The sequence below is a fragment of the Bos mutus genome, chromosome 18 (genome assembly GCF_027580195.1).
Source record: "Bos mutus isolate GX-2022 chromosome 18, NWIPB_WYAK_1.1, whole genome shotgun sequence".
Lineage (NCBI taxonomy): Eukaryota > Metazoa > Chordata > Mammalia > Artiodactyla > Bovidae > Bos > Bos mutus.
In genome coordinates this window covers 48,129,856-48,347,908 of record NC_091634.1, presented here as the reverse complement: position 1 = coordinate 48,347,908, position 218,053 = coordinate 48,129,856, and the positions used below count along the sequence as shown (strand labels likewise).

Genomic DNA, 218,053 nt, shown 5'->3' with positions numbered 1-218,053 from the left:
CAGGCACATCCACAACTGAGCGTTTTTCCACTTTGACCCAGATGCTTCATTCCTTCTCAACTCTTAATAATTACTCTCCGCTCTTCCGCAGTAGCATATTGGACACCTTCCGACCTGGGAGGGCTCATCTTCCCACGTCATATCTTTTTGCTTTTTCATACTGTTCATGGGGTTCTTGAGGAAAGAATGCTGACGTGGTTTGCCCTTCCCTCCTCCAGTGGACCACATTTTGTCAGAACTCTCCACCATGACCCGTCCGTCTTGGGTGGCCTTGCACAGCATGGCTCATACATTCATTGAGTTACGCAAGACTGTGATCCATTTGATCATTTTGGTTAGCTTTCCGTGATTGTGGTTTTTGTTCTGGAGGTTGTGAGATTATAATTCTTACTTTTTCTTTCTGCCATCTGATGGATGAGGAAGGCTTGTGCAGGCTTCCTGATGGGAGGGACTGACCATGGGAAAAACTGGGTCTTGCTGTGGTGGGCAAGGCGGTGCTCAGTAAATCTTTAATCCAATTGTCTGCTGATGGGTGGGGCTACGCTACCTCCCTGTTAGTTGTTTGGCCTGAATGGCAACCCACTCCAGTATTCTTGTCTGGAGAATCCCATGGAAAAGGAGCCTCTTGGGCTATGGTCCTTAAGATTATAGAATCAGGCACAACTGAAGTGACTTAGCACGACCCAGGCCTGGAATCTACAGGCTCTATGGTAGGGCTATGGTAGGGCTACTGAAGACCTCCAAGAGGACTTATGCCAATATGCCATGACTCCCTAGGACTGCTGAAGTCAGCACCCCTGTCCCTGCAGCAGGACCCTTCCAACCCACGCCTCCACAGGAGACCCTCAGTCACAAGCAGGTCTAGCTCAGTCTTGTAGGATCAGTGTTCCTTTCCCCTGGGTCCGAGTGTGCATAAGATTTTGTTTGTGCTCTCCAAGAATCTGTTTCCCCCAGACCTGCGAGAGTTCTGTAGTCAAATCCCGCTGTCCTTCAAAGTCAGGTTCCCTGGGGCTTCCAGTCCCTTTGCCAGATCCCCAGTTTGGGAAGTCTGATATGGGGCCTAGAACCTTTGCAATAGTATGAGAATTTATTTGGTATTATTGTTCTCCAGTTTGTGGATTGCCCACCTGGAGGGTGTGGGATTTGATTTTATTGTGATTGAGCCCCTCCTCCCATCCTGTTGCAGCTTCTCCTTTGTCCTTTGCTGTGGGGTATCTTTCTTGGTGGTTCCAACTTCCTCCTCTCAGTGGTTGTTCAACAGCTAGTTGCAGTTTTGGTATTCTTGCAGGAGAATTTGAGCACACCTCCTTTTACTCTGACATCTTGATAACAGCTATTGACTTCTCAAATACTTAGAGATTTTGAAAGAATCTTTCTGTTACTGGTTTCTCATGTCCATTACAAGTGAGAACATACAGTTGACCCTTGAACAACATGGATCTGAACTGTGCAGGTTCACTGCTATGCAAGATTTTTAATAGGAGATCCTATGGAACTACACAATCCACAGTTGGTTGGACTCATGCGTGTGGAGCTGCACATAGAGAGGAGCCTGATACAGGGGTGGGCTGTAAGTCACATGTGGACTTACTAAGGCTGGTATGTCAGCATCCTTCACTCCTGTGTTGTTCAGGGTCAGCTGTCTTTTGTATGACTTGCATCCTTTCTATTTTTTGATACTTGTTTTGTGATCAGAGTAGAGTATACCTTTGATGAATGCCCATTGTAATTGAGAATTATGTGTATTCTGCTTTTGTTGTGTAGTGTTCTGTAAATGTTAATGCAATGCAATATAAAAATGTAAATGTTAATGGTTTTGTTCAAATTTACTGTGTCCTTCTGGTTTTCTCCCTAGTTACTCTGTTATTGAGAGAGGTATTCAAATCTTTGACTAAAATTATGGATTTGTTTATTTCTCCTTGCAGGTTAATCAGTCTTTGCTAAATGTATTTTAAAAATTGCCATTAGGTATGTAGACACCAACAACTGTTTTGTTCTCTGTGAACTGACTGCTTTATTATTATGAAGCGATCTGTCTTATTCCTACTAATAATCTTTCCTGAAATCTACCTTGTCTCATAGGAGAATAGCCTAGATTCTAACTTGCTTCCCTTTTTTGTAAATAAACTGTATTTCATGATTTGCACAGGTAAGAAATGTGGTATTATGTTTGTGTAAAAGTAATTGTGGTTTTGGACCGTGAATTGTAAATCATTATTACTAGGCTCAAACACATCTTTACTATAATCAAAATAGGAACTATTACAGTCAACACACTTTTGTCAACAAAAAATGTTTGCTTATTCCTGTAGCATAAAAATCCAAGTTGCGGGATTTGACGAACTCTTAGAAAGCATTTTCTGTATCCTGCTGGTTGTGGAAGCGTTTCCCCAGCAAACAGTTGTCGAGATGCTTGAAAAAGTGGTTGTCAGATGAATATGGCAGAGGAGGCAAAGCTTTGTAGCCCAATTTGTTCAATTTTTGAAGTGTTGTTTGTGCAACATTATGGTCGGGCGTTGTCGTGGAGAATAACTGGGCCCTTTCTGTCGACCAGTGCCGGCTGCAGGTCGTGCAGTTTTCAGTGCGTCTCATCGATTTGCTGAGCATACTTCTCAGCTGTAATGGTTTCACTGGGATTCAGAAAGCTGTAGTGAATTAGATGGACAGACAGCAGACTACCGAACTGTGACCATGACCCTTTTTTTGGTGCTAGTTTGGCTTTGGGAAGTGCTTTGGAGCTGATTCTTGGTCCAGCCACTGAGCTAGTTGTTGCCAGTTTTTGTATAAAATCCACTTTTCATCTCTTGTCACAATCCAATTGAGAATGGTTCATTGTTATGTAGAATAAGAGAAGGCAACACTTCAAAATGAGAATTTTTTTTTTTATTTGAAGTCAGCTCATGAGGCACCCACTTATCGAGCTTTTTCACCTTTCCAGTTTGCTTCAAATGTCAAACGACTAGAACGGTTGGCGTTGAGCTCTTCGGCAACTTCTCACGCAGTTGTAAGAGGATCAGCCTCGATGATTGCTCTCAGTTGGTCGTTGTCAGCTGCTGATGACCGGCCACTACTCTCCTTATCTAAAGGCTCTCGTCTCCTTTGCAAAACTTCTTGAACCACCACTGCACTGTACGTTCATTAGCAGTTCCTGGGCCAGAGGTGATGTTGATGTTGTGAGTTGTCTCCCCTGTTAACTATCCATCTTGAACTTGAATAAGAAAATCACTCAAATTTGTTTTTTGTCTTACATCATTTCCATAGTCTAAAATAAATATAAACAGCAAATATTATCACATAAAATGAGAAATGTGCAATAAAATGATGTATAACATAACCACATTTATTAAGAATGATTCCAGTATCAAATGGCAAATTTCAACAGTGTGAAAACTGCAAAAATGTTTGCACCAACCTAATACAATTTGGGTTCCTAAAAAGAAAATTTGAATTTTTAAACTTTATTCTTTTGACATTGAAAACTAGATCTGTTAGCTCCATACCACAGTCTCTAGCTTTGTAAATGTGAATATGGTACAGTTCTCAAATCTCTCCACTTTTGACCTGTTGATGTTGTTATATTTAAAGTTTATTTCTTGTTGTTGTTGTCATTGTTTAGTCACTAGGTCATGTTCGACTCTTTGTGACCTCATGGACTGTAGCCCTCCGGGCTCCTCTGTCCATGGGATTTTCCAGACAAGAATACTAGAGTGGGTTGCCATTTTCTTCCTCCAAGGGATCTTCCCAACCCAGGGATTGAACCCATGTCTCCTGCATTGGCAGGTGGATTCTTTACCACTGAGCCCCCAGGAAGCCCATGTGTTTCTTATAGGCAGCATATAGTTGGGCCTCTGCCTGTAGAATGTTCAGGACACTGACACATTCACACTTGGTATGACCATCGCCCTGCTCTTTGTTTTCTACTGGTCCCATCTCTTCTTTATTCTTTTATTTCTGCTTTTGAATTTTTTTAGTGATTTAATGATTTCATTTTATTTCTATTGCTTTATTAGTTGTAACTTTTTGTTTTGTTATTCTGTTCTTTGTGTTAGGGTTTTTAATATATATGTAACTTAACAATCTGTCTTCAGGTGATGGGGTGCCTTTTGTGCCCTGGAAGACCATGGTTCTTGGCCCTCCCCAAGCAGTTGATCAGAGGCCAGATGAGAAATGAAGAGAAGGCTCTAGTGGGGCCCCTACTGCAGCAGGAGGAGTGAGCGCAAGGAGCAGGCCCCCTTGCTCACTCCCCAGGAAGGGGCGAGCTGGTTTCTTCTGTGGGGGGCTCGGGCCACAGGATGGCTGGGCTGGTTTGCCCACCCCTTCGGTGGGGCTGCCACACAGGGGCACGCTCAGTACCCTGCTCTGGCAGCTCTTCAGAAACGGCAGTTGGGTTTTCTGGTCTCTTTGTATCTTTTGTCCATAATTTGCCACACTGCACCTGCAGGCAGCTATTATTAGTCCCTTATAGTTTCTTTGTATTTGTTGATCGAGGAGACATCTGTCCAGGTGCAAGCACTGCAGCACTTCCGCGAAGGGGCTCAAGTCCCAGGCTGCCCGGCTCCCCGGAGAGGGGCTCTACACCCTTTGGGGCTCAAGTCCCAGGCTGCCCGGCTCCCCGGAGAGGCTCTACACCCTTATTCCTAAGGGGGTGTGGCCCAAGGTCTCTTCTCCTAGACTTCCCCCTGCTTGACAGGGGCCACAGACCCCAGCCTGCCCTGGGGGTGTGGAGCTCCTCACTGAGTGTTCCAGGAACCGGGGGGACCCGTGCCGCTCTCCCCCGAATGGGCTGGATTTCTTGTGTCATCATGAGCCTCACTTCAAACTGTTGGAGCCTAAAAGACACAAACTTAACCAGAAGCTTAAACAAACAAGGCCAGAAAAGGGAGAAAACAACAACATCCATTAAAGGGCCTAGAAAGAGGAAGAACCAGGGTAACTGTGAAAGGGCCTCCTTAAACTGTTGACCAGACAGGGCAGGCGGTACTGTCCTTGCTTGGCTGTATATTTTTGTTAACCTCAGGGTTAAAGTTTAACATGTCTATTTTTAGAGTGAAAGATCTGGACCTCTTGGTCACAGGTCTCCTTGTTGGACCAAAAAGTCTTAGTCACAGAGTCACAATAGTAGGGAAGGCAACAAAACACTGTAAACGAGATGCAGCATAAGTCACGGCTGAAAAGAGGGCTATGAGAAAATGAAAACCTGCCAGAAAGTTTTTTTTCTAATTTATTTATTTTTGATTGCTTTACAATATTGATTTAATTCCTGCCATATATCAACATGAATTAGCCATAGATGTACATATGTCTCCTCTTTTTTGAATCTCCCTCCCACCTCCCACCCTTTCCTGCCCTGTAGGTTGTTACAGAGCCCCAGTTTGAGTTTCCTGAGTCATAGAGTAAATTTCCATTGGCTATCTACTTACATATGGCAGAAAGTTTTTTATACCTTCTGGGATCCACAAGAATAAACTAGGGAACCAGTTTTCAGTGTCCTCGCCCATATTGAATAGCAAGGATTGTCAGCTAATTGTGTTTGTGTTGGTTTTGTTTTTAAAATTTTTATTGGAGTATAGTTGATTAAAGTGTTGTGATTTAAAAAAAAATTTATTGGACTATTGTGTTTGGTTTTGAACCACTTCTGCAGATGTAAAATTCTCGGCCCCATATTTTACATGGGAATTTTTTGCATTTAAGAGTCCTCTTTTCTTACCATATAGCTGCATGGGCGTATAAGACAAGGAAGACTTATTTTGATTCTGTGTATAATTTTTCCTTCCCCTCAGGTTAAGGCTCAAGTCAGGGCTATTAGCTCAGCCCTCTGGGCTCAAGTGTTGGATGCAGAGGTTTTGCTTCCGTAGCACTGTGGGTGCTGCCCAGAGCATGCCGTGCCCTCTTGACTCCATCTGTAAGGAAGCTGTGGCCACGTCAGTAAGCCAGGCTCCTCGATCTTCTGTGGCCTCCTCTGTAGGATCAGGCCTGCAGGCATAGACCTGGCCAAGGTTCCAGAGCAGCAGTGTGTTACATCTCGGCTTGCCGTGGCATTCGGATAGCCGAGTCAGGGTGTGGCAGGTTAGAGGATTAGCTCTGGGCAGTCAAGGAGCAAAGCTTGGTCCTTAGTAAAGTGGCCTCCGTTAGTGAGGGGTGGCCTTTAATCTCTAGGAGCCTCTGTACTGATGATGGGTCTGGACCTCCAGAGACTGTGCAAAGGTAAGCTTGTTAGCTTCTTCCACCAGTAAAGTAGGGGAGCTGCCACCTGGCGGCATCCAGGCCAACCTTGGGGCATAGACTCTAGTTGTTTGGAAGAAAAAACAGCCTGGAGGCAGAGGAACTTCTCTTAGCTTTTGTATAGGAACTCCCAGAATGTCCCCTGTGTTCAGCTATGTATGGATAAATTTTTTTTTAATTGGGGAGATGCAGAGCAGGGGCTTGTGTGGTATTATTAAAAGCTTTTCTGTGTTCCCCAGTCCAAAGTAACGGTTCTGTATCTGCAGTGGCTTCATCCGTAGGGACTTAGCCCTTAGGCCAAATCCTGGAAATCAGATTCTACAAAATCCTGCCCTGCCTAAAAAAGCACAAAGATGTTTCTTTGTCTTTGGAGCACTTAGGCCTAACAGCTTGTTTTCTCTATCGAGATAGCTGTCTACCTCCAGGGCTTATAATATATCCCAGATATTTAACTTGATTGTACTTTTTCTCTGAGATAGCCTATAGCCCTAGGCTCCCAGGAAATGAAGGATTTCAGTGGGTTCTGATCTGAGGGCTCCATGATGGGACAACTTGTTAGTATGTCATCTGCATACTGCTGAATAACTCCTCCATGGTGGGCCTGCGTGTTAGTGTGTTATCTACATACCGTAGAATAACTCCTTCATGGTCAGTATACTAACAGTATACTACTGTAGCTGCGTTTCCCTTAGTTCTTTACCTAGGCTCTGGGTGAACATATGTGGGCTGTCCCGAAACCTTTGAGGCAGTACTGTCCAGGTATATTGTTGCATTTGGCCCAGGTGGAGGTTAGGCCACTCGAAGGCAAACAGATACTGAGATGAGGCATGAACTGGGATGCCAAAGAAGGCATCCTTGAGGTCAAGCACAGAGAACCGTTTGGCATGTCCAGGATTCTAGACTGATATATAACAAGGATTGGCCACAGAGGGGTGTGTAGGGACCCCTGCCTCATTTCCTGCCCCTAGATCTTGTGCCATCCTGTATTCCCCATTTGACTTAACAACTGGCAGAATAGGGGTTTGACAGGGAGACTGATGGAGCACCAAGAGGCCGTGTTTTAAGGACTTATCTACAAGGGATTCCAAACCTTTTCTGCTTTCAACTTTAGGAGGTCTTGTTTCTAGTTAGGATAAGTGGATTCTGGTTTAAGGCTAACTTTTACAGGTTGGGCATTTATAGCCCTCCCAGGGATCCCTTTGTTCCAAACTGTCTGGTTTTGTTGTTATATTTTCGCTCAGTTGTGTCTGACTTTTTTTGACCCCATGGACTGCAGCACACCAGGCTTCCCTGTCCTTCACCATCTCCCGGAGCTTGCTCAAACTCATGTCCATTGAGTCAGTGATGCCATCCAACCATCTCGTCCTCTGTCATCCCCTTCTCCTGCCTTCAGTCTTTCCCAGCATCAGTGTTTTTTCTAATGAGTCGATTTTTCACATCAGGTGGCCAAATTATTGGAACTTCAGCTTCAGCATCAGTCTTTCCAATGAATATTCAGGATTGATTTCCTTTAGAATTGACTAGTTTGATCTCCTTGCAGTTCAAGGGACTCTGAATAATCTTCTCCAACACCACAGTTCAAAAGCATCAATTCTTCAGCACTCAGCTTTCTTGATAGTCCAACTCTCATGTCCATACGTGACTACTGGAAAAACCATAGCTTTGACTAGACAGACCTTTGTCTGCAAAATAATGTCTCTGCTTTTTAATACGCCATCTAGATTTGTCATAGCTATTCTTCCAAGTTCAGCTCAGTCGTGTCCGACTCTTTGCAACCCCATGATTTCTTCCAAGGAGCAGTTAAGTGTCTTTTCATGTCATGGTTGCAGTCACTATCTGCAGTGATTTTGGAGCCCAAGAAAATAAAGTTTGTCACTGTTTCCATTGTTTCCCCATATATTTGCCATGAAACGATGGGACCAGGTGTGGTGCCATGATCTTCGTTTTTTTGAATATTGAGTTTTAAGCCAGCTTTTTCACTCTGCTCTTTCACCATCATCAAGATGCTCTTTAGTTCCTCTTTGCTTTCTGCCATAAGGTTGGTATCATCTGCATATCTGAGGTTATTGATACTTCTCCGGGCAATCTTGATTCCAGGTTGTGCTTCATCCAGCATGGCATTCCTCATGATGTAGTCTACATGTAAATTAAATAAGCAGAGTGACAAAATGCAGCCTTGACGTACTCCTTTCCCAGTTTGGAACCAGTCCGTTGTTCCATGTCTGATTCTAACCACTTCTTGACCTGCATACAGGTTTCTCAGAAGGAAGTGTTTATTGCGTGTAGAATACGGCTGGGAACAGGCTGTTGCTCTTTCAGTTGGTCTAGAGTCAAGAAAAGGGGTGCTCAGGGTCTCCTAACGATGTGACCCTGAGGGAGCCCAGAGTGGGGGGGGACCTGCAGGCACACCTGAAAAGGCGCGTGAGGTCAGGTGCTGCTCAGATTGGCCCGTTAGAGGCCCCGCAGAGAAACAGGTGTGAGGTTTTCTGTCCACGCGGGTCCCAGTACAGCTTTTGGAGGCCCAGAATGAGAGGTCAAGACAGAGTGGTAAATGGCTCCCATGTCAGTTAAAAAACTGGCTGTCTTACGAGCCGCGTCAAGGACACCCGGCGCTTCCGATGGAGACTTACATCTCGTTGCAGGGAGCTGCCAAATCCCTGGGCCGCCTCAGTTGTCCAGCATGGCTGTCAGCGGGAGCCCCCTTTCCCCTTCCCTTTCAGGACCGGGGTAGTCCCATTTCCAGTCACCTGTTCGTTTGCAGGCTGGGCATGGTCCACGGGTGGTTTTTGGCACTTTGGGGCCCAGTGGCCGTCAGACTTGAAGCATTCCCCTTCTGGTTTATCTCCAGGTGGATGGTTAAACTTCCTTGATCCTTGGTTGTCCTGAAGTCGAAAGATGTGGCTGAAAGCTCAGTTTAGCTTGAAGCCTGGCCTTCCTGTTTTCACATTGGGTTCTCTCTTCCTCCTCAGCTTGATCTGGGTTATTAAATAGCCCAAAGATCATCTCTAGAAGTTGGGGCATCAGAGTTTGTGGGCCTAATTGTAACTTTTGGAGTTTCTGCCTAATATGAGGGGGATACTGGCTGAGAAAATGTTGTACCAGCAGGATTAACCCTCGGGGAGATGGATCAACGTTAGTCAGTTTTCTGAAAGCCTCCACAAGCTGTGCCTGAAAGAGGGCTGGGTTTTCTTTTCCTTCTTGGTCACTCCTTTAGCCCTTTCATAGTTAACCAGCTTTTTGATACACTTTCTCGTCCCTTCTAACGCACAGTAGATTGTGTGCTTCCTGGCTTCTGTTCCCTCCTGGGAATTATAATTCCCTTTTGGGACCACACCCATAGCAAAATGTGTGGACTGGTCCCTGGGAAGCTGGTCAGCCTGCCCCTGGGCTGCTGCCCAAAGTCTCTGTGTGTCCTCACAGGCACAGCAAGTAGGCAGGACCATTTGGACACCCTTCCAAATCAAAGGCCAGAGTTAAGGCTGAAACCCTTCCGCAAACTCACCAGCGTCTTTAGAAACCCTCCCAGGCTCTGTCTGCATTGGGCTGAGTGGGTTAGGGAAGGGCATGTACTCTGCTTGTCCCTTCGCCGTTTGCCACTTCCTGAGAGGGTACACTTTTCCCCATCCTGGGTTACCCCGGAGGCTCTGGTCTCTTTCCTGAAGTAATGGAGAGTGTGAGGGACACAGGGAGGCGGAGTGTGGGATGGTCAGAGGAGTCTGAAGAGGTGGGTGGGGCTCAGGTCCCCCTGAGAGTTGGGGAGGCTTAGAAGAGATTGTCTAGAATGTCGGGAGTACTGTGTGGCTCCCCAAGCACAGGAGCTGCACAGAGCAGCGTTTGGTAAAGTGCCAGGAAGGCTTGGGCACAGGGAACCTCAGTCCATTTTCCCATCTTGTGACAGTAAAGAGCCAGCTTCAAGATGGTGTTGTAATTTAGAACCCACTTTCAGGCCATTTTTCTCCACCCACCCCTCCCCAACTCATATAAAGGTCAGGCAGTGTTACAGTACAGGTTAAGTTTTTCCCTTTTCAACCCGTCTTTTTTTTAAAAATATTTATTTGGCCACTCGAGGTCTTAGTTTCAGGATGTGGGATCTAGTTTCCCAACCGGTGATTGAACCTTGGCCTCCTGCATCGGGAGCACTGAGTCTTAGCCATGGGACCATCAGCAAAGTCCCGACCCATCTCTTTTTAAATACATTAATTCTTAAAAATGCATTTGGCCGTGCCGGGTCTTAGTCACGGCACGCAGGTTCTTTAGTTGCACCGTGCACTCTTCGTTTCAGCGTGTGGGATCTACTTCCCTAACCAGGGATGGAACTTGGGCCCCCTGCAGGAGGAGTGCGAAGTCTAGCCACCGGACCACCAGGTAAGTTCTAGGATTTTTCATTTCCAAGGATGTACTCCAGAGGTGTCCCTTCTGGCTTAGCAGAGGATCCTGCCGTGTGGAGTGGCCTGCACCTGAGAAAGAGCTCCAAGAAAGGAAGTCCTGCGTCTGGAGGCGTCGTACTAGGAGGCTGTGTGGAGAGACGGTCAGACATCCTCCAGGTTCCCTTCCTACCTAATGGGGTTTGGAGCACCCTCTCCTCTCCCGGCACCTGACCAGACGTCTCTGGTTGACCTAGGCCCCCCATGAGAGTAGTCCCTGAGAGGGGGGCGTTTGAACCAGCCCCAGTGCACTCCCAGGGCTCCCCAAGGGGGTCTGTTGTCTATAAAGCTCATGTCTGGGACTTCCCTGGTGGTCCAGTGGTTAAGACTCCACACTTCCAGGGCCGAGATTCGATTCCTGGTTGGGAAGCTAGATCCCACACGCTGAGTGGCACGGCCAACAGAGCACGCTCGTGTCCTGAAGTAAGCGTCCCTGTGTTGGGGTGTGTTCCTTGAGACTGAGCACCTGTAGAGGTTCCAGTGCAGGCTTCCGGGCAGCCCCCAGCCCAGTGGGTTGTCTGTAGCCTTGGATGTGCTGCCACCACCTGTAGTGAAGCGGCCCTGCAGGTGCAGAAAGGACCTCCTGGAGGAACTGGAGCTGGGCACAGTGGAAAATGCCACGAGGTCAGGACCTGACGGCCTGGAGGTGGGAGTATTCACACAGGGGATTTGGGACATAAAGTGAAAAGACTAGATAGAAGAAGAAGCTCAAACCCTTTTCCCTGTTTGGTGGCTGTGATCAAACTGGGGAGAGGCTGATGATTCCATCTGACACAAGCAGCAGCATATCAGAGGAGCCCAGTAGTTGGGTCTCTCTGGGATGCTCCAGGGGCCCTTTGAAGTGGTCCAGAGTTAGCTAGAGATCAAAAGCACTTTAGTTAGAATTTGATGTTTGGAAAGTCTGTCAAAAGCTTTAAAATACCTGTTCAGATAGAATGATAGGTTGCTGTGAAACAGTTGTTCTAATGTGAAAAAAAAAGATTTCAAAGTAAATACAGATCACTTAAAGACACAGAAACTCACACAATTTGATATCAAGAGCAGCATTCCAAGAAAGCTTTGTTTTCTTGTGAGAGAGAAAAACCAAATCCAGTCTTGCGTAGCCTACTCTTAATAGAATCCATTTACCTAATTAAATTTAATCCAGCCTTAGAATTCCTGACCACATACAAAAATATATTCTCAGTGTTCCTTTTCTGCAGACGTTCTGTAACTTTCTGTAAGCATATTTTCTCCCATTCAGAAACAGCCAGCTTTATTTTAAAAATCCTCTTTTTTCCTATCAATTAAATGTTTCCATTTCTCATACCTTCCCTTCTGATAGCACACATCCTACTTTCCATAAGCAGCCAGGAACTGTCTTTTACATTATATCCTATAGATTGATAGAGAACATTTCAGGTGGCACCAGACAGCTTTAGTTTCTCCCTCATAAGAAGACAGATGTAGGTAAATCTAGACCTACTTAGCAGTGAACTTTCCAATAGTTCATCTTATTTGAAGTGGCCTAGATATTCAATGAACTCCTGTTTTTTAATTTAGTTTCAAGTTTCCAACATTTGGTGATGGACATTTCTGCAACATAGTCATTCCCATAGAATTGACCAAAAAGCTCTTATCTCAGTTACATTTATTTAAAAATTTAATCATATCAGGTTATTCTCCTTGATGACAGACTTTATGACAGAAACAATATGCACGTACTGACTTTCAGTGACCCTCGGTACAATAGAAGGCAGGAATACTGGAGTGGGTTGCCATTTCCTACTCCAGGGCATCTTCTGGACCCGGGGATTGAACCCGTATCTCTTGCTCCTCCTGCATTGCAGGCGGATTCCTTACCATTGCGCCACCTGGGAAACCCGACAATAAAAGTATTATGCTCAGCTCTGTGGACTGTATAGTCCATGGGGTCGCAAAGAGTCAGATGCAGCTGAGCGACTTGCACTTTAATGTCGATGACTCTAAAGACAGGTCTGTGTTAATTAAATCCACAGGCTTCAGCTAGCTCTAGTACCAGGTTTAATTCAATATTGAATATTTCCCAAATCACAGGAACCTGAAATGTATTCTGGTGAGTTTTCTTTCACGTTTATGATAATGTATATATGCACGCACTTTCCTTTAAGCCAGTTAAATACAGCTCGCTTGCAAGTTAGTTGTTACATCAAGACAGAACCAGAGACCTTATAGTTTTGTTGTTTGAATTTTGAAAGGCCTCTTTCCCACCTTCTCTGGGGACTACAGATGGATCAGGAGGTTCCTGAGAGCCCAGGCGGAAAAGTTACATGTGAAAACAGGAGAGATGGCACTCCTGCTCCTGGAAGTGACCCGAGGCTGGAGCCTCAGGCCATGTGGGGCCCGCTTGTATTTCAAGATTTAAATGCTCCCTCGTGCCTGCAGTGTTGACAGACAAAACGGCATAAAACCAAGATACCAATGATGAAAACCTAAAGACAGAATCAAGATATTTGGGGATAAAGGGTATGGAAGTGTAGGTGTAAGGATCAAGAGGGAGGGACAGAAGAAGCTGAAAAAGAGAACAAGACAGCAGGGAAATAAAGGCGAGAACACTGGGACGATAGGTATTCCAGCCACTACATGACTAGGGTCTGAACCGCTGTCACTCTCCTCTCTGGTCAGGGGGATGCTGCTGGACCAGGGTCTGCACGGGGCGAGGCCAGCCTGTCACCCGTCAGAGGGAGCAGGTTCACAGGCCGAGAGGAGTGAGACTGTAGCTGCCCGACATCCACTCTCAGTGAGAGGAGAGAGACATGGACAGATTTCAGGGAGGGAAAGCACTGCCCGAATGAGGGTCTGAGGTCCCAGGGGCCAGGAAGGCAGACTTACAAACACGGTGACGCTGAAGTAAGAAATTCAGGCGGCCGCTTGTCACCCATGGGGAAGCTCTGTTCAGTGGGCCCAGAGGTGCCCAGACCCTCTCTTTGGAAGGGGACAGCTGCCCCAAGTTGGGTGCCACTAAGTCTGATACAGACCAGGGTTCCTAGCCTCCTCCTCATCAAGAGAAATTGACTAGAGGTCACACGTGAAGTTCAGGCAAGGCTTTATTGGGGCCCCTGCTTGCTTGCTCCCTGGGGGTGGGGGAGCTGGTTCCTTCTGGGAGGGGAGGGGAGAGGTGTGTCCAGGACTCAGGCCACGGCAGGGCCTGGGTGGTCTGCCCAGCCCTTAGCTGGTGGTGTGTGTGCAGCACCAAGCCCTTCAGAAGTGGCAGTTGGGACTTGTTGGGTCTTGGTGTATCTCTCTGTCCATCATTTGCCCCAGCTGCTTGAGAAGAGGTCCGTCAGGTGCCAGCACTGCAGCCAGGGGTCCCAGGGCCCACCCAGCCTGTCTCAGTTTCACATTCCCATCTCTTCCGTACTTTTCTTGAGCTGTTGTTGTTAACATTTATTTTCATGTTTATTCCATAAATGCACTGTTATTTCTTAAACAGGCAATTATGTTTTGAAGAAATACGTACGATATCCCTTATCAGTTTAGCCGTGTAATTGACAGTTCTAAAGATCTCTGTGTCCTTAGGTAGATGCAGATTCTCCGATGTTACTTTACTTTTGTCTGGACATCTTTTAACACTTCTTGCAGGATGGGTCTATTTGAGATGCATTATTTTTACTTTGTATTACATTGTAGATATCTTTATCTCACTCAAGGTTTTCTTTTTATTGTGTTAAAATACGCATAACACAAATTTACCATTTAACCACTATTTAGGGTGCAGTTCAGTTAAATACTTTCACATTATGTGTAGCCCTCGGTACCCTCCATCCACATAACTCTCTTCATCTTGTAAAACTGAAACTCTGCACCTATTAAATGACTCCTGGTTCTCCCCTCCCCTGGTGACCACCACTGTATATTGTGTCTCTCTGATTTTGACTAATTACAGTATTAATCTCATATAAGTGGAATCATCCAGTATTTGTCTTATTTCTTTTAGCATAATGCCCTCGAGGTTCCTCCATGCTGTAAGCATCTATCAGCACTGCATCTCTTGTAAATGCTGAAAAATGCCAGTGTCTGTGTACACCACCTCTTCCTTATCTGCTCACCGTCAATGGATAGTGGCTTTGCTCCACGTTTTAGCTGTTGTGCGAATAGTGCTGCCAAGAACATGGGCGTACACGTGTGTCTTTGAGACCTTGGTTTCAGTTCGCTTGGGGTATGTACCCAGAAGTCGGATCACGTGGTAATTATATTTCTAACCCTTTGAAGAACCTCCACAGTGTTTTCCCCGTGGCTGCATGGTTTTACATTCCGACCAGTAGTGCACAAACATTCTAAATTCTCCACATCCTCACCAGGGCCTGCTGTTTTCCGTTTTGTTGTTGTGTGGTTAGCAGCCATCCTGATGGGTATGAGGGGGTCTCTCATTGTGGTTCTCATTTGCTTTTCTGCAATGATTAGTCACGTTGAGCATTTGTTCATGTGTTTATTGACCATTTGTTCATCTTCTTTGGAAAAAGGACTGTTCAGGTCTTTTGCCCATTTTTGAAAAGTTTGGTTTTTTGTGTGGTTGAGTTTTATGGGTTCTCTACATATCCTGGATATTAATCCCTTATCAGATAGATGATTTTAAAATGCTCTGTCTAATCTCACGGGTTGTCTTCTTGCTCTGTCGATGGTGTCTTTTGATGCATTTCTGATGCATCATGAAGTCCAGTTTGTCTGTTTTTGTTGCTGTTGCCTGGGCCTTTATTGTCATAAACAAGAAGTCATCACAAATCCAGCGTTGTAAAGCTTTTGCCCTGTGTTTTCTTCTAGGAGTTTTATAGTCTTGGGTTGTACATTTAGACTTGATCCACTTTGAGTTGTTTTTTGTATGCGGTGTTAAGTAATTCCAGGTCCAGCTCCATCCTTCTGCAGGGGATGTTCAGCTTTCACAGCACCGTTTGCTGGGAGACGGCCTGCTCCCTGTTGAACGGTCCTGGCGTCCTGTGTAGACTCACCTGCCCGGGGGGTGAGACTTATTCTTGGGGTCTCAGTTCCACTGGTCTGTGTGTCTGTCTTGAGGGCAGATGCGCTTGGATTACTGTACCTGTGGAGAAAGCTCTGAAGTCAGGAAATCTATTCTCTAGCTTTGTTCGTTTTCAAAATCATTTTGGCTGTTCAGGGTCCCTTGAGACTGGATAGGAATTTTAGAATGATTTTTTTAATGTGAAGAAAATATCCTTGGGATTTTGAGAGGACTTGTGTTGAATCTGTAGGTCACTCTGGGTGGTACTGACATCTTGGCAATGTGAAATCTTCCAATCCATGATCATGGGCTGTGTGTCCATTTATTTGTCCATTTATTTATGTTTTCTTTTAAGTTCTTTTATAGTTTTCACTGTGTAATTCTTTCACTCCCTTCATTAAGTTAACTCCTAAAAATTTTGTTTTTTAATGAAGTTTTTGTAAAAGAAATTTTCTCAGTCATTTCCTTTTCAGATTGTTCATTTCTTTCTCTTCGGCTTTCCTTATGTTTGGTTATGATTTACTTAGGCGTGGCTTCCTTTGGGCTTACCTTCTTTAGGGTTTTCTTAGCTTTTTGAATCTTTGGTGTATATCTTTTGCCCAGCTGGAACGTGTTTTTTTAGTTTTTTATTTCCTCAACCTTTTCAGCACCGTCTTTCTTCTCTCCTTCTGTGGCTTCTGTGAATGTTAGACCTACTGTTTACATCCCCCGAGGTACCTATGGATCTGTTCATTTCTTAAACATGTTTTTTCACTTTATAATTAAAAGTGAACAATTTCTGTTGATTTCTCTTCAAGTTCACTGACTCCTTCCATTCTGCTATTAAGTGCATATAATGAGTTTATTGTGCTTACTTTATTTTTCAGTTTTAAAATTTCAGCTTGGGTTTTCTTTATATCTTTTATGAGATGTTCTATTTTGTAACATTTGTTTGAAGAATGTTAGTGATTGCAGTTTGTGTATTTGCATAGTCAGTACTTTATCATATTTGTGAGAGAATTCCCACATCCTTGCCATTTTTGCACTGGTATCTGTTGATTGTCTCCCTGTGTGAATTGAAATTCTTCTGGTTTTCATATGCTGAAGAGTCTTTTAAATTGTATCCCTTCCCTGACTGTGGGATGCTGGATCTTGTTTAAAAATCATGAAGATAGGTATATTAGTTTTATTGGGCAGCCCACCTGGATAGAGTCAAGCCGTAAGTTCCAGCCTCTGTCTGTGGGCTCCAGCTCAGAGCCTTCCTGGCTTCTCGTCGGTCCCAGATGTGTATCACACAAGGCAGTCTGCGGTCTGGGTGTGCATGGTCCCTGCTCCAGAGTTTGTCCTGTGCTGATTAGAGACAGACCCACGTATGTATGGGTGGGCTGAGCCCTGGAGTGAAAAGATCACCTGGGGACTCGACGTTTCCGATCTCCTCTCTACCCACAGTCTCCTGGTGCTCTCTTCACCCCTTTGATCCTCAGGCAGATACTTGGGTGTCTAGTTAGTTACCCAGCTCTGCTGTGAACTTGGGTTTGGGTCCATATCCAGGGCCACCTACTGGGAGAATTGTTGTTTAGTCGCTAAGTCGTGTCTGACTCTTTAGTGACCCTGTAGACAGTAGCCTGCCAAGCTTCTCTGGCTGTGGGATTTCCGAGGCAAGAATACTGGAGCAGGTTACTATTTCCTTCTCCAGGGGATCTTCCCAACCCAGGGATCAAACCCCGCATCTCCTGCATTGCGGGTGGATTCTTCCTTACCACTGAGCCACCAGGGAAGCCTAGTGGGAGGAGAGAGAGAGGAAAAAGCCATGGGAGTTGGCCCCCCTCTTGGTCTCAGAGCTGCTCTCAGCAGAAAAAAATTTCCATTCCTCAGTATTGGCCCTCCTGGGCCCCACCTCACCACCCAGCTCCTTTACCAGCTACTGCCAGTCCCACCACAGAATTGCCTGGACTGGGACATTAGAAGTTGGAGGAGAAGGAACAGGGGATTACCATGCTCAGTTTGAGCATTAGGAATCCCCACTTTCCCTCCTCCAGCCCGAAGTGTTTTGTCCTGGATCTCAGATCGTGTTAAATTCAAGCTGGGTGACCCTGCAAGAAAAGACAGTTGTAGACATAGGGTTGGGTCGGCAGTACCTGAGGTCCGTGCTCCCAGCTCTGTCCACTAGCTGTGCTCCTTTCTGCTCAAGTTCAGCGCTGTATCGGCAGAGGAGGAGGGTGGAGTGTGTTGGCTCCGTCTCACCTGGGGGTCATGACTCTTACCCTCTGGTCGTGGTGCTGGCCTCAGGGATGTCCTCGGGCATCCCTGCTCTGGTGCCTCAGCGCAGGGGCTCAGTGGGCACCCTTCCCACATGCTTCTGTTGCTAATTCTGTGGTGCATTAGCTCCATTTTTTTCTATTAAGTTCCTCAGAGTATGTTCTGATTTTTCTTGTAACCTCTTCTGTGACTATTTATGAGTGTGATGTCTAATTTCCACATAATTTTTGTATTTTCCAAATTCTCACCTGTTACTGATTTCTGATTTTATTCCATTGTGGTTGGAATGGAATAAAACGGAATGGTATACTTTATCTCAGTACTGAACCTGGATTTATGGCCTAACCGATGGTCTTTTTTGGAAAATATTCCTTGTGCACTTGAGCAGAATGAGTGTTTAGAAGTCTCGTTGGTTTATGGTGTTGGTATTGTTTCCTCATTGATGTTCTGCCTACCTACTCCATCCATACGAAAAATGAGAGTGCCATCTCCAGCTGTGATTGTTGTCTGTCTAGGTCTCCTTTCTGGAGTGCCAGTTTTTGCTGAGTCTCTTGTACACATGCATGCATGTACGTGTGTGTGTGTGTGTGTGTGTGCGCGTGCACATGTGCACATGTGCACATGCTCAGTCCCTCTCTCGTGTCTGACTGCAACTTTGTGGACTATAGCCCGCTAGGCTCCTCTGTCCATGGTGTTTTCCAGGCAAGAATACTGGAGTGGGTTGCTATTTCCTTCTCCAGAGGAACTTCCTCTGGAGACATCAAACTCCAGGGGATAACAAATAGTTGAGTCATAATCTTTTTAAAATTAATTCTGCCAGTCTCTACCTTTTAATTGGAGAATTTTAACTCATGTACATTTAAAGTAATTACTAATAAGGCTTCTGACATTTTGCTGTTTTTATGTGTTGTTAACTCTGTTTTCTTTGTCAGTTCCTCTGTCACTGCCTTCTTTTGTTTGATATTTTCTAGTATTCCTTGTAAATTCCTATTTCTTTTACTGTATATTAAAAAAAATTGGTGTGGGGCTTACAATCAACATGGTAAGGGATTTCCATAGTATCCAAAAGCTTTGCTCCAGCATAGCTGTCTCCTTCCTGCCTTTGTGCTGCAAATTACACACAAATCACATCTTTATACATTGTAAATGCATGAACAGTTTTATAATTACTGCTTTGTGTAGCTGTCTTCTAAATAAAGCAGAAGTTTAAAATAGAAGTGCATCCACACTGTCTTATGTTTGTCCATAGAGTTGCTTTAGCAGTGTCTTTTATTTATTCCTGTAAGTTCAAGTTACTTTTGTTTTTCATTTGAGCCAGAGGGGCTCTTTTTTTGTATCACTTGAAGGGCAGATATGCTAGCAATGAGCTCTCTGCTTTTGTCTATCTGGAAGTGGCCTACTGTCGCCTTCGTTTTTTGGATAGTTCCACCAGGTACAGAAGTCTTGGTTGGCAGCCTTTTAGTGCCTTGAACATGTCATCCCACTGCCTTCTGGCCTCCGTGGTTTCTGATAAGAAATCAGCTGTAAATACTACTGGAGGTCTATCCTGAGGGCTAAAATGACTTCTCATGCTACTTTCAAGATTCTTTGTTTTTTTAGCTTTTGACAATAACATCTGGATGCATCCAGGTATGGATCTCTTATCCTCCCTGTAGTTCATTGAACTTCTTGAAGATAGTTTTTTCCAGTAAATTTGGGTAAGTTTTGGCCATTATTTCTTCACATATTTTCTGCCCTGTTGTCTCTGTCTAGGATTCCCGCTGTGAATAAGTTGCTACACTTGATAACAACCACTGGTCTCAGGCTCTTTTTATTCAATCTTTTTCTTTCTTTTCCTCAAACAGACCATCTTCATTGACTTAACTCCAAATTTTCTGACTCTTCTACCAATTCAAATTCAGCTTTTGAACTTTGCAATTACAGAATTTCCCCTTGGGTCTTTTTTTAAAAGTATTTATTTATGCGGCAGTGTTGGGTCTTGGTTGCAGTACGCAGGATCTTTGATGTGGCATGTGAGATCTTCTAATTGTGGCATGTGGAATATTTAATTGCAGCATGTGGGATCTAGTTCCCTGACCAGGGATTGAACCCAGCCCCACTGTGTTGGAAATAGCAGTCTTAGCCACTGGACCACCAGGTAAGTCCCTCCCCTTGGGTCTTTAAACATTTTGATTCTCTCTCTCTATTGGTATCCTCTATTTGTTAAGATAGCAATTCTCTTAACTGTCACATTAATTATTTAGGCATGATTTCCTTTAGCATTTGTATAAAACTTATAAAAGCTGGTTCTTTACTTTGATGTATTAGGGTTCTCCAAGGAAACAGAATCATTAGAAGATATTATGTATAGATGGGTAGATAGGTAGGTTTTAGGATTTGGTTTCTATGATTGTGGAGGCTGGCAGGCCAAAGACCCAGGGATGAGTGGATGCTGCATTTGAGTTTTAAAGAAGTCTGGGGCTGGTTCCCCTCCTCTCTATGGGATTCAGTCATTTTCTGTTAAGGCCTTGAAGTGACTGGGTGGCAACTTGCTGTGAGCCCCATAATATATACTTTACTCAGCCTCTAGTGATTTACAGTAGATATTAACCTCCTCTAAAATATCCTCGCAGAAGCATCTAGAGGGATATTTGGCTGAATTTCTGGGTACTGTGGCCTAGCCACAGACATAAAATTAACCATCTTCCCCTTTGTCTCTTTCTTTCTGGCCCTACCTTTCAGCATTGATACCCTTGGTGACATCCTGAGGGTCTCTGGAACTGCTCATTTTCCTTCTTTTTTCTGGTCCTCACATTATGATAATCTCAGTTGACGTGTCTTCAGGTTTGCTGGTTCTTCTCCTCACTCAAGGGCTTCCCCTGTGGCTCAGCTGGTAAAGAAATATGCCTGCTGTGCAGGAGACCTGGGTTCAGTCCCTGGGTTAGGAAGATCCCCTGGAGGAGGGAAAGGCTACCCACTCCAGTATTTCAACCTGGAGAATTCCATGGACTGTATAGTCCACGGGGTCGCAAAAAGTCAGACACAACTGAGCAACTTTTACTTTCTTTCTGCCCACTCAAATTCTGTTAATGTATTTCCAACTGCAGAATTTGTTTTCTTTTTAAAACAAATTTTCTCTTTACTAGTATTCTCTTGGTGAGAACCATTCTGTCGTATTAATTCCTTAGACATAGTTTCATTTAGTTCTTTGAACCTGATTTTTGAAAGCTGACTTTGTCTTATCTAGTATGTTTAACATTTGAGCATACTCAGAGATAGTATCTATTAGTTTCTTTTTGAAAACTTTCCTAGTTTATGGGCCATACTTTGTTCCTTTGTATAACTAAGTTTCTGTTCAAAAGTATTCATTTTAAATAACATCAGTATAATGTGGTGACTCAAGAAATCAGTTTCCTGCTCCCCAGACTTTCTGTCTCCCTTCTGTGTTTAGTGACTTTCCTGAAAGGATTCTGTAAAGTCTGAGACCCTGCTGCATGTGGGTCAGGAGGTCTCTGTACTCTTAGCTTGTTGCTCAGCTGATGACTAGACAGAGATGTCTGTGATCTAGTAAGTCATCTCCCATTTACCCAAAGGCTCTTAAATTCCCTCAGGTTACAGCTCTGCCTTGGCCTTCACTTCCTGCCTCATGAGATCTCAGGCTTCTGTTATTTCCTACATGTGCACACAGACCTGCACATGTGCATGGCCTTCTGTGTTCCCAGGGGTGTGTCAGAGCATTGAAGAGTACTCGGGGCATTTTATTCCCCAGGTCTTCCTCCCCCCTCAAATTGATATGTGTGTGTGTACATGTGTATATATACATGTATGTGTACATGTGTGTACATATATGTATGTGTGCATATTATGTGTGTGTACGTGTATATATGTGTGAATGTGTATGCAGTTATGTTGTGTGTACACGTGTGTACTGGGTGTATGTTATATATGTCTGCATGTGCCTGTGTATACGTGTGTGTGTGAATTGTGTGTACACGTGTGTTACATGTGTTCATATACACGTGTGTGTTGTGTGTGCGCATGTGTGCACATGTATGTGTGTTGTGTGTAGATGCATGCATGCGTGTGTGCGTATGTATGTGCGCACACATGTGTGTGTGTCTGTATGTGTCTGTATCTGTGTTTTTCTTGAAGTATAGTTGACTTACAATGTTGTATTAGTAACTGCTGTCAGCAAAATGTTTCAGTCATATACAGAGAGATGTGCATTCTTTTATTGTATTCTTTTCCATTATGGTTTATCATAGGACACTGAATATAGTTCTCTGTGCTGTACAGTGGGACCTTATTTATCCATTCCATATACAATAGTTTGCATCTGCTAACTCCAGCCTCCTGCTCCATCCCTCCTCCAGCCCCCATCCCCTTGGCAAACACCAGTGTGTGCTCTGTGTCTGTGATTCTGGTTGTTTCACAGACAGCTTCGTGTTGGCATATTTTAGATGACACACATTAAGTGATATCATATGGTATTTGGCTTTTTGTTACTTCACTTATGATGATAATCTCTAGTTGCATCAGTGTTGTCATTATTCATTCTTTTTTATGCCTGAGTAGTATTTCATTGCATATACTAAATACATGTATATATCTCACATGTTCTTTATCCATTCATCTGCTGATGGACATTGAGGTTTCTTCCATGTCTTGGCTACTGTGAATAGGCTTCTATGAACATAGTGGCTGATGTATCTTAATTCTTTGAATTACAGTTTTGTTTGGATATATACCCAGGGGCAGGATTGCTGGATGATGAAAAACCTCTGTACTGTTTTCCACAGTGGCTGCAGCAGCTCACATTCCCACGAACAGTGCAGGAGGGTCCCCTTTTCCCCTCCCCCTCTCCAGCATTTGTTTTTAACTTGGCTGTACTGGGTCTTCGCTGCAGTATGTGGGATACTTGTTGTGTCATGTGGGATCTTTCACGCAGCGTGCCAACTCTGTCTGTGGTGTGTGGGCTCAGGAGCTGCGGCACACGGGCATCAGAGCCAGCATTTGTTTTGTGCTTTTTTACTGATGGCCATCCTGACCAGTGTGAGGTGGTGCCTCACTGTAGTTTCGATTTGCACTTCTCTGATCACTAGTGATGTTGAGCATGTTTTCATGTCCCTATTGGCCATATGTATCTCTTCTCTGGAGAGATGTCTATGTGGGTCTAATGTCCTCTTTTCAATTGGGTGGTTTTTTGTTGTTGAGTTGTATGAGCTGTTTGTATCTTTTGGAAATTAAATCCTTGTTGGTCGCATCATTTGCAAATATTTTTTCCTATTCTGTAGATTGTCTTTTTGTTTTATGGTTTCCTTTGCTGTACAAAACTTTGATTGGGTCTCATTTGTTTATTTTTCTTTTCTATTTCCTTAGGAGACTGACGTTAAGAAAACTTTAGTAAGATTTATGTCAGAGAACGTTTTGCCTGTACTCTATTCTAGGAGTTTTATGGTATCTTATATTTAAGTCTTTAAGCCATTTTTTAATTTTTGTGAACGGTAGGAGAGTGTGTTCTCAGTAACTTCATTGATCTACATGTAGCTGTCCAGCTTTTTTAACACTTGTTGCAGACACTTTTTCCCACTTCCCATATTCGCGCCTCCTTTGTCCCAGCTTGATTTGGTGGGCTCCGTTCTGGGCTCTGGGCTCCGGGCTCCGGGCTCCGGGCTCTGCCCCATCGAGTCTTACGTCTTGTTTTTGCCGGTGCCACACCAGTTTTATTACTGCAGCTTTGTGGTGTTGTCCGAAGTCTGCAAGGGTATGCCTCTTGTTTTGTTCTTTTTCCTCAGGTTTGCTGTGGTGATTCTGGGTCTTTTATGGTTCCATATGAATTTCAGGATTACTTTGTTCTAGTTCTGTGAAAAGTGTCATGGGTAATTTGATAGAAATCACATTAAATCTGTAGATTGCTCCAAGTAATATGACCATTTTAACAATATTCTTCCAATCGAAGAGCATGGGATATCTATTTCTTTGAATCATCTTTGATTCCCTTTATCAGTGTTACAGGTCTCAGTGTATAAGTCTTTCACCTCCTTGGTCAGGTTTATTCCCAAACACTTTATTGTGGGGAGTGCAGCTTTAAAAGATATTTCGGGACTTCCCTGGCAGTTCAGTGGTTAAGACTCTGCACTCCCACGACAAGGTGCATGGGTCTGATCCCTGGTCAGGGGACTAAGGTGCTTGCATGCTGCGTGGCATGGCAAAAGAAATGAGCAGTTACTGTTTAAATACCCTTTCTGCTATTTCATTGTTGATGTGAAGAATGCAACCCATTTCTGTATGTTAATCTTGTATCCCGCCTATCTTGCTGAATTTGTTCATCAGTTCTAGTAGTTTTTGCGTGAAGTCTAGGGTTTTCAGTATACAGTAGCATATTATGTGCATATAGTGAATTTTACCTCTTCCCTTCCAGTTTGGGTACCTTTCCTTTTTCTTTTATTATTGCTGTAGTTAGGGTGTCCAGTCTTCTGTGTTGAATAGAAGAGGTGACAGTGGGCATCCTTATTTTGTTCCAGATTTCAGTGGGAACCCTTTCAGCTTTTCACCATTATTATTATGTTGGCTGTGGGTCTGTCATCAGTTCAGTTCAGTCTCAGTCGTGTCCGACTCTTTGTGACCCCATGAACTGCAGCACGCCAGACCTCCCTGTCCATCACCAACTCCCAGAGTCCACCCAGACCCACGTCCATTGAGTCGGTGATGCCATCCAGCCATCTCATCCTCTGTCGTCCCCTTCTCCTCCTGCCCTCAATCATTCCCAGCACCAGGGTCTTTTCAAATGAGTCAGCTTTTTGCATCAGGTGACCAAAGTATTGGTGTTTCAGCTTCAGCATCAGTCCTTCCAATGAATATTCAAGACTGATTTCCTTTAGGACGGACTGGATTCATCTCCTTGCAGTCCAAGGGACTTGCAAGAGTCTTCTCCAACACCACAGTTCAAAAGCATCAATTCTTCGGCGCTCAGCTTTCTTCACAGTCCAACTCTCACATCCATACATGACCACTGGAAAAACCATAGGCTTGACTAGACGGACCTTTATTGACAAAGTGATGTGTCTGGTTTTTAATATGCTATCTAGGTTTGTCATAAGTTTCCTTCCAAGGAGTAAGCGTCTTTTAATTTCATGGCTGCAGTCACCATCTGCAGTGATTTTGGAGCCCAGAAAAATAAAGTCAGCCACTGTTTCCATTGTTTCCCCATCTATTTCCCATGAAGTGATGGGACCGGATGCCATGATCTTAGTTTTCTGAATGTTGAGCTTAAAGCCAACTTTTTGACTCTCCTCTTTCACTTTCATCAAGAGGCTCTTTAGTTCCTCTTCACTTTCTGCCATAAGGGTGGTATCATCTGCATATCTGAGGTTATTGATATTTCTCCTGGCAAGCTTGATTCCAGCTTGTGCTTCTTCCAGCCCAGCGTTTCTCATGATGTACTCTGCATATAAGTTAAATAAGCAGGGTGACAATATACAGCCTTGACGTACTCCTTTTCCTATTTGGAACCAGTCTGTTGTTCCATGTCCAGTTCTAACTGTTGCTTCCTGACCTGCATACAGGTTTCTCAAGAGGCAGGTCAGGTGGTCTCGTAGTCCCATCGCTTTCAGAATTTTCCACAGTTTATTGTCATAAATAGCTTTAAAAAATACATATATATATATATATATATACTTTGTTGTTGTTACGCTGGGTCCTTGTGGCTGTGCACTGGCTTCGCACTGTGACGCTTCCTGTTGCGGAGCAGGGGCTTTAGCTGTGCAGGCTCCAGTGGTTGTGACAAACGGGCTGAGTTACCCTGAGGCATGTGCACGTGGAGTCTTCCTGGACCAGGGGTCAAACCAGTGTCCCCTTCATTGCAAAGTGGATTCTTAACCACTGGACCATCAAGGAAGCCTCATAAATAGCGTTTATTATATTGAGGTATGTTCCCCCCATACTCACTTTGCTAAGAGTTTTGTCATGAATCGATGTTGAATTGTGTCACGTGCCTTTCTGCATCCGTTGAGATGACTGTTTTTGTCTTTTATGTGGTGTATCACATTGACTGATTTACCTATATTGAACCATCCTTAAGAACCTGCGCTGAATCTCACTTGGTTTTGGTTTGTTCTTTTTATGTGTTGTTTGATTTGGTTTGCTCATTTTGTTAAGGATTTGTCCATCTTTGTTCATCAAAGACATTGGCCTGTAATTGTGTTTGTCTGGTTTTGGTATCAGGGTAATGGTGGCTTCATAGCATGTCTTTGAGAGTGTTCCCTCCTCTTCTTTTTTTGGGGGAAAGAGTTTGAGTAAGTTCTCTATATGTTTGGTAGAATTCACCTCTGGAGCCATCTGGTTCTGGACTCACATTTGTAGGTTTTTTTTTTTTTTTGGCAGTGCTGGGTCTTTGTTGCTGCATAGAGCAGGGGCTACTCTCTAATTGTGGTACTTGGGCTTCTCACTACGGCACATGGGCTAAATAGTTGTGGCTCCTGGCCTCTGGAGCACAGGCTCAGTAGCTGTGGCTTAATTGCTCCACGGCATGTGCGATATTTCCGAATCAGGGGTCAAACCCATGTCTCCTGCATTGGCAGGTGGCTTATTTGTTACTGAGCCACCAGGGAAGCCTGGGAGTTGTTTTTTTTTTTTAATTACAGACTCTTTTTCACTTCAAATGATTAGTCTCTTCAAATTATGTTTCTTCTTCAGTTTTGGTGGACTGTGTATTTCTAGAAACTTGTCCATTTCTCTTAGGTTGTCAAATTTGTTAGCATATAACTGCACATAGTATCTCCTTGCGGTTTTTCTCTGTTTCTGTGGTAGGAGCTGTTATGCTTCTGTTTTTGTTCATTTGGGTCCTCTCTTTTCTTGGTGTGCCTGGTCAGAGCTGTCAGTCTTGTTTATCCTTAAAGAGAAACAACTCTTGTTCTATTGATTTTTTTTCTGTTTTTTTAAATACCTACTTCCTCTCTGATGTTTATTTTCTTCCTTGTGCTGACTTTAGTTTTTGTTTGTTCTTCTAATTCTTTTAAGTGGTAGGTTAAGATTGTTTAAGATCTTTCTTGTTTTGGGAGGAAGGCCAATATCACTATGAACTTCCTTCTAAGAACTTCTTTTACTACATTCTGTAGCTTTTGTATGGTTGTAGTTTCATTTTTCTCAAGGTATTTTTAAATTTCCTCTGATTTCATCATTGACCTATGTTTTTTTTAACAGGTTATCTGTCTGTGGCTGTGCGGGGTCTTTTTAACAGATTACCTATCTGTGGCTGTGCGGGGTCTGTGCTGTGTGGGCTTCTCTAGTTGCCGTGAGTGAGACCTGCACAGTTGTGGTGTGCCGGCTTCTCACGCAGTGGCCGCCCCTCTGTGGAGCGCAGGCGCCAGGCACTGGGCTCAGTAGTTGCCGTGTGTAGGCTCCGTGTTTGTGGTTCACGGGCTTAGCTGCTCCACAGCATGTGGGATCTTCTTGGACCAGGGATCAAACCTGAGTGCCCTGCGTTGGCCGACGGAGTCTTAACCACTCCAAGTCCTGACCCATTGGTTTTCCAGCAGCATGATGTTTAGCCTCCATGTGATTTTTCTCCCCTCCTTTCTTTTATTCCTGATGTCTGAGCTTATTTATTTGTTACTCTTAGAATATCTCATTTTTGACTGGGCTCAGGTAGACACTATCAGAGAGGACAGCCTCCTCCTCTTGGCAGTCTACTCCTGCCATTTTTCTTTGGCCTCCTTCATCCTCTTGGCCAAGAACTTAGCATATTCTGCAGCCTCTTCCTTATTTTCCAATACGCTGATTTGCTGCAGAATGGAGTGGAGTAGAAAGACACTGAACCTCGGGTGCGTTGATGGTTTCTTACCTTCTCTGTTTAGGAGCTTTCTCACAGTGTCCTGGGGGACATCACGTTACTTAGAGATTGAAAAATCTGTAGATTGTGCAGGTTTGGGGGGCCCAGGCAGTGAGGTACAGTAGTGTCAGGGAGTCCAGGAATATTTCTCTACCCCTCCTTTTTTTTAACAATGACCAAATTGAGAGCACTCAGGTTGGCATCCAGAATGGTACAGACTGGGACAGGAACGCCCCTCACTCAGTGGCAGGCAGACTCAGAAGCCTCGTTTGTCATCCCCACCACTGACTCAGACCTCATGACCTTCCTGTGTTCTTCACCCAGAGGGTCAGCAGCAACTTCTTTGGCCACACGCTTTTCATAAAAGGTGCAAAGTGTTATTCATCATCCACCAGGAAAGAGATGTTCAGCTTCGTCCTGAAATGGTGAAATGCCTCCAAAGTGCCACAGAAAAGAGTAGTCATTTATTTTTCTGTGGTCAATTCGAGTTTCATGCCATTGTGGTCAGAAAAGATGCTTGGGGGTAATTTCTGTCCTCTTAAATGTGTTGAGGCTTGTTTTATGCCCTGGTATGTGGTCCTAGCAGCTTCCCAGGTGGGGCTAGTGGTAAAGAGTCTGTCTGCCAATGCAGGAGGTGCAAGAGACATGGGTTTGCTCCCTGAGTCAGGAAGATCCTCTGGAGAAGGGCAAGGCAATCCTCTCCAGTATTCTTGTTGGGGAAATCCTATGGACAGAGGAACCTGACGGGCAACAGTCCATAGGGTTGCAAAGAGTTGGACACGACTGCAGTGACTCAGCACAGCATGGCACATGCAGTACTACAGACTGTTCCGTGTGTGCACTCGAATGTGTATTCAGGGTTTGGGGATATAATGTCCTGAAAAGATCAACCAAAGTCTGTTTTCTTGTGTCATTTGGGATCTCTACTGCTTCACTGATTCTCTGTTGAGGATCTATCCATTGGTGTAGATGGGGGTGTTAAAGTTTCCTACTATAACTGTATTCCTCTCAGTTTCTCCCTTTACGTGTTAGTACCATTGTTGTTCAGTCACTAAGTTGTGCCTGACTCTTTGCAACCCCATGAACTGCAACAGGCCAGGCTTCCCTGTCCTTCACTATCTCCCGGAGTTTGCTCAAACTCATGTCCATTGAGTTGGTGATAGCATTCAACCATCTTGTCCTCTGCCGTCCCCTTCTCCTCCCGCCTTCAGTCATTCCCAGCATCAGGGCCTTTTCCAATGAGTCAGCTCTTTGCACCAGGTGGCCAAAGTATTGGAGCCTGAGCTTCAGCATTGGTGTTCCAACAAATATTCAGGGTTGATTTCCTTTAAAAGGATTGACTGGTTTGATCTCCTTGCAGTCCAAGGGACTCTCCAACACCACAGTTCAAAAGCATCAATTCTTTGGTGCTCAGATTTCTTTATGATCCAACTCTCACATCCACACATGACTACAAACCATAGCCTTGACTAGATGGAACTTTGTTGGCAAAGTAATGTCTCTGCTTTTTAATATGCCACCTAGGTTTGTCATAACTTTCCTTCCAAGAAGCAAGCAACTTTCAATTTCATGACTGCAGTCACCACTCGCAGTGATTTTGGAGCCCAGGAAAATAAAGTGTGTCATATTTTGTCTGATTTTGAGTACTCAGAAGTATGTCATATAAGTGACATTGTCCAGTATTTGTCTTATTTAGTATAATGTCCTTAAGGTTCATCCATCGTACCTCACTCTTTTCTTTTTAAAGGCTGAAAAACTACTCCACCTTTTCCTTATCCACTCGTCTGTCAATGGATAGTTCAGGTTGACCCTATGTTTTAGCTGTTTTGAACAGTGCTGTAGTCAACACTGGGATGTAGACGTGTCTTTGAAACCTTGCTTTCAGTTCCCGCAGCGTATGTTCCTAGAAGTTGGATCCCTGGACCACGTTACATTTCTTGAAGAACCTCCAGTGTTCTCCATCACGGCTGCATGATTTTTCATTCCCACCAGCAGTGGAGGAGGGTCCCACTTTCTGCACATCCTCACCAGCACCTGCACAGCCATCCTGATGGGTGTAAGGGGGTATCTCATCGTGGTTCTCATTTGCTTTTCCCCAGGGATTAGTCATCTTGAGCATTTGTTCATGTGTTTATTGGCCATTTGTTCATCTTCTTTGGAGACAGGATTGTTCAAGTCTTTTGCCCATTTTTTAATAGAATTTTTTTGTTTTTTTTTTTTAATGGTTGAGTGTTATAGCTTCTCTACATATCCTGAAATTTAATTCCTTTTTGTTCTCTGGGTCCCACCTGTGCACAGGCATGCAGATGACAGCATCTGTGACGTTTGTCTTTTATGGCCGGGAGTCACATCATTGTGGTTCAGACATGCCAGAACACGGTGGGGTGCACTTCTGCACAGGCTCGTTGGTGCAGAACCAGCACCTGCAGCAGGTGGGACCCATACCAGGTGTGGGCTCCGCCAGGTGCAGGATCTCCATGGGGGTGGCCTGAAGGTGCTGAGGCCAGGATGGGCCAGGTGAACAGGTGTGGCCTAATTCCTGATGTTGAGAAAGGTGCTGGGCGATGAGGAGGAACACAAAGTTGGGGGGCTGGTGAGAGCTTAGGCCAGGGAGCCCACAAAGAGGAAAATGAATGGGGTCGTGTCTGCAGCTCCCACCCCTACCAGGTATAGAAAAGCACGGGAGTGGGGGTCAAGGTGCCCAAGGATATGCCCAAAGGCCAGGCTGACCCCAGCTTGGCCCTGCTGCCTACACCTGTTGCCTTCCACCTTGGGCCAGCCATTGGACAGGGCATTGTGAACTGAGTGGACAGGGCACCTCTGCTCAGAAGACACCCCTGGCCTGAGAGGAGCACAGACCCCAAGATGTAATGAGCTCAGATCTCTGACTCATAGAGATCAGAGTATGTGATTTCAGGCGAGACCCATGTCCTAGGTGGGCACCCTGCGTGGTGGGGTCCCATGGGGAGCTGGGAGACCAGGGATCCATGTTTGCACCTCCCAGGGCACCAGCTATCCCATGGCTCACGCCTCGCCTGTCTCCTCCCGCTCTGATGGGCCCTGGGGACACAGCCTCTGGGTGACCCCCACCCTCAAAGCCACCTGGTTGTGAGCAGAGGACAGCCCCTCGGGGCCCAGTAAGGGCAGAGAAGGAGGAGCAAGTATAATTTGCTTCAAAAGGAAAAAGGTTGAAGGCATTCGGATTTCCAGGGAGGGACCCCTCCCCACAGCCACATCTGCCCTCCTGAGAGGGGTTGTGTACAAAGAGCATGTAATTAATTTATTTATTTCTTTACACATAACTGAAGTGATGTTACAGTACATAAGTTATTTACAACTGTGCAGTAATGTGTTGCAAAATAAATTATCTAGAAGGCAGCAAAAGTACATTGTGAACGTGTATAAAACTGTACAGCGTTTACGGGTACACTTTTTATATGATTATTGGCTCTGTAGTGTTTCAAGTTATGTTCTCAGAAAGAGAAACAAAATGCCCAAGATTAAAGGAAAAAATATACAAACCACGTGGATTTGACTCCATTAAAAACACAACTGAGTGTCCTGCCTCCGTGTCCCTGTGAGGCAGGTGGGCGGGCGGCGCAGCCAGGCCCTCGCCCGGCCCAGCGTCCTGGCCCCGGTCCGAGGCCCGAGCCATCGGCAGCTTCGTGGTGACAGGACGGCAGCCGGCCCAGTGCTCTCCCCGCCCTCTGACCAGAGACCGCTGTTGCTGAGGGGTAGACGCCTTAGTTTTATTCTCTTGAGTCGATCAAAAGTGGAACCAGGAATTTAAAGACTGCTCTCCATCCTACAGCTCCTGAGATGCCTGCGTAGCCGCTGGAGAAGAGCCCGAGGCCACCGCGCCCACGCCTGTGCCCCCGGCTCCGCGTCCTCCCGCGGGGGCCGGTGGGAAGGAGGCGCACCAGGGACCCAGCGCGGTTTCTCCCTAGGCGTCCCCACTGGGGACATGGTCTCCTCCCGCCACCTGGACTCGGCAGCAGACGTCAGGGGGCTCGCCTGTGTCCTGTGCAGCTGTCCCTGCACATCAGGCCGGCAGGAGCACAAAGTCGTCGTTGACGTCGACCATGGGCACGTAGAAGGACGGCACCTCGTTCACGCACAGGGACTTGTGCCCGGCGGGGTCCAGCTCCTGGACCTTCAGCTGCCACTCCATCCTCTGCACAGCGTTGAGAGCCGCTGCCTCATGCTGCTGCCGCATCAGGAGACACGTCTGCACGGGAAACGCGGCAGGTGAGAGGGAGCAGAGACCCTGCCGCCCACTCCCCCTGCCGCGGCACTTATGCGAGGTCGGGGCGGGGGACCCTTTTAAGCTCTGGCCTTGGGACGGCCTCTCGCATCTGGGTCTCTTCCTGCCCAGTGAGTGGCCTTGCTGAGCACACAGGCATCTGTCCATCCCTGCTTCATGCCCCTGCGCCTGGTGGTTTCGCCTCTAGTCAGAACTTGTAGCAGTTTTGCTTTTCTGTTTTCATTTTACAATTACTTTATTTATGGCTGGTGAGATTGGCTTAACATTTGCATTCTCAGTATTAGAAATAGGTACCAAGGCAAACAGACTAATACAAAACCTGTGCTGTGTATTTCACGTTAAGAATGCAGAACGTTGGAATGAGGACGGTACCTGGGTTTCCCAGATGGGTCACAACCCGAGGTAGCACGTGTGGACTGGGGGGAGGTGTGAGGGAGGGGGGGCGGGGCATGTTGTGGGAACACATGAGAGATAGAAGCATGGCGGGTGGGAGCACAGACTCGGGTTAACAGACTTAACGATGTCACAATGATCGTGCAGGAAGCTCATCTTATTTTCTTAGGTGAGCACACAAGCATTTTGGGCAGGATATCACAGTCTCTAAATTGCTTTAAAATAATTCAGTTTAAAAAACTATTTCAGAACTAAGCCCTGTGTGCACCAGCAGGCCAGGCGTCCTCGGCACGCAGTCACTCATGACCCTCAGAGTCGCGCTGCTCTTACTTAATTTAAGGTACTACGTAGTGTCTCCATCTCTGGGTGCTCCCGAGCCTGAGCTACTCCTGGGCTTCTGAACTGCTGTACAGTCCGAGTTTTCATTGACTGAAATGAAACTGTTAGGCTGAAACCCCGTGACACCCCACAGGCATGCCTGTTTACCCAGAAAACTGCCCTGAAGATGCGGGACCTGAGGAGGGTGGCCTGTCTCCTAGTGGGACCTTGTCCACCCTGTGGTCCCAAACGAGCAGCCATGCACAAGGAGCCCGTTCCACGGGGGTGTGGCCATTTCATGCCCCTGCACTCTCTATACCTCACCAGTTTCTTTTTCTGTCCATTACTTTTTAAGTTCTTGGCACATTAAGGAAATTTAGACTCACGTGGTCTTTTTAATGTACCAAGTCTCGTTTTACTTTGGTCAAAAAGTATCTCCCTATAGCAAAGCTTTCCAGGCAGCTCCCTTCAGGCAGGCTGGTGGTGGGAGGACTGACCATGTGACCTCCACGCCTCGGAGCTCGTCAGAAACGTGGCCTCAGCCAAGCCTGAACGCCCTGTAAGCTGTTGCCTCTCTGCTCTGGGCCCCTGGCCACCCCCTTGGGTATGGTGCTGGGGGCAGGGGTCACCAAGGTAAGGTTGGGGTGAGGCCGGCAGCCCAGCGTGGAACCTGGGTCTTGCCTCCATCAACTCCACACTCAGCAGGCCCTGCCTCATGGGCGCTACTCTGTAGCAGGCGCGTCACTGCCGGTGTGTGTTCACGCGCCTACAGAGGAGGACGTGCTTCTTACTTGCTAAGCTCTCTATCTCCCCCCTGTCCTCTGCCTGCTGCACTGGTCAGCACATCCAGGGCAGGGCTGCTGGTGGATGCTGTGACCTTTGAGGAGGGTCAAGGTGGGGTCCCACAGAGGTCTGACCGCCAGCTGGTGACAGGAGCTGCTCCCCGCACACCTGGACAGGAGGGAAGACACTCTAAGAGGCAACATGGGGGCGGGGAGGCCTCGCTCGCTTGCTGCCAGCTGGGCTCAGAGCCAGTGTGAAGCTGCCTCCTCCACACGCAGCTCCACAGCAGCCGCCCCCACCCGGAGAGCCCAGCCCGCCACTGCCGCTCAGGGAGGGGGGCTCACCTTCATGCGGTCGTACTTGTCGTCCACGTCCTGCAGCCAGGATATGAACTGGCGGGCATTGAACCTGTCCCGCACTGACTTGTTCTCATCACCCTGCAGGGAGAACCAAGTGCACATGAGCGTCTGGGAGGGGCAGCTTCCTGGCGGTCAAGATCCGCCCCCCTCCTTGGGGTGCAGGTGCTGGAACCCCCCCAGTGTCCCCACATCAAGGGCCAACCAGCAGGACACACCCCCACCCTCTTTATGGGCCCAGGCAGCCGCCCCCCAACACTGTCCAGGGTGGAGCCGCCCTGCAGGTGACTCTGGACCCCCTCAGGGTGGGCCCACGCTGGCATCTGTCCAGTTTCTTCTTTGTGAAAACTGCAAGTGGTTTTTTTCTTTGAAAAGGACATTTGGGAGGCCTGAGGCGGCTGAGGGCCCCTGCGGTGGACAGTGGTTTAGGAGTGGACCAGGTGTCCCCACCAGCTCCTGGCGGCTGGGTGGGCGGGGCCTCTCCCCAGAGCCGCAGGCAGCCACCTGCCTGAGGGGCCCCAGCCCAAGACCTCCCGTCTCTGGACCTTCAAAAGGAAGCCCAACAACGCCCTTTCAAGGTCAGGAGATCCTTTTTCCTTTTAGATGCAAAAAGCAAAACTTCTATCTAACCAATTAATGCTTTTTTAAGAAAAACGTGTCACTGCTAGCACATTTTGAAGTTTTGTATCCTTAAAGATAACCACTGTTACGTCACATGTGGCCAGCCTCCATGTGTGCCAGTGGTTGGGGGATGGGAGCCTGTTAGGGAACTTGGTGCCGAGGCCCGAACAGGGACAGAGGCAGAAGGCAGGCCCGGAAGGACACACTCTGGGCTGTTTTCAGAGTTGCAGCGGCTGATGAGAGTAGGTCAGGGTGCACACAAGTCAGCTTGCTTTTTGCACATTAGATCTCTGACATGTCCATGCATAGGGTGGGGGCCCTGAGGGGCACAGGCTCCACCTACTGGGACAGAGCGGGCTGGACCCTCGGAGTGGACACACGGGGCCACTCTAGAGGACCGACGAGGCAGATCGTGTGTTCTGACCGGTGGCACCCTGGGCCCTGCCCCAGACCGGTGAGTCACTGGTAATGGCCCCTGGGCCTGCCTTCTGTCAGTGGCAGCACCGCGTCCCCAGGGCGACAGTCTCTCTGGGTCCTCTGCTCAGGAGCTCAGGAAGCCCCAGGGCAGCAGCTCTGGCTGCTCGTGTCCGAAATTCATGTGAGCTTCAGAGGAAATGGTCAGCAGATGCCCAGCCCACGCCCCACCTGGCTCTCCAGCGGCATGTTGTACACCTCTGAGTCCAGCAGCATGGTGCAAGCGCTGAACGGCACCGCCTGGTTCGCGATGGTCCTCGCCGCCCGGCAGTGGACCCGCAGGATCTCCTGTTCGCAGGAGACGATCAGCTTTTCCTGAAGAAGAGGGGCCGGTGAGCTGAGAGGGTGGGAGCTGGGTGCCCCGGGCCCACAGCTGTACACTCACCCGCTCGATGCTGTGCTGCAGGCGAAGCTTCCCCCGGACGGCCTCCTGCTGCTTGAACAGCTCCTTCAGGGGCTCCGCCAGTGAGGGTGGGGGCGCAATCTGTGGTCACAGGAGAGATGGGCTCACCAGGGGCCAGGAGCTGCCCCAGCTCCACTCACCACGGCCCCATGATACCAAGCCAGGAGCCCACAGCATCTGGATGCTTGTCCCCGAGAGCAGGTGAGTGAGCCCCCCTGCCCCAAGGGAGCTGCAGGCACCTGTGAAGAGGGCGGGGGAGGAGGAGGCAAAGGAAGCCAAGAACTGGGGGTCTCTACTGCTACCTTGGTACGGTCAGGGGACAGAGGACCAGCAGGGTCCTCTGTTTACCACAGGCTTCACGCACCCTGAGTAATGTGAGGCGTACTGGAACGCAGCTGCCCAGAGGCAACACAAACAGAAGAGTGGGCCTGCCCGTCTCCCCAGGGTGTAGGGCTTGCCTGGCCACTTTTGAAGAGACACCGCCAGGCCAGAGAAGCCCATGGATGCCGGCAGCCACCCCCCAGGGAGAAGCCAGTGCTTCTGAGTCACCCAGGAAACGTGCAGCCATGACCATGGGCTGGAGGGGGCAGGAGGGAGGAACAGCCCCCAGCTGCAGACAGACCGTCTAAAGGGCTGCACTTGAGGCCAACACTAGAGGTATTTGCTGTCTTCCAATCTTTTGAACTTGAACTTGAAAAGGGAAACCCCAGCTGGGTCTCTTCAGCTGCCGGCCTGCCCCCTCAGGGCCCAGGGCACCTGGCAGATGTCTCCGTCAGGGTCTCGGCCCTGAGATCCCCTCCTCCTGCTCCTGAGGGTGGAAGCCCAGGCCCACCTGCGGGGCGGCCTGCTGTGACCCCGAGCCTTGCACCCCAGATAGGGTTGAGCCTGGCACACACGCAGGCTGCTGTGGGTGAACTTGAGTGGCAGGGGCACAGCACCCTTGGCTGTTGCCTGGTTTCTAGTTCCAAGTGTTCTACAGACAATGAGCAGAAAGTCCCTCTCCCTGAACAGAGATCCCAGGACAGGTTCCTGAACCTAGTGCCTCAGGCCCTGTCTGGGGACAGGCCGCACATATGGGACACAGCCTGCCCTGAGCCTGATGGACAGAACAAGAGGAAAGCTGGGTTTTCCGCACAGAAGGGGATGGTGTTGAAAAGCGAGGCGAGGTAGTGCACACCTGTGAACAGGTGGCGCCTGGGGAGCATCACGAAGCTCAAGCGGCCAGGTTCTGGCTACAGGTGGAGAGAGCTGGCCCAGGTGGGCTCTCCTGGCCGTGAACCCTGTGCCTGCTCCCAGGTGGGGGGGTGGGGGCCAGCCAAACGTGGAGGACACGCTTCCCCAGAGATCCATGTGGCAGGACCTGCCCATGGCCCAAATGCGAGTATGGGGATGGGATAAGGGGTATGCATGATGGGGCTTGGATGGTCACAGCTGCGCAAATGCAGGGTGAACCACGGTGCAGGAGGGCGGGGTGGGGGCCTGTGTCTGGCAGGCCTGCTGGGTGGGGACCTGCTTCAAGGAGGCAGGAGCAGCGCCCTCCGGCCCCTGGGGAAGAGGGGTCTAGGGCCAGGTTCTGTAGAGGCCTCGTGCTGTGTGAAGGGGAGCAGAGGAGGCTGGGCATGCCTGAGGTGGGTGGGCTGGGGTCCAAGCGCAAGGTGACCCGGTGGCTGAGGGGTGGGAGGCGACACTGGGCAGTGTCATGGGCAGATGGCGAGTGGCAGAGGCCAGCACGGAGGGGGCTGCTCCCCACCTCCGGGGCGGGCACTCACCACGGGGATGTGCAGCTTGCTGAGTGGCTTGCCGTCCAGGAGGTAGGAGCCGGTGTAGGTGACGTACTCGGCATAGCACTGCGGCGCCTGCGGGCTGATGTAGCACAGGATTTTGCGCTTCTCCTCAATCTTCTTCCGGATCTGCAGGTACTCGAAGTATGGGTTCGACCTGTCGCTGTGGTAAGGCTCGATGGCGTCCAGCTTGATGGCGTCCACGATGGCGGCCAGCGTCTGCTGGATCACCTCACGTGTCTGCCGCGTGGACGTGTGCATCTGCTGGGCCAGCTGCTGGCTGGAGCGCTGGAAGCGGCGTTTGCGTGGGTGCTGGGCCTGGGGGTCGTCATCCTCAGAGCCGCGACCCTTGGCCCTGGGGGTGGGCGTGGGCATGGGCTCCTTTTCGGTGGGCGGTGAGCTCTGCTTGTGCTGGTTGGCCAGCATCTGGGCACGGGTCCTGGTCATGCGCTGAGGGATCTCCTCCACTTTGGGTGCCTTCGGGGCCTCAGCCGTCACTTTAGGTTCTGGTTCGGTGGATTCAGGCTGGACGCTGTCCAGGGGCCCCTCGAGCCCGGCACTGTCCTGAGGGCCGGCCCCATCTGCCACATGGGTCTGAGCTGAGCCATCCACGGGGGCATCAGGGGTGCTGTGGGGCGAGGCCGAGGGGTCTTGACCCTCAGCCTCCTCATCCCCACTCCCTGGTGGACGCTGCTCCGAGAGGGCTGGTGTGAGCCCTGAGCCAGGGTGGGAGTCCTCAGGGGCTCTCCCGTCTGGCCCGGACCCCGTCTCTGCCGTGGACTCAGGCAGCGCTGCTGGCTTTGGCTCCTCTGGGGGCTCTGGTGCAGCTTCGGTGGGGAGCCGGGCGGCCGCCTGGTCAGGAGGCGACACCAGCTGTTGGTCAGCAGCTGTCCCAGCAGCCTCCCCACCGCCCGGGAGCACAGGGGCCCCCAAGGGTGTGTTCTCTGGAGGAACAAGAGGACTCTCTTCCACAGGCTCTGCTTCCACCTCAGGAACATCCTTGGTCTGGAGAGGGAGCTCTGGCAGTGAGAAAGGCCCCAGGTCGAGGTCGTCCTCGGCAGCGGGGAAGGCACCGGGCCAGGGCACCGGCTCCACCTGGCCGAGCGCCGACAGGTTGTGACCACCTTCCAGGAAATTATTCTCCAGGGGCCCCAGTGCCTCCACCTGAGCCACGGCCGTCACACACGCAGGCTCTGGGGGTGCGTCAGGGGGCGCGTCCGGAAGGGACTTGCAGTTACTGAAGAAGGACTCCAGCCGGGAGGGAGGGGCGAACGGGGCTGACTCCTCGGAAGCAGAGACTGCGGCTGGGACTGCTCCCTCGGCCTTGTCCTTAGCTTCCAGTCCCGGCTCGGGGACTGGCAGAGGGTATGAGACTGGGGACCCTGGGTAAGGGGGCTCAGGATGGAGCGACTCGGCCGGGCAGAAATGTTTCGGGGACTCTGGGAACCTCTGTGGGGACTTCAGTAGGAGGTCCGACCCCACAGGCCAACCGGCCGTGTCACCGGGAGCACCCCCAATAAGGCCAGGGGGCAGGCCCTGCTCTGCAGCAGCAGGATGCACCCATTCGACCGGCTCCTCTGTGATGACCGTGCTGAAGGGCCCCTCATCCAGGGGCTCCAGGAAGCTGGGCTCTGGGGGGATGATGGCTGCAGTGGCCTGCTGGTCCTCCGTGGCATCCAGGGGAATACCAAGGTCGGGGGGGAGGGCCCCCTCCATGGACGGGGCCAAAAGCTCATCTCTGTGTGAAGGGGGGGACTTGGCTTGTAAACCAGCGAAGGCGCCCTCTGGGGAGGGGGTGAGGTTGACTGTGGCCGCAGGCGGGCAGTGCAAGGCGTCGACTTTGGGGGAGGGCATGCCATAGTCCGGGGAGTAATACCCTGGAGACAGGCAGGTGAACTTCTCCGCGGGTGCTGGAGGGCCAGGGGCCTTGTCCTCGGGGTGCTGCCCTGGTGAGCCGTAGCTGGGTGCAGCAGGGACGCTCTGCTGTCTGAACAGCTTGTCCCCGAGGCCAAACTCCTCCTCGGGGGTCCTCCTGACGTCCACAGAGACCGAGCGGTAAAGGTTCGTGCACAGTGGCCTCGTTGGTGTCTGGCCTGGGGTCTCTGAAGTCCCACTTGTGGCCACGGAGAACCTGTCAAAGAAAGAGGGTGAGCAGGCGCTGGCAGAGGTGCTGGACATTGGCTGGGGGTCCGTGCAGTCAAACATGAGGTCGGGGTAGTCGTCGGCGCTGCAGGACGGGGTCCGGGGCGTGTGCATGGCCTCCTCGTAGCTGGGGCAGGACACCACCGAGGCGGGGGTGGGGACCCCAGTGGGCCGGCCATGGTCAGGCCTGGGGGATGCAGGCAAGACCTCTTTCATGTGGGGTCCTGCCAGCCAGTCCCGGGGGTCCACTGCTAGTCCCGGGTGGGGCTTGTTCTCAGTGGCGGGGGCAGGAGGAGCGGACTCCTTAGGTTTTCTGTCCTTTGGGGTGAGGTCGGGCCCAGGCGGCTTCTTGGGCGGGCCGTCCAGACTCTTCTTGCGTGCGTCCTCTGCGGGCCGCGCCTTCTCCTTGAGCTTGGGGTCCCCAGAGCGGTGCCGCAGCTTCTCCATCTGCCTCATCCTCTCCTTGTGCCGCTTGTGCCGCTCCTCGATCTCCAGGTCCTTCTGGGACAGCATCCGCTCGAAGCTGGTCATCATCAGGTCCCCGTCGCCCAGAAGCTTCTCCCGAGGCCGCACGTCTTTCTTGCCCGGGTCTCTGGTCGGGAGCAGCTTGTCATTTCCGTTGCTGAGCTTCGTGGGGTCACCCTTCTCCTTCTCGGGATTCTCCTTGATCTTCTCCTTCAGCCTGGCCTCGCCGAGCTTCCCGCCCTCGTCCTTGGCCTTGTCTCGGAAGGCGCCGGGGGCGGTGTCCCTGGCCGGGGGCTTGGGCTCCTCGCGATGGTGCCGGTGCCGCTCCTTGTCCTCCCGCCACCGCTCGCGGTGCTTCTCCCGCCGCCGCTTCTCCTTCAGGAGGCTGAGGGCGCTGGAGCCATAAGGCCGCAGCTCCTTCTCCACCTTCTTGGGGGGCTCTCGTTCGGGATCATTTTTCTCCTTCTTTTCGGTAGAAAACAACTCGAGAGCTTTATCCAGCTCATCCTCTGCGTCAGCCTTGGAGCCATAGGAGGCGCCATAAGCATCGCTGTCCAGGAGCTCCTTCTCATACTGGCTGGCGTCCTTCCGGCTGCCTGCGTCCTTGTAGTCGTCGCTCTTGTCCTTCTTCTCGAGCTTGTCCTTCTTGCCCCGCTCTCGATCGTGGCTCTTCTTGGAGGAGGACGAGGCGTGCCGGTGCCGCTCCCTCTCCCGCACCCGCTCCTCTGGGGGCTCCGGGAAGGACACGTCCAGGAGGGCGCTGAGGCTGGGGTCCTGGCCGCGGTCGGGGAAGCCGTCAGAGGATGCCTCACTGGCCTTGTCGTTGGAGTCCTCGCGGAAGTCCTGCAGGGCCTCCTCCTCCAGCCGTTCCAGCAGGCTCTTCTCCACCTCGGCGCCCTTGCTGGCCTTCCTCTCGCGGCCCTGCTCGCGGTCCGGCCTCTCCCGGTGCCTGGTCTTGGCCTTGTCCTCCGCAGGGGGCCTTTTCTCCCCCTTCTCAGGTGGCTTCTGCTTGCTCCTCTTGTCCTGCACAGAGTCCACAGATGTGCGGTCCTTCCTGTCCTTCTTCTCCTTGTGCTTCTCGAAGGTCTTCTCCCTCCTGTCCTTCCCCCCGTCCGCGGCCCCCTTCTCCTTCTTCTTCTCCCTCATCTCTTTGTCCTTCTGCTTCTCAGCATGGGCTTGCCTGTCGGCTGAGTGTTTCCGGTGCCGGTCAGGGGGGTGCAGCTCCCGCCCGTCCTCTCTCTCGGGGGGGCCGTCCCCCCGCCCCTCACTCGCCTCCCCGATTTTGAATCCGCTTGCTGTGTAGTCGTCTTTTTCATCTTCACTTTCATCTGTGAAGATATCTGCAATATACCAGCTTTTCTCTTTGCCCTTTTTCTCGTCTTTTTTTTCGGAGAAGTCCTCGGAGAGGACTCCAGGGAAGGCCTTCTCCCGTTTGTCTCTGCCTTGATCAAGGGACGCCTTCCTCTCCTTGTCTTTGCTGTGCACGTCTTTATGCTTTTCCTTGGCATCCTTTTTCTCTTTAAAACACTTATCAAACTCTCTGTCCCTCTGACATTTCTCAAGGATGAGTTTTTCGCTTTTGTCCTTGTCGCTAGACTTCTCCTTGTGCTTCTCCAGCTTCAGCTTCTCCTTCTTCTCCTTCTCCCTCCCTGGGTGGTGCCTCTCCCAGGGCTCCAGGCTCTTCCCAAAGTCACAGCCGTACTCCTTCAGGTCCTCCCTGTGCGCCTCCTCGGGCTTCACGCGCCCATCTCTCCGCTCCTTAGCAGCCTCGGGGGGCTCCTTCCGGTCCCGGCTGCCCTCTGTGGACTCACGCCGCCGTTTGTCCTTCTCACAGAGAAAGCTGGGGACAACCCTGTGCCTGTCGGCCACGTGCTCTCGCCGCCGCTCCAGGCTGTCCCTGTCCTTCTTCCGAGAGAAGATGTCCCTGTCACCGCGCTTCTCCCGGGCCTTGCTCTCCCGCCTTTTCTCCTTGCTGTCCTCCTTCACCGTCTCCAGGATCAGCCTGGCCACAGAGTCGCTCTTCATGTCCCTGTAGTCTGTCACTGGGGAGTCCCAGCTGTCTTCCCCTTTGAAATCGAAGGAGGAATCTGACAGGTCTGAGAACCAGCGATCCTGCTGGTCGTCAGAGAGACTGAACTTGGTGTCTTCGTTCTCCAGAAACTGACTTTTGTTACAGTACTCATCAAAAGCAGAGTCCTCCCGATACCCTTTTTCTTTTCTGAGTTTTTCTTTATCCTCCTTGAAGATCTTCTCCTTCTCTTTGGGAATTTTTTCCTCCTTAAAGTCGTTCTTTTTCTCTAACTTTGAGGGCCTGTCTTTGGACTTCTTCTTTCTTTCCTCTTTGTAGAGCCGCAGCTTCTCCTCTTTAGGAGACTTTTCTTTCAGCAGCCTCTCCTTCTCCGCCTTGTTTGAACGGTCCTTCTCCTCCCGGAAGGCCCTGCCCCCGTCCTTGTTCAGGTCCCTGATTCTCTTCAGCGACTTCTCCTCTCTGGAAACCTTGATCATCTCGTCCTTAAAGAGCCAGTCTTTCTCTTCCGACTTCATCTTGCTGAGCTTCTCCTCCTTCTTGCAGTGGTCTCGCTCATGCTTCAGGCCCTTCAGCTTGTTCTCAGCGGGCACGTCGTCCAGGAGGATGGCCTTGTCTGCCCTCTGCTTTGAGTCCTCATACTCGTAGGTAAAGCTCTTCAGCTTCAGTTCCTGGCTGACAGAGCACAACCCCTTCTCCTTGCTTTTGTGTTTATGTTTAGTCTTGTGTTTCTTGACGACTTTGCCCTCCTTGTCCAGCTTGGGGATGGCACCGTCCCCGCTCGGGTGAAAGGAGTTCTTCCTGTCGGGTAGCGTGCCCTGCAGGCTGGCCCTCTTTTTGTGCTCCTGTCTCTTCCTGACTGGCTTCAGTGACTCCACGCTGGAGCCTTCGGAGGAGCCATCAGACTCACTGCTCAGTCTTGTCCTGGTGGAGTCTGATAAGGAGCTGACCTCAGACCAGGCGGGAGAGGAAATGGTTTTCCAATTGTCTGTCCGCCAGTGCTTGGCGTGTGGGTCCGCGTGGGCGGTATTATGCTTCTGGGCAGTGGAGCTGCCGTGGGATGAGGTGGAGGAGGCGGACAGGGAGCTGAACAGGGCGGGGTCCTTCAGCACCAGCGGGGACTCCTTGAGGCAGCCCGGGCTGCCTGCTGAGTCCCCGCCATCCTCGCCACTCTCTGAGGACTCGCTCTCAGACTCGGACGAGCAGAACGTGTCGCCCCTCTTCCCAAACCGCACTTCTTTGCCCTTTATTTCTTTCTTTCGCTTCTTTTTCACTTTATTTCTTTCCTTCTGCTGCTTGCAGTTCGAAGGCTCCCGGGTCTTGTTGCCGGGCAGCATGTTGTGGGCTGAGAGTCTCAGCTTCTCCCCCGCCCCCACAGCGACACCGACGTCCTCCTCGTCGGACGTGTCCGACAGGATGCGATGAGACGCCTTCTTTGGTGCAATCGTGCTGTTTTTAGTGTAGCTTTTCACTTCCATTTTGGGTATAGAAATAAAACTATTTGACTTGGCTTCTCTTCTGTAGTCCTTTTTCAGTAAGTGTTTGTCGTCCACTGGGGGGGTTCTGTCCTGCTCGTCATCTTCGTCAAACTCATACTCGTCCTTGACCGGGGTCACGGTTTTCTGTGGCTCTGGATTCTTGGCCTTGTGCTTCAGGCCCTTCTCAAACTCAGAGTCTGTGTTATTGCCATCGACTGAGCTGGAAGGTGCGAACGACGGGGCGTCCTCCTCCTCCTCCTCGGAGCTCTCTGCAGGAACAGGGAGAAAGGAGTCAGGAGCTGTTCAGGCAGGGGCAGTGGCAGACAAGCCCAGAACTTGAATAACTTGACTGAGGCTGGCCCTGGGCCGAGTAGCCAGATAGGGGTCTGCACAGACATGGGGCTGGAGGCCTTGCACCAGAGCCCCACCCAGGGTGGGGTGCCCTCACAGTCTGGAAGCTCTCACCAGGCATCCAAGCAGGCTGCCTGCAGTGAGACCACCTGTCCTGCCCCCTGCCTGCCCCGCTCCCCACCCCAGCACTGACCAGCTGAGCTCTCCTCGCTAGACGTGTAGGTGCCCTTGCCCAGAAGCAGGTTCACCATGGTCGGGGAGCTGGCCACCTTCAGCGGTGTCTCGCCCTTCCTGTTGCTCTGCTGAGGGTTCCCTCCGTACCGGAGCAGCAGCTTCACCACCTGTGTAGCAGTGAGAGGCACGTCAGGGACGTGAGGAACGTGGAGCAGCCACTGCACCAGCGCCTGCTCATAGGGTCTGAGCATGCTGCCCACCAGGCCTCTCCCCACCACAGACCCATCACACAGGTTCCTGGTATTTGGTCCAAAGTTTTGTACTGGGTAAGGGTGGGGGTGGGAGGGCTGTTTCAGACTAGGGAAAACAAAGACCAAGCTTCCACAAGCAGGTGTATTTCATGTTTTTTATTTTGAAAGTAAGATTGCCTGCTTCTAGTTTGTGCCCAGGACAGCTGAACCCAAGGACAGGCGGACCTGACGTGTCACACTTTATAGAGACGAAGGTCTGTGAGGACCCTGTACCCAGCACGTCCATTGGCACCATTTCCCTGAGGCATTTGCTTCCTTGGTGTCTCTGTTACATTTTTAGTAATAATGTATTTTTATCCCTTCTTTCAGGCCCTGCCATGCCTCATTTGGGATCTTAGTTCCCTGACTCAGGGTGGAACTTGTGCCTCCTGCCGAGTAAGCATGGAGTCCTAAGCACTTGACGTCCAGTTAAGTGGGGTGTAGTTAATGTTTTACACTCTTTTTTGATGTGGTCCATTTTTAAAATCTTCATTGAATTCGTTAAGATTTGCTTCTGTTTCTGTTTTTCTAGGCTGTGAGGCATGTGGAATCTTCACTCCCTGACCAGGGGCTGAAGTGGCGTCCCCTACATTGGAAAGCGAAGTCTTGACCACAGGCAAGTCCCCTAGTTGATGTGTCTGTCTTGACGAACAAGTGCAGGCTGTTCACAGACACTACTACCGCACACCCGACAGCGACCGTCCAGTGCAGACAGTGTTCAGGTGCGTCAGGAAACCACCGCTCCGTTGCCATCCTTGTTTCAGTCCGGTGGCCTCCCCGCCCCTCCGGCGGCTGGCAGACTGGACAGGGGAGAGCAGTAACTGCCTCTCCACTGCGGAAGCTCCCCTGCCCTCAATCACCACCATGGACAACCCTGGGGCCAGAGGCTGGGCTCCAGGGCCATGTCCTTGCTGTCTGTCAGCTGAGGGCCAGCCACCCCAGCTGCTGAAGGCCACCATGTTCCCAGCGCTATGGGCCCTCCCTCTAGGACTAGAGCAATGCAGGCCAGTCCCCTTCACATGGAGAAAGGGTCTCTGCTGTACACACCCTTGTCCACCTGTACAGTCCAGGGTCACTTCCCATCTCCTGGTCTTCCAGCTCCCCTCTGCAGAGGCCCCCCGTCCTAAGGCCCCATGTCCACAGGCCTCTGACTGCTCTCTAACAACAAGTTTAAAGATGAGCTTACAAACGCAGGCCTCATTTCATGTATACCTGCCCACTGACCTGGGGAAATTTTTAGCAAATCCTGGATATTTCATGAATTTTTCAGCCTATTTCTCTAAAAGGGCTCTTAAGAAAGAAAAACAAAACCCCTCTCATCTTCCCTACAAGTTGCCTAATTCCTGACATCAGCACTCTGTCTGATGTCAGGTGTCTGCAGGAGCTTTGGCATCTCGAGCCCTTCCCAACCTCTCCCGGCACCCATGTGTCATTGTCCTATTGTGCCCATCCCCCCGGCCGAGCTGCTGGTTCCCTGGCACCTGCCAGCAGTGACCAGCAGGGCCACCACCAAAGACCAGATGTCACACATCATCACGCTTGCCTCCCGTCTCTAGACAGGGGCCTTTCAGGACACTGCGCTGTGGAAGTGGCCAGACACCCCTGCACGTGTGTCTCCAGTGCTGGGCTGGCACCCAGGCTCACAGCTCTGGGGCTGGTCACACGGTCACCCCGTGTGGCTGCACCCGCCCAAGGTGCCTGGTCTGACAGCACAGGGATGCGGACAGACAGAGCTCCCATTCTGGGGCTGGCCACGCCACCTTCTATCAACCAGCCATACCTGTGTGGCCAGAGCAGGACCCTGACACACAAGCCATGGCAGGTATGCAGAAAGCTGGGCTGAGCTGGGGTGGGGGGTGGTCAAAGACTCATTTCCTGGTCGCCCTGCCACCAGGAAGGAGAGAGACTAGGAAGCTGCAGCAGGCCCACCCGGGGGTCTGTGGGGAGGCACCCACCTTGTAGTGCCCGTTGTTGGCGGCATCGTGCAAGGGTGTGTCGTCATCCAGGCCCTTGGTGTTCACCTCCGCGCCTGCAGCCAGCAGCTGCTTCGCAACATCATAGTAGCCTCGGTTACAGGCCTCATGCAATGCCGTCCAGCCTGGAAACAGATACTCAGCACGTATGTGACTTAACCCTCAAGGCCACTTCCACCTCGGGCGGCACAGGAAACTCTAAGGACGGGCGCCCAGCCTGGGTGTTCTTTCCTGGGGCACCTCTGGGTTGCCCATGACCGCTAGCGGTTAACCCTACAGGCTAGGAAGCTGTGAAGGGTCCAGACAGGTGAGCAGCCATCATTACACAGGAAAGCAGAGCAGGCCGTGGGTTTGGATAGGCCTCTGTGCAGCAAGCGCCGAGGCCTCCCAGGGAGTGACCACCCCATGGATTTGGAAAAATTCAAGGTAGCACCTCTTAAAATATCAGTATTCCTAAGTTAGGTTTGGATCAAACATATGGGGATCGTGCTCAGCAGGTGTTCTGGGGTCCCAGGCCTCCTGAAGAGGCAGCTCTAGGCACACAGGCAAGAGAAGAGGGTGCTGTGTCAGAGAGTCTGCCCTGGTCCTACCCTCCGAGCACTCACCCGCAAAGTCCTTGACGTTGACGTCCGCCCCCTCGCTGATAAGCTCCTTGATGCGCCGGGCGTCCCCCCGGATGGCCGCCCGGTGCAGGCGGGTCTCCCCACGCTCGTTCCTCTTGTTCACTTTATCTTTGGTTTTTGAGGCAGAGTTGGGCGTCCCCTTCTGACACACTGTCGACTGGGAGGGGTGCTTTGGTGTCATGTCCACTGCAGGCCAAGGAGAGGACGGCAGAGGTTAGCAGGGGGGATCCACCACCGTCCAAGGGAGGGCCGCCCCCAGCCCTGGACCTCCTGGGCTCACCTGGGCTGTTGGCGGATTCCTCGGCCGTCATCTGCATGAGCAGAGCCACCTGCTGGCGCTCAGAGAGAGGGTAGCCAGCGCGGATCCCAGACAGCCCCATGCCGAAGAGCAGCCCGGCCTTGCGAGTGACGGGCTCCTTCCTGATCCGCTTCCGCTCAGGACCCTGCTTCTCTGTGAGGCGTGGGGGAGAGAGGGGACACTTCATGCCACGGAGCCCTCAACCCTGGAGCCTCACCTGGCCGCGCGGGAAGGGAAGGGACAGCTGGCGGCACGCAGGCCACCCGGCATCACCTCTTCTGGCAGTAACCGTGCTGGGGACACGATTCCAACACCTCGTCACCAGCCACTGAAGCCAAGCCTGGCCCCCACCGACCATCCACTGCTCCAGGTGCCTCCCCAGACCATTCCCTGCACGCCAGGCGGCGGGACGGCCGACCCGAGTCCCCGCTCACAGAGGACGGGCCTCGGTCTAGCAACTGCTTGTGCCTGTGGTCCAGGGCCTCCGCCCCACCCGCCTCCAAGACAGTTCAGATGTAAAATGCAAACACAGTTTAGAGACCCATGGAGAGGTCAAGGCTGACTGGGCGGTACTGTACCTTTCTTCTTGCTTCTAGGAGCCTCCATCTCATGCCATGGCGCTTCGAGGAGCGAACCAGCCTTGCAGTACCACGGCGTGGACTGAGCTGGAGGCATCTAAAGGCATCAACACAGAGCACTAACAAGATACGGGGCCAGCCCGGCACCCCTCAGCCTCCTCACAACAGGCACGCTGCGCTCCTCGGGCCCCTCACACACACCCTGTTGGCCGCAGACAGCCACAGTGCCCGTGTCTTTCACGGGGCAGGGGTGATGGAGAGAAAAGCACTCCAACTCCTGGGATCAGGAGCCCAAAAAAAAGCTCATGGGAACCGGGGATCCACCAAGTCTCAGATCCCTCCCCTGCGTCCCTGTGCGTTTTGGGGGAGCCCCTGTATGGGGTGTCCTAGGCCATGGGGTGCAGACCACAGGGTCGCCACGGGGGGCCACGCTTGAGAGGTTCTCCCTACACCCCTGGGCTGTGTCAGACCCCAGAGAGAGGCAACGTCGCCACTCCCAGAACCACACACCTTTACCGCTCACCACCTCAGGCCCTTCAAGTATATCACTTTGCATTTTCTTTTAAGAGTTTTCACTGCCACTTCCTTAAACTGCTTGTTTATAAAAACTACAGCTGTGACTTGCTGACAGTGCTCATCTGTGTCGTACGTGATCACCGCCCAGGCCACCCCACCAACTACTGATTTTTAACCAACCCACAAGGCAGAAGCCTGAGAAAGGAAATTCAGAAAAGATGCTCCTTATCATTGACCAAGAGCCCTGCTCCCCCACAAGCTGTGAAGGCAGTGAGGAGGGGGTGGCGCAGGGGCCCCGGCCTTGCACCAGACATGGCTGGCAGAGCAGGGACCTGGTGGCTCCAAGGAGTCCTGAAAAATGAAGCCATGGTGGATGGCAGTCAAGCTGCAGGGCCTGGCCCAGAAGCTACACCACAGCTAAGTGGTCACCCGGATCTGTCTGGGCACAGTTTCACACAGTGGAAGGGTGGCCGTGGGTGTCAGAACCCCTGTGCCCCGCCCCCTGGGAAGGGCCTCAGACAATCGGGGGGGTGTGGCCTCCCAAGGGCTGCTGCTGAGGGACAATGCAGACATGAATTCCCCAGAGACAAGGACAGAAGCAAAGCCTCCCACCAGGCTGCCCTGCCAAGTCCACGAGGTCGCCCTGGAAGCTAACAAACCAGCGCCACTCCTCTTGGGTTACATAGAGGCCTTCAGGACAGACGCCATGCCCATGATTGTACGACTCCAGAGGAACCTGGCAGAAAGGCCACAGCCGACTCTGTCTTCAAGTGGCTGTGCAGGCAGTGACACCCAGGGCCAGGGGTGCGCCTCAAGGGCTCCACCTGCACAGCTGTTAGTGGCAGCTGAGAAGCACCTGCTGCCCAGACACTGACCCCAGCTGCAAGGCAGGGCCCTGGGGACCCAGGCCTGCAGTCTCAGGAAGAACGAAGGCCACCCACAGGTACACCGAGCACATGGCAGGCAGGCCCCCCACCCTCGGGGATGGGAGAGCTGGAGGGCTGAGGCACCCCCAGCAGGAGTCCTCACGTGCCCCGTGTGAGGAGGTCTCACCCCACAGGTGGAGGTTTCCCGAGGCTTCACACAAAGGAAGCCCTAACTGTAATCCTATCTCCTGAGATGCCGGCTTCTCCAGACTGAAGTGCGGTTTTTTTCTACAGGCGCAGCGGGTGCCAGTATCTAGAGGAGCCCATGTCTGGCTGGGCTGCGAGTCCCGGATGGAGTGGGCGCCCCCGGAAGCTTGGCCACAGAGGAGTGGAGGCTGGGGTGCTGGCGCTGTAGGAGGGCCCGCCTGCCTGACCGCCGTGTCCTGTCAGCACGCACCCACCCCAGAAAGACTTGCAGAGCCTCCTTCCTGCCCTGTGTGACGACCCCAAGGACACGGCAGAGGAAGTGTCCCAGGCAGTGGGCCACTCCCCTTGGTGTTCTGCTAAGGTTTTGTTTCTTACATCCACTCAGAAGCAAAACAGAACCTACAGAAGCCCAGACGGCAGGTGCCAAGTTAAGAGACATGGATACTGACAGGTGCGTGTAAGCAGCAAGGGCAGGCCAGGGGGTGATGTGCAGGGGCTGGAGGCGCCGTGCCCCCCTTCTCTGGAGACATGCCCCTTCCCAGGCTGATGAGGGAGTGGTCTCGTGAGCTGAACGTCCCCTCACCACTAGGAAAGCGCGACTATGTGACTTGGCACCCTGATTCTCAAGCTTGGTCATCTTGCTGGTCCTCTGTGAAGTCAGTGCAGATTTATCATCTCTTCCTGGGACGTGGTCACCCAGCCGTAGCTGCAAGGATTCCAGCAGCCCTCAGGCCTTCGCTGGTGTCCCCCCAAGAGGCCTCTGGAAGATGGCTCTGCTCCCCCAACAACTGCCCAGCTGGGGCTGTGACGAGAGCAGCCCCAAGCACCTCTGTTTCAGAACCTAGCATGCAGAGTTGTGCCCCCTGACCCCAGCAGAACTGACAGCATCCAGCAGAGAAGAACCCCTGAGTCAGTGGATCGTGGCAGCAAAGATGCAGAGTAAGTTTCGGGGAGAAGACCTCCTTATGAAACCAGGGCCACCTCTGGCTTTCGGGCGAGCTCTGCAGATGCCTCCCCCTCCACATCCCCTGGTTCTACCTGCCTTCCACTCTGAGTGGGGCCCACTCTCACACCTGCACAGCCACTGGGCGACCGTGTGCTCTTTCCAGAGCCAGGCTGGGCGCCCCAGCTCCTTTCTGCACCTCAGCGAGGGTGCCAGCACCGTGAGGGTTCACACCTTGCTGCCTGTGCTGCTTCCCAGTGCGGGAGCTCCGTCCTCTTGGGGACGCCGTCTGATCTCCTTGAGCCGGCTTCCCCGTGCAGCCCCTCCCACTGCTGCCACCTGGGGGTCTGTCCTCGCTTCCACCTCTCCAGACAGAGCGGACAACAGCTGTTTCCAGCAGAGGCCATCCCTCAGGGGCAGGATGGCATGAGCCTGGGAGACCTCGTGGCCCCTGAGCGAAGGACAGCATCCTCTGGCCCAAGGTATCATACGGTCGGCAGGCTGTCCTCGGCCTGTCGCTGCCACCAGAAGCCTGTGTCTGGGGCACAGGGTGAGTACCCATCATCACACAGTCCTAGGCTTCCCGGCAGAGCGGTCTCTCTGGAGACTGGTTTGGCACAACAGTGCCAAAAACAGTGGGGAATCGATGACCCCCTCAGATGTCACCACTGCCTACACTCACTCCACCCTGAAGGCTGGGTGGGCATCCACAGTCTAGGGCTCGGTCACAGCAGGCAGGAGGTGGGGTCAGTGCCAGGCCCTGCCATCCTGACAGTGTCCTATCTCTTGGTCTCAGGAGCACACGGTCCACCACGCAGGACAGAGTCACAGCCAGGCTTCTGACCTAGAAGCCCGCCCGGGCACCGTCCACACGTGGCGCCACCCCCCCCCACCCCCCCGGCCCGTTACGCTCCGGCCTCAGGCCTGTCACCCGGCTGCAGCGAGGACCTGCTTCCGTCCGGTTTCCTGCTGCCTCCTTCTCTGTTTAAAGCAAATGACCATCACTGACCAGCGAGAGAGATCTGTGTGGCCTTCAGCAAGTCCCTGACCCGAGGCGGGGCGTGGAAGGCAGTCTTTCTCCTCCCCATTCCCGACTAAGGCTTTAGCGCCTGGCGAGGGCAACAGAATGTATTACACAGTACCAGATGGGAGGCCAGAATCTATGAGGTAAGGTCAGCATGAAGGGACCGAACAACAGGGCTTCCCAACCACTGACCCCAGCTTTCACTTCAGCAACCCCTGCAAACTGAAGCCAGGATTCCAGCAGCACACGGACGGGTCGTCCACTCCGCTGGTCCAGCCCATCTGGAGGCCTCCAGGCACCCCTCAGGCCCCATCCCCAAACCCTGGCGACCAGTAGACAGAGCAGCCACCTGACCCAGACCAAGTGGGCCCAGCCACACCCTCCAGACTCAGCCCGAGATGGAGCTGGCCAGCACCCCACACCAGTCCTGCTCTCACTGGGGTCCTGAGGACTCCAGGGTCATGGCATGGGTGGCTCACAGAGTGTTACTCTGCTTTGGTCCATGCCCAGCAGGTGGCCAAGCGCCTGTGTGGTCACACAACTGGCCTCCAGCACTCAGTAGGGCATGTTCTCAAAACTCCAGAGCCCAGCACATCCCCCCAGAACAGGCCCTGCCCCTCAGGGAAGCCACGTGCAGCCATCTCTGTCCCCAGGTGGAGGCAGTGAGACTGTCGTGAGACTAAGCAGGAAGCCTGGTGTGTGGTGGTCAGGTAGGTGTGTGTAGAGCTAAGCTCTGGGGGGGGAAAAAAGGCAGAATAACCTGAAGCAGGTCCCAGTCCCACCAAGACTGGCACTGGGCAACAGCAGCAGGCAGGAGGATGCCCCTTCTGGACTGTCCTGGGTGCATGTTCTCAGCAGGCTGGCCCCCAGGGCAGGGGTGGGGGTCTGGGACACAGCTGAGGAGACGCCACTGGTGGCTCAGAACCAGGCTGCATCTCCCAGCAGGGGGCGCCGGAGGGACGCGGGCATTCGCCAGGGAGCCCCGACTGCAGTCGGGGAGGGATGGGGATGACTGCAGCCCCTGGCCTCTTGGGGAGGACTTCATCCCGCCCAGATGGCTGGTCACCAGGAAGGGCAGACGGGTCAGTGACCAGGGCTGCAGGCGAGGTGCCCAGTACTGACCCAAAGGACATGACGCTCCCCGTTACTGGAGTCTGGTTTGCCCCATGAACAAACCAAAGAGGTAAGAGCTGCGCAGTGGGCCCCTGGGGGTCACAGTCACCCCCTGCTCCAGCAGGCAACTCATACCCTGCTGTTGAAGGGTCACTGGTCCAGTAGGACCTGTCCCCAAAGGGGCGATGATGACCAGGAGGAGGGTGAGTGCTCCGTGTTGGGCCTCTGCATACAGTCACCCCACAGGCCTTGTGCTGAGGTGCTCCCAGCCCCCGGCCGCCCCCTCCTGGCGCAGCAGTCTTCCTGTGAGTGACAGGAAGGCCTTGCAGGAGGACACTGACCTGCAGATACCCAACAGCAGCACTGCCCTGCACAAACCAGGACTGGCCGAGGTGCTCAAGCCTGAGCACGTGTCTGGGCCGGCTATGTCCTCTGCACCAGACCTGACCCAGAGGGTCCCTGGGAGGATGCCCACGACTCTCCTTGTGAAGGACCCCATGGAGGCTGGACCATGGGAGCTGGACCACGACTTCCCAGTAAAAAGTCGTACCCCAGCTGGCACTACCACCCCCACCACCTGCAGCACCTGCCTGCAGCACACGAGCCCATGTGCTGACTCAGGACTGGGGGCCCAGGGGCCACACGCCGGGGGCGCCTGTGCAGGAGCTTGAGGAGGAATAGACTCCTTCCAGGCTTCTCCCTCTGCCACTTCTCCCAACTTTCTCACGTCTATCTCATTTCTGTGCCTGTACTTGTCCTGTGACCTGACACAAATTCTCACACAGCAGGGCCTGCATCCCACTTCATCCTGGCAGGACCTCCGCTCCTTCCCCCGTGGCTGCATCCTGGGGGAAGCAGGACCCCCTCGCAGCGCCATGGATTCGCCCATGCTTGCCCCTGGCTCAGACGATCGGCAGGCTGGGAAGTCTCCAGCCCCAGGGCCAAGAGGAGGGGAGTGAGCTGGCCAGCAGGGGGGCCAGGTTCTTGCCCGGACCCAGCTCGTCCCTGTGAGCAGCTCAAGACGGAACAGCCCTGGGAGCACGGGCACCCGCAGCGGTCTCCGGTCCTCCTGCACGCACTCCACCACACGTGAGGGAAGACGGCACTCGCTTCTGCCCGTTTCACAGTACCCTTTGGCTTTTACTTCAAACAACTGGGTTAATTTATGTGCGTCGCCAGCCCTGAGGGGAACCCGTTTATCCTCCCATATAAAGCTCTCCGGAGGCTGAACAGAGTGCGGGTGCCTGGGAGCTCAGAGGAAGAGGAGCTGGTGGTCACACACACGGTGGACAACACGGGAGGCCCCTGGGCCGGGGCGATTCTCTGCAGGAAACCTTCCCTGTCGGCTCCCAGTCACCCCGCCATCAGTAAAGAGCCTCGCCCAGCACCCCTCCCAGGCCTTCAAGAAGGACCCCCCGGAGTCAGCGCAGAGCCCAGGCTGCGAGGGTGGGCAAGAATGGTACCTGTGTCCGAGTCCTTCTGTTCTCCATTGGCCCCCACGGTGAAGGGCAGCTTCCTCTTGGGCGCGCGCTCTCTCACCTCCTTCCCACCATCACTGCGGTCCAGCTTTGGGGTCTTGGTTAGAGAAACTTTATCTTTGTCCTGGAAAAAAAGAAAGTTAACACCTTCAGACACCATCCCCAAATTAAAGTTTCAATGTCCTCACATCTACAAGGACTTCACTTCCTGTGTCAGGAGAACACACTTCATACTTGGTAATGGAGCCTTCTACCCGCCAGCCATGGCACTGCTCCTGGGACGGACTTGGAGGTGAGCAAACACACCTTCAGAGAGGCTTGACCAATGGTGCCCACTGTGCACTGTAAAGCCTCCCACTGGACAGGAGCATGTCTACCCAAGACAATGGGCTCCCCTTTCTGTGAAGCCTGGTCTCCCCACCTTCCCATGGGCAGCCCCCTGCCTGTTCCATGCTCCAGTCATCTCTGCCCTCGCTGCAGGCCTGTGACCCTGCAGGCGGCCCCAGGGTGGGCGGCCCACCCCAGCACAGGAGCTGGCCTGGACGGTGGTGGGGTGTGGCCATCACTCCCAGCCCTGCTGGCCTCTCAGCAGGTTAAGGACCCAGAAGCCCGCATTCCAGCCCCATCCAGGGAAGTCCAGTCACGCATCTGCCTTGGTGTCACTGTCTGCAGAACCGGAGGTGATGCCTGCCTCGCGGGAGGGGTGGAGGGCTGAGACTCCACAAGGCCCCACCCAGAAAGAGCAGCACGCAGAGCCCTGTGAGTGGGGTGGGACGGGGCGCACTCCAACTACGCAGTGCCCGGCTCATGGGCCCACAGGGCGCCACACAGGCCGTTGGGCTCGCGCTGACACGGAAGACAGCACTGCTACCACCATGCGGCTCCCTTCCCCAGCAGCAAGCTTTCTTTCTGGAATCCTGCCCACACACACCACCCTTACAACACCGAGGCCCTCAGGTGATCCTGGGAGGGGACACTGAGGCCTGGACGCCACACAGCCCTGTCTCCTGGGGCCCCAACAGCCCTCTGGTCTTGGAAGGTAACAAGACACCCTGGGTGACCAGGGGTCCCACCAAAGCACACCACAAGCTGCAGGGGCATCTGGAGTGCACAGAAGGGCCAGCTAGGCGAGGCCTGACACAGGCCCACCTGTCCCCACCTGCACCCCACCCCTGCCAGAGAACAGACCCACCAGCTAAGCCCAAGGAGCCTCATCACCTTCTCACCAAGAAAACTCCTGGCCCAGCCGATGACTCTGATCTTTAGACATAAAAAAGATAATCTAAATCACAATGTCAGAAATGCAAAACATTTGAAAAATCAATGTAATGCACATTAAGAAAATAAAGTACAGAAACCATGACCCTCTCAACTGCAGAAATGGCCTGAGTCGTCCTGACACCACCCCCCAGGACACTGAGAGAAGGGTGTCCCCACTTGACACAGGCTCCGCTGCAAAAGACGGGGTTCAAGGTGAGAATACCTATAATTACAACTACTGAAAAACAAAACCACTTTTTAATGAGCAAAAAAATACGAGCGTGCACTTAAGAAAGTGCCTCCACTCCAGCACAGCCATGGGTGGGGGCGCCCACCCAGACAACAGCCTTAGGGGGTGGCTCCTCCAGTCAGAGCAGGCCCCCCCGCAAACCCTGATCTTCCTGAGGGATGGCAGGATTGGACACCTCGAAGAATAATGAGGAATATACAGTCCAACTCTTCAGACTGGTGAGTGGGTGAGGGAGGCTGCTGGACAGAAAGTGGGCGGTTCCTACACGCTACAGACAGCTAGGAAGTCACACTGAAGCATGCTGTGTTAATATCGAGAGACATCACACACAGGAATAAACCTAACAAAAGATGCTCAAGGCCTCTATGCAGCCGACAAATATCCCTGAGAACAGAAACAGGACTGATAAAACGGAGGCCACCTGTGTTCATCACTGTTAACCCAGCAAATCTCCCAAACACATCTTTGCATTCAGAGCAGTCAAAGCCCAGCAGATCCACCTTTTCCAAAATGTACATGGAAACCAAAGGGGCAAGAATAACAAGCACAATTCTGGAGAACAATGAAAGCAGACAACACAACAGGTGGACCTAAGCTAAAGGCCAAAGGGCCAGAGCAAAGAGCAGAAGTGAGCCCCACATGACCGCCACAACCCAGGAGGAACGGACAGCCTTCCAGTGACAGTGACCAGGTGGACATCCGTGGGAAGAAAATAAACACTGACCTTCCTTCGCAGCTCAAAACAAAACTGAGTCCAGACAGATCACAGAGAGCCTGTAGACAACAGGAAAACACGTGTCTGTCTATAGACGTCACTGAGTGTCAGCATGGATCGCGTCCACCTCGACCAGGTTCTGGGGTGCAGAACTGTGCAGTCACTTTGCAAAGTGAAAGTGAAGTCGCTCAGTCATATCCAATTCTGCGACCCCATGGACTGTAGCCTACCAGGCTCCTCCATCCATGGGCTTCTCCAGGTAAGAGTACTGGAGTGGGTTGCCATTTCCTTCTCCAGGAGATCTTCCCAACCCAGAGATTGAACCCGGGTCTCCCGCATCGCAGGCAGACACTTTACCATCTGAGCCCCCGGAGGAGCAGTCATTTTGACCAACTAGTAAACCCTATCTGTCACCTCTGCAGAAAACCCCCCAATGTACGTGTGCTCACATCCCAGACCTGCATCCGCACAACGGAGGTAGAGCTGAACATCCACACAGCGGACACCATGCAGCCCCAGAGGGAGAACCTTCTTCTTGACAGCAAGAGCCTATCCACGGGAAAGCAGCAAAAATCCCTGCCGTGGGTCCACATGCCCTGTGGCCGGGGAGGCATGGTTAGCGCAGAGGTTTGAGGGGGGCGGGATGGCCCCCAAGGACACTGGCGGTGCTGTGAAACCTGGTCTCGATCATGATGCTCCCAGGTTCTAGAAATGAAAGGTGCATTTCTACTTCAATAAAACTTGAGTACCTAGCAGCTGGCTAACAGTGTGCAGAAACACACTGTGCACACTGCTTTGGGCTGTGGGCTTGCCTCCTCACGCCCACTGCCCACAGCTTCCTGAAAACCCCTGGGCGCTCCTCCGCAGACACCCCCCCACCCCAAGTCTGGGTGCTCATCATCACTCTCAAGGTCGGACCCATCCCTTCCCTCATGGAGTCCGCTGTGGGCACACGTGGCTGTCACACAGCTGTGCCCGGTGAGCACAGGGAGCTACAGCCCAGGTCCTGCAGAGCGGGGCATGGTGAGGGCTGGACTGGGAGCAGAAGGGGCTCACACTCGGCACAGTTTGTTCCTTGAGGCTTTTTCTCTATTCCTTCTGTGCCCTCACAGTCAAGCAGCAGTCCCCAGGTGACACCTGCCTCGCAGGTCACGGGGACCACCGGAGTCCATCCAGGATGGCAAAAGCCTGTCCCTTCGCTGCCACCAGAAAGCCTGTCTGGGGACCTCCCTGGTGGTCCAGAGGTTAAATTAACACTCTGCGCTTCCAGTGGAGGGGGCTCAGGCTCAACCGCTGGACGGGGAACTAAGATCTGGCAGACCCCTGCCCCTGCCGCCCTTCCTGGGCTTCAGCATCTGCACGTGGATCCTGAGAACCAGCGCTCCTACAGTTTCCCAGCATTCAGAGGAGCAGGGAGTCTGAGGCCTCGTCCAAGACCTGCTCGAAAACCACACGACGAAGCAGCACCAAGCCACACCCAGCTTCCACATGAGGTCATTTGTGTACCACCCCCTCCTCCTGGACAGGAGCCAGGGCATGGGCCACAGACCGCCTTTGCAGGTGGCCCTCCCTCGGGAAGGCTGCGAGTCTGGGATTCTGCAGACCAGCCTGGAGGGGACACTGGGGTCACGGTGCGTGGAGCACACGGCACACACACTGCACAGCCCCGAGCCCAGGGCACCAGCACGCTAACAGGACACAAGGGTGCAGGTCGACATCCCATTTCCTGTTCATACTGGGTCAAGCAAAACTGGGAGTCCAGTTGCCCAACAGTGTCTCGGTTAGGACTGCCCACACGGCCACTGTCACATCTGGCCTGCTCACAGCTGAGGTCAGAACCCGGGGTCCTGGGGTCTCTCAGACAGGCACCAGCTTCTGTCCATGGACCTAGTGCTGAAAGCACTCTGCTGCCAAACGACAAACACATCCTTCAGAGGAAGCTGGTGCTGTCGTCCACAGCCACCCCAGACCACGGCAGCTCCTCCCACACTGGCCCCAGAGGGGGCCCGACTCCAGCGCCCTGCGCTGGGGACAAGCAGAGCAGCCCAGGCAGGCAGGCGGGCGACACCCGGGTCTGACCCTGTGCGGATGCGGGAGCTCACCTTTTTTCCGGGCTGCTTCTCCACCATGTCGCTGCTCAGGGAACGCTCTTCCTGCTGTGGGGTTCTAGAACACCCACCCTTGGGCATCGTTTCTCCTCACTGGGCCTTCATTCACGCCGCCATCGCTTCATCATCAACCGTCTGCTTCAAAACAGAGGCATGGGATTAAGGTTCGGTGACCCCACAGGAAACCCAAGCACCTCCAGTCAGCGTTGCACGATGCATGGGTGCAGTGGCTCTTCTGAAGGGGTCCCCTCCCCCGTCAGGGTCCAGAACAGGGCTTCTCCTGACGCACCACCCAGTGGCCAGCCCAGCAGGGCACTGTCTACACCCCACGACAGAGAACACGGTGGGGCCTTGGGGTTCACGTGGGAGTCCAGCTACCAGGCAACTAGAGACCCCACTGCATCCCACGGAGTCGGTCAGTCCCACCCACCACCCTCCCCGCAGAAACCCAGCAGAGGCTCTGCCCGGCTTGATGTCTCACTACCGCGTGCCGCTCCCTGGCCGCCCGGCACGTGCCAGCCTCTTTCTGCACCTGTTCACGAGTCTCTTCCGCCTGCGGCCGCACTGACCCAACCCAAGCTGAGCCTGCCCAGCGTGGACAGTGCCGCACATCCCGTCCATCACGCCCAGGCTGTTCACTGTGTTTGGCAGAAGGAACAGGGAAAAGAAGCACTGCTCTGTCTTCCTGGCAGTGCCCTCCTCAGCCCTCATCCTCACAGTCAGAGAAAGCGTGTCACACCAACCAGATCACACCCCCGGGGCCTGCCGTGCTGGACGAGGGTCTCACACAGCTCACCAGAATTAGAATCAGAATCAGCCTCTGCTCTGAACGGCTTTTCAAACATACTGTTCAGAAGCATCTGGAGTGGAAGCTCCAACCTGCCCTTCACCAGCCTCCCAAGAACCTGTCTTCTGTCTACACGTCAACTGGTAAGAGTTCACAAAGGACCCCCAGCTTGTAACGGGCTGACACAATCTGGTGGCACAGCACCACACGAGGGCCCAGGTTCACCTCCGCACATCCCAGGGCTGAGGCCGGAAATGGCATTTTCTGTCTACAATTGAAACTGGGAATTCCCAGCTTTCTTCTACTTTCCTACTACAAAACTGGACCATCTCAGAACCTGACTCAGGACAGTGGCTGAAGCTCCATACTACCTGGGAACTCATCAGTAATGTTTCCATAACAACTTAAAAGATGAAGATAAATTTTTTTAAAAACTGACTGCCTAGTCTCAAGATGAGAAAAATTGAGCCAAGGAGCCCTGGGACACTCGCCCCTCTTGCTCCAAGACATGGGTACCTCTGAGCGTGTGTGGCCACCTCACAGATCCATGAGTCCTGGACCCTGATCTCGAGGTGTCCAGACCAGGAGGGCATGCAGAGGCCAGTCCACACTTTTAAAACTTGTCTTAGTACACGCCCTGTGGATCTGAGTTGCACAAAGCCAGGCCACTCTTCACTAACCTTGTTTCCTTTTGTAAAATAGTTACTTTTCAGTAAAGGTCTGCTGTGGCAAACCCTCGGGCATGTGAGGATTCAGGCCCAGCCACTGAGCACCTGTGTGGTGACCCCGGGCACAGGGAGGAGCGGGGAGGACTTGCTGTCGGGAGCACGGTCAGGAAACCACACAGTGATCCCTGTGCAGAAGCCCATGTCGGCAGGAATAAAGTAGGAGGAAATCTTGTAGAAAGAAAGAAAGAACCCTGCTAATAAACCTAACAAGGAAAGCAGAGAACCTCAAGTTCCATAAATAAACATTAATTTAAAAAATTAATGTCACAGTTTTTAAAAAACTGCCTGACGCTGACACGGACCCCCACAGGCCCAGCCCAGGGCAGGTGAGCTGCACTCCCACTGAGGACTCTGCTGCCGGCAAAGTCCACGTGCAGAAATGGCAGTGGTTCCCCCCATTCCAGCCCCGCCACAGAACCCACAGACCGGCAAGAACATGCACTGGACGGCAGAGAACGTCTCCGCAGCCTCAAGGTAAAGACGACGCCTGCAGAGCCAGAACACTGACCACAGTGGCCAAGTCTGCAAATTCTGACACCTGGAGAACAGCACGTTTTGTTCATTAAAGGTCGCCATCCCACAGGAGAAGAGGGCGCTTCCTACACACGCACCTGCCAGCAAGCCCTTAGGCAGCCTCTGCAGAGAGCACCCACAAACCGGCAAGCCAGAGAGTGGACGTCCACTGCAGACATGGACGCAAGACTTAAATAGGCCCTTCACAAGAGAGGAAATCCAGGTGAGAAATGCAAACAAAAACCAAAACAAGATACAGAACATCAGCAAGGACACAGAGCAGAACTGACATCCTGACAGGAGCACGGACACAGCCACGCACACAGCCCCACCACACAGGCACCAGCGGCCCCAGGGGCAACTGAGTCACACAGGCCCAACCATCTCACAAGTCACGGGGGGAAAGGGCATACTGTCTGTCTGCCTAACTGAGGCGACAGGACGACTAAGACATCGAGTGGTGATCGCTGTACAAATGTGGAGGGGAGTCACGCCCGGGAGTGTGACAGGAGTTTTCTACACAAAGGCCACACCCATGTGCACTTTGTGAGAATGAGATTCTACATTTTTATCAATATTTTGCAGATTTTTAGATTTTATGTTACATTTCACAGTAATAAAGTTTAAAATGCTGGTTACGGACAGACTGCACCCTAGGAGGTGATCAGAAAGTGGGGGGCTGGTTGCCAGGCTCTGTCCCAGGACCAACTCCCTTCTGGGGGCCCCATGCCTCGTACAGAAGGGCAGGTCACTGGACACAGGGCACAGCAGCTCAGGGCTCCCAGGCTGCAGGGAGACCCTCCCCTTGCACAGAGCACATGACAAGCCACTGTAACTGCGGCCAGAATGGAAACGAAAACCTGATCAATTAAAGGTGAACACACAGCTCTGAAGATGGGGGTGAAGGGGCTGCAAACGCAGGAGGAAAAACAGCCATCTTACACAGAAGGACCAAGATGCACAGGAAATGCAGGAGAAGACAGGGACAGGCTGGCACCCGCCTGAGAACTCAGGTGACCAAGAGCACAGGGGGCAAGTCCACACACCTCCACGGCTGATCCACAGAGAAAGAAAGTGACAGAGATGACCAAGAGACAAAAGCACAAGCCAGAGGAAGACCAGACTGAAGGCCCAGAGGAGGACAGCTCTGGGGAGAGACAGGACAGGGAAAGTGGCCCTGGGTGACCCTGCAGCACTGCTAAAAGCCAGGGACACAAAGCCCACCCACTAGGCGGCTGCAGGACAAATGGAGAGAAGAGCCAGCACCAGGTCCAGAGTAACCCCCGCAGGGTCACCACGTGGAGAAGGTGACCAGAGAGGTTGGACAGCGACGCTGGTGTTAGAAACCTGCAAACCTGGTTCAGTGCTCAAACACTAATCAACATAACCCACCACATCAACAGGTCAGAGAAGAAGAATCACCCAATCCTAACAACTGATGCAGAAAATGTGTCTGGCATTCAAAGCCTAAGACTTTGAGGCCCAAGCCCTCGGCACCACAGGGTCCAGGAACCGCTCAGAGAGAGGAGGGGCGTGGACAGCACCTCAGCCAGCATCGCCCTGACAGTGAGACACGGGACACGCCTCCCTCCCACTCCCGCTTCTGGACATCGTCCTTGAAGCACCAGTCAGAGGATGAGGAAGAAAAGGGGGAAAAGACACAAACTAATTGGGACGGAAAATAAAACATTCTACTTGATAACGACATGACTGTCTATCTGAAAAACTGCAAGGAATCAACCAAAAACTCCACGATACAGTGAGCTCAAAGAGGCTGCAAAATAGCAGATCAACACACAAAAATCCACCCTATGTCTACTAACTAGCAAGAACATGTAAAAACAACAAAAACACAGTATCATTAACAAGTGCTCCAAATAATAATGGGAATTCAGGTATACATCTCAAAAAAAACTATAAAAACCTGTACAAATTTTAGGAACCGTAGAAGAAATCTTTGAGATCTTAGATAGGCAGCGTTCTTAGACACGACACCAGCAGAGCCATTCATTCAAAAAGGGAAACACCGGTCCTCTGCATCTCAACCAAACTGAAAGCCGCCCAGTGAAGACCGGATTTACAGGATGAAGAGACAAACTGCCCACCACAAGTCAGACGAATGACCAACATCCAAACAGAAAATGGACAAAAGACACAAGCGACACAAGCAGACTCTTCACCAAAGGAGAACATGAGCATGAGAGGGAGTCTGGGGGCGTGCCCGGAGATGCAGCTCACGTCCTGCGTGCTTCCTGACCATACTCGGCCCCCCATTGCTGCAGCATGTTCAGCAACCATGTTTTAGGAAGTGGAGTAACACACAGCACAGAGCGCCAGGAGGCACCACACTCACAGCTCATGAAGTCACTGTGAGCGTGTTCCCAGGGTGTGCCAAGGGCAAAGACAGAAACAGACGGTTTTCCTCACAACAAGAGCTGTCAGGACATTTCACAAACACTGGCCTAAGTGGGTAAGGACAGAAATCTGTTGCTTTTCTTATACACTAATAATGAACTGTCAGAAAGAAAAAAATCCCATTTTGAATGGCATGAAAGAATACCTAGGAATAAAACTTATCTACAGAGATGAAAGATCTATACTGTAAAAACTATAAAACACTGGTGAAGGAAATTGAAGGTGATATAAAAAAATGGAAAGATATCTTATGCTCTTGAGTTGGGACAAATTAATACTGTTAAGATGGCCAGATGACCCAAAGCAATCTACTGGTTTAACGCAATCTCTATCATAATATCTATGACATTTCCCACAGAACTAAAACAAATAACCCCAAAATTTACCCAGAAGCACAATTTTTGCCAAATTGCCAAAGCAGTCTTTTTTTTTTTTTTAAGGCTGCTTTGTATGGCCTGCAGGAGCGTGGTTCTCCAACCAGGGATCACACCTGTGCCCCTCATCCAGGGAGCACAGAATCTTAACCACTGGATGGTGAGGGAGTTACTGCCAAACCAGCCCTAAGGCGAAGGGACAAAGCTGGAGGAATCATGCTCCCTGACTTGAGACTAGATTCTAGAGCTCCAAAAGTCAGAACAGTATGGCACTGACAGAGACAGACATTTAGATCACAGATCAATGTCACAGGACAGAGACCCAAAAACCTATGGCAATCAAGCTATGACGAAGAATACACATGGAGAAAAGACAGTCTCTTCAATAAGTGGTCCTGGGAAAAAAGGACAGCTATATGTAAAAGATTACAGATTAGAACATTTCCCTACACCATATACAAAAATAAATTAAAATGGACCTAAATGTAAGACCGCAAACCATACAACTCCTAGAAGAAAACATAGGCAGAGCTTTCTTTGACATAAGTCACAGAAATGTTTTTTTGGATCCATCTCTAAAGGCAAAAGAAATGAAAGCAAAGATAAACAAAGGGTATCTAAGTAAATTTTAAACTTTTGTACAACAAAAGAAATCATAAAAAGGACAACTTACTGAGTGGAAGAAAACACCTGCAGATGATATAACCAAAAGGGGTTAATATCCAAATGATAGAAACATCAATCTCCTGGCAGTCCAGGGGTTAGGACTCCACACTTTCACTGCTAAGGACACAGGTTCAGTCCCTGGTCGAGGAATTAAGATCCCACAAGCCTCATACTATGGCCCTATGTGTGTGTATATATACAGATATATATGTATATTACATGTAAATATGTATACAACATATAAAGAATTTAGACACTGAAAACACTAAAAAAAAAATTCAGAAAACGGGCAAGAGACCTGAATAGACATTTTCCCAAAGAAGAGACACATATGACCAACAGGCACATGAGAAGATGCTTCACGCGGCTAATGATGAGAGAATGTAAGTGAGAACCACAGTGCGGCGCCACCACACACTGTTCAGAATGGCCGTCATTAAAGCGTACAGATACCGAACGCTGGGGAGGATGTGGAGAAGAGAGCCCTCACGCACTGCTGGTGGGAATGCGGACTGGTGCGGCCACTGTGGAGAACAGTGTGAGGTTCCTTAAAAAACTAAAGACAGAACTATCATATGACCCAGCAACTCCACTCTGGAATATGTCTGGAAAAAACAAAAATACTAATTCACGATGATACACGCACCCCAGTGTGCACAGCAGCACTTGTCAGAATAGCCAAGACTCAGAGACAGCCTAAACGGCCATCTGCAGATGACTGGATAAAGATGTGATGCACATGCACGCATACACACACACACACAGACACGATGGACTAATAATCAGCCATAAAAAATGAAATTTTGCAGCAACACAGATGGATTTGGAGAGCATTACACAGAGCCAAGTAGGTCAGACAGGAAAGACACACCGCATGACACCACTTCTGCAGAATCTAAAACACACAACAGACTGGTGACTAGACTCACAGATGTCGAGGACAAACCAGCGGCCACCAGCAAGCAGATGTAAGGCAGAGGGGCAGGAGAGAGGTATGGACCTAACAGAATCGAACTCCTGCATGTAACAGAAATGAGCTGCAAGGCTGCACTGCACAGCACGGGAATTACAGACGGCACCTTACAGTAGCCGTATTGGAGTCTGATCTATAGAAACACCGAATCACTGCCTTGTGGACCTGAAACATACATAACATGGCAGATCAAGTATGCTTCAGTGAAGGAAAACAAAGCAGCGTGGTTCTGTGACTGCGCAGGAGGGTCTGTGCTGCAGACCCTGGGACCCAGCGACCTCACGGCGGCTCACCCAGGCCCCCAGCCGCCCCAGGTTGCCACATGCAGACTGTGGGCAGCAAGACCCAAGTCAGCAGGCGGCTGGACGCTGCCTCTGCTGTGATCACTTTATCACAACATGGACATGCCCCGCTGCCCCCGATGACACCCTTGGGTAGACCTTTCATCAGTTTCTAAATTAAGACGTGACGGGAGCTTCACAGGAAACTCAACACTCTTCCAGCCAGTTGGTTCGAAAAAGCCTTAATTGTGACTTTGACGATGGGCTACCAGCCACGTGACCAGGCAGCCAAGCAGCTTGAGGACTCAGCACCGCCATCCTCAGGCGTAGGCAAGGCCCAGGGTCGAGATGAGGACACTGCCTCCACCAGCCTGGAGCAGCCTGCCTGAACACAAACACACACGAGCACACAACACACAACCTTACAGTCTGGGCCACCAGCCCCGTGTGAAAGTGCTAACACCTCCCCTGTCCTGGCACTTTCCCACAAGGCTCGGATAACAGCCATCACCACCGTGGGAACCAAGCCCCCAGGAGCCCCGAGGCACCGGGCCTACAAAAGGTGCCTTCTGAGGAAGAGGAGGGGCCTCCTGCCCAGAGCTGGGGCCTCCGGGGGCCCTCCCACTCTGCCCGGCCCTCAACACCTCCCTGTGCCCCCAGGCTGGCCTATGCTGCTGGACAAACCGAAGGACGGCTGACAGAAGAATTCTGTACAAGCCTAACATTTTGGACATAAAAGGACATCTCCCAGTCAGGAAACTAGGCAGAGGGATGGACACGGAGCAGAGTGCCAGGGCGGGAGGCGCTGCCCAGCCTCGCGTGGCTGGCACGTGGTGATCACAGGCCTCCCAGGACAGAGCAGGGTGCCGTCTGGGCGAGCCCAGGAGGAGGACCCACTGTGTGCCCCCTCCTCCTCCAGGGGGCCCGGCGCCCATGCACAGGTGACCGAGCAGGGGTCTCTCCGGGGGTCTGGTCCTACAGCCCACGCGCCCCACGGTGCATTCCTGCAGCGTGTCCTCACTGAGGACATGTGTCGCCCAGTCCCCCACTCTTCTAGAAGTGCTTTTTAAAAAGGCCGTTCACGTCAGCCTGCTGGGCCATGTGCTCTGACAGCGCGCTCACCCCTAGTGGCCGGCGGCACTTCAGCTGGTTGTCTGCTAGGCCTGTGTGGACTTGAAAAATTTTAGGGAGAAGACTGCAGGTTGGCCTCTGAGCAGGCCTGGGAGGGTGCCTTGCTTTTTGGTAGCCTCTTTCTACAAAACACTTTCTGTTTTAGGAAGCAGAGTGTACGTGGACACAGTGTTTCCAGCACAGGTAGGTCCAGGCTGCTGTGAGTCTTGGCAGCAGCGTCCCCTCTGACAGATGGCTGGGCCAGGGTGGCCTTGGCCCCGGGAAAACCTCAGCAGCACGTGACAGGGGCAGCAGCCTCGGCAGTGCCCGGCTTGGACAGGTGGACATGCAGGGCTGCAGGCGTGTCATTGTGGGGCCCAGCGGAGGACGCATCTGGGGAGTGCTCACGCCTGTCCTGTGACACCGTGAGAAATGGTGATGCTGCTGCACCAGGAGGCACTCACAGCTGCATTTCGTGTGTCTCACGGCAGAGGAGCCTTGGAGACGGGTTCACTAGGTCTGGGCTCCCACCGCAGGCTGAGAACAAAGGCAGGAGGAGGAAGCTTCTTGGCAGGTTTTTCCATGTCACTGGACAGATGTGAGCACCACCTTGCGTTGGACGGTGCCCCCAGACGCGTCCTTCGCTGGGCCCCATGATGACACCCCTGTGCCCTGAACGTCCACTTGTCCAAGCCGGGAAAGGCTGCTGCCCCCGTCACGTGCTGCTGAGGTTTTCCTGGGACCAAGGCCACCCTGGCCCAGCCATCTGTCAAAGGGGACACTACTGCCAGACTCATTGCAGCCTAGAAGGGGCCTGTCTGTGGTGGAAACACTGTCCACATACGCTCTGCTCCTAAAACAGAAAGCTTTTTGTAGAAATAGAAAAAGGCTACCAAGAAAACAATCATCTCTACTTTCCTTACATTTAAGTAAACGGCTGGTTATTTCCCTCTTTTAATAGCAAGGTTTGCCAGGGGGATGCATGGAACAAAACAAGCCTAATGAGTTAACAAATAAGTCATCCAGAAATAAACCCATAATGAAGCCACCTCTTTTGCCCCAAAAGTCACCATCAGCCAGCCTTGGGGATGAGGGACCAGGGAGGGATGCAGAGTCCTCAGCTCCCGACGTGTCACTGTGGAACTTGAGCAAGGAGACACTGGCTGACCTCTCAGAGCAACTGCACTGGCCGAGACCTTCTAAACACAGGTCTAGCACCACAGACAGGAGCTGTAAGCGCACACCCCAGCCTCAAGCCCTGCTCGTAGTGACCCTGTGCCTTTGTGACACTGGCGGTGTGGCCTCTGCCTCCCCTGAGGGCCCTTCCTGGGCACTGGCACCGCTCACTCGGAGCAGGACACGTGTTGACCGTGGCAGACGCTCGCCCAGACTCACCTCCTCCCTGGAGAGCTGGCTTTGGCAAAACCCAAGAGAAAGCCAGTCCTGGGTGGGGCAGCGGAGCTCACAGAGAAACAGTGATTGTTCCTTAGTGAGAAGGCACTGAGAATACAGGGGAAACGCATCAGCCCAAACACCCCACTTCCTGTGGGAGGGGTCCTCGTGCATGACAGCTGGAAACTGCAAACAAAGCGTGTCCACGACTCAGTGAGCAGCTGGGAGCACCCGGCACATGGAGCACCCACAGTGGTCCCTGCAGGTCACGAAGAGCTCCTCGATGGGCTGAGTCCCAGGTGAGCACACTGACACCGCACACCTAAAACCTGTGTGTTTACAAGAGAAAAACTCCACGTTCCCCTCTGGGAGACACTGCAAGGGGCTGAATGGCAGACCCCAAAGGTCCCTCCACGCGGCACTTGTGAGCACGACCTGACCAGGCAAGAGGGAACCAAGTGAGGGTCTCGAGGTGCTCTGAGCAGACCCTTGCCCCAGCGCAGGCATCCTGGTGAGAGAAAGGGGATGGCGCCGTGGCCACAAGCCCAGGAAACCGGGGGTGGCGGGGGCCTCTGCCAGGCCTGGCGAGGGGCGTCCCATCAGCACCCCCACTCCCGAGTCTGGCCTTCAGAACTGAGGACGCACTTGTGCCGTGCCTGCTGCCGTTACCATGCCTAGGGACAAACACAACATCTATGCAACAGCAACTGGCCGCTCGCTCCCCAAGCTTCTCCCCCTGTCCTGTGCACCATGGCCCCTCAGACCCCTGGCTTCAGGGTCACCTCCACCTGAGGAAGGCCCCAGGCCTGGCTCTCTGGCTGCTCCCCTTGCCTGGGGAAAGGGACTCTGAGCGTGGCTAGTCCGAGCCAGGGAGTGGTTATCACAGAACCTGGGGTTTGTTTACAGCAGATTAACAACATTCTCAGTTTAGCCCAAAGCAAGTGGCTGGTCATTTGAAAAGACCCTGATGCCGGTAAAGATTGAAGGTAGGAAGAGAAGGGGACGACAGAGGATGAGATGATTGGATGGCATCACCGATACAATGGACGAGTTTGAGTAAACTCGGGGAGCTGGTGATGGACAGGGAAGCCTGGCGTGCTGCAGTCCACGGGGTCGCAAAGAGTCGGACACAACTAAGCAACTGAATTGAACTGAAGAGGCTGGTGGGCACATACTGCTCCCTCCCTGGAGAAAAGGGACAGCTGGAAGGGGACCCAGCAAGGACTTCTGACAGCCCTCCCATTGCCAGGGCAGGCTTTCCTCCCCGCCAGACCCTCCTTGGAGTCACCAGCATGTCAATACCTGCAAATAGTGGTCCTAGTACCTCTTAGGTGGCAAAAGCCTGAGGTATTTCCCCTGGCCCTATAAGAAAAAGAGGGCCAATCCTGTGCCAGCTCTGACAGACACGCTGAAGGGCAGGTTGCAGCTGCTCTGAGGTCTGAGACGGAAAGGCAGAGGCCGCTGGGTGAGAAAGCAGCAGTTATAAGACAGTAGGATCTCGTTTTTGCTAAAATGCAACAGGTAATAATAGTAGGATCTCGTTTTTGCTAAAATGCAACAGGTAATAATAAAATATAATTAATCCACAAAGCAAGAATCCAGAAAAGCGAGTAACACTGGGATCCCAGCGGGAATGTGTTTCTGGTCTTATTTGTATTTTATAATCCCCCACTATGCACATACAGTGCCTCTGTCATCCAGTTGACAAAATCAAGCTGATGGAACTGCAAAGTGCCTCCACAAACCTCATGTAAGATTCTGTGTTTCACTAATCATTTTACCTACATAATATGGAGAAACTCTACAAGTCTGGCCCTAGGACAGTTATTTCACAGGCACTGTGGGAATGAGTGTCCCAAGTGAGCAAGTGAGAAGCTCTGGGAGTCCAGAGTAGAACCATGTCCCACCCAGAAACCCCTCCAGGCGAGGAAGCTGGAGGCTTCCAGGGGACTCTGCCTGTCACAGGTCCCATTCAGGTAGGACAGGGACACGAGGTGAGGTCTAGGCACTGCACTAAGAGCTGGAGCTGGGTCATGAGGGGACCTGGGGGCTCCCCTGGACACAAGCCAAGGTGTGCCGACTGGCCGGCTTGGTTCAAACCGCACCACCTGCCAGTTAAAAACAAAACAGAGGTACCTCCCTGGTGGTCCGCACCTCCGCGCTCCCTACGCAGGAGGCTGGGGTTCAGTCCCCAGTCAGGGAACCGGATCCTGCATGCTGCAACCAAGACTTCCCTCAAGGTGCAACTAAGACCTGGTGCAACCAAAAGGAAGGAATAAATAAATACTAAAAAAACACAAGAACAATCACAAAAAAACTAAGAAACTTTAATTAAAAAAATTACAGGCTGGGCGAGCCCATCAACAGCAGCAACTGAGGTCAATTCTGCATCCTCAAAGCCCACAGCACCACTGTCTGACGCACATGTTCAGTGTTGAGGTTTAGTTCTTTCCCAAACCATTCCAGGAATCTGGAGGGCCGTGAACGTGCTTAAATCGGGTTGGTTCCTTTCGTGATCTCCTCACAGGAAGGATTTTCTATCCTTGTCATCTTACAACAAAGTAACAACGCAGAAGCAAACAGAAAAGCATGAGGCGCGATTAAAGGAGCGCTGACGTGTCCATCTCTGTTCATTTTGCCATATTTGGTCTGGAATGTATTATATAAAATAATACATGCGTAGCTGCAGCCCCGATGAATCCTGCTGTCTCCTCCTCTCTTCTCTGAAGATTTTGGATTCTGAGGCTAATCCTCACCATGCATGTCTTCACACTCGTGTTAATGCTGCACTGTCAGCCTCTACACATGACATGGTATTCTTACAGGAAACATGTTGCGCAGATCCTCATACACCTTTGCCCTCCAGAATGCTTTAGGGATTCATCGAGGCTTCTGTTAAATGTAGTTCTACTTTATTATGACTGCAGTGTGGTGTTTACTTTCTCTTGTTGACTGGCATTTGTGTTGTTCCAACTCTGGCAATACAAACAGTGCTACAGTGAGCACCCGTCTACACTTCTGTATGCGTATACCTAAAAGTTTAAGGCTTATCACTAGAAATCAAAGTACAAGAAACTAAATCCTGGTAAAAACCTGATGCAGGACTTACCTGGTGGCTCAGTGGTAAAGAATTTGCCTGCCAATGCAGGAGACACAGGTTCGATCCCTGATCCAGGAAGACCCCACATGGTGCCTGGTAGTTACCAAACTAAGCCCGTATGCCACAACCACTGAGCCTGTGCTCTAGAGCCCGGGAGCAGCAACTGCTGAAGCCCGCATGCCCCAGAGCCTGTGCTCCACAACGTAAGAAGTCACTGCCAAGAGCGGCCTGAGCACTGCAACTTCCCCCCGCTCATCACAACTAAAGAAAAGCCTGTGCAGCAACCAAGACCCAGCACAGTTAATAAATAGTTTTTAAAAACCTGATGCAGCTTCACACTGGCACAGTCATTCACACCACTCTCTGTCACTTCTGGTGGTGGCATATGTCTTCAGTTGTAAAACTATTAAGAGAGCTTGACTGAGAAAGGGGAAAAGGAATTCTGCGTGTAAGAGAGTCTTCTGTGGAGTAAGACCAGGTTCTACCCAAAGGCACTAATCAGGAACTTTCATCTAAACAGAGACTGAATTCGAAGCTCTGAGACCAAGTTCAGGGGCAGCAGAGGTGATAGCACAAGGGTCAGGGGAGCCCTGAGGCCCCAGAAACTCTGAAGTGTGAGAGGATCCATTCACAGCTTTGCCCCAATCCTCAGAGGGTTCAGGACCCAAACACGGTTGATGTTTCCTGTTCCTGAAAGTGCAGTGGCAGGTGAACAGAAGGCCCCGAATGACACACAAGTAATACTTGACTGTGCAAACAGCCTTCAGAGAGGCGGACTGGAGGAGCAGCACTGAAATATACACGACTTCAAACTCCTTTAACCCAGGGAAAAACCTGTAAATCATAACCCAGGTCATGACTAAAGTTGCTTATATGCAATATTTTTAAATGTTTAAATGGATATTTCCACTGACAAACACATGAAGCCCAAGTCACTTGTGTGTTTCTAACGAAGTCGGCTGAAAACCACCACAGAGGCAACATGGGTCCCCTTCGCTCCATGGGAAACGCATCACAGGATTTTTTTTTAAGTTACCAGGGAAAGCAGTCGAGCCATCAAGCTACAAGGGGGCAGCCTGTAGACCTCTTAGTGAACAGACCCCACCAGGCAGCCCCTCCCAGCAGGACTGTGTGGGCGGTGAGAGGAGGCTCATCACCTTGGCAACAGCTCTGAACATATGTGCGGTGACACCAGATGATTCCTGAAAGCTGTAAATAGAGGGTAATGTCACAAAAATTCCAGATTAAAGGAATTCCAGATTAAAGGAGCACCCATCCCCTCTCCTTATTACCCTGCCCACTGCTTAAATCCCACTGGTACCAGTGAAAGCAATTCCATGTATGCAAACGTGCTTCCAGTCCCCAAACACTGCAAAATTATATACCTGCAGAAGCAAAATAAAGCCCCTGGATGAACCATCTTTGTGCAAACTCGTGTATGGACATGAAGGGGCCATGAGACGGCAGCCTTGTGGCACAGGGCATTGAGCCACCTCAGAGGCGTCCAGTCCTCCTTCCCACACATCATCACCTGAGCCTCCCCAGGCCCATGGGTCCAAGGTTCCGAGGACTGGCTCCGCACCGGGCTTCACAGGCAACTGGGAAGTCCCAGAAGAGGGGGGGGCGGGGGGGCAGCCGCAACCTGAGGAAGGGCCCAGGCCAGACCATCTAAGTTTCGAGCCTCAGAACCCAGTTCCAACTTTGTTTGGAAAACAGAGGCCATTTCATCTTTGGAGAGTTTGAGACCTTGGAGCCAAACCATTCAGTCCAGGATAAACCAGTGGTATAAACAGGGGAGCTCCTGACAGGCTTGCAGAGAGATGCCCAACATGAACCAAACAGCACAGAAGGGAAGCAGGCGTGCCTGGCGTAACTCCAGCACCGTCTCCTTGGATCGGAAGCGTCTGCCCTGTCCCCTTTGGTCTTCCAGTCTGCGATGTGGTGAAGAGAAACACACTTTTCTCCTATCTTCTTCCTACCATATTTTTAAGCCACTGTACAGAAAACAAGGCAAATAAACCCCTGGATCATGAGCTCACATTATTAAGAGGAAAAAACAAACTTGATACTTCATGTTGCAAAAATCTATTTATGGGCCCTACAGATACACTTCTCAGTATAGTCATCATTAGAATCAAATACTAAATATTCCAAGAAAGAAAAAATTGTATGGTAAAATGGAGTTGCTAAAAATGTTCTGAGAAATTGTTTTTATAGAATAACCAAACTTTCATTTCTTCAGTGTCTTCTTCAGTAATTCCTCCACATGGCAAAGGGGTGGAAGACAGAGAAGAGGTGCGGACAGGGGCCTGGGCAGGTCCTGGACTCAGGAGGACCTCTAGTCACGACCACTCACAAACCTAACTTCCTGAACAGACATACAAATCAACAGCTAAAAACTCCAGGGCTTTGTTTTAAAGATTCAGCTATTTAAACTGCATCTGTGGCAAATTCTTTCAAAGTGTGTATCTCTGAATACACGTGTGTGATCTTCTGTGTAAGTCACAGCACACAGGTGTTCCCACGCACGAGGCTGGCGCGGGGCTGGGGGTGCGGTGCAGCAGGCAAGCCCCATGTCTCCTGTCAGCAGCTGCTCCAGAGAGAGGACCTGGTCCCGAGTCCACTCCAGGGAGGAAACACACGTGCTCGAGGCTGCGTCCAGCACCAGGTTCACTGCCAGCAGTCACTGCTCCTGCTTCCTGGTGTTCACACGAGTGCCTTGGGCCCTGAGAGAGAATCCCAGGACCATGGAAGGCTCCCTCCCCTGTTCTGGCTCCAAACCGGATGGAGTAGAGGGAGTGAAGGCCTGCATGACAGGCTGCTTCAGGCCAGGGCTTCAGGAAGTCGGGCCCCTCACCGCCTGCGGGGTGGCTGTGGCCATGGCACACACTTGATGCTCACGGGCTGAAGTCATGAGCAAGCCATTCAACCCGCCACTCCGTCTCCCTGTCTATAAATGAGGACAAGCATCACTGCCCTGTGGGGCCACACGGACCCAGGCAAGTGCCCGGTACCCAAAGCGACTATCAACGACAACAACAATAGCGCCCACTCCTCAGGGAGTGTGTGGGGCTTGACGATCCATTTCAATTGCATTTGCACGGAGCTGTACTCGCAAGTGTTATTTTATTTACAGCCCCTGACAAGTCTCAACTGAACAGATGGTACTGTCTGGGCTCAGGTAATCACAGGGGTACTGACCAGGCCTCTGTGCAGGGAGGGCATCCAAGGACCAGTTCTAAGGACCACGGCCACTGGGTCAGCAGCTCCAAGTGAACCAACCAACACAGACTTGAGAGGATAAAATAATTCCATCTTCCAAAATTATGCTGAATCAAGGAATCTTGGGGACAAATGCAGGCGCTCCTCTGCAGCCTGGAGAAGGCATCTGGGAGTAGGAGAACCAGGGGCGAGAGCAAGGTTCGCATCGCAGGCAGGCAGAAGCCCGGCTGAGGCCTGCACAGGTCAGGGCGGGCTCTCCCCTGTCTTTACCTTCAGGAAACACTGCAGTGCACTTCTCTGGTTTCATTATGAAGCTTCAGTAAAGATCATTCGGAAGAAGTGAAAGTTGCAGGTGAAAATATATAAACACACACACAGGACAGGAAACGAGGAGATGAGAACTGTGAGGAAAGGCGAGAGGGTCAAAGAGTCAGGGGGTCGTTTCCCTACATCTCACACTGAACTTCTTCAAAGCCATACAAGTTTCAAAATCTTCAAAAGCCGTGCAGCCACCAGGAAACCAAGAGAAAGGCTGGTTTGTCACACATCACTGACTTCCAAGGTGACCACGAAAATGTATAATTCCCAAACTTGTAGAGAAAAAAACTAAAAAGGCAAAATAGGAAAGAAAAAAGAAACAGAAGTCAAGTGTGACAGTGTGACAGAACTAAACATTTATTAAGTACCAAAGTGAGAGGACTAGGAAACACAGCTGAAGACGAAGTACGTCAGACTAGAACGGAAAATGTATCTGCCCAGCTCAGGATAAGCAAGGGACGGCGAGAACGTAACAACCCAGAAAGACTGAGAGGACAGGAAAGACACCCGGGTTAAACAGCAAGCAGAGAGCCCTGGACACAACCAGGGGGGAAGCAGCCACCCCTGCAGAGCAGAGGCTCCCTTCAGGAGACGGGAGGACGCCCTGGAGTCAAAAGCAAACCCTGATACAACGACAGAACAGATGCTCCAGCACCCTGCAAGGGCTGACGGGCCATGGACATTAGCCCAGCAAACATCAGAACACAGGAGACTAGAACACAGTAGCCAGTCTGACCCAGTGAGCACACACGACACCCCAGCCAGTCATCACACCAACGCCCTTGCTCTTCAAGGACATGGGACAAGCAGTCACACAGACTGTCCACACGAGGCCCACAGAGCAAGTCTAACAAACCTGAAAGCACCGACCTCTTAACACCGGAGTGCAGTGCGGTGGGGGAGACCACAGGCACCTTAAGTCTGAGAACCAAGAACAAGGGTCAGAGAGATAGGAAACTACACTGGGAATTAAGTGTTTAAAACCGGGGATGACAAAATGCTACACAGTTAACTGGGAGACACCGGTAACAGTGATTCTTAGAGGAAAAAGTGTTTACTTCCAAAAAATATCTCAATAAAGAGGCGTTTCAAATCAGAATATATCTAACAGCTTAGAAGAAACGTGATGAAGTTAGTAACACAAAACCAATAAAAAGCAGACATGTAACAGAGCCTAAACAGTCAAAAGTGGACTTTCATTTTAATGACCCATAAAACAGGCAAGCTGAAAGGCACAGCCAAGGCACTAGTGCAGACGGGCAGAGGCAGAGGAGGGCTTGGTGGGCAGGGCGGGAACTGCGTCAGGGAAAGGCCGGGGGCGAGGCCTTGCACCCCGGAGGCCTCTCCACGGCCCTGCAGTAGGCCAGACAAAGCTCGCCGACACACACCAACAGTCACCGACTGTAAAACAGGACTGTAAAATTAATAAATACGTATCACATACTCGTCAGCCAGGGTTCCATCAGAAACACAGATATGCATATTAAGAGGTTTATTGCAAGGAATCAGCTCCCAGGGCGTGAGTGCAGCCCTGAGTAGGAGCCTTCCCCCAGATGCAATCAGGCCACTCCTTCACCCCAGCCGCTGACCACTGACCACAGAGCTGTCCACACAGCTGCCAACATTCCAGAGCAGTACCGGGACCAGTGCAGGAACACCTGGGCCCTGCAGCCTCACACACACAATACATGCATTGTTGTTGTTTGCTGTTGTTCAGTCGCTCAGTTGTGTTCAACTCTTTGCGACCCCATGGACTGCAGCACACCAGGCTTCCCCGTCCTTCACCATCTCCCAGAGTTTTGTTCAAACTCATGTCCATTGAATCACTGATGCCATTCAACCATCTCATCCTCTGTCATCCCCTTCTTCTCCTGCCTTCAATCTTTCCCAGCATCAGGGTCTTTTCTGATGAGTCAGCTCTTTGCATCAGGTGGCCCAAGTATTGGAGCTTACTGGTTTGATCTCCTTGCAGTCCAAGGGACTCTCAAGAGTTTTCTACAGCACCACAGTTCAAAAGCATCAATTCCTCAGCACTCAGCCTTCTTTATAGTCCAACTCTCACATCCATACATGACCACTGGAAAAACCATAGCTTTGACTAGACAGACCTTGGTCAGCAAAGTGATATCTCTGCTTTTTAATATGCTGTCTAGGTTTCTCATAGCTTTTCTTTCAAGGAGCAAGCGTTTTTTAATTTCATGGCTGCAGTCACCATCTGCAGTGATTTTGGAGCCCAAGAAAATAAAGTCTGTCACTGTTTCCATTGTTTCCCCATCTATTTGCCATGAAGTGATGGGACCGGATGCCATGATCTTCGTTTTTTGAATGTTGAGTTTTAAGCCAGCTTTTTCACTCTCCTCTTTCACCTTCATCAAGAGGTTCTTTAGTTCCTCTTAGTTTTTTGCCATAAGGGTGGTGTCATCTGCATTATCTGAGGTTATTGATATTTCTCCCAGCAATCTTGATTCCAGCTTGTGCTTCATCCAGCCTGGCATTTCTCATGATATACTATGCATATGCTAAATAAGCAGGATGACAATATACAGCCTTGATGTACTCCTTTCCCAATTTTGAACCAGTCTATTGCTCCATGTCCAGTATTAACTGTTACTTCTTGACCTGCATACAGGTTTCACGCAGGAAGCAGATAAGATGGTCTGGTCTTCCCATCTCTGTAGGAGTTTTCCACAGATTGTTGGGAACCACATAGTCAAAGGCTTTAGTGTAGTCAATGAAGCAAAAGTAGATGTTTTTCTGGAATTCTGTTGCTTTTTCTATGATCCAACGGATGTTGGCAATTTGATCTCTGGTTCCTCTGCCTTTTCTAAATCCAGCTTGAACATCTCAAAGTTCTCAGTTCATGTACTGTTGAAGCCTAGCTTGAAGAATTTTGAGCATTACTTTGCTAGCATGTGAGATGAGTGCAATTGTGGGGTAGCTGGAACATTCTTTGGCATTGCCTTTCTTTGGGACTGGAATGAAAACTGACCTTTTCCAGTCCTGTGGCCACTGCTGAGTTTTCCAAATTTGCTGGCATATTGTGTGCAGCCCTTTTACAGCATCATCTTTTCAGATTTGAAACAGCTCAGCTGGATTTCCAGCACCTCCACTAGCTTTGTTTATAGTGATGCTTCCTAAGGCCCACTTGACTGTGCACTCCAAGAGGTCTGTCTCTAGGTGAGTGATCACACCATCACTAATTTAAGATCTTTTTTGTACAGTTCTTCTGTGTATTCTTGCCACCTCTTCTTAATCTCTTCTACTTCTATTAGGTCCACACCTTTTCTGTCCTTTATTGTGCCCATCTCTGCATGTATGCACACGTGTAAACACACACACGCATGCACACACACACAAGATCTCTTCTCCATATGATGAATATATGGTATTTTATGCAAAAAAGTTCCTTATTACTATTTCCTAATTTTCCGCAATGCAGAGTATTGCTTCAGCAATAAGGTTATTTTTATTTTTAAGAAGAGAACAAAAGAGGTGCCCCCAGCAGCCCACTTTCACCTGGTGTCAGGGGAGGCTCAGCCAAGCTACTCACAGGTAAGCACGAAGAGCCACGGCAGGGCCCCAGCTGCTCAGCAGACGAAGGCGGCCTTTTGAACTTGGCATGAAGAGGTACGGGGTTTTGTCACTTTCTTTTCTTTGCATCTTTCGAGATGATCTCCCAGTTTTTCTTTTTTAGGTGTCAGTTTGGCATGTTACAGTGATTGACTTTTGAATGTTAAATCCAGTACGAGCTGCTGAGATAAATCCTGCCTGCATCACTATCCTTTTAAATCGCTAATCTACTTTGCTTCAAAGTCAGGGTCTTCACAGCCACATTCATGTGGGAACTGGCTTGTGGCTTTTCAGCATGACCTTCTCTGATTACAGAACCCACGTAACCCTGCCTCAAGGACAGAGGGGAAGCCTGTGTATGACGGATGCTCCCCACTCTTTAAGGGATGGTAGAAATCACCAGTGAGGACACCAGGGACTGAAGGCTTCTTTGTGTCAAGATTTTAATTAAAAATTCAATTTCTTTAATAGACACAGGGTTACTCAGGCGATCCATTTCTTCTTCAGTGAGCTTAGGTAATTTGTGTCTTTTAAGGAATTTGTCCATCTTATCTAAGATGCCAAATTTATTGGCATAAAGGTGTTCACATGCCAGTTGAACTGTTGTTTCCAGAACAACACTGCAGATTGAAGTGTCAGTTCTGTGAAAAAGGTACAGTGTAATTTTGGGGATTCCCCCCAAAGGACATGGTGGTGCAGTAGTTAAGACTCCGCACTCCCGACACAGGGCCCAGGCCCCACCCCTGGTCAGGACACTAGATCCCACATGCTGCAAATGAAGATCCTGTACGCCACAACCAAGACCCAGTACAGCCAAATAATTTTTTTTTTTTTTTAAAAAGGACATCACACATCATAGATGTCAACAGAAGCCAGGCTGTTGCCTGCAAGGGCTGATCCCAGGCCCTTCAGCCATCCAAGGCCCAGGACCAGCTATTGGCAGGGGTGGCTCCTGAACCCATGGTGCGCTGTGGGGAGAATGTAAGACGCCACAGCCACTGGGAGGGTCCACAAAAAGCCCAGCTCCTAATTACCACGCGACCCCGCAAGTCCACTCCTGAGCACATACCCTCCCCGCAAATGAGAGCAGGGTTCCAGAGAGTTATTTGCTCTTTCACATTCACAGGAGCGCTACTCATAAGAGTCAAAACATGGACACAACCCAAGTGTCCATCAACAAATGAATGGATGACAAAATGTGGTTTATCTATACAATAGAATATTCATCATTCAGCTTTAAAAAGGAAGGAAATCCTGCAATATGCTACCACACGGGATTTTGAGGAACAGAGAACATTGAGGACATTATGCTCAGTGAGGCAGCCAGTCACAGAAAGACAACTACTGTAAGATTCCACGGATATGAGGTCCTTGGAAGAGTCAAAGCCACAGAGAGACACAGTAGATGAAATGACAAAGGGCCGTTTTTAACTCTGGCATCATAGTCCCTCCCAGCCTGCCTCCTTCCCCGGCAGGATGGCCCTTCTCCCTGGACAAGGAGGAGCACAAACAGGTCCTCCCCAAGGCCACCCCTGCAAGGGAGCTGGGAAGGGGCTGCCCCCGGCTGCTCCTTCTGTGCTGGGACTGGGGTGGGGGCAGCGGGGGCGACAGAGCCAGGAGCAAGCTGGGTGCTCTGGGTGAGGGAAGGACCTTGGGGAGGGGCCGACGACACCCTGCCCTCCCCCAGCGCACCTCCTCTGCTCCATTCCTTTTGTGAAGAACACTGCGCTGAGAGCAGTGAGAAGCAGCAAGCCCTTTACAACGCGAGGCAGGCGTTAACTACTATGCTGACTGCTGACATCTGGTCCTTTTCCTTCTGTGAGGCCACACCCACTTCTTAAACCACAGCCCCCAGGCTCCTCCGGGGGTTCGCAGTCCTCACACGCCACCAGCACCAAGCACATCCACAACCTTGGGTCCCAAAGACCCCTCCATACCCCCCCACACAGGAACACTCCCCACACATACCCTCACACCCCACATACTCCACACACACCCACCCCCTCACATAAACACAACACACACATCTTCACATAAACACAACACACACACACATCCACACACCCCCTCCACACTCACACACCCTCACATAAACACACTCCACCCACATACCGCTGCTGGGTTTAATGAAGGAGAGACTGTGGGTCTCGCTGCAACTTCCAGCCCCACGTCACAGATCCCTGTGAACAGTGGGGCTGCAGCCTCTGGGCTCTTGTCCATGTCACAGGGGCTTCACACCCACATCCACTCCCACTCCCCATGTCTACACCTGTGCAGATCTGTGACAACACAGGCAGCAGTGTACATGTGCCTTGGTCTTGGGACCAGCTTTCCAGGCCAGGCTGGCACTGGGCCCCTGGGAGCACCCTGGGTGAGACCTTTCCCTCATGGCCCTCCCCATGGGCCTCACACAGAGGCTCTGCTTCAACCAAGCGGGTGTTCTGTTCAGAAAGGTCAGCAGCAGCTGGAGGTTCAGCTCTGCTGTGTGACCAGTGGGGGCCTGTGTGGACATTCTCTGAACTTCGTCTCTTAAAGCCAAGGGCAGCCAGGCCCAGAGGCTTCTGTGCTGGGGATAGGCCCCACACCCACTCACTCCACTCAGGTCTCAGAAGGTGATGCTCTGAAAGCCCAAAAGGTGAAGAAGAAAGAATGCCTTGAACACAGAGAACCAGACCACCCAACACCTAGGCATCTTCTTGACGAATCACCACCATAACTACTGTGACACAGGGCACCGCCTGCAGCCAACTTAACAACCATCAAAAGTTCTAGACTTTCCATGTGTGTGCTGAGGGGCCAAGCAGAACAGAGAAGAATTAATTCACCAAGAGCTCTAGGTGGAGTGAAACACTTCAGGATAATTACTTTAAAAAAAAATCAAATGTCAACGAGCAGCAAACGGGGATCTTGGTCTGCCCTGGAAACTGAACATGGGGTTAGGAAGCCGCTGGGCTGGAGCAACGTGGCCTGGACGCGGGCGGGCAGAGACCAGCCGTGCCCAATGCCCAGCCTCAGCGGCTGCTGCGCAGTGCTGACCTAGGTCCCAGGGATGTGCGGTGCGCACCCTTGCACTTACAGAAGTGGGAACGGAGGCAGAGGGCAAACGAGGCATCAGCTCCATTCACGTCATTGTTTTCATCGAAGATTCTTGTAAATAGAAAAACAAAAAATTTAGAAGGAAATGACCTGCTACAGACACTTGCCATTTCAGTTTCCTTATCGCGCAAAAATAAACACTTTCACCTTTATTTAACACTCCATTTTCTGCATCTCCAAACTACTCAATCCAGGTCCAAAGATAAACGGGTATATAAAAGCACCTCCTTTCTACTAAGCAATTCATTGTGAAGAGATGATTATTTCTGGCCACCAAGTACAGAACACCAATACGATTTTAACTCCTTTGCTCCCAGGTTGGCTAAGCCACAGGCTCCGCTAGGGCCCCTGGTGGCCACACCTGCGTTCTCAGGGGCCCCAGAGGGAGGTGCTCTGGCTGGTGGACAAAGCAACAACCCAGAGCACGCAGGCTCAAGGGCCAAGAGAAGACACACAGGCACCGCCAAGTGCACTTGCCAGTCTCCACGCGAATGACCCACACGAGGCCTGGTGTCTAAAGGAGGGGAGAGGCTGAGTGGGTCTTGCCTGAAATGTAGCCCTGATAACAAATGTCATGCCAGGCATGGCCTCAACAGGTCCCAGGGCCCAACCCTGAGAGGAGAGCAAGTTACTGACCCACACAGCCACACAGGCCTGGGTGACCGAGGGAGCGCTGCAGAAAGAAACCACAACACCCCTGGGCGGCCAGTCCGAACGGGCAGTGGCTCTCCTGTGGCCTGCCCCTCAATCGTACACCATCAACAAAGAGCCACACGGGACAAGCATTCCGTCCAAAAACCAGGTGCGGCAACCCCATGGGACAGCCCACTCTCAGCTCTCACAAGCAGGTGGACCTGCTTCTGCACAGAGGACCACGGGGCAGTCACACGGGGGCGTCAGTGCACAGCCCCGCCCGCCGCCCCTTCACCGCAAACAAGTGCCAGTCGCAGTCGCCTCATCTCCTGGGTCTGCATTGGCAGCTGATTCCATGTGAAGCCGCCTCGGGACGCGTCCAGAAGCAGCCTTTTGTGCAAAGGGGAAGCCACACCTGAATCAGAACTACGGAGCTGGACTGTCAAGCGCCCAACAGGGACGCCCTGCAGCACTGCCAGCAGGACCCGAGTGTGGCCCCAGTTCCAGAGCAGGGGCCCAGGGCCCGCCCTATAGCCCAGGCCCCTGTCCTGGCCAGACAGAACCCTGTCCACAGGCTCATCAGGACACGTGAGCCACAGAACCAAACCTTCAGAATTCTCTTCGCAAGAAAGCAATGTCCCGTGACTACTCAGATCCTGCCTGGAGAGTATCTGTTGGTGGACATGTTTGTGTACACACACACAGACACACACCCTGAAGTTACTCACTTCACCATCCAGTGTCGGTGGACATCTTCAGCCCCAGGAATGGATGTCAAGCAGGGGGAAGATGGCTGGGCCTGGCTCATCCACTGGGTGACACAGTGCAGGCAGGCCAGCTCTCTGGGCCGTGGCCTCCCAGCACTCACTGTTCAGACCATGTCTGCTCTCCCCCTTAGACCACTGGGGACCCTTCAAGTCCAGGTGCCGTGTGGCCATACTGTGGAGGCCGGGAAGGCAGCAGGGGGCAGAGACCCCTGCTCAGACCCACATCCTCCTTCCCCGGAGCCCAGAAAGCCAAGGTAGACGTGTCAGACCGTGCCCAGTGCACGGGCCAAGGCAGAGCTGAAAGCAGTCATTACTGCAGCCTCCACTGCACCCGGCTCTCCAGAACTAGAGATCAACAGTTTGTCCCGGCCTTATAGCCTAACCCAAAAATACAAGTGCAGTCTTTAAAACACAAGGCCATTTATTTATTCAACTATGCTCTGTCAAATAACTTTTTTGTCTGGATTTTCAATTTTCATACCACTGTCAAAGATAACAATTATCTTATTGTTGTTCAGTTGCTAAGTCATGTCCAACCTTTTGCAACCCCACAGACTGCAGCACACCAGGTTTCCCTGTCCTTCACCATCTCCCAGAGCTTACTCAAACTCATGTCCACTGAGTCAGTGATGCCATCCAACCATCTCGTTCTCTGTCGTCCCCTTCTCTTCTCACCTTCAATCTTCCCAGCAATCTTTTCCAGGGAGTCGGCTCTTTGCATCAGGTGGCCAAAGTAGTGGAGTTCAGCATCAGTCCTTCCAGTGAATATTCAGGGTTGATTTCCTTTAGGATTGACTGGTTTGATCTTCTGGCTGCCCAAGGGACTCTCAACAGTCTTATCCAGCACCAGTTCAAAAGCATCAATTCTTCGGTGCTCAGTCCAACTCTCACAACCATACACAACTATTGGAAAAACCACAGCTTTGACTAGATGGAGTTTTATCAGCAAAGTAATGTCTCTGCTTTTTAATACGCTGTCTAGGTTTGTCATAGTTTTTCTTCCAAGGACTCAGGCCCCCAACCCCTCACGACACAGTCCAGTTGCTGGGTTCAGGGCTTAAGACAATAAGAGAGGTGAGGAAGGGTCTGTCTTCATTGTAAAAAATTTGGATAATATTGATACACTACAAGAAAACTAAAGACAAATCCCCCACCTTCAAGTCTCCAGCGAAACAATGAATCAATATTTCCCCCTCTCCACTTAAGATTACAAGTGTTACTCACAAGCAACCTCCCCTAAAGTAACACAGAAACACACCCTAAAGTGACACAGAAACACACGATTGAGTCCCCAGATCTGCAGGGCTCCACACAAACCTGTACAACTGCCAGGACTGGTCATCAGGCCCTGTCTCCCCCACTGCTCTGTGCAAGAACAGAACAGTGGGGAGCAACGCGTGCGTCCCAGGCTGTGGGGCGCACTCTCTTCACCCGGAGTACAACCTCAGGAAACAGTCCCTCTCAAGCCCTGTCCGCCTCCTCGGACCACCACTGCCTGGTTCTCCAGGAGCCTCCTGCCACTTGGAAATGCCCACCTGTGACCTAAGGCAGAAGAAGATGCTCAGTGCTGACTAAGGCCCAGACAGGTGTGAGGACCAAGGTCACCTGGGGTAGGAGTGGGAGGAGCCACAGAGGAGAGGGTGAGCCTGTGGACGAAAGTTCCAACAGGACAGAAACCTGCCAGGAGGCAGCCCTGAGGGAGCATGGACATCCCACCTCTGCTGGAACAGCGGGGACAGGCCCTTCCTGAGGCTGCTTTCTGTCTGACTTCAAGCCTCCCCGTCCCGCTATGTGGACACCTGCCATTTAACCTGTGTCTGCAGTGACAGAGCTGTACCAGAAGCAGCGGGGGCGCAGTGCTCCACACAGTGCAGATACAGTGGGTGGAAAGCCCACGGAAGAGAGTCAAGAAGCAGACACCAAGTGCACCAGTGCAGGCCCCACTGACCCTGGAGAGAAGCCTCCCCCCACCCGCCCTCCCACCTCCCCCACAGCACGCCCACAAGGGGAGGTGACGGTGGTCACACTCACCAGAGCTCTGTTCCCACAAACAGAGGCGCTCTAAGAGCCACAGGTGAGATAAAGAACCTAAAACACCTACCTGTCCTGAGTCCTGAAATCCCCCCAGAAGGAGAACATTCCCTAAGCTGAAGCCTGTCCCAGACTCCACCCTCAGACCCTGGGACGGGCACGCCAAAGGGACTGGCCAGCTGTTTGACACGCCTGCAAGTCTAGCCCTGAGCCAAACCCAGAGCCTGCCTGGGGAGTCAGGGAGTCACTGGCCACAGCCTGCTCGCCTGCACAGGTCAAGCACATCTCAGGAAGCAGGTGAGACCCGTCTGCAACCTCCCCCCGTCGTGCGCAGGAGCCACCTGCCCTGAAGTTGTTCTGAGACAAAGGCGTGTGCCTCAGCTTCATACGGACACTGATGCAGAACACAACAGCGATCGACACACACACAGAGCTGAGAGGGAGCCCACGAGAGGCAGCTGGCACAGAGAGTCAGGTGTGGTGGAGGAGGGAGATGGCAGAGAGGGCAGAGCGGTCTTACAAGTTCTTATCACAAGAAACAACATTTACCGCTGTGTGAGGTGACAGAAGATGACTAGATCCATGGGGTCATTTCACTGCATACCTGAAACTTACACAAGGTGAAATGTCAATTGTGTCTCAGTAACACTGGGGGGGGGGTGCGGAATAAAACATAAAAAAATTTTAAACTTAGGGACGGAATGATCTTTTCCTTCCATTTGCCTCAAACATGTCCTTTGGTCTGACAACATTTTACAGCAGCCCACATTTAGTATATGCAGAATCCAATCCTAACGACAGCCCCATTGGTGTCTGCATCACGGAAGGTCCGTGAGGAGTTTGCTTGTGTGTGTGCACATGCATGAGCACAGACATAAGCACGCACCAAGAAGCCACTTTCCACAGCAGAGTTGGTTAGAGAGGCAAGAGCTTCCAAGCCATAAAAAGGAAACGAGATCTATCCTCCAGCACAGGGCAGCGTGTGGCACAGAGCACCCCACACAGAGAGAACCCCTCCCAGGAAGCCTGGCTGGATTCCAGCCAGAGATGAGCCACAAAGGGAAGGCACCCAGCAGCATCCAAGCTGCCGCCAGCTCTGCGGCAGAAACGCAGCTAAACCCCACATCCCGAACGACCGACAGATGTTGTATGCCACCTGTAACCTCTACCCTCTTCATGACTTTCTAGTTGGACAACTAAATGCTTTCTAGGCAGCCCCGAAGCCAACACCTAACGAACAAATCCTACTGCTCCTCTACTCTAGCTTTTCTGAACACAGGCTCAGAGAGAAGGTTCAAAGAAACGCCAATTCTCCATGGCCGGGACCCAGAACATCTGAGTAAATGCCCTCCCCAGACAGCTACAGCGCCCGTGGTGCTCGCATCTTGAGACCTCAGCCCAGGAGCCTCCCTGCCTGCCCCCTCCCTGCTGGAGATGGAGACACTCCGGTCCACAGCAGGGAGGCTCGGACGGGCTCCCATGTCCTAGGCTGGCCAAGGGCTGCCCTCTATGGCAAGAAAGAGGGCGAAGAAACTGGTCCCGACAAGAAAACAGAACCAAAGGACTACGCCTTCACTTCTCAGAAATTATATTCACTGGGGCTTCCCTGGTGACTCAGTGGCAAAGAATCCGCCGGCCAATGCAGGAGACACGGGTTTGCTAGCCCTGGTCTGGGAAGACACCACATGCAGTAGAGCAACTAAGCCTGTGTGCCCCAACTACTAGGCCAGGGCGCCCTGGAGGCCGTGTTCCCACCAAGAGAAGCCACTGCAATGAGCAGCCCACGCACCGCAACTAGAGAGCAGCCCCCGCTCGCTGCCACGGGCAAAAGCCCACGTTGGGCTGGATGAGTCACAAGCTGGAATCAAGACTGCTGGGAGAAATACCAGCAACCTCAAATATGCAGATGATATCACTCTCATAATAGAAAATAAAGAGGAACTAAAGAGCCTGTTGATGAAAGTGAAAGAAGAGAGTGAAAAAGCTGGCTTAAAACTCAACTTTCAAAAAAACTTAAGAACATGACATCCAGTCCCACACTTCACAGAATACAGAAGGGGAAAAAGTGGAAACAGTAACAGACTTTACTTTCTTGGGCTCCAAAATCACTGCAGACAGTGACTGCAGCCATGAAATTAAAAGATGTTTGCTCCTTCGTTGTAAGGACTATTGCTGAAGCTCCAGTACTTTGGCCACCTGATGCGAAGAACCACCTCATCAGAAAAGACCCTGATGCTGGGCAAGATTGAAGGCAAAAAGGAGAAGGGGGCGGCAGAGGATGAGATGGTTAGTCAGCATCACTGACTCAAAGGACATGAATTTGAGCAAACTCCAGGAGATAATGAAGGACAGGGAAGCCAGGCGTTCTGCAGTCCATGAGGTCACAAACAGACACAACCTAACAACTGAACAACATCACACAGAACTCCAAGCCAGCAACTGTGTACCAATATGTTCTGAGTCATCACAATCCAGATCATCTTAAAAGATCTGCAAAATCTGGAAAAACAAAGACAAATTTTTAGATCAAGTGACGAGGCTGAACCACAAAAGACAAAACTTCAGTCAGCCAAGTGTGAGCTACATGGTTCACGACCAAGAGAATCGGTGTGTAAAGCTGTGAGGCACACAGCCAGTCTGGAGACAGCTTCTGCACAGGTAGAACTATGCAAGGAAACCGGCTGAGGCCCAGGCAGGGGCGGCGCTGCTAGAGGAGGCGGGACGGCACCCAGCAACCTGTCCCGGGAGCAGCCACCCAGGAGCAGAGGCACGCAGGGTGCGTGGCCTTCGGCCTTCTGCTGCCTTTCTGCTGCCAGTCTGCAGAGAAAGGGGAGGCCAGAGGAAGGGAAAGCAGCTGAGGGGACTGATCCACAGCTGAGAATGTGAGCTCGCCAAAAGACCAAGCCGGGAGACACACACAGACACCTGCTCTAAAGGGGGCCTATGTTCATGTCCCCTTGACAACTACAGGAGGGGACTTACCACCAAGGCTCTACCGGATCAGGAGCCTTCTGAAAATGCACACAGACTCAAGCACTGACGCACTGGGGAGAAGTAATGCACACTCTGGCGGTTTCCTGAGGCTGTCACATTCTGAGTGACCAACAAGCATGCAGGCTGACTTGATTTGTTAAACTACGATTTCTCATACAGGCTGAAGAGCTCAGTATAGCTGTTTATAAAATGTGGTCCAAGGACCCGAAGGAATTTTGGCAACCCACTTTGGAAACTTTTTTCATAGCAACACTGCCTCTTTGGCTGGGGTGGTATTTGCACTCATGATGCAAAGGTGATGGTCCAATTGCTTAAGAACCTCCATGATGAAGTAGTAATTGTTAATTTCATTAAACACCAGGCCTTTCCATACTTGTCTTTTTCATATTCTATGTGACAAAATATGAAATGCACATGAAACATTTATCCCGTGTACCAATAATAGTTGCCTCCAGTAAAAGCATTTTTTCAGGGAACACCATTTTTATATGCAAGAATGACTGACAGGCAGGCTCTAGAGACACAGGAATTTGGCAGACTGCTTCTAGAAAATGAACAAAGTTAGACTGCCACTTCCAGGAAAACACCTGAACTTTGGCTTTAATTCTACTTTTTATTTTTGGCCGCACAGCTTGAGAGATCTTATTTCCCCACACCGGGATTGAACCCAGGCCCCCAGTATCAGAAGCTCAGGATCCTAACCACTGGGAATTTGCCAATGCTAAAATTCAAGTATTTGATCAAATACCAGAATTTTGGAAAACTCTATGAACAGACAGCTTCTGGTGGCTTAAAGGCTCCTCTGATGAGAGAGATAACAAGAAAAACAAAAGCAGCAAAATAAAATATGTTAGCATCTGAAAGATGGAAAGAATTGAGTACACCACAGCTGACCAACTGCCCGTGGGCACTGCTGCAGAACTCAAAACAGGTACAAGGTCTGGTTACAGTACAAAAAAGACCAAGGGTCAAACACGGCTGAGAAGAACTAACTGGGACCCAGAGCAGGACCCCGCGCTTCCTCTGACCTTCACCACATGGCCATTCGTTCGGTTTCAGTATCGTATCAAACACCACCTCCAGAACTGTACCAGAAAGCTATTAAAGGGAATTCCCTGGTGATCCAGTGGTTAGAACTTGGTGCTTTCACTGCCATGGCCTGGGTTCAATCCCTGGTCAGGGAACAAAGACTCTGCAAGCTACAGGGTGTGGCCCCCAAAAAAAGCTATTCAAATATTCTTCCCTATTCCAGCTACATTTTTCTGGTATACTTTAACCAAAGGAACATATGACAGTTTTTCATTTTGGAAAATACAGTGGTTTTTGAGTAAAGCTGTGCTATTTAGAGTAATGTACAATGGGTTTATTACTCCTATTTTTTAAACGAAATGAGTAAATGAGAGTTTTAATTGATAGATGTCCCGGACAGGGACACGGACAGGACTCATTTGGGCCCCTCGGTGCTCCCAATATGAAGAGTTTCCAAAACGACAGGGTCCAGGAACACGGGCGGGCAGGAAAGATGCCTACTCCAGGCCCCATTCCGTCACAGACCCTCCCAAGACCGCACCTACAACGTGACCCTTTAATACATGTGTGTGAGAAGAAGTAAAAGATGAACATACAAAAATCTGAGCACATCTCTCCAGGAAGCGCCGGCTTTCTGTCTCCCAGGGCCGTGTGGACGGAGGAGACTGAAGCAGGGAAGCGGGCCTGTCTGTTGGTTCTCCTCCCCCTGACACGCGGGAGGGCCCTGTGCCCCGGGCAGGCAGGACTGGGCCTGCGTGCTTCCTGCTCAGCAGACTGAACAGCAAGCACCCCTGTGTAGACCCAGCACTCAGTACTCTGAGGGTCAGGATTCAAGGGTCCAGAATCGCCGTCATTTACAGATGGGGATGAAGGCCTTGCAGTGAAGCTGCAGAACAGGGGTGGATGGACGGTCCCTGAGCTGGCTACCTGAACCACCCGGCAGACCTGCTACAGAACAGGGCTCAGGCCCCGAGCATCAACCCCACTGCTGAGTCTGGGAGCAGAGCCCATTCTCAAAAACGCAGTGTGTGGGTTGAGTCTGGAGACTGGCAGCACACAAATGGCTACAGACCTCATGACTCTACATGTTTAAGCCCAGGCTAAATACTGCTGGTCTAGTCTCTGAAAGGAAAGTTAAGTGGTGTGGCCCAAAGCACAGTGACTGGACAGGCACACAGGCTCCCTTGGGCCCAGTGAGGGCCCTGCACCACCTCTGGACTGGGGTGTGCGCCCTCAGACCCCTGGAGACCAGGGCCTGAGGCCATCCTTCTCCCTGTTGCCCATCACTGGCTTTGCACTGTTGAGATGGCTTCTCCGAGAGGCATCTCAGGCTGCAGTGTTCTGGAGCAACATCCCGCACAGTCCAGGGCTCTCGGAAATGGAGGACAGCATAGGACAAGTGTCCAGAGGGCAACGCCCCCTTTTCCAAGCAGTTCACAGAGAGGTCAGAACTGAGTTCAGAGGTCAGCAGCGGGCTTTGTTTACTGTCTATTTCCCATCCGAAAAGACCAGAGAGACAATAAAGTGATCCAAGATGCCTTTCAGTAGGTGAATGGATAAATAAACTGTGGAACATCTAGACAATGGGCTATTATTATTATTCAGCACTAAAAAAGAAAAAGAAAAATGAGCTATCAAGCCTTGAAAGGACACGGAAGCCCCTTAAATGCACGTTACTAAGTGGTAGGAGCCAACCTGAGAAGGCAGTATGAGCCTGACCACCGGATGCTCTGGAGAAGGCAAGAGTGCAGACAGGGGAGGTGGAGGGAGACACTGCAGCACACACAGAGCCGCCAGCACCCAGAGGGAGGCCGGATGCAGCCTGCGGACCCTGGGGACGCCCAGTCTGTGCAGCATCATATCAACTGCAGGCGCCTGGGGGCACAGAGGATAGGAATCCGCCTGCCAATGCAAGGGGCATGGCCAGGAAGATACCACACACCACAGGGCAGCTTAGCCCGTGCCCCACAGCAACTGAGCCTGCAGTGCAGAGGCTGCAGTCACCACACCGCAGCTAGAGAGGACTCACCTCCCGCTGCAACCAGAGAAAGCCCGAACAGCAGCGAACAGTGCAGCCAAAAATAAATAAACTTTTAATAAATAAATACACAGATCAATCGCTCCTCTGGGGTGAGTGAGTGGGCGCTGAGTGTGTATGGGAAATCTCTACACCTTGCTGTTTGATTCTGTTGTGAGCCTGAAAAAGAGGAACAGAGCGCCTGGCTTCTGTAAGAGAGGTAGCCCGAAAGGCTGGTCCGGGCCCTCCGCCACCAGCCCGGCCTCCCGTCTCACCTGCTCCCCACCCAGTGCCCAGGCTCTGCCCTCCTCAGGCTCAAGGGGCCCCTCTGCTGTGGGAGGGCAGAAAGGGTATACGACTCCATCTCTGGCCAAGGTGACAAATGATCAGGTCAAGAACGAGGACGCCGGCAGCAGTGTGGGATCAGCCACCCCAGCAGGGCCCCGGGCGCTGCCCCATTCCACACAGGCAGCCACGCACCCCCAGGGGCCGACAGCTGGGCGGTCTCCACCTGCCACCCTCTCAGGGGGCTGCAGATGCCGCTGACTCCTTTGAGGCCACTGTCCTGGGGACATGAACCAAGGTTCACTTAAGCCTCAGGACAAAGAGCAAAAGGCTCAGAGTGAACAGGACAGCAGCTTCTTCCCTGGACAAGAAACGGACCACGACGGCAGGCACTGGGCCTCTAGAACAGAGCTCTGCCGTCAGCCTAGTACGCAGGCTTGGTCCTGCCTGCCCTGCGCCCAGGCCTCACCCTGCACTGCGCACATCCAGGCACGTGACCCCTGTGCCAGCGCTGAGCACTGCGTGACGGCCCAAGACACCACACACACACACACACACAGCATCCCCCACGCCACAAACCCACACACACACACACACACACACAAGCACCCCCCACGCCACAAACCCACACATACACACACACACACACACACAATCCCCCCACCACAGACACCCCCACACACACCAGAAACCCACACATACACAACACCCCCCCACCAGAGACACCCACACACACACCACAAAACCCACACATACACAACACCCCACCACCACAGACACCCCTACACACACCACAAACCCACACATACACAACACTCCCCCACCAGACACCCACACCCACACCACAAACCCACACACACACAACACCCCACTACCATAGACACCCCCACACACACAACACCCCCCACCACAGACACCCACACCCACACCACAAACCCACACACACACAACACCCCACTACCATAGACACCCCACACACACAACACCCCCACCACAGACACCCACACACACACCAGAAACCCACACATACATACACACAACACCCCACCACCACAGACACCTGTAACACACACACACCACCCACCACCACAGACACCTGTAACACACACCACACACATACACACACACACACACCACCCCACCACCACAGACACCTGTAACACACACCACAAACCCACACATACACACAGCACCCCACCACCAGACACCCCACACATACACACAAACACCCCACCACCACAGATACCCCCCACACACACACACAAACCCAAACATACATACACACACAGCACCCCACCACATATCCCCCACCACGGATATGCCACACACCCACACACTGCACCCCACCACTATACCCCACACCAGATAAGCCACACAGCCACTACAAACACACACACATACACAGCACCCCACTACCACGTATCCCCCACCACAGATACACCACACAGCCACCACAAACCCACATACACAGCACTGCACATTTCCCCCACCAGATACACATTATACACATCACAAGCCCAAACCCACATACATACACACACGCAGCACCCATCACACAGCCACCACAAACCCACACACACAGCACCCCACCACCACGTATCCCCCACCACAGATACACCACACAGCCACCACAAACCCACACTCACCCCCACCACACACACTGCAGCACAACCATGGCACAAGTGTAAAGAGGGGCCCCTGCATTCGCTCCCTGCCCCCCCTCAAGGCAGACGCCTGCATGGTGACCTCTCTCCTCAGTGTAACCAGGACTCCAGGATGCACTCAGTCTGCGGCTGATAGTTATGGAACCTTGAAAACGCTACTATTCAGCATCTTTGAGGCCTACAGCCTTATGATAAAAACGTGGGGAATGGGGAAGAAATACAAAAGTGAAGGTGTCTGGACCGTTGGTGCCGCTCACAGCCCTTTGGGGTTCCTGGAAGAGTAGAACCCCTCCCACATTAGCCTTGGGAGATGGAGACCCCACCCAGAGACCTGAAGAACAGCTGTCACCAGATGGAGGATGCCAGGGAGATGTTCTGTGCAGACTCAAGCACAAAGAAAAGGGATATTTTTTCTTCTAAAAAAAAAAAGTGAAGTATTAGCTAAAGGAGATTAGAGGAGCTTACACATCTGATCATAGCTTTTCCCATAAAAATGCCCACAACAGGGTTTCTCCAGCTGTGCCCTGCCTCCCAGGCAAGGCTGAAAACCTGTTCGTCCCCTGACCCATTCATGCCATGGGCCTCAAGCCAAGACAGCATCCAACATGCTAGCTGTAAGGCTGGGCTACAGCAGCGCTGACTCCACAGGCTCCAGCACCCAACTCACACAGACTCTAGAGACCCCCCCACACACACACACAAAACACAGGGCAGGAACCCACTGTCCTGCTTCTGCAGCCCAGGCTTCCTGCGGCTCCTCCCTACGTCCGCCGCTCTGCCCGGGGCCAAGACGAAAACACGCAGGGATGCCAGGCGCAGGGGAGGTGAGCTAGACAGTAAACTTTTCAAAAGAACAGAAGAATTAAAAAAGTAAAAAATCCTTGCCCAAAAAATTAACAAGAACAAATTTTAAACCCAGGCTGACCCTAACTAGGAGATGGAGAAAATGGACAAGGAGGAGGTTCCTGGAGGAGGCTGAAGTGGACAGTCGGCTGGGAACCAGATGCAGATGCACGGCCCATGAGACCCCACCCACACAGACAGCCAGGACCCTCCAAGGTGCTCAAGGGCCCTGGGTTTACTTGTGATAAACCACCCATTCACAAAAGGTCCACAGAGTCCAAGGCCTAAGTGCCACGTGACTTCCCAAGAGCTGATTCCTACCCCCTCCTTCCTCCCAGCACTCTGGCCTTGCCCCAGGGCCTCTGCCTGCACAGAAGCAGGGAGCAGGCAGGCGCTGAGACAGCGAGCACACGAGCACTGCCTGCCCCGCCTTCCTGATGGCAACCCGGGGGCCCACGCTACCCTCGGCCACGGCCCTGCACTGCTGTTGGCTCTGCTCTGCTTCCCTTCCTCGCCTTCTGGTCAGCCCTCAGTCCACCTGCAGCACCCCCAGCAGATAACTCTGCGGATCAAACACGGCATCCTCACCCTCAGAACACAGCACACCGAGAACCTCACCACCATCCCTTTTCTTGACACTAAGAATACCCAAATCCCTATTCCCCAAGGGCAACACAAATGTCTGGCTTCCCTGGTGGCTCAGTGGTAAAGAATTCTCCGCCAATGCAGGAGACACGGATTCGATCCCTGGGTCAGGAAGATCCCCTGGAGAAGGGAATGGCAACCCACTCCAGTATTCTTGCCTGGAGAATCCCATAGACAGAGGAGCCTGGTGGGCTACAGTCCAAAGGGTCACAAAGAGATACAACTGAGCGACTGAACAACAACACAAGTGACGATCAAGGTACCAATTCCATGACAGATAAGCACTACTATGTATAGAACTGATAACTCTAGGGAACCCTATCAACACTCTGTAATGACCTATATGGAAATAAAATCTAAAGAAGAGTGGAAACATGTATAACTGAGCCACTTTGCTGTACGGCAGAAACTAACACAACATTATACATCAACTAGACACCAACAAAAATTAGTTTTTAAAAAAGGCATCTATTCTAGAGTAAACACCATCCAGCCACAAAGGCGCCTCCCCACCTCCGCCCACACCCTCCTCCCCACCTCCATCTGGTCAGCCCCCAGACAATCCACCAGCGCACAGCACCTCCACCACCTTACCCAACCTCCTCCTCCCGTTGAGGTCCAAGCGGACTCAGGAATGGCCTCAAACACCGGCCTGCAGAAACCTCGAAAGCCTCACAGAGCCCGGTCCTGAAGGGCGGCAGGAAGGAGGAGGGACTCCATGCTGGCCCCACAGGCCAGTTCAGCTCGGGTTTCACAGAAGCTGTGCAGTTCTGCTCTGAAGCAGATGCAGGCCATCTCTTCACCCTCCAACATAACACTTGGAGGAAATCCCTTTAGCCAGCTTTTAAAATCTGATGGCTCAAAAAATAAAATAGGGAGTTCCCTGGTGGTCCCTGGTGGTCAGGACTCCACACTTTCACTGCCGAAGCCCGGGTTCAAGCCCTGGTCGGGGAACTCAGATTCCACAAGCGACACAGTAGAGTCAAACAGATATAAATAAATATGAAGAACGCTGGTTCCGTGAGAATCCCTGTTGCTAACAACGGAAGGAAAATGACTGCAATATTATAAGCAACAGATGAGCTGCTACTAACAGCCCACAAGCCCTTCCAGCTCCTTCCTGCCCAGCACAACTGTGTGGAACCAGAGCCCTGAGGCTGCTGCAGCCAGAAACACCCGGACGAACTAGGGTGCAAGCTGGGCCCAGACGCCCTGTTTCTCTCACCTGCCTGCTTCCCAAACCCTCTCCTTGGCCACACGAGTTTTCCCAGCACCTCAAATGTCTTGGCGTAAGAGAACCAGTGTTTACTGACCACCAAGACCTGTGGCGGGCAAGAGTGAGGACTTTTCTGGGAAAGCGTGTAAACACAGTGGCCAATGTCTATAGGAACAAAAGCGAGCATTTAATGAAGCCTAATTTAAACGGCGTCTAATATTCAGTACTCTGTATGTATTTTAAGAGAGCCTAGAGCAGCCAGAACTCTAAAATTATAATAAAAAGTTATTATACTCAAAAATCTAGAATACATAAGTTTTACTTGTATAATTAGCTATGCATATTTCTTTGAAAAAGAAGCAAAAAGTGTGCTTTGTTATCTATTTTTAAATCCTGACAAATATCTGTTAAACAGGCAAATGTATTATTAGCACACTATGATCTATGAGCTTCTCACCAACTGCAAATCCACCCGCCACCGCCCTGCAGCCAAGGCACACCGCGTGTGCTGTGATGTGAAGGGCCACAGCCACCAGTGGCCGGATGCTGCTCAGGTGGCGGCAGGGTCACTAACTGTAACACAGTATGACCTTCAAACCGTGTGATCCAAAAAAAAAAAAAAAAATGCAAATCCAATCAGCCCGCCCCGTCATGGACCCCGGAGCCACAGTCACTACAGACCAGCCCAGAGTCTATCCAAACTGGGCCCTAAAGGATGCCGGGGAGGGACACGCGCACAGATGGAAACACGTAGCCACCTCTGTTGGAAACGGTGACCTCAGATGGGACCTCAGTGGTTCACATTCCACCTTATGTGGTCAGAATGAAAATTAAGAACAATGGATGATATGAATAACAATGAAAAAGCATTACAAAGCCTGCAAAATTAGTGTTTTTAAACTTGTGCCTTCAGATGCTAGGAAAGGTCACGGAATGTAGACCCTTCCACCAGTGTTCACACCCGCAGTCACACCCTTATCTCTATCACATCCAAACAGTGGATTTCTGAAGACAATTATAATCAGTGTAATCAGTATTGACTGAATATTTATGGTTCACAAAAGTGATCAACAGCATTAGATACCCTGGATTACCTGTGTGATGTACTGTCAAAATGACAACCCTTCCATCTCAGACAGCATTCCAAACAGGAACACGCCCACTGCTCGAAATCCACTAGAGCCATCAGGCCAGCCCCGGAACCTGTCAGCAGCCTGGCTGGTAAATTGTTTTCTTTTCATCAAGAATCACCAAATGCTTACTAATTACCTCATTTAGGCAGCATCTTGTTTTTTCTTGTCATAAATTAAGGCCAGCCTTCCAATCTCCAAACAAAGGCCAGGCTCAAGCCTGCAGGTGTGGGTGGGCCTGGCTCCCCTCTGCCTCCTGCCCCAGGGCAGAGGCTCTCAGTGGCTGCCCTGGAATGCGTGGGTTCATCCTGGAAGACCGCCCTGGGGGCCTCCCGGGGGCAACAGAGCCCACCACACACCGACCCCACACCACCCACCAGTGGCCGGGCCGGCTGCTCTCCCACTCCAGACCACCCTGCAAACTCAGAGTTCTCCATCGCACTCAACTCCATTTCCAAGGAAACACTTCCATCATCAGAGAGGCCGGCCAGGTGCATCTCAAAGTGGCCGCACAGAGGACAGTTGAGGCAGGGTTGAGTCTGTGGGGTTGAGCAGCAGGAAAGGCTTCTTCCCTGTCTGCTGGAAACAGCACAAAACACACAGAATACACTTTGGGGCTGTTGGCTTTAAAACCTTAATACCAGATCAAGGTATGAAACACTGAAAGGAGCCAAGTTTTCTTTCCAACTGTTATCAATCCACAGATCAGAAGACACGAGGAACTGCCCCTGGGACGTGTCCCCTAAGGGAGGAGGACTCTATCCTAGAGCTGAGTGTCCAGCCAGGCTGAGGCTGCACCAGGACTCCCAGGAGAAGGCAAGCTCAAGGCAACCCGGCCAAGAGCCCACCCCACACCCACCAACCACACACGCGGGCCTCAAACCTCAGGAAATTCACGTGTGCCTACTGCCGGCCCGCACACAGAGCAGCATGGGCCACCCCGCTTCCCCGGCGGAGGGATGACAACGCTCAGGTGGTGCGAGCGCCACAGGCCCAGAGCACCAGACAGGGAGCAAGCGGGGCCGCGGGCCCAGGTCACCTGGGGAGAGAGCCACTAAGACAGAACGTTGGTAAGAAGTCAACTTTCGGCACAGACCAGGCTGCCCAGCGTCTTCATGTGTCCACAGGCGCCTCTCCCTGGGACACCAGGGAAGCTACCTACTGACCCACAGGGCTCACCACCACCCTGCAGCCCCTTGTTTCCCTGAAATCCAAGACAAAACCCAGATACTGAGACAAAACTCTATCAAGCCCAAGAAAACCAGCAAGGAGAGGTAAGAATGACTTTAATACTTCTTTTTACAAACCAATGAAAACAATACAAACTGTTGAGAGAGAGCAGGTGCAATAAAATTCTTACCGAGTCCATCGCTGAAAGCCGTGGCTGATGACTGTAAATTAAATCCAACAGAGGCGTGTCCCAGAGCAGCGGTGAGGAGATTCTGAAACAAGAGGATCCAGTGAGCGCCTATAAATACTAATTTCCCCTCAGTTCTTTTCGTAATGTCGCCTTTCTCTGTGTGGACTACACCATGGCCCTTCCTTCACTTTGGGTCACTCCAACAACCCCGAGGTTTTAGGGTGTCTGGCTGTACAGGAGAGGCGCTCACACCCGGGACTCAGGGAGGGCACCCTAAGCAGACACCTCTGTCTGGACTCCGCTCCTGGACAGCACTGCTCAGAAAGGCCAGTTAAGGAGAGAACACCGGAACGGGCCAGTCATTCTCCCCAGAGCAGGCGCCTGAGGCCTGGGGCCCTGGAAGGGCCATCTGCAGACGTTCTCCTTTCAGGAGTTTGACAGTAAGCCTCTGCCAGAGTTACGGATTTTGTAGCTTCTACAGACTCACTGTCACACTCAAGAGTAAAATTGGAACTCACCCCGCACGCCAGCCACGCCTGCCCCTCAGACAGGCCAGTCCCACGACACTGTCCCCTCCCCACTTCCTCCCTTCACCTACCCAGGGACCTGCCCGCAAAGGCAAAGGACAATGATTCAGACCAAATGAGCTCCCAGGATCCAAGGTCAGAGACATGCCTCTAGGTCCAGCTCAGGAGAAGCCAGAGGGCCTGGGCGACCCCACAAGGACCAGCACGTGTCATCAATGTCACTAAGAAATATCACACAGAGGGGCCTCGTGGGCAGGCCAGCCACAGGCAAACAGCCCCCTTACTCACAAGTAAGCTGCAGCTACACATCAGAAGCAAATCTCAAAAATCTTATCAATGAATGAAAAAATGTCTTGGAGGGATATACTGAATGTATCTGGGTCTTTCAAAAACGCATGAAACTTGAGACTTCCCGGCAGTTCAATGGCTATCTACCTGCCAATGCAAAGTGCACGGGTTTGAGCCCTGGTCTCAGATGATTTCACATGCTGCGGGACAAGCAAGCCCATGTGCCCCCACTGCTGAAGCCTGCCCACTCGAGGACAGGTGCTCCGCGATGAGAAGCCACCGAAACGAGAAGCCTGTGTGCTGCAACAAAGAGCAGCCCCTCCCCACCACAACCAGAGGAAGCCCCCACATTGCAACAAAGACCCAGCAAAGCCAAAAATAAAATAATAATAAAAAATTTAGGTACATGAAATAATACATTTGATTTATAATGTATTCATTCAAAACTAGGAGTTTAAAGGTACACAGACAACTAAAAACATCTTTTCATTCATCAAATATTTTTACATCAAAACCAGCAACTTCAACTATTTGAAAGTCAAAATCTAGTATCAAAAGAAGAGCGAATGGTACCATATATGATCCTCCAAAATCACTATTAAAAAAAAAACAAAACAGATTTTATTGAGAAGCCTCTCCAAAGACCTATGCCAGAAATCAAATCAGTGGACACTGTGGCCTGGCCGTATGAACAAGCGACACTGCCAGCGGGAAGAGGAGGTGACACTGCAGGGTCACAGCAACACTGCCCTTCCGAGAGAGCTGTGCAGTCTCAGGAGCATACAAACCCGGTTTCCACAATCCCATCAAGAACCCTCCCATCTCCACACACACCAGTGGTGCCATGTCAGGATGGGACGCGCAGACAGGAACCGGGCACGGCTGGCGGGACAAGCGCTCGTGGACAGTGGACTCCCAGGGTCTGCACATGAGCTACACGTGTGTGTACACAGCTGGGTCAGGACTTTTTTGTCCTGTTGCTGGCACAGGATTTCTGAAGCTGACGTTAAGCACAAGGACTAGAAAAGCAGCTTCCAACCACACCTTGGTTTTCTTGAAAAGCACAAGCTGCTCCCTAAGTGTCTTGATTTTCCTATTAAGACAGTAACAGGATAACACAGTGTTTATGATGAAGTCGACACCTAGAATACAGCAAATAACAACTACTGCTCAGTCTCTGAAACCAGCACGCTGTCACTTGGGACACACCACCCTCCACCACCCTGGGCACTTCCTGGGCCTCGGGTGCTAAGCGCCCACACCCCTTCCACACAACAAGCCACACAGAACACGGTCACTCAGACATCACAGACACACTGGAGACCCTGACCACCAAGACAGGAGACAGCTTTCCTGGGGGTCTAAGTCAGGAAACAGACTACCAGTGTTTAGCTCCCAGCAAACTCAGAATTCCTAGTCAGCACCCCACTCTCCACAGAGAGGACACTGTCCCCTGCCGTGGCCGGGGGCACTGGCGCCTGGCCCTACAGACACCCCGTCTCAGAAGCCAGGGCTGCGGCCGTGACACTTGTGTCCAGAATCACAGCCCGCAGCAGCCTCTCTGCTGTCAGCGCTCCTGCTCCTGTGGGCCCACCAGGGGCAATCAGAGCAGCCCTCTGTTGGACCCCATTCCCGATCTCCAGCTCAGAGCTCCTCACTGAACTCACAAAGCTCACCACACCAGAGACACGCCACATCACACACGCACACAGACGAGCCCCAAGGTAATTACGACTGTATTTCCTGCCCTGGTTCAGGGCACTCCTGTCTAGAAGATCCTCCAAGTCCAAACCTGCTGTGCCCAGCTCATGACCAAACCCTAGACAGAAGCCTGGAGTCATCCAGCTCCAAACCTCTGCTGTCTCAGCCCCCACCAGCCGGCCAGACTCCTGACTCAGCAGCCCCAGTGCTTCCCCACTCGTGTCATCACAACCCCCACCACGCTGCTGGGAAGGGAACGCGCCGTGTCTCGTTTACCCCTACATACCCCACTCTGCCCACAGGAGTCACTGGGCTCACGAGGGGTGGATTCGAGTCCAAACTTGAGACGCCACCCTGATGACGCACATGCGTATGTGCACACACGTACACGCACACACACACACACAGAGCAAAGGAGCTCCCACTTTCCTGCTGGGAGGGCGGGTTCCCACTGCAGGCACCCCACTAAAGGTGTGCGCCCCGGGGACACAGGCACCCCAGCAACTCCAGACTGCTTCCATTTCTGGAAGACACCCCATTTCCCTCACAGGAGATGCCTCCCCTCCGCTCCCGTGTCCAGGGGCTGTTCTCCAGGCCCACTCTCTGGTTCTCCGTCAGGTGGCCATTATGCTGGAAGACAACGGTTGTGCTCAACTCCGGGGCTGCACACCGCGCCCTGGGCACTAGCAGGCACAGCATGAGGCCCAGCGTTGGCCTCGGAGCAAGAGCACACAACTGATCCCTGGGAGAGCGGGTGCGGAGAGGAGGCCACTTCCCAGATCACAGTCAAGTGCCCGGCTCCAGACCTCCGAGCATCCGTGCCCTTACAATCCACCCAGCTCCCAATCACCCTTTGACCCAAGTAAAAATTCACCCCAAATACATGCGATTAGTGGGCAAAATTAACCAGAGGTAAAAACACAGTAAGTAAGATGCCCTCCCCGGCCACTGCGTCCCTCTAGCCCAGCCAAGCGATGGTGCCCAGTGGGCTCCTGACAGCTCTCAAGGTCACAGGCCCAGCATGCCGTCTCCCAGAGCGCCGGGGGCTGCCTTACCTCCAAGTCAGTGCATGTCCAGAAACGAAGTATCCACGGTCTCCTTTCTGGACTCACCAGTTCCAAGAGCTGCGACAGCCCTCGCCGCACCCACCTGCACACTGTGCTCCTCCTCCACCTCGCTCCCACCACGGAGCTTCCAAGCCAGAGTATCGAATGCAAAACAAGGTGTGTTCACCAGCCCCATTCAAGCCAGCTTAAGTGCTCAGACTGGAAGCACTCCCTCAGCCTGCAGAGACTGGGTGAGGAAAGCTGCGTGACATACACACGTGCTCTTCTTTAACCACAGAAACCGGGCCAACGACGCAGACACTGGCCTCCGAGTCTCCAGCTCCCACCAGGAATTTCAGACTCCACCGCCACCCAGGACTTTCCACGCTCCAGGTGGAAACAAGTGGCTCAGAAGAAACAACAGGTTGCTCAGAAGACATGCCTTTGTATTTCAAAGACTTCAATCTTGAGTGATCTGTTCCCGGAACATTCCCACCCCGGAAGATGCTTCAGATTGTGTGTGTCTCGGGGTGAGTATTGCAAAACTGTTTTAATATTTTCCAAGCAAATCTAATACATAATCACTGCTCTAGTCCCATTTGCCTACCCAAACCCCTAAACACAAAACCTTGAGAATCCTTACCACCCTCACCCTCTAAATACATTGGAGAGGGTTGGTTTGAGATGGAAGACCACAGAAATGAGAGGGTTCCACGGAAGTCACCGGAGCAGGACTAGCTTCACGCTCAGAGGGGACCCGAAGTCCATCTGTCAACACAAGGACATAAGGACGCCAGCTACCGGTCCACTGACCGTGCTCCAGCCCAGCTGCCTGGCCACCAAATGAAAGCCTACCCAACAGCCTGACACAATACCTGCCAAGACACACGCCTCCTGGGTCCAAAATCTGCTCCGAGGGGCAGGCCCCAAGCCTTCCTAATAAAGCAAAGAGTGTGGACCAGCTAGGCCGTGCCACTCATAGGAAGTCAGGGCTCAGGTCAAGATCGTCTTTGGGCTACCAGTGATCTAATGTGTCGTGAGTGATCTGTGCTGTGATCCTGGGCGTGAGAGGGGTCCCCACCCTGAAGACTACACAAACACACAATCACAGCAACAGCACCCTGAAACGCCTTGTGCAAAGGGCTACAGGGTGGGGTGCGGCCCAACCGGCAGGTGTGCGCAAAAGTGTGGTGACCGGCCTGCTGGGAGCCCGACGCCCACCCACCAGCCCTCGGTCGCAGTCGCCCTGCCTGCACAAACGTGCTTTCAACTTGTCAAGTCAAGGAAGGAGAGATCTTCCTCTTTTAAATGTCTGTGTTTAACCTAATGTGCTGGTGCTGCACTTCATTTCTAAACCACCTCAAATTTCCAGAAGACACTCTTGCAATGACAGTGCTAGACTGTTAGAGTGACAAGCACGTCAGCCGACAGGCTCTACCGCCAAGCAAGGAGACGCCCACCGGTCTACCTGCGTCCCCTCCGCCCAGTCTTCCAGGAGACCCCTCAAGCAAAGAATCTCCATTCCGAAAAGTGAGTAAATTCTTCTATTAAAACATTAATATCCAAATTTCTTTCCTGGCAGATGACCCTCAGGAGGAAGAGAAACTCCAGTAGAAAAGACACATTGTTTCCTTACAGCAAGTATTACTAGGAAATCTCAAACCCTGGGTGTGAGAAGAGAACAAAGCAGAATGATCATTCCCCGAGAATATCGCAACTCAGACCAAAACGCATGAGAGCATCAGGGCAGCCCTTGCCTCCTGGAGCCACTGTCTACTTCCTTCAGACTTAAATACATCAACAGCACACTGTAGGACACGTGCAAACAAAACATCCTGACTGTAGACTTTTCTGTTTTTTATTTTTTAAATAATTTTATGTATTTGTTTCTGGCTATGCTGAGTCTTCGCGGCTTTCTCTAGTCTCAGTGAGCGCAGGCTCCTCATGCGGTTGGGGCTCCACTCACCATGGCGCACAGCTCCTCGGGCACACAGGCTCAGTAGCTGCGGCTCCCAGGCTCTGGAGCACAGCTCACTCGTTGTGGCACTGTGGGCGCAGTTGCTCCGCAGCATGTGGAATCTTCCCAGACCAGGGATCAAACCCGTGTCTCCTGCATTGACAGACAAATTCTTTACCACTGAGCCACCAGGGAAGCCCTAACTACATATTTTTCAGTAATTATAATTACGAGAGTAAACTAACCAATTATCAGCTGAGACATCTTGAAGTAAGGATCAGGGGCTTCCCTGGTGGCTCAGATGGTAAAGAGTCTGCCTGAAATGCAGGAAACCCTGGTTCAATCCCTGGGTCAGAAAGATCCCCTGGAGAAGGGAATGGCACCCCACTCCAGTACTCTTGCCTGGAAAATCCCATGGATGGAGGAGCCTGGTGGGCTGCAGTCCATGAGGTCACTAAGAGTCAGACACAACTGAGCGACTTCACTTTGACTTTTCACTTTCATTCATTGGAGAAGGAAATGGCAACCCACTCCAGTATTATTGCCTGGAGAATCCCAGGGACAGGGGAGCCTGGTGGGCTGCCATCTATGGGGTCGCACAGAGTCGGACATGACTGAAGCAACTTAGCAGCAGCAGCAGCAGCAGCAGTTCTTAGATGGACTGACTCGCTTACCCCAAGTTAGTGAAATTCTGAATTTAATATACATTTATCAATGGTATCGTTAAAAAGATGGGAGGGGGCCTCATGACTCAGCACAGACTGTCCCCAGTCTCCTAAAAGCTGACAAGGAGAATTGTGAAGAAAAATCATACTCACCCAAACTTAACCTGACATGTATGCTACCATTTTCAGAAAAATGACATTAGCACTAAGTTAGATTCCTGAGAAGAGACCCACAATGAAAACACAGGACAGATCTCTAAGTGAAGTAATGTCAATGTATAAGCTGCGAGGGGACGGAACATGGCTCTCATTCCATGAGTCAAAAATGACACTTATAGGGCTTCCCTGATGGCTCAGTGGTGATCAATTCGCCTGCCAATGCAGGAGACATGGGTTCAATCTCTGGTCTGAGAAGACCCCACATGCTGTGGAGCAACTAAGCCCGGGCACCACAAATACTGAGCCTGTACTCTAGAGCCCGGGAGCCGCAGCTACTGAAGCCTGCGTGGCCCAGAGCGCATGCTCCACAAGAAGAGAAGTCACCACAGTAAGAAGCCCTCGCACCACAACTAGAGAGCAGCCCCGCTCACTGCAACCAGAGAAAAGCCCACCCAGCAACAAAGACCCAGCACAGCCAGTAAATGAATAAACAAACTTTAAAAAAGACACTTATGTATTTTATGACTGAGAATACAAGACAGAAGTCACACAAAGTCTTCAATATACACCAAAAACAGAGCACTGTCTGCCTCGGCGCCTGCACTCCTCCCAGTAGCAGGCAGGCCACAGTGAGGCCCTGCCCCTAGGGCCTCCTCCCGAGAGGGCTGCACACTCCACTGACTGCCATCACAGACCATGCACCTGGGCACAGCTCTCCTGCCCCTGATGCATCTGTGAGTGCCAGCTCACCACCTTCACAAGCAGCCAGGTTAATGTCCTGAAGATCAACGTGGGGCCATGCATGCAAGCTCAGGTCAGAGTCAGTGGCGTCTAACGGCCGTTGTTAAAATTCTGACCATGCCACTGTATTGGCAGTGCCCCTGGGTACATTCTAACAGCCTGTATCAGTCTTAAGTTTTCTCATCTGTAGAAAAAGAAATTCCTGGATACAAAATACAGATGAACACATACAAGCCAGTTGCATTTCAAGACATCAGCACAGTTAGAACCTATGATGAAAAACGGGACAGTGTCCCCAGGACAGACAAGGCAACCAATGGGACGCACACAAGCTCCACCACCGCGTGGGCACACACAGGGAGACCCCATTCATGACAGCAAGCACTCCAGATCAGCAAGCAAAGGACAGTCCGCTCATGGATGAAGCTGTGAGCAATCAGCTCGTGCACAGACATCAGTCTGGGACAGAGTACAGGCTCAAACATAAACAGCAGAAATACAACAACATTTTCAGACGGTACAGAAAGCTGTGTCTATGTCCTTGGGGCGGGGAGATTTTCTTAACTAAGAATGACGGGTCATGATTCACATTTTGGAAGACACTGTCCTAGAGGATCTCGCACAGATCCTTCAAAATAAAAGGACTTTATCTCAAGCATCAAATGTAACTACATCCTTCTGATCATCTCACAGGTGACTATTATGACAGAGCATCACCTTCATGCACGGCAGCTGTTGTTCAAAATGCACATATGTACACAACAACAACAAAACTCTTACCGTTCCTACTTAGCACTGAAGGTTAATAAGTTCCACTGTCTTCGGTAAAAACAAAAGATTTCTGAAAGATGGACGATACTTAGGTAAAAGCAGCTCTATGTATGAATCATGAGCACAACTATATTGGGTTAGCCAAAAAGTTCACTCTGTTTTTTCCATAAGATGGCTCTCTCCAGTAGTGCTTAGATGTCTTTAACTTGATTCAAAACAATTTTGTTAGATTATATTGTGACGGCTGTCACATCAGCACATGTTTTCTAAAAACTTAAAAATGGTGAATTTGTGTGTGTGCATTTTAATACTGAATATGGGAAAAAAGCAACATTTTCAGTATATTATGCTTTACTATTTCAAGAAAGGTAAAGTCACAACTGAAACGCAAAGAAAAGATTTGTGCTGTGTATGGACACGGGGCTGTGACTGACCAAACGTGTCACAAGTGGTTTGCAAAGTTTCATGCTAGAGGTTTCTCCCTGGACGATTCTCCAGAGTCAGGTAGACTAGTTGAAGCTGGCAGCGATCAAATCAAGACATTAACTGGGAACAATCAACGTTACATTACGAGGGAGAGCCGACACACTTAAAATATCCAAATCAAGCAGTGAAAATCATTTGCACCATCTAGATTATGTTCATCACTTTGATGTTAAGGTTCCACATAAAGTTAAGCAAAAAAAAAAAAACTTATTGACCGTATTCCCGCATGCAATTCTCTTCTTAAATGTAAACAAAAATGTTCCAATTTTAAAACAAATTGTGACAGACGATGAAAAGTGGATACTGCACAATAATATGGAACAGAAGAGATCTTGGGGCAAGCAAAATGAGCCACCACTAACCTCACCAAAGGCCGGTGGTGGTGTGCATACAGCGGGATTAGAAGAGAGTCCTCTACTATGAGCTCCTTCTAGAAAACCAAATGATTAATTCAGTAATGCTCCCAATCACACCAACTGAAAGCAGCACTCCACGAAAAGCAGCCAGAAAGCCAACAGAAAACACATAATCTTCCATCAGGATACACAAGAATGCATGTTTCTTTGATGACCAGGCAGTAACTATTACAGCTTGGCTGGGAAGTTCTGATACATCTGCCATAGTCAGCAGACATTGCACCTTCAGATTTTCATTTACTTGAATCTTTAAAAATTATCTTAATGGAAAAAATTTCAATTCCCTGGAAGACTGCAAAAGGCACCAGAAACAGTTCTTTGCTCAAAAAGATAAAAAGCTTTGGGAAGGCAGATTTTTATGAAATTACCTGAAAAATGGCAGAAGGCAGTGGAACAAAACAGTGAATACACTGTTCTATAAAGTTCTTGGTGAAAATGAAAAATGTATCTTATTTTTACTTTAAAACTGAAGGAATTTTTTGGCCAACCCAATATGTGATCTCTGAATGTATAACACAAAGTTAACGGTTTTACTTCTAAGAAAATGGAATCAAATACATATGCCCTTTTAGTGCTAAAAACGGCATCAAAAGGAAAAACAAGTGACAACGGGCTCCATGTAAAACAGTGATGAAGGGTGTGGGTGACGGGACTCCCTGCAGTCCAGTGCTTAGGACTGGGCGTCCACTGCCAGGGGCCCGCGCTCAGCCCCTGCTCGGGGAACTAAGATCCCACAAGCTGCGCAGTGTCTGGGCTGCTGCTGGCCTGAGTTCACGTTCACATGATTGTTAAATTGCTACTAGTAAAAATTTTGTGGGGGATGGTGTGTGTAAGAAAATTGATCTAAAATGCAAAGCAATATTCAAGATGAAGTTGAAACACACAGGACAGACCTCAGGACTGAGGCCTGTGAAAATGGCCATGCTGTCCACAACACTGGTCCCATCGCAACAGCCTCATGAGCCATATGCAGCTCCACAGGCAAACCCAGCCCAGCACAGCGTCCACTCCACGTGTTCACACACAGACCCCGGGCAGGCTGAGCAGTCACCGCAGCAGAGGTCAGTCGGGTCTGGACCCACGGCCTGCCCGAGGCCGAGTGCTCTGCAGCACCAAGGCCCACACCCTCTGCTTGTCCTTGGTTTGGGAGCTGAGTCAAGCCCAACTTTTCAACTCTGTGATCTGTGACTCTGCTCTCAGAAGAAGAGCTGCAGAGGGATTCACTGCAGTTCTGAAACATACAGTGCCCTCGCTTCCAGCTCTGCACTCTTTCTGCTACCTCACTCTCCCTGCCTCTTTCTCCTCTCCGGTCTTCAAGGGGACAATGGAACAATTCACACCACAGGCGTCCTCCAAAGAGCCCAGGGTGCTGCAGTTGAACAATGGACAGCTAACACACACATCGGGATAAAATGTCTATGGTCCCCGCGGAGGGGCGCATGGGAACCAGAGCATTAAGAGAGACAAGCCCAACCAAGGGTCCAGAAAAGTATGACCCAACAGCCAAAGGGCTGGAGCCCTGGAGGGGGCTGCGGGCCAGAAAGAGGGACACCCACTCTGGGGGCTGCAAGTCCTGCTGGTGCCTCCTCCAGTCTCCCCACAGCACTGCACATGTGCTCAAACTCTGGGAGACAAGTCTTAAAATATTTAAGTGAATTTTCATTCTGAAAAGACTGAAAAAATTTACACAACAGTCTATTACATATTTTTCTTTTAATTTCACAAATCCAGTGTCAGAATATATTATGCTACCCAATAACAAATACAAAGTCATAGAAAAAAAATCAATCTTCAAAAGAATGATTTCAAAGATGTGCAAACCTGATTCTAAAAAATTAAACCTATCCTGCATAATTAAACAGAAGCTGCACGCGGCAGTCCACGTAACCCAGTGTTGCCATAGTGACCTCATGGTGCTGGCCAATGACTGCCACTCCTGGAAACCTACCTTCCCATGCCCTCCCTCGGTGACTTTAGCACTTTTTGAATTCACCAGAGAGTTCAACCTGGCATTGCATTTGTTGGGAGATTTCAAAACAATTTATTCCAGTTTAAACAGCTCCTAATTAAAAGTCTAAAATCAAGGTGAACTGTGACTAAAATCCTAGAAATATAGTATTTTTTTAGTAAAGTAATAAGCATTAATTCAATGATCTGTGAAGGGTTTAGGTAGGCCTGAACATCCCTCGTGGACACCAAGCCCACGCGGACAAGACAAGGGGTGCAGAAACCATAAAGGACAGAGCAGGGAGAGGGCAGCCATGCGGACGCAACTCCCTGGGAGAGGCGACAGGCCTGGCCTCCCTCCTTCTTACTGGGGCTTAATCTCAACAGTCCACATCCTTACTCTTCAAAACATAATTAAGACTACGTTTTCGGACATGATGAATCTTGTGCAAACAAACTTTGGAAACTTCTCAGAAAGCCACCTGTTAACAAGGGACAAAGACTGTTCCTTTTCCTTTCCCTAGAGTTGTGTTCAAAACAGATGCTGAACAAAGACAATTCTAGGGAATTCCCTGGTGGTCCAGTGGTTAGGACTCAGCGCTTTCACTGTCAAGGCCTGGGTTCAATCCCTGGTTGGGGGACAAGATCCTGCAAGCTTGTCTTCATCTCTCCCTCTCAATACTTCTAGGTTCTGGGACAAAAAAAATCCATTTTACTGAGCTGGAGTATGTCATTCAGGAGTAGTTTTACACACCCGAACACTGGTTTCCAAAAGATGTCCGTAAACAGCTTGTGGAGAAGCCTGCATCCTTAAGAAGGCAGACTCGGGTTGGTTCAGCCTCTTCCCCAGACCCTCACAGGAGACCCCACTCCCCCAGCAGCAGGAAGGCCTGGGCTCCCAGCTGCCTCCGACCCCATCCCGGCCCCTCGGCCCCGGCCAGCCTCCAGGCTGTCACCCTCACTCCCGCAGCTGGCTCACGGCCACTCTTAGCAGCACTTCACCACAAGAGCCGGTCTCTCCCTCTTTCACTAGAAAGATAAATAGGAATTTTTATTCTAGCCAAGAAACCTGTCAAATGTGAAGTCTTTGATGCTAGGCCTGTTCTCAGCAAAAACAAACAGGCACCTGCACTCGCGGCATCAGGAGCCCTCCAACTGGGGGGGTGATACGCAGAGGAGGCACACTCCCCAGGCAGACACCCTGCACACCTGTGAGGGTGCCAGTCACACACGTCACCTGCCCACGACACGTGGACACTGTGGGAGCGACACCCTCCCCACCCAGGGCCAACCAGACCTGTTAATCCCTTTCAACAGGTTTTACAAGCAACAGAAATGAATTAAGGACACTGTAGGGACAAGTAAGGAACACCCTTTTATACATGTAAAGAGATACACGAACGGTACGAATTAAGCAGGGGCACAAAACAATGACCTATGACCAAGCCAGGCTCAGAAGGACATACTTGAGAACAAAGAGGTCTGTCCCTGGAGGGCGGCAGGAGCCGAGCCTGTGCTAACGTGTACCTGTGAGACAGGACACAGCACGGCCAGGCTGCACAGGCAATGAGTCTCAATCAGGCACACAGCTTCAGGGAGCATTCACACGCACCAGTGCTGGGGCAAAAGCTGATGGAAAGTTTCAATCTGAAATCAACAATAACTGGCTGAGATGTTTTACCAAGGAAAGTATTTACATGAGTTCTATGCTCCTGCGTAAAACAGTAACAGGACTCAACACAGATAAACAGGGCTGTGCAACTTTCAAACAACACACTGCACTGCAAGCCTCCACATCAAACAGCAGTGCGCACAAGACTTTATCAGCAAGAACGGTTTTCATGCCCAGAGACGCTCTAGTTATAACTTCCGTCTGAAATGGAACTGAACAGATGGAAAACTGCAAGTGGCTGCTCGCCCAAGATCTGCTGTGCATTAAAGGCTTTCTGCTGGGAAGAGCAGCTGAGCGTGAAAACACACTTTCTCAGACAGCCTCCTTTTGGGAGAGAGGTGCAGGGGGGCCAGCTGTCAGCATGAGCCGCTTTACCCATTACAGAGGCCTGGACCTCGGTCCCAGGAACTCCGTCCATCCCTGGACGGCACCTGAAATCTGACAGATCAAGAGCACCAGAGGAGCCAAACAAACAACTTCTGTCCACTGCCTCTTCTCCCAGACGTGGGAAGGGATGGAGGCCAATGCACAAGGGCCACCGGGGGCTTAGCAGCACACAAGCACACTTTTCCCAATTCTAACAAACAGAAACCAACCACAAGTACCAACCAAAGACCAGGCAGGGCTCCACCCACAAGGTGCGAGGGGGCCAGCCGGGCAGCAGGGGTCTGGAGGCATCCACGGCACCCACCAGGCATGATCCAAAGCCAAGGCCAGCACAGGGCACCCAGGCACAAGCTTCCCGAAGCCCAGATCTCTGCACAGCAGGCCAGAGGTGACTGCAAACAGCTGACTCGTCCCTGGAAGGCTAAGCCCTGGCTTGAGGTTGCTCATCAAAGGACATCAGACTGTGTGGAGACGGCGAGGAGCACCACCATCCATCAGACAGCCCAGCACCCACTCTGCCTCGAGCGTTCCAGCCCCACAACTCTAGCCGGGAGCACTGCTTCACCACCCCACACATGGCCAGACTACCGCCACCCCCACCCCCCACCCCCTGCCCACAGGAGACACGTCTCCCCACACGTTGAGCGGTGAGAGCAGAGCCTCTTCTGTGGAACACAGGAACAGGCAGGGACCCAGGTTTTCAGGACACAGACAAATGTCGGAGAACAACACTGGGGTCACTGAGGGAAGCACCGCAGGAGAAGGGCTCCGGGGCCCTAGGCCATCCTCGACCCCACAAACCCAGGACAAGCCTGCCAGCTCTTCAGAGCCCGGAGTGCTGCCCCTGGGAGCCACACCCTACCCCCCACACGGCACCCCTAACCCCCTCCTCCCCCTGGGACCAGTGCTGAGCGCCCAGCAATCACCCCACATCCTCCAACTGCCAGGAACACAGGGGAACACCATCACAGATGCTGTGACCACACCCTCCTACATCCATCCCTCCTCTGACTTTGATATCCTGACAGCCTCAGGTTTTTAAAAAGGGAGAATTAGCCTAGCCTAGCATATGTCCTGCAACAAGTAAACAGCAAAGAGAACATGAAGTTTTGCTTTTGAGAAGAATCCACCTAAAACCACTCTCCTGAGGAGCAGTGCCTGCCCAGTCTATTTCCAGTTCTATTTCCAAGGTAATTTTCAAAGAGCCTCCTAACCGCATTTGTGTAGGATGTAAGAAATGCACACACGATCAGCTTCTAGTTAGATGTGATAATGCACTACTGTGAGGGAGAGCCAAGCCCTGTTGGCAGAGGCCCCAAGGGTGCCCGGACCCTGGCAGGGACAGAAGGGGCACCGGAAGCCAGAAAAGGTTCCGGTGTAGAAAAGGTGTAGAAAAGGTCTTCACCCCTGAAGCTTAGACAAAACTCCTGAGTGTCAAGAATATGGAAAAGAAGCCAGGTTTTCCTTGGTGCTCACACCTAAAAGAAGAATAAGACAAAATCAACCAGGTCAGCGAGTCGCAAGGGGCCTGGAGGTGAGACCATGAAATCCCCAGCAGGAGCCTGGACACACAGAGGGCGCCCAAGAAGCTTGGCCCAGGCGGGCCCCCTCACCCCTGCACTCTGCACCTGCTTAAGGCTTCCGGGAAGCAGAGCTTGGGAAGAGCCCAGCACAAGGCCCCGGCCACAGTCCAGCTGCTGCCAAAGACAGTGCCCTCTCGACCTGCGCCAGCCCCAGGAGGACACAGCTTGCTGCAGGAGTGACATGTAAGTGCAGGCTGCAGTGTCCACACCATGTGGGACCGGTTCTCCAGGCCTCCAGACCTCAGGATCCCCTCACAAGTCCCCTATGTGGCCCAGGCGCTCCTGCTTCTCCCCAACTTGTTCAGTCGCTCAGGCGTATCCCTCTTTGCAATCCCATGGACTGTAGCCTGCAGGCTCCTATGTCCATGGGATTCTCCAGGCAAGAACATTGGAGTGTGCTGCCATTTCCTACTCCAGGGGATCTTCCCAACCCAAGGATCGAACTCACATCTCTGGCAGGCGGGTTCTTTACCACTGAGCCACCAAAGAAGCCTGCCCAGAATGACTACTTATGTACTTTAATAGAAATTCAAGTATAAATAAAAATGGATCAAGTTCATCACATCATCTTCTTCCTGGAGTTCCTTTCTTAGACACAAGAAATTATTAGAAGGGAAAAATTAAAATATTTGAACTACACCAGAATATAACTAAATTCTGCCCCCAGAAAAGTCCCAAAAAATCCCAAGCAAGTCTCAATTCTACAGCACACAGCCAACTGCCCCAAGTCCCACTGGATGTTGCATTATGCATGAAAAAGCAAGAACAAATACAAGTCAGAAGCCACCCACAACTCCAGTCACAAAGTGGAAGCCACCTTACACAGGGCTCCCCACTGCTAGTGATACCTGGATAAGCATGACTCCTCCAAACGCCCCGTTAAGAACAAAGGCCACAGGCCAGAACCCTAACGCCTGGAACAATCTGGTGGGGGCTCTCACTTCACTTGCACCTTTGCTGAAAGATGGCTCAGCAAAGCACTCCCTCAGGAAGAGGCTGCAAAGGGCCCAGCACCCAAGGAAGCGTACGCACGGTCATTTCCCCATGGCCTCTGTGTCCTGGGAGCCACCAGGCAGGGGTGGGAGGACCACAGGGCACGGGAGGTCCCCTCAGGGACCTGGCTCCCTGCAAGCAGGGGTCGCTGCCCAGCACCTGCGGGGAGACACCTGTGAAGGGAAGAGGGGCACATGGGTAAACTTCTGTATTCTTTCCTCAGATTTCAAATGAACATCCTGCAATTCAAGAAGTGAAGAGATGCGCACAATGTAGTAAGAGAAAAAAAGAGAAGACTATATGTCTTAGTGTACAAAGGCCTCTAACTTTCACTCACATTTCTAACTTCCATTTCAACATATATACACACCTATTCTCACAGGCCCAGGACAGGCACTCAGCCTCCAGAGGAAGACACAACCAACCCACCCACCCTCCCACCTCCTCCCTCTGTGATGGGACCACACACGTGCATGGCCAGTCTGCGTTGCACCTTTACCAACTGGAGGAAAGAATTTTTCCATTTTTGTAAAGAAGTAAATAAAAACTGAAGACTCTGACAAGGAGTCTATTTTTGCCTTGGGCTCCAAATCACTGCAGATGGTGACTGCAGCCATGAAATTAAAAGATGCTTGCTCCTTAAAAGAAAAACTATGAAAAAGCTAGACAGCACATTAAAAAGCAGAGACATTACTTTGCTGACAAAGGTCCATTTAGTCAAAGCTATGGTTTTTCCAGTAGTCATGTATGGATGTGAGAGTTAGACCATAAAGAAAGCTGAGCACTGAAGAACTGATGCTTTTGAACTGTGGTGTTGGAGAAGACTCTTGAGAGTCCCTTGGACTACAAGGACATCCAACCTGTCAATCCTAAAGGAAATCAGTCCTGAATATTCACTGGAGGGACTGATGCTGAAGCTGAAGCTCAATACTTTTGGCCACCTGATACAAAGAACTTACTCATTTGAAAAGACCACAATGCTGGAAAAGACTGAAGGTAGGAGGAGAAGGGGATGACAGAGGATGAGATGGTTGGGTGGCATCTCTGACTAGATGGACGTGAGTTTGAGCAGGCTCCAGGAGTTGGTGATGGACAGGGAAGCCTGGTGTGCTATAGTCCATGGGGTCGCAAAGAGTCAAACACGACTGAGCGGCTGAACTGAACTGACACAGAGAGTGAGACAGAGCACAGACAGCTGGAGGGGCAACTCCCACAATAACCACCACTTTCCCAGGGAAGAGGGGCTGCAGGCCAAACCCGTACCTCACGGTGCAGGAGGCCTTGTTCTCCCAGTTAAATGTGACGGATCCATATTTACAGTCACCAAGTTTGGGGGATTTCCTTGGCAGTCCAGTGGTTAACACTCCACGTTAACTGCAGGGGGCAGGGGTTTGATCCCTGGTCAAGGAATGAAGACCCTAGAAGTCACGAGCTGCAGCCAATAAATTAGTTAATGAAACAAGTTGCAAGTCCCAAATCTACTCATTTTCATATTTACTGCTGCTGAGTGCCTGTTTATGATCCTACAAAACCCAAATCCTTTCTCATGATTACCATTCCTAAACTCTTTCTAAAACTTACTACTATGCACGCACTCCTAAATTCCTCATTTCTCTTAATCTAAATTCTAGCTTTATTTTCCCAGATATCTTCACATTTTATATGACTTCACATATCCCCCAGAAATTAAGTAAGTATGTTCTCCATCAGCCATCAACATGTCACACCCCTGGAGAAAGGGCCAGGAAGTCCACAAGAGGTCCACTCCTCACAGGACGTGTAGCCACAACCAGAGGAGCCAAGGGCTAGTTCTGTGAAGGGCTCTCCTGATTCCTTCCCGTCCCCACCGCTATTCTCATGGTTCAACAGCAAAGCTGGGTACCTCTGACAGACACCTGTGGCCCACAGAGTCCAAAATACTGACCACCTCGTCCTCTTATGTCAGACCGCAAGGTTTTACTCAAAGGTAAAGTGCGCCTTCATACAGATGAGTAAGGAAGGTGCTTCTGCTGCCTTTAAAGGTGTTTAAGGGCTTGTATGTTGAAGTTAATTATTTATAAAGGGAAATCTACAGAAATGTAAGCAGATGAGCAAGTGGCTGGGTTGAGTGCAGAAATAGGAATTAACTGGAAATAGGTTAAGGGGGATCTTACACAGTAAACCTCGGAAAAATCACTAAATTATACACATTAGATGAGTCCATTTGGGCTTCCCAAGTGGGGCTCAGTGGTAAAGGATCTCCATGCCAATGTTTGATCCCTGGGTCAGGCAGATCCCCTGGAGGAGCAAACAGCAAGCCAATCCAGTATTCTTGCTTGGAGAGTCCCATAGATAGAGGAGCCTGGCGGGTTACAGTCCATGGTTACATCCAGAGAGATGGACATGAATGAGCGACTGAGCACGCATGCATGAGTCCATTTATGCTATGAAAATTAAACCTCAATAAATTCTAAAAAAACTTAAGTTTGTTATCTGCATAACTGGGCTTTTGTCATGTAAGACCAAAGCTGAGGGTACAACTCACAGTAATTCTCAACAGATCCCTTTGACACATGTATCCTAAATCTTTAACCCTGTGATCTGTGACAGCAGACAGCTCAATGTGGCTGGAGGGACGCGCACCGTGAGGCCAGGCGGTCTGTGCGTGGCCCACCCATATCTCCAGTGCCACCGCCAACCCCCATCTCTCCACCCTCTACCCACCCAAGTCCTGAAAGGCGAGGGTGTCCACATTCTGGATTTGGGGTAACCAAATAATGCCTTGCACTTAGTAACCGCAGAGGTGAACACATTCACCTGTCACAAGTCAAGAATACTTTACGAGGAGAAACGCATCTTCAGCACATTTTCAGTATTCTCTACTATGGACTACTGGTGCTCCAGCGTTAAGACTGTGCTTCCACTGCAGGGGCCACGGTTTAATCCCTGGTCAGGGAACAAGATCCCATATGCCTCAACTAAAGATCCTGCGTACTACAACTGAGACCCAGGGCAGCCAAATGTTTTTTTAAAAACAGAACAAAACAGAACAAAACCACAAAAAGACAAGTTGTACAACTACTCTGTCGTTTAAAAAATATATATATATTTTATATATATGTACATATATAAAATATACGTATGTGTATGAATACATGGGACAAGCAACCATAAATTGAAAGTAATGTTTAAAAATTGTATTTTAAAAACCTTTAATAAAAATAAATTAAGGAGTTTGGGATTAACAGATACACACTACTATACATAAAATAGATAACCAGTAAGAACTACTATATAGCACAGGGAACCATATTCAGTATCTTGTAATAACCTGTAGTGTAAAAGAATCGAACATCTGAATCACTTTGCTGCACACGTGAAACTCAGTTTGTAAATCAATTAACAGTTCAAATAAACAGAGGCAAGGATCCCTCAGACAGAACCTATACTTTTATTAACATTCCTAAAAGGAATTTATAGCTGAGTTAAAGTACTGAAGCTGCTAACCTGATAAAAGTTTTCTCCCTCTACAAAATGACCGTTCTGCCAGCCAAGCTGCCTTCCCTTTGAGCAGGAACTGACTGCCAAGGACCCCAGAACAGCGCCCTCAGCAGCTCAGAGCAGCCACACAGGACGTCCACAGCACGGCTCACACAGAGGCCAACAGAGATGCTCCTTCGAGAAAGCACGTCATCAGCACAAGCTCACAGTACAGTGAGAAGGAGGACAGTCACTCCCCACTGTGCTACCTGCTGGAGACACAGCTGCTCACACAACAGACGGCATTTACTGTATTACAGAACACGTGACCAGAGGTGGGGCTCTGGAGCCAGGCTGCCCAGGGCCCAAAGCTAGCCTCGCCACTCATGATCTGCGCGGCCTCTCTAGGCCTGGATTTACTCGTCTCAACAACAGAAATGAGCGGGTCTGCCCCTCAGGAGTCAACAAGATGAAATGAGCAGATCCTGAGAACTAGGCAGAACGGCACCTGGCAAGTAGTGCATGTTTTATACTTTATAGCTGTTCCTTCAGTGACAGACAGAAATGACGCGCTCACTAAATACACAGGGGAAAGTGAGTCACAAAGGGCCTGGGGACTTGCCTGGCACCCAGTAGTTAGGACCCCAGACTCCACTACAGGAGCAATCCCTGGTCAGGGAACGAAACTCCCGCGTGCTCCGCAGCACAGCCAAGAATATAAATTAAAAATACAATTTTTAAAAATTAGGCACAGAACTGTCACAAAGCCAGCAATACCACTCCCAGGCAAACACCAACCAGGTGTTCCAAGGAAACTTTACACACTTGCTCATAGCAGCACTGTTCACTATAGCCAGAGGTGGGAACAGCCCACATGTGCATCAACAGATGAATGGAAACAAAGAGGTGCATATCCCTACTTTGCAAACATGAAAGAGAATGGAATCCAGTACACACTACAACAAGATGAGCCCTGAAAATATTGAGAGACAGAAGACCAACCGTGGAAGATGCTCTTGACCTGCAATGTCTAGAGCAGGCAAATCCACAGAGCACCAAAGCAGAGGAGAGGCAGTGAGGGGCTGGGGCGGCGGGGCTGAGGGCCCACAAAGAGCAACTGCTGAATGGGGACAGGGACTCCCTTTGGGTAATAAGATCGTCCGGAACAAGACGGTGGCAGGGGTGACAACACCGTGAGTGTGTCACAGGCCACAGAACCATACACTCGAAGACAGTTAAAACAGTGGATTTTTCAATGTGAATTTTATCTCAATTCTTCTAAAAATCATGAGAATAACGTGAGATGCAAAAAGAGTATCCGTTCATGAGAAACCCTGATAAATCTATGACAAGAACAGAATAGGTGGTGGCTGGGGCATTCAGTGCTACAGGAACTTCTAGGAGCAGCTGGCCACATGGGGTAGGATAACTGCGGAAATGCACCTGGCAACAGACTTCAGAACAAGCACTGTTACTGTGGAGACGGCACCTGCAGAGATGCCACTAAAACCATCACAGGCACACGAGTCGCTTCCCTGAGAAACACAATGCAGGTCGGACGGACAAGAGAAATGACGTGCTCTGGCTAACGTCAGATCAAGTGAAGGCCCAGAGGCTCCACCTGAGGACGGGCTGCCCCCACAAAAAGCCCCCACCAGAGCCCCAGAGACGCCCTTCCTTGGAAGAGAGGCCAGAGCACATCTGCCTTCTGTCCTCAGAGGGACCCGCTGCTACAAGGCAACCAAGGGAAGACAGTGGTGCTAAGACAAGAGTCTTCTGAACGATTTTTAAAAGTTTATTTAAAATAAAATCCAGTCAACTTTGTTCTTCAAAATATATACCCTGGCTCCTGCACTACCTGAGCACTCAGGTTACGTGATTCAATCTGCAGCAGGGCTTTCGCCGACGTCAAGTCTGCTGGAGTCTGTTAGGTCGACATCTTCCACTCATCTCCAAAGCTGCAGGCCACAAAGCCGCCACTGCACTCAACAACACTTCTTCACACAAAATCCAAACTTGTCTTACATAAAGTAGCAAAACTGGTTTAAAATTCTCCAAAAGAGAAATAAGCCTACAGTCATCTTCTCCACCTTAAAAATACCTCAAGCCCCTCCAGCCCCTGGGCTCAGCACTAGCCCCTCTGGACGTGTCTCACCGAGCAGTGGGGGGCTGTGAGCTCAGAGCCAGGTCAGTGCGGAAAGGTCACATCCTCCCCGGACCAACGCCTGCCGGGCAGGTCGCCTCTGCCACCGCACCACACGTACAGCAGCGCAGTCCTCACGGCCAAATGACTGCAATTCTACGTGCAATGTTCTGTCCCAGTAACAACCCTTACTGTTCTGAACCAGGAAAATGTAACTGTTCTAAATGTCAACACTGTGGTCCACGCTGTGACAGAAGCAAGAGGGCCCATGGCATACCTCTGAAGACAGCCTGGGGCTCCCTGGGCTGCCATCTGAGCTGCATCGGCTCCAGGGGGCCCAACAGGACTTGGGCAAATGAAAGACAAACCTAGTTTTTCAAGTAAACAACTGTAAGTATCTTTGGTCAATTATAAAATCTAAGCTTTCAAGCAAAAATACTAAAATTCTGGAAAATGTCTATCCCAGCTTCCATTCTGACCAACGTGGAATAGAAGGAACACATTCATCCCCCTCGCCCTGGACAGAAGTAAGGAATATCGATCTCCAGACTGAACACCAGGCAAGGGGAGAGTGACCCTGAGAAGTGAGAAGCAGGGGAGGGAGAGGGCGCCTCAAGAGGACAGAGCTGCTCCAGGCAGGCTCACAAGCGACCTGCACAGACACCGAGGGCCAAGGGGCGGGAACACCTGCCCTGGACTGACCACTGTTCTGGTCCCATCCAGCAAAGCTGCAAATAAAGAACTGAAAGAAGCCACCGGTTCAAAGGATCTTGACTATCCCCAAGAACAAAGCCCAGGGATGTTTACAGTAACATAAAAATATCCAGCCACAACACGGTACAATGAACAATGCCTGGCACACAATCAGAAATGACCAACACGCAGAGAAGCAGGAGAGCATGGGTAACAACAGGGAACTTGTCAGACGGACTTGGACTCAGATGCTGAAGACTCACCTGCTGATCAGACAGATGAAGATCTGAAGGACTCAAATCAAACTATTGACAAATTAAAATTTCTATAACGTTATGATGTAAAATTTTCTGAGACAAAAATGTCTGGCAGACATCAAAGAATTAAGAGTGGTGTGCTGAGAGACACAACAATAAGAAGTGTCCAAAACGTGGACTAGAAGACACAGGGCACCACCGCGCTGGGGGACACTCAGGCAATCGCCGCACACACGCAAGTGGAGTCTCCAAAAGAGAAAGGCAGGAAGAGAAAATTATTTAAAAACAATAACGGCCAAGACCGGAGAGACCCTGCAAACCCACAGACCCATAAAGCTCAACAAACGCCAAGCATAAGAAACATGAATAAAACCTCTCCATATTGGGCTCCCTGGCAGTTCCAATGGTTAAGTTCTGCCTAAGGCAGGGGACATCAGTCTGACCCCTGGTCCGGGAAGATTCTACATGTCTCAGGGCAACGAAGCCTGTGGGCCACATCTACGGAAGCCAGCTCGCTCTAGAGCCTGTGCTTGGCAGCAAGAAAGAGAAGCCACCACAGTGAGAAGGCCGAGCACCGCAAAACAAGCAAGCAGCTGCCGCTCGCCGCAACTAGAGAAAGCCTGCACAGCAACCAAGACCCAGCGTAGCGGTAAGAAAAATAAACAAATAAAAATGCTTTTAATAATAAAGGAAATAGGAGAATTTTAATAAGACACTATGCTGCATTATAAACCAAGTTACCTGAACTCTCAGCCTTCAGAGGAAAAGGCCTGTTCCACACAGAGGGCTGAGGACAAGCAGGACAGATTTCTGGTGGAGACAGCGCACGTCAGAACCAGTGGCGCAACGCCGACAAAAAGCACCTGGAGAACGGGGCCAGCCTGCAGAGTGCCTCTCAAACAACGGCAGAAGAAACACACGGTGAGGCAGACAGAAGCTGGAAAAACTCAAACCTGAGCCCACAGTGAGCACATCGCAGAGAGAGACGGAGAATGGAAACGGCAACCACCCAGCTTCTCCGCAGTTTTAACTTCTAAATCTTATAGAAGTGCTAACTACACCATATAATTTAGGTGACCTAAAAAATTCTTCCAAGTCTAGGTTTTAAAACCTTTTAACCTTTTTATTTAAATCTCCTTTATAAGCAAAGTAGCCATTTAAAGCAAAAATAACACAGCATGCATTCTATAACATGTAGAGGATGTATCAGAGCAACAAGACAGCCCTTGCCGGGAGGATGGAGCACAGCACAGAGAGAGCAGCAGGCGTGCAACGTGCTGCTCACAACCCTGGCCCCCCACCACCGACAACAACACACACTCCCCGTGGCCTAGCTACACGAGGAACAGCATCATACAGTCTGGATAAACCTTAAAGACAGGACACTCAGTGAGGTGCTGCGCTCAGTCACTCAGTCCTGTCCGGCTCTTTGCGACCCCATGGACGGTAGCTCACCAGGCTCCTCTGTCGGTGTGATTCTCCAGGCAAGAATACCGAAGTGGGTAGCCATGCCCTGCTCCAGGGGATCTTCCCAACCCAGTGAGGTGAGCAGACACAAAAGAACAATGCTGTCCGACTCTGTCACACATCCCTAGGGAAGTCACATTCACAGACAAAGAGCAGCAGCGTGGGGTGCTGGGGGCCGAAAGAGTTTCCTGGGAAGAGCACTTCAGTCAGGGATGACGAGCAAGTTCTGGAAACGGATGGTGGTGGTGAGGGCTGCACAATAATGTTAACATGATGCCACAGAATTATACTCAAAAATGGCTAAAATGGCTTCTTTGTATTTTACCATAATAAAAAGAACACTCAAGTTGGCAATAATCCAGCTTGAATGTAGTTTTACTAAACAAGGAAAAATTCACAGAACCACAAACTATACCATTCTATTTTACTTAGCTAAATTCTCCAAACTTTTTCTCCTAACCTAGGAAAATAAGGACAAACACCTCCTCTGATTAATTTCCACTACACTGTGAAGCTGTATCACGAGGGCACTCCTCTCAGCCACACTCACTGACCAGCAGCGCAGCTCCCACCCCCAATCCCATCCTGAGGAGTCCCCGGGACACGGCAAAGGCCCCTCAGCATCCCTTCAATCAACGAGATACTACTCTTGTCACAGCTTCATTTCACAAGCAGCCTCATTATAAATACTCATCAATCATCATACATACTCTATCCCAATGTGCTACTCCACAAAGTGTTCAGTTCACAACTCAAAATTAATTCCTTAAGCTGGCATATGCGCATGATGTTAACTGTTAAAGTTTAATATTCCCACAGCTTTCAACATGAGGAAAAAATGTTTCTTCTGTACCAGTCAGAACATGCTTGGAGAAAGAAAGTACTTCCTGTTCAGAGTGCAACTATGTTCACAAAAAGATCCACACTAGTACACTACAATAATGGACTATATCCTTCAGTCTAAATTTCTTAAATGTGGCAAACATCTTAGAAAAAATAAATCTACCACAGCACTGAGAACCAGACCAATGTATCAGTAGCTGACCAGATCAGAGAGACCAGGGAAACCACACAGCAAACTCAGTTCAGTTCAGTTACTCAATCACGTCCAACTCTTTGCAACCCTATGGACTGCAGCACATCAGGCCTCCCTGTCCATCACCAATTCCCAGAGTTTACTCAAACTCATGTCCATTGAGTCGGTGATGCCATCCAAACATCTCATCCTCTATGGTCCCCTTCTCCTGCCTTCAATCTTTCCCAGCATCAGGGTCTTTTCAAATGAGTAAGTTCTTCCCGTCAGGTGGCCAAAGTACTGGAGTTTTAGCTTCAGCATCAGTCCTTCCAATGAATACTCAGGACTGATTTTCTTTAGGATTGACTAGTTGGATCTCCCTGCAGTCCAAGGGACTCTCAAGAGTCTTCTCCAACAACACAGTTCAAAAGGATCAATTCTTCAGTGCTCAGCTTTCCTTATAGTCCAACTCTCACATCCATACATGACTACTGGAAAAACCATAGCTTTGACTAGACAAACTTTTGTTGGCAAAGTAATGTCTTTGCTTTTTAATATGCTTTCTAGATTGGTCACAGCTTTTCTTCCAATCTATAAGGCCCTAAGTCAAGACTGCTGCAGTTAAAAGAAAGCTGCAAGGACAAAAATCAATGAACTGATACACTTCCAAATTCGTCCAATGTGTCAGGGTTTAGCAAGCGGGGGTTGGGGGCAAGCCTGTCCCACTGCTGTTTTTGACACAGTCCACAATAATGTACATCTGATCCAAAAATAAAGAATATTTTGCGACAAGAGAAGATTACATGAAACTCACATTTATTGAACTCACTCATATTTATTGAAACATTTCAGTTTCAATAAATAAAGTTTCACTGGAACACAGCTAGTCTCCTTTGTTACATATGGGGCCTCCATGGCAGAGCTGAGCAGGTGCAATGGAGGCCATGCACCCCAAAGTCTACAACAGTTACTACCTGGCCCCTTATAGGAAACCTTTGAGAGATGAATTTAAAAAAAAAGACAAGTTTGCATGCTTGAAGAGCTACTAAATACTGATGAGAAAGTCAAATACCAAGATGAGAAAGTCAAATCCAAATCAGACGCCCACAAAAGGCAAAAACCCTACAAGTCACCATGAAGTCCTAAGAGATGACCTACACAGAATCATTAATCACACTGCTGTCAGATGCCATGTGACACAGAACAGGGGTCTGGAAAACGCTGATGTTCAGGGCGCCGGTGCTGGAACCACTTGAGCAGCACAGCTGTGTGCTGGCCGGAGAACAGCTGTCCCCTGCTCCCACTCACTGCACACGCCCCAGTCTGCCTGTGTCCAGAAACAAACACAGGGTTCTTGGTGACTCCCAAGAAGTCACAGCCACAGCTCCAATCACCAATCACACGTTCAGAAATGTCAGGATGCTGACAGCAACAGGGACTGTGAGAACGAGGCTGTATCTGAACCTGGCAGGATGCCGTGGGGCGGCCACCTCACGCCACTACTACTCTTTCTGTAACAGGACCAACTTTGCTGGCAGTTCAACTGTCTGAAGAAGAAATGACTCTCACATTTATCTAAAACCTGAGAACCTGACTCCTTAACTTCTCGCTAAGCCTCAGTTTGGCCATCAGTCAAGCAGAAACCATCCTGCCAACCACACAAGATCGCCAAGGGATGATGGGTGGCACACAAACAGCTAAGCACCTGACAAATGTTAGCATTACGTGTTGGCTAAAAACTAAGTAAATTTTGGAAGAAAATCACACTGACATCAAAGGGAAAAAACAAAGCTTAACTGCTCCCTAAGCTTAGGAGAGCTAGGCCAAGCCGCTCAATGAACAGTCTGACCTCGTAAACTCAGCATCAAAGGAGCTGTCAGATCAGAAGGGAGAGTGCACCGTGCACAGGGCCACGAACAGCACTTGCCCCCTCAGCCCACACGCATGCACACACGTGTGTACATACACAAATCCACACGGATATACAGTCAGTCAAGATATCACAAGATAACACTGAATTTATAAAAGTCACACACAACAACTCAGTTAATTGCTACCCTCGTACTTTTGGCCTTGACTCACAGCTTGTAGGAACTTAAGTTCTCTGACCAGGGATTGAACCCAGGCCCTGGCAGTGACAGTACCGAGTCCTAACCACTGGACCACCAAGGAATTCCCACTCCCCACGTTATTTAACACTCCTGACACTGTAGTCAGGATCCACCAGTTTAGTGTTAACTTGAAAAGGAAAACCAAAACAGAAAACCAGAAGGTAGTTAAAGTACAGCAAGAGCAAGAAGATCCGGGGTGTGCCATAGAATGCCTGTGCCCCCAGATGACCGTGGAAAGGCATCTTCCCTGCCGTGTCATCCATACCAGCAGCCTGCGAAGTGAGCAGCCACCTTCGTTTCACACCCCTTCAACATGGGCTGACCCCACAACATGCTCTGCATGGCAGGATGGGACAGAAGTGACATTATGCAGATCAGGCCTCGGGGGTCACGTGGCACCTGCCCTCCGGTTCACTGTCCAGGAAGCGTGTCGAGGGGCGCACGCCCTGCCACCTGTCAGCCAGCCACCAAGACAGTCAATCAGCCCATGGAACTAAGGGTTTAACTCTCAAAAACAAGATTGGTTTCATACTCAAAACACAATCCATGTAATTCACAGATTTTACAAACCAGAAAAGCAAAATCATACAATCAACTCAAATAGGTACAAAAGGTGTGGGTTCTGTTCTGTTTGGCTTAGTATTTATTCGGCTGTGCTGGGCCTTAGTTGTGGCATGTGGGAGCTCTCCTTGCAGCACCTGGATTCTCTAGTCGTGGCCCATGGGCTCCACAGCTGCGGTGTGCAGGCTTAGTTGCTCTGCGGCATGTGGGATCTTAGTTCCCAGACCAGGGTTCGAACCCGAGTGCCCGGCACTGCAAGGTGGATTCTTAACAACTGTACCACCAGGGAAGTCCCGCAAAAAGTTTTTGATAAAATCCAACATCCATTCCTGATAAAGGGGAAGAAAAAAAAAAAAAAGAACTGAGCATATCTGGAATAAAAGGGAACCTCCTCAACCTATGAAAACCCTACAGTTAGTTAATGGCGAGTCCCAGTTAATGGTGAAAAGTGACGGCTTCCCCACAGTCAGGAACAAGCCTCCGACGGGTGGCTACTGCCCCTGCTTCTTTCCATCCTTGCACTGAAGGATCTGGTCAGGGCAGTCAGATCAAGAGGAGACAAAAAGGCACCAGAGTAAAGGAAGAAGTAAAGCTGCCTTCCTGTGTGGGAGGCACCGTCGTCTTCGAGACAAGACAACCAAACCGAGTACAGAGTCACCAGAACCAGCCATTGAGTTTAGCATGGTGGGAGGATCCAAAGTTAAAAAATTTTGACCTCTCTATTAGCACAAAATAATAGTAATTTTGGGAATTTCCCAGTGAGCCGGTGGTTAGGACTCGGAGCTTTTGCTTCTGAGGGCCTGGGTTCAATCCTTGGTTGGGGAACTAAGACGCCACAAGTCACACAGTGCAGTTTTAAAAAAAGGAAATTTTTTAAAAATATCATTTACAACCGCATCAAAACATGAACTACTTTAGAGGAAAATGTGACAAAAGATGTAGAAGACTCTAAGCCTGACAAGTGAAACCCCACTAAGGGAGAACACAGGACACAGAGTCGGCAGAGACCCAGCGCCCATGGCCAGGAGGCTCCAGCCTGCTCAACTTAAGAGTCAGTGCGACCCCAACCAAAACCCCAGCCGGCTTCTCTGTGCAATGTGACAAAGTGAAAGTGAAAGTGAAGTCGCTCAGTCGTGTCCGACTCTTTGCGACCCTGTGGACTGTAACCCACCAGGCTCCTCCGTCCACGGGATTCTCCAGGCAAGGATACTGGAGTGGGTTGCCATTTCCTTCTCCAGGGAATCTTCCCAACCCAGGGATCGAACCGAGGTCTCCCGCATTGCAGGCAGACGCTTTAACCTCTGAGCCAAAAAGCAGGAAATAAGAGTCTGCAGAAAGAAAGAAAGAAAACTGAGTCTGCAGGCCTCTCTGTGCAGCTCCAGGAACCGTGGGGGTGCTGCAATCAGAGACAGGGAAAGAGACAACTGACAGAGGCGCATGCCCAAACGGACACAGCTGAGTCTCCACCAAGCACAAGGGCGATGGAGAGGAAAGCAGATCCCATCTATATAAAGTTCTGGAAAACACAAAGTACTCTGCAGCAAGTCAGAAGCAAGACAGGGGTGGGGTGGGGAAGCGGCCCTGGACTCTGGGGGTGAAAGATACATTCACTTTCTTAAGTGTGTTAAAACTACACACTTTAATAGTAAGTACAGTCTACTGCATGTCAGTAACACCTGAGTAAAGCTGGAACAAAACAACACTTAGCTGGCATCAAAGGTCACCCTTAGCCAAGTGAAACAGGTGAGGAAGATAAGCAAGATTATCGTAATTTAGGGCTTGTGTGGTGGCAGCTTTAATAGTCATCAGCTCATGGCAGAGGCGGGGGGTGGGGCAGGCAGCGCTGAGAGGCAGATGTAATCCCAATTCTAATCAGAACAACAAGAGATGCAATGACCCACGATCGGTCCTGGCTCTGACCCCACCTAACCTCTGCAGAGGGAGACCAAGGTGCCACAGCTGGAGCCCAGCAGTCTCAGGACAGGGTGCCCAGTGGCCAGGCTGCGGATGCAGACAGGTGACCACGGGCTTTGTGGGCAGATGTGGTAGAAAAACTGACGAAGGAAGCTAACAGATTAAAGGAGAAGCAGAGCATCAGCCTCAGGAAGGGTAAAAATCAATCTCTTCTACTCTATATCCTAAACTGAAAAGCACTACTGAACTGCAAACTAGAGACTCTGGAATTTCCAATAATTTCCCTGCCACAGTCTTTGAGCAACTGAGGACAAAAGTCAAAGGACTAGTAACCTCAGCCCCTGAGCATCCAGATTTCACACCCTCGGAAACACAAATCTGAGCCAGGTGAGGAGAGCAAGTCAAGGAAGGCTCGCAACACAGCAAGCACACGGCAAACTGGCCTGGAGGCCCGGTGCCCCACAGGAAGGGCTCTGCAGAGGCCACCCCGAGCAAAAGCGTGCAGCTGCGGTCAGGAGGAAGCACGGCACAGCAGGCTTAAGGTACGACCCACCACCCAAATCATACCCTCAGGTCCCATGCAGCAACAGACAGAAGAGGGAAAAGGAACCCTTCTCTAGCTATGTATTTGCTTCAGGCCCTTAGGACCCTAACTGCCAGGCCCTGCCCACCACAAACGGGGCAGCTTAGGGGTGTCCGCAGCTGCGCCAAGCACCACAGCATTCACTTTATCTTAATTTTTACATTATATTCACCCTCTGCCATAAGGGTCCATGAGGGATAAATTTAGGATAATTAGCACTTTTCCCCATGTACCAGGCATACATCATCACTCACAGACAGACAAAGATCTGTAAACAAACAAGAGGCCTCTCCAGAGTGCCACCACACAGGTTCCACCACGCAGGAGCAGGCAGAGGTGGGGACAGAGAAGGAAAAGGGCAGGTGGTGGACGCTCCAGATCAAACGGCAGGCATCCCACCTTCTCTCTGAGATGGAGCTGCCACATGTACGTCCAGGGCCAGGGCGCAAAAAGGCACAGCTCAGCAGGAGGCAGAAGAGGAGGGGCCAAGCAGAGTGGCCGAGCACCCTCTCCACACACCGAGGCTGGGCACAACACATTCTTATTTTTGCACAAAAGTGGGAAGAGGGTGCCAAAATCTGTAAGTTGGGTGTGACGTTTAGGCGATACAGACAGTAACTAAAAAGAAATCACTTCAGACTCCCACAACAAACCCAAGTCATGGAACACAGCCATGGAGATGGACACAGAAGCAAGGGAGATGCAGCGGGGTCCAGACAACCAGAGCCGATGGCCGCCACAACACCTGCTCCGGGGGGGCCACCACGCACCAAAACAGCTTCATGGGTGGGAAGACAGTTCACCGAAGGACAACTGTTACACAGAACAGGAACCCACGACCAGAGAAGGGAGCGGGGACGTCCCCTGGAGACGGAGGATGAGAATCCACCAAGAGGGTGCCGACGGCACAGCCAACAGAGGACCAGTCGTGACATGGAGAAGGCTGACTGGGGAGCGGAGGCCTGAGGATGAGCAGTGGCACCAGACACGGGGCAAGGGGGGAGAAGGCACTCCCAGGCAGGAAGCACCCCATTTAAGACCTGGAAGAGGGCCATCTCCTTAAGGAAAAGAGCAATGGAGTCAGAGCTCCATTTCAGAAACTCACTTTGGTAACTGTGTGGAAGCATCAGGGACCCAGAGAAGGACCAGTAGTAAGGGAGGGATGACGGGGAGAGAGCTGAGAGGAGAGACAGGAAGGAGGGTGTTTACGGGAAAACACGGAGAAAGACCTCAGAGAACGCCCCACACAGAGGCTGAGCCCAGCTGGAGGAGGGAGAGGCTTGAGAGCTGCAGTCAGGATCACCCTCTACCGCCTCCTGCAAGAGGAACCTGGAGTATGGAGGAGGGTTCAGCCCAGAGCCCCGTCCGGGGTTCCCTGACACACCCATCACCGCCCGGGCAGGTACACCCTTGAGCCTCAAGATCCCACATGTGCGAGCAGGCCCAAGAGGGCGGGAAGCATGGGCACCACGCAGCCAGAGCCAAGAGCCAGAGTTCTCAGAGGCCCCATCCCAGGAGCCACCCAGGGCGGACGCTCAGCGCGTGCCTGGTCCTGGGAGGGGCCCCTGCTGTGAGAAGGGCGGCTGGCATGAGGCTCAAGATGCGAGCCGAGAGGGGGCTCCTGGGCCAGGAGGGGCGGAAGCAGACCCCGAGGGCATGAGGAGGGGACGACTCTCCCGATGCCTGGCCGTTGACCAGGTGAGCCCAAGCGAGGACCCCAGACTCCACACAGCGGGCACTCAAGCCTCCATGGTCACCTGTGAGGTGTCGTGCACACCCACAAGCCCCTCCTGCTCCACCTCCTCACACAAACAAATAACGACAGGGGACACGTTGCCGAAAGCGTATACAGGCCTCTCGGACACAAAGTTCAAGGGAAGAACACCAGAACACAAAGTGTTCTGTCACTCAAAGGGAGGCTGAGCCACACTGTGCTGAACTGCCAAGAGCCCATCAGGAGGCCTGGTAGCTCAGCCCCGACCAGCACTCACCACCACGCGGGACTGTTTCCACAGCAACCAGAAAGGCAATACAAGGCAATCAGTTTTACATGAAAATTATTCTCCATTACAATAAAATGCTACAGTCAGGAAAAACATTTTGACAAAGAACCAGGTAAACAACATCCATAATGTTAATGCTAATTATTCATTGACCATCCATACAACTTTTCCTTATGTTTTAAAATACTTTGTATTATATTACTCATCCCAGAAATTTAAAGGCTATTTCATGTCACTAAATATTACTGTCAATAAAGCATGCTGGGTCTTCCATCTTTAAACGAGGAAAAAGTGGCAGATGACATCACAAAAGCAAGTCAACAAGTACAAAAATTACAATCAAATCAAACTTATCTTTTCTCCAGTATCTACATGGATCAAGAAATGGCCTCAGAAGTCTGAAGAAAGATCAGACATAAAAACAGCTGAGCAAGACAAAGATGAAAAGATAGAAATATACAAATTCTAAGAACAAAACCATCTTAGCCAGTGCCTTCTCACATCAAAACCACCAAGTTACAAACACAATTCAGGCACATCAACCAATTCTCAAAAACCAGAATCAAATTCAAAAGTCCCTGTCTTCCACACCCCTAAGGCTGCCTGTATCTTGCCACAGCCTTAGGAGCTCAGTCTCATGCCGCGACAGAGCTCCGAACTCTGAGGAAAAGTACAGCATGCAGCAACCCTGGCACACGCGGAAAGGTGCGAGGCTCGCGGGGCCACGCCCGCCTCCGAGCAGCCCCACAGGTCCTGACTCACGGACACGGCTCTCCCCACAGCAGCAACGGCTGACGCGGGCACCGGGCTGCTCCCCTCCCGCCTGACCAGGGGTGACTGGTTCTTCCACAGAGAGGCTCCAGCATCTCGCCTGCCAACAGCACTGTGATCACTGCCGTCCTCACACAGGCCAGAGAAAAGGCCTGGGCCAGCAACTGACCCCATGACCAACACAAGGCCCACCCCTGCACCTTGACTGGCATTCCTTCCCCAGACCAGTTTCCAGTTATGTCTGGAAACTCTCCAACCCAAAGAGAAGAAAGATAGCCTGCAAGATGCCATCCTCTCCCCTCCTGACCCACACGCTGGTCTGAAGGTACCTGAGTCCGGAGGGGCGGGCACTCACCATGGTCACGCGCGTTCTGTGGTCCAAAAGGACCTTCACGATCTAATGAACGTGCGGATGCTGCCAGCTTTACTACAAACTAAAACCATGACAAATTTTAGTAAGACTAACTCTCTAACCAATGACTTTTTCAGCCTTTTCTAGAGAGAAATCTCTAAAATACAAACACCCACCAAATACCAGTCCCTCAATGTACGGAAGCTTTCATCTGTTCAGAAAGCCTGGCCATCCTGACAAACCTCTCAAAGGTCAGAACTGCGCTGCTTTTAAAACAAATCAAAAGCACTCAGATCCCACTGGTGGGCCGTGAGCCAACACAGTCTCAGCAAAGCCCTGACCTCACAATCCTAGGAATGGAACCCACAGCTGACACTCATACCAGAAGGGTGCACAAAGCTGTCATTCTGTCACAGCGAGATGCTGGAAACAAGAAAATGTCCATCAGGAACAGGCAAGTTAGGTAAGTTGTGGCACATATACGTTACCACGATGGAAAACATGAAGCAGCTCCACAGGTATTAACACAGAACAAACTCAAAGTGGAAAAAAAACAAAGTACGGAAAAGCATCTATCCGCACAAACTCATACACTCACACACACGAGGCCACCCAAGGGATGTGAAGGAAGTGCCCTGGAGCTCAGCACTGGGGGACAGGAACCAAGGCTTCCTGTGCCAGCCCACAGAGAAAACCTTGTTTTCAACAGAAACTCGAGCATAAAGACTAAAGTGGGAAAAAAAAAAAAAAAAACTGTGGGAAGACAAGACAGTACAGCTTTGGCCATCACAGCAGGGGTGATCTACCCTATCACCACAACTCTTAACAGTCCAAAGCAGAGGAATTTTTGCTTTCTATTTGGTCTGAAAACCCTAGGCCAGCAAGGCCCACACACACACACCTGTCCAGCTGCTGGGGTTACTTCCATGTTCCCTCAGATCACGTGACGCAAGCCCTGGAAGTGTCCCCTGGAAGCAGTCCTCGCTGTGCTCACAGCAGAGCAGACCTCAAGTCCAGAGAAGCTGGGCTCTCTGAGGGCATCAGAAGTGCTGAGTGGGGACCAGACACACTGTTCCCTCTGGGCAGAGAACACACAAACACGGGTGCACAGGCCGGCACCTGGACCACACACAGCTGGTCAAACGGGTGAAAGTCCGCCCACGAGCAGCCTCTGTGGCCTCTCCACCAAGAAATCACTCTTAAACCTGAGCAAATTAACAATGACTCACCAATACCACCTGACACCTGGTTCACATTTAAATGTCCATGTGTCCTCAAAACACTTTAGTTGAGGTGTAACTGACACGTAGTTCAAAACATTTTTTTTTAAAGCTCTTCTGTTCTCTCCCTGCAAACCAGGACCCAAGCAAGGCTTCCTCACTGCCTGTGGTCACTAACACAGGTTACACAACAGCACAGGACTTCCATGGAGGTCCAGAGGCTGGGAGTCCACCTGCCAGTACGGGGGACACAGGTTCAATCCCTGGTCCAGGAAGATCCCTACAAGCCATGGGGCAATTAAGCCCATGGGTCACAACTACTGAAGCCCAAGCTCCTAGGATCCGTGATCCACAGCAATGGAAGCCACCACGATGAGAAGCCTGTGCACCTCAACCAGAGAGTAGCTCCTGCTCGCCACAGCTAGAGAAAGCCCATACGCAGCAACAAACACCCAGTGCAGCCATAAATAAATAAATAAAAATTCTAACACATCAGCACAGCTCACAGACAACACCAAGCACGGCATCGGTGACACTGAGTTTCATCGCCTGGCTAAGGTGGGACCACGAGGTCTTTCTACTAGAACGACATACAAGTCACTGTGCAACCTAGAAGTCATCAGTGAGGCGACTTTTTGTCAGTACTTGAATATTTTTACCCAAAAAGGTAAAAATGTTTAACCCAACTCTAATCCAGATGACCTTTATATCTACTACTGCGGGCAGGAATCCCTTAGAAGAAATGGAGTGGCCATGATGGTCAACAAGAGTCTGAAATGCAGTACTTGGATGCAATCTCAAAAACGACAGAAGGATCTCTGTTCGTTTCCAAGGCAAACCATTCAATATCACAGTAATCCAAGTCTGTGCCCCAACCAGTAAGCTGAAGAAGCTGAAGTTGAACAGTTCTACGAAGACCTACAAGATCTTTTAGAACTAACACGCAAAAAAGATGTCCTTTTCATTACAGGGGACTGGAATGCAAAAGTAGGAAGTCAAGAAACACCAGGAGTAACAGGCAAATTTGGCCTTGGAATACGGAATGAAGCAGGGCAAAGACTAATGGAGTTCTGCCAAGAGAACGCACTGGTCATAGCAAACACCCTCTTCCACAACACAAGAGAAGACTCTACACATGGACATCACCAGATGGTCAACACCAAAATCAGACTGATTTTATTCTTTGCAGCCAAAGATGGAGAAGCTCTATACAGTCAACAAAAACAAGACCAGGAGCTGACTGTGGCTCAGATCATGAACTCCTTATTGCCAAATTCAGACTTAAATTGAAGAAAGTAGGGAAAACCACTAGACCATTCAGATATGACCTAAATCAAATCCCTTATGATTATACAGTGGAAGTGAGAAATAGATTTAAGGGACTAGATCTGATAGACAGAGTGCCTGATGAACAACGGACTGACGTTCATGACATTGTACAGGAGACAGGGTTCAAGACCATCCCCATGGAAAAGAAATGCAAAAAAGCAAAATGGCTGTCTGGGGAGGCCTTACAAATAGCTGCAAAAAGAAGAGAAGTGAAAAGCAAAGGAGAAAAGGAAAGATATAAGCATCTGAATGCAGAGTTCCAAAGAATAACAAGGAGAGATAAGAAAGCCTTCCTCAGAGATCAATGCAAAGAAATAGAGGAAAACAACAGAATGGGAAAGACTAGAGATCTCTTCAAGAAAATTAGAGATACCAAGGGAACATTTCATGCAAAGATGGGCTCAATAAAGAACAGAAATGGTATGGACCTAACAGAAGCAGAAGATATTAAGAAGAGGTGGCAAGAACACACAGAAGAACTGTACAAAAAAGAGCTTCATGACCCAGATAATCACGATGGTATGATCACTCACCTAGAGCCAGACATCCTGGAATGTGAAGTCCAGTGGGCCTTAGAAAGCATCACTACGAACAAAGCTAGTGGAGGTGATGGAATTCCAGTTGAGCTATTTCAAATCCTGAAAGATGATGCTGTGAAAGTGCTGCACTCAATATGCCAGCACATTTGGAAAACTCAGCAGTGGCCACAGGACTGGAAAAAGTCAGTTTTCCTTCCAATCCCAAAGAAAGGCAATGCCAAAGAATGCTCACCGCACAACTGCACTCATCTCACACGCTAGTAAAGTAATGCTCAAAATTCTCCAAGCCAGGCTTCAGCAGTACGTGAATGTGAACTCCTAGATGTTCAAGCTGGTTTTAGAAAAGGCAGAGGAACCAGAGATCAAATTGCCAACATCCGCTGGATCATCGAAAAAGCAAGAGAGTTCCAGAAAAACATCTATTTCTGCTTTATTGACTATGCCAAAGCCTTTGACTGTGTGAATCACAATACACTGTGGAAAATTCTGAAAGAGATGGGAATACCAGACCACCTGACCTGCCTCTTGAGAAACTTATATGCAGGTCAGGAAGCAACAGTTAGAACTGGACATGGAACAACAGACTAGTTCCAAATAGGAAAAGGAGTACGTTAAGGCTGCATATTATCACCCTGCTTATTTAACTTATATGCAGAGTACATCATAAGAAACACTGGGCTAGAAGAAGCACAAGCTAGAATCAAGATTGCCAGAAGAAATATCAATAACCTCAGACATGCAGATGACACCACCCCTTATGGCAGAAAGTGAAGAAGAACTCAAAAGCCTCTTGATGAAAGTGAAAGAGGAGCGTGAAAAAGTTGGCTTAAAGCTCAGCATTCAGAAAACGAAGATCATGGCATCTGGTCCCATCACTTCATGGGAAATAGATGGGGAAACAGTGTCAAGACTATTTTTGGGGGCTCCAAAATCACTGCAGATGGTGACTGCAGCCATGAAATTAAAAGACGCTTACTCCTTGGAAGAAAAGTTATGACCAACCTGGATAGCACATTGAAAAGCAGAGACATTACTTTGCCAGCAAAGGTTCGTCTAGTCAAGGCTATGGTTTTTCCTGTGGTCATGTATGGATGTGAGAGTTGGACTGTGAAGAAGGCTGAGCGCCGAAGAATTGATACTTTTGAACTGTGGTGTTGGAGAAGACTCTTGAGAGTCCCTTGGACTGCAAGGAGATCCAACCAGTCCATCCTAAAGGAGATCAGCCCTGGGATTTCTTTGGAAGGAATGATGCTAAAGCTGAAACTCCAGTACTTTGGCCACCTCATTTGAAGAGTTGACTCACTGGAAAAGACTCTGATGCTGGGAGGGATTGGGGGCAGGAGGAGAAGAGGACGACAGAGGATGAGATGGCTGGATGGCATCACCGACTCGATGGACGTGAGTTTGAGTGAACTCCGGGAGTTGGTGATGGACAGGGAGGCCTGGCGTGCTGCGATTCATGGGGTCACAAAGAGTCAGACATGACTGATCGACTGAACTGAACTGAACTGCATCCAGACTTTCAACCAGTTAACAGGAAACACAGGACAGAGGAAGAACAAGTCAGACCCCAGAACTAGACAACTCAAGGATGTTCTTCCATCTGTGGGTGACTGATCTGGCTTCAGGAGTAAGAAACAAACAGGGTGCCTAATGCTAAAGACCCTAAAGGAAAGGTGTAAACATGGCTTGGGGTCAGCTAGGACCTAAGTAGGGCCCCCACAAGCTGTGCTATAGCCCACAGCACTAAACAGCTCAAGATACTGGTGAGGGTGAGATGTCAGAAGGTCTACCTCTCGTTTCCAAATTGCCAGGCAGTGTACACACCCCACAGACAATGCAAACAGGGCAAACTATTAACAAGAGTTGAATCTAGATGGTAGCACATGGGTGATCACTGTACTCTTCCTGACTCTTTATATTTCTGAAAATTTTCATACTAAAAAATTGGAGAAATGGACTCCCTAGTGGTCCAATGGCTAAGATTCTGTGCCCCCAATGCAGGGGACCTGGGTTCAATCCCTGGTCAGGGAACTAGATCCCACATGCTGCAACTACAGCCCAGTGCTACCAAATAAATAAATAAATAATTTTAATTGAAGGAAAAATTTAAAACATTTTTTTTTCTACTCAAGTTTGCTGAACTTAGTAATAGGTACTTACAAAATCAACTAAAAGTACTCGTTACACTGGGTATCAGATGATAGGGAATTATTGTTTATTCCGTTTAGTATGACAAAGGTAACGTGATTGTGTGAGTAACTGGCCTACGTGAAGTTTTTATGGACCTGTAGTTTGCTTTAAAATACTTCAACAACATAATAATTAAGCAAATACGGCAAGATACTAACTGTTAAATCTAAATGATACATACAGGATGTTTATTTTACCATTCCGTCCTCCTTTAAAAAAAAAGGGCTTCTTAAAAAAAAAAAAAAAGAGTGTTACTGGTGCAGCTGCTGTGGAAAACACTCCGGCAGTTCCTCAAAAGTTAGACACAGAACCACCATGTGATCCACCAATCCCACTTCTGGGTGTGCACCCAAAAGAACTGAAAGCAGAACCTAAACCAGTATTTGCACATGCATGTTCACAGCAGCACTATTCAGAACAGCCAAAACATGGAAACCTAACCATCAACAGAGAAAAGGAGAAACAAAACGTGTTCTATACACACAATTCAGCCTTTACAAGGGAGGAAATGACGCCGCAACAGGGATGAACCATGCAAACATCACGCCAAGGAGAAGAGACCGGGCACAAAGGGTTAAGTATGCAGAATCCACGTCCAGGGCCCTCTAGACAAGTCAGTTTCATAGAGATGCGGGAAGGGAAGCTGGGACAGTCTCCCTGAGCAGAGGTGAAGGAGTTCTGAAACAGCAATAATGGTCAAATGACACTGTTGATGTACTTAATGCCACTGAATTGGACATTTGAAGTGGTTAAAATGGTCAATTTTATGTCATTTTATCACAATAAGTGAAGTGAAGTTGCTCAGTTGGGTCCGACTCTTTGTGACCCCATGGACTGTAGCCTACCACACTCCTCTGTCGTGGGATTTTCCAGGCAAGAGTACTTTGACATCTCCTCCTCCAGAGGATCTTCCCAACCCAGGGATCGAACCTGGGTCTCCTGCATTGTAGACAGACGCTTTACCATCTGAGCCACCAGGGAAGTCTTATCACAATAAAATTTTTTTAAAAACCAAAGGATGAGAATACTTTGGCCACCTGATGCAAAGAGCTGACTCACTGGAAAAGACCCTGGTGCTGGGAAACACTGAGGGCAGGAGGAGAAGGGGGCAACAGAAGATGAGATGGTTGGATGGCATCACCAACTCAATGGACATGTATCTGAGCAAACTCCAGGAGATAGTGAAGGACAGGGAAGCCTACCGTGCTGCAGTCCATGGGATCACAAAGAGCTGGATACAACTTAGCAACTGAACAGCAACAACAAAGGATGAGAAAAGTCTAAGAACATACAGATGGAGAAGACAGCCCCCACCTCTATACCAGAGCGCCTAAAGAGGACTCTACCTAAAAATGAACAAGTGAAAGGCAAAACCAACGCAGCAGGCAAGAGCTTTCTAAGCTGCTTCCGGAAAGCACGGGTCAGTGTCAAGGCACCTAAGACGAGGGGCCCCCTGCCTGATGAGCCTGTTTCTACTACATCTTCCCTGAGCCCACACACAGAACACAAAGGTCTCACCCACGAGTAAGAAGCATTAAGCTTTCTCAGTGGTGAGGGCCTGGACTGACCGGCTTCCCAGGATGTGGGAGACTGTGGGGACAGAGCTAGAATCCCTTCTCTCTCCAGCCTGCATTTCTCTTCTTTCACCCACGTGCTGTCAGAGCACTGGTGACAATATATCTTTGAATATTATTAGCTGTGCTCCATGGGAAAACAGGTCCCATGACTGATACATTTTAAATCTGAAAAATTAGACCTTGTATTTGTTTTTTTGGTGTGTTTTCTTCTATCTCCAACTTATGGCTTCCAGAGAAACCAAGGGAAGAGGGAAATGGCTTACTGCGGGGAGTGCTCAGTAAGTTGGTTCTGCACCCACCTCTACAGGAACAGTCTCCATCGGGACACCACGGACAGGGCACAGAAGCAGTGACGGGGTGCTTGCCCACCCAGCCTGGACATGGGTTCTGGGGAGTAGCACACACGGGGCCCTCCGGGTTGGCAGTCCCCAAGCCTTGAGGACCTTACCTTTACAGTCATGTCTGACAAAACTGGAGGGCACGTGTGAACAAACACTCTAACGGACACTGCAAAAATGAGAGAGAGGGATAGACAAGAACTGGAGGGTAAGTAAAACCAAAGCGTTGGACCTGGGTTTTCTTTTGAAATCCCTCAAATCTGTCTAAAAATAAGACATCCTATTCCAAACACCTCAGTAAAAAGTAAAGGCCCTGCACCCTTAACCAATCTGATGCCTTCAGACCACACGTGAACCTTCCCCACAAGTTCTCAGGGCTTGGCTGCCACTGGAGGCAACCTGGACGTCCTGCCCCAACGGGCAGCTCCCCGGCGGGGGGACAGGCACGCACTGGTGGGGCTGCTCCCTGCCTCACGCCCGCTCCACCGCGGGCTGCTGGAGAGTGCTGCTCACACGTACCCACTCCTGGTCAAGTCTGCCAACCACCAGCAGCTGCTTCCTACCTTTGTCATCACCATTCTAGGTAAGTAATGAAAAGCCCTCGTTATAACGCTAACCTCGAGGTACCACCCCTCGGCAGAACGAAGCCTTGATTGTTCTGAAGTTCTCCAGGATGAGGGGATCTGGAAAGCTCACCGTGCCTAAACTGAGACATCTCACGGTGACACACCTGGGCACCAACATCAACGATCCCAAGCAGGTAAACATCCCACCACTGGCACGGACACCACACCTCCTGCTCCCCATGTGTCCCCCACCCAACACTCAGTCCCTGGAGACTCAGTCCTTAAGGGTTTCAGTGTCAGATAACTGACCTCGGGAAAGTGTAGGGTCACTAGAGGGCAGTTTTGTTCCTGCATAAAACAAATATGACCCGATATAAAAATATCCTACTACTCAAAGTGACTTTTAATGAAACTGAAGGCTATTTAAAGCAGCCGACTTCCTAGATTCATCAGCACTTAACACTTGCTTCTGTATAACCTCAACTTATAAACTGTGTTTACCTTGTTATCTTTTTAAGCAAATGCAGGTACAGATATACTAACAAGGACAGGCGCAGAGCGGTCCCCAGCTGGGCCATGGGCAGGCTCGCCCTCTGCATTCCCACAACTAGATCTTGTAGTCAACTTTGGTATTTTTTTCATTTTACTGAAAAATAACTTAGATTACTATATAAATTGAAGGTGCACAGCATGATGGTCTGATTAACAGACATTGTGAAATGATTACACTAGGTTCAGCTGATGTCCATCTTCTCATTAGACACAAACAAACAAAAGAAAAGGAAAATACCCTCTCCTTTCCCTGAGCTCAGGCCTTCCTCTCCTGGGTGTGGCACACCACACCAGAACTCAGCTGTCTTACAGCTGGGTTTGTACCTCTTAACCACCTTCCTCGAGTTCCCCTCTCCCCTCCTTCCGCCTCTTTTCTAAGACTTCAGTGTTTTGTTTTCTTTTGTTTTAGATCCCACACATAAATGAGCTTATACAGCATTTGTCTTTCTCTGACTGATTCACTTACATGATATCCTCAAGGTCCATCCATGTTGTTGCAAACGACAGGCGTGCCTCGCTTTTATGGCTGAGTAATACTCCACTGGATATCTGTACTACATTTCCCTTATTCATTTATCTATCAACAGATACTTCAGTTGTTTCTCTATCTTAGCTGTTGAAAATAATGCTTCAATGAACATATATCTTTTCAAAGTAGCATTTCCATTCTCTTAGGATAAATACTTAGGTGTAGGCTGTTGGCTCATGCAACCGTTCTAGTTTTCCTTTTTTGAGGAGCCGTCACTGTTTCCACGGTGGCTGTACCAGTTTACATCCCACCAACACTTGTTAGCTGTCTTGTTGGTAACAGCCCACTCTGACAGGTGTGAGGTAACAGCTCACTGTCATTTTGATGTGCACTTCCCTGATGATTCGTGATGCTGAGCACCTTTTCATATACCTGTTGGTTGTTCATATACCTTCTTTGGGACAATCTCTACTCAGGTCCCTTGGCCATTTTTTAAATTGCATTATTTGTTTTTTTGCTATTGAGTTGTATGAGCTCTTTCTATATTTTGGATATTAACTCCCTATCAAATACATGGTTTACAAGTATTTTCTCCCAATTCCATACATTTTCTTTCCACTTTGGTAATAGTTTTCTTTTTAAATTAAACCAAATTATTAACATAAATTTGCTAACATCTAGAATTAACTTGACTTTTACATTTTACATCCCCAAAGAGTAGTTTTCATTACTTAATCAGTCTGTAACATTTGCAAAATAGGCCCCTAGGGATGAAACCAGCCAGCACCACCTCGCCCACACAGCACAGGGAGCCTTTGGGCAAAGAATCTGACGTGCTCTCCCTACAAGGGCCAGGACAGCCTTTTCTCCCCTCTGATGCAGGGACAATACCCAGAGAATCTACTCACTAGACAACATCAACTATTAACAATGAGGGCTTACTTCTCTGAACTACAGGCTAGGTTTCCAAGTCAAAATGGAAATTCATTTAATCCAAGGGGGAAAAGTCTCGTGAGCAAAGTCTCATCTGTGTGACTCAGCTCTAAATCTTATAGGTGACTAGCTGTATTTTCAGCAGTAAAGCTACAGTTTAGGGAATGTAGCCACTAACGACAGTCATCTACATGAGAAGTTTAGAAGGTACCTTAGCTTTCGGTAAGGACATGGGTCCTAGCCAGCTCTCAGGTCACTGCCCTGTAAACACCCAGACGCCAGGCCACGCAGGAAATAAACTCGTCAACATTAATCTGTTTGCTACAAATCTCTTCGCCTCCTTTAGAGCCCCACAACCCACTTCCAGCCTCCACCGAGAAGACAGAAGCTGCCATTTCCAAGCTCGCGAAGCTTGGCCCCTTAGCACAGACACCTGGCACCCCTGCAGCTGGTATCTGCTGCTAGGAGGACTTCAGCCTGCAAGTAGCTCAGTAAGAACAGAGTCTATGGACGGGGCTGGGGGGAGCACAGACTGCTTCCTTAGCTTAAAACCAACAACCCAAACATGGACTTCAGCCCCACTTGCAAACATTTGGAAACCAAGTAGCCTTTGCCTGTTTAGGAGCTTTTATAAATGAGGTTTAACAAATACCAACTTACAGGTGTCAGTAGAGCAAGTCACTAGCATGGTGTGCAGCTGCAGTGACACCAAGGCTGCAGTAGCTTCTGTGGCCTCGAGTCTCCAAGGACATTTACATCTTAAAATCACAGAATATTCCTTTCCTGTCTGCATTTTTGTTTTTTTTCAAGTTATTTTTACAGAACCCTCTTCGCTGAAAGCCCAACCCTCAAAAGCAGCCCTGGATAAACAAAGAAATAGTGCCAAGCCTGCCTCAGGGAGGGCGAGAAAAGGCCAGAGGGCACCAGCCGCCTGAGCCCCTGCCCACCCCGGCCCCACTTCTGTGCTGCTGCGCAGCCATCATCACTGCAGTTAGTTCAGAAGCAATGATGAAGACAAGCTCTCTCCCTCCAGGGAGCAGCAGCTGTCAGCCGGCAGAGGTGAGATGTTCTACTGTCATGGAGGGGTGGTGACATGGGGACCTGGCAGAGCAGGGAGAGCGTGAGTGAGAATGAACACAAAGCCAAGCACCTCGCAGCTGAGCAGCCCCAAACGTCCACTTCTGCATCTGTGATGAGACTGTGAGCAATTCAGGGCCCTGCCAGAAACAGTACAGCCTACAGAGACCATCCCCCGCTGAAGGCCAGCAGCCAGACGCCCTGAGTGTCACTGCTGCCCCGCCCACGGTCAGACCAAAGGACGAAGTCCTTGTGACACGGCACATGACCAGCGTGCTGTGACAGAGCAGGACAGAAGCTCTGTTCTGATGGCGTGAAGCCAACCAACCGCGCCTACTCTCACGCAAGCAGGCCCCCACGCAGCCTCAAAGCACACGAGCTCCAAGCAGAACACTGAGGCTCTCCTGCCAGGTGCCACTCCTTTCGCAGCTGAGAGCCTTTTAACATTGATCTTCTGGGCAAACACTGGCTAAACATCTAATCCTATGTGCATAACATGTGCGCAGAACTATGAGAGACACAAAGCAGACAGCATCCAAGAGAAGCCTAAGATAGGGCGGTCTTTCTCCTCTGGATACATCCACCACCTCCACCGCAGGCTGCTTCTCCAGCTCCTACTACTCAGAGCTACTCTGAAGACCCAGAGCTACTCTGCTGGGCCTGCAGTTGAATGTATGGGACAAAAGAGGTGTTTGAGCCAATCGCAGGCTCCTGGGGAGTGGCCCACTCCTCCCTGCAGTGGGGCAAGCACCAGAGACGGGGCACCTGGGTCTGTCACAGCTCCACAGGCAGGGCACCTTCCATAAAACTGGTCATCCCTCTCAATCGACCCTCAAGTATGTACAACAACACTTGTCAGGAAACACCATCCTGCCCACACAGCCCACTTTCAAGGTTCCCTGGACGCTCTGAGGACCGCTTTATGATGGGAGGCCCTCCCTGTCCCCTGAGTGGCCTCTGGCCAGGATCCAGCAAACATATTTCATTCCTCGGTCACTTTCCCAGGACAGCATCTCTGCCATGTATGTGAACTCAGGCATCATTCCTACAGCAAAATCTCAACCCTGTCATCTATCTCTTTCTGGTCGTCATCATATACTTTTCCCCATAAAATGGTGTTCCCACTTTCCCTAACAGTGTCTCTTCCACTGAGACCTTTTTAAACCTGATATTCATCCCAAAGCAAAGGACAACAGGGGGACAAGAACAGCCAGAACATGAGGCAGGGCCTCTCATGAGCAGTGGCCACCTGGCCACTCTCCCTCCGCCCGAGCCCTAGATGCTGCCTTCTCCCGGCCCCAGATCCAGGCGCGGGGCGCTCACTGCCAAGCCTTCCTGCCCACCATGCACTGGCGTTCCTCTAGCCTCTCTGACACCACCCACTCCATGTGTGGTCTCCGCCTCCCCATCCCCATCAGCAGGGCCCTCATCCCCAGAACACACACTCAGACCGCGCTCTGCTTTCCTGGCTTCGGCTGCTACCGGCTCCTGCATGGGCTCCAGGCCGTCCTCACGTTACCACCCGTCCTGCCTGCCTTTGTCCAGAGGCTTCTGACTCTGCTGCTGCCCCTGCTCTGCGCACCAGAGCGCCTCCTCCAGCACACCTCCCAGAGCTCGCAGTGCCCTGGCCCCCGCGGGCAGCTCCGGCCCCACATCCTCCTTCCTCTCCCTGCATCCACCATGCAGTCCTGCACACAGCGAGCAGCCAATGAACATCTGACTACATCAGTGGAACGTGGGGAAAGCTGTCTATCCAGTCTCAGAGGCCCCTCCCTAAGACGTGTACTCACCCCAGTTCCCAACTATCCTCCCAATACACAGCAGGCCACATTCAGAAAAACCAGAAGTCAGCTACACAACTGCCGATACACAGTGGCTTTACACAGTGCCAAATGGGTGAATGGTTACAACGACAGAAAAAACAAAGACGGTACTCTTCACAACTGCCAAGGTCATGAAAAACAAGGAAAGCCTGGAAAACTGTTACAGACAGGAGGAGACTAAGAAGACATGCAACTAAATGCCATGTGGGATCCTGGAGAAGGAAAAGGACATTAGTGGGAAGTGAGTGAAATCTAAATGCATCAGGGGTTGAATTAACAGCATAACGTATCAATGCTAATTTCTCAGCTTTGCCAATCTTAACATTGCTATGTAAGATATTAATAATAGAGGACCTGAATAAAGAATATAATGCAACTGTCTATTATTTTTGCAACTTTTCTGTATATCTAAAATTATTCCAAAAAAGAAAGTTTATTTAAAACAAAACCTTGAGACTTCCCAACAGTCCAGTGGTTAAGACCACGCTTTCACTGCAAGGGGGCACACATTCCCTGGTCAGGAAACTAAAATACTGCATGCCAAGTGATGCAGCCAAAAAAATAATAAGACATTTAATTTTTTAAATAAAATTTTAAAATAAAACAGTGTGCACATACAAAATGTGCATTTCACCATACCCTGTCAATGCCAAACTACACTAGCTGATGGATGGTACTGCGTCCTCCAGGAATCAAGAGAGCTCTGACGAACCGAGGCCGAGTGCCAGCGCCTACTGCACACTGACCTGACCCAACTTCACCTGTAAGGACAGCATCTAAGGACGCCGAGCCTAGTGCGGTCAGCAGAGTAACTCCCCCAGAGAGGTCCACATCCTGATCCCTGGCACCTCTAGACATCTCAGGCTAGTAATCAGCAGACAGGGGACTGACTACCATGGATGATTCTGGTGAGCCCAACATAATCACAGGGGTTTAAAAGTCGAAGACGGAGGCAGAAGAGAGTCAAAGGAGGACGTGACTTTGGAATAAGGTCAGAGAGATGCAAGGTTGCCAGCTTTAAAGATGAAGGAAGGGTCCATGTGAAGAGCCTCCAAAAGATGAAGAGGCAAGGAAATTAAGTCTCCCTGGAACTGGCAGAAGGAACCAGCCCTGGTCATTTGTTACACAGTCACAGAAAATAAGCAGTGACAGCATTGAAACGGAAAACTCACAAGCCCTTCTCCAAACCCTTAGACCATGTTTCCCCACCCTGCACAGCCGCCTGAGTCAGCCCCCACCCCTCCACCTCCCTTCCGGGTCCCACCTCCCTCCACCCAACAGACTTGGAGGCTTAGAAGAAAAACATCAAGGAAAAGGAGGTGTGATGGGTTAAATTCTAAGAGATTTTTCTCCCCAACTTTCTAAAATTTCACTATGCCATTAAATAACTTTTTTTTAAAGATTAGTTACTGCTTAAACATAATCTTTAAAAAGTCAGTCATCTGATGAGAACCCAGATTCAGCAGAATCAGATCTAATCACTTTACCAAAGAAAAACAAAGTTCACATGTACCTCATTAAGGTCACAGCTGCTGAAATCACTCAGGATATGAGTGAAAGCACATGTTACTTTTCTAAGTTTCATACTAAATGATAAGACACTTCAAAGATCACCTTTCCCAAGTATTAGGGAAAAAATCTCCCCATAAGAAAACATTCTGAGTTTAAGCATATTTCATATATTAACCTCTAAACTCAAAAACTTCAAATTCTAGATGGACTCTTTTAAAGATAATGGAAATATCTATGTAGGCAAGCTAAAGTTAAATATATTAGGAGCCAATCATACAACTCTGGCAAAGAAAGAATTCACAAAGTCTAGAAATTCCTTGAAAACATAATCACCTTGAGGGCTACAATTTCCAACCCCTAAGGCTGGCCATTCTCCTCTGTAAGCATCCAAAAGGATAGGATTTCTTTTAAAATGTTCTGCACATCCTTTAATTAGTCAGGCGTTTTAGTAATTTTTTTTTTTTTAGTTAATTCCTTCAAGAGCGGTGTCTTGGGGTTTTGTTGAGTTTTTATTTTTACTTCCTGTTTTACAGGATGTAAAACCACATTTAGAAACACACTAGCAAGGCTTAATTTCTTAAGAGTAATAAGGTTCTCCACTGCATTTCTCATGCTCTCTGTTTTAGGTAAGTTTACACAATATAGCCATAATATCTTCAAGTCTACTTTTTCACCCTGAATTAAATGAAAGTTTTACTTTGCTGGATATGAATGAAGTAAAAAAGAAAAAACAAAAACACTGTAACTTTAGCCCAAACCTTATGAACCAAGCACCTTCCCGCAATGTCCTCATTATTTAGAAATGTTCATTATTCCAGCACATTCACATTCTGGGTCTGAAGACGACCACTGGAAGGGGAAGAGGACGGGACACTCTCTACTGACGAGCTGAGGACAATCTACTTGCTGCATTTTAGATGAAAAATAATCTCTGATATCAGAAAGTTATTAGGCATTTACAAATTAAATTTCAATCCCAGCCCTTCTTAAAGGTCACCTTTTTTAGTTGAACAAGTGGCTGGAGAAGGAAGGATTTTATGAATTTTAGTTAACCTTGACCAAAAAAACACTTCTTTTTCAATCTAAGTGATCAAAAATGTTTTTAGTTAAGAAAAGGCCAATGTTATGTCATGATGAGGTGCACACTGGTTTTTTTACAAGTGGAAAAAGAACACCTACAGATTTTCAGGATAATAACTAATTCACTGCACAGATGCCAAGGGCAGGACTGGACATGCGGGTCTCGCCCAGCCAGCAGGCACTCTGTAACTCAGACAGCACTGCTCACCTCGATCCTGGCTGGGGTGGGCTTCCCAGAAACCATACCCCTGCAACAGGACTTTCAGTCATTTCAGCCCTTGAAATATCTGAGCTATATTAATAAGCCAGACTTCTTGTATTTTTACACCGAAAACCCCCTTAACTGTTTATTCAAAGGATCATAGTTGGAACGGATCGTTTTCTCAAGTTCTAGAATGATGTCTTTAGTTTCAAAAACAACCAATCCCCCTCACCTAAAATGTTAAAACCACACAAACCTAAACCTACTGTTATCTAAACCAAGAACTCAAGTCTTTATCACCCAAATTATGTCCACAATTCGGGTTTTCAATAACAACTTTTTCCCAAGTACATAACAGGTTCATTTTTTAAACTTTAGAAAACATAAACCACACACAACCCTATTTTCGTGAATTTCTCCCCAAAGAGATTTTTTTTTTCCATTAAAATACCAAAACTGAGCAGGGGGATAAGGGATAACATAAAGGGGGCTGCCTCCATTCTGGAGAATGTATATTGCTTTGGCCTTTTTTATTACAACTGCTCAGGAAGTTAAAAACTAAATCAAAGAACGCTAAACCTTTCAAGGGACTCCACTATGACACTAACCCACTGTTGACACGACACACGACCAGCACCAGCAGCAAAGTACACCTGGCCAGCCTGACTGTGGCCCCAACACAGCAGTCCTACCAAAACTCCTTTCACAGAGAACATTCTTCTTCTTCCACAAAGAGAACCCGCCTTCAATTACGGACATTTTCTTTTGTCTCTTGTTTTGTGCCAACTGTAAAAGCCATGCTCCAACCATCCTCTAAATTGTAAAGGTAAACTTGTAATGATAACAAATGGGAAAACAGCTAAAATGTACATAGCATAATTTCTAGTCAGTCAAATAAATGTTCATAATCCTAAGTTTATCCTTTCAAAATTACTCAAATACTTCCATACACAGTCTTTGAACAGTTCAACAAATACTTCTTGAGGCAATTCTATGACCATGGTCCTTCCTAGCCTGCAACTCTGATAACAAAGAGACCATGCCTACCTTTATTAAGCTTACAGCCCTGCTATCACGGGGCACATACAAACCAATCACATCTGATCAACTGTCAAGTTCTACATGGCTATTACAAGGTGGGGTTATAAGAAGACTCTATGAGGAAGCATATTTAACTAAGACCCAAAGGCTGAGCAGGAGTTATCTTAGAGGTTTTGGGGTGGGGGCAAGTAGGGAAGACTTGCAAAGGAGACAATAATGGATACTCAGCAAGACCCTAGTCCAGGCAGAGGGTCATCTAGGAAATGAAAGGCCAATGGAGCCAAAGCATCAGGAGTTGAAAAGACCTGAGTGAAGGGGGGGGGGGGGGCGGTCACACAATCAGGGTTAGACTGATTAATAACCATCTGGGACACTTTTCTTAAAAATGCTTGTAGTTCTAGCATATACATAAAACACTAAATAAATAAAACACTATTGTGGTAAAAAATCAGCCTGCCAATGCAGGAGACATGTCACCCCTGGTCCAGAGAGATCCCAAAAGCCAAGGAGCAACTAAGCCCCTGCACCACAACCACTGAGCCCACACGCCGCAACTACTGGAGCCTGGGCACCTAAAGTCAGGGCCCCACAACAAGCGAAGCCAAAGCAATGGAAAGTGCTTGAACTGCAACTGGAGAAAAAGTCCACATAGCAGTGAAGACCCAGCACAGTCATATATTAAAAAAAAAAAACCTATTTGGTCCAAAGGTGAATTTGAAGAAAATTTTAAATGTGGAGAGGGAAGAATGGGAGTTAAGAAAAGCACAGAAGAATGCTAACAAAAACATGTATTTATGTACACAGCTGAGCCTGACTCTGGCTTAAAAGATATCAAGAATTACATCCACCAAACAACAACAACAAAACCACTTGGAATAGAAACATCTCTATCAGAATTAACAAAGTAGATGTTAAAGTGGATCCTTCCCTAAGCCTTTTTAAAAAGGCTTTCTAACTGCCTGCATTCCAGGTGCCGGGGATTGACCTCTTTTTTTTTCTGTATAGCTTTAAGATAAAACTGGAAAAGTTGAACTGCAAAGAAATTCCATTTGAAATTCAAATTAAGAGAACACATAGGAAAACATTTCAAGACAGTTTAACTTTCAGTTATTTGTGTTCACTTATTTTTTGCGTTAGGTTTACCAACTGGCCGAGCTCGATCCCCACAGAGCACTGACTGAATAACAATAGTGAACTGACCTGGTGCGCGGTCAGACGAGCAGTACAGCTTCAGTCTCACCTATTAACTCACGAGTATCTTGCTATTAAAGGAAGTTCATCCATTACACTTTCATTTGAGACATGAAGGGACTTACACAGGATAATGGACAGATCAAAACACTTATTTTGGCAACAAATGACGATTATGCCCTGAACCGGCATTTACTGACACTCTCTAATTATGTTATTTAATTGATGATGGGCTCAGTGCCACCCTATGCAAAGTAACTCCTCTCTCATACTGGATGAAATGGAACCTTACTATGTCAAATGTACTTAAAAACTCAAGGATCACAAAGCATCTTGACAAATACTCTTCAATACAAATACCATAGTTTCTTTAAGTCTATGTGTAGAAAGTTCTACTTGCCACTGTATCAACACTGTAATTAGAGCTGAGATGACAGCCACTGGTCCCAAGCAGCCCATCTGGTTTGGAGAGATGAAAGGCCTGCTGTGCGGTGTGATTATCACGGCCAGGCCCGCAGCACACCCAGAGAAAAACATCCAAGAGTGGCAACCCAGCGGCACAACTGCAAAGGAGGAATTCACGATTACGTGACACCTTTAAAAACAAACTTCTGGTAAATCCTGTTATGCACATTTTCCCACAATTAAAAAAAAAAAAAACAACTTAGAAGAAAAAGACCTTTTCCAAGTTCCAAATCTGGGGCAAATTTGGCACTATCTTTGGGCAGCTTTTAACTAACTCAGGAGGCACGCACAAAGAACAGAGGAATATGTCACAGCAACTTGGTCTTTGTTTCCTCTGTCCAGAGAGCCAGCCTATCAAAGGCGAGCCTGCTCCTGAGCGTGACACCAGAGAGGGCGGACAACAGCTGAATGGAGGGCGGGGGACCAAGGGTCACAATCTAGGTTGAGCAAGATGTGTTCCCTTTTTCTTCTCCAACGACAGTTTCAAAGTAATACCAGAGTACTTGTGCAATCATCCTCAAAAGACACAAACAGAACTCAGGTCCTCCAGGATGGCAACACTGAGGAAGAGCAATCAAGGTCCTCCAGAGAGCAAATGCAGTCTCAGGGTCTCTGATTTAGAACTATCCAAGTTATGCCATTGACTGGGTCTGCAGGAACCAAAAATAGTAACTGTTTCAATGGCACTTTTTCCACAAGCAGAATCATCTTACATCTTTTGGCTAAGAGCATTTCATCACCACCCCCCACCACCACCAAAGGATCAGAAGTCTTAAGTTTTGCAATTCAACAACTGCATACACTCTCACTCCTCAGTGGAGAAGGAATGTGAAGGATATTGCGCAAGTCACTTCAGAAGACCCTCTCACCAGAAGAAAGTCTGAAATTTGACTATGGAGAAATTCTTGCAAAGGAATATAAAGCTTCTCAAAGCCTACAGAAACCATGAAACCTAAGCCTGTTGCATCTGAACTGCTAGAAAGAAAATGGTTCTGAGAGCACGGAGCCCTCTTAGGCCAGCTTAATCTTCCAAAAGCCTCTTCCAAAACTCTTCGGAAGTTGGGATAGGAAACACAACAGAAGCAGAAAAGCTTGACAGGACACCAGGAAAAGAGCAGCCCCCAAGAAAAATTAAGACTCCCCGCAAAACGCCAGCGATACAAGACTCAACACAATCCCTCTTTGAGAGGGGACTGAAACCATGTGGCAGGGCCAACCTTACATACACACTCACACATACACACTCACACATACACATACACACACACACACTCACAGCTACCGCCCTGCCAGGGGATGATGAAATGAGGAACGGAAATTAACATTTCAGGCAACGTCTCACATTGTTCCTTGAGGCCAAGGGCTGCTGCTGGTGCAGCCGCCGCCGCCGCTTCCCTCCCACCCGCCCCCAGTCCCGCCTACCCTCCCCCCGAAACACCCCCGCGCCGCTGCCCCGCATTCCTGCCCCTCCGCGGGCCCACGCGCCTCCCGCGGCCCCAGCGCCCCCTCTCCCTCCAGGGCCCCGGCTCTCCCGCCCCCTCCGGCTTGGAGCCCGAAGCCGCCTGCTCCCATTTCAAAACAGCGATAATAATAGGGACGCTGGGAATAACAACTACAGCCCACACCGCAAATGCGCCCCTCCCGCGGGTCAGAGGTCGGCGCCCCGCTCTCCAGGTGCCCAGGGCCCTCCGCAGCTCTGGGCCGGCCTTTCAAGGTTGCCTGGTCCCCCAGGCCCGCCTGGAACGCCCAACGGCCCCCCATCTGCCCCTCGCGCTGCCCCGAGACCCCCAGGTCCCCAGGCCCAGCCGAAGCGCCCCGTCGGTCCCTCGGGCTTCGCAAGCTCACCCAGAGCCCACCCTCAGCCGCCTACGGCCCCCCCTCAGGCCTGCCCCGAACCCGTCTGCTCCTCAGAACCCCTGAAGACCCCCGTCGGCCCCTGCCCGCCCACAGTCCATCCTCTACCCCTCAAGGCTGCCCAGGACTCCTGTAGCCGCCCCCCACCAAGGCTCCAGGCCCGCCAAGAGCCCCTCGTCGGCCCTCTGGGCCCTCCAGGCCCACCCCGAGACCACCCTAGTCCTCGCCTGTCCCTCAGGTCAGCATGGAGCGCCTCGTCGGCCCCCGACCCCCAAGTCCGCCCGAAGACCACCGTCGACCCGCCGGCTGCCCCCCACAGGCCCACCTGAATCCCCGCACAAGTCCGCCCGGAGACCCAGAGCGCCGTCACCACTGCCCCGGACACCCTGGACCCCAGGCCCGCAGGAGCCCGCCGCTCTGCTCCGCCCGGCGCGCAAGGCCTGCAGGCCGCGAGACCGCCCCACGCCCGTCCCGATCCCTGCGCGGCCGCGGCTCTCACCGGCTCCGGCTCCGACTCCGGCTCTGGCCCGCGGCTCAGCGGCGGCGCGCGGGCGAGGCCATGCAGCCCCGGCCCGTCACCGGCCCGCGGCCCGAGCGGGAAGGCGGCGCGGGCTCCGAGCGCCGGCGAGGCGGGCGCAGACGAGCCCGCCCTCGGGCGGCGCCGCGGCAGTCTGGCTCTCACTGAGGGGGCGTCGGGCCGCGCGCTCGGCGGCGCCTCCCCGCTTGGGGCCCTCGCTCCATCGCGCTCCGGCTCGGGCGGCCTCTGGCTCCGGGACCCGGCGGCGGCTGCGGCGGCGCCGGCAGCATGAGACGTTACCTCCCATTGGCCCGCCGTATCCGCCACCACCATTGGTCCGCCGAGTTCGGGCACAGGGCTGCTTACGTCACGGCGTCGGAGAGGAAGTGCGCATGGGACCAAGGGAGACGGCGAGATTGACAGTTTGTAGGACGGGCTGGGGCGGGACCAGAAGGACATCCGGGGTTGGATTGGACAAGGTCGTGCGTCCAGGCGCAAGAGTCTCCGAGGTAGCGAAAAGCTGGATTGGCTACGTGTTTCGCACAAGGGGCGGGTCTTTTGGCCTCGAACATGACGATTGGCCTTTCCAAGTGCCGGAAGCGGCGAAGGGAACGGTCGGGAGCGGATCTGGGCGGAAGGCGGTAGAAGGCGCGGTGTCGCGGAACGCACACTGGTAGGGAGGCGCGCCCGCGAGTTCAGGGCCGGGTAGGGGCAGTTGGTGCTCTGTCAGCTCACATCCAGACCATTCTGCTCTGGTTGTACCTGCCGCTCGCACAGGGACGCTTGACCACCGTCCACCGACCGAGTCGCCTCTCACATCTGCTTTTTTAAAGGGAACGGAGATCCTTCCAGCCGCGCGGCGGGGCCGAAGAGAAAAACACTGACTTCAACCAAATACGGAATTAAAATTAGGAAATATGAATAAGGAGGCAGTTTGCCTAGAAGTAATCTGAAAACATACTAAAGCAAAAACAAAGTGAAGTTCCACAGAAGCAGAAGCTATGGATAAAAATATACAGTAGCGAAAAGAAGTGCAGAGAAAAGGAAAGAATGAAACCTTTGAACATATTAATTCACAAATGTTTACTGAGTGTCTTTTACCAGCCAGGCACTAAATCAGGCACTGGAAACGAACTGGAACAGCAACTCTATCTACCAGCATGTGGTTTCTCACCATGGAGGGAAGACACACCTTCGTTGAATACAAGTACCTAATTACAGGCTGTGATAAGTGCTTTGAAAGAAAAGTATAGGGAGTTATGAAGGAATACTGAGTGAAAATCAGGTCTAGTCTGAGCAGTGGCTTGACACTTAAGGTGCTGCCAGAAGGCTGAAGAGGAAGTAGGAGTAAGACGTGGTGGAGAATATCCAGTAAGGTGGCTTCTAGCCACATGTGACAAGCACTAGAAATGTGGCAAGTCCAGGTTGACATGTGCTGTGAATATAAAATATCGGGTTTCGAAGGTATGGTGTGAAGAAAAGAATGTAAAATGTAAAAAAGTAAATCTTTGTATTTTTTACATGTGTGTGTGCTTAGTCACTCCCCCTTTGCAACCCTATGGACTGTAGCCCACCAGGCTCCTCAATCCATGGGATTCTGCAGGCAAGAATACTGCGATGAGTTGCCATGCCATGCGCTGCTCCAAAGGATCTTCCCAACCTAGGGATAGAACCCACATCTCCTGCATTACAGGCAGATTCTTTGAACAACCAGGGAAGTCCTACTACATGTGAAAATGATAGTGTTTGGGACAATTGCATTAAAATATAGTGTTAAAATTAATGAAATCTTCTTTTTTCTTTTTAATTGTAGCCACTTAGGAATTTTAAATGACATCTCCTGGCTGCATTCCGCTTCTGTTGGGCCGCCCTGGGCAAAGGGGCAGCCTAACCCATCTCCTTTAGATAGAGAGAGGCCTGGTGGCTCAAGGGACAGCACTCATTTATTCAAAGCACACTGAGGGCTTTTGAGTGCCTACTATGTGCCTGGAACAATTCTAAAAGTGAAAAAATGAATGTTAGTCCCTCAGTTGTGTCCAACTCTTTGTGACCCCATGGACTATATAGCCCACCAGGGTCCTCTGTCCATGGGATTCTCCAGGCAAGAATAATGGAGTGGGTTGCCTTGCCCTTCTCCAAGAGATCTTCCCAACACAGGGATTAAACCTGTGTTTGCCTTCATTGCAGATAGGTTCTTTACCTTATGAGCCACGAGGGAAGACCAGCACAATTCTAAGGCCTGTATTAAATATGGGGTAGTGAGGGGCTCAGATTAGATCACCTTTGAGCTGAATCACAAAGGAAGCAAGGCATGTGGATTGGGGAAGAGCACCCCAGGACTCACAGGAAGGAGCCTCAGCAACCACAGAGCAAAGATGGAGCAAATGAGATGAGGCAAGTGGCTGGTAAGAGTCTCGATTCAGAGTTGAAATTTCACTCTGAATGAACACTAAACCACAGAGAGTCTCAGGAAGGTGAGAGGCCCCACTGTTGAAAGGGTCACTCTGGAGATGATGGAAGCATGGAGGAGGTGGCAGTGATGTCCAGACTGGTGAGACAGTGGCATCTGGGGTGTGTTTTGAAGATAGAGTAGGCATGATTTTGTGAGCTGTGAGAGAAAGAGGCAGGTCTGGGATGCAGTCAACATTGGCTGGAAAGAAGGGGAGGAATAGGTCTGGGTCACAAAACTGGGAATTTAATTTTATACGGTTAAGTCTGGGATGCTTGGGCCTCCTCATGGAATACTAGGGGGACAGCAGCAGACCCCTGGAGGCCTCCAGGCACAGGGCTGGATCTCAGCCTGCAAGTAGCACCTGCAGTGAAGGGTCAGAGGCAGCAACTGCCAAAACAGTGCGAACTTGACAGAGGGCTAGCAGGAAAGCTGTCGCAATAGTTCCAGAGAAAAGACATGCGAGGAGTGATGGGGACCTAGAGAAGGTGGACAGTGGCAGGGTGGTGGGACAGGGGTCAGGAGCCAACCGGAAGGGGCCTGCCAGAGCCAGCATTGCCACATCTTCTAGTTTTTTATTGGAAAATAAATTTTGATTGGACGTTTCAAGAAGAGGGCATTTCAATAAGAGTTCAACAATTTGTCAAACATTGTGCAGCCAAGCAAACAGATCTACAAATTCCTGACCTTGATCCCTAAAGGGCAGTTCTCCAGCCCTTGCCTGTGAAGTCTGCTTTCCTTCAGCAGTTGCCTGGGCTCACCTCAAGGTTCTGGCCCAGAAGCTCTGGGAGAAGCCCAGAGCATCCCCAAGCCCAGTCAGGAAGGCCTGGCCCCAGCAGCATCTGTGGGTGGCCATCTGGCATACTGCTGTCTGAGTATATGCACCAGAGCCCATACCTCCCTGTCCACCCCCCAACCCAAAGCTTCTAGGTTCACCTTGCAAACACTTATTCAGGCCTTTGTTTGCCGGGAACTGACCTGGGAACTGTGTACTGAGCCACGAACAAAACCAGGTTCCTGCCAAAGGCACTCATGTTCCAGTGTGTCTGTGTCTCTGGAACCCAGTGGAGCTCATAGTTGACCAGACACAAGCCAATCCATGGCTCCCCCAGTGATGCCGGGTGCCCTCCCAGAGAAGAAATGATGCGTCCTACCTGGCTCTTCCCTGAGTGAAGGCACCAATCACCTTTCCACACTCACCAGCCACCCACACCCCGTGCCACGTGTGGCCTGGGAGACTGGCGGGCTGCTGTGCCCAGTGGAACTCCTCCCTCCATTGCAGAGTGGTCAGAGCAGGCCCACAGCCTGGCCCGTCCCTTCTTCTTTTTCCCTGGGGCCCTGTGTTAAGAACTGGCATCTGGGTTTGGGCCCAACTGGCCCAGCCTCAGCCCTGTGCTCGACCCCAGCTTGCTAGCATTCTCAGCATTAGAATCTGGAACCCAGATTCATTTCACAGTAAATTATTACACGTTTCACTTTCCAGTTACCATAGCTCTGTGTTGCTCAGTTGTGTCCAACCATGGGATTTTCCAGGCAAGTGTACTGGAGTGGGTTGCCATTTCGTTCTCCGAGCTTTGTGTTGTATTGTCCCCCAGACCTCAAGAGGAGGAGGAACTGTGGCAGAAAGCAGGATTCAGATATTCCTGTGGCCCCTGAACTTGGGGCCATCAGAACACCCCCCAATTTTTAAAACTCTCCACCCAATACTTTTCCTGTAGTCCTACAAGTTTTGATGTCAAGAGTCAAAATATGATGATGTAATTTTTTCTTTAATCAATTCATCACAAATGCAACTAGAAGCCTGAGAGTAAAAATAAGTCTTCCTAAGACATTCCCTAATCACACTGTCCTACACTTGCACAATGAATTTCCGCCTGCAGAAGGCGAGGGCCTTGTTCAGTTGGGAGACGGACACATGCTCATTCAGCAAATGATTGGATGCCGGATATGTGTGCTGGACAACATTACAGCCTCAAAAACACACACACACACACAAAAATGTGTTGACACTTTCACAGTCAGATAGTCAGGACTTGACACACCATCTTGTGATAATGTAACTGGAGAAGGGTGTGCCAGAAGCTTTCTCAGGCAGCCACATTCAGTCAGTGGCATGATACCCACCTGCAGCCCCCTCCTTGGACTTCTGAGAAAGCCACAGACATCTCTGTGCTCCTCGCCATCCATAGAAAGCTGCCCCTGGGGACACAACTGAGCTCTGCTGCTGACAGTGGTTGGGACAGCAGTCTTCTGGCTGGTGCCAGTTATTCAACTAACTATGATGCTTTTTTTCCAGGGTGGTAAATTCAGACCGTTTTACTAATGCTGAATTCAGTAAAGACTTTATACGAAAAACAAATTCCCCAAATTGTCCCTTGGTACTTAGCTGGAGAGGGGTCCAAAGGAGCAATGTTTTTTAATGGTCTTTTTTTTTTTTTTCAATTGAAGTATAATTTATAATGTTTTGTTAGTTTCAAATGTACAGCAAAGTTATTCAAATATACATATATATGCATGTTCTTTTTCAGATTCTTTTCCATTATAAGTTATTACAAGGTATTTTATACAGTAGTGTGTATATGTTAATCCCAAACTCCTAATTTGTCTCACCCTCCCCCCAAACCCTTTGGTAACCATAAGTCTGTTTCTCTATGTCTGTGAGTCTATTTCTGTTTTATAAATAAGTTCATTTCTGTCATATTTTACATTCCACATGTAAGTGGTATCATATATTTTTCTGTCTCTGACTTCACTTCATGAGATAGTCTCTAGGTCCATCCAAAGAATAATCTCGAATCCAAGTTCCCTTCTTAAATGTATGATGCTCATAGATGTGTTTGGTGGAAAATAATTCTAGTTACATCACAATTGCCATGTTTGACTTAGACCACTAGCTTGCAAGTGAGGTTCCAGAGAGTCCTGGGGGAGGTGCACAAGACCCTCTGTGGGTGTTGGCAAAGTTCAGCTCTCTTCCTGATGGTACCATAGGTTGTGTCTCTGTTTCACTCTCCTCCTGAGCGCACGTCCATGACGCAGGACAACCATGTTCCTCTGACACTGACTAGTGTACTTTCTTGGATTTCTCAGTTCTGATAAGAATATGGTAAATATCTGTAGACACAACCCATGTAAACAAAAACTCTTAGGATGTGCTTCCCCAGTGGTCCAGTGGTTAAGAATCCACCTGCCAATGCCGGGGACGCAGGTTCGATCCCTGGTCTGGGGAGACTCCACATGCCTCACGGCAACTAAGCCTGTGTGCCACAACTACTGAAGCCCTCTTGCCTAGAGTGTGTGCTCTGCAACAAGAGGAGCCACTGCAATGAGAAGCCCATGCAACGCAACTAGAGATTAGACTCTACTCAACACAACTAGAGAAAGCCCTTGCGCAGCCACAAAGACCCAGCATGGTGAAAAATAAAAATAAAGTATTGAGCTATTCCATAGAATCTACAAGGGCTTCCTAGGTGGCTCAGTGGGTAAAGAATCCTCCTGCCAATGCAGGAGACTTGGGTTTGATCCCTGGGTTGGGAAGATCCCTGGAGAAGGAAATGGCAACCCACTCCAGTATTCTTGCCTGGGAAATCCTACGGGCAGAGGAACCTGACGGGCTGCAGTTCAGGGGGTTGCAAGAGTTGGACATGACTAAGTGATAAACAGCAACATAGAATCTACATATTTAAGGGCTTGCTGCTGCTGCTGCTAAGTCGCTTCAGTCGTGTCTGACTCTGTGCAACCCCATAGACGGCAGCCCACCAGGCTCCCCCGTCCCTGGGATTCTCCAGGCAAGAACACTGGAGTGGGTTGCCATTTCCTTCTCCAGTGCATGAAAGTGAAAGGTGAAAGTGAAGTCGCTTAGTCGTGTCCGACTCTTAGCGACCCCATGGACTGCAGCCTACCAGGCTCCTCCATCCATGGGATTTTCCAGGCAAGAGTACTGGAGTGGGGTGCCATTGCCTTCTCCATTTAAGGGCTTAGCTGGAGCCAAAGGTGATGCAGCTGTGAGCATACCAGACCTTCACCGACCAAGCACTAATCATGCCAAGGTCAAGTCCCAAAGGACACAGAGACATTTTAAAATAGTGCCTGTGAAAGTTGCTCGGTCGTGTCCAACTCTGTGACAGTCCATGGACTTCTCTAGGCCAGAATACTGGAGTGGGAGGCCTTTCCCTTCTCTAGGGGATCTTGTCAACCCAGGGATTAAACCGGGTGTTTCCTGCATTGCAGGCGGATTCCTTACCAGCTGAGCCATCAGGAAAGCCCCAAAGTAGTGCACGATGTGCATACAATACGTAAACAGTAAGATTGTGACTGCGGACCCTAGAGTGGGCTTGTGCTCAGTGTTTTGCAGACCAGTCTCCACACATCCTCTCCCGCAGCAGTCATCAGGAAGGGCACGGGTTCTGGGACCAGTCTGCGTGGGTTCAGACCCCAAAACCGCCCCTACTAACTGTGATCCAGAGCAGCGGATTCACTCAGGGTCTTGGTTCTCCACCTACAGTGGGGGATGTGAGCACCTACCCAGTGTGCCCAACACAGCAGAAACCTGTTGACTGTGACTGCAAACCTAAGGGAATGCCCACATTAGACCTGTGGGTGTCCTTCTGTATCTGATTTCCGGAGGTCCCCTGCCATCTTGCTCCAGTTCTGAATGCCCGTGGGGGCAAGCCCGGGGCATGCACAGGCCTCTGTGACAACAGATGTTCCGTAGCCTGGGGACTGAGGCTGGGCTGCAAGGGTGGGTGTTCTGGAAGAAGGAGCTGAGGGGTCACCGGACAGGGCGGGTGCACAGCGAGGAAGGAGAGAGAGCCAGCCCTGGGGGTTGCGGAAGATGCTGGGGGCAGTGTGTAAAGGTGGGGCTGGGCTGGTCCTCAGCATCTCCTGAGCTTGCACATGGCTCCGGGGCTGCCCCTTCTCACTCACACACCTGCTGACAGATTTGCTGTAGGGGACGTGCCCTGACCAGGCCAGCTCTTGCCCTGAGAACTGGCCCTGCACCTGCTTCCACGAAGTCCTGGGTGGGGTTCCAAGCCTGCACCTACTCCCATGCCACAGTCATCTGATGCCAGCAACAGAGTAGGCGCTCAGTGTTGTAGGACTTAGTAGTTTGTCATTGCAACCCAGCTTTACTGTACAACTTTCAAACGTATCCAGAAACTAAAAGGACAGGTGTCACGGGAGTTAATGTAGAAACACTCTGGCTGGCCAGCACTTCAGTGTCCAGGGCTGTGATCCGTTTTGTGCCCTCAGGGTCCAGCCAGGCCAGGTGCTCCCCATCCACCCTCACAAGCGCTTCAGTTTTTCCCTCTGCCATAGACAGATTATAAACACAGTCTATGGGATTTGCTTTATTTTGTTTATTATGTTTACAAAGCTGTAATCTCGTATAGGATCACCTTAAGACCCAAGTTCCAAATAAACTGTCAAAGGAAATAAAACATAAAGCAGCAGGGTGGCGATGGCAAAGCCTAAACTGCATACTGCGATCGGAGAGTCTATGAAACCCAAGCACCCTCTGGTCTCCAAGTAATCTCCAAATTAACCTGATCAACTTTCCACTACCCCCAACCAGGGCTGGCTGTGAATTCCAAAGACACAGGACCCCGTGGCAGAAGCTGCTGGGAGATGCTGGCGCCCACCGCCTGTGCCCTGTGTTTTTTCCCCAACAATCCAGGGGGAGGGGGACTTAAGTGAGCATGGTTCAAATTCTCTATGGAAGCAGCCACCTCTTCCTCTGTCAAACCAATGACAGAGAAAAGGAGACAGTGTCCCATTCCCCTTAGACCTGGGCCTCTGCCCCCGCAGCCTGTTCTGGAGGGAGGCCTGCCTGGGACTTACTGAGACTTCCCTGGGGCTGCGGGGCAAGCCCAGTGGCCCGCCACTGGGGTAAAGTGGAAGCTCCCCAGGTTTCCACTGCCCCCAGGAGACCAGCCCCTCTCACCCCACCTCCTCTTCCCCCATACAGGGTCTTCCTGTCCTCCCGTTCCCCACGGCATTCTGTCTAGAGTCTGTTCTCCAGGAAACAGTCCAAATCATGCTTCTAAAACACACCAACTGGTCCTAGGCTCAGAATCCTTCAGTCCCTCCAACATAGAGGCAGGGTCCTGAGTAAGGCACATTCTACCACAATTTTTAAAATGTTCCCTTCTGTGTGCCCTTCTCTGTGTTTTGTCTGTCTCCAGGGAAAGCACTTTCCATGTGCTTTGTGGGCTCAGTTTACTGTTGTTTCTCCCTGGTCAGAAGAGGGGGAGCCACAGAGGCCAGGCATCACTTTGTTCGTGGCTGTGTCCTCCACACCCAGAACACAGCCATGCAGTGGACATCTGTCAAAGGCAATTTCAGTTTGTCCCACAAAAATCTCCTTTGCCCCCCAGTTCCTTCCTTCCCTGTTTCAAGGGCCTCTCACCAATCCCTCCAAAACTCGTCACAGAAGCGCCAGCCTCCTTCCCCATCTCCCCATCAGCTATGCTCTGGGTGCCTTCTCCATGCCCTGCCTTGTTTGTCCTTTCTCCTTCTATTCTGCATTACAGCACATCGAGAATGGGCCAGCCATCTCTGAGTTTGAGGGAATAGGGCAGGAGGCTGGAGGAAGGCAGGCTGTCCTTAGTGGACTGGAGGAGAGCACTTGCCTGTCACTGTCTTTCCCCATTATGCCTGGGGCTGTCTGCCTTGGGTACAATCTCAAAAATGACAGGATGATCTCTGTTCATTTACATGGCAAACCATTCTATATCACAGTAATCCAAGTCTATGCCCCAACCACTAATGCCAAAGAAGCTGAACGGTTCTATAAAGACCTAAAAGACCTTCTAGAACTAACACCCAGAAAAGATGTCCTTTTCATCACAGGGGGCTGGAATGCAAAAGTAGGAAGTCAAGAGATACCTGGAGTAGCAGGAAAATTTGGCCTTGGAGTACAAAATCAAGTAGGGCAAAGGCTAACAGAGTTTTGCCAAGAGAACGCACTGGTCATAGCAAACACCCTCTTCCAACAACACAAGAGAAGACTCTACACATGGACATCACCAGATTGTCAACACTAAAATCAGATTTATCATATTCTTTGCAGCCAAAGATGGAGAAGTTCTATACAGTCAGCAAAAAAAAAGACTGGGAGCTGACTGTGGCTCAGATCATGAACTCATCATTATTATTCAGACTTAACTTGAAGTACATAGGGAAAACCACTGGACCATTCAGATATGACCTAAATCAAATCCCTTATGATTATACAGTGGAAGTGACGGATAGATCTAAGGGATTGGATCTGATAGAGTGCTGGAAGAACCGTGGACAGAGGTTTGTAACATTGTACAGGAGGCGATAATTAAAACCATTCTCAAGAAGAAGAAATGTAAAAAGGCAAAATGGTTGTCTGAGGAGGCCTTACAAATAGCTGAAAAAAGAAGAGAAGCGAAAGGCAAAGGAGAAAAGGAAAGATATATCCATGTGAATGCAGAGTTCCAAAGAATAGCAAGGAGAGATAAGAAAGCCTTCCTCAGTGATCAATGCAAAGAAATAGAGAAAAACAATAGAATGGGAAAGACTAGAGATCCCTTCAAGAAAATTAGAGACACCAAGGGAACATTTCATGCAAAGATGGGCTCAATAAAGGACAGAAACGGTATGGACCTAACAGAAGTATAAAATATCAAGAAGAGGTGGCAAGACTACACTGCAGAACTATATAAAAAAGACCTCAATGACCCAGATAACCATGATGCTGTGATTACTTATATAGATCCAGATATCCTGGAGTGCAAAGTCAAGTGGACTTTAGGAGGCATCACTGCAAACAAAGCTAATGGAGGTGATGGAATTCCAGTTGAGCTATTTTAAATCCTAAAAGATGATGCTGTGAAAGTGCTGCACTCAATATACCAGCATATTTGGAAAACTCAGCAATGGCCACAGGACTGGAAAAGGTCAGTTTTCATTGCAATCGCAAAGAAAGGCAATGCCAAATAATGTTCAAACTACCACATAATTGCACTCATCTCACACGCTAGCAAAGTAATGCTCAAAATTCTCCAAGCTAGGCTTCAACAGTTCGTGAACCGAGAACTCCCACATGTTCAAGCTGGATTTAGAAAAGGCAGAGGAACCAGAGATTAAATTGCCAACATCCGTTGGATCATAGAAAAAGCAAGAGAATTTCAGAAAAACGTCTGCTTCATTGATTACACTAAAGCCTTTGACTGTGTGGATCACAACAAACTGGAAAATTCTTCAAGAGACGGGAACACCAGACCTCCTTACCTGTCTCCTAAGAAATCTGTATGCAAGTCAAGAAGCAACAATTAGAGCTGGACATGGAACAATGGACTAGTTCCAAATTGGGAAAGAAGTATGTCAAGGCTGTATATTGTCACCCCGCTTATTTAACTTATGTTCAGAGTACATCGTGTGAAATGCTGGGCGGGGATGAAGCACAAGTTGGAATCAAGATTGCCGGGAGAAATATCAATAACCTCAGATATGCAGATGACACCACCCTTATAGCAGAAAGTGAAGAAGAACTGAAGAGCCTCTTATGAAAGTGAAAGAGGAGGGTGAAAAAGTTGGTTTAAAACTCAACATTCAAAAAACCAAGATCATGGAATCCAGTCCCATCACTTCATGGCAAAGAGATGGGGAAACAATGGAAACGGTGACAGACTTTATTTTCTTGGGCTCCAAAATCACAGCAGATGGTGACTGCAGCTATGAAATTAAAAGACACTTGCTCCTTGGAAGAAAAACTATGATCAACCTAGACAGCATTTTAAAAAGCAAAGAGATTACTTTGCCAACAAAGGTCCATTGAGTCAAAGCTATGGTTTTTCCAGTAGTCATGAATGGATGTGAGAGTTAGACTATAAAGAAAGTTAAGTGCTGAAGAATTGATACTTTTGAACTGTGGTGTTGGAGAAGACTCTTGAGAGTCCCTTGGACTGCAAGGAGATCCAGCCAGTCATTCCTAAAGGAAATCAGTCCTGAATATTCACTGGAAGGACTGAAGCTGAAGCTCCAATACTTGGGCCACCTAATGCAAAGAACTGACTCATTGGAAAAGACCCTGATGCTGGGCAAGACTGAAGGCAGGAGAAGAAGGGAATGACAGAGGATGAGATGGTTAGATGGTACCACTGACTCGATGGACATGAGTTGGAGCAAGTTCTGATGGTGTGGCAAAGAGTTGGACGCAGCTGAGTGACTGAACTGAACTGTCCACCTTCAGCATGGTTTGTGGAACACCTACAGAGGCAAGCCCACTACTGATGTGTTGAAAAGTCATAATGGCCACAGACCTCTGGGATCCAGAACCAGGCAAGGAACACTCTGTCTTAGTACAGAAGGGCTAGAGGCCTAGGACCATCCTCCTTCAGGGTGATAGTGTGCTCTGTGCAGGGGATGAATCAGAGGGGTGAAATGGAACTGCTGCTGCTGCTGCTAAGTCACTTCAGTCGTGTCCAACTCTGTGTGACCCCATAGACGGCAGCCCACCAGGCTCCCCCGTCCCTGGGATTCTCCAGGCAAGAACACTGGAGTGAGTTGCCATTTCCTTCTCCAATGCATGGAAGTGAAAAGTGAAAGTGAAGTTGCTCAGTCATGTCTGACTCTTAGCGACCCCATGGACTGTAGCCTACCAGGCTCCTCCATCCATGGGATTTTCCAGGCAAGAGTACTGGAGTGGGGTGCCACTGCCTTCTCTTAGCTGGGTGTTATGAGCACACAATCTGATCAGTGGCTATAGGATCCTAGAGCAATCTGTTGGCTACAGGGCATGTCCAACAGGAGCTCCTGGGAGACCAAACCCAGAGCAGCAAAGCCTTCTGTCTTCCCTTGTCTTATCATCTCCTTAACAAGTAACCCATGGGACCAGAGGGATATCAAGCCAGTGACTTTCAAGATACAGGCTATAAACTGCACTTCTAAACAAGGTCCCTCTCTCCTGGTAACTGGACACAGACAGTGCTTTGCAATGGTGCCGGGGCACAGAGGTGAACCTCACTTGTCTGGCTGTGTCTCCCCAGTGGCTAAAGGACTGGACAGACAAACTCCAACTTGGACAGATGGAAAATCCACTGCAAACTCACACTGTAGAAAAAGGGTTGGCTTGTAACAAGGGAATGCCCACTCCAACCACAGCCGGGAGAGTGCTGGCAGCCCTGTCAACATACACGTCTCCTCCATGACCCAAAGGCAAGGGCTGCTCCTCATCTTCACATACAAGTCCTGGGACTTGCCCGTGGTTAGAACTCAGCACTTTCACTGCTAGGACACCGGTTCAGTCCCTGATCAGGGAACTAAGATCCCACAAGCCATGTGTCTCAGCCAAAAAAAAGGTTACAAGTCCTAAGGAAGGACGTGGGGAATGTCCATGAACTAACCAGTGTGGTGACTAGTGTGACAAAGGGCTAGGGCCACCAATGGGGGCAGTGAGGAACCCAGCGGTCAGGCTTTGCAAGCAGGTATGAACAGCAGGCATCCCCAGTCATTACTGCGGGCAGCAGCCTCCAAGCTGGCCCTCAGTGACCGTTGCTCCCTGGACTTCACACCCTTGGGTTGACCAGGCCACATGGCACCATGTCACCTGAGAAGCCCGTGGAGAGTCACATGGTGAGCAGCTTCCACCGGCCGGCCAGGAGCCAGGCAAGGGCATCCCCTTGGCAGCTTGGCAAGTTTCAAATGACTGCTTCTCTGGGTGTGATGTGCACTGCGTCTTGGTGAGACGCCTGAGCCAGAGCCAGCCAAACACTCAGGAGTGGTGAGGCCTTGAATACTGGTTGCTCTAACTTGCTGAGTTTAGAGTAACCTGTTACATAGCAATAGGTAGCTAATACAAGCAACAGAGCAAGTGGTTACTTTAATGAATTTGGCATGTGCTGTTGACCTCTGAGAGGTAACGCAGACCTGCCCTTTCCAGGCCCTCCTACATACACATACTGAGAACCACTGAGGGACACATAGCTACCTAGTCATGTGCAAACTCCTGGACAGGTTTTCTGCTGGTAATAATGGAGTCTTCCCCTTTCTTGCAATAAATATTTATTTGGCTGCTCCAGGTCTTACTTGCAGTGGCACGCAGATTGTTTGATCTTTGTTGTGACATGTGGAATCCTTTTTTTTTTTTGTAGTTGCATCATGCAGAATCTTTAGTTGCAGATGCCAACTTCTAGTTTCATCAGGATCTAGGATCTTGGATCGAACCCAGGCCCTCTGCATGGGAAGAATGGAGTCTTAGCCACTGGACCACCAGGGAAGTCCCAAGGACTTTTCCCCTTTCAAGAACAAATCGAACATTACAAAATCTTGTTGTACATGTGATATATAAAACCCAATAATGAGCCTTACGAAAAAGAATTGTTTCCTAAGAAAGATGTTCAGAACCAAAATTTACCAAAATTCAGAGAGATGACAATTTTATTCAAACATTCCACAGGGAAGTCTATTTTGTAAATGACACCCTAACATTGGCCAAAAACTCAGGTGCAGGCCAGGTCATTCAAAGCAGCAAGACAGCCTCAGCCAGAAGCTTGCCACTGTGGGCACAGGTACAGCCATGAGCTTGTGTGACAACCTACGGGCTCCAAGGTCAGGCCAAGTGTGGAGTCACTAGGCCTTTTTCTAAACATTTTGATTGAAATGTAATTGATTTATAATGTATTAGTTGCAAGTGTAGAGCAAACTGATTCAGCTATACATACATAGATATATGCATTCTTTTTCAGATTCTTTTCCATTATAAGTTATTATAAGATACTGAGCAGAGATCCCTGTGCTATACAGTAGATCCCTGTCAGACCTGTGATTTTTTTAAAAAAAGTTTAGCACTTTGCTTCAGTTGCTGCCAAGCTGCCTAAATTGGGAAGAAGCAAATAATTATTTGCTCTGATATTAATAACGAAGTTAGATATTAATGCCAAAAAATGGCCCCAAAGATCAACTTCTGTCCCCAGACTGCAAAACTATTATCTCTATTTTACAGACAAGGCAACAGAGTGACACCCTGAGAGCCTGCCTGAAGCCCCCAGGAATCCAGCAAGCACGGAGAGGTGGAGTGCCCTGCCTGCTCCCTTGCCCTTCCTGCCACCACCACTCCCCAACCCCCCACCTCCCACCCCCAGCCAGGCCCTGCTTTGTGTGAGGTGTCTGGGAGGTGATACAGCAACCTCAACATGCCCTGGTCAGAACCAGCTCACCATGAGATCACCTCTCACACAATTAAGGGGAGCAGAGCCCAAAGGTCCTGATGTGTACAGGGTTCAGAGGGCTGAGGAAGTCGAAATGAGTAAACAGAAGTCACAAGGTACAGAAAGAACAGAGAGCAGGTGAAGAACAGGAAGGGCTCAGGAAAATGATCAGGAGTTGGGCCTGTGAGGAGCCAGATCAGCTGAGGCCACCCCCACCCCCACCTCTTCCGGAGTCCAGGCCACAGGGCATCTGAGTCCTCTAACTAAACACCCGTCCCCAAGGCCACTGCAGAGGTGGGACTGAGCAGGACAGGGTTCAGAGTCAAGGTCCACCTCCTACCTGAGGCTGGGTCACAGCCAGCTCTCAAAGCACAGTTGTTCAGTAAATGTGTTTAGACGAGTGAATTAATATTTCCCAGCAATTCATTTCCCATGACAACCTGGATGCTTTCACTTCTGTTGCATTTTATCTTTACAACAAACTTGAGGGACACCCAATATCAGCCTGGCTCTGCAGATAATTTTACCTCCATTTTACTAATGAGAAAATTGAGGCGCAGAAGGGCAAAAGCCAGCACGCTTTCTCCAGAGCTCAACTCCTGCAGTCACCCTGCACTGCTTTCAGATGAATCTCCTGAAAAGAGCTTAGATTCCAATAACGCTTTTTATTTCAAGCAATGTTAATGAGACTGCATCTTACACTATCCCCAAACACGTTCAAATTTGTTAGAGGCTCTGAGTCACACATTCTCTGGTCGGGTTGAGGAGGGAACCGGGGGAGGGTGGGGCTGGGTCACTTCCTGTCAGGGCGGCATTGCATAAGCTTCAATAGGGTGCAAGGGTGCAAGAAACCACTCTCGGAAGCCTGGTCATGATCATGGTCACGCGACTGATCTAGGGGGAGTGGACGGCAGAATGTGGGCGGGACAATTTAACCAGAGAAAGAAAAACAGTGAAGGAGAAAACCAGGGAGGATGGATGGACTGTGAAAAGAGAAAGTGAGAAAGGCAAGCAGTCCAGATGTGCGGGTCAGGGGCAGTCCCTCTCCACACACAAGAACCTGGCTGCTGGAGCCGAGGACCAATAATCAAGACTCTGCATTTAAAACAATGTTCCTAAATCTTCTGAGCTTCAGGACTTTTACATTATACATGTTACTGCTGTAACATACAAAGCCATAGGGCGGAGAGCACAGGCCCTGAAACGAGTCAGACCAGCTCTGAAACTCTGTGCATCAGTTCTTAGCTGTGACCTCGGAGAAATTACTTTAAAGTGTCCTGAGTCTGTTTCCTTATCTGTAAAACAGATGTAAATGTATCTACGTCTCACATTTGTGAGGATTAAAAGTATGCCTGCTACAGAGCCAAGCCCTAGCTAGCACTCAGTAAGAATGGTTATTGCCTAATGACCTTAGGAATTTGGGGAATACAGAAAAACACAGAAACAAACTTAAAGTCACCATACAGTCAGCAGTCTCAGGGCTAAGCACTCCAGCACCAGACCGCAGGGAGCCTGGGGTCCGAAATCCCAGGGATAAAACCACAGACTCCCCCCCTTCTCCCAGAGATGGAGTGGACTACAGTCTCCTAGGCCATGATCCAGAGCTAGGCATGACTTCTAGAGGGAGTCGGCCTGTCTTCAGGAGAAAAGAATAGTGGAGGAGACGGTTACCTCTTCAAAGTTAAGCATCTGTAGGACAAGACTGCCGGCTGCTCGCGCCCGGGAGCTGGCTCAGCTACCCTGAAGTCCCTGCTCTTACCCTAAGCCCTTTCCTTTTCCTCTCCGTACACAGGGCCCTTGGGGCACCAGCCGGGCAGGCTCTGCGGCCAGAGCCCGGAAGAGCGAAACTTCCCCTCCGCAGCATCCTCCTCGCGCCAAGACTGCGGCGGGGTAGGAGTCAGGGGCCCGGGTCTAGGTGGGAGTCGGACTCAGAGTCTGGATCCGAGGCGGGAGTCGGGGGTCAGGGTTTGGGCCCGAAGTCGGGATCAGGGCCTCAGGCGGGCCCCGCCATCTGCGCACGTCCGCTCCCTTCCGGCTCCCGGGCTCACTCCGCAGCCCCTGGACCCGCTGAGCCAAGTCCTCCCGGGAGCCGCGACCTGGAGCGGCGTCTGATGCCCTCACTCGGGGCGCGCCAGGCTGCAGTTCTACGCGCAGCGCTTGTACTCGCAGTACAAAGTGGCAGCTCAAACCCGCTAAAGAATCCCAGCTGGATTAGAGTTGCAGCGGATCGCTCGGTCACTGAACCCGATCGCGGGGTACCGAGGATTGACCAACAGGCCTGACTTGAAGAGGCCCGACCGCGCAGGCGCCGGGAAGACGCCCGACCGCGCAGGCGCCCCGCGGAGACACCACCTCCCCACCCCCCCGCCCACCGCACCCCCAATAGCGCAGGCGCAGCTTCCGGGTCAACATGGCGGCCGCGTGGCTGCTGCTGCGCGCTCTCCGCCCGGGTCCGGGACCGGGTCCGGGGAGGCTGCGGTGCCCCTATTCGGGCTGGAGCCCAGGCTGCACTTCCGGAGCCAAGTGGAGGTGGCCGAATGACGTCCACAGGCCTCCGATGGGCCCCATCGGGCCTGGAGGCCGAGCCCTGCAGGTAACGTACGGGCCTCCGGCAGCGACGTTTGAGATGGTAATTTGGAATATGCTCTCCGCCGCTTCGGCTTCGTCTTCCGAGAGGCATCTCCTGCCTGCAACTGGAGGAGAGGCGGGCGGCGAGGCCGGCGGGCAGCCCAAGGGAGAAATCAGGGGCGAAGCCGCACAGTTGGACTTTTAAAGCCCTTGTTCGGGCTTCCCTGGTGACTCAGTGGTAAAGAACCAGCCTGCCAATGCCGGATGGTACCCTGCGTGGGTAAAATCTCTGGAGAAGGAACTGGCAAAGCACTGTAGTATTCTTGCCTGGGAAATCCCATGGACGGAAGAGCCTAACGGGCTACAGTCCATGGGGTCGCAAAGAGTCACACAGGATTTAGCGACTAAACAACAGGGCTTGTTTCGTATATTGATATTTTTTGCGCATCTTCCTGGCGTTTTGAAATTGAATCGAGTAAGAGTTTCACGAATATCTAGCAGAGGATTATTTGCATTCATATAGATCAGATCACTCCAGGATGAATTCTAGCGCCTTCCAATTGCTCTGAGCTGTTTTTCGTGTGAGCATTGTAAGTGTATTTTACTCTTATCGTGTAGCTTGCCATGTTATGGACACACATTCATTGACCCTCTGTGTCAAGGCTGTGTTCCAGGCCCTGTTAATGTTAACATTTCACTCTGGAAACAGACCCTAAGTGCTTTTTTCACTGATTTTTTTAGCCCTCTCTTAGGACCCCAACCCTCACATTTTAGGTTGTAATGTATTATTGTATTTTACCATAAGTTGAGGACCAATTTCATACAATAATCCTATTCTACACCCTTTCTGAGTCTGTGAACAACTATAGATCATGGCATCCGGTCCCACCACTTCATGGCAGTAGATGGGGAAACAGTGGCAGACTTCACTTTTGGGGGGCTTCAAAATCACTGCAGATGATGACTGCAGCCATGAAATTAAAAGACACTTACTCCTTGGAAGAAAAGTTATGACCAACCTAGACAGCATATTAAAAAGCAGAGACATTACTTTGCCAACAAAGGTCTGTCTCATCAAGGCTATGGTTTTTCCAGTAGTGATGTTTGGATGTGAGAGTTTGACTATAAAGAAAGCTGAGTGTGGAAGAATTGATGCTTTTGAACTGTGGTGTTGGAGAAAACTCTTGAGAGTCTCTTGGACTGCAAGAAGATCCAACCAGTCCATCCTAAAATAAATCAGTCCTGAATATTCATTGGAAGGACTGATGCTGAAGCTGAAACTCCAATACTCTGGCCACCTGATACAAAGAACTGACTCATTGGAAAAGACCCTGATGCTGGGCAAGACTGAAGACAGGAGGAGAAGGGGACGACAGAGGATGAAATGGTTGGATAGCATCACTGACTCAGTGGACATGAGTTTGAGTAAACTTTGGGAGTTGGTGATGGACAGGGAGGCTTGGCGTGCTGCAATCCATGGTGTGGCAAAGAGTCGGACACGACTGAGTGACTGAACTGAACTGAACTGAATGGATATATTACACTTGTTTTTGTTTTTGATTCTATTGAGAAGGAAAATCATAATTCATTAGTTTTAGTCAGACTTGATTATTCTGTGAAAATAAGCAAGGACTGAAGTAGGCAATTCACACGTACTTGTGGATACTTAACAGATTACCTCACTAACAACTAGAACAGTAATAACATAATCTGGTTTAAACAAACAGCGTTTAGGGTTGACTTTGAAGAATGACTTTTGTGTGTGCTGTGCCTGACACACTGTTCCTCGTTTATGGTGCCCAGTCCACCTCTCTGTGGTTCTCCCTTACATGCCTCCTGGCCATCACTGAACCAAGTATAGTAGTATTAATTAAACTGGATAATAATTGTATGTACTAGGAATTTTTAACCTGTTGCTAACAGGAAATTATATGTAGCATACTCCTTTGGTAAGGAGTTACTTTTCTTCATAATAGCAGCCGACCAGGGATGAACTAAGGGAAAGAATTTAAAATAAATGTATGTATGTTAAGTGTGTTAGTCACTCAGTCTTTGGGAACTAGACTATGGTCCGCTAGACTCCTCTGCCCCTGGAATTCTCCAGGCAAGAATACTGGAATGGATAGCCATTCCCTTTTCCTGGAAATCTTCCCAACCCAGCAATCGTACCCTGGTCTCCTGAATTGCAGCCAGACTCTTTGCCATCTGAGCCACCACGGAAGCCCTTAAAATAAGTAAGTCAATGGAGAAATTGCTACCACTGAGATAGAAAAAGTTAAGTTGGACCATTGACCATATTCAAGTGGGAAACTGGACTTCCTGGGAATGTTCCACAAGGCACGGTTGTCTGGAGATGTTGGGAGCAAAAGGTCTGGACAACCAGTGAAGCCTTTACTGCTTGTGTCCTGAAGGAGCCCTGGGGCACACAACAGCAGCCAGTGTTCCGCACCTCCATTTCAGCGTTTCTTTGACTTGCTTGCTTGCTGTTGACATTTGGAACTTTTTTTTCTTTTGATGTTATGGTAAAACTTTGAAATAATGCTCAGATTATTGGTTCATATTTCAGGGCAGTGGAAATATTACATAAATGAATCTTGGCGCTTTCAGGAAAAATTTTGTATCGGGGGTGAGTTTGCACTGCCAGCTGTGCGGTGGCGTCCGTGTGATTGAGGCTCTGTGACCTTCTTTTCTCTTCAGAGTTTCCAGTTGCGACTGCTAACCCCCACCTTTGAAGGAATCAGCAGATTGTTGGTGAAACAGCACATTGTACAGAATCCAGTTGGACTCTGGAAACTTCTAGGTTTGTATCTTTGAAAAGACAGAAGTGACAGGCAGAACATGTGGCATTTGTGAATAAATTCAGAGGACTGCTTGTTTGACATTGTCAGAAAAAATGAAATCACTAAGAGGCCCTTCAGCTGCTACCCAGTGTGAGCCCTCAGATGGCTCTGAAGTGAAGTTTTTGAGAAGGAAAAACTTAGACAAAAATTGTCTAAGGTCAAAACAGGCCATTTTTGCTTATTTTGAGTTGTCTCTTCTTTGTTTAAAAATTCTGGCCATGATTAGGCTGCTTGTCAAAGGTTTTTCATGTTCTGTAGCCAGCTCCAGTAATGCTTACTAAGGAGCTACAAGCTTAGTAAGAGCTGCTTGACAAAGGTTTTTCATGTTCCCTGGTGGCTCAGATAGTAAAGAATCTGCCTGCAATTCAGGAGAATATGGGTTCCATCCCTAGGTTGGGAAGATCCCCTGAAGAAGGGAATGGCTACCCACTCCAGCATTCTTGCCTGGAGATTCCATCAGCAGAGGAGCCTGGCGGGCTCCAGTCCATGGGGTCACAAAGAGTCGGACGTGACTGAGCAACTAACATTTTCATGTTCTGTAGTGAGCTCCAGCAGTGGTACGAAGCTACAAACTGTGTCTGGTTTATGTGCAGAAATTAAGTAAACATAACTTAATTTTACACTGGAGTTGCACTGTTTTCATGACATCTTGTGATATCCTGCTGTCTCTCTCGCTCTCTTTCTAAAAACTTTTGGCTGCACCCTGTAGCGTATGGGAGCTTAGTTCCTAGACCAGGGATGGAACCTGCGCCCTTGCACTGAAAGGGGGAATCTTAACCACTGGACCACAGAAGAAGCCCCCTGCTGTCTCCTTATCTTAAGTCAAAGGCCTGTAAGGGTTGACACCTATGTTTTTACTCCCCGCTTTATTCATTTGGGACAGGAAAACAGTAGAATCTTCCACTGCTGCAGACAAGCAGCCTTGTGCCTACCCAGTCCCAGCAGCCCACACGTGCCCCAGCGGCAAGCCCTCACCCTCCCAACAGCCCTGTGTCTGGTGGACACAGAGGCGGTTTTATTTGTGATTTTGTTAGTATCTGTGAAGGAAGGTGCAGCCCAGTGACTTTCTGAGGCACTCTCCCCCGTTCTAAGTGCTGATGGGGACAAGCGAGAGCCTCAGTGCGTGGAGCAGGCGCTGCTGTGCCACAGCTGCTTGTGCTGCTCGTTTGTTTAATTCACTGCAGGCGACTGTGTGTGTGGCAAGGGTGGTTCTCCCACAGACCCATGACACTTTCTCAAGTTTATGGTCATAACTTTTATTCCATCATGTTGGCTATTTTAAGTTATAAAAACACTTACCTTCAGTTGAAGTGGTTTATCGTTTATAGTGAGTAAAGATTGTGCCAAGAACGATCATCCAAATTTCTAAATCCTGTGCAGGTAGGTTCTCGATAGTTTATGTTCTGTTGGTTGTCTGGAAGCGTCCTCTTCTCCTGAGTGTATGTGTTAGTGCTCAGTCATGTCCATCTCTTTGCAACCCCATGGACTGTAGCTCGCCAGGCTCCTCTGTCCATGAAATTGCCCAGTCAAGAATACTGCAGTGGGTTGCCATTCCTTTCTGGTCTCCACTGTGGCTCACATGGTAAAGAATTCTGCCTGCAATGCAGGAGGTCCAGGTATGATCCCTGGGTCGGGAAGATCCCCTGGAGAAAGGAATGACAACCCATTCCAGTATTCTTGCCTGGAAATCCCATGTACAGAAGAGCCTGACGGGTTCCAAGGGGGAAAGTTAAGTCCATGGGGTCACAAAGAGTTGGACATGACTGAGTGGCTAAACACTTTTGCTCTCATTCCCGTCTCCAGAAGATCTTTCCAACCCAGGGTTTGAACCCAGGTCTCCTGCATTGCAAGCAGATTATTTACCGTTTGAGCCACCAGGGAAGCCCTTTGTCCTGAATGTCTCCCTGTAATTGCAGGTCTGGTTGCTGTTAAGCACTTTACCCATTTCTTGTAGGAGGCACTTACTATTTTAACACTTCGAGGAGAAAGCAGAAGACCAAGGACAATGATAAAGCCAAGGGGAGGAGCCCTGAGGATGACGAAGGTATATCAGTCTAATTTTTTGGGCAGAGGGGCTGCTTCCCCCGGGGACCTGTGGGATGGAACCCGTGCCTCCTGCATTGGAAGGGCAGTCTTAGCCACAGGACTGCCAGGGAAGTACCCCGGGGAGGTTTTTTACTTTAAAAATGGTTTCATGTTATCTAAGCAGATGGGACCTCAGTGAACAGGAATGTTCGTGACCTTGAACAGCTTGTAATTAGGCACTTTGTTGTAATATTGGCCAAGTGTAGACTGAGCAACTAAGCACAGAGGGTGCAGAGCCCTCGTGCGGGTGTAGGGTGGGGGTGGGGAGGGCCGCGGAGGCGGGGCGCGGGGCCTGGACGTCGAGCTCCGCCCTCCTCTCACGCCTGCTCCCCACCTGCAGAGGAGCGCAGGCGCAGGGAGCGCGAGGACCAGATGTACCGAGAGCGGCTGCGCACCCTGTTCGTCATCGCAGTGATCATGAGTCTGCTCAATGCGCTGGGCTCCAGTGGAGGCAACATCTCCTGGAATGACTTCGTGCACGAGATGCTGGCCAAGGGCGAGGTGCAGCGGGTGCAAGTGGTGCCCGAGAGCGACGTGGTGGAGGTGTACCTGCACCCTGGTGCCGTGGTGTTTGGGCGGCCTGTGAGTGCCGCGCCAGCGGGGGTTGCTTAGAGCGAGCCGTGAGTGTCTTGATTTAAGGAGGAGCCTGGAGGCTTTGAGAAGGGGGCAAGGCCATGTGGCCCTCGGGAAGAGCCGGGAGGGTGGCAGCAAATGTCCAGGGTCCACATGGCATGTGAGCAGCAGGAGGGAGGTGGTGGGGCTGTCGAGGTGGAACCCCTCGGGCTGGGACAGGTCGCAGACAGACAGGTTGGCAAGGACTGGCCCTTGGAAGGAGCAGGAAAGAAAGGGGGCAGAGGAGAGGGACCCTGCTCCTCCCCACCATAGGTGGCCCCCTGCTGTGCGGGCAGGGGAGAGGCAGAAGGGTCTGTGGGCTTCACCCCAGTAGCGGATCTGGCATTGGGGAGTGGAAAGGTAACCTGTGACAGCGCTGGAACCTGGCTGGGTGGACCCTGCTGTGAGGACCTGGCCCTTTAACCTCTGAAGTGGAGCCTGACCACTTATAATGATGGTCGTCTTGCTAGACTTTGAAGAGACTTCAGAGCAGAGGGAGATCTGGTTGCTCTGTTTAAGTTCCAAGAGGTCTTAGAATCAGAGAGGACAGTTTCCTCTGGAAAGCATGGCTTCTGGAAAGATGATTGATGTGGGCTGGGGTGGCAATGATGAGACCTTCACACTAGAGAGCTTAGAATCAAGAGTGGACAATTTCCTCTGGAAAGCATGGCTGCTGGAAAGATGATTGATGTGGGCCAGGGTGGCAGTGATGAGATCTTCCCTCTAGCCTCCAGGAAGTGCCACCCACTTCCTCTTCCTTAGCCTCTTGTCTCCCTGAGGACCGAGGAGCTGCCTCGGTTGACTGTCAGGTCCAGCCGACAGGCAAACAGTGAACTTTTGGAGGGTGACTGCGGGTCTGGATCCCACACTTGAGGCTCCTTGCCAGGGTCTGCTTTGCCCTCCAGCAGAGTGCCAGCCTGGGGCTGAGTTTCAGTCGCATGTGCTGCCCTGCATTTGCTCAAAACCTTCTGTTAGTGAACATTTCACTGTAATTGTGTTTGAGGAAACAATAGCTTTCTAGATGTGGAGGAGGTTGCTGAGCAGCAGGCGTCTGCTTCTGAAGCCCTGTAGCTGTCCGCAGTGTGGCGGGGGCACCGTTCTCTGTCCTCAGGGTCAGCCGTCTGGCCTGTTTGTCACTCTCACGTGCCTCTGCTCTCTGCCCCCAGCGGCTGGCACTGATGTACCGAATGCAGGTGGCAAACATCGACAAATTTGAAGAGAAGCTTCGAGCAGCTGAGGATGAGCTGAATATCGAAGGCAAGGACAGGATTCCAGTTTCCTACAAGCGGACGGGATTCTTTGGAAAGTAGGTTGGTCGTTTCTGGGGGCCTCTGAATTAAACCAGGCTTCACTTTGTGACGTGAGAGACAAAAAGTCCAAACAGAGTCTCACACTGGCTGTGCCCTCAGTGAACTGAGCCCCTGGTGGAGGCAGGCCTGGAGTGGGTGGCGTGGGGCGGGAAGCCTGGAGTTCCTTGGTCACTGCTCCAGTGGTCTGTGGTGCTTCTTGTTTAGCGCAGGGTGGGTTTGCTGCCATCTGCAAACAGGAAAGTGGGGCGGGGAAGGGAGAAGCAGATGTTCCTGGGAACCTATTGGTTCCGTGCAGGGCCTACGGGTGGTGGGATCTGCACCCTTCTGAGGGGGAGCCAGTTACTCGATAGGCCTGGGCGTGTAGCTGGGTGCTGGGACCATGGTGTGCATAGGGCTGTGTCCCCTCATGGGGACTGGCGGCATCTGGGAAGTGCCATGTGTCTGTCACAGCTCCAGCTCCTCAGGGGGCAGGGCCCCCAGGCAGCACCTCTGCTTGTTCTAGGGCGTGGGGGCACACCCCTCTTCATCTGGGGGTGAGGCCCCAGGGTTTGCTCTTTGTACTGTTAGGCTGATTTCGCTTAGTGACCCAAAGCGGTGGCCTACTTTTGAAAGCAAAATGCATGGATGGTGAAGAGCTGCTCTTGGTGGGCATGAGCTGTCCAGGGCTCTGGACAGTGGGTGGTGGTTCTGGCTTCACGCCTGGTTGGTGCTGCCTGCTCAGCACCGCGGTACCCAGACCTGGGCAACATATGAAGGAAAGGAGGTGGTGAGAACTGGATGAGATGCATTTTCAGTGCTGGCTCCACAGGTTGGTCTCAGAGCGAAGGAGTCCTTTTCCTTCTGGGAGGTCTGGGCCCAGCCTGGGTGAGGCGTCTGGGCGCTGCCCGGAGCCGCACCTGAGCCTCTGCCCGCCTGTCTCTCCCGCCAGTGCCCTCTACGCCCTGGGGATGACGGCCGTGGGCCTGGCCATTCTGTGGTATGTTTTCCGTCTGGCTGGGATGACAGGACGGGAAGGCGGATTCAGTGCTTTTGTAAGTTGTGCACATTGTTCCCCTGAACTTGTGCCATTGGGATTTTGTCTGTGTTTGGGCTGAACCCTCTCCTGTAAACGGCAGGATGGGTGCATGGTGGATACTAGCCTGTCAAAGGCCTATCTGGATGTCGTCTGGCAGCTCCTCTTTCCTTCTGTTTGACTGACACGGGGGCTTGGCTCCCCAGCTCTAGCCAAGGCCCCTTTGGTGACGTGGGAGGGGCTGAACCCAAGGGGGTCCATACTACAGTGTGCTCTGCACTTCCCTCTCAGCCGGGCTTGCCTTTTGGGGGGTTCATGTACTAGCTGAGACATCTTTGAAGGTTGTCTTCAAAAGAACAACCTTAATACACTCCACAAGTATCCTCCTGTTCCAGTGCATTCGGCGCAGTATGCCCTCCCTGTCAAGTCATACCTGGCTCATCAGGCACGTCAGCCACAGGCCACAGAGGAGGCCCTCCTGGGAACCGGGGTTGTGGGGGTAGAGTCCCCCTGTCTCTCCCTGAATGGGCCCTTGGGAGCTCTGGATTTGCATCCACACTGGGCAGCGTGGTGTCTCCTGGGGTGCAGTATACCTGGCTCAACCAATGTGATAATTCTTGCACGTTCTGGACTGTTTTTTTGTTGTACTTAAATAATGCTGTGACGAATTCTACACACTGCCTCTTTTGAGAGCTGAAGGAGATTCTGGCTGAGGTGAGCTGCTCACTGAGAGCTTATCTGTCCAGCCAGATTGCTTGCCAAAAATTGACGAGGTGACATTTTTACCAACACTTGCAGAATTGAGTGTCTTTAGGTAACTTTTAGGAGAAGGCAATGGCACCCCACTCCAGTACTCTTGCCTGGAAAACCCCACGGACGGAGGAGCCTGGTGGGCTGCAGTCCATGGGGTCGCTAAGAGTCAGACACGACTGAGCGACTTCACTTTCACTTTTTACTTTCATGCATTGGAGAAGGAAATGGTAACCCACTCCAGTGTTCTTGCCTGGAGAATCCCAGGGACGGGGGAGCCTGGTGGGCTGCCGTCTATGGGGTCACGCAAAGTCAGACACAATTGAAGCGACTTAGCAGTAGCATTAGCAGGTAACTTTTATATAAATCAGTAAAAGAAGTCAGAGACTAATGGGGAAAGTCACATAGAGAAATAAGAACACTCCCACACGGACTTTGTTAAATCACTGGGTTAACGTGGGAAGCTTTTTCCTTTAGGGCAGATTGCTCAGTGCCAGGCAGCCTCTGTCACCGCCTTCATGTGTCTGGACTGTGCCCTTCCCTGCCATCTGAGCGAGTGGAGGGGTGGGAGGACGTGCAGGTGAACCGGCGCCCCGGCTCCTTCGCCCTGCCCCGCTGGGCTGCATAGGGCTCCGCCCTCTATCTTTCTGCCCAGAATCAGCTGAAAATGGCTCGTTTCACGATTGTGGATGGCAAGATGGGGAAAGGAGTCAGCTTCAAAGATGTGGCAGGAATGCATGAAGCCAAACTGGAGGTCAAGGAGTTCGTGGATTATCTGAAGGTGAGCACACAGGGCATGGTGGGCAGGGGGATTGCCTGGCCTGATGCTGCGCTCCCGGTGCGTCCCCTGCTCAGCCCAGACCAATGGTGCCCTGCGCGGCCTGTCACTGTCACGGCGGAGCACTCTGTTCTCCCTGAGCCGTATGGACGGGACCAGTTCAGGACCCAAGCCTTCCAAGGGTCGTGTCTGGATGATTCTCTGGAGCCCAGAGATCAGCCTGCATTCTGCTGCTCTCCTAGAGCCCGGAGCGCTTCCTTCAGCTTGGCGCCAAGGTCCCGAAGGGCGCACTGCTGCTCGGCCCCCCCGGCTGCGGGAAGACGCTGCTGGCCAAGGCAGTGGCCACGGAGGCCCAGGTGCCCTTCCTGGCAATGGCTGGCCCAGAGTTCGTGGAGGTCATTGGAGGTGGGCCCCCTGGCTGCGTATTGGGGGCTTTGAGGGTGAAGGTGGAAACATGTGACCCGTGTGTGGGAGTCATGGGCATGGAAGGAGCAGGTGCTGACATCCTGGGGAGTCCAGGAGGGAACAGGCCAGCCCATGTGTGCCAGAGGCCACCTACTGGGCTTTCCCTGAGAGCAGGGCTCGTGCCATGACCTGTCCACTTCCCCGTCCTCTGTGTCCTCAGGCCTTGGTGCGGCCCGTGTGCGGAGCCTCTTCAAGGAAGCCCGGGCCCGGGCCCCCTGCATCGTGTATATCGACGAGATTGACGCCGTGGGCAAGAAGCGTTCCACCGCTGTGTCCGGCTTCTCCAACACAGAGGAGGAGCAGACGCTCAACCAGCTGCTGGTGGAGATGGACGGTGAGTACCGTGGGGCTGGGATCGGCAGGGATGTTCGTGGACAGTGAGGGTGTGTCAGCACCAGGAGCTCTTCTCCAGCAGGAGGTAACCAAAAACATAGCTTTCAATTTCCCAAAGTCAGGGCAGTAGTGAAACAAGAAAGGAAAGCTGGAAATATCAAGTGGGGTCAGGTCATGACAGTGGTCGTCAGTCTCAGAGGGGGCCAGGGGTCATGCTGACAGGAGTCTCTGTGCCCAGCGTGGGTACAGTGGGTGCCTCAGGTACACTGCCAGGGCCTCTGTGTCAGCTGTCCTTGAGATGACCTCTGGAACTGGCTGCCACACAGTTTTTTAATGGAGTTGTTTTTCTTTTTGAGCTACTCCTGTAAGATCCTCTTTGGTGGGGTGTGTGGGTAAATATTATGTGTTTGTGTTGTTTATAGTAAAGTATACAAACCATAAAATTAAGCCATTTTCACCATTTTTAAGTGCAGAGTTTAATGGCTGAAAGTACGTTCCCAGTGTTGTATAACCATCACCACAGTCCGTCTCCAGAACTTTCTTATCTTCCCAAACACAAACTGTCCCCATTAAATATCAGCTCCACATTCTCCCCTCCCCATGCTCCAGCTGTGCAGGACCCATCTGTAAGTTTTCTTTAATCAGAATTCTAGTTCTGTTCTAGGTCTTGTAAATGAGAAAGATGCTTTTTTCTCAAAGTAGTTTTGGTCCTAAGAGAACCATTTATTGGTGTATTTATTTTCCTCTTTAAAGTATTCTTAGTGTTTGGGATGGTGGATCTGGTGACCAGTGTGTGGGGCAATGGATTATGGTTGTATGTGGCTAAAGGTGAAACTTTTTTTAGCCTCTTATTTTCAAAGTCTCAGACTTACAAAAGCACTGCAGAAGCAGTCAGAATTCCTATAAGCGTCCTCCCCCCCACCCCCGCAGCCTGAAGGCCTACATGGAAGAGGCGTGACGTGGGTGTTGGGCAGATGTGCGCTTCTGCAGGGCCCAGGGCAGGCTCGTGTTGCCTCAGTGTCTTGTCTCCTTAGTCTTCTCCAGCCTGGGCCTGACTCCCCCTCCTTGCCTTTGTGGCTGTGACACTTCCTCCAGGTCAGGCCTGGGAAAGGACGTCCTTAGAGCGAGGTCCAGCCCGGGTGTTGGCAAGAGCCATGCAGCTGGCCTTGGCGCCCACGCCCCCTGACCCTGGTGCCGGGACTCAGGCCTGCAGCTGGGCAGGTCAGGGGCTGATACACGGGAGTGTTTCATCATGTGAAAGCCCCGCAGGTTCAAAATCAAAGTGATTTCTCACAGGGCGAGGAAAGGGCGGCCTCGTCAGGGCCTGAGGACCGTTTGCATCTGGGGGTGCCCCTGCAGACCCCCATCCCTCTCTGCATCTGGGTGTGTCAGTCAGAACAGCTCAGGGTCTCTGCCCCATGGTCAAGGTCTGAGGGGCCGTCTTCCTGGGGAGGACGTGCCCAAGAACTGTGGACCTGAGACATGGCTGTATGAGATGCTCCTTGGGGATGGGGTCCCCAGTGGGGTCTGCCTCCCACCCCACCCCCGGCTCTGACCTGCCCCTCCCTGTGTGCTGGGCTATGAGCGGCTGGATCCTGAGTGTGCCGTCTGTTCGTGTGCAAGTTAGACTCCTGCTCCCCAGATATCCCATTGTAAGATGTGATGAGTCTGCTGTCAGAAGTGCAGACAGGACTGTGACCTCTGGCTTTCTTTAGAAAGATGGGCAACGTGGTGCTCCTATGGGACATGGGCAGAGCATCTTGAAGCCACTCTCGTGGGGGCGGTGCAGGGACATGGTGGGGTGCCCCTCTCCTCTCGGAGCAGGGGTTTCCTGACATGTCGTCAGGCTAAAGCACAGCCCTGCGCCTAGTCGTGACCTTGTGCAGGTGATGGGGGGACTCCCTTGTGGCCCTAGGGCAACAATCCCCCCACCCCTGCTCCTGTTGTTGTTTGCACTTGAAGCCAGAGACCAACCCTCCAGGCAACGTGCACCCCCAGGAAGCATTCCCAGCTGGCACCTTCTCTGCTCCTCTGTGCTGCTGGCAGGGGGGTGACTTCTTCCGGCTCTGCTGCAGCCGTGAGAGTCCCTGCTCCCTCCTCGGACACCCCCCAGAAGCCCTGGCAAGGCTGGGCTGCTGCGAAGGGGCCTTTGTGCACAGAGACAGCTGAGCCTCTTCCGCCTGCAGGGGCAACTGAGGAGCCTTTGTCACCCATCGGGGAGGAGTGGGCGCTGGCCGTGGGAAGCCAGCGCTAGAGGAAGCCCACCACACAGGCGGAGGCCGGGCACCTGCCACCCCTCTCACAGCCTGATGGGCAGAGAGAGGCCTTTGAGCTCAATGCCCCACGGTGGACATTTCTGTCCACACCCCCGTGGACTTGATTCTGCCCAAGTTCATGGAAAAGCCCAGTATCTAACCAGCAAGGACCTATAGTCAGTGCCTCGTAATGACGTGTGATGGAGGAAAACCTGTGAGAACGTACATCGGTACATACGTATATGCGAACATAGTGGGGCCACTGTTGTGTACGTGAGCACTGTAAATAACATACACTTCAATAAAAATAGAAAGGAAGCAAAGGGAGCCACAGGTGGCCCTCCCACGGCCTAATGTGGAAAAACATTAGCCTGTGACCCGTGTTGGCTGAATCTGCAGGAGGCATGCTGCTTGGTCCTGGCTCAGTATGTGTGGATGCCGGCGGCTCCAGCACGTTTTGCTGAAGCACCGTCCTCCCGCGCTGAGCCGTCACCACCTCGCGAGCGCAGCCAGTGCCTCTGCAGAGCCTGTTCTCAGCTCTCTAGTGCTGGGCCGTGACTCCGTCCTCAAACACGCATCACTTGTCATTTAGCTGTGCACTCAGTCTTTGATCAAGGTAGTGGCAACAGCAGACGTGGTGAGGATGAGGAGACTGGATCCCAGACCCCATTGTGAACCCGGGCCCTCAAGTGAGTGAAGCAGCTGTGAAAAGGAGTCCGTGAAGCAAACCTGACCCCCTGCAGCGGGGGTGGACAGCATGCTGCCTCTCGGGCTGGCTCTGAACAGACTGAGCACGCCCAATCTGCACGCTGATCCGGTGTCCACAGAACACGGTACTCCAGTGTTCCCTTGCTGAACACCCTGGAAAGAGCCTGTGCGACCTTCAGTGGGTGCCTGGCTGAGCTCTGTGTGCTTACCCGGCTACAGTGCAGACACCAGGTGTTGTTATGCAAGCCTGCCTGACTGGACCTCAGGATTTATGCCAAATGAGAGGGTCACCTCAGAGAGTATAAATCATCTGATCCAATCATCTGAGATTGTGCAAATGACAGAATTCTAGAGAACAGAGAGATGAGTAGTTGTGAGGGGCTGGCACAGTGAGGTTTTCATGGTGATGGTAGTGGAGGGGCACGTGCCCAGCCACTGGGGGCAGCATACGGCCTGTGCCTGCAGCGTGGGCCCTGCATAGGAGTCAGCACTCAGCCGTGGGGACGTCTGTACGGTGTCACCCTCTCGTGTGTCCACAACTGTGAGTCCCTAAACCAGCCCTGTGGCAGGTTGCTGACAGAGGCCGTTCTGTGGGAGCGCCCTCCTGGAGCCCCTGGCATGGCTGTTGTTTTCTCCTGTATCCTTTGTTTCTGCCGTTTTTCAGTGTCTTTTCACTGTTACATAATCTCACGGCCTGTGTTCATAGCCCTGGCCTGTGGCAAGCAGGCATTTGGGGAACCCTAAGGGGCAGCCCAGGCAGGAGGCTGAGACAAGCTATGGGGGTGCCCCTCTGTCCCCAGGTGGCCCAGGGAGTAGAGTCCGGTCTGTCCAGGGCCCTGGCCTCCAGCAAGCCTCTCGTTTCCGTGGGAGACTTTGGCTTTTCCGGCAGTGCAGCTGTGCCTCTTGCACACTGGGTGGTCCTCATTTTTTCTGGTGGTGTTGCTATCGGTGGCGGTCTGGGGAAGCTGCCCGGTTGGGGTCTGCACCTTCACGGCCACTGTCTGTCCCTCCAGGAATGGGTACCACCGACCACGTCATCGTCCTGGCGGCCACCAACCGAGCTGACATTTTGGACAACGCTCTGCTAAGGCCGGGCCGACTGGACAGGCACGTTTTCATCGACCTTCCCACGCTGCAGGTCAGTGCGACCCTGCTGGTCCATCCAGGCTCCCTGCCCTTCTTCTGGTTTTGACTCTCACTGACCTTTATGATGAGACGTTTGGGCTGAGTTCCTTGGATAGCATTTGCAGAGCCTCACGCCCATGTGCTGGTGGCTTTGGAGAGTGAGCTGCACGGTGGCCCTGACGGGGTGGACGGCTGTGAGCCCTGGGACCTCTTGGCCCTGCTGCCTCAGGCCTCAACTTGGACACCCACCTCTGAGGTGTTGGGCCTTCCTGGTGGCTCCCAAGGGAGCAGGAGACCCCACAGGAGCAGGGAAGGGTCCGGAGGGTGAGTGTAGCAGGTGGCTGGCAGGTTAGTATTTCCGTGGAGACACGCGTGGAGGTATCGTTTGCAGCTCTTGAGTTGGTTTCTGAGAGTAGAAGCTGACCTCACAGCCAGCGGCTCCTGATCAGCAGGCAGGGAGCCGGCACTGTGGCCTTTGTCCCGTGGCCTTTGACCTGTGGCCTTTGCCCTCTGTCCTTTAGGAAAGGAAGGAGATCTTTGAGCAGCACCTGAAGAGCCTGAAGCTGACGCGGGCCAGCAGCTTTTACTCCCAGCGGCTGGCGGAGCTGACACCTGGGTTCAGTGGTAGGGCCGTAGGGGCGCTGGTCCTAGTCTGGGGTCAACGGGAGCGGACCTCCCCAGGAACTCTCCAGCCCTGCTCTGGGCTCCTCGGCCAGCACAGCTGGGGTGGGAGTGGTGTGCGCCCAGCAGGCAGGGGTAGAGGGACTCCTCCCCAAGGTTCTGTCCCGTGCCCCAGGGTGGTCCCAGCCTTGCTCCCTCCCACTGCTCCCCACCAGAGGCGACCCTGCGAGGCCGTGTCCCTCCCCGCCACCTTCTCCATGTTATCACAAATCTAGATTTTTCTGTACGGTTCTCATTTCACAGGGGGATGTAAATAAAAACCCCTGTTATCGTGGTGTAAATCCTTGTTATCATGGTGTAAGTTTCTTCCCTTTGGACCTTTAACACCCTGAACTAGAACCTCATGGGTGTCAAGAACCTTTCTCATTCCTCAGTGCGTGTCTGAAACAGTGGGTGGAAGGAAAGAGGGGGTCCAGAGAGGCTGCTTGCTGAGCACAGCTGTGGGGCAACTCGAGGGGGACAGGGTGGCTCTCCTGCCACCCCCATACCTCTGTGTCTACTAACACCCCCCACCCCCGTGCTGACAGGCGCTGACATTGCCAACATCTGTAACGAGGCTGCGTTGCACGCGGCGCGGGAGGGGCACATGGCTGTGCACACATCCAACCTGGACTACGCCGTGGAGCGTGTCGTGGCCGGTACGCGGACTCGTCTTTACGGGGCTGGAGGGGGCAGGCCTAGACATTGTGTGATGGCATTATTGCCCCAGAGGGAACACAGGCCACCTGTTCCTGCTTCTCTGTCAGGTGTGACTTGTTCTCCTTAGTTTGAGATACTCTCTGTTGACCAGGAGCAGGCGTGCTCTTGAAACAGAAATATAGAAGGATCTTGCAAACTCAGCATCCTCGGCCCACCAGCTGATGGGCGGTGCCGGACAGCTGCTGTCCACATGGGCAGGAGTTGGAGCCGCTGCTCCTGAGGTCGAGGAGGAGGCCTTTTATGCCAGGGTCTCCGTGCCCTGTCGGGGGGAAGGGGAGGGCGGTGTCTGGGCAGTGCTTTCCTGCTGTTGGATGTGGAATGCATGGACTTCTGTGAGGAGAGCAGGCCAGGGCTCCCGTAGCCCCTGTGGCAACACCAGACATGGTGTGTCTTATCCTTAAATGGAATTCCACCCAAGGCACCGAGCGGGATGCCGAGGAAGCCACGCCTCGCTCAGATGGCCGTCCCCCTCAGTCTTTCAGACCTAGGACAGACCCTCCGCAGTGGGGACAGCGAGTACGCGAGGACAGAAGGGCTCGCCTCGAGGTTCCTCACTAGATCAGAGTTTACATAAGCCAGTTGTTTTGCATGAAAAGTGATATGCTTGCAGCAAGTGTGTTCTAAGTGGGAAAGACTAGAGAAGAGTGCCCAGAATCCTGCCCGAGCGTACAGCGCCTCGAGCAGGGTACTCCCTCGCGGCAGCCGCCAGGGCCCAGGGACAGCCCGACTGCCACAGCCAGCACGTAGGACGTGTCCTCTCGAAGCTGGCGGCGTAGGTGGTCCTGGTCGCATCCCTGAACCCAGGGCTTACTCAGGGGTAACGACGAGTGGACAGTGGGTGAGGCCTCAGCAGTGACCTGAGCAGGGGATGTAATGAAAGGTTATGAGGTGAAGGGTCAGCGATTCAGGTAAGAGGACTGGACAGTCGCAGGCTGCAGCTGCCCTGCTAGGTCATGCCGTCGGCCCCGCAGCCCAGCGAGGGCCATGTTGAAGGGGCTGCAGTCCACGGAGTTTTGAGTGGTGGGGTCAGTGGGCTGAGCGAGGCTCCTGCGGCATCCTCACAGTCTGAGCAGCCGGGGAGAGGATGGGTGGCTGGGCTGGGGACACAGAAGCTGAGAGTCCGGTGGCGACTTTGCGTTGGCACCTCAGGAATGTGCCTGCCATGTACTTGGGATGCCTGAGCTCACTTTTCTGATCTTCTTTCAGGGACTGCCAAGAAGAGCAAAGTCCTTTCCAAGGAAGAGCAGAAGGTGGTTGCGTTCCATGAGTCGGGCCACGCCCTGGTGGGCTGGCTGCTGGAGCACACGGAGGCTGTGATGAAGGTGTGTGTGGGCAGCCCTGGCCTGGCTGCCCAGTTGGGCTCACTTTGGAAGGCCCACGTTTTGTGCCTGGAGGGGTGGGGGTGGGTGACCGTGGGAAGGCCACATGATGACCTGCAGTCTCCCTCCCCATCTGCATGGTAGGTTGTGGAAATAAGAACTGCCGGGCGAACCATCAGCTCTGAGATGTGCTGACTTAGAAAGGAGGTCAGCACGTTATGTACGTGGCAGGGCTAATGCCATGACGCCACCCCTGGTGGTAACATTCTGACCGGGGGTCCCTGAGTGACCACCAGGGACAATGCCCATGTTGGGGACATGGGTGCCCCGTGTTGAGGGTTGTAACTGCCCGCCGCTTGGACCTGTCCCCCCTCACTCCTTGTTCCCTGACCTCCAGACAGAGGGCTGTGCTGGCAGCTGCAACCTGGGTACAGGTGTCTCCCAGGGGCGTCGGCTACAGCTGAGCATTGCTGTCAGGCTGCCTTGGATGGTGCCCCGCTACTCAGGCTGGTCTGTCATGTCCTCTGCAGAGGGCTGTGACTGAGACCCGTGTACGTGTGAGAAGACCCAGTAATTAAGATCAGTGTCTTCATGCAGTATCTCAAGAAAATGAATGTAGGACATTCATTTGGTGCCTGAGGGCCAGGTAGACGAGTTGTGCTAAGAAGGTCCTCTCGCTCGCACCCAGTCCCTGCCAGCCAGCGTGGTGACGTGCACTCCTCGGAACCTCGGGGTGGCCTCTTAAGGCTGTGACCCTCAGACCTGTGCCTGTTCGGGGCCGGCCTCATCATGTGGGCTCATCTCTCATCGTCACCGTTCTTTCCTTCATGGACACGTGGTCATGTGTGGGGTCCTCACGCCCTTCTCTGCAAATGCTGTTAGAAATATGGGGGCCTCGGATTGACTTCCTTGCTTCGAACCCTCTGAGCAAAGACTATCTTGTGCCCCCTCGTCTCTGAAGCCTGGGTCCTGCCGGCTAACAGACCACCTCACTGTGCAGGTGTCCATCACTCCTCGGACCAATGCAGCCCTGGGCTTCGCTCAGATGCTCCCGAGAGACCAGCACCTCTTCACCAGGGAGCAGCTGTTCGAGCGCATGTGCATGGCCCTGGGCGGCCGTGCATCCGAGTCCATCTCTTTCAACAGGGTCACTTCCGGTGAGCAGCAGCTCCTGCGCTGCTTCGGTGCCCTCAGCCCTTCCTCGAGGGAGAGGGAATCTGTGGAGGGGTCTAAATAGTGGGATGCACATACCATGTTGAATTTCATTAAGGGTTGTGTTTGGCTGCACTGGTCTTGGTTGCGGCGTGCAGGCTTTTCATTGTGGTGGCTTTTCTTGTTACTGAGCGTGGGCCCTGGGGGGCACTTGGGCTTCGGTAGTTGTGGCCCATGGGCTTAGCTGCTCCTCAGCATGTGGGATCTTCGTGGACCTGGGATTGAACCCATGCCTCCAACATTGGCAGCTGGATTCCCAATCACTGGACCACCAGGGAAACCCCGAGTTGTTTTTTCACAGAAAAGAAAAATGTTTTAAGTTTAAAGGACCAGCAACAGGGCACAGTTGTTCCCTGGGTTCCCACCTCTGCTGTCAGGGTACAGTGGTCCCTGGGTACTGCCTCTGCTGTCAGGGCTGGTGGGGTCCCTGACCTGCAGTTGCAGGGAACCACCTCCTTTTCTGATCCCACACTCCAGGGGCACAGGACGACTTGCGGAAGGTCACCCGCATCGCCTACTCCATGGTGAAGCAGTTTGGGATGGCACCCAGCATCGGGCCTGTCTCCTTCCCCGAGGCCCAGGAGGGCGTCACGGGCATCGGACGGCGTCCATTCAGCCAGGGCCTCCAGCAGATGATGGACCACGTTAGTCCCTCCCAGCCCGAGCCATGTGTGTGGGGAGGGGGTTTGGTGTGCTGGCCCCGTGCCCACAGGAGCTGAGGTTCTGGGTAAGGACCCACTGGCTCCTGATGGAACTGTGGGTGCTACAGGGCCATCAGGGACAGCGAATAAATGCCTCCGGGGACAGAGCCAGTGCCTGTGATCTCTGCAGCCTGAGGAGATGGCCAGGCAGTGTCACCACCCTCAGACAGCTCTGGCAGCCTGGTGCACTGGCACGTAGACAGCCTTGGGTGTGGAGGATGAAATGGGGTCCCAGGCTCCAGGAGCTGGCAGCCCCTTGCACAGGGGGTTCCCGGGGTGGGGGTGAGGGCAGGAGACTCTTGGCCACCGTGCTCTCCTGTCCCCTGTAAGACGCAAAAGGCCGTGTTCTGAACTCGTGCCTTAGTTTCTTCCACGTGCCTTAGTGCTGGGGCCAGGCCGCAGGGGACTCCGTGCGCAGCAGCAGCCATCCTGACCATCACACATCTTCTCCCTTCGCAGGAAGCGAGGCTGCTGGTGGCCACTGCCTATAGGCACACGGAACAGGTGCTTCGGGACAACCTGGACAAGCTCCACGCGGTGAGCCTCTGCTGTCCCCGGCCCCACGCCTGCCAGGAGCTGGGCCCACTGTCACTTCACACTGATGCAGCCACTCACCCTTCCCAGAAAACCACATGACCAACAGACCCCATCCAGCTCAGCTGGATCCAGCATCTTCCCTGCCTTGCTTAGCCTCATGTCACGCACCTGCCAGGCCAGGGCCAGTTTCTTCAGGGCAGACAGGAGGATGCTGCCAGCCCTCGGGCCCATTACCAGCTTCAGTGTGCAGTGGGTCTGGTTGATGTGGCTTAAGCCCTTTCCAATTCAAAGTTCTGGAAATTTTACACTAAACATTAAAGCTCAGAAGAGTTTCAGATGCACAGGGAGCTGCAAACATGGCACAGAGCCCTCAGCCCATGAACACTCCCCCCATCAGTCAGGCTTGTTTTCTGCAACCCAGTGACCACCACGCCCACACTTCACCCAGGTCACCTTCTGTTCTCGGTGCTCACGTCTGCCAGGCCCTCTTGGCTGAGATAGTCCCCCTCCTATTACAGACAGCAGAGCATGAGGGCTGGTCTAGTGTGTGGGGAGCAACCCCGGTTGGGCTGTGTGTGATGTCATCACAGTGATGCTGGGTGTTGGGTCTGGAGTGACCCCAGAGGCAGTGTCTCTGGACCTAGTGAAGGGGCAGCTCCTGGTGGATGGTCAGCTGTTTATTCAAGGCAACGTTGTGGGGACTGTGGTGTCACGTTCTCAAGACCAGCAACACCTGCCTGCGTGGAGCCATGGGCAGTGCAGAACCTGCCAGGACCCTGTCATGGGAGCCGAGTCTGTGCTGCTGCTGTGACCTGCCCGCACCGTCCTGGAGTTCCAGGACTGAGTGCCACACAACTTACCCTGGGCACCGCCTTCAGGTCGGCCCTCCCTGCCCACAATTCTGCGTCTGCGGCTTGTAGGTCCCGAGTCCTGCAGTCAGGTTCATTGAAGAAAATCCTGAGTGCGAGCAGAGCCTTGCAGTTGAAGCCTGTGTTGTCCAAGGGCCAGCTGTCAGAGCAGTCAGTGTGGGGGTGACGGGAACCCGTCACTGGGGGCTATATCCTGCACATCACCTCCACTGCCCCTCCATGCTGACACTCACATGCATTTGCAGAAGAAATCCAAGTTGCCCAAAATAAACAGATTAGGAAGGGAAGTAGAAAAGTTAATGAGGCTGGCAGCTGGGCTTGTCTCTAAGGTGGAGACAGGGAGCAATTCTTTGCATGGGCTGCCCGCCTGTGCTGCATCCCTGGGAAGTGGCAGGTCTGGGAGGCCAGGCCCTCCCCCTTCCGCGCTCTGCTCTCAAAGGGCTCTTGTCTGGGCCCCCATCTGCCGCTCACACTGCCCTCTTGTTCCTCCAGCTGGCGAGTGCCCTGCTGGAAAAGGAAGTGATCAACTACGAGGACATCGAGGCCCTCATCGGCCCTCCGCCCCACGGGCCCAAGAAAAAGATCGCGCCGCAGAAGTGGAGCGATGCCCAGAGGGAGAAGCAGGACTCGGGGGAGGAGGAGGGGGCCTAGCAGCTGCCTCTGCTTGGGGAGGAGGCATCTTGGCCCCGGTAGTGCCCCCACCACCACCCCTGTTCTGGTGCTGGCCAGGGGGCCGGGCATGCAGTCCTCGCCTCTCAGCCCTCGCTGGTCAAGACCCCCCAAGATCTATTTATTGACTTCCTTGCCTGGAGGAATAAAAGGCTCTGCCGAAATGGGTGGTTCATCTATGTTTATGGGTTGTCCTCGTGTGGAAAGGTCACCTGTGCTCATCACAGGTGCGCATGGAGTGGCCCCATCTCAGGAGGGAGCTGAACAGTTTCACAGTTTGAGGCTCCTCCTGGCCCCTGAAACCTGGTCAGAATATCTCCAGCTCTGCACAGGAAGGACCTCTGAGCCCCTTGCTGCCTATCCTCTGTGGGGCCCTGTCCTGGGCTCGCTGGCCCACGGTCAGAGCCAGGGGCAGGCGCTGGGGCTGGAGGAGTAAGGCATGGCCACCTCCTGCAGTGTGGACGTGGGCCCCTGGCGGATGTCTAGAGGATGGGGAGGGAAGCCTGTGCTCCTGCGTGGTCAGCTCTGCCCTGATGGTGTCCTGGATCAGGGATCCCGTGTCTGCAGGGTGAGAGGTCAGCTGTGCAGGAACCAGCTTCCTTTTCTAGGACTCAGGAGCGGCAGGGGGCACAGACAGACGAGGTGCACTCAGGGCCCCAGTCCCCTGTGACACGACCTGCTGCTTGTTACTTCCCCTTCTGTGCCAGCGCCTGGAGCCGCCCCCATGCCCAGTGCCCCAAAGAAGCACAGGGACAGGGCAGGTGCAGGTGCCCACCCAAGGAGGGGCCCTGAGGGGACACCTTGCCTCTGTCCTATCCTGTTTAATTCCTGAAGACAGCCTGGAGTTAGGAGGGTGGGGCCCTTCTGTGACCTCACTGGGACATGGCCAAGCTCACCCCCTTGTACTTTACATTAAAACAGCCAGTGTCTGGTGACACTTAGCCAGGAATAGGCTGTTAATGGGGTGAAGAGGGGCACCTCATTGTAGTGGAGGAAGTGCAGCCTGCCTTCCCAGGGCTTGCCAGGGAGTGGGCTCATGGGAGCCCAGCAAGGGGAGGCCGATGGAACAGTGCTCTGATGTACAGAAATGAGTTGTCACAGGTGACGTCACCTCCTGGTCCTTAAGACACAGGAGAGCCCTGGGAGTGGGGCCTCAGCCGTCCCTGCTGCTCCTCACGCCTCCCTAAGGGGCTCCTGGGGGTGGAGGTTCTCCCACAGCAGCTCAAGGCCGCCAGAGCAGCCAGACCACTGGGCAACCTACTCTGCCCAGCAGAGTGGATATGGCATGGCCTGACAGCAGTTTCTGGAACTGTCTCGGAGTCAGGTGTGTGAGGGCTCCTTGCTGAGACAGACATTAAGTGAACATACATTTAACACATCAGAGCCCAGAAGACAAAGAATATTGGAAGAATTAAGAGCTCTCACATCATAATGCAAGTTGTTTTCCAATCTGATCTATGCTCAAATAAACACAATTTTTTTTGGTTACACTTCTTGTTTTTAAAATTTTTTGTTGAAGTCCGTTGTATTAATGCCAGATGTACAAGACAGTGGTTCATATTTGTATGTACTGGGAGATGATCACAATTAACATTTGTCACCATACACAGAGAAGATTTTCTTGTGATGACTACTTTCAAGATCCACTCTCTCAGCAACTTTCATATAAGACATCTGTGTTACAGTAACACACTGCCAGGTGGTCACTGACGTGAGGTGTTCCTCATGTAACAGCAATTGCCCAGCCTCTTATCAGGTTTACATATTGGCTCTGATGGATGTGAGAGCTGGACCATAAAGAAAGCTGAGCACCAAAGAACTGATGCTTTTGAACTGTGGTGGAGAAGACTCTTGAGAGTCCCTTAGACTGCAAGGAGATCAAACCAGTCAATCCTAGAGGAAATCAACACTAAAATATTCATCGGAAGGACTGATGCTGAAGCTGAAGCTCCAGTATTTTGGCCACCTGATATGAAGAGCTGACTCATTGGAAAAGACCCTGATGCTGGGAAAGATTGAAGGCAGGAGGAGAAGGGGATGACAGATGATGAGATGGCTGGATGGCATCACCGACTGAATGGATAGAGTTTGAGTAAGCTCTGGGAGATGGACAGGGAAGCCTGGGATGCTGCAATCCATGGAGTGGCAGGGTCAGACACGACTGAGCAACTGAACTGACTGGAGATTTGAGAGGCCGAATGGTTGAGTTCTGTGGTGAAGCACTAACATCAACCTGTCCCTACTGAGTTAGTAGGTTCCTGCTTTTCCTAATTCAACCAATGGTTCATATTGAGGACACTGTTAGTGTGCTAGTTTCTGCAAAGTGCTATAGGAACATGCCTTTTTTTGTGTGTCAAAACAATAAAAACACATTGCTGCTTTGAGATTAATGTTTTAAATTAATTATTATTATCGGGCTCCCCAGAATTGGGCTCCCCAGATGGCACTAGTGGTAAAGAATATGCCTGCCAATTCAGGAGACATGGGTTTGATTCCTGGGTTGGGAAGATCCCCTGGAGGAGGATAGAGCAACTCACTCCAGTATTCTTGGCTGGAGAATCCCATGGACAGGTGAGCCTGGTGGACTACAGTCCACAAGGCTGCAAAGAGTCAGACATGACTGAGTGACTTGGCACACACACATCGTTATTATTTTGGCTGCACTGCACAGCTTGTGGGATCTTAATTCCCCAACTAGGGACTGAACCCGGCCAGGGGTGAAAGCACAGCATCCTAATCACGAAAGCCCAGGGAATTTCTTGAGATTAACTTTTAAAATCAAGACTGTGGGACCTTCCTGGTGGCCCCGTGATTAGGAATCCACCTGCCAATGCAGGGGACACAGGTTTGATCCCTGATCCAGGACGACACCACATGCCACAGAGCAGCTATGCACGTGTGCCACAACTGAGCCTGTGCTTGAGCCCAGGAGCCACAACTGCTGAGCCCGCACACCCCAGAGTCGGCGCTCCACAAGGCAAAGCCTGCGCACGGCAATGAAGAGCAGGCCCTGCTCACTGCATCTAGAGAAAGCCTGCATGCAGCAGTGAAGACCCAGTGCAGCCAAAAGTAAATAAAAAACTTAAACAAATCAAGACTGTGTGTCAAAGGGCTTCAGGAGGTAGTGCTGACTGTCTTTGAGGTCGACTCTGAAGCACCAGCTGGAGGGGGGCCAGTCAGGTGAAGGTGTGGGGCAAGCAGACCCCTCTGAGTAACTGGAGCACAATGACAAGGAAATTCTGGGAAGCCCTGTGTACCCCACCCCTCCAGGTCCTCCTCCAGAAACTTTGTGCCCAGTGAGCACTGAGTCCAGCGCCACTGGCCAGTCCTTTCAGTGGCCCTTGCAGGCCCCAGACTGGGAAAAAGCCCCTTGGCAGAGTTGTGCTGTGGAGTTCTGTGCCAAGCGGGGAGGGGCTTGTCCTGTAGCTGAAGACTTTTACAACCTTGAGCAAACAAGTGTTTGCATCAGAAGGACTCCTGCTCACTTCTTCAGTCTTCCCAACTGGGAAGCTCAGCAGGCTCTCAGCACTCACATGGGAGCCTCGGGACTTGCTTTTCTGCATGTTCCCTAAGGACGCAAGTGTGAACTATTCAGGTGTTGAAAAAATGTGTTGGGTTGCTGGGCTGTGTGCAGCAGACTGAGGTCCTCAAGCTACAGCTTCACCTTCTCACCATTAACTCCAGACTTCAAATCTTCCCCTGGTACCCCAGCAGCACCCTGACTATGAGCAGATGAGCTGCACGAGTCTGTGGGTCTGTCCAGAAGGAGAAGAGGATGGGGACTGTGTTCTCAATGAGAAGGATCCATGGCAGGATCACTGAAAAGTGTCTCAAAGACATGGGGTACTGCCTGATGCTCCAGAGGTTAAGAATCCACCCGCCAACACAGGGGACATTGGTTTGATCCCTGGGCACCTAGAGTTGGAGCACTGCAACTAGAGAAAGACTTTGTGCAGCCACAAAGACCTAGTACAGTCAAAAATAAAGTAAAATAATAAATCTTTAGTTAAAAAAAAAAAGACATGGAAGGTGAGGGCTAACACTGGATTGTGTCTGAAGAAATAAACCCCAGGCCAACGCAAGCGTTTCTTCAGCAAACATCTCCTACACAAACCCTCTGCTGCCAGAATGGAGTGTGGGTTCAGCTTCAACGGACAAAGTAATTTGTGAGGTGGATAATCCCTTGCTCTCTCCCTTCCTTCTCTCCTGCACTGCCTTCCCCACCCTGGCTCCTACCCTGTCACCTGGAAACAAAGTGGTGTGACCTTAACTTACCAAGAGCTGGGCACTGAGCTTTGTTCTGAGGCCTAAAAGGGCTCCCAGAAGCTTCTCCCATTTCACACCAATCACATGCCCAAAGTCTCTAGTACAAAAATTCTACTAGTATACTAGCTAACTCCACAGACACTTTCCTCTGGATCGTTGACCTTTCAGTTTAGCTGTCTGTGTCTACGTAAGGCTAGAGATTTTAAACATGACCCTATCTTCAGAGATAAGCACCACTTCCAAGTTTACTGAGAAGAGCTTTCTTGCATTTGCTAACAACTGTCATCAAAGCAAGGCTGGTACTGCCCTTGCTTCACAGCTGCTGCTGTTGTTCAGTCACTCAGTTGCCTCCAACTCTTTGCCACCCCATGGCCTGCAGCACACCAGGCTTCCCTGTCTTTCACTACCTCCCAGAGTTTGCTCGAACTCATGTCCATTGAATCGGTGATGCCATCCAGCCATCTGATCCTCTGTTGCCCCCTTCTCCTCCTGCCCTCAATCTTTCCCAGCATCAGGGTCTTTTCCAATGAGTCGGCTTTTCACATCAGGTGGTCAAAGTATTGAAGTTTCAGCTTCAGCATCAGTCCTTTCAATGAATATTCCGGGTTGATTTGCTTCAGAGCTGAGCACACACCTACTAGGTATCAGGGCTCCAACCTTCCCCACAGCCTTGGCACTTGTGTTACACGCCTCCTCTGCCCTCAACATGTTCTGTCTACCCTACCGTAACCTTGTAATTCCTCACTGAGCCCCAACCTGATTTTTCTAGTACCCAAGGGTGTCTCAAGAGGGCACAAAGCTATCAGCATGAATATCAGCTACCTGTTTACTCAGTGCAGGATACAGGCCTCCGAATTTCTCATTTTCCGTTAGGAAACTCTTAACGGTGATCAGGTTTCGCGAGAGGAATCTTGGCGATTGCCGTGAGGGTATGAAAGGAAGGCGGTTGCTGGGCGAAAAGGCTTACACATGGCAGATGTGCTGGCGTCGTCCCAGGCTGACCCGGGAACAGGAAGGCGCCAGGGTCCAGGGGGCGGACGCCTGCCTGACTACTTGGTGTTTTTATGACGCTCATCTGCGTGGAAGGCAGTGTGCACAGCGGAGCGCCGGCCACCCGCGGCCGGCCACGGTTCCTAGTTCCACACTGCGGGCTACTCGCCACCAGCGGCCGGACCACAGACCTCTGTACGCCCAGGCTCCGGGCGACACGCTCGGGGCGCTCTGGACGCTCCTAAGTGCGCGCTCCGCCCACAAGGAGGGTGAGCGGACTCCACGCGGCGTCCGGCATTACAGCTTGGGACGCGGAGGGCGAGGCCTCCAGTGGCGTACTAGCAGGCTGGCAGGCCAGAGATTCGCCAGACCCAGACAACCGCTGTTCCCACAGCATGAACCACAAGAACGCCGGCAACAAAGCGCCATATCTGCCCGCGCCGCGAAGACTGCCGGGAAGGCATGGACGTCACTCTGTGGCCCTGGCTCTGATTGGTCACAAAGCTCTGACGCTTCTGATTGGCCGGGCCCACTACCATCCCAGGGTGCTCTGGGGCACTTCCTTCTTTCCCGGCCGTGAGCCCTCGGAGGAGGTGAGTATACGGGAGCTCGGCGCCATCGCTGTTATCCGATCCCATCTGGCTCCATCCGCCGTCCCCGGGGTATACCTGTCGCCAGCGGCGTCGGGCCTTGGCCCGTGCTCTGTGCGCGCGCCGACGGGACTCTGCTTCCAGACCTAACTCGCTCCCCGTCTTACCCGCTCGCCAGGCCTTTCGGCCGCAGCCATGGCGCCCAGCCGGAATGGCATGATCCTGAAGCCCCACTTCCACAAGGACTGGCAGCGGCGCGTGGCCACGTGGTTCAACCAGCCGGCTCGCAAGATCCGTAGGTGAGTGTCCGGGAGCGAGCGCGCCCTTCCAGTCCTCCGCGCGCCGGGCACGCTGCGGGAGGGCGGACAGTGACCCCCGCTCGGCTTCTCTCTGCGCAGACGCAAGGCCCGGCAGGCCAAGGCGCGCCGCATTGCCCCACGCCCCGCGTCCGGTCCTCTCCGGCCGGTGGTGAGATGCCCGACGGTCAGGTACCACACGAAGGTTCGTGCCGGCAGGGGCTTCAGCCTGGAGGAGCTAAGGGTGAGTGTCGACAGCCCGTGTTCTGAGACCCACTGGTTGTTCCTCGTGGCACATAGCCAAGTGATGACATTCTCCGGAATCGCTGCACTGCCATGATGAAAGTGCATTTGAACCCTTTTCCATCTGACGGCTGGGCCCTCCTGGTGTAGGGGGTGGGGGTCAGGGAGTTTTCGGGGCTTTAGCTGTTTCTGTCGGGGCAGGTGGCCGGCATCCACAAGAAGGTGGCCCGGACCATTGGGATCTCGGTGGACCCGAGGCGGCGGAACAAGTGCACGGAGTCCCTGCAGGCCAACGTGCAGCGGCTCAAGGAGTACCGCTCCAAGCTTATCCTGTTCCCCAGGAAGCCCTCGGCCCCCAAGAAGGGAGACAGCTCTGTGAGTAACCGGCTCCCACAGCGCCCAGCGGGATGAGGGTCTGGAGGTCTCACTGTGGGTCTAGCTGGGCTGCAAGGACAAAGTACCTGTCTGCAGCTTCCTATCTAAAGCAGGGTTGCCACGCAGAGGAGTAGAGAGAAGATAAATAATGTGGGAGAAAGCCTCTGAGGAGCCTCAAACTAATTGCATGAAATGTGGGGATTCACTAAGGGCAGGAGTTGGAGCCAGCTTTGTTAAAATTGAAAGTGTACTGCGTGTTAGTAATCTTTGTATGAGATCAGCAGTGCCCATCTATATGGGTTGCTGGCAGTCATTCTCCCTGCATCCCTGGTTGATGCGTGGGTGTCTCATCTGACCCTGCCTACCTTTACTCAATCGGGCAGGAATCCACAGGCCCTCAGGGGTGACAAGTTTGGGGCTCCTTGGGAGATGAGCTAAACTCACCTGACTCCCTTCTCATTGACAAACAGGCTGAAGAGCTTAAACTGGCCACTCAGCTGACCGGACCTGTTATGCCCATACGGAACGTAAGTGGGCATGTTGGGAGAACCATGGATCTGGGGTTGGATTGGAGGGATTCTGTGTGGCAGCCGGGGCCCATGTTGAGATTTACTGGTTTGTGAAAGACCTACCTGCCCTGAGGAGAGTCAGCTGCATCCAGACAGATGGGCTCCTTGAGGAAAGCTTAGTCGCCCTCAGTTGTTTCCCTCTATGTAGAGTCCTTTCCACTCCCTGATGTTTGGGAAGCCCAGGCTGGAGGCAGCTCTCCATGCATGTTTGGTGATCCTATAGCCTGACCAGCAATTGACAAGGCCCTTGAGGCTCCTGGGAGTGGGAGGTGGGGTGGGCCTGAGCCCCTACACCCACCTTGTGTCCAAGCCCCACCCACCCTTCACATAATTTGGGCTCTAGGTTCTGAGTTGGGGGTTACTTTGAACCAAGGAGGTACTGTCCTACTCTCTTGGTGGCCTCCAGTTAGCTTTACTCTGGGCGGATTCCCCTCCAAGGCCTCTCAGTTTGCTGACAGTTCGCTGGGCTCCCTTCTAGGTCTATAAGAAGGAGAAAGCCAGAGTCATCACAGAGGAGGAGAAGAACTTTAAGGCATTTGCCAGTCTCCGTATGGCCCGCGCCAATGCCCGGCTCTTTGGCATCCGGGCGAAAAGGGCCAAGGAAGCCGCAGAACAGGATGTTGAAAAGAAAAAATAAAGTGCTGTTGGCAACTTGTGATAAACCTGCAGTGTCCATGTCACCTTCGTTGTGTAAGGAGCCAGGGCCTGGGGGGGCCTCCTCGAGGGGGACCTGAGGTGTGTCTGACCTTTGTTGCAACAGAGCTGTGGGGGAAGCAGCTTTGGTACATGGGAGGCTTGTGCTTAGTAAGTGTTCTTGTCTGGATCCGCCAGCCCAGGAGGTGCTGTGTGTTCCTGTTACTTTTAAAATACTATTTTCACATCTAAAGCTGACAGTTTATAAGGCGCTAATTTAACGTGTACACTCTGTATTGAAAATTCACGACCTGTCAAGGGTCAGCTGGTGTGGAGGCCTGGGGATTGGAGCCTGCCTCATGATCCATCCATGAAAGAGGGCTCGTGGGGCGCTACCTCTGGATGGTCCAAGCCGTGGTTCCATTTGCTTTGTGTTGGGATCCTGGTGAGAGGTTGGGAAGGTGACTGCCTTCCTGTTGGAGCCCTGGCTACAGTGCTCACAGAGTGAAGGATGCAGAGGCCTCCAGGTGTGCAGGGCCAGGGGCTGCTATGGTTAGTGTCCACTTGGGCAGAACTGTGGGTTTTAGGGACGGATAACCATAGTGGGTGCACTGGTGACATCGCCTGTATCTGTAAGGGGTGCTCCGGTGATCATAAATTGTAGGAGGCTAGCACTGATTTCGGAGAAGGCAATGGCACCCCACTGCAGTACTCTTGCCTGGAAAATCCCATGGGCGGAGGAGCCTGGTAGGCTGCAGTCCATGGGGTTGCACAGAGTCGGACACGCCTGAAGCGACTTAGCAGCAGCAGCAGCATTAGTTTGGTGGTGGTTATAAAGTTTATTTTGTTTTTCCCCTGATTATTTTAAGTTACAGGGTATTTTAAAAGATTTGAAATTTATTCTAATTTCTAGTTGATTCAAATTGTTTTCAGAGAAACTATAGTCATTTTAGATTAGGCTTTTGGTTTTTTGTACCCCTTTAAGTTGTTAGTCGCTCAGTCATGTCCAACTCGTTGCAACCGCATGGGCTGTAGCCCGCCAGACTCCTCTGTCCATGGGATTCTCCAGGCAATAATACTGGGATGGGTAGCCATTCCCTTTTCCAGGGGATCTTCCTGATCTAGGGTCTCCTTCTTTGCAGGTGGACTCTTTACTGCCTGAGCCACCAGGGATGTTCAAGCCAAAGAGCAGAGTAAGGGACACCGTGTAAAAGAGCTGATGGTCCTCTTTATTTAGGTCTCATATAGGTGGTTGCACTTGCTATTTTTCTTGTGTGCTTTCAGGGTGTTACAGAGGAAAAATAAGGTCTTTGTTTCATAAAAGATCCAGATGTAAAGGGAATCCGTGAGAAGCTATGACCTCCCTTATCCAATCTCCACCTCAATCGACAGTGGTTTGTGCCTAGTTCTAGGAATTTACCAGTGTCAGTATTCTTTTTTGCTGCTTCAGCAGCTTAGAACCAGACCAGAGGACAAGGAGTGAGCTGCCTAACACAGGGCCAGCCTGGCATTGACCATCTTGGGGACCGTAGAAGCTGATGACAAGCAGGTGCTGGGTGGAGAAGTTAGAAAGTGAAAATGCAGGGAGTTTTCAGGATGGAGAACAGGCACTCAGGCGTTGAGCACCCACTGTGTCCCAGGAACACAGCAGTAACCAAAACAACCCTAGCTCCACAAAGTCTTATCGCAAAACTTTTTGGCGTTTTCTTTCTGAAAGTCCTTTGGCTGGCTCGCCAGTGTGTGGGCACATGTCAGCCTTGGGTTGCAGTGGTGACTGGCTACAGTCACCAAGGTACAGGAGGGCTGGGGAAGGGCCTGCTGCAGGCCATCAAGGGAGGGGCTGGCCTTCCAGATTCTTTGGGCCCACCGTCCTGGGGAAGGCTCAGGGCTTTCTTGGGCGTCGCCTTTGGGGCAGTGGGAAGCTGTGTTAGACCTTGGTCCTGTCACCCTCCAGCTCTGGTGCCTCAGCTGGGCTCCCCTCCTTTTTAAGTCCCACTTGCAAGTGTATGAAACATGGTGTATGGTTAGTTATTGCTGCTTTGAAAATTTCACCAGGAAGGATGGTGCTTCCTGGGGAAGAGGAGGCAAAACTGGGTCACTGTTTAAAGGGACTGAGGGCAGAGGGGCTGTGAGCACCATCCAGGCAGCTTCACCAAGAATATCCTCAAAGCCTTCACGTGAGTCAGGTATAAAACCAGGTCTTTGTCACCTGGAAGTGCCACCCCATGGACACTGCTGCTGCCTGTCTTCTTGGCCCATGCTGCCCTCATTGATGGGACTGGAAGCACAAGGTGACCTCCTGACCTAGCCACTGGTTCACTGCCATGTGTCTGTCCTGTCCCTTCAGTGTGGGCTGGACCCGGCAGCTTGCTTCTTAACAAGCAAAGTAGCACGCTGAGATTGGGTTAAAAGGTGCAGAGATCTCACTCACCCAGTGAAGCAGGTCACCATCCCAGAAGCAGCAGTGTCGGTATCAGGTGCCCAGGGTAAGGCCTTCACAGCGGGACTCCTGGTTAGGGGAGCCGAGAAGCAGGGCAGCTCGTCCTGGACAGTGTCATGTGTTCCAGCTGGCCCTGCGCAGGTTCACAGGGGCTGCAGGACCGAGCTAACGGCAGAGGGGCTCAGACGGCTCAGCTAACTGCAGGCACTCCATGCCCTATGGTCCTCTGTGCCCTGGAGACACATGAGCCTGGAGGGTCAAGGGAGGTGAGAGAACTGGGTTCTGGGTAGGGAGTGAGGTCTGGGTAGAGTCCCACTGCTGTGTGACCTCACAAAGGCCATCCCCCTCTCTCAGCCTTGTCAGTGACACTAAATGTTCAGACCAGCTGTTTGCAGAGTGGGCAGCAAACCCCTGGGGGGACGAGTGGGGGCTGGTGGCTGATTGTTCGAAAATACCAAAATGACAGACATGTCTTTGGAGGAGGGTTGAGAAAACAATGGGAGGGGGAGTTCCCCGCTTCACTCGGCCCCCCAGTGCTGCCTCTGGTGGAATGCCTGTGTCTCAGCACACTCAATTGTGACTGCGTGTATGCTTGTGTCTCACTGTATCTGTCTCCATTTGATGTGAGTATGTGTGTGGTGGTTGGGTGCGTGGGACAAAACATGTTTGCCGTGTGTGATAATGTGCACACGTGTGTACATATGTATGGCATACTCTGCTCTTCTGGGACAGCAGCGCTCTGGGCTCACCTGTCTCATTTTTAAAAGTGAGACTTCCCTGTGGTCCAGTGGCTGAGACTCCACACTCCCAATGCAAGGGTCCATCCCTGGTTGGGGAACTCTGCCACATGCTGCAACTACAGATCCCACGGGCTACAGTTAAGACTTGGTGCAGTCATTAATAAGTGTAAGAAATGCTGTAGAGTCAAAGCGATGGTTTTTCCAGTAATGTATGGACGTGGGAGTTGGACCATAAAAAAGGCTGAGCGCCAAAGAATCGATGCTTTTGAACTGTGGTGCTGGAGACTTGAGAGTCCCTTGGACTGCAAGGAGATCGAACCAGTCAATCCTAAAGGAAATCAATCCTGAGTATTCATTGGAAGGACTGATGCTGAAGCTCCAGTACTTTGGCCACCTAATGTGAAGAGCTGACCGTGATGCTGGGAAAGCTTGAAGGCAGAAGGGGAACAACAGAGAACAAGATGGTTGGATGGCATCACCAAGACAATGGACATGAGTGAGCAAGTTCCGGGAGATGGTGAAGGACAGGGAAACCTGGCATGCTCCAGTCCATGGGGTGGTAAAGAGTCAGACATGACTGAGCAATTGAACAACAACAAGAGAAATGCCAAATCCTGTAGGAAAACAGTTCTGACAGCAGGGTTCTGAGATAAAGTGACCTTTCTAGGTTAGTCAAGGAAGTACCCAGCCCACAGGTATAAGCTTTTGAAAGCCTTGTCAGCCCCACCACCTCCTATTCTTGAAACTTAGACAGTTTCAGCGTGCCTTCCAGAGCCTCTGGAACAAGCCCACTGGGCCCTGGGAAGGACAAGGTGGAGGGTATGGTGATGGCCTTGCCTGAGCAGTGCGTCACTTGGACACAGCCTGGACATAGCTCTGCTCCCCTCCCAAGGGGCTGAGCTTTCTGGCACTTGCTCAAGGCAACCCATCTGATGCTGAGGGGGAGAATTCCCAGAAGCTCAGAGCCAGTGCTGGGGGTGGAGCATGTTCAGCCAGGCTTTAAAGGCTGAGTAGGAGCTGGCTGGTGGTGGGGAGCCAGTGTAAGCAGGGTTCTGTGGCTTGAGAAGCAAGTTGTCTAAAACAAGGATGCTTTATTGTTGCTCCAAAAACTGGTGATGTGGAAGCATTTAAAGAGATAGAGATTGTTATTGTTCAGTTGCTAAGTCGTGTCCACCTCTTTGCGACCCCATGGATTGGAGCATGCCAGGTTTCCCAGTCCTTCACTATCTCCTGGAGTTTGTGCAAACTCATGTCCATTGACTTGGTGATGCCATCCAACCATCTCGTCCTCTGTCACCCCCTTCTGCTGCCCTCAATCTTTCCTAGCATCACAGTCTTTTCCAACGAGTCAGCTCTTTGCACCAGGTGGCCAAAGTATTGGAGCTTCAGCTTCAGCATGGGGTTAGTTAAATACATGAGGAAGGGTCGCTTCTACCCTGCTGGCCCCCTCAGATATCCAAGCACCCAGGGTGGGCGGATAGGGAGATGCACGCGGCAGACCGTTTCCTAAAGGACCAGATGGTGAGCATTTCAGGCTTTCCAGGCCACAGAGTATCCCTCTGCTCTTGCAGGGCGAAGCTGGCTTCAGACCGTCCGTGAACACACAGGATGGCCATGCTCCAGTAAAACTCTAGTGGCAACTCAGTGGCTTCTAGACTAGCCTCAGGGGTTGAAGTGCCCCATCCCCCTGCTGTTGGCCTCAGCTTATCGAGGTAGAATGTCCCTTCAGGCTGCCAGAACAGAAACACCATAGACTGGGGACTGGGGGTGGGCGGGGGTGGGGGGGAGCAGGAGGCTTATAAACACCAAATACTGAGTTCTCACAGCTCTGGAGGCTGACTACAAGATCAATCAAGGTGCCAGCAGATTTGGTATCTGGTTCACACATGGCAGAGGGGTGAGGGAGTGCTCTAGGGTCCCAGTTACAAATGCAGTGGGGCTCCACCCCCTCGTGACCTAAGCACCTCCCAAGACCCACCTCCTAGTGCCACCACATTGGGGGTCAGGATTTCAACATAAAAGTTTTGGGGTAACACTGTCGATGGCATGAAAGACGGCAATACAATGTAAAGAAAAGCAGTTACTAAAAAACTGCACACAGGAACATTTATTGAGTACCTCCTTGAACCTCTTTGAACATTTATTGAGTACCTACTGTGTGCTGGGCACAGTGCTAGGCCCAGGAACTCGGCTGTCAGGTGGGGCAGAGAGTCCCCATGCCTGTGATCTGAGGAGCCAGATGTAGGAAGGGCCCTAAGGGTGGGAAGCAGCTTGTAAAAACTAATACAAACAGATTTGTGTGGGAAAAAAAGCTGGAGGGATAAACATGAAAGTGTTAACAGTGTTTCTGCCTGGGTGCTAGAATTTCCATTTTTTTTTAATTGCATATCTACATTTTTTAACTTTTCAACAAGGAACATGTGTTATTATTTCCTGTACAGCAGTAACAACAGAATATCTGAAGGTGGGGATCTCACTTCCTGCGTCTGGCAGCTTGAGCTCTCCCCCCCACCCCCACCTTCCGGGCCCTCCCCTGTCCTGAGGCCTTTGTGGGCTGCTGGGTGAGGAGGGGCAGGTGGATCCTGCAGCCCAGTGGCCTCTCTTGGGCTCTGGAGAATCTCTCCGTTAGTGCTGCATGGAGCTGCCCTGCCGGCCTCCTCTCCAGGTCAGCTCTGGAGCTGAGCCCAGGGCCACCCTGCAAGGCAGGAGGGGCCTGTTGCTGTGAGGCTGGGCAGAGACCCCAGTTATTTATTGCTAAGTCATTTTCGACTCTTTTGTAACCCCATGGACTGTAGCCCACCAGGCTCTTCTGTCCATGGGATTTTCCAGGCAAGAATACTGGAGTGGGTTGCCATTTCCTTCTCCAGAGGGTCTTCCTAACTCAGGGATTGAACCCATGTCTCCTGCTTGGCAGGTGGATTCTTTACCATTGAGCCACCAGGGAAGCAGAGACCCCAGGTCCATTAAAATCTCTGGACCTCAGAGACTTGAATCCCCAAACTCTGAATTCTCTTTTCCCTCTCCCCGGGGTGGCAATACGAAGTTACTGTGGTGCTGTGTGTGATGATTAAGAGTTGAACTGTGGCGGGGTGTAAGCTCTATTCTCCTATTGGTGGGCTGGGCGGCCCCTCCTTGTCTGTGAAATGGGGCTGCAGTGGGTTAGTAGCTACCACATCACAGTTAGCATGAACACATGCATTGGAAAGGGCTGCCCTCAGGGCTGGCAGGGGAGAGGTCCCAGGGAAGTTCCCAAAGCTGACTCTGAGCCTCTGGGCATGCCAATGTGGGGCTGGGTGCCCATCTGAGCCTCCACTCTCCTGGGGTTTTGTATTAATCCCATAAAACTCAGAGAGGCCAGAAGCCTTGGCCAGGGTGCAAGTGGAACTTGGGCCCCTGCAAGCCAGTGAGTCCCCATGAGCCCAAGAGCACAGCTGATGGGCTACAAACACGGATTCTGGGAAGCCAGGCCAAGAAAGATGCGGGAGCTGGAAGGCCCAGAGTGGCTCCAGGCTGGTAACTGTCTACAGAGAGAAGCCAGCCCTCCCAACGGCTGGTTTCTGAAGCTGTTGGGACCTGGGCCAGCTTCTAGGACGGGGGACATGGAGGGTTGAGGCAGCAGAAGGAGGCACCAGATTGGCCTGCAAAGAATTCCCCTTCTTGCAAATTGGGCACAAGGTCTTTGCCTTGCAGGCACCCTTGGGGTATGAGCCTGTATCCCACCACTAAGGATGCTGTCCTCGGCATCGCACCTGTGGAGAACCCTCCTCTGAGCCTGGGGTGCAACCTTCCACTTTCCACCTCCGCCTGGGCAGCATCTTTGTCCTGTTGTTGGTGGGGCTTCCGACCCCAGGAACTTCTGGAGTCCTGGTGACCAAGGCTCAGCCCGAGCTCACAAGAGCCCAGTGTGCCCGAGACCTGGTTTCTGTTCCCCTGGCCCTTGGATCCCCTTTCACCTTAAACCCCCTTCCTGTCTCCCACCATGGCTTTTGGCCAGGTCTGTGCCCTATTTTTAGGCAGAAACTGGCAAAGAGAATGGACTGGGAGGTGGCTTCTGCCTCCACCAAACACCTCCTCTTCCACACAGCTTCACTGCAAGCACAGGGTGGTCCAAGGTGAGGGTGAAGCTCAGGACGAGAGGGGCCCCTCCCAAGGAGCCCAGGTCTGTTCTGATTTGAGTGCAGCAGACACATGTGGAAGGACCCCAGACCCTGACCCTCAGTGTAGACACCCCCAGGACAGCAGGGGTTGTACTGGCTCCCGGACAACAGGCTCTGGGAAGGCAGACCCTGTTCTTCCTGCGTCCAGTCCCAGCCCCAAGGCACCTGGCACACGGGAGGCGCCCAGCGCACAGGGGGTGCCCACCACATGCTTGCTGACTGAATGATGCCTCACTAAATGCAGCAAGGCCTGGGGTTGGGGTCTCAGGGATGGGGAGAGGTGTGGATTTGGTGCTAAACTGGGCCTCTGCTGGGCCCTGGCTTTCCAGGGGGGCAGCCTGCAGGGACCTGGGGCCCATGCCTAGGGCAGCAGAGAGCCTCCTGACCTGAGCAGGTTTCCACATGCAGGGGGCCCCGTGGGGCTCTGGTCATCCTGGGAGGGCCCACCCAGTTTGGACCCCAAACCTCTCCCACTGGGGATTTGAACCCGTGGAAACCCGGACATCTCGAAGGGGGATGGGGACGGAGGGGGATGGGGACGAAGGGCGGGCTAAGGCCACCGCTCAGCGCCCACTCCTCCCCACCAGGCTCCAGGGCCCCCTCTCGGCCCGGCCCCGCCTAAGCCCCGCCCCTCCACTGCCCCCTCCTCTGTCCCACCCTCTCTGACACCCCCTCCTGCAGTTCCCGTGCCGTGGCTGCTGCGGGAGCCACGTGTGCCCGCGCCGGGCTGGCGTGCCGGGAGAGAAGCGCGGCCACGCCTGGCCAGGCCATCATTTCCCCGCGCGGCCGCGGCGCCGACTGGCGGACAACCGCCCCTCGGTGGGCCCAGGCGGGTCCCGGAGCGCGGGAGCTGGGAGCATGAGCGCGGGCTCAGAGCGCCGGGCGGCGGCGGCCCCCGGGGTGGTGCCAGCGCCCTGCGCCTCGAAGGTGGAACTGCGGCTGAGCTGCCGGCACCTGCTGGACCGCGACCCGCTCACCAAGTCCGACCCGAGCGTGGTGCTGCTGCTGCAATCGCAGGGCCAGTGGGTGCAGGTAGGGGCGCGGGTAGGCGGGGGGTGGGGGCCTGGAGCCGCGGACGCGGAAGCCGAGAGGCTAGTGGGGTGCAGAGCAGGGTCACGGTGGGGTTACCTGGTCTAAAGATGGGTGCCCTGGAGCTGTGGGGTTGAAGTGTAGGGGCTGGGTTGGAGGCGAAACCACGAGAGGGGCTCCAGGTAGAGGGAGGGAACCCTGGAGTGGAGGGTGCGACCCCGGGTCCGGGAGGGGGCTCCGGGGCCAAGTGAAACACCCAGACTTGAGGGAGCCGCAGGGGCTCTCCTGTGGGGCACAGAGGGGAGTAGGGGACACGGGGCTTTGACCGAGGTCAAGGGTCCACCCCGGGCCCGCGGGGCAGCCGGGAGCACCAGTCCTCCGCCGGGTCCGCATTCGTAGGGCGGAGACAGCGCACCGCGGGTCCCACAGGAGGGTAGCCAGGCGCTCCGGGAGCCAGGACTCCATCTCCGAGACCGGGACGCCCCGCCCTAAGGGCTCCCAGCCTGGCGCCTGGCTCTCTAGTTCGGGAAGAGTCGAAGCGGTCCCGAGCGGCCGCGGGGTGGCCTGGCGAGCGCGGCGCGTGCGGCCGGGGTCGGGGCAGCAGCGGACGGTTCGCAAGCCTCGCGGACCTGGCTCTGGGCGCGTCCCGTCTCTCGGCTACGCGGGCTTCCCGCTAGTCCCGGGAGCGGCCGGGGCGCCTGCGCGGGGGCGGGCGCTTCACCCCAGACCTGCGCTGCCAGAGGGCGGGCCGCGGGACTGCTCAGACCTCTTTGCGCCCCACGAAGCGCTTTTTCCGCCACCATCTCACGTGAGACGCGTGGCCTCACCTCGGAAGGGCAAGAAATCGGGGGCGAATAGGTGAAGTCGGGCATTGAGCCCCCGGAGAGCTGGGGGGCCGGAACTCGGACCCGAGTGCGCCCCAGCCTCCAGTGCTCCCCCTGCGACGGGTCTGTCCGCGCACGCGCGTCCCTGGCCTCGGTGGCCGCATACAGCCGGGGCGGAGGTAGGGAGGTTAGGGGCACGTCGGGGGTACAGCCACTGAGGGTTGCGCAGTCCTAGAGATGCGCAGCTCCAGCTCCCTGGACCGCACTGCTCCCTGGCTGTGACCTTGTGCTGTTTTTTGTCATCTCCGGACCACCAGCCTCCTGGCCTGAGAAACCCTCCAGTCATCGACTTCGGGGGCAAAGGATCTCCTGGAGGGGTCCAAGCCCCCATTAGCCTTCATTGCTTGGCCTCAGCGCTCCCTGGGGCATATGTCCCTTGAGGAAGCACATAAACACCCTCATCTGGGATGTGGGAGTTTGTGGGGCTCTGGAACAGGGCACAGAAACCTACCTCCGCAGCCCAGTTTGCACTTTGATGGGTTGGGGCCCAAGTTGGAGGAAAGAGCTGAACCAAGGGGTTATCTCTGCAATCTGCACGCCCCACCTCCCGGCCCCCAACTCTGGGAGTCTCCATGCCTGCCCAGCTGGGTGCTGGCAAATGATCTCTGCTTTAAGGTTTGCCCAGCCAGGTTCCAATCCAGCTCTGTCCCTGACTTGGGGTGCCCTTGGACACCCCTTCCCTTCTCTGAGCCTGCTTCCCCATCTGTGGTGTGGGGATGGAGGAGGCCATGTGGGCATGAGACGAGAAGCTGTAGCCTGTGGGGACCAGAGAACTGTGCCTTTATCTCAGGGAGGGAGGTGCCTGGGGTTCTGGGGAATGACCCCCCCCCCGGGGGGCAACCGGAAGCCTTGAAGCAACAGATGGGTCTTCCCACAGCACAACCGGGATGCAAGTCCTCCAGGACCACCTAAGGGCCGGTGGGTGGGACAGGGAACCCTGCAGGCTACAGCAGAGGCAAAGGGTCTCCGGGCAGTGCCCCGGTAGAATCTTGTCCCCCTCCTCCAAGGGTCTGCTCACCCAGGGCCGCTTGCAGGTGGACAGAACCGAGGTGGTCCGGAGCAGCCTGCACCCAGTCTTCTCCAAGGTCTTCACGCTTGACTACTACTTCGAGGAGGTGCAGAAGCTGCGCTTTGAGGTCTACGACACCCATGGGCCCAGCAGCCTGAGCTGCCAGGAGGATGACTTCCTGGGGGGCATGGAATGCACTTTAGGGCAGGTGGGTGCCCCATCCCCATGCCCTCAGAGGAGGAGGGCAGCATGGGCACCTCAGCGGGTGCAGTGGTGGTCTGGGAACTGCAAGATTATGCACCAACTGTGTACCAGGTGTTCTGTCTGACTCCTAGTTGCTTCTCCTTAAAAAAAAGTCTTTTAGTTAATTTAAAAAATGTAATTTGGAACTGGGTAATATAGTCATATGGATCTAAATTCAGAAAATGTAACAGGCATGCTCTGGGTGTCTCCCTCCTGCCCTGCCCCCAGGTTTGTTACACCCTTCTGGAGAGAGGTAGTCTTATCAGAGCAAAGGGACATATAGTTTTTTCTCTATATATACACTTTTAAAAACACAAATGACATACACTGCTCTGCAGCTTGCTTCTTCACTTCCACGACATAAGGGAGCCCTTCCCTTGCCTGTCTCCATGGCAGTGACTGGTCTGAGGGACCCTGCATCCTCCAGTAAAGTCATTCCCATTAGCTCTATGATTGTCAGTGAAACAACAGGTCTTGCCTCGAGCCAAACTGCTCAGCGCAGGCTCTGGGCAGAACACTCCATGTGTCACACATTCGATTCTCGTGAGTACTCTGAGGGCTTTTTAATGAGGTATAATTTACATACAGTAATATGTGTAAACCTCTAAGGTTGGGCTTGATGGGCTTTAGACAGTTGTATACACCTGACCACCACCAGATCACACAGCACATCTTTGTCATCCAGCAGGCCCCCCTGTTCCTCTCAACCCCCTCCCCCAATAGTTTTGCCTGTTGTAGAACATCGTGTCCGTGAATCACACAGTATGTTCCCATTTGTGTCCGACTTCTTTTCCCCGACATGAAGGCATGTGACTCATCTCCATTGCTGCCTGGGGCAGAGACGGCTGGGTTGAGCCTCTGTCAGATAAGAGGACTGAGATTTCAGCAGGGTCCACCCAATGCTGGCCACCCACTTTCCTCACATGCAGGGACACACATGCACGGACATCAGTGTGCAAACATGCATGCACCTACGGGTGCAGGTCCATGGACACGTGTATGGACACGTATGTCTGGATATACACGTAAACTCTGCATTATGGGAAGGCCGCCCAGTGCCACCAGGTCTGCAGGGCCGGCCAAAGGTTTGGACCCTGGCTTCAAATCCCAGTGGTGGTCCTTCAGTAAGTCCCGGACCTCTGCCTGAATCTCCACTTCCTTACCTAGGTGGTAGGTTGGGGAGCCAGGCCACCGAGGGTGACTGGGGTCACTGGGAAGGAGACGGGGAGGCCCTGGGCGGGGTTAGAGTCCCCAGGGAGCAGGTGCGGACCCTCCCTGACCCTCTGACTTCCAGATCGTGGCCCAGAAGAAGGTGACCCGGGCACTGTTGCTGAAGTTCGGCAGGAACGCGGGCAAGTCCACCATCACGGTGAGGCCCCGCCTTCCACCGGCCCCTCCCCTGCAGGCCCCGCCCTTTCGTCGCTGAGGCTGTGGGGGACTAGACCCAGGCTGCCGAGGTGTCTAGGCACCTCCCATAGACTAGGCTGCAGGGCGGAGAAGGGTTGGAGTGGGCCGGCTGAACCCCGAGGCCCGCGAGGGGTCAGGCCTCTCCTGCCCACTCCATCCAGGTGATAGCCGAGGACATCTCCGGGAACAACGGCTACGTGGAGCTCTCCTTCAGGGCCAGGAAGCTGGACGACAAGGTGAGGGGTGCTCCCCTGGAGCCCAGCTCTCCCTGCTGTCAGGGGGTGTCCACGAGGAGAAGACAGGTGGCCGCGGAGTGGGACGCACTCAGAGCCAGGGCAGCTGTGCTGCTGTCGGGGTCCTGTTGTGTCACTGCCCTCAGTTCATCCTCATAGCTTCCTGTGACAACGCTCAGGGGCTCAGGGAAGTCCCTGGGCAGACAGTGGAGAAACTGGTGGGAGCCAGTCTCTGGGCTGGAAGTGCTGGGGAGCTAGGGAACTGGAGCAGGATGCTCTCAGAGAGGGCTGGGCCCTCACACCCGGGGAGTGGCAGAGCCTGGCCCCCAACCCACCTTGCCAAGCTCATCTTTTGCTCCTCTGCCAGGACCTCTTCAGCAAGTCAGACCCATTCCTGGAGCTATACCGGATCAATGATGATCAGAGCGAGCAACTGGTGTACAGGACAGAGGTGAGGGGGTCCCCGCCCAGCACCCGAGGGTAGTGTGAAAGCACAGAGAGGGCAGCCCCTGACCCTTCCTGCACCTCCCTGCCCGCCGTAGCTGTAGGGGCCTTGATCCCCAACACCGCCCACCATCCCCCTTTGAACAGGGAGCAGCCAGGCGCGGGTGGACCTTGTGACCTAGAGTCAAGGATCTGCATTTGTTGTGACTACCTGCCCATGAAACAAGATCCCAGTGACAGCAGTGGGAAAGCGTTTCCTTTTGAGATAAATTGAGTTTAAAAAAGGCTATGTAAGGAAAGGAGTCCAGGTGGTCCCAGAATGTGGAGGAAGCTACAAAGGGGCTTCTGGATGGAACGAGGTTCGGAGATGCAGCTCTGGGCTCCCAGGGTCCTGCCTGGAGCCTGAGGCCGGGGCCCCTGAGCCGCCTGCCCCTCCCGGCCCACAGGTGGTGAAGAACGACCTGAGCCCCACCTGGCAGCCTTTCAAGGTGTCTCTGAGCAGCCTGTGCAGCTGTGAGGAGTCGCGGCCTCTGAAGGTGGGTGGGGCTTTGCGCCTGGAGGATGGGGATGTGGCTGGGAAGGGGCGGGGCGGGCGGTTGGGTGGGGCCAGCCCCACCAGACCACACCCTCTTGGAGTTGAGATGTGCGGGGGGGTGGGGGGTGGGGTGGGGCGGGGGTGGGGGTTAGGTACTGGAGAGGAGTGGTTGCGGAGGGGGCGGCCTACGTGCAGGGCCATGGAGACGCCAGGCCTGGGACCCCAGAGGGGCAGGCGGGCTGAGGAGTCCTGGGCTCCGCAGGGCCTCGTTTGGGATTATGACTCCCGCGGAAAGCACGACTTCATTGGAGAATTCTCCACCACCTTCGAGGAGATGCAGAAAGCCTTCGGGGAGGACCAGGTGAGCCGGCCTGTCCCCAGAATGCTCTGGGGCGCTGGCCCTGGGCTGAGTTCCCCAAAAGTGCTTGTGATGGCTTTAGAGAGGCTAAAGATGATGACAGAGCATGACAGCCACGCCCACCAGGTGGTCAGAGTAGGGATCACCGGCCTGTGTGGGACAGACAGCCGCCAATGGGCAGGGCTTCAAGGCCTCCCCGGCCCCTTTAGGGTGGGGTGTTGGGGGCTGGCACTCTGGGGTGGGGGTCTCTGCCTGTCCCTGTCCCCCAGGCCCAGTGGGACTGTGTGAACTCCAAGTATAAGCAGAAGAAGCGCAATTACAAGAATTCTGGGGTGGTCATCCTGGCAGACCTGAAGGTGAGCCTCAGCCCAGGCTGCAGACCCTCCCCTGCCCACCCAGGGTGCGGGGTTGGGGGGTAGTCCTGCTTCCACCTGAGCTCTGCGGAGAGCAAGCTCAGCAGTGGCAGGCCATTCCCTGGAATCTCCCCCATTGTCAGATGGACTCAAGGGCTCTTGTGCCCCCAATGCATGGAGGTGGGTTAGGAAATGGAGGGGAGGGGGAAACAAGAGAATAGATGATCGGGGGAGATGGGCATGCAGACAGCCTGAGGGCCAGAGAGGCAGGGACTGAGGCTGCCAGGCTCCTGCCTGCCCCAGCTGCCCTGGGGGACGGCAGGTCCCAGCAGCCCCAGAGGCCCTGCCCTGAAGCCCCGGCCTGAGTCTCCCTGGGGTGGGGTCCCTGGAAGCTCTACAGGGTGTACTCGTTCCTGGACTACGTCATGGGCGGCTGCCAGATCCACTTCACGGTGAGTCCGCACCCTCCACACCGCCTGCAGGCTGCATCCCAGAGGATGGGGGGGTCAGCGCCTGGCCCCACTCAGAGCCCGTTTGATACCCGGGGTGGATTGTGCAGAAAAGGCCCTTCTGCAGGGCTTGCAGACCCCTTCCTTGTGACCCCTCTGAGCTTCTTCAAGTGACAGCCAGAAAGGCTTGAGGGTAGTGACTTGGCGGGGGGAGACACGGGACCCCATCTCGGGGATTAGTCCTCCCAGGCCCTGCCCAGCCCCTCCCTCCATCCTCGACTGCAGGAGGAGGTGCTGAGGGTCCACTCTGACTGCTCCAGCTCCTTGGGGTCCCTGGCTGGTGTTGCCGCAGAGGCGCTGGCTGCACCTGGGGACCCAGGAGCTTTGGGGTTGGCCTGTCCCTTCTCCTGTGACTCAGCTAGCACAGCGTCAGACCCTTGGGCTTATAGCCCCCGGGTTTTCTCACATCCCTGGGCAAGCGGCTTCCCCAGGCCTCGGTGTCCTTAGCTGTCAGATGGGGTGCAGCTGCCACCCAGGCCAGGAAGGAGGGCTCCAGGCTCACAACGCCATGGCCTCTGCAGGTGGCCATTGACTTCACGGCCTCCAATGGGGATCCCAGGAACAGCTGCTCCCTGCACTACATCAACCCCTTCCAGCCCAACGAGTACCTGCAGGCCCTGGTGGCCGTGGGAGAGATCTGCCAGGACTACGACAGGTGCGCTGGCCTCCCATGCCTCCTGGGCTCTGCAGGGGTCATGGGTCAGCACCTCAGGGCCTGAGAAGGGAGATGGGGCAGCCCCCCACAGGGGTCCGAGTCCTTCTCACAGACACAGAGCAGTAAACTGAGGCCATGGAGGGGTAGGGCTCTCGAGGCCTAACGAGTGATGGGGCCAAGGTCCCTGCATCCAGTCAGCACCACCCCTGCCTGCCTGCGAGCCTGGTGGCCTCCTCACGGCTCTGGCCCTTAGTTTCCCCCATGTGGTTCGGGGCACCTGGTCTCCTGGCTCTGCTGGTGTCTCCCCGAAGCCCCCGTTCCCTCAGTGAGGTCAGGAGCCCTGGGTGATGAGGCGGCCTCTCTTCCAGCGACAAGAGGCTCTCTGCTTTGGGGTTTGGAGCCCGGATCCCTCCCAAGTACGAGGTAGGAGAAAGCCCGGGTCCCAGGACCCCAGGGGAAGCAGTGCCATGTGACGGGCAGTGGGGCAGGGGGTGGGGACCTGCCTTTGACCTCCCAGCAGTAGTGTTCTCGGTCAGCCCTGTGGCCCTGTGAGAAGGAGGACCTTCGCCTGGAGTTTTCCGCTTAGAAAGGGTGTTTGGCTGGCTTGAGCAGAAAGTTTGGGGGTCGGGGAATTATTGGCTAATACATCTCAGAAGCTCCGGGTCCCCCTGGATCCAGGGCTGGCCTTCTGCCCTCTGTCCCCAGTGACCCCCTTCCACACAGGATGTGTCACATGGTGGCCCCGGGGGCTCCAAACCTACCTCTCTCAGTAGTTGGGGGGGGTGCTAGGAGGTGGACCCGCTGACCAGTCCCTTCTGCCCAGGTGTCCCATGACTTTGCCATCAATTTCAACCCCGAGGACGATGAGTGCGAAGGTAGGAGCGTGAATGGCCCAGGGTGGGGGTGCGCTGGGGCCGTGCTCACACCCCTCCCCCTACAGGGATCCAGGGTGTGGTAGAGGCCTACCAGAACTGCCTGCCCAGGGTCCAGCTCTACGGCCCCACCAACGTGGCGCCCATCATCTCCAAGGTGGCCCGCACAGCCGCGGCCGAGGAGCGCACCCGTGAGGCCTCTGTAGGTGCCTAGTGCCAGGGCCGGTGTGTGAGGAAGGGCGGCCCGCCGCTGGGGAAGAGGGAAGGGTCAGGTGGGGCGGGGCCGGGAGGTGGGGCGGGGCCGGGAGGTGGGGCGGGGCCGGGAGGTGGGGCGGGGCCGGGAGGTGGGGCGGGGCCGGGAGGTGGGGCGGGGGTGGCCGAGGGAGGGAAGAGGGGTCGGAAGCAGGAGTCCCGGGTATCTGGACCTAGGGAGGCCGGGCGTGGAGACGCCTCGAGGGCCCCAGAGCCAGTGAGCTGAGCACTCCTCTCTGCCCAGGAGATTCTCGCCCTGGAGGCTGATCTGCTGTCTGTGGTTCTGTTACACATGTATTGTTATTTTGTTTGCATTGTCTTTCGTTTTTTTTTTTTTTTGACTGCACTGTGTTAGCTTGTGGGAATTTAGTTCCCCGACCAGGGATTGAACCCAGGCCCGGGGAAGTGAAAGTGCACAGTCCTGATTCACTGGACTGCCAGGGAAATCCCTCTTCTTAATTCGCACAAGTGGTGAGATGCTAAAGGCCGCCTCCTGCATTAGGGTTATGTAGACCTGCCTGAGGCACGACGACTCTGTTGTCTTCCTTTAACCCTTTATTCTGGGGAAAAAAAAAAGAATAGTCAACTTTATGAAAGAATAACCCAAACCCAACACCTTTGGCCCATCCTTTCCCTGGACTCACTGGTCAGCGACTTCTTGCCCTGTTACCTCCTCCTACTTCTCTTCCTCCCCTGCCCCCATCTACACATTGGTCCTGTCTTCCCTCTGAATCTCTTGAGAGCAGGCTGCTGGCTTCCTGAACCTCACTCTCCCCTCCAAGTTCTTGGTGTTGATCTGCTCACAAGATCCTGTACAGTACGGCTTTGCAGTCTCACATCGAAGACGACCCCTCCTCTTGTCTCACCCCAGCCTCCATCTGTCCCCATGTGTCCATGTTCCTCAGCGTCCCAGGACCCATCCTTCCCGTGTTCTGGTCTCCTGATCTGTTTTTTCCCCTTTGTTTTAATGTACCCTGCAGCATGTTAGTTCCCTGACCAGGGATTGAACCTGCGCGCCCTGCAGTGGAAGTCCACTGCACCACCGGGGAAGTCCCTGTGGTGGGACTAGACTGTTGCTCTCAGCCTTGCTCCATCCTTGGGACTTGCCATTGCCCAGTCCCTGGTGGTCCCTGGTCCCGTGCCCTGAGTGGGGGTGGCTCTCCCAGGCACACAGCCCCCAAAGTCAGGGTCACAGTGTCGCCTCCCACCCCTTCTTTCCTCAGATCCAGGCGTTCTCTTCTACAGTCACTGCACAAGTATCAATCTCAGGTGGTTTAATTTAGATCTGATACTTTAGTCATATAATATGCTCCAATTTCATTAATTGCCAAAAGAATAATAATTTTATTACAATATTATTTCTGGTGTAGAATCCAGCCTGGAGTTAAGGATTACATTCAGCTTTTATGTTCTTGTATTGTTTTGAAGCAAGTTTTAGACATAATTTCATCTGTAAATATCAGTATAAACCTCTGAAAGAGGTACTGCTGCTGCTGCTGCTAAGTCGCTTCAGTTGTGTCCGACTCTGTGTGACCCCATAGACGGCAGCCCACCAGGCTCCCCCATCCGTGGGATTCTCCAGGCAAGAACACTGGAGTGGGTTGCCACATCCTTCACAGTAGGGTCCCATTATCACACCTAAAGACAACATCAGTTCCCAAGTATTAAGTGTCCAGCCATCTCGTCCACACTATGGTGGATTTTCCAGGAGGCACAGGGTTAAGATAAGGGGCTGGGCCTGACAGTGGGTGTGGCCATCCTGCTGGGGACCCCTGCCTTCTCCTACCGGGTCCCCTTGCCATCCCCTCGTTAAAGAGATCGGCATGTGCATATAGTAGTGCCCTGGCTGGAGTCTGCTGACCATGCCCTTGTGGTGGCCTTCATGTCCTGTCTGATTCCTCTGGGAGGGGCTGAACTCTGGGGGCCTCAGTTCTGCCTCTGTTCTTGCTGGGGCTCAGGCCCTTCTTAGCTGCTTGAGGTGGATGTGGGCGGAGGCTGGGCGGCATCTGGGACCCCCTTCCCTGAGCCTCCTCTTGAACTTTGCCCTCACCCGTCTTCCTGTCCCGCGGAGAAGCCCTGTCCCTTCTGGCTGACGCCTCCCGGGGCCCCGACTGCAGTGGTCCCGGGTTCAGGTGACGCTTCTGTCGCAGGCGGTGATGGTGTGGTGTTTGCATTGCTGGCAGACGCAGGGCTGTGAGGTCTCAGTGGGGTGCCGCCCCTACTCTGGGGGTGGGAGGAGGGTGTGTGGGGCTCAGGGCGGGGCCAGGCACTGTGGGAATCCACCAGCCCTAGACAGGAAACTGCCCATCCCCCTGGTCTGGGGGCTCAGAGGGGGTCCCTGGGAGAGGGTGCCCACTCGGCCAGAGCTGGGCAGGCTAGGGGATAGTCTGGCCGGCCTTCCAGTGTTGCAGCTCTTCTGTGTTTTCTCGTGCCCAGATTTTTAGTAATGATTGCTGAGTGGTTTTGTTTTTTTCACACTGGAAATGGACCTTTATTTGAAACAAGCCCCAGTCTGTCATGCGCAGACACACTGGGCACCTGGCCAGGCTGGGCCAGAGTGTGTTGTTTGAAATCTCAGCGTCTCTTCAGGGTGTGGGAGCCCCTCCCCGCCCAGGGCTGATGATCACTTCTCCTCTGGCCTCAGACCTGGGTCAACCCCAGGTCCCCTAGCCTCGCTGTCCCCACCTGTAAGGTGTGGCCATATCCACCTCCGGGTTAGAGGAAGCACGTGGTCACAGCTCACTGTGATTCCATGTGTGTGTGTGCACCTGTGTACATGTGGTATGCTTCTGCGAATACATTTTTTAGAAAAGCTTGGCAACCGTGGTCACCCCCAGGCGGTCTGCTTGGTGGACTTGGGGTTCGACTGGGGGAGGTGCAGCGGCCCTGCAGGGTCCCCACGGCCCCTCCTCCGCTGTGCCCCCAGCAATACTACATTCTGCTGATTCTGACGGATGGCGTGGTGACCGACATGGCGGACACACGCGAGGCCATTGTGCGCGCCTCCCACCTGCCCATGTCCATCATCATTGTCGGGGTGGGCAACGCCGACTTCACTGACATGCAGGTGCTAGACGGCGACGACGGTGTCCTGCGCTCCCCACGCGGCGAGCCCGCCCTCCGCGACATCGTGCAGTTTGTTCCATTTCGGGAGCTCAAGAGCGTGAGTGCCTGGCGGGTCCCTTGGCAGCATTGCGGGGGCGACAGGCTCTGAGCCCCCACCCCATCCTGAGCAGTTTCAGCCCCTAGAAACCTTTGCACTATGAGAAGCGTCACATGGACGCCCCAGAGGGCAGGGTGCCCCTCAGGCAGCCACCTCCCTGGCTTTCAAGCCTCTTTGTGACACAGTAGGAACTCTGTGTCACTTGGACACACACTCGCAGCTTCACAGGAGGACCTGGGCCATGGAGGGGCCTCAGCCGCTCTGCCCCGTGCCCAGAGCAGGGTCACACCCACCCAGATGGCTGTCTGTGCCCCCACAGTGACAGCAGGGGCGGACTGCCCAGCCACTGCGGTCTCAACCTTAACACAGGCTCACCTGCCTGCCCACTTGGTGAATTCCTGGTTGTGGTCCCTGGAGCTGGGGGCTCTAGGGAAGGGGGCTGGATGTGAGTAGGTGGAGAAGGGGGGCTGGGGGACTGGCTGGAGGCACCGTCTCCCCACACCCAGGCGTCCCCACGGCATTGGCCAAGAGTGTGCTGGCCGAGGTGCCCAGGCAGCTGGTGGAGTACTACAGCCACAAGGAGCTGCCTCCAAGAGACCTCGGCGCCCACGCCTGAGAAGCCAGCTTGGGCTCTGCTCTCTGAGGACCCATGGGGCGGCCAGGACTGTGTCCACCGTCTGCCTCCAGCATCCTCCACCCGATTCCCCAGGGGCCTCCCATCCTGCAGCCTAGGCCCACCCTCGGCTCCTGTGACCCTGCTGCCTGGTGGGCTGAAGGGTGCAGAGGTCCCATGGGCACGCCTAACCCAGCCCCAGCCTAGTGGGTGGGGAGGGGCCTGGGGGACAGCTCCTTTGCTTCTGATCTTCACTGGGGAGAGTCAGAAGGCCGTGCCCTGTCTCTGAGAAACCCCAGCCCCCAGACCCCTGTCCCTGCAGCCAGATTCCTCCTGGTCCCAGCTGCATCCGCCCTTGTCTCTCTGTCTCTGGGGTCTGCGGGGGCGGGGGAGGGGACTTAGGCAGAATAAAGTGTCTTGTCCTTGCAGCGGCTTTGTCCCTTCACTGCCCCCCCCCAGCAGAGGACCGCACCCCACTGGAGGGGTGGGGCACGGTGTTTCTGTGCCCTGGAGCCCCGCATTAGAGTAGGGAGCTTCTCAGCAGGTTCCTCAGGTCCTTCCTGGACTGAACCAAGGACCCTGCTGGGAATGAAAGGGCGCAGGGGGAAGTGCTCCACCCTGGGAAGGGCCAGTCGGTGCGATGGCCACCCGAAGCCAAGAGCCTCCGCTGTTCCCTGCCTGAAGTCTGTACCAGCTGGGCTCAGGTGGAGAGAGCTCCAAGCCCTGGGCTTTATGAGGGCCTTCTGGGTGCTGCGTGCTTTATGCTCCTGTCAGGGGAGGGGGCAGCACTTGCAGTACCTCCCAGCTCTGTGGGCATGGGTTTCAGGTTGAGATTTCCCCCTAAATTATCTTGTTTGGGAAAAACAGACTGTTCTGACCCTGAATGAGGCCCACCCACCCCTGCCTCTATCCATCCGTCCATCCATCCATTTTGGGGGCCTATTTTTAGCTCCTGATTCATCTCTTGTTCAGCGGGGATAATGGGCATCGCCATGGTAACCTGGCTACCGCTGAATTTTGGAAGGGCTGATTTTGGTCTCTTTGGGGGTGAGAGGACACCAGAGATGCAGCCCCCCCCCATTCACATCTGGGAGGCAGCAGGAATGCAGGCTGGGGACACTGTGGCCCTGAGGAGGGAGGGCCAGTGTCAGCAGAACCCAGCCACTGAGTCTTGTATGACTGGGCTGCCCTTTCAGGAGCAGAAAGTCTCAGACAGTTCCTGGGCACTGGTCAGGGGCAAAGCCAGCAAGAGCTGGTCAGCTGAGATCCCTGGGGAGACAGAAGCCAAGAAAAATGGGGGGATGGGGGGTCCATGCACAGCAGTGGCGACAGTGATGGCCCAGGGAGCTGCAGCCTCGATGGGCTGTGGCCTCTTCCAGATCTCGTGTGGCAGGGAGGGGCCAAGGTTCAAGGTCCCAGCCTCTCCCCTCCTCCCTGGAGAGGAGTGGAATCGGGGTCAGGGCCGCTTTCAGGGGATGCCCTCCTGGGGCCAGAAAAGGTGTGGATGGAAGGACCAGGGGAGGCAGCCATGGGACCTGGCCTGTGGGCGGCTCGGCTGGGCACAGCAGGTGAGGGGGAGCCGCTGGGGGGGGTGGGGGCAGGAAAGCATCAGCCAGCTCAGCTGTAAGGACGTGAGGAGTTTTCCAGCCAGCGCCCAGCCCAAGAAGGCAGCCAGCTCTGCCCAGAGGCAATAAAATAATGAATTGATTATGGTCCAAGGTGGTTCAGATGGGCACCAACCGCTCTCACCTCCTTGGTAACAGCAGCCCTGCTCTCTTCTGGGGGCCCATCTCCTAGTCCAT

The 218,053-nt window shown here is 51.7% G+C and overlaps 4 protein-coding genes, 1 long non-coding RNA gene and 2 other non-coding genes across 13 annotated transcripts; 5 read left to right on the top strand and 2 right to left on the bottom strand.

The window, feature by feature from the left end:
* Positions 1-30,934: 30,934 nt before the first annotated feature.
* On the bottom strand, positions 30,935-150,487 carry ANKRD11 (ankyrin repeat domain containing 11). 6 transcript variants are annotated; one of them, XM_070388531.1, is made up of 14 exons: positions 150,223-150,486; positions 97,095-97,176; positions 80,461-80,531; positions 57,930-58,070; positions 53,588-53,726; positions 46,860-47,030; positions 46,562-46,765; positions 45,939-46,081; positions 43,713-43,860; positions 37,046-43,437; positions 35,259-35,357; positions 35,045-35,188; positions 33,767-33,859; positions 30,935-31,892 (listed from the first exon to the last, which is right to left on the bottom strand). In XM_070388531.1, exons 4-14 carry the CDS (start codon positions 58,014-58,016, stop codon positions 31,707-31,709), a joined length of 7,806 nt encoding a protein of 2,601 aa, XP_070244632.1. In that variant the 5' UTR covers positions 58,017-58,070; positions 80,461-80,531; positions 97,095-97,176; positions 150,223-150,486; the 3' UTR covers positions 30,935-31,706. The 6 variants fall into 6 exon arrangements, with proteins under 6 accessions (XP_070244632.1, XP_070244635.1, XP_070244631.1 ...); XM_070388534.1 differs by lacking the exon at positions 80,461-80,531 and adding an exon at positions 47,456-47,552; XM_070388533.1 differs by lacking the exon at positions 80,461-80,531 and adding an exon at positions 33,431-33,590 and having other exon boundaries at positions 31,754-31,892; positions 150,223-150,487.
* On the top strand, positions 49,920-51,041 carry LOC138991836 (uncharacterized). Its single transcript, XR_011467726.1, has 3 exons — positions 49,920-49,983; positions 50,359-50,537; positions 50,784-51,041. It is a non-coding gene; the product is annotated as an uncharacterized lncRNA (long non-coding RNA).
* Positions 135,953-136,024, bottom strand: TRNAC-ACA (transfer RNA cysteine (anticodon ACA)). The gene has a single exon. It is a non-coding gene; the product is annotated as a tRNA-Cys (tRNA).
* A 16,758-nt stretch (positions 150,488-167,245) lies between the features above and the next one.
* SPG7 (SPG7 matrix AAA peptidase subunit, paraplegin) lies at positions 167,246-188,557 on the top strand. The gene is made up of 17 exons (XM_070388527.1): positions 167,246-167,458; positions 170,131-170,233; positions 172,228-172,317; positions 172,699-172,940; positions 174,137-174,276; positions 175,209-175,311; positions 176,698-176,823; positions 177,063-177,225; positions 177,446-177,619; positions 181,595-181,719; positions 182,228-182,330; positions 182,915-183,025; positions 184,293-184,408; positions 185,406-185,562; positions 186,095-186,261; positions 186,778-186,855; positions 188,217-188,557. The coding sequence occupies exons 1-17, from the start codon at positions 167,276-167,278 to the stop codon at positions 188,373-188,375; spliced, it is 2,340 nt and encodes a 779-aa protein (XP_070244628.1). The 5' UTR covers positions 167,246-167,275; the 3' UTR covers positions 188,376-188,557.
* Positions 188,558-194,130: 5,573 nt separating this feature from the next.
* On the top strand, positions 194,131-196,384 carry RPL13 (ribosomal protein L13). The gene is made up of 6 exons (XM_005892393.2): positions 194,131-194,242; positions 194,418-194,538; positions 194,638-194,779; positions 194,980-195,153; positions 195,624-195,680; positions 196,201-196,384. The coding sequence occupies exons 2-6, from the start codon at positions 194,435-194,437 to the stop codon at positions 196,357-196,359; spliced, it is 636 nt and encodes a 211-aa protein (XP_005892455.2). The 5' UTR covers positions 194,131-194,242; positions 194,418-194,434; the 3' UTR covers positions 196,360-196,384.
* LOC138991865 (small nucleolar RNA MBII-202) lies at positions 194,841-194,924 on the top strand. Its single transcript, XR_011467763.1, has one exon. It is a non-coding gene; the product is annotated as a small nucleolar RNA MBII-202 (small nucleolar RNA).
* An 8,074-nt stretch (positions 196,385-204,458) lies between the features above and the next one.
* Positions 204,459-216,670, top strand: CPNE7 (copine 7). Of its 2 annotated transcripts, XM_070386876.1 has the most exons (15): positions 204,459-204,724; positions 206,640-206,822; positions 208,152-208,226; positions 208,426-208,500; positions 208,865-208,948; positions 209,388-209,477; positions 209,739-209,837; positions 210,104-210,190; positions 210,580-210,639; positions 211,218-211,351; positions 211,720-211,774; positions 212,175-212,226; positions 212,292-212,425; positions 215,402-215,642; positions 216,145-216,670. In XM_070386876.1, the coding sequence occupies exons 1-15, from the start codon at positions 204,551-204,553 to the stop codon at positions 216,252-216,254; spliced, it is 1,653 nt and encodes a 550-aa protein (XP_070242977.1). In that variant the 5' UTR covers positions 204,459-204,550; the 3' UTR covers positions 216,255-216,670. The 2 variants fall into 2 exon arrangements, with proteins under 2 accessions (XP_070242977.1, XP_070242976.1); XM_070386875.1 differs by lacking the exon at positions 216,145-216,670 and having other exon boundaries at positions 215,402-215,692.
* Positions 216,671-218,053: the final 1,383 nt, after the last annotated feature.

What these genes read in the sequence shown, in the direction of transcription:
- ANKRD11 (XM_070388531.1), bottom strand. Translation starts at nt 58,016, where the DNA reads ATGCCCAAGGGTGGGTGTTCTAGAACCCCACAGCAGGAAGAGCGTTCC. An exon ending in AGAAGCAGCCCGGAAAAAAG is followed by an intron (nt 53,727 to 57,929) that starts GTGAGCTCCCGC and finishes CTTTTTTTCCAG; the next exon opens with GACAAAGATAAAGTTTCTCT. An exon ending in ACAAGTACGACCGCATGAAG is followed by an intron (nt 31,893 to 33,766) that starts GTGAGCCCCCCT and finishes TTTCCCGTGCAG; the next exon opens with ACGTGTCTCCTGATGCGGCA.
- SPG7 (XM_070388527.1), top strand. Translation starts at nt 167,276, where the DNA reads ATGGCGGCCGCGTGGCTGCTGCTGCGCGCTCTCCGCCCGGGTCCGGGA. An exon ending in GAGCCCTGAGGATGACGAAG is followed by an intron (nt 172,318 to 172,698) that starts GTATATCAGTCT and finishes CCCCACCTGCAG; the next exon opens with AGGAGCGCAGGCGCAGGGAG. An exon ending in AAGGCGGATTCAGTGCTTTT is followed by an intron (nt 175,312 to 176,697) that starts GTAAGTTGTGCA and finishes CTTTCTGCCCAG; the next exon opens with AATCAGCTGAAAATGGCTCG.
- RPL13 (XM_005892393.2), top strand. Translation starts at nt 194,435, where the DNA reads ATGGCGCCCAGCCGGAATGGCATGATCCTGAAGCCCCACTTCCACAAG. An exon ending in CCGGCTCGCAAGATCCGTAG is followed by an intron (nt 194,539 to 194,637) that starts GTGAGTGTCCGG and finishes CTCTCTGCGCAG; the next exon opens with ACGCAAGGCCCGGCAGGCCA. An exon ending in TCAGCCTGGAGGAGCTAAGG is followed by an intron (nt 194,780 to 194,979) that starts GTGAGTGTCGAC and finishes CTGTCGGGGCAG; the next exon opens with GTGGCCGGCATCCACAAGAA.
- CPNE7 (XM_070386876.1), top strand. Translation starts at nt 204,551, where the DNA reads ATGAGCGCGGGCTCAGAGCGCCGGGCGGCGGCGGCCCCCGGGGTGGTG. An exon ending in CGGGCAAGTCCACCATCACG is followed by an intron (nt 208,227 to 208,425) that starts GTGAGGCCCCGC and finishes CACTCCATCCAG; the next exon opens with GTGATAGCCGAGGACATCTC. An exon ending in GCTGCCAGATCCACTTCACG is followed by an intron (nt 210,640 to 211,217) that starts GTGAGTCCGCAC and finishes TGGCCTCTGCAG; the next exon opens with GTGGCCATTGACTTCACGGC.